General features: G+C 34.7%; 4 protein-coding genes and 1 pseudogene across 12 annotated transcripts; 3 read left to right on the forward strand and 2 right to left on the reverse strand.

Annotated features, from left to right (window-relative positions):
* The first annotated feature begins 18,928 nt into the window (after nucleotides 1–18,928).
* Nucleotides 18,929–33,091, forward strand: LOC123532290 (probable proline iminopeptidase; annotated as a pseudogene).
* Nucleotides 33,092–35,696: 2,605 nt separating this feature from the next.
* Nucleotides 35,697–50,875, forward strand: LOC123532862 (probable proline iminopeptidase). Its single transcript, XM_045314456.2, has 8 exons — nucleotides 35,697–35,854; nucleotides 36,471–36,624; nucleotides 37,658–37,781; nucleotides 42,574–42,749; nucleotides 44,382–44,466; nucleotides 45,182–45,369; nucleotides 45,872–46,016; nucleotides 46,316–50,875. Exons 2-8 carry the CDS (start codon nucleotides 36,485–36,487, stop codon nucleotides 46,424–46,426), a joined length of 969 nt encoding a protein of 322 aa, XP_045170391.2. The 5' UTR covers nucleotides 35,697–35,854; nucleotides 36,471–36,484; the 3' UTR covers nucleotides 46,427–50,875.
* A 4,333-nt stretch (nucleotides 50,876–55,208) lies between these two features.
* LOC128546953 (uncharacterized) lies at nucleotides 55,209–55,862 on the reverse strand. The gene has a single exon (XM_053518382.1). The coding sequence runs from the start codon at nucleotides 55,860–55,862 to the stop codon at nucleotides 55,209–55,211; it is 654 nt and encodes a 217-aa protein (XP_053374357.1).
* A 692-nt stretch (nucleotides 55,863–56,554) lies between these two features.
* Nucleotides 56,555–224,377, forward strand: LOC123532684 (uncharacterized). Of its 9 annotated transcripts, none has more exons than XM_045314218.2 (28): nucleotides 56,555–56,673; nucleotides 181,414–181,479; nucleotides 182,392–182,492; nucleotides 183,020–183,112; nucleotides 185,578–185,694; nucleotides 186,599–186,886; nucleotides 187,164–187,287; nucleotides 187,592–187,697; nucleotides 190,496–190,618; nucleotides 191,045–191,262; nucleotides 191,665–191,834; nucleotides 194,405–194,546; nucleotides 195,639–195,826; nucleotides 195,970–196,141; nucleotides 198,291–198,414; nucleotides 199,050–199,244; nucleotides 200,108–200,144; nucleotides 200,748–200,875; nucleotides 204,727–204,886; nucleotides 205,243–205,296; nucleotides 206,168–206,385; nucleotides 207,244–207,442; nucleotides 208,215–208,334; nucleotides 217,535–217,689; nucleotides 218,045–218,161; nucleotides 218,399–218,513; nucleotides 220,980–221,073; nucleotides 221,729–224,377. In XM_045314218.2, the coding sequence occupies exons 1-28, from the start codon at nucleotides 56,588–56,590 to the stop codon at nucleotides 221,859–221,861; spliced, it is 3,843 nt and encodes a 1,280-aa protein (XP_045170153.2). In that variant the 5' UTR covers nucleotides 56,555–56,587; the 3' UTR covers nucleotides 221,862–224,377. The 9 variants fall into 9 exon arrangements, with proteins under 9 accessions (XP_045170153.2, XP_053374456.1, XP_045170152.2 ...); XM_053518481.1 differs by lacking the exons at nucleotides 181,414–181,479; nucleotides 182,392–182,492; nucleotides 183,020–183,112; ... (13 more) ...; nucleotides 200,748–200,875; nucleotides 204,727–204,886 and adding exons at nucleotides 125,780–125,845; nucleotides 126,172–126,272; nucleotides 127,284–127,376; ... (13 more) ...; nucleotides 143,926–144,053; nucleotides 147,808–147,967 and having other exon boundaries at nucleotides 56,573–56,673; XM_045314217.2 differs by lacking the exon at nucleotides 56,555–56,673 and adding an exon at nucleotides 64,065–64,215.
* Nucleotides 164,466–167,089, reverse strand: LOC128547003 (uncharacterized). Its single transcript, XM_053518482.1, has 2 exons — nucleotides 165,645–167,089; nucleotides 164,466–165,505 (listed from the first exon to the last, which is right to left on the reverse strand). The coding sequence occupies exons 1-2, from the start codon at nucleotides 165,967–165,969 to the stop codon at nucleotides 165,087–165,089; spliced, it is 744 nt and encodes a 247-aa protein (XP_053374457.1). The 5' UTR covers nucleotides 165,970–167,089; the 3' UTR covers nucleotides 164,466–165,086.
* Nucleotides 224,378–260,496: the final 36,119 nt, after the last annotated feature.

A 260,496-nucleotide genomic window follows, 5' to 3' on the forward strand; every position in this document is an offset into this window, starting at 1 on the left:
CAAGGCCTTCTTGTGATTTATCGTCTGATTTACAACGGTTCATCGTTCAGATGCTTCAGTATTTAACCACTTGGGCTAAAGCCCTCGTGGTTCAATTCCTAAGCATCTGAACTCTGAACAGTTGTAAATCAGATGATAAACAACTCGAAGGCCTTGATTATTTGTTAATTTAACACTAATTTTGTAATTATTAAAGCATTTTGATATCTGATTTATAGTGTTAAATTATATTTCCGCTTGTGTAGGTACCTGTGCAAAATGAGAAAAACAAGCACGATAGTTGTCATCTGAATAAAATTTTTTATGTCATCCACCACACAGTGGTGTGAGAGACATATTGATTTACTCCAGTCTGTGTGTGTGTCTGTCTGTCACAAAGCTTGTCCGCATACAAAGTCGAACATTTCTCATCCGATCTTCACCAAACTTGGACAAAATGTGTTTGACCATAAGACCTTGGCCAAGTTCAACAACTAGCCAAATCGGTTCAGGCATTTTGGAGTTACGGCCCTTGAACTGTAGTGAGTAAACAGTATATAAAGACTGACTTGCTATTTAGATGATTAGGCAGTTAATTGTTGGAGACATTCGCTTTTCTCAAAAGCAGCTCTAGTTTCTTCATATTTTCACTGGGCTTCCATGGCCGTGTGGCTAATGTAGCTGACTTCAAATCACTTGCCGCTCATCAATGTAATTTAGAGTCTCGTAGGGGCGTAGAATTCTTGTTGTAAGGAAGCCATCCAGGTTGCTTACTGAAGGTTCTACTCAAGTGCCGGCTCATGATGAAATGATGTACTGTGGGGCTCCTGGAGTCTTCTTCAACCATCAATGCTGAAAAAAAAAATATCCTGATGAAGGCGTTAGCCGAAACGCTGATGAGATAAAAAAACTATACATAATACGTGTTGTTGTTGAAATACCTATCGCACCATCAATGCTGGAAACATCACCATATGACCTATAATTGTCTCAGTGCGTCGTTAAAATATTTAGTAAATAAATAAATTATTTTCACTATAAAACCGTTAAAATTGTGCTTGTTGCCCAGTTGGTCTGAGGAAAAAATTAAATGAAGCTTTTATACTGATTGAAAAGAATTTCACTGCAATATTTTGAAAATTCAGATGGCACTTACAATCACAATGTAAATTTTATTTGTTTTTCAGATACTCACAGTGCTGGAGATATTCCCAGATGTCACCATAAAACTGGCAGAGATCAATAGAAAACTTGTAGACATTTTAAAATAGAAAAGTGGAAACTCTACAGGTAGTACAAGACAAAAACGAAAATGTTACAGGCATGGTTTGATTGAGCCTGTTTATGGACAGTAGTGGAAATGCTTATGCTAAGTTTGATAAGTGGAAATGCAAACTATCACCATGATGCCAGAAGTCCTAAGATAAATCTGACAATTAACAGTCACTTGACCCTTTTAGTACTTTTGTGAGCATGAAATCGCTCTTTCAATTCTATTTATCATCTAATTGATTGTTAATTGTTTTATTCAACCATTTTTACATATTGAACCATTTTTACAAATTTTTACGACAACTACAGTTGATAACATTTTTGTGCTACATGGTTAATTAGCCATATGATTAATAATGGGAGACAACTCTATTGTGCTTTTATAGATTTCACAAAGGCTTTTGATTACATTGTTAGAGACAATTTATGGTATAAAATGATTAAACTTGGAATAGTGGTCAAATTTTAAATATTATACGTTCAATGTATACATCGGTAAAAACAAGAGTAAAATATTGTAACGAACTTAGTGATGAATATACATGTACACTCGGTGTAAGACAGGGAGAGTGCTTATCTCCCTTTCTTTTTTCCATGTTTCTCAATGACTTAGAAGACAGTTTTATCAGCAGCGATATGCCTGGAATAGATATTGATATGTTTAAAATGTTTTTGATTTTATATGCTGATGACATAGTTGTTTTTGCTAGTACCAAAGAAGATTTACAAAAGAGTCTTAATATTCTTTCAGACTATTGTGACAGGTGGAAGCTTAGTGTCAACCCTACAAAAACAAAAATAATGATTTTTAGGAAAGGTGGTAGATTACCTGCAGATACTCAATTTATGTATAAAGACTCTGTTATAGACATTGTTACCAAATTTACATATTTAGGTGTAGTATTTTCAACAGGAGGATCGTTTTCTGAAGCACAGAACACAATTGCAGGCCAAGCAATGAAATCTATATTTCAAATGAACAAATATCTTTATAGATTTGTAAACATATCTGTGTTACATAGACTAGAATTATTTGATAGACTTATTAGCCCGATTTTGAATTATAGTAGTGAAGTATGGGGCTTTGTACCGGGTAATGCTATAGAAAGAGTTCATTTGCAATTCTGCAAACGTATTTTAGGAGTTAAAAAAAGCACTCAAAACGATTTTATATATGGTGAACTTGGTAGAGCTGCTTATCAAACACAACGTCATTACAATATTTTGAAATACTGGATAAAAATTATGCATACAGGTAGTAATAAATGTTAATAAAGTTTATACTTTACTGAAACATGATTTGGAAATCAGACGAAATAAAACAAATTGGTGCTCTTTAGTTAAATCTTTACTGTGTTCTTTAGGTTTTTATGACGCCTGGCTTATGCAAAATGTAGGAAATGTTGATATGTTTTTATCGATTGTAAAAACCAGGTTGAAAGATCATTTTGTACAAAACTGGTCAAGTAGGCTAGAAAACTCTAGTAGAGCGCTTTTCTATAGACAAATTTCATGTTTTAAAGTCCAGCCATACCTCAATTTGATCAATATTAAAAAATTTTATTGCGAACTAGCACGTTTACGAGTATCTTCTCATAGATTGCATGTAGAAACTGGTAGATGGACTAAGCCAAACAGTACACCTATAAATGAAAGAAAATGTTATGCTTGTGGTTTGTTAGAAGATGAATTCCATTTCATATTAGAATGCAATGTATATGCTGATTTAAGAAAACGTTTTATTCCATCTTATTATTGGAGACGACCAAATATGCCAAAATTGATAGAATTGTTAAATACTAATAGAGAAAAATTAACACGTAATCTTGCAAATTTCTTGTATTATGCTTTTCAGCTTAGAAAAAACAATATGTACTTAGTTCGTACTTAAGCAGTACTTTACTTGAGCAGTAAAAACATTACATGAATGTTATATGGAATTGTATATGTATGTGTTTTCTCATGTTACATGGTAAAATACATGTAAAAGGCAAGCGCAGTTTGAATTTGTAAGTTTCAAACGTATTCTCAACATAACAATCTTTCATTTCTGAGATCCAGCTGTTGACCTTGTATTTCGTTTCGTCAAGATCAACATAGCATGGACATTAAGTATAGGATAATGTTTTGCTTTGCAATATATTTGTATCAATTATTCAAACTGTCTTGCATTATTCTTGTTGTTTTGAGTATAATAAGCTGTACACGCTTTAAACATAAATTGCGCCAGTAACATGATAAATAATTTGTCGTGTGTCTAAACTTGTATATGTATATACTGTCTATATGATTACTTATGTATACTTTTGTTTTGTAATTCTAATGTTGTAATATTAGAATGTACTATTTGTGCAGAAAATTGAATGTTAACAACCTTCTCCGTCTAAATAATTGTCTCGCCATTTTCATGCTTGTAAAAACCTCATGGGCCAGTTGGCCTAAAGGAAAATTGAAAATAAACTTATCAATAAACTTACCATGTATTATCAGAAGCATTCGCACTGTTTTGACATTAAAAGGATGAAAATTTTGTTCTACAAAGCTGCATGAATTCATTTATTGAGTTAGATTATTAAGTATATACAACTGGAATCTTTGCTTAGAATAATCTTGTGTTTAAGATTTATTTTGGCTTTAAAATTTAATTTAGACTTCTGTATTAATAAGGTTAATGTCCTGTTGCATAATTGTGCCTAAATTCATTAAATGCTTTCATTAATTAAATTTCAGGCATTAATATGATTGACTGTTTGAGCTTGTATGTGAAAATATTTTTAAGTAAAATTGAATAAAGAATACAATTTAAAAGATTTTGACTATAATATAAGCTCACATTAGCGCGAAATGATTGTGACCACCCAATGTCCGTCATCAAACTTTCATTCTTATATTAAAGCTTGTCATACTGTAAAATCATTTAACTTCATGGGAGGAAGTCATCCAGCTGGCTTACGGAAGGTCGGTTGTTCTACTCAGGTGCCCGCTCGTGATGAAATAGTGCACGGAGGGGCACCTGGGTCTTCCTCCACCATTAAAGCTGGAAAATTGCCATATGAAATCATGTGTCGGTGCTACGTTAAATAAAAAAAAAATTAATTCCGTGGGCATGAAATTTCCTGGTTTTGGTCAAAAAGGTATTTTCGTGGGGATATAAATTCGTGGATTTCAACTTTTGAATATAAAATGAATGTGAATTGTTTTTGTTCGTTGGGATTAAATTTCATGGATTGACTCAACCAAGAAAATAAGTCACCCACGAATATTAATGATTTCACAGTATTTTGAAATGAAAATATTAATTCTCTTATTTCCGCAGCTTCTCCGCATTAAGGTTAATTGCTAGGGGTTTCCATGGCTCAATACTCTGCATTGCACCCCTATTTGATGTTTTGCATGCTATTGTACCATGTAGCCTAGATTATACTACTGTATGCACAGTGCATGCATACATGTATCCATTGCGGAAGTATTAAGTGAGATCCCAAAGATCAAAATACACAAAGATACGCGACCTGATTTTGCTCCCAATTTTCGCTTTTTTTCTGCATCCTGATTTTTGCTTCAGATTTCTGGGGTTCAATACTCTAAATTTATTCTGCATTAATTGCGAAATAATTCTGTGAAGAAATTTTAGCTAACCCATAGGAAGTGATGAGGCATATGAAATTGGAACTTTCTTTATGGATTTATTAAATTTGAACTTTCTTTATGGAAACCTTCGCAATGTTACCAATTCAGCTGGTATTTAACAATACAATAATGTATATACCTTCTTACTTTTATGGTTTTAGATATTTTTAGATATGCTTTACAGTTAACTTTGATCAATTAAATTTTTTTTTCAGTGAAATATGACCTTTTTGTGTTGGTTGCAGAAAAACCCAACTTATTCATTTTTTATGGAGAGACATTGAATAAAAAAAAACTAATACTGGCATAGAACAGCTATATTTTATCGTAGATTGATGTTTGCATGAATTAGCTATATGTTTATATGCCAACTGCTACGGATCGTGTTATAATTGGTAGAAAATGTTGTCCTTATTTCTTTACAGCCATAAGTAGCAAACAGATGACAACCAAAAATATCCAGCAAACATTAGTAACTTCCCTTTGCCAGGATTCAGGATTATGCCTGGTCTTTTTTACGCCTGGTCTGTTTTACGCCCGTAATTTTTTACGCCTGGCATACTCATTTGCATATTACGCCTCAATTTATGCCTGGTTTACACCTGGTTTATGCCTGGTTCATATGATTCCTTTGATACTGCAGTTACGCCTGGTTCTTGTAAAGTTTACGCCTGGTTTCCGTGTGGTGACCAGGCGTCACACTTCGTACGGGCAGCAGTGGGTGTCCTTCCATATAGCAATTAAATCAATTACCATTTTAAACAAAATCTTTCTTAAAATCGTGTTTTCCTTATAAAGGGAAAAGATATGGCTGAAACAAGTCAAAATGTACTCTGAGCGTATGTTTATTGTCTTGCTATGTCAGATTGCGACTGCAGCATACCTTTCGTTCAAAGTAAAGTCATAGATGCAGTAAGACAAAAAATTTTAACACGTCTGAGTGTGCGTTTCTGGAGCTTGTCCATACAAATTTTGTAAAACGGGGTTTTTGTGACTTGGGTAATATTGGTTATTTTGATATAATATTGAAGAAGGAGGGGTATATTGTTTTGCAGATATCTGTCGGTATGTAGACCAATTGGTTTCCAGATGATAACTCAAGAAACCTTGAGCCTAGGATCATGAAACATGACAGGGAGATTGGTTGTGACCAGCAGATGACCCCTATTGATTTTGAGGTCAGTCAGTCAAAGGTCAAGGTCACAGTGACCCGGAACAGTTAAACGGTTTCCGAATGATAACTCAAGAATGCTTGGGCCTAGTATCATGAAAGTTGATAGGGAGGTTGGTCATGACCAGCAGATGACCCCTATTGATTTTGAGGCTAGTACATCAAAGGTCAAGGTCACAGTGACCCAGAACAGTTGAACGGTTTCCGGATGTTAACTCAAGAATACTTGTGCCTAGGATCATGAAACTTGATAGGGATGTTGGTCATGACCAGCAGATGACCCCTATTGATTTTGAGGTCAGTAGGTCAAAGGTCAAGGTCACATTGACCCGGAACAGTTAAACGGTTTCCAGATGATAACTCAAGAACTCTTGGACCTAGAATGATGAAAGTTGATAGGGAGGTTGGTCATTTCGTGTTCTACGAGCTCTTGTTATATTAAAACTATACTATACACTGCAGAGAACAATGACAGAAAATTTGCCGAAGAGAGCAATTTCAGACATATTTTAATGCTCAAGTGAGTTGTTGTGTTGTTGTGATCACTCGATGTCCGTCGTCTGTCTGTCTGTCGTCTGTCAACATTTAGCTTGTGTATGCGATAGAGGCTGTATTTTTCAACTGATCTTCATGAAATTTTGTCAGAATGATTACCTTGATGAAATCTAGGCTAAGTTCAAATGTTGGTCATCTTGGCTCAGAAACTAGGTCACTAAGTCAAATCAAAGAAAATACTTGTTTACACTTAAGAGACCACATTTTTGGTCCAATCTTAATGAAAATTAGTCAGAATATTTGTTTCCATGAAGTCACTAGGTCAAACATGTTTACACTGTTATGGTATGTTTCTCAGGTGAGCGACCTAGGGTCATCTTGGCCCTCTTGTTTTTTTTTAACCTATTGATCTTGGTTTGCATCTAGATAAACAGTATACCATTATAGTAATATTTTCATGCTTATATAAAAAATCACAGCAAAATAGATGTGAATAAGCCTGAATTGTGCTACTAATTATATGTATAATATTATATTTTATTGTTTATCGAATATCGAAACAAAAAAAAGCCAAGTACATTTACGTGACTTAAGCATCTTGTCTATTCCCTTTCCAAAGAAAAGCGCCTGCCGTGTACTCTTGCTGCGTATATGTGGCGTACTTGTCGCGTACATGATGTGTACTAAATTCTTGGACTTGAAATAGTATGCAGGATATACACCACATATACACCAGTAGTACGTCGTTTGTAGTACACTTTTAACATGCAAATGAGCTCTGCTGCGTACTACCTGCCGCTTACATGCCGCGAATATATAGTACGCAGGAAGTACACCAGAGAAATTTAGTACGCGGGAAGTACACCGGAGAAATAGTACACAGCATGTATGCGGCACATACACTTTTCACATGCAAATAGGCTCTCCAGTGTACATGCTGTGAATAAGGTGCAATGTATTCTGGTATTTTTGCATCGATATATTCTTTACACGTTCCGAAAGTATAACTTTGTGCAAAGACATTTAGGCAATGGAATGCAATGTATTTTAAGTAAAGGAAGGAATTTGAGTTTTTAAGCCAAATCAAAATGTAAAAGAAAAAAAATGTTTATTGATTACTATAATTGAAAGAGAAGTTGAATTACTAATTAATATAAAAAAAGTTTTGCTGTGGCAAGTTTGTTACATTTAAAAGTATAACCTAAATCTCAGACATAACATTTCCATTGTATATACTGGTATGTAAGTTGTCTTGATCAAGTTGCTAAGTTATGAAAAGAACAATTATAATTCAAATACAAAAGTAAAACACAGCTAAGTATGAAGTAAATAATTATACTACATGAATATTTTAACTTCAATTAAAAAAAAGGCAAATTCAACTTACAAAACTTGGATATTGTACGTTAGTCCTTTATTTTAGTATATTTTACTCTAAGAGACTGTTGTCATTTTAGCTCCAATTTTCAAATAGACAGAAAGTTATTACAGGGCATGCTCAAAGAGATCACATGATGGGTCTAATCTATAACCAGAGTTGCTAGAAAAATCTGTTTTCTTGCTTTGTATATGAATTAATTAAGTGTACTTCTGAAAATTTCAATCACTGTGCCACATACATGTACTAATGTCTCCTGCGTACATGATGTGTACTCTGTGAAATACAACTGGCGTACAACTATGTTTGCGGCATGTACGCAGCAAGTACACATTATGTAAGCCGCAGATGCTTGCTTCTGTAAGGGTTATTCCAGACTTTTTTTTTTTTTATCAATTTGCTGTCTTAATAAAAACCGACTAAACCCACTGTTACTCTTTTTCTTATAAAGTACATGTATGTTTTTATTGTTTCTGGTGTTCTATTTCATGCGAAGTACAAAAATTACAAAAATGAGTTTACATTTAACTAACATCTAGCACAATATACGAATTCAAAGTTTACCGAAATATTTTCGTTTCTTTTATATATATATTTTTTCCACTGAAATATTGCACATCAAATAACAGATTTTCAAAAATTCACCAGGCGTAACCTCAATTGTAGTTTATGGATGAACATGTTATGCACAAATTGTAAAAAGAGGCTTGCAATCCTGTTTGGATACACATGATTCAAACATTATATTTACGAACGATGTACGGTAGTCAAATCGGACTGTAAACCTAAAGAACCGGTCATGGAAAAAGCCGCTTTGTACTGCACCTCCAGGGTTACAAAGAATGCTACCACAGTTGCAACATCATGATATTAAAGTCATACATTTCTGAGGTAAAATCGATCCTCTCGATGGTGATCTACATCACCGATACTTTTAGCAAATGCTACATACATACTATACTTAGAACATTACCTATTAAAGCAAACCTTACCTAGTTTAATATTAGAAAGCTGGCAGAAAGATGGAGTTGATTGTCCCAGTGCAATTTTAGAGTATTGGAACCACAGCGACGAACACTCTTGCAAAGAGGACATTTTGGAGTTGAAAAGACAGTCTGAGCGGCTAAAGGTTTTATGTTTTGGCTGTTGATGTCAAAGAAAATTTCTGATCACGAGCTATGTTAATTTGCAACAGACACAAAGATTCAGATGCCAAAAAACTGTTACATTCCCATAACATGCCTCAAAGACTTTGGCAAAATGTATCTTTTAATTTATAGCTCGACTTTTCAAAGAATAGTAGAGCTATTGGACTCACCCATGCGTCGGCATCCGCGTCCGCGTCCCGATATGTTTAAGGTTTTGTATGTAAGCTGGTATCTCAGTAACCACTTGTGGGAATGGATTGAAACTTCACACACTTATTCACTGTGATAAACTGACCTACATTGCACAGGTTCCATAACTCTGTTTTGCTTTTTTACAAAATTATGCCCCCTTTTCGACTTAGAAATTCTTGGTTAAGGTTTTGTATGTAAGCTGGTATCTCGGTAACCACTTGTGGGAATGGATTGAAACTTCACACACTTGTTCACTGTGATAAACTGACCTACATTGCATAGGTTCTATAACTCTGTTTTGCTTTTTGACAAAATTATTCCCCCTTTTCGACTTAGAAATTCTTGATTAAGGTTTTGTATGTAAGCTGGTATCTCAGTAACCATTTGTGGGAATGGATTGAAACTTCACACACTTGTTCACTGTGATAAACTGACCTACATTGCACAGGTTCCATAACTCTGTTTTGCTTTTTTTTACAAAATTATGCCCCTTTTTCCACTTAGAAATTCTTGGTTAAGGTTTTGTATGTAAGCTGGTATCTCAGTACCCACTAATAGGAATGGATTGAAACTTCACACACTTGTTAACTGTCATGATCTGACATTCACTGTGTAGGTCCCATAGCTCTACTTTGCATTTTTGTCAAAGGATGCCCCTTTTTCGACTTTGCAGTTTTTGATTAAGTTTTTATATGTAAGCTGGTATTTCAGTATCCACTTATGGGAAAGGATTGAAACTTCACGTACTTGTTCACTTTGAGAGCTGATAAGCACTTTGAAGGTTCCATAACCCTTTCTCCCATTTTTACAAAATTATGCCCCTTTTTCGACTTGTATTCATTCAATTGACAAGGCTGTTGAATAGTCGAGCGTTGCTGTCCTCCGACAGCTCTTGTTTCACATGGGATAGTCAAGAATTAGTGGTTTAGGTCGGCGCATACTGTCGTTATTTTGAATTTGATTTATTGCTCAATACGAAAAGTATTGCAACAAGGCAGTCTGAAAGACAGCTAAATCCCCTGCCACTGTTATGGACAGTGAAAGGGTAAACCTTTGACCTTGAGCTGTGACCTTGACCTTGAACTGACATGGCTGACTCATGAAATATGCACAGCGTCTTGATGAGGTGATTATTTGACCCCAAGTTTCATGAAAAGGGGTTTAGGAGATACAGAGCTCAAACCTTTGACCTTGAGTTGTGACCTCGACCTTGAGTTGACATGGCTGCCTCATGAGTTCTTGATGAGCTGATCATTTGACCGAAGTTTGATGAAAATCCTTCAAGGGGCTAGGAGCTACAGAGTGGACACAAAATGGAAAGCTCAAACCTTAGACCCTTAGTTGTGACCTTGACCTTGAGCCTGCATGGCTGACTTATGAGTTCTGCACATCGTCTTGATGAGGTGATCACTTGACCCAGGTTTTATATGAATCCTTCAAGGGGATGAGATACAGAGCAGACCAAAATGGAAGGCTCAAACTTTTGACCCCGAGTTGTGACCTTGACCTTGAGCCAACATGGCTGACTCCTAAGTTCTGCACATCGTCTTGATGAGGTGTTCATTTTACCCAAGTTTCATGAAAATCTTTCAAGGGGTTAGGATAAGCAGAGCGGACACAAAATGGAAGGCTCAAACCTTTGACCCTGAGTTGTGACCTTGACCTTGAGCCGGCATGGCTGACTCGTGAGTTCTGCACATCATCTTGATGAGATGATCATTTGACCAAAGTTTTATAAAATTCCTTCTATGGGTTTAGGAGACACAGAGCGGACACAAAATGAAAGAATCAAACCTTTGACCTTGAGTTGTGACCTTGACCTTGAGCCGACATGGCTGACTCCTGAGTTTTGCACATCGTCTTGATGAGGTGATCGTTTTACCCAGTTATTAAGTTTCATGAAAATCCTTCAAGGGGTTTAGGAGATATGGAGTGGACACGAAAGTGATATGGACAGACGGACGGACGGACGGAGACCATTTCTATATCCCCCACCACTCGTGGCGGGGGATTAAAATACATTTTTAAGTTAGCATATTAGGCATTTGTGTAAAACTAAAAACTGACAATGCTTCATACGTTGCAAGTGATTCTTCAGGACTGGAACATATAGCATGAAACTTCAAGCAAGCTCCGATGGATTGAATGAAGTTGCGTGAAAAATTGCAAAATGCAGCCTTCAAAAATCGAAGGATGGAAACAGGGCCATTACGCAAAAATATATTATGACAGAAATGCGCTACAATTGCCATCTCTTAAAACTGGAGAACCAGTGCAAATTGAAAAAGATAAGCTTTCGGAACCGGCCAGGACCATATTGCAGCATAATGAACACTCATGAAAAAGTCAAACTGATAAACCAGACAATTGAACATGTTATAGAACAAGATCAGGTCAAGAGGTTAGATAATGTGCAGGTTATGCACTGGAGATAAATTGACATAGTGATTGTAAAACTGCATGATGACACAATAATAACATATGAAAAGGTAAACACGATTTCCCTTCAAAACATTTGTTTTGTTTTTTAATTATTTACTTTGTCTGCATAACCTTATTATTAATACATGTATCTGTTCCAACTAATTGAACAGATGTTTTAATTGTGTGCATTTAGTTTAAATTGCATACACTGTTTAGGCTGTGTACTGTATCTTGTGGAAACAAAACAAACCAGGAATGCTTTAAAATATTCCTGAGCTTTGGTAAGAATGTATGTTCTATCTTATTTGTTCACAATAAAGCTTTCTTCTGTAAAGCCTAAGGATTAGCATTCGATTCTCTTGTGTTTTTATTATTATGTGAGAATTATTCCTTACAAAACTTTAGACTCGAATAACTTGTGTGGGAACCTGTCATAATTAGGCTATTTATGAATTTTGCGATGTTTTGGTGGCTTGTTTCAGCTGGTCAGTACTCGAACGATCTGGAGGCATGCCGCTTTAAGGGCGAAAAATAATCCCACTCAAAACTCCATGAAAAGAGAGTATTCTGAAAGTGATAAGTGGTACACAAACTTATTGGCATAAGGCTTTTGCAAGATATTCTTATAAATGACCTAAACTATTGTGCTTAAAATATATTAAACCGTTGCAACGCTTTTGAGATAATGCAGAAAATTGACATTCTTCTTTCATCTTTACCAAGGTATAACTTTTATTTTTATACACTTTATAATTTTCCCAGTGTCATATATACATTCTATGCCAAACTTGGTGGAAAGGAACATATTGAAAATTTTCATCATAACTGGGCGAGTAGCTTAGTTGTAACTGGATAATACGCTCTGCCGTAAATCATAGACTTTTCAATGTAAATCTTCATTCAGACATTTCTTGAAATCCCTGCGATATTATTTATTTAGTTATAAATGTCGAACAATTGAATGAAATGAATATGATTCTGGTTTTAAGGCTAAACTTAAACTTGTATCCGAACTTAAATGGGTTACATTTGTACCGTGAAACAAGCCTTTTCCTTAGGTTAAAATGACATCTACTAAGAGGGTAATATTCTAAACGATTCCGGAATTGCTATATTCCCTCTAAATTCCTTCAGAAGACGCACAACTCTTTCCCGTGGTGTTATATCAAACGTAATCTCAAAAGAATATCTACCACCGATTCCAACATGATACTAAATATTCCGGTAGAATCTTATGTTATCGTGTTTAACCTTGTTGCCTGTTTCTTCGTTAAAGAAAATTGATCAAGAAACTGGCTATATTGTTATTCAAAGTTACACGCAACATTTTCTATGGCCACATATTGATTCTGAATCTGATCATTGTATCATAGCTCGGTGTTTTTTCTTAACAAATTTGGTGCAGGTAATTCGTATACTCTGAGTACAGAATGCGGTAACTAAAAGTGTGCAGGTATTTAATACCCGCACGCTAGTTACCGCACTGTTGGAAAGAAAAGTATGCCTGCGTGTCTGAAACAGTAGACTGCGAAGTGTATTTTATTGATTTTCTGCTCTAGCATTGGTTTATTTTACCTGGGCTTTACACATTTGTAAAGCAAGGATTTTAGTACACACTGAACTGCTGTATATGGCAATGTGGAACGCCTACAACTACCATATATGGCAGGCTATGATACAAAACAGAAAGAACATTAAAACTCTCGGGTAAACGATTTATACTCGGTGGCTACGCCCCCTCGTACAAATCGTTTACCCTCGAGTTTCAATGCTCTTTCTATTACTTAACGCAACTTTCTCTATTTACCTTTCCTAAATATAGTAATAGAGTTGATTGATTTACCTAGTACCTTAAAAGACCAATCGGTAGTTAGTTCTATTCCTAAATAAATTCTAAGAATTCGGAAGCACCTGTAATCTGTTGCAAATATAATAAACCAGTATGAAACGTAATATAATATACTGTGCTCAAATTGTTAATCTGGAAAAAAGCCGATTACATTATAATCTAGTTTGCATCAGGGTTGTAGTAATGCTAATGCTAATGCTAATGCATTAGTAATGCATTATTTTTTTCAAATAATGCCAAGTAATGATTAATGCCACAATTTTAGCATTAAAAATAATGCTAATTTAATGCCAAAGTTAGTAATGCTAATGCTAATGCTTAGCATTACTTAGGCATTATTTTCTGTATCACTGGAAATCTCAGGTTCAAGTTAACTTGGTGTGAACCAGATCAGATCCAGAGATATACCACAAACCTCAATCTGAAGGGCATAAAACACAATCCAAATGTTCAGGTATGCACAGTATTCTGTCTAAATACTGATAAAATTTAAATCATATATGGGCCATCTAGGTATGAAACATTTTTGAAAATACAATTTTACCTAAAACACTAGCACTATTAATTTTGTCTGTAACCAATTAAATATACACAGTGTATCTAATGCAAATTAATGCATTGAACTATACATTTAAAACCTGGGACAGCTCCAAAGTGTAAATTTATAATTACCATTAAAGTGTGACATAATTAGTTTTGTCAACCAAAATATCAAACAGAATCTATTGTTATCTTTTGACACCTTTTTATCAATTAACAGTATGCCACTGATAGTGATGTTAAAGATTTAAGACAGCTAGCTTATACATGGGGTAAATGTATAATTAATTAATCCTTTACCGAAATCGTCTTCGACAGATCCAAGAGATCCTTTGTCTTACAGAGGGATTTCGCTGGCCTCTGCTATGTATAAAGTTTATTGTAATGTTTTAAATAGCAGATTAAATTCTTGGGTTGAAAGGTATGGTAAAGTTGCAGATGAACAAAATGGCTTTAGGAAAAAGCGCAGTACCACAGACCATCTATCTTCTTTAACTAGCATAATTGAAACAAGAAAAACATTGAAAAAATCAACATTTTGTGCTTTTATTGATTTTCGAAAAGCTTATGACCTGATTAATAGGGAAAAACTCTGGAATAGGCTCATTGATATGGGTGTCTCTGGCAATATAATGCGGGCTCTTAAATCCCTCTACTCGTCTGTGACATCATGTGTAAGACTAAATTCGTTTAAAACTGATTGGTTTGAGGTCCAATGTGGTTTAAGACAAGGCTGTGTCCTGTCCCCTCTCCTTTTTAATATGTACATCAATGACTTAACACTATTTTTAAAATCACTTAACATTGGTGTTGATGTCGGCGATGATTGTGTATGCATTTTACTATATGCAGACGACATAGTTTTAATTGCAGAAAGCCAAGACGATTTGCAAAAGCTGCTTAATGCTATGAATGACTGGTGTAAAGTAAATGATTTGACTGTAAACTATTGTAAAAGTAATGTAATACATTTTCGTCCAAAATCTTTTCCACGAACAAGTACTGCTTTTAAATGTGGTGATAATGTTATAGAAACTGTTGACAAGTATACTTACCTTGGAATTGTTTTACACGAAAATCTTGATTTCAATGTTACTGCTAAACATGTTTCTCAGAGTGCAAGCCGTGCATTAGGTCTGCTAATTGCAAAGTGCAAAATAGCTGGCGGCTTACCTTTTGATGTCTACACAAAGTTATACGACTCTGTAGTATGGCCGGTAATTTCGTATGGTGCATCAGTTTGGGGCCATAGAACGTTTGGTTGTATAAATGCTGTCCAAAATCGCGCCATGCGTTATTTCCTTGGAGTTGGTAAATATACGCCTAATACTGCCATTGCTGGTGAAATGGGTTGGCAGCCACCAATAGTCCGCCAGTGGACTTCTGTAGGTGCTTTCTGGGCTCGATTAGCTAACACAGATACCTCTAGGCTGAATAAACGAATTGCACTCTGGGCAAATGTCAAATCACATAGCTGTAAAAACTGGTTTTATTATGTTAAGAAATATTTGCGAGATAATAGCTTATCTGAGTTTTGTAACATAGAATCCCCTATGTATAAACGTTTATTGACTGATCGCTTAACCAAATGTACTATGGATAAGTTTATTGTAGACTGGTCCGCATCTGTTAACAGTACAATAGGCCCGTCTGGCCGAGGTCATAACAAACTCAGAACATATCGAATATTTAAACAACATTTCGAAACAGAACTATATTGTAAAATGATTTTGCCTGCAAGACATAGGTCTGCATTTAGTAAATTTAGATGTGGAGTGGCTCCATTAAGAATAGAAACCGGAAGGTTTGAAAACATCAGGCTAGAAGACCGTAAATGCCCTTTCTGTGATTCATTAGAAAACGAGAGTCATGTTTTACTAGACTGTGAAATGTACAGTGACCTAAGAGAAATACTTTTCGAGAAGACATTGTCTTGTGAAAGTAATTTTATAAATATTTGTGAAGATGACCAAATGCAAATTTTGTTTACTCATCCATCTTTAGTGCGAGTTTGTGCCAAAACCTGTTTTTATATACTTCAAAGACGGTATTTTAACTTGTGTAAATAATGTCTCACATTTTTTTTTTATAGATAACTATTGTGCTTATTTTTTATTCCATACGGGAAACAACTGCTAATTAGTTCACTCTCGATCTGATCGAGGCTGATAACTGATCTTTTAAATCATTTCTTAAATGCGCATTAGTGCCCTTTTTCATCATTCAGTTTTTTTCCAAACTTCCAGTTTTAATTAGCTTTTAATTTTGAAATTAGCAGTTGTTCCTCGGATTTAGCATGTAAATACTATTATTTGTCTCTGTGATTGTGTTTCTAGATTAAGTATTCTGTGATAAGTCTCTTATAATTCTTTTACAGAATGGCTGTGTACAGTTGTGCATGACTATTGAAAATGATAATTTTATGTTCTGTACATAGATGAGACTATAATAAAGATATATATATGTCAAATAGGCTGTTAGGGAGTCATTAAACAGGTACTTGACTTTCAACATAAGTGTTTTTTATGAAGTAATGGTAATGGTAAAAGAAAAATTCAGATATAATATAAGAAAGTCATGCATGTATTTAACTATAGATTACCTAGGTAAATACTGTAAAGCAGACTAAACGCTCAAATCTTTGAGCAGCTCATGTTCATAAAATGCAACAGTGATAAGCTATAATACATTAACAATATCAAGCACTGGAGACATAGACAGATACAAAATACTGTAGAATTTAAATGCTGTGTTTCTTATGGTGCTGTTGGATCATTTCAAGTATTTCATACAAGTTATATATAATCCCTATTTGGTAGATTTGATTAATTACAAATGATTGTCATGTGTTGCTGCTATGAAATAAACAACTAAAATAATTAAATGAAAAACAAACAACAAACAAATAGTGATTTGATTATAACATGCAATGATTCACAAAAAGTAATGCTAATGCTAATGCTAATGCACCCTATGTAATGCTAATTTAATGCATTATTTTGACAAAAATGAGTAATGCTAATGCTAATTTAATGCCGATTTTTTCTAAGTAATGCTAATTTAATGCATTACTGTTGCAAGTAATTATTAACAACCCTGGTTTGCATTCACATTAGGCAGTGGAATATGGATTTAGGTGCATGCAAAAATCATTACTATTTATAAGCATTGTTGCATTATGGGAAGTAATAAAATCTATATGAAAACGCAACGAAGCAAATTAATTGCAAATCTGGTTTTATGAGTCCATTCATGGCAGGTGTTAGAAAGTGCAACACCCCTCACGCCCCCTAGCAATGGTATTGAAAGGACTCCATGATTCCAAAGGAATAGAGAATATAGAAACAACGAATTTGTGAACATGGATGGAAAATGATTGTTTTTGACAATGATTTGTAATAAACAAAATATTACAAACAAGGAGGCGTGCAGACATAGGAAGAAGATATAGAATTCACAACCTTTGTATCCATTGTTTATAAAAACTAAAGATAGCCATGCGGTATACTTCCGCCAAGATGCGAGTTTTTTTTTGTTGGAAATACGTAAGTATAGTTTCAAATTGTAATATTCTACACGTGCGCTCACACAAGTGAAATAAATGTAGATTAAAATTTGATGTTAAATTAATATCAACTTTGTAGATGGTTTTAATTTTACATTGTTTTTCTAATCCATTTGACCTTCATATATATAATCGGCATTCTAATCCACATTGTGCAATTTACTACCCAGATACATTACAAAATGAGTAAAGTTATCAGTTATCACCACGAGATGGGAATAGTATTGCAAAAGATTATGCAGACCAGTATATAAATTTCAACGTTACGTGCTACACAAATATTTTCTTCTTTTGACTTCTTGTCTAGCTGAAATAAAAGACCACAGGCATAAGTATTGCTCTAAAGGTACCGTGATAATATTTTAAATATAGATAGCCTATTATTTTCAGACAATTAGAAAAAAACATTATATAAATGCTAAAAGAATGTAATAAGAGTCATTTTTTCCAACCTTTGTCTATATCCCTCAGCTTGTACGTTTTGCAAGTGCTTGCTTAAAACCTTTTTAATATTTACCAAAATGTCATTACACCAGGCTTACCGATATCATTAACTGCGACGGCCTTTTACTAAATCTTACTACAAATTGTCTTAACTTTTAAGGAAATGAAACGCAAATCTAAAACTTGGTCTTACTCACCCTGTATATTATAATGATGTAGTATATTAGCTAAGAAAAATTAAACAGAATGCTTATCTTAATAGAATATTTGTAAGAAAGTTTATAAAAGATGATACAATGCGAAACTCGTAAAGTACAGAACATGTTTTGTGATTGGTCCCTCAACAGTTAGTTACTGAAGTTGCGATGTCTAAAGTAGTGTAGGGCTCCGTGATGCTTTTCTCGTAAATGCTACAAAAACCGGACGGAGGGATTGGTGTCTTGCATCTAGCTTAGTCGTACCCTTAAAAATAAAGTGCTCAAACTTTTGACAATTTAAGCCCCATCTCCTTTTATAATGAGAGTGTGTTTTCCAGCTTGTCTGTTTGTTTGCCTTATGCGGCAAGTGTGTGTGTGTGTGTGTGTGTGTGTGTGTGTGTGCGTGCGTGCGTGTGTGTGTGTGCGTGCGTGCGTGTGTGATGCACGTCCGCATTGGCGATGTTGTAGTTTGTGGTTTGAGGGAAGCAAGCTGCGTTTTTTTTGCATTTTGCATAAAATTGAAATATACTTGTTGGATATTTGAAGCAACCCGTCTGCTATATCTTTCCAATACACTTTCGTTTTGTTGAGGGCCTCACTTTCGATTGATGGCGCTCTAGCTGTGTTTAGGGTGCTATGTGCTTCCGGGATATCTACCCAAACCTTTTTTTTATTTTTTTAAGATAACTATTTACCGTTGCAGTTATACTGAGAACAATGGCAGTAGAAACAAGTACAACCAGGGCGATGTATCCAGATATAGAACCTTTCGACACGGGGATGCTGAAGGTTTCTGACATACTTCAAGTTTACTATGAACAGTCTGGCAACAAAAATGGGAATCCTGTCATCTTTCTGTATGTATGCATTTAATATAAAAACTTTTTTGCTCCCATCCCCCAACAGGTTCAGGGTGAGCTATTATAATCACTTACCGTTCGTCCGTCCATCCTTTTTGATCCTGGAATTGTGTGACATGTCGCATTTAAGACATTCATGACATTTCAAATTCTACATTATATGTAAATGGTGAAGCTAAGCTACTTGAATAAACAATTTCACTGTATGTGCTTGTGACTATCACACAATTTTGAAGTTTTCAGTATATGTTTATATATTTAGGCATGGTGGTCCGGGAGCCGGTACAACACCAAGAGATAGGACATTTTTTGACCCTGAGGCTTACAGGATTGTACTTATGGACCAGAGAGGGACAGGAAAATCTACACCACTGGCAGAACTCAGGGTTTGGCTTTTTACTCAATCGGAGGCACAGCTAGGGAACATTCGAATAGCTGTTTTGAATATGAAAAAAGAAAAAAATGCTGACAAATCAAGACCTATTCACAGTTATACTTCGAAGAAGGCAATACAATACAAATGTACATGGTATTCATATAATTTTCTCAACCGTTCGAAGGTACTAAAGTCCTTGAATCCGTTTTTCTTTTGAGGTTTGGACAGTTTTATCTGAGAAAGGCTTATGTTTAAGTTATAATGGAATCAAAGAGGTGGTTATTTTCAAACCTCGTTAAAATTGGATTTTATGTGTACAGGAGAACACTACATGGGACTTGATAGCTGATATAGAGAAGCTAAGAGAAAAGCTTGGTATCGAGAGATGGGTGATATTCGGAGGTAGCTGGGGCTCCAGCCTCTCTCTGGCTTATGCTGAGACACACCCAGAGAGAGTGAAAGCTCTTATCTTACGGGAATCTACACACTTAGAAGGTAAAAAAAAAAAACAACAAAAGTTAATTATTACGATATACTCATCCTTTTGCGATATAGGAATTTAGCCCTACCAACAATGATACAATGCATCAAAAAGACCATTGATACCTCTGATAATGTTGATTCATATTATCTGCAATACTCCTATATATATTATATTGTGTAGAAAGAAAATAACGTTTATTTTCGTGTAAACAAGGGAACATTGTGCAGTTATGTCAAGGGAAAGACTTTCTGCGAGGTTGTACATCACACCTTTCACAAAAATATAAAAATGACTGCATTTCAAAAACATTTTGAAAATTAGCAGTCAAAAAAAAAGAAAATTAAATGATAGCTAGAACTCTTTTTTTTCACAGTAAATTGTAAAAGAAACGACTATCTTCATAACCTCTTCGCAAATCTCAAATAACAACAAATTCTTGGTCACCATCACAATACAAAGAGATACACGCATGACTCAGGTCATAAGGTCAAAGGTCATGATCACATTTGGAGGCCAGAGAGCTATATTTCATGCTCACCCAAATAAATTTAGCACAATTAGTTTACCTCTTCAAAATGTCACACCATCTACCCTGTATTATATCGGCCTATCAGTGATAGCTTTTCATAAATCTTACTAATCTTTGATAACATTTCTTCTGGTAGGCTTTCATTTTATCAGAGTTAAGAACTTGTTACTCACTCGGTTTGAGCAGTGTTTAGGCTTCTCTATAGTTGTAGTTCTGTATAAATAATAAAAACATTCCCGTGTGTAGCTTGAAAAAATATGTCCAAATATACCATTATGAAATAACATTACAATACAACCAGTGTAATGATACCTCTGAGGAGTGAACCCCAATGTACAAATAGAGATATTATTTTTGCTACTACTGAAAATTCTCAGTGATCAGGGCAGCAATCTATATAGGCAACATATTCTACATCTTCACCGTGGTCTTCTCTCTATTGCACTGCAATGTTATTGATATTTTCTTTTGTATTTCAGACAGTTACCACTTTTTTAGTCATAGATACATGCCCAGTTAAGACTGAATGTGAATTCAGGGAGAGCTATTGTGATGAGCCTGTGTTAGTCGTCTGTCACCTGTCGTCTGGCTTTAACTTTAAAACTTTAAACAACTTCTCAGCAATATCAAAACTTGGTCTCTAGCATCATTATAAGGTTCTCTCTCAATTTAGTTCAAATGGTTTCTCTTGACTGAATTTATGGGCAGCAATGGCTGAAAATAGAAAAACGTTTAAATGACTTCTTCCCACGCTTTATAGATCATATCCAGTCTTTGTCTATATTACCTTTGTAAGGACCTATCTCAGGTTTATTCCAATGGTTCTGTTTGACTGATTTTTGAGGCTGCAAGAGCTAAAGTGGAAAAAAACAACCATTAAACGACTTCTACTAATAAACTTCTTCATGGAACGTATCCTAACTTGATCTGTATCACCTTTCTTAGGTCATCTCAGAAATTTCTTCTAATAGTTCATCTTGTCTAATTTAAGGGTCCATTAGAGCTAAAAAATTAAACAACTTCTTCTCATGGACTGCTTGATGGTATGCCATCAGACTTGTGTTGCGTCCTCATATGACCTTTTTTCTATATTTGTTCAAATTGTAACGCATGGTTTATTTTAATTTCGGCAAGAGTGAGTTTCTGTTTTTGAATCAGCTTCGTACTGTTGTACTGACCAAAAAGTTTTCTTAAGATAAACGATGCCTTTTTACCGTAAAGACTTTTTTGGTATAAAGCTTTCTCCCTGGCTTCTTATTTAATGCTGAGATTTAATGCAAGTACGACCTACTGCTTTGAAAATGCTAGCAAAATGTTCATTGTCCGTAGACTGTTTTAGCAAAAATTGGTTATTTTGGCTAAATGAAAACAAATTCGAAGCAGCTTTGTTCCAAAAAAAAAAATATAGGGTAACGCCACTCTTCATGGAATTACACGCCTCAACACGTGTATCATTGAAGGTTCCATGTTCACCGCCGTTTGAATACATCTGCGGATGTCTCTAAAGTGCTTTTTGTACTTTTAGCATGTGTAAGTGTTGAATTCTGCTCAACCCGGGGCTAGAGGGTGTGGACGGTAGCATGCATTTCCACTACCGTCCATGAACAGGCTCAATTAAACCGAGCCTGCAACATTTTCGTTTTTGTTTTGTTGAGCGACCTGCGAAGTTTTTTTTCTATTTTTGTATACAAAATGACAGCCAATTTTCCAAAACTTTTCAGTTAATGAACCAGCATGTATTGTACCATTTTGCTCACATACAACATGACTTTCGTTTTCAAAATTTATTTGAAAGGATCCATTTATCCATCCATCACAAATTTTTTACCAACATTATATATTGAGAGATAATAATTTTCAATTTCTAAAACGTAAAGAAAATATTATTACGAAACTTTAGGGCCGGTTTTTATGCTAATTTTGCTAATTCTACTCGCTCTTCGAGACTAAAATTTATACCTAATTGTTTAGACTAAAATGTAAATAGTACATAGTCCTACTGTTTTAGACAAAAATGTATACCTAGTATTTAGACTAAGACGTATAATTAATCTTTCAGATTGAAATAAAAAATGTACCCAGTCTTAATGATTTTCACTGAAATGTATACGGTATCTTTTCGAGAAAATGTACACCTAATCTTTTAGACTAAAATGTACAGGTATTCTTTTAGACTAAGATGTACACCTAATCTTTCAGACTAAAATGTACACATAATCCTTTAGACTAAAATGTACAGGTAATCTTTTAGACTAAAATGTACACCAGTCCTATTCTTCCTATTCTTTAAGACTGAAATGTAAAGTATTACCTAATCTTTAAGACTTAAGGTAGCAGGGTACACTTTGAATTTTGACCCCCGTCATATTTTTGAATATTTGTAGTAATTAGAACTTCGTGATTTTAGATGTCTGTAAATTGAGGTGAAATAAGACACCGTCGTTTATATGACTGAAAAACTGCCGAATAAGACGTTAAACCTGAACACAAACACACACACAATGATTGTTAATTCATTAGAAAATTTATAAAGCCGATACATGTCAAATTCTGCTCTCAGCTATAAAGCTAACTATTGCCATGAGACACCATTTCGCAGAAAAATTCAAATCACGGAAAGGTTCTTTGCTTGTTGATTGATACTCAGAAATTTACAACATCTATTAAAAATAGCATGCCAAATTCATACATTTTGCACTTTTTGAACAGCCTGCAAAGATCCCGCTGCAAGAACAACGCCCAGTTTTATTGCATTTCTCAATTTAATAGTCCTTATCGAACTTCAGGATAATAACAAAATCTAGGCCCATATCCAGCTCGTTTTTTTTTCTCCACAAAATAGCGAAAACTTTCGTTTTGATAACTTTCTTCATTCTTGTATGAGAATCCTGATCTTGCTATTAATTAAAAGCACAAAACATGCCCGCAATTTATAAAATGGACACCCTGAATCTGCTTATAAGGGAAGTGCAATATTGCGACTCGCTACATGGAAGACTGTCCGAGCAAACATTTTCGAATCTAAGCGTACCTTGCTACCTGAAGTATACACCAGTCCTAATATTTTAAACTAAAACGTAATTGTAATTGTATGCCTACTTTATTTCATAGTTTCACTATAAGCTTTATACTACCCGGTGCTTTAAAATAGTTGACATTTGTGTATATGCTGTATTTATGAGGAAATTGCCAGGAAATTACACTTTGTTTCATTCCTGATATTGCAGAAGAGAAATAGTATGGTTTTTCCAAGAAGGTGCAAGCTTCGTTTTCCCGGATGCATATGAAGATTACGTTAAACCTATTCCGGAGGTATAGGCTTAATAACTTGTCTTGTTTAAATTATTATATCCACAGAAATGGAGTTATAAAGAAACTATATTAGATGTGTATCTGTCTGCCTGTCATTCCTCTCTTAGTTTAGTTTATACTAATTTGTTTTAGCTCGATTGTATTGAAAATTTCAAGCTTATTGGTACCACTATCGAGTCCGCTTCCTGGAAAAACCAGTACTGATACCATATGAGAAGTATTGGTCGTGACCCCAGTGGGGTTCGAACCCACGAGCCCTGGATTGAACGACCGACACATTATCCCCCCTTTGATTCATTTTTATCCCTTCCTTGAAGCATATTCATTGAACATATCACTGAAACCATAAAATGGGTTTACTGTTAGCTACACATACATGTTCATTATATTATAATAATATAGCAAAATAGGTCACTACGTCGAAGGTTAAGGTCACTCCTTGGGGTTAAATTTCAAATGTCAGCTTCAAAAATTCGTAAAAGCGGTGTCACTTGTTTGCCTTATCAAGACCAAGTACAGAGTTCATGACCTAGGTCACTTATAACCAGGTCACACTTTTAGAGTTTCCTTTTGTGTCTACGCCATCTTCTGAATTATCAGTTGTTTGCCCCATGACAACATGTACAACTCTCAGTGTTCCTGTATCAAAGCAGACTGTCGTAGTATTTATGATCTTTAATGATAACGTCTCTCTTTAGAATGTCTTAATACTTGATGTCAATATCTATTGCAGTATTATAATTTGGAAGAATCGTGTTGCTATACTTGTTGTTACAATATTAAATTCATGTGTATAATTAAGTGATATTGTGGTTTCAACGTGTGAATTTGCAGGTAGAAAGATATGATCTTATTGGAGCATATTATCGGCGACTGACAAATGGAGACGAGAAAGTTCGGCTGGAATGTGCTAAGGCTTGGACTAAGTGGGAGATGGCTGCATCAACAATGAAATTAGACCCACAATATATGGCCAAAGCTGAGATTGATACCTGGGCCCTACAGTTTGCTACGATAGAGTGGTGAGTGTGATCAGTATACTATAATTAAGTGGTAAGTTTTTTGTTCAGTATATTTAAGAAATAATAACTTCCCAAAAGTGGTTTATCGTAGAATAACCCGAGTTTTGAGTTCTTATGCGTAAGAATATATCACGACGGCCGTAGGCCTGAGTGATATATTATTTCGCATAAGGACGAAAAAGCGTTATTTTACGATAAATCACACTTGGGAACTTGTTATTTCGATTCTAACACGACATAATAGTATCAAAAGTGTAAGGAAAAATGGTAACTATTTTTTACGACCGTGCTACGCACCTGGATCGGATGACGTCATTGCACGCGAGTGGTATATCGCAGAATAACCCGAGATAGATTTTGCGCTACATGTATGTAGGTTATTTGCTGGTCGTGTTAGAATAGTGATTTGTGTGAAGCTTAGTTGTGCATATCATCGGTACCCACCGATCAAATGGTTTTCAGAAAAAGATCAGAGCCGGTTCTCCCACCAAACATCACAGGAACGATCACTGCTAAGCTATGCTAAGCATAGTTGTGTTTATCATAGAATTGCTATGGTGATTTTCGCTTGAGTAATGACCCTTTATTTGTGGCATTTTACAACAGCTGCTTTGCAAGTATTGGGAGACGTACGTTTTTCGTGCAATCCGATTAATTTGATGAGTATTCTGTACAGAGACTTGGGGATGATCTATATGTAAGGACTGAGCAGTAAGATTTATATGTTTGCTAGTACTAAATGGTAAATTTTACTGAGTAGTAGTAGTTTCTTCCTTTCTTTTATTTTTACTCTCCTTATACCCTTTTTATCAAATCTTTCCCATAATATAGATATTTACAATAAAAATGAATGCTGAAGATTAATGAAGAATGTACTTCTTTTTCAATGTTGGAATGAAAAAAAAAAAACAACACTGATTTATTTGTTGTAAATGTGCTGTACATACTACAGAAAAACGAATTGTAATTTTGGTCAGTATGCTAAAATGATCAGTGTGCCAAAATGGAGCAGTATGCTAGAATTGAGTATTGAGTTTTATCAATGCTAGAATTGAGAGGTTAGATTGAACTCTATGTCAGGATTGCGCGGGATATTAATAGGTCTTTTATTGGGGTAGATATTAATATTTTTATCAGTATGGTAGAACTGATAGGTTTATTTATCAGTATGCTAGAATCGAGTGGTAAATTTGATCAATATGCTAGATTTTTGTTTTATCAGTGTACTAGAACTAGGTAGCACATTTTATCATCATGCTAGAATTCGGCGGCAAGTGTTATCAGTATGCTAGAATCGGATGGTAAAATTAATGAGTAAAAGGTCTTATTATTGTGTTAGATTTCCACTGGTAAATATGTCAGTTCTTGTGTATCTAAATGACAAATTGGGTGTATTTTATAACTTTGAATAACTGTACTTTGCTAATATCTCTTTGTGCTCCATCACTTTCCTTAAATTAATTTACAATTTGCTCGAACGATATGGTAATTCCTAACAGATGTGTTGAATTCAGTGTCAGGATAAGTTTTAGTTTAATTTCATTGATCCGCTTAAGTAAATGAGGCCAATACCAATACTATTAAAAGTTTCAATGTTTCTTTTTTCACTCGTAGTGGTCTAACTAATTTGCATTATTGTTTTTAATTCTAGTCATTATTTCGTGAATGGAGGATTCTTTGACAGGGACGATCAACTTTTAGCAAATGTAGATAAAATACGACACATCCCTACAACTATTGTTCAGGGAAGTTATGATCTTGTTTGTCCCATGGAAACGGCATGGGCACTGCATAAGGTAAATGTAAACAGTGTCTGCATTCTTAATAAATACATTTGTTTTGTTTACATACCCGCTTGCGGTTTAGGAGTATACCGGTATCTTCAAAACACAGAAACATTTGATAAACGAACAACTTTTTTCTATCTGGAATTGTCAAAAGACAATCCGTTTATTTACAAACTAGTGCATAACAATTTAACAATTGTAAAGACAGGTATAACAATGACACATGTTTTGAGAAATGTAAAAGTGCATACTATACAATGTTGGCCATACATGTATTATATTTCTATTGTTATCCACATGAATTGTTCAAAGTACTAATAAACTTGTTAAAACTGGTTGTTTGAGGTACTTACTTGCAACAAGTAAATCAAAATATAATGTTCTAGTCGCATTTAGTAATATCCTTTTTTTGATCACTCAAAACTAAGTTCTATATGTACAATAGGCTATTATACGAACAACTTTTTACCAACTTACTGTCCCGTACCACGGATACTTGTGATACTTGCAAACATTGGAATACCTTAAAAATGAATACAATTTGTGAAGAAATGATAAACAATTGCTGAAAAATACTGTCAACCTAGTTATGTGAAACTTCAACACTGGGACATTATTGCAGAGATATGTAACAGTTATTTGAAAGTGGCAAGTTTTTAAAGACGCTAAATTATCCAGCAGTATAGCCCCTTTATGCAGTCCTTTTCCGGAATTCAATGTCTATATCAGTAAACTGACACTGTCAAAACATGTATATTATAGAGATAGTACCTAAGTTTTTCAAATCATAGGTTTGAAGTTAAAAAGCTTTGAAATGAAGACAAAATGTCCATATATTTCTCAAAAACAGAAATATAGACAGTATTTTAACCAGAAGTGCGGAGTTATGAGCATTTAATATTTTCATGATAACGAAAATTTTGTGATCAAGGACATGTAACTCCAATCTGACTGAAGTACTCGATCTTCTAAACGAAGATCTGAGAACGACCCATTCACATACGTCTTCTGTATATTTTAGATTTCCAGCATTGCTATTTTTATTTTAACCAATGAGACGACTTGTTAGAATGTCAAAGAGTAAGAAAAATGTGCAGTTATTCCAGGGCTCGAACTCGGGACCCCTCGATTACTAAGCAAGTGGCCTACCGACTGAGCTAACCGGCTATCTGACATATTCCGACATAAGAATTGTAAATATCAAAAGACAAGGCTACAGGTAATTTGCTAAATTTTGTAAGTTAAGCTCTGATTGGCTAGCGAAATGGTCGTCAGAACGAGGCTATGAATAGGTCGTTCTCAGATCCTATGCGTAGCGTAATAGGAGATGTACTTTAGTCAGATTGATGTAACTCTTCTTGAACATGGAGAGCATAAACATCAAAGGGACATAATATAGTCAATATTTTCTAATTGGGTGCATTTGATTTAACATTCAACTTTGATCTAAATTGCTAAATACTGATCCATGATACTGTGTGCTAAAAATTTAGAACATCTGGAACAGTCTATTAACAGAAAAACTATGCTTTAGCAGAATCTAAATAGTTAAGTTCTAACTGGGACTCGAACCCAGGACCTCTCACACCTAAGGCAGACACTCTACCACATCCCTATGACAGCAGTAGCTAATAGCTATGCAGTTTAATTGCTGGATTACATTGCGTGAACTGAACAATAATCGGTGAACTCCGCATTATCGGCGTATTCGTTTTGTTACCTAACGGCATTTTTTGTGTAAAGAAAAAATATAATCTAATGCTGCCAACGTCATAATTGGTGAAATCTGCCCAAATTTCTCTGACGTGTTGTTCAGAGTATGAACTTACTAACTGGCAGTACCAGTGAAATATTACTTACACTGAATATTTTATATTTGCCCTTTTTGCAGCTGCCGAACGGCAAAGACGATAAGATTTGTCCAAATATAAGTAATATTTTACCAGTTTGAGAGAATTTCAATTAGTGGGAAATTACAGTTACAAACTAAATACCTTTCTGCAACACATGGAGTCATTAGCATTCACTGTCAATCAGTATTATGACTAAGATCGACTGTCATTCATTCGTTTCAAAGTTTCATAGACAGAGTCCGTTGTTTACATTTTTATCGTAACCGGTGCACTTGTAAAAATCACTTTAGTTTGAAAAATCAAAGTATGCGAAGAGCTATGGTACGGTCTCTATATATTACTCTACACTGTGAAAATTGCTGTGTAAATTATTATACATGTATTTATATTGTTCAGTTTTCATACGGAACAATTTTTTCTTTCTATTATTTGGTGATTTTTCTCAACGTGGAAGGCTACAATTCTTGTTATAGATTCGAGTCCATAACGTTGAATTTTGCACAGCAGTGATCAGTTACATATTAATGCCTAAAAAGAAAACAATGAAAACATTTTTGAACTTTAATGCTGATTGTATTATTAACTTTCCTATATAAACGGGATTTTACTGCAAGTTTATGCTTTTGTGGTTTACCAGTCAGTTCGTCTATCTCGATTTTGTTCTGGCTGCTGAGTTTTGTTCGGGAAGAGAAAGGCATATGCAATACAAGCTGATGGCATTTGAATATTTAGCCATCTCTTATTTGATTGACAAAAGCAATATGTCTTAAAATACTACTTAGTTAGGTATCATAATAATTATAATAAATAATCAGGTAAGTTTTGATAATACTTCGTCACTGTAGTCTTTTGTGACTAAGTGGTTTTATAACACTTCTCCCATACCTCTATGGTTTCAAGATCTTCCTGTGTCAACAAATGAGGAAGCCATCCCACTGCCTTGTGGACTGTCTGTGGTGCTACACAAGTATACATGTTTGTGCCTGAAATAATACCTGAATCTTTCCCTACCACGAAGATGTATAAAAATAGCAGTAGATTGTGTCGGTGGGTTAAAAACCGATGAAACGAACAAAACAAACTCATTTATTATTATTATTATTATTATACTAGATTTATATAGCGCCATTTTCATGATCAATTTCACGTTCAAAGGCGCTTTACATAATTCAAATGCAGCCACATATGCAGGGCGCATAATTCATCCTCTACTAGTACAGACACAGAGCGATCTGACCATAGAGACAGAGTGAGACAAAGCCCCCACGAAAGAGAGATCAGAAATCAAATACAGGCTTATCCGGCTAACTTAGCCAAGCTCGTTGCGAATAGACAGCCTGGTTCTTTTTAACGTGCCCAGTTTATAGCACTGATACACGCAAGGATTGTCTGGGTTCCAGAAGTACACCTCTAGTTGAGTGGAAAACACTGAAAAGCGTTTCTGAAAATTCCCGAGTAGCTGCCGGGGATCGAACCTCAACCTCAGGATTGGAAGGCTAGTGTGCAAACCACTGAGCTATCCGTCCACCCATTTAACATACACAGTGTAAACGTTATAGTGTCATAGATAATATTTTGGACGGAACAAAATAGCACAATGTGTTGTAGTAAAGAGGAAGATATGTTTATAGCTGACTGTTGTACCTAGGGTAAATAAGATAGCAAATGTTATAAAGGGATGTGTTCAATTCAAAATGCATTGTCTTGAAGTCATTGTCTTTCTTTGTATGGTCGAATAAACCAATTTCTAAAGAAGTTCTGGTGGAAATTAATGATTAAATATACATGTATACTTTTTTCTATATCCACATCAGTTGAAAAAACGTTCGCCTTTTTTCAGGCATTTCCAGAAGCTGATTTTCACATTATCCCAGATGCTGGACATGGTAGCACGGATCCCGGCACACAGTCAAAACTTCTTGATGCCTGTGATAAATATAAATATCTGAAATAAAATTGAAACAAATGAAGAGTCAAGTGACACGGTACCTTATGCTCAAATTTTGCTTTTAACGTGCTTGTCCTGCAACAAATTTACTTGAACAATGAATTATTTGATTGGTCTGCAGTGGTAATAGTTTCACCATGTACTATACATTTATATAGTTTATGTATTTACTAAACAAACTAATTTGTATTAATAGTTATGTTTGTTATAGTGTTATGTTAAAATCACTGACCTAAAGATTTTTGCTACAAAATGATCTCTCTCTTTTTCAAAAATTGAAGTTTGGTCATATTATGAACATTAGGATATGAGTATTTGTTTCCGAACTATCTTTAAAATGCCAAACCAAGAAAACAGATGACCGCGTCGGTAATCGAACTCGGACGGTTTCGGCAATAAAGAAGTTTTTCGCTGTCTTTACTAATAACGATACAGAGGATTCAGTGTTTTGTGCGCGTTTAATATAGATATTTATAATTGGGGCATTTTACCCCGTGTAAAGCGTTAGAAACACTTTACGATTTCTTCGTAAAAAGGAAGTAAAACAACTAATTCTCATGTGTTTGTGCTACGTATAATCTGTCGGTATTTAAGTTTAAAGACATTCTTAAGAAATAAGCATTGATTACAAGGTATCTAAAACAATTTGTTTCTGTTTTCGAACAATTTGGAGGCCAGCACACACTACACTATGTGCAGCTAAGCACAATATACTTGTGTACTACCACCATCTGCCACTCCTCCACTTAATTACACAGTTTACATGTACTGGTCACTTAAATTAATCCATGGTTCTGACTTCAGTAGCTTATAGGTATGTTCATCGGAAAATGAAAACGTTCAATCAATATTAGTTACGAAATGGCAAAGCTAGCCTTTCAAATATTCAACAGCCGGATTTTATCCGAAATAGCATTATCCAAACTTGGCAGCTTTTTAAATGTGAAATCTAGCTTACGGCCTACATGCCAAATTGTATTTGATGACATTCGTGTATACTAAACAGGTTATACAGTAACAATGCATCCTTTCGACACTAAACAGTTAATTAGGGTAACAAAAAGATAAATAGATGATATTACATGATTGTCTTTTCATACTGACTTTATTATTAAAACGAGTTGAATAAAATGATAAAATGCGAGGCTCAGCATACCACCTAGCAAGTTTAATTAAGCTCTGAAATTCAGATGAGCGATATATGACCATCATGGCCTTCTTGTTTACAAATTGATGATTCAACTCTTGACCATTGATTTCAAATTTCCCGTACGTTTCCGGGCCTTTTACACTCAGTCGAAATTTACCCGACCAATTAAAATATTCCCTGACACTTCCCTGACCTTGAAAATCTATTTTCCGTACAAGACCTTTCCCTGACCGTAGGAATCCTGAAAGTTCATTTTTTGTAAGCTTACAACAAGTCACCACAGGCGACCTATATGAGCGACTCCTTCAGAAAACTGTCAGTAATGTTAGTTTCATAGTGCACGCTGCAGAGGATGCTGCTCTAATTACAGAATTTTTCCTGTTTTTAGCGTGCCAGGTGTAAAGCCTTTTATCCCAATGTTAATATTTTTATTTGGCGGCGCAGGCCGGATCGAGGTCTCTATCTCAGGTTTCGTAGTCAGTACTGCGTCCTCTCATGGCATCAAATAAGCTTCGTGCTAGTGTATAAGGGCCACTAACAACAACTTATGTGATGCATTCCCAGGTTATCTCTCGTCAGGAAACCCACAATATCATACAGTGTAGTAAGAAGACTCTTCCACTGTCTAAATAAAGCTTTAACGACGTTGTTTGTTTGAAAAACGGGCATGCGCAGTGTAACATTTTAGGACCGATATCCAGTATGAATAGCCATGTCCTAAAAGTCGTAACTTCTATGAAACAAAAGCCTACAATATGTATTTATCTATCTGTAGCTAATGCACATTTGCACAACAAACAGTGTATAAAAATAGTAAATCAATAAGATAGCAGGGACAAACATCAAAGAAACACAACGCTACATCGCTTTTAAATGGTTAGTGGCAAAAGTAACACTTGATGAGTTTATACCAGGTGCACTTAGCCTCTATTATGTTCCAAAGTCACCGAACAGTATGGTACCCCTGCTTCGTGTTCCCTCCGGTGTCGTTGCCCTGTGTCGCCAGCATTATCTTATGTACACATGTATCAATATTGTGCACATACATCGCTAAATTGTGTACAAACGTTGTTATATGTTGTCCAAATTTCCTGGTATTGTGGACAATCGTTGTTTTGTGAATGAATATCTACACATTATGTACAAATGTCTTTATATTGTGCACAAACGTTGTTTTATTGCTTATGAAAATCTTTTTATTGTGTACAAATGTTTTTATATTGTGTACACACGTCGTTGTTGTGCATATACCTGTACATACTTTTTAATATTTGGTCAACAAATATCTTTATATTTGATACAAACATTGTTTTATTGTGCATACACATTTTGATATTGTGTGTAAATGTCTTTATATTATGTACAAACGTTGCTGTGTTGTTTCTAAACGTCGTGGTATTATGCATCATTGTCTTTATATATTGTGAGCAAGACAATCTTTAATTTTTCTCAGTCTTATGATATTCTATACCAGATCAATAATATCATTCACCCCGTTATTGATATCATATCAGAAGTTATGTTGGTGGCTTACATCGTTATATTGTATCAGGATTGTTTGCACTTGCATATTTGGAAGCAGCACCGTTAAAATGATGCACAAATGTCAGATTATGGTCCTCATATTTCGTGTCCTGAGCACTTTATAATCATTAATGGTACTGACTTCACTCTGCATATGGGAAGGTGGCGATAAGATGATGTGCATAGTGCATAAACCAGGCCTGTCTGTGGGTCAAAGGTCAATGTCACATCAAGGTCAAATCTGTCATATTTGGAGTTAAGAGCATGGTTAATTAACCATTGAAGGCATTGAACTTAAACTTGGCACATACTGGTGATGAGACGATTTGAGGAGTCTTCCCATCCCCGCCATGCATAACAACCTCTCCCACACCTCCTTCCCTAAAACACATGAACTCGCTTAGTTTCTTGTGCTTTAGTTATTCTATCAATGCTGCGGAACAACCCTTCCTCATCTCCACCCACCGCCACATTAAGGCACAAAAATATAAAAGTAATTATTCTTGGTGGTGTGCTGGAGTGACGTAGATTGTTGCACTCCTCAAATCACCTCATCATCATCCATCTTCCGGAAACATACAGGACAAGTCTGAAGTCAATACCTTGAATGGTTATTATTAAGTTATGCTTTGTACATAAAATGATGCATATATTTGTGCTTGCTGTAACGTTGACCTTTGATCTACCGACCTTGTTCATGCGTTCGAATGCTGGGGCACAAGAATATGAAAGTGAATTTCTTTTTTGTTTTGCCGAGTTGGTTGGGACTGGTAATGTGGGCGTAAGGTGGTGATTGTTAGTTATGTGGACTGCTACACTCCTCTTATCACCTCATCATCACACACCTATATTCCTAGTATAAAGTCAATACCTTGAATATTTTTAATTTGTGTTCCTAACACATATACAAAGGATAGATCTGAACTAGATTTATGACCTTGACCTTTGACCTTCCTTACAATGCTTCGTATCTGTATATTATTTGATATTATATGATAATATTAGTACTGTTATAATTGGTTTTGTTGCAGTTAAAAATATTATTATGTCTCAATCCATTTCAGGATGACTTGTAATATCAATAAAAGAGCTTCACAATATTACCACAGAATAAATCCAACAACAAAATGTTACAATGTCTTATAAAAATATATAAAATAAACATTAACGCACCACTGGTGTGTTCCAAACAAATGGTACAGGTTTTGTAAGCATGTTGTATGCAGGTATGCATGCATGATGAACATATCCTGTTTCCAAAACAAAATGACTTCTCACAACCTCTCATACACCAAATCTATCAAATGTTGTACATTAAAGTTATAATGTGTATGCTTTTGTAGTTCTGAAACATACGTTACCGAAATTAGATAACGGAAGTTAGTAGACTTAATTTCTTAAACACAGTTTCATGCTGAGGAAGAGTACATGTAACAGTTGAAAGACATATTTTAGATCTTTTGTAATTATTTTTAAACATTTTTAAAAGGCGAATTTTGACATTTAAGTAGGAACTCAACATTGAAAACATGAAAACCACATCTAAAATATGAAAAACGAGTCTCCTGTAAGTTTTTCTGTAATGAAATATTATATGATAGCACAGATGAGAACTTTCGGCCCACAGTATAAGTGATATTGAAAATCATTATAATAAACAACAAACAAAGAAAGAAAAAATCAAAAAAGATATATTTAAAAAATATGTATTACCAAACGCAACATTTGTTTCACTATAATATACGATGTGCTTTAAGAACAAATGTGCAGTGTTTATTTACATCAGAAATTACATTAGCAACTTTGAACATATAATACAAATAAACCGATAATTTTTAAGAATACAATCTGACCTTCCATTAAATATCGAAACATAAACACATTGAAAAATACAAAAGCTACTGTCTTGAAGTTGCTTCAGTACAATGAAACCCATACACTATCCTGCTTTAGTGTTACTTCACGTTTTGTGTATTTATGTTTCATTTCAACTTGTAATGTTGTATGAAAGGACCGAGTAGGAGCTTTGCAATGCCACTACGCATGATTTATGTATAAGCCAGGAAGAAAGAATGAAGAAAGAATGATATATGAGACATATAACTGAATATATCTCCTATAAACCTAGGTAACGTATGTTTGATTCTTAAATACCCTCATGCTCGAAAGTCGAAAATACTCAGACTCCGCACGTACTGTACCAAATCTACAGATAATTATCAATATGTTAAATGTTTCAAAAGCTCTAATTTCAAATGTGTATTTGTTCGTAGACTTCTAAAAGACATCTCGGTAGAACGGTCATACATCAAAAATGCTATGAGTATAACATAAAACAACAAACTATTGCTTGAACCAGAATATTTCTGCAACGGCGAGTTTTAGAAGTAGCACATATACATCTTAAATAATAATATTTTGTTATGCAATATCTTTAAGTACAAAATGTTGTAAAAAAGGTGTACACACATTAGCTTTACGTTCTAATACACTACTTGAATCAATTACTGTACACTGATGTTTAATTTACTGCACAGTGGGAGCGCATTCTACTGCAACTGCGCAACAGCCAATCGGCGCCTTTAATGTAGTACACGTGACGTAAAACGTCAATGAGCAACTGTCGTAAACATGAACCAACCTCCTCTGCTTCGTACTGCCAAACAATTTAGAAAGTCAGACGGATATTGATACTTTTTATTGAAACCCAGGATTATATTGAGAAGTAAGTATCATCCAGTTATTATATCTGTTTTGTAGGGTCTCACATCCCATCTGGCTTTCATGTATAGTCTCCGTTGTGGTGCTAGGTATCTGCACATAAATACTGATATAGATTTTGAAATTTGATTCGTTACATGTAGATCGAGTTCAAAATACCAGCCTTTTTATTGAGGGCAAAATGGTTGACAAATGCACCGAAAATGTTTAACAAATTAAAATATCAACTACAGGAGAACAATAAATTCTTCAAAAGTTTAGAAGGGTCCTTTTGAGAAGGAAACAGCTGTCTGCAAAATTATAAGATAAAATGTTTTAAAAACGTTAACAAATACAAGTCAAGGTTTGCACGTTTAAGTTTAACGGAAACTCCCTATTTATTTTCTAGTAAATGCAGGGAATACTCAGTAACGTGTAATCTAACATTAATACATACCATATTCTTGTAATTATATGTTGGTAAAAATATAAAAAATACACTTTATTAAGAAATGAATATTTAGAGATTGTACAATATTCAACTTTGCATTCCAGTTGTAAATATTCATAATATCAGGTGTGCCATTTATAGATTTTAGAGCATGTATGTATGTCAGTATGTTCCATTATTATCACTGCAGCTTTGCCAAGAACTATGGCAGTGGTAACAAGTAAAGCCAGGGCGATGTATCCAGATATTGAACCTTATGACAATGGGATGCTGAAGGTTTCTGAAATACATCAAGTTTACTATGAACAGTCTGGCAACAAAACCGGAAATCCTGTTATCTTCTTGTATGTGTGTATTTATAAACTTTTGAATCTGTGAGCGATTGTTAGTAATAGTATTACTAAATCAAAGACAGTCGTGCTCCTTATCTATCACTCACCATGAAAAAAGAAAATATTCCATAGGAGTGGCCACATCCCTAGAAGCTTCTACGAACCATAAACATTTACACAAAAATAAATAGCTAAAGTAAAACAACTAGATAAAAAGGATAAAAGAAAAAAAAAACATACAAAAAATAAAGGAACACTTTAGGACACCGCTTTGGAATGCTCAATGACAGAAACATCTGTGGGCATAAAGATTCGTTTGTTTCTGTAGAATACGAAACTCTTACTAACACTTGGCTGCAAGGTTAAATAAGAACAGGGTCTATTAGAAAAATTGATGTATGCTTCCCCAATACATATGCCGAGTAACAGATAAGGACACCGACTGTCTTCATTACTAACGTCTCTTGTGTTGTGACATTTTTAATACAGTACCCTTAGACGTGACCTGTAAGTTTACTCTTCCCCCGTTACTATGCCAGATTAAGTAGGTCACACCATTATGTAAGAGTTCATTTCAAAGTGATGTTGAAATAAAACCTCAGATTGTCAAAAGTTAAATGTACATTTTACAAATATGAATTTTACGAAAAAAATATTATATTAATGATTGAAATTTTGACATTTATTTTGTATGTTTGTTTGCAAAGCTGTTTCAGGACAGGCAAACGAGGCGGGACCGGTATATAATCCAGAATATAACCTGTCGTTTGTAAGGCTTTGCTCAGGAATGACTAGGCAGTTACCAGAATTTCGAGACTGAATTCAAAACTGATTTATAACGATATAACAAGGGAACGTTATATTCTCATCTTAGAATAATCACTGAACTTTTGTAAGATGTATGTCGTATCGCTACTAGAGCGTTCATTGTATGTCTCTATTATACCTTACAAGAGAACGTTAATCTGCACGGGTAAAAGAGATAACTGATAAGAAATGTGACAATCTTGCAAAGATCAAAGGTTTTTCATACTATTATTTTTAGACATTGGGGTCCAGGAGGAGGTACATCACCAAGAGACAGGACCTATTTTGATCCTAAAGTTTACAGAATTATACTCATGGACCAAAGAGGAGCAGGGAAATCTACACCAGCTGCAGAACTCAGGGTTTGACGTTTAATTCAGTCAGAAGCACAGTACAATTTCAAAGTTCAAAAAAATTCAGAAGTCTAGGAAACCACCGTGTAAATCCCATTCACTAAAATAATAATGTTTCCCAAAGCCTCATCCTCCTGTGAATCGAGATATAAACTTTTTCTCGTTCTTTCAACTCCGTATTAATTCGTTCAATATACCACTGCGACCCATTTATTTCCCTTTCGCTTTTTAGCACGTTCTTCGATTTGTTAAACTTGTTCTTGATTCAGATTCAAAATAGATTGTAGGCATAACATACATTAAGTCAATATATTGATGACGTTGAGACAAAAAATGACTTCCAATTGAACTGGCTTATGACCATCAAGGTTTAAAGGATATCGTATGTGGCTATTTCGTTTTTACTGTCTTTAAGGAGAATGGGGTGGGGGCCTAAAAGGTAAAAATATAGGTCATTGCATATCTTTGACTGAATATTTAATATCCGTTTACCTTTGCCAGTCAAATACCGGGGATATCGGTTCTTGCCTAGTACTTAAGATACACTAAAAGTATAGTATGATCATATCTTTCGATCCTTTGGTGCATGTATCACAAAATATGTCATTTACCTTAACAATAGCATCCAAACAGATAATATCAAAGGAGTGTATATTTTGAAAACTGTACTTGCAAATACAAACTGATGAAGGCTCATCTGAAACCTTAAGCATGAATATGCACAACGCGTTCATAAATACTAATTCTAATATGTTTGTCTCTGTTAAAACACTCTTATGCCGGAATGACGTCAGGTTAACGTGCGGTGACGTCAAAGTTTTTGTTGCGACCAAGAAAGAGCGCTTCTATATTTTATCTATTGTTTTAGATTAAGGGCATATTAGAATCGAAATATTATATAGCACAAGCGGGTTTTAACACTATTTATACACTCGGGTAGTAATACTTCGTTCAAATTATTTCACGAGGGCGCAGCGCTCGTGAAATTATTACGCCCGACATATAACCACCCTTCATGCATAAATAGGTTTAAAGCACTCTTTTGCTATAAATTATTTCCTAAATAAAAGCTGGGAAGTCGCCAAGTGACCTATAATTGTGTCGGTGTAACGTTAAACCGACAAAAACAAAATAAAAATGCAACGTTTCCATTTTTAGCTAAACATACTCGTTAATCATCATATAAAACACTCAAAACAGGCATGATAAATGAACCATCATTTTAACTTTGTTCTGGTTGTAAGACATTTTTGCCATATTGTCATTTGCGTATCAGGAAAAACACGTAACGCCTTAACTGTAATCTTGAAATATGTTAAAAAAAATGGACCATGAAAATTAAACAAAATGTTATATATTACTGAAATAGACAAAGTGGAATCTCCACAGGTCGCTCAATACGACAAAAATGAAAATGCTGCAGGCTCGGTTTGATTGAGCCTGTTCAAGAACAGTAGTTAAAATGCATATTGAGCCATGTTTCGGCAATGCTGCTTCATAAAAACTGGTTACATTTCGTATACAGCAATAAAATACGTTTCCATCAATCAGAATAAAATGTCTACGATACCGATAAAATGGATAAGAAGCTGTATCAAAACATTTTAGAAATAGTTGTGCTACCAAAAATGAAAGTCTAATTACATAAGGAAACTGGTATTAGCTTGCCAAGCAATATGGCATGTCAAACGTTGCTAAATTACATATGTATGTTATTATTATTGTATGTTTGTTATTGTTATTCAGTGTCGTGTCATTCATATTCTAAAATTTGTCGTTATTCTTATGGTATGTTCGATATTCTTATGGTAGAAGTCATTATTGTTATTCTATATTTCGTTATTCTTATTGTATCTTTGATATTGTTATTGAGTTATTGAATGTCGTGTCATTCATATTCTAAGTGTTACCATTGTTATTCTATATGTCTTTATTCTTATTGTATGTCCGATATTTTTATTGTAAAAGACGTTATTATTGTTGTATATTCAGTATTGTTTTTGTAAGCTTGATATTCTTATTGTATTTGCGATTTCCCGCGATATAAATAGCACAGCGACGTTATACAAGTACAGTCACATAACATAGAATAAGAATGACACGTTTTGTAAATAGAATCGTCAGATATTGAACAACAATGATTTTTACCATAAGAATATTGAACATACAATAAGAATAACGGCATATACAATAACAATGGTAATACTTAGAATATGAATGACACGACCTCGAATAACAATATCAAAGATACAATAAGAATAACGAAATATAGAATAACAATAATGACCTTTACCATAAGAATATCGAACATACAATAAGAATAACGACATATACAATAACAGTGGTAAGACTAAGGTGCTGTGTGGCGGCCGTAAAAAGTCGCCCCGACTTCATCTCAGTGTTGCTATATTTTCTGGTCCTTCGGGATCATTGATTTCAATTCATTTAGATTTGAAGATTGAATACTGCTTAAGCCGGTGCTAGGGGGCGTAGGCAGTGTTGCATTTTCCATTACTGCTCATGAACAGAGTCAATCAAACCGAGTCTGCAATTTTCACTGTTTGCCTTGTTCTCGGTGCTTCCGAGGGATCTACTTTCCAGATTTTATTAGGGTATGAATGACACGACATTGAATAACAATATCAAAGATACAATAAGAATAACGAAATACAGAATAACAATAATGACTTTTAGAATATGAATGACAAGACATTGAATAACAATAACAAACATACAATAATAATAACATACATATATAATTTAGCAACGTTTGACATGCCATAAGCAATAGTCTATTTAACACTATTTAAAAAGACCGATGTTAAAGATATGACTAAATATCACTGATCAAGTAATATCCAGCTGATATAAAACATTATTACACTACTAGTCACTGGATACTTAAGCATGAATTATATTGAGCAAGATTTCACTGTAAACTAGAAGTATCTAAAACAAAACCTGTTTGTACATGAATGATTTATATTTTAGTAAACTTTTTAAGCTTTGGGAGTATAAAACACAATCAAACAAAATACTGATAGCATTACCACTTTGAGGGAATAAAGTCTAATGTGTCGAAGGTTAATCAACATTATAAGAAGGTCTATTAAAGATGTAGATCACAGCTAGGTAAAAAAATGACATGCAGAGTATATCCACAAAATCTTATTTGGAAAACTTTGTAATATTACTTTTGAGTTATAACTACACCCATTACATACACAGACATTCTAAGAAGTAAAGTTTAGTTTAAACATATTTTATTGCCCATATATATATAGTAGAGAGAATTTATACGAAATAAAACACCACCACAATATACTAGACCAATTACGGCAAAGCGCCTAGCAGTACAAATGAACACGCACATGCACAGCAAGTCCACTAACCCAAAAAGATTAGTTTCGATGCTGCTTTATATACGCCCCCGAATTGTACTACATATTCGTACTGGTTCAACATTTGGATATATATACTCAAATCTCTGTTTTCATGTCTCACAAATCAGTAGTGACATTTTTAATCTTTTAACAGATTGGGACCAGAGAAGCTATATTTTCTCTCTGAAAGTTAACTGGATCTCGAGGATACGTTGAATATACTAGTATAGAGATAGTTTGCATTAAGGGATATAATTAAATTCAGAACAGATGACATTCTCATACGTGAGATCCGCTAGGATACAAGTTCGCATTATAAATTATATAGTTGAGAGAATTTATACGAACTAAAACACCACCACAATATACTAGACAAATTACGGCAAAGCGCCTAGCAGTACAATCGAACCCGCACATGCCGCAGCAAGTCCACTAACCCAATAAGATGTTTCATTGCTACTTTATATACGAGCCCGCATTGTACTACACATTCGTTTATATAAACAGAAGTAAACACATTGTATGGTCAAAATATTAGATTTGTTTACTGGTACCAATGTTGAGCATCTCTTTGAGGCATGGCTGTGGTTCAAAGTACAGTAAGCCCAAAGTTACCAAATGTACACACAAAACAAGAAGTATCTTTAAAAAAGATACACGACCGCATTAGTCAATGCACACTTTAAGCTACGGAACGTGCATGCACTCTGCACTTTTACATACGATCGGGTATATAAAAAGCAAAACAAAATGTAGTTTTTAAAGTAAAATTTTCATTTTTATGTAGAGCAGATTTTAAAAAACACATATTTTACATCATAATTATATTAATCATAACCAAGGAAACTTTGACAAAAAATAAGACTAAAAAGGAGGGGCCGAAAAGTGGGGGACGAAATGACCTTTTTTGATGATCAAAATGGGGACGAGTTTACTGGGGGACGAGATGACTAGGGTACGAGTTGATTTTAAATCGTTTACAGGAGATCACTCCATATCAGTGTTGCAGAGTTGGCAGGTTGGTAGTTGAACGCTACAGCAGTTTCACTACCGAGGGTTTATGACGAAAGCGATTTCACAGGAGTCTTGCAACGGATTTTAGTGTCTAACAATACAGCTCAGAGCATCTGCACATCCCTTAAGAATACATTATCTATTCCATTCGAAACCTTTTATCCACCATTCAAACTATACAGTTTTTATCAGCTGTTAAATGACGTTCATCCCAGATATTTACAGGAAGAAAAGTTCCTACGGCCGGAAAAAGAATATAGTCTAATTTGATATACAAACTCGTTTTAACTGTTAAAGAAAAGATCACCAAAGAGTGAAAGTTACTTTGCAATGTTTTGGAGTTATAGTACTTAGGGGAGATGAACTGGGTTTATTGATAATTTAAGTAAGCAAACTCGTTTCAGGAAAACACAACTTGGGACTTGGTAGCTGATATAGAGAAGCTAAGAGAAAAGCTTGGTATAAAGAGGTGGGTGGTATTTGGAGGTAGCTGGGGTTCTACTCTCGCCATTGCTTATGCCGAGACACACCCTGAGAGAGTTAAAGCACTTATCTTACGTGGAATATTTACACTTAGAAGGTAAGAAATGAACTATTATGTAATATGAACACTTGTAGTAGATCTTTATACAACATAAATATTTTGGATCTGTGCGGAATGATTTCAATGACTGACTAGTCTAAACATAGTCTCACTACATAGGTTGTTTGGTGTTTCTTGTTTGCATCTTGATTTCTGATTTCCGTCAAAAGCGTGTCAAAAATGTTGACAGTTTTGAATGATATAGTTTCTTGTTTCCCATATTTACAATGAAAAGACAAAACTGTATGCATTTTATATTGTGTATGGAACTATTTAACTCCATCAACGTTGGATATCGTCATTCGTCCATATTGAGTTTGCAGGTTAAATTATATAATGGATAAGAAAGATGGGTTAGGGTGGCGTAAGAAGAAGTAACTTAAAGCAACATTTAAATTAATAATATTCTTAAGATCAGTTATATTTTGTCTCAGATATAAAGGGTGAGTTCTGATATTAAATTTTCTATGATTAGAAGGAAACTGAGGCATTAGATAGTAATTTTGTTTTCTTAATTTGGTAACAGTACTGCTCAAAAGTTTTGGTTTTACTCGTCGTCTCATTATTAATGGATGGATGGATCGCCGCTGTACAATATTTTACGAAACTATTATACACTAAATTGCACCCTTAGTCATATATTCAACATTCCTGTTCAAATTGGGATGTTAAATAGGCTGTTGCTTATACAAACGAATAACAATTTCTTATTAAACTATTTTTAATTAATGTCTCCTTTAGACCTTTTCTGTTGTATTGCAGTCGTAGAATTCTTTAGGAGAAAGGATGTCCGTTTCACTTTTGAACTGAGCGATAGTTTATTAACATACTCCACTGAAGGAAGTATGACCATCATGCAATTGAAATATCTTCAGAGACAATATTTAATATAGGTTGAAGTACTCGACATTTGTGTTCCAAGTGTTTTCCGATACACTGTTAAGCACATGGCAAAAATACAGATGAATGGTTGTCGTAGCATATGTCTTCATGCCAGTCCAATGTCAAAATAATGTCTTGTTTATGATGCAGGTTTTAGGTATACATTATCGGATGAGTAATCAGCATAATACAATTCAGCCAAAAGAGACAAATTTATCCTATAAAGAACTTGTATATATATTGAACATATTACCGTATGCACATTCCTTGTAAGTAGTTACATATGGCAAATGACTTTGGCTGAAGTGCGCAATTAGTTTTGAAGTATTTGCTCAGGCTGAGGTGAGAGAAAGTACATTAACTGAGCTTTACACTAATAACTGTCATTTATTTATATAATCTTTGTTTGAGACACACACGTATGATTATATTATTGTATCAGTCATAATTCAAATTTTACTATCTTTACACGTATGCTGGTAATAAGCATCCGCCAAATAAACTGTTGGTATGACTCTCCTTGTAATCAACGCCCTTGATGACTCGTCATAGTTGGGGTTTTCTTAAAAATATATAATAAAATGTATTAAATTTCACTGAAGATACTTTATGACATCAAAATATATCATTTCAGAATTTAACTTTCATTTTCTTTGTTAACATTAGAGATTACCGTAAGTTCACAGCTTGCCGTATTCTTCGGATACTCTAAAGAAATTAAGTTTCTCTGTGTTTTCTATATTACAGAAGAGAACTATTGTGGCTTAACCAAGATGGTGCAAGCTCCTTTTTCCCAGATGCATTTGAAGATTACGTCAAACCTATTCCAGAGGTATAAGCTTCAGTTATAATATATGTAAAACCTGCAAATACTAAACGAATGTCAAAAGCCATGTATATCACAATAGCACTTGCTACCCTATAGTGGGTTATTTCTACGAGGAACAAATTTATTTTAGTCAGAGTCCGACCGAAGCCGCAGATCCTGCAACAATTTATCATCAGTATAAATTTACATCGCAGTAGTAAGCAAAGCCCCGTAAATATCAAAAACATAATCACCACTGTCATTGTTGTATGGTAAGTATGGTAATAGTCAGTAGCTACCCTTTTCTCTGTAAATCCGAATAGGTAATACTGCAGTTTACACCCGTTCCTATTGTTCAATAATTGCTTTTTATGCAGATTGAATACAGAGTGTTGCCACTCGTTACTTGATATGAGCGGACGCAGTGGTCCAGTGGCAAAACTGTCTATAAATAAGCTCTCAAACAAACAAGTCGCTTGCACTATCACTGAAAGGCATTCTTTACAACGTACCCTCCTCTATTTTTGACAAACCGCAGAAATAGAAATTTCCGAAATGACAACTCGCAGAAAAATAAAAGACGGAAAATAATATTCGACTTTCCTAAAAGTCGAGTAATATTTTATGTAGACCTAGCAAAACCGAAGACTATTTGGGCAGTAGAATTAACAATAAAGTTTTTCAGTATTAAATTCTTGTACAGTATATTTAAATGTAACATTGGTTAAGATGTATGCAGGCAGAAAGATGCGATCTTATCGGAGCATTTTATCGGAGACTGACTGGTGGGGACAAGAAAGTTGAGCTGGAATGTGCAAAAGCTTGGACTAAGTGGGAGATGACAATATCAAGGTTGTACGTCGATCCGCAGTACTTGGACCTAGTAGAGGATGTTAACTGGGTCCTGCAGTTTGCAAAGATTGAGTGGTAAGTTTTATTAGATATTTTAGGAGAAGTGGGAAATACGTTGATGAATCTGATCAAGTTTCATATAAGTAAATGATAAATTGTTCTTTTTTTTAAATAAAAAAGCTTGGAGTACATCGGATATGGCTACATGAAGTTTGTATGTAGATCCCTAGTATGTGGCTCTACGTGAGTCTGATATCTGGGACCTGAGTTGCAAGATTTTAAAAGTTTGTTTAATCGAATTTCTGATATTGAATAGTAGATTAAGACACTTAATACAATTATACACATTGTGTCATTTTCGTAAAACTGAGTGGTTTGTTTTTATCGTTTTTCATTTCATTTGATTCAATGCTGCAGCATGATTGCATGTATACTACTATATATATTTGATACAGTCTCCCAAGCCAAACTTTTGCTGGTAATTGTGTAACGACAGAAAATATTCCTGTCTGTGTTTGGGGCGCTCTGTGATTCCAGGAAATCTACCCTTACCATTTATCTTTTGTCTTAATTCTAGCCATTATATTGTCCATGGAGGATTCTTTGAGAAGGACGATCAACTGTTAGCAGATGTAGATAAAATACGCCACATTCCTACAACTATTGTCCAGGGTCGTTATGACATTGTCTGTCCAATGGATACAGCATGGAAACTTCATCGGGTAAACATAACCAGTATAATCCTGAGTTGAAGCTTGATAAACTTTACAGTACATGAGAATACATGCCTGATTTTTAAAGAAAAAAGAAACAGAGTATATAAAGTAACTTGGTATGTTTTCTTAAAATGTCGGTTTGTTGCGATCGACCCGTTATACATAGTGTTACAAAGGGATATGGAACATTTGCTAAGAATGATCTTCCCAAATTTTAAATACTTTCTGGCCACAATGTGCAAATGTTTGCTATTTCAATTTTTTAAATGCAAATTACTTCAACAGAATTTTTGTCTTCATTTTAGGCGTTTCCAGAAGCGGAGTTTCACATTGTTCCAGATGCTGGACACAGTGAGAAGGAACCTGGCACGCAGTCCAGACTACTTGACGCATGTGATAAATATAAGAACATCTGATAACTTTTTAAAGATGTCAGCATAATCGAGTGAAATTGTAACTAAAGCTTAAATGATGTTGCTTCACAAAAGTATGAAATTAGATGTATTTTACCAGAAAAGGGTGAAAATATTGAGGATGCAATTACTGAATTACTTAAGAAATAATTTGTAGCAAAAGAGTACTTTGACACTATTTATGCACGATGGGCGGTTATACGCCGGGCGTAATAATTTCATGAGGGCGCAGCCCGAGTGAAATTATTTGTACGATGTATTACCGCCCGAGTGTATAAATAGTGTTAAAACACATTTTTTTCTATAAATTATTTCGATTCTAATATGCCCTTTATCTAAAACAGTAGACAAAATATAGACGCGCTCTTTCTTGGTCGCAACAAAACATTGACGTCATCGCACGTTAATGTGACGTCATTGTAGCGTAAGAGTGTTTTAACAGAGACAAGCATATTAGAATGATATTTAAACACTTATTCATTAAGATTTGTTGATATTGATTTCATTAAAAGTAATGTTTAGTCTTTCAAAATCTGGAAATGTTGGAACATTTTCGCTTATGTCGTGTTGGGCGACCTACGGTTTTCCACTTTTTTATTTTATTTTAAGATGTCCATGTAATTGTTATCGATTGCCATATAAGCTCAGATCAAATATGTTCAAATTTATTGAAAATCTGAACAAATGGTCACTCAGAATCGGATTGACATTCGTAAATCTTATACATTTCTAATGTAAATCAATTATGAAAGAGGGGACTTCATATACACTGTATAGTTTATTAGCGGAAACCGTTTCCTTCGCTACAGAATATTGACTAAGTCATATTTTACTATAAGACTAAGCTGTACTTTCCTGAAGAATACCAGGTACTTCGGCAGTACATGTAGAACCCTTGCATGTTGAATCAACTGATATACTGAAGGTCGGTGGTGCTATCTAGATGCCCTAATGTGCGAAGAGAACCTGGAGTCTTCTGTCGCGATTTAAATTTGAAAATGGACATATACGACTTTAATTGTGTCGTTGTGACTTAAAAACCAAGTACAGAAAACACATCTAGGTAGTATGTAACAATTAGTTATACCAGGCACCTTTTTGTTGCCGCTGGTAACAGAATTCCGCTACCCGCAACTATCAGCACCATCCACTCCCTGCAAACTTGCTCACTCGACTGTCAGCATCATTAAAATGCTACCAACAAAAATGTGTCCTCATTAGATTGTACCATTTTGATTAAGTCTGTAAGAATATATAATGCATTTACAAAAACTAATATCAGACTCGGTTCTATTGAGCCAGTGAAGAGCAGTTAATTTGTACTGCTGATCGAGTACTGATAGTTCCATTGTGATGACGAAAAGCGTGCTGGCGTGTCACGATCTGCCTCTAAATTAAGTGTCCAAGTTTTGCGAAGACTGAAAGAAGTGGAGAGAAAATATTTAGAAAACTGAAATAAAAAGGTCACAAACAATTTATCATATTCTTGAGTAATATTTGTTAAACAATCCTACAAAGATTGCTTGAAAATGACATATCATATAGCTAACAAAACAGATATAGGTTTGCACATGAAGAAAGGTACTATTTGAAACAAAGTGAAGGTTGAACAGCACATAAATAATGTAAGCTTGTGCATACAAAACATATAAAAGTCATAAAACCTTAAATGAACAATAAATTTACTTACGTCTCTTTTGTCATCACAGTGAACTTTATAAATTAACATGTTACATGCATTACAATTGTCCTGTTTATTTAACAACCATGTCAACGTACACACAACATCTGCCACAGTTTAAAGTTTATATAACAAAATAAAATGTTTGAAAAGAATAGAACGCAACCAAACAACAGACTAACAAACTCGGTTTGACTGAGTCATTCTGCAAGAAGTAACGAAATGCGCACGCCCCCTAGCATCGGCTTAAGCTGAATTGTGTTTTAGTAACATGATTTCAAAAGACCGGGAAATATAACGTTTATAAAGATATCTTTATTTCGTTGTAAGCCATTTATGGCCCATGAACATACAATGTACATATAATATCTCATATACATGCAGATAATTGTAAACATATATCCCTATAACTAAACAAAACAGTATACACAATTTTTAAACGCTTATATAAGCAAACAAGTGAATAAATATGCGGGAGAGACTGTTGCTTCTAGGCAGTAATAGACTATATTGGAAAAGAAAACTGACATGAATTACAGATTTCTTCTCTTTTCAAAGGCTTTAAAGGTATATGCTGCCAGTTTTCTCATGGAGTTTACGTTATCAGTTGATAAAAGCTCAATAAATTTGTAAAACTTGGTCTGACACGATAGTACTTATCTATATATACTTTACATAATTCATTGTATAAAGGACATTCACATACAAAGTGATATTCATCCTCTAGCTTATAACAACAAGGACATTTTCTTTCATTATACGAAGTGCTCACTGGCTTTTTCCATCTGCCACATTCTACTTCTAATCGATGTGATGACACTCTTAGTTTAGACAAAGCAATTCTATATTTTTCTACATTAACGTAAGAAAGGTATGACTGAAATTCAAAGGAAGCTATATTTCGATAAAATAGTGCCCTACTTGATTCTTGCAAGCTAGCTGCTTTCCAGTCTTGGTAATATACATCGCGTACTCGTTGTTTAAACAACTTTAAAAACATATTTGGGTTTCCAACGCCTTGATTCAGCCATACTTGATAAAAGCCAAGTCTTGATAACAGGGATTTGACTTTGGTGACCCATGTGGGCTTATTTGGGTGCGATTCCGATTCTAATTTAAGTAGATTATAAACCATTTTAGTGTACATAGAGTCGTCACAGTGACATAATTTCAACCAAAATTTAATAATATGTATCTGTCTTTGTATAAACAATGGGAGCCGACCTAACTCTCCATAAACGAAACTGTTCTGTGTACAAACTTTAACCCCTAACACTTTTTTATAAAAGCTTAAAGATATTCTTTCAACATTAATACCCTTGTTAAAACCCCAAACGTCAGACGAGTAATTTACTATTGGTAGAATTAGCTTATCAAAGAGCTCAAGAATATGTTTTGGAGGGATGGCCGTGAACTTATACAGATATTTATTCATTTGGAAAATTGCCTTTAGTGCCTGTCCACATAAAGTTTTGTCGGTTTCGTTAAATGCTCCACCAGACGTAAAAACTACACCTAGATATTTAAATGTGTTTACTATTTCCAACAGTGACCCATTATAATAAAAAAATTGACCAGCGGGACGTCTCCCGTTTCTACTAAAAATCAGCACCTTAGTTTTCTGTATATTTACAGTAAGTTTCCATCTATTACAATATTCTGCTAAAACATCTAGAGACCTTTGAAGACCTTCGGCTGATTTTGAAAACAAAACAGTGTCGTCGGCAAACAACAAGACGCACAACACTAGGTTCTTGTCAGGTATAAATAGGTGACTATGTGTTAGACTAGCTGACAAACTGCAAATGCTCTTTATTAAACTGCAGGGCTGATTAGACCTTTATACGTAGAAAGACGAAAGGAACAGTTAAAATTTCGGTCATTAGATTTTATTCCATCAAGCAATGTATCTAAAATTTTGTTACCCGCCTGCATCATGCCAATGGTGCATTTATTTTCCGCAAGTCGTGGCATTTTGCTTACACGTTATTCAAACAATATTAAACATTGAGTGTCTTTATGATATAATAACATTTCTCTGCTATGCCACAATTTTAACAATTTTAGTATGACTTGCTACGCACCAGTGAAATGTGCGTAAAAAGTGGTTAACATCTCCATTGGCCAGTAATTATTAGAGATGCGCGGTATTCACAAGTGAACCATTATTTTCGTATTATTATCAATAATAATAATAATAATACTAATAATAATAATATTATTATCATATTCTAACTTACACGTATAACATAAGGCGGTGACAAAACAATCAGATAACAGAGTCTGTTCATGAAATGTAATGATAACTGCAACACCCATCACGTCCCTTAACACCGGCTTAAGCTAATGACTATTACACAGATATTGCAATGGACTCCATAATCCGACAGGACCAGAATATATAACACTACTAAAATCATTCTTTTTCAGAGAGATTTGCATCAACCACTGTTATTTCATGTACAAACAATCTATGTACAGTTAACATGCAAACTTGTCTCCCTTATCTGAATTGCACATATTTGTTAACCATGGTTTTAAATGCTCATTTAAAAAGATGAAAGTTAAAATTGTGGGCATGGCTGTATATGCTGACGTTGAGATAACTTGTAGCTCGACCTAATTGTCTTTTTGCTGTGTTAAAAAAGTATGCTTGTATAATGTTATGTATGATGCAAAGAGCCATCAAATATGATGAAAAATAGGAAACAGTTATTATTTTTTATAAATGTAACTGGGGGATAAAACACGTTTGAGACATGCCAACATCTCACTCGTTTCTCTCTCCGGCTTCGGTATTAAAGCGTTGTATTCTTAGGAAGACAATGCTCGCTCGTAATGCAAAAAATTCCAAATTAAACGCCTCTTTAATGCTCCACTTCCACCACCCGGATTTTACGGCACTTATACACAAAGTCCCACAAGTAAACTCGGTCAATCCAAAAATGAATAGTAATCCAATAGTTCATGTAAAATATATAATGCATTTCAGTATATACTTGACATGCAAAGAGAAGGAGTGTACCATTGTACAACTGTGTAATTTCCCTTGTCCTTATAGAAGCATATATATGATTGATGTGTATTTAATAAATTTGCTCTTATTCAAATATAGTCACTAACTTTATTACCTATTGTAACAAGTCCTAATAAGATCGGCATAGCCTAGTTTCAACTTTCAAATTTATGTATATGTTATAATTATATCAATTATAGATTGAAATGTTTCAATTATTTTATAATCCTTCGAATTGTTAAAGAAAGAACAAACATTGTCTTAGCAATTGCCACCTGATTAAAGATTTTGTCAGAAATACTATGATCGTATATGTTGTATGTCGTCAGCTGATCAGACAGGAAAACCCTAACAGGAATGGTTAACCCCAAAATAGGTAATGTATGTACCTATTGTATGTTCGTGTTCGTAAACCAACAAAAGATGATTTTATTAGTACAGTCAAAACGTCACTCAACAAACAAAGACCTTTTTTCGTGTAAAAATGTGGTTATCTGTAAGATAAAAGCCGCTAAATTACATACTATTCATTCAGTGGCTAAGGAAAAGGCACATTAAAACTGAAAATGCTCTTGTAAATGTATGTACTCAATGTCTTGGCAAAAGAGAGAACATCAAGAGAATAAACCGCGGAGCTGCCGCGTGAGTGTGAATCAAACAGTGTCATCAGCACGTGAGCTTACGTGTAGTGTCCCCCAGGGAAGCTGTTTAGGGCCGTGGCTCTATCTCACGTACGCAGGAACGATTTTTGACATTGTTCCCCCGTCCATTTCCGTCTTTGGCTTTGCCGACGACCACACCGCAAGCACACGTTTTAAGCCCGAACCATCCATCGAGGCTAAATCCATTGGTGAACTAGAGGAGTTTGCTACAGATTCAAATGAGTGGATGAACAGTAACAAACTAAAAATGAATTCCTCAAAAACTGAACATATTGCCTTTGGAAGTGCCCCTCAGTTGAATAAGTTAAACATTCACGAGATAGATATTTGTGGTGATAAAATCAAGAGACAGAGTAACATCAGATATTTGGGGGCCTATTTGGACGAAACTTTAACTTTCAAAGAGCATATAAAAATAAAGTGTAGAACGGCAATGTTGAATTTTTTCCGAATCAAAAACATTCGCAAATATTTGACTCAGGATGCAACTGAAACCTTAGTGCTATCGCTGGTTATTTCGCATTTAGACTACTGTAATGTTATTTTATACGGTATTTCTGATTGTGACATCGCAAAACTGCAACGCATTCAAAATATGTGTGCGAAGTTAGTTCTGAATCGTAGAAGAAGAGACAGTTCTAAGCAGGCACTCTACGATTTGCACTGGCTGCCGATCAAAGCCAGAATAAACTTTAAGATCTTGACGTACATGTTCAATTGCCATGTTGGAAATGCGCCTGCATATTTGATTGAACTCTTAACACCGAAAATCCCCCAGCGCTCCCTCAGATCCTCGGAGTCATCAGTTGACTGTTACATCGTCCCTTTCAACAAGCGAAAAACTTTTAGTGATAGAAGCTTTAGTACTATAGGGCCAAAGTTGTGGAACAATTTGCCGTTGAACATCAGACAAAGTTCTTCAATTGACTGCTTTAGGAAAAAGTTGAAAACGCATTTCTTCAGAGACTACTTTGCATTATTCTAAGTTTTGACTGAGTTTTAAACAGTGATGCTGGTGACAGTGATAGAAATTTAATGTTTGTCTGTGATAATTGTATGTTAGTAATATTTTAAAATATAGTATTATCATTGACTTTAAATTAATAATTGCTATTTTGATTCGTTTTAATTAATCTTATTTAAAATATTTTATATTTAATATTTTATTTCAACTTGTATTGTAAAACGCCATTGAATATGTTTTAAATGTAGAAATAGGCGTTTAAGCAAATAAACCAGTTTCAGTTTCAGTTTCAGTTTGTAGTCTAGATTATATATACTAAAACAAAATATATACGCTACATCTAACCATTGAAAGAATCTGTGCAAGTAACATTTTCATATCGTGTATATTATATTTTCATAATAAAGCCGTATCATGGTCTTTTTCTGTGCTACATGAAACCCGTGACTATCTCTTATAAAACTCGTATTTTATACAGATATTCGTAAGAGCCGGAAAGGAATATATAATATTCGTACAAGTCGTTACATCGATAAATAATAAATATATTGACAGGATTTCCATTTGTAAAAGTTTTGGTTGATTGTTATGTTACAAAATGCTTTAGCAGGTGACGTTGACGTAATTAAAACGCTGACTAGTTTTCCTATATCTTAGGCTGACCGATATAATTTCGGTGACTTCCCCTAATGATGATTGGTCTTGTGGCATAGCAACTCTCCGACAAAATTATTTTGAGATACGCCTACTTTTGACATGAATTAATGTCGATAACGATTTTAATAAGTATTCGTTAAATGCTCGAAAATCGGGTAACTTTAAAGGATTTTTTGTTCATAAATAAGTTTGTAATCGATTTAAGCTTATGTAACATTTCATTTTTGTAAATGCATGCTATGAATTTTGTATTACGTGATCTGCAACACGAGCTTCGCGTGCACATGCTTCAGGTGCCCGCTCGTGATGAAATAATGCACGGAGGGGCATCTGGGGTCTTCCTCCACCATTAAAGCTGGGTCATATGACCTACCATGTGTCGGTGCGACGTTAAATCCAAAAAAAAAAAACGTATCACCGGATTTGATTGGATTTAATTAGCATTAAACACGTTGTGATGCAAGCAGCGTACCTTGGTGATTTTAAACCGTACGCCAGATATCAGCAACATAGCTACGAACCAAGCAGCGATGCTGCATGTATGGCCAATGGGGTAGGCGAAGGAGGGGCCCTGGTCTCCATCTTCCGGCAAATTGAGATTTTGTGGTCTCCCCTTGATAATGTTGAAAATTTTACGGCACTTTTATACTTCATATTACAAAAATAATCATTTAAAATCATAGTTTAGCACAACGCTCATGCTTACTGACAGGGATCGTGACATCGTTTACTTTATGTATAATTAGAGTCCTACGTAACTTTACCCTGAAAGTGTGTGCTTCACGTTCGCTCTAGTACGGCAGAGACTTTGAATGTTGAAGAATCAGAGTTCTGTAAATTGGTTTTCACAATACACCCCTTGTTTTCATACATTAGACACAGCAAGTTTAAATTAATCGTAGCAGTAGATATATGGTTATGTTTCAAGATATTTAGGTCACTGAAACACTGTGTAATTCTATGATATATTTTATTTAGCAACTGGCAAGACCCGCGCATGAAAAATGTGCATCACCAAAGGGACCTAACACTGACAGTTTGGGTAACTGCATCCTAAACTCTTAGCTAATCCTAACTGCTGCACATATGAACAAATCGCATATTCGAACCGTGTGCAAAGCTGTTATTATCATTTATTTGATATCCTGTACAAAGTGAAGATTGCAGAGGCAATGAATGAAACGTTATCTAATACATTTAGTTTTTTGTTATTGCTTTTAATTAAATTTATGCATGGATTCTGCATCGTCATTTTGACAAGTTGATAAATGTATCTACCCACACATTACAAATGTTTAAGGTTTTCTCACGTGAAACTTAACATTTTAGTTAACATAAACAACATTTCATTTCGGCAAAGGCAAACTCGAACCGCATGGATTGCTAAATCTGGATATAGGTTGATAGATTTAATTGCAACCATTGATAAAGTCTTCGATTTCACTTTCACAGTGTTATATTTAGCTAAGCTTTTTCTTACACGAGAAAACGGATGACTATCATTTTTATTCTCCCACTCCTCTGTTTTATAGCATGTAAGTGAAGTCAGACAGGTGATTCGTTTTTTGTGCAAATATATTTCCAGCATGCTCAAATTGAGTATACCCAGGTTCAATGGACATAGTGTTATTTAGGTATGTTTCTCTGTTGATGCTATTGAACGCACAATAGAATCTCATTTTTTGACAGAGTATCGCAACTAGGGGTTTGTGGCAAAATGCTTTGCCTGAAGTGGTGCTCTAAATCTTTAACATCCAACATGCATCGGTATGCTGAGATTTATTGTCAGTTAAAAAAAGTATTGGCTAATTATCCATTGTAGTGCTCACAGTACCTGCTGTAGTGCTCATAGCACCCATTGTTGTGCTCATAGTATCCATTGTAGGGCTCATAGTACCCACTGTAGTGCTCATAGTACTCATAGTAGTGCTCATAGCGCCCATTGTAGTGCTCATAGTTCCCATTGAGGTGCTCATAGCACCCATGGTAGTGCTCATAGTACCCATTGTAGTGCTCATAGCACCCATTGTAGTGCTGATAGTACCTATTGTAGTGCTCATAGTTCCCATTGAGGTGCTCATAGCACCCATGGTAGTGCTCATAGTACCCATTGTAGTGCTCATAGCACCCATTGTAGTGCTGATAGTACCTACTGTAGTGCTCATAGCACTCATTGTAGTCCTCATAGCACCAAATGTAGTGCTCATAGTACCCACTGTTGTGCTCATAGTAACCCTTGTAGTGCTCATAGTACCCACTGTTGTGCTCATAGTAACCATTGTAGTGCTCATAGCACCCATTGTAGTGTTCATAGTATCCAGTGTAGTGCTCATAGTACACACTGTAGTGCTCTTAGCACCCATTGTAGGGCTCGTAGTACCTATTGTATCCATGGTAGTGCTCATAGTACACATTGTAGTGCTCACAGTACACATTGTAGTGCTCATAGCAACCGTCATAGTGCTTAAGTGCTATTGTAGTGCTCATAGTACCCATTATAGTGCTCATAGACAAAATGATCACCCATGGTAGTGTTAATAGTACCCATTGAATTGCTCACAGTACCCATTGTATTGCTCATAGTACCCATTGTAGTGTTTAAGTATCCATTGTAGTGCACATAGTACATATACCCATTGTAGTGTTTACAGTTACCATTGTAGTGCTTATAGTACTACTTGTAAGTAAACTATTTAAAAAAAAACAACTAAAATCAAGAGACAAAAAAAAAAAAAAAAAAAGAAAAAAAAAAAAAAAAAAAAAAAAAAAGAACTGAACTCGCGTTGTCTCGGCATTAAAAACTTTCCTGCAATCATTTAGGCAGTTTACCTTCGATACCCTCTGATAAACGCAATTGGTATAACAATTTAAATCTGATGACAACATCGTTATTATATGACTAATTTCCCATAGAAGTGGGCCCTTAACGGTATGCTCTCCTGTTGCTTGCTCTCCTGTTCTACTTTACTATTCAATGAGATTTTAAAGTATGTTTTGGCATTTTGTCTCCTTTGAAATATGATATTATAATAGCGCGTCAGTATTATAATTTGCGCAAATTTAAATTCAGATCTACATTGTCTGAAACATTTAAAACTTCCTGGTCTTTATATAGGTATATAAAACAGGATTAACTCTTAAAAAAGCCATAATTGCAAAGGAAACGTATGCCGCGTATTACAAAATGTTTTTGAAATTTTGTGGAATAAGTTTTAGTATTCTTTTTATATTCACACTTTTCTCAGTAGCCGAGTCTCAGAACTGGAGAGGGTATGTTTACTTTTTTATTTCTTTAAATTTGATATAAAATCAAACTTATGTCAATACATTTTTAAGTGATTATTCCAAGGAAAGTTAGGAGGTAAAAAACTAAACACTAAAAAAGTTAATGATTATTAAAGGCGACAGTAAAACTAGGCCCCATTTTCACGAAAGAACATAAATAATTACTACGGTAAGTCTGTTATTTCTGATTGTTATTAATGATTTTTTTCTATAACAATTTATTTATAGCTAAATTATACTATGGTTAGTGATTTTTATCTGCAGTAATTATCATAGTCACGCAAATATGATATACGATACAAAAAACTTAAGTATTTGCTTATGTATATTTCTTATGTATATGCTTCGTTTTCTGCAAAACTCAGATTTGTTGTGTTTTGATCTATATAATAGACATACACGGTAACATTGAAGACACATAAAGGACAAAAAAAAAAAAAAAAACAAGCAACTGAAATATTGGACTTAGCTTAGTAGTTACTTAAGTTTTTCCCTTGAAACTATTAAAATTGTTATGCCCGAATTTCTTTAGACCATTACGAAAAAAGAACTTAAAATATGGATGATACTTTTTATAGCTTTAAAATGGCAATTATCGTATAAATATGTTGATTTTACTTCGTGACGGTATAATCCACACAGTTTAGATGGTGTCGGAAGTTGAAACTGATCGTTACTACATTGATTGTACGTCCAGTGTGAAAGTTTGTCCAGATTATTACGCAGTCTTTAAGAAATATGTTTCAATGTTTTGTTTAGTGATGCTATTTTTGCATTGTTAAGTTCAAATTTACGTGACATAAAAAATGTTTATTCCTCCTTTTCAAGGAAAGTTAGCACAAAGCTGAAGAAATGACCAAATGTAGAGTTATACGATTTCATTATATAAGAACGCAGCGTGATCTTTAATGAGTGGGGTGTATGATTTCGGATAAGTCATTTCAATAAGCCAGGACATAAATTGGAAGTGACGATTAATCACTAGAACTTGCATTGATGGGTGAACGGGAAAGAGGTCTGAGTGTATATTAATAAAGAATTGAAGAGACATGAGTTTAAAAAATCCCCCAAACCTACATATATTTTCCTATATTTAAAAGACAGAGCCATATTGTAAGTTTGATTAAAGTTACATGCGTGTGAATATCTTACAGCAAGTGAATTAGTCACGTCAGTCATCGGGGTCAGAATGTTCGAGTGGCTGTGCGTGTTTATAAACATGAAATACTTTAAAATGACATTGTTAATTGAAACAGTGCATTGTAACGTGACGTTAAAAAGTTTGTTACCTCAACAGTTCAACACCCGGTCGCTAGCTGACATTGTTATTGTAGCCCCAAAAGTTTCTTACGTTGCGTCAAATTGAACATTGTGAAAGAAAGAAAACACAGGATAAACGAAAAAGAAAGGATGCCACATTCAAAGACTGCAGCCATACACTCATAAAGATACACAAAGCTCGGTTTACTAAATTCTATTGTGGTATATATTTGGTTGTGTGTATGCCTTTAAAATACGTACTTGTTTTTCATACCCGAATGGAAACTACTGATGTAGAAGGGATGAGTCGTATTACTCATACGGACAGAAGTAAGACTGCTTTTAAACAACGGGTTTGGGCACAGGAATCTACTTATAAATCAATAAAAGAATTTGTAATAGTCAATAGAGCAACCACTGTTTTATTTTAATACAGTATTTTAGTACAAATGTTTAAAGCACTAAATTTGGTTTAGAGAGCTTGCCGCTTGGTTTGTCAAGAAGTAAATTTATCAAGTGTGGTATTTTCTATAAGGCATAATTACATCTGTAATTTATGTAGACAAAATTTGGCTATAGCGACTGATCTGCTCAATTAAACATTGTGTAATGATAACAATAAAGTTGATAGAGTCGATGCATTATAAACGGTTAAACGCGAGGAAAGAAAAGTGAATAAAACGAAGGTTTCCCTTTCATATTGCGGAAGTTAGGATGTTAGAAAATGATTCAGGGGATGGGTGTGGTGACATGATTAACCTATTTTTTTCTTTCAATACTCATCTGTGATTTATCTTGTTTTAAGGGGTTTAGATACGCCCTGGAAACTCTCTTACACATTTCACATTGCTGGACCGGTAGTTAAATTATCATTATATTTAAATTTTGTCTCATCCGTGCTGGTTGCACTATACATTTGACAAGACACAGAATAGAGTTGATCGCGTGACTATTTTCGTAGCCATTTTGCACCTACATATATATAACATACACTGTATTTTAATAAGTTAATTGACTTGAGCAAGGGTAGATATAGTATCTGTTACTGATTACAAGTATATGTGTATATGTATAACTCTTTATGGAGGAGAGGATAATTGAATGAAATTTTGAATATTATTTTTCTATGACATTTTTGTTGACTTACGTAATTATCTAAGATCATTACATTGAATTTAAACTTATTTATTTTAATGTTTCGCACGACAAACTTGCAATTCGCTTCAAGACTGCTTTCGAGATTTTTGACCAATATTCGCGTCTCTAGACCGCGATTAATTAGCGTCTTACATGTGACAGATTTACAATTATTTTTAACAATTGATACTGCTGTCTTGACGCTTATTCAGCGAAATCTCTTGAATTTACGCATTGAGAGCAAAATAAAATAATATACGTTCTCGTAAGTAGTGGGTATTCAATCTATTTTCTCAGATAAAACAGTGGGAAAAATTGCTTAACATATGTTCGGGGTTTCTATTCTATGCTGTAATCAATTTAAGATGCGTATGCATACTACGTAGGCAATATACACGAGTCAGATTTCTAAGACATTTAATATATTTTCTATGTTTATTTAAACAAATTTATTTTGAAAGTAACAATGCATTAAGCAAAGACGCGTTTACTAAATTGTTTGGCAATATGTTTTGAGTAATATTGTAATTAAAAGCTTAAGAGCTATGCCACCTTTCAAATGCGAACAACGAATTGCAAATAATATGAATACGGCAATTGTACATTGGAAGATCGATTTTTTCTATTGAACGTGTTATTCAAATAAGCCGTATTCGATTTCACAATAAAATATTTTTATAATTGGCGTAGTTTATATTGAAAAATAATTTGAAAACACCACTACCTGTTATTGCTACTTAAAATAGATTCATTTTCAAAATGCTTTGTTCAATCTTGAAACATGTATAAAGTTTCAAAACATTGAAGCAATAAAAGAAATATAATTTTTTATTGATTTATTCAAACACGGTGTTATATACCAAGTTTATTATTAAATTCTCAGTATGTACAAAGCATAAACATGAGATTCACATTCTAATAAATAACAATAATAATAAAGACACATGATCAATAGAGGACAACTCTTATTCAAAAAAGTGAAGGAATCATAATTGGGGTTGTATTCAAAATCAATACAGTAATTTATTACACATCATATCAAATTGAGTAATTAAGATCCAACATTTGGTTCTAATTTTAGTGCCTCGTTACCTATTCTATAATTAGAAGTTTTAATTACCTCATCATCCATCATTGGCTAGGTTTTTGATTGGTCAGATTAATTGCACGCGCTTAGAACTGTGTTCCAAGTATAAGATATTTACCTTCTGACTTCCTCGTCGTCAAAGACCGGTCATGCGTAAGTTAGAACGTAATACAAATCCGTGCTACTTATCAAAAGTTTGTGGTGTTGACTTACATAAATTTATTGGGTTTGTCTAGTTGTATTATTCCTCGGACACAGACGTCCGTTATATTTAATGATGTGAATGGAAATTCATCTACCTTCTCCGTAAAGGAACTATAGTAAGAAATAGGAAACAAACTGGATCTGCGTCTCAGAGACTGTCTGAGGATGGAAACATTTTGACACTGAAATGATTAATTTGAGCACCAAAACGTCTCCTTATGCCCCACGTTTCACTGTCTGTGAAGCCTGTTTTATGCAAACATAATCTATTTATACAACTGTAGAATGTTTTCATAGAACAGAGCTCTTTGTGCTGGTGCAAAATTAGTTAGGTACACTGATTGTAAAATCAATCATAACTGTATGTAAAATATAAAGCAGAATCACACACCGATGCCCTTTCAATCGTCTTAAAATATTTCATTTATAGTATATATACAGCTTTGCTCAAGTTGAACATTCGTTTTATTTGATGCTCACAAAGACAAAAGTTTTGACCCGTTTCTAATGTCCTTCAACATTCGTTATACTTTTAATAACAAATCCTTTTTGAGTGTATCACTATTGTAGAATATAACATTCGAAGCATCCATGTTTTGTCGATGTTACGTCGTCGCTTTATTTCGAAATATTAAGGGGTATATTAATGAGTAAACGCAGTTGTGGTCACCATTTGCGTGTCAAAAGCTGACATAACTACAATCCGTCGTGACGACTCGATGTCACGATAGGCATTGCTTAGACCTATTGACAAACTAAGTGGCAAGCTGCAATATTAAACTTAAAGTGACTTTTTCTTAATGAAATGTTTGATAAAGCACATGTATACTATATGTTCCTAAAACGTAGTCTCCCTACCGGTGCAGACACGCTCATACACAGATAAACAAACATACAATTAAAAAGTAAAACAACAACACAGTGGGGCACCGCCGAAGACATAAGCAGGAACGCACGCACGCACGCACACAAACATACATACAAGCAGGAAAAAACAATTGTCGGGCAACGCATTAGGACGGCCGGCGACAAAAATTATGGTGGGCACGATAACCCATTTTGTAAATTACTAAGCCCAAAATATCTATAAAGTGCCAAAACCTATAAATATACATTCCCACATAAAACTTATTTAAATAAGTTAATCACATACAAACTACGTATATTCTATTGCATTCTATTGAGTACAACCTTCTGAATACTTCCTCTTCTTTAAAGACAGGTCATGCGTTAGTCAAAATGAGAAGTTAAGCAATAATTCAAGCATACGAATGTATTTATTGCAGATTGAAATTCACACAAATAAGTCTGATTTTCGATCGATAAATTTTAACTTGGTTCAATGTTTTCCGACAGTTTTAATACATAGCCGTACAGTTTTTAAAAGTTGTTAATCAGACTTTTGGCAAGTACTGGATTAGTTTGTAACTTTAATAACTGGTCAATGACATTTAATTATGTTGCCTGAAGCTAAATTTTTGCTATCCCGGTTGCGCAGTTTAGAGTTATCTTAGCATTAGCATAGCTTTGCTAATCATACTTAGCCCTATGAGTGTTATGAATATAAGAACAATTGTATTAAATTTGTCAAAGATGTGCATTGACAATTATATATCATATATTAAGCCGAAATGTATAAGAAGCAAGTTTGTATAATAATTATTACCTCCATTTGCCTGTCATGATTGCGCAACAATTATAGAATGGAAAGCAATAAAGCAGGATGCTACACTCGGTTTTGATTTAGATTGTTAAAATATCCGAATATCTATCAAATACAAATGTAAAAGTGGAAATTATATTGCAATTAAAAAAAATACACTTTTGTTTTGCATTTATTTCCTATTAGATAGGGAAATATATTTGTAGCAGGGTATAAGTATAAGTGCACCCTCATCCTTTACCCTGCTACATACACCTCTTCATTTAGACTTTGTCTATTCATATCTACTCGTAAGCGTAAGTTATTTTGCTTTTTTTTAGATATAAATGTTAAAGTTATTGTTGTCTGTTCGCCTTTTGTATGGCCGAGTTCATATACTCAAGAAATCCTTAATAAAGAACTAAGGTGCACAATTAATCAATCGCAATTAAGTGATTGGTTGGTTTGTACACATTAACATATTGCAATGAACAAATCTATACGTGCTGGGGAGGCTGCGTTTTTTGAAGTTGGATATTATCCTTGTTTTGTTTTTGGAATTCAATGTTTTAGTTAGTGGTCAATTGTTATCAAGTGCTTGAAACTTTTAACATGAAGCTCAACAGAGTATTGCGTAAATGTAAAAACGCTACCGATATTTTGACATAGCCAAATCATGTCCTCGAATACGTGTACATAAAACAGCATGAAGAGAAAGTTTTCTGATTCAACCATGTTAGCGAACAAAATTCACATTTGTCGTTTGTTTTCGAACAATTGCATCTTCAAGTTTCGTTTTTCAGTGTTACAGTAATGTTGAAACATCCTTTGAATAACATTGATTGAATGTGGCTAAAACACAAAGCATTTTGGTCAGGAAAAATAGTTATATTACACTGATGTTTGTTCTGTTTAAAAGCGGAAATATTAGTTTCCTTTTTGTTTTAAAGGTCTTTTATAGCGACATTGTCTAACTGCGACAGTATCTAGGGATTACATCGCGCGCCTTGTAGTATTCCTTTAAGCACGCAACCTTCATCTTCACACGCGGGTAATTAAAAAAGAGCAGGACATTATTTAAATATCAAAGTTTAATGTAATATAAAATGATATAAAAGTACCTGACATGTTTGTAATCCAGTTAACATGAATAATGGAAGTCGTATTGTTTCAGTGAAAACATTTTTATCTCTCTTAATGAGAGATATAGACGTGCGTATGCCGATGGTTGTAAATGCTATCGGTGTTTGAAATACCATCCATACTGTTAATGATAATCAGCTCACTGGTTTGTCAATTTTTCTTTTGCATTTTATTTCTGTTCACAGAAATTTTGTTTTGTATCTGGTTAATTATTCCGTATGTACTTGCTATCACAATAACTCCTGGTATATGAAGCAAATTGTGCGGCTTCCAACTTTTTACTGTATATTATAACTAAATCTCTAAATGAGTAAACCTCTTCGAAATGTTAGAATGAGACTGTACTAGACTGGACTCCAGCTTTTGGATAACAACCATCTTTCTTTGAAATTGAAGTTTCGGGATATCATAAACATCAGAATATGCGTTTCTGTCACAATTTTTTTTAGAAACTGATACAAAAGAATCAAACCTAGGTTTCGTCAGCAATAGTTTAAACGTTTTTACCATCTTGACCAATACACCACGGAGGAATTTATACTGAACAATCGTACCACCGTTTATATAAATCTTTATCATTGAGGCAATTGACTTTTGTACTCCCTGACAAACGCATTTCAGATTTGAAAAACAGTTTCGATCTAATTTGATAACAGCGTCGTTTCTGTTTGACTAATTTCTCATAGAAGTTGAGCCTTAAATGTATTAGGCACATGTTAAAAATATACATACTTTACAATTCAATTATTTTTTAAAATATATTTGGGTACCTTTTTCTCTTGAAATATGATATTACAATGGCGCGTTGGTATCATTTATAATTTGCGAAATATCAATTCAGATATACCGTGCCTGAAACATTTTAAAACTTCCTGGTCTTTATATAGGTATATAAAACAGGATCAGCTCTTCAAAGAGGCCACACATTCACAAACATTGCAAAGGAAACAAATACCGCAGGTGACAAAATGTGTTTGAAAAATTGCGGAATAAGTTTTAGTATTCTTTTTATATTCACACTTATTACAGTAGCCGAGTCTCAGAACTGGAGAGGGTATGTTATTTTTTTTTTATTTCTTTGAATTTAAATTTAAAAAAAAGATCGAACTTTCTTCAATAAGATTTTAATTGATTATTCCAAGATAAGTGAGGATGTCAAAATAATAACACTAAAAAGAAAATGATTATCAAAGGCGACAGCACAACCAGAACTGTTAAAAACGCCTGAATTTCACAGAAAAAGATGATTCCTTTGATACTTTTTGGATATATGTGGCAATTATCGTATAGTTTTATGTTGAGTTCACTTCAATAGGGTATGTTCACACTGCTTAAATGTTGTCGAAAGGGGAAACAATTTGTTCCTACTTCTATGTTGAAAGTCTAATTTGAAAGCTGATGTACAGATTTTACCTCGTTTTAAAGAAATATGTTTTTTTATATTTTTTCTTTCTTTTAAATTATGTAGTGTTGCTTTGCTAAATTCAGATCTACTTCCATTATCTCTGAAAAAATCAGAAAGTTTCTGTTCCCAAGGATAATTAAAATATTGTTGTCCCCTTGTAAAATGAATGCCATTTGTAAAGAAATATAAAGATAAATAATTACTGAAAGTTTCGTTCTGCATAATCATGTGAAATTCCAGCACTGGGACATTATTGCAAATGCATGAAAACGATGACACGTAACAGTGTTTTGATAATAGGGAGTTTTTAAAGGCGCTAAACTGTCCAAAGGTATGTCCTCTTTCAGTCCTGTTCTGTACCAGTAAACTGACAATTACGTTTTGAATAATATAAATGTTTGATATCCTTATCAATTTTCATGTGAAAAAAAAAAACACTTTCTTTCTACAATTTGTTTTATGTTCGATATATTTCTTCAAAATGTACGACTACGGATTAGTCATGTCAGTTAGCCAGGAAATGAATTCGAAGTGACGATTAATCACTTAAACGTGTATTGAGGGGTGAATAGGAAAACCCCCAAAACTATAGCTCTTTTCTATATGTAATTACAAAGACAAAATATAAGCATTATTAAAGTAACATGCATGTGAATACTTTATAGCAAATAACGCATTGTTAGTGAATTAGTCACGTGAATAATCGGGTCACAACGTCCGAGTGGATGTGCTTGATACTTTAAAACGACAATGTCAGTTGAAACGGTGCATTCAATTGTACATCTGTCGTTAGCTGACGGCATTACCACGGCTGGCAAAGGTATAGCTACGCATCAACTGAAACATTGTGAAAGAAAGTAAAAAAGAAAGGATGGCACATTCAAAGACGGCAGCAATAATGATTAAGAAGGTGGATGTGATACCATGATTAACCTATATAATATTTCACTAGTCATTTATGATCTATCTTGTTTCAGGGTTAAGGTACACCCTGTAAAGTCTCTTAAGTAAATTTCAAAAGCTATTAATTCCAAACATTTGGACCTGCAAATTGCTCGCGTGACTATTTTCGTAGCCATTTTACGCCTATGAAATACAAATATATATCATATCTTTATCGGTTAATTGACTTGAACCAGGATAGAAGATTGTGGTGAGAGAGTATCTATTTCTGATTACATAGTAGTAAATACAAGTGGGAGGAGTGGATAATTGTATGAAATGTTCAACGTTATATAGTTATGGCCTTTTTTGGTTTACTGATGTGATAATTTAAGATCATTACCTTAAACTTAAACTTATCTATTTTGTACTTTCTCACAACAAACTTTCCTTTCGCTTGTAGACTGCCTTCGAAATTTGTGACCATTATTCGCGTCAAAGTCCACTTTGAATCAAGGAGTTGGAAGCTCTACCTCTTCCCCACTATTTCCATTGTTATTATTCAAAACCTTTACAGCCTGCGTTTTGATATAATTATTATCATAGCAAACAATATGACAGATATATAATTATATCAGTTAGTACTACTGTCTTAACGCTTATGCAGCGAAATCTTTTAAACTTACGCATTGACAGTAAAAGAAGATTAAAGATTAAACGTTCTCTTAAGTAGTGGTGGGTATTCAAATTATTTTCACATACAAAACAGTGGAGAAAAGTTGCATTACCACGTTGTCGGGTTAGTTTTATGTTGTTTTAAGATGCTTATTAATTGCGCAATATGCTCGAGTCAGATTTTTAGACCTTAAATATATTTCCCATGTTTATTTCAACACATTTATTATGAAAGTAGTAAATCATTATATAAAGAAGCGTTTTCATCCCATATTACTTAATTGTTCAGCGACATGTTTCAAGTAATATTAAAACTAAAATATTGAAAAAAGTGGATAAGAGCTATTTCATTTTTAAGATGCGAACGCCGAATTTCAAATAGTATAAATACGGCAATCATATATTGGAAGAACGATTTTTCTTTTGAAAATATAATTCAAATTGTACAATATGACATTTTGTTTCATTGGTGTAGTTAATATTAAAAAGTAAATTCAATACACCACTACCTGTTATTGCTACTTAAAACAGATTCAATTTCAAATTGCGTTGTTCAAAATTGAAACATGTATAAAGTTTCAATATATATATAAATGCGATCATAAAGCACACTGAAGTGATGAAAGAAATGTAATCTTTTTATTGATCTTATTCAAATACGATGTTATATACCAAGATTAAACTATTAACCTTATCACTTCCTTGTCGTCAAAGACCGGTCATGCGTAAGCTAGAACCTATTACAAATCCGTGTTCTATTCAAAAGTGTGCGGTGTGGATTGACATAAAATGGTTTGATTTGTCTAGTATTATTCCTCGGTCACAGACGTACGTTATATTTAATGATTTAAGTGATAGGAAATTCATCTTCTGTCTCCGTAAGAGAACTATAATAAGAAACAAACTGGATCTGCGTCTCAGGAGTGTCTGTAGATGGAAACATTTTGACACTGAAGTGATTAATTTGAAAACCAAAACGTTTCCTAATGCCCCATGTTTCACTGTGTCTGAAAAGCCTGTTTTATGCAAACATAACCTGCAGAATGTATTTATAGTACAGAGTGCTTTGTGCTGATGCAAAATAGGTTAGGTACACTGATTGTATAATCAATCATAACTTTTAAATATAAAACAGAAGCACACACCGATGCCCTTTCAATCGTCGTTATGATAATATCATTTATGTTTTTATAGTATATATTCAGTTTTGCGCAAGTTGAACATTCGATTTATTTGATGTCCACAAAGACAAACATTTTGACCGGTTTCTAATGTCCTTCAACATTCGTTATACTTTTAATAAAAAATAATTATATAACATTTTTGTTGATGTAACGTCATCGCTTTATTGGTATGATAATGCGTAAACACAGTTGTGATCACCGAGTGCGCGGCAAAAGCTGACATAACTCCAATCCGTCGTGACGACTCGGTTTCATGATAGGATGAAAATTGTTAGCCTTGCTTACTTTGTGACCTATTGACAAACTAAGTTGCAGGCTCAGAACAGGTTATTGCAATATTAACCTAAAGTGACTTTTTTTTCTGAATGAAATATATTTGATAAAGCACATGTATACTATGTTTCGAGTTACCAGTCTTTGTAAGATAAATTCAAATCTAAAAAAGGTCTACATGTAGATATTTTCAAAAGTACTATTCTACTACTTTCCAATATTCATGGCAGTATGCAGAGAGATACAGGGTATGTTCAGTTTTATTTTCCTGTATGCAGCAAGCAGTGTAGCCACAAGTCTTGCAGTTTTTGTTATGTTGCACAATAAAAGTAACACACGGGCGCAGACTAGCTTTTCACAAAGCTTACCTTGAAGTGTGATTACGTTACAGGATATTGAAAATTCATAAACCAACACAGTCTTGTCAAAACATGTTTAGCTTTAATAAGCTTCTTCAGTTGACAATATATGAAATAATTACAGTATAATTTAATTAGACAAGGAAGTTTTAAAGTAGGTTATGATATAGGTAACTTCAGAACGAAAGTCAAGGCTATGTGATGCGAATTCAGTGGAAAGTAAAAGATACGTGTAAACATTTTTTTTTTGTTTTAATTTGCATAACAATTTTTGAAGTATTCGGATCACGCCTCTTCCGCATTTAAATTTGTCAACGCAGTCTTCAGACCTTCTAAGCCAGCTAAAACAGTGCACAGTGTAGGAGAAAACTACAAAAATATTGAGTGGCAAGTGCATCTTCATCTTGCAACAAATCGAGAGAATATGTATTCATTAAAAAAATATCATACTGTAAAACACGAATTTACATGTGCTTAAAATATCAGTTTACGCTGTTTTAGTTCTCAGTGCAGATTGTTTTTACTCATGAGAAATATTGCGAATATTGCGAAAGTATATGGAAATTGAAATTTCAGATGCGTTCTTTCTACCGCTTCATATCTTGAAACCTAAACTCAAAGATGGACAAATTGCAAATTGACTCGCCTCTTTTGTAAATTACAAAGCCCAAAATGTATATAAAGTGCCAGAACCTATGAATATACATGTACATTTAAAACTTATTTAAATAAGGTAAGGATATTCAAACTACGTATATTTTATTGCGTTCCATTCAGTACTATCATCTGATCACTTCCTTGTCTGGAAAGACCGGTCATGCATAAGTCAAAGTTAACGTGAAGATATACAAAAATTCATGGATATGAATGTGTTTATTGCGGATTGAAATTCACAAAGATACGTCTGATTTTAGACCGTTATATTTTAATTTGATTCAAAGTTTTCCGACTGTTGCAGATTTCGGCAAAGTAATGCATCTGTTTAAAACTTTGGCAACTGGTCATTTACATTAAATCATGTTCACTAAATGCTTAATACATTTTAGATTTTCGCCGGAGATATCTTTAAACTTTAATTTTTCTATCCCGGTTGCGCAAGATAAATTTTTTTAGCATTAGTATAAATTTACTAATCATACTTAACTCATGGAATATTATGAATATAAGAACTATTGTATTAAATTTGTCAAAGATGTACAATGACAATTATATATTAAGCTAAGTCAAAAGAAACATGTTGTTAAAATAATTATTACCTCCAGTGTTCAGTGTTGGGTGATTTACTTAAATTGGTACTGTTCCAGCAATATCGGCCTGGACTGGATGCTGGGGAGGTAAAAATGACGCCTACCTTGGGCTCGGCTGGAAATAAATTGTTCACCCATTCCAGGTGGGGACTTTCGTCTACCACCCACGTTAAACAAGAAACATTTTTGCCGATGACCAAGATTTGAATAACTTTGACTGATCGTGGCTAAAACACTTTGACAAAAATAGTGGTTTTACTCAGATTTCTATCCTGTTAAAATCGAGCATAGCAGTTTTATATTGCTTCGACAGTTTAATATCATTTGTCTGACAAGATAAACGCACTGTAACTGTATCTAGGGAATAAATCGCACGTCTTGGAGTATTCATTACATGTAACGTTTAAACACGCACCGGTAATTTACAAAAGGGCAACCAGGTTCAGTAGGTTTAAGGCTAGGAAAACGTTTGGTTTGAAACCGAGTTGAATTTTGGACATAGGTGGGCTGTGGACAGCGTAGTCTCTCAGGCGTGCACCGTATGCTCATATTTACAGGGGTCTCGGATCTGTATACCCATTCAAGGTCGAGTGGCTCGTGATTAGTTCTTCAACATGTTCTGTTTGAAACATAGCTGGTAAAATGTAAAAAATATAGGTTGTTTGATACCAGCTAATAGTACTATAAGGACCATATATTGACTTGTATATCTGTCGGAGTTTTAGTTGATTTATGTTTCAGGCAATCATTTACGAATCATTGGTCAAACTAATCAGAAGCAAGGCACCTTGAGACAAAATAAAGTTTTATACCAATCAGAAGCAGATAGCTTAAGAAAAATTCTGTATACTCTTTGATAAATAAGTAACTTTTTTATTCATTTATTTCATATTTCAATATCTTATAACATGGTGCATAATATACATATATAAAACAAAATAATTGTAATCTGAAAAGTAGATCCCTCGGAAGCACCGAGAACAATGCAAACAGTGAAAATAGCAGACTCGGTTTGGTTGAGTCTGTTCATGAGCAGTAATGGAAAATGCAACACTGCTCACGCCCCCTAGCACCGGCTTAAAGCAGTATTCAATCTTCGAATCTATATGAGTTGAAATCAATGATCCCGAAGGACCAGAAAATATAACAACACTGAGATGAAAACTGGTTTGGCAACATGAGACAAAGATGGAAGTTAAATTGCATTAAATGATAAATGGTATTAACACAGATAAAACTGGCCATAAGTTATAAAAGGTTGCTTTAATAAGAGATTTACAATAAAAATGTATCATTCAAATAGATAGCTTTGATTAAAAATATCTGTATATAATTAGAAGGAAAATAAGAAATATTAAACCATGTCACAACATTAAAATACAAGGATGACTCAAAAAATGGAAACTAATCCTTATTTTTATTGGGGTCCTTTATCAAAATGTAGCTGACACAAGAAACAACAGATACTTTTTTATAAAACGGAAGGAAAATTGGCACTATTAAGCTTGAGGTCATTATTATCACAGACAGAAAATTGACTATCAAAGAATTATCATCATTCTCCACAGACTATTAAAGATGTAAAAAAATATCTATATATTTTAGAAACAATTACCAAAACATCAAACAACAAGATATTGATTCTTATTGGACAATTTATAATATTACAGGAAAAGACCTAAAACCTCAGACACCAGCTAACAAATGGGCCTTTGACAACGGACTTAAAATGAGGAATACTCTTAGCTTCTCTTAAATGCTGTGGCATTTCATTCCATAATGAGCAACCCTGATATGCAAATGACCTCTTCCCAAAACCTTTAACCTTGGGCAGACAAAATCTTCCAGTGTCTGCAAATGATTCATTGGAAGAATTAACCGAAACTCTTAACCTAGTGGGATAATTATGAATTGAGCTTAGTAGAATGAAATGCTCTTTAAGGTAACCTGGTGCTTTACCACTAAATATTTTGAATACATGACACAACATGATCTGATCAACTCTTTTCGAAACAGGTAACCAATTCAGCTTGACAAAATGACCCTGATCTATATGAGCTCGTGCCTCCAGACCAAACACAAACCTGATCATTTTATTTTGGGTGACCTGTAGCTTATTTCTAAGTTCCTGAGGCAAGCTGTTATACCAAACTGTACAAACATAATCAAAATGACACTGGATAAGAGATGTTTTTAATAACCTTTTAGAATGTGAGTTAAGGAATTTACTTTTCCTGTACAAGAACTTCGATCTAGTATTAGCCTTCTTAATAACTGACCTAGCCATTGAATCAAAAGAAAGACTTTGGTCAAGAGTGGCTCCAAGATACTTAAGGAGGTAGGTTACCTTGTTACCGGGGTAAATTCAAATTAGTTGAACCGCAGCAATTTTTTGTATTTCGTGTAATATGATATTTTAACTGCTACAATCTCAATTTCGTTTATCTCTGTCCCTTCAAGTTCAATTTTTATCCAGGTTTGAAGACCATGACCCTCCACAGGTATTTTATATTGAAAGAAGAAGGAAAATACGGATATTTAACACTTTTCAGTGTATTTTAGTTTCATTGATATCCGTAGAAGTCTGCATAATCGATCATTTTACTAGTATGCGCGTTAGCTTTCTAATATAAGCTTAAAATGTATATGTCGCGGGGCTCGTGTTCCATGGTAACGCATGTTCTCTCATTTTAAACAACTTTGTATAAAAACAGGGTTTTCGACGGCTTCAGTGCCATTCTGTTAATGACCAACATGGAATATTTAGGTAATATTATTAGCAAAATATCAAGCACTTTACATGGTACCCTATTTTTCTTAAAGTTTACAGTAACCATGGCAACAGAGATGTTTAAAATAGCTTATATCTTGCTTTTTGTCGTAATTTCTTATAAAACATTTTGAATAAAATTATTTTTCTTGTTAATGGAGCTTTAAAACATATTATTTCTAATGTAAGTTATATTTTCGTGTTATTTTCATTTATTCAAACAAATTTCACAGCTTGAAATACTTACAGCAGTACTCTTCGTCTGGCATTTTTCATGGAAAAATCGTTCGGCATGCTGCTATTATTCTCATGGATATTGTTGAAATGAAAATAAAAAGCCGAAGCTGTGTTCCTTAGATAGACCTGTGTCAATGCTTTTGAATTTTACATTTAGATATATAGGTCACGGGCCCCGTTTCCATGGTAACATCAATTCAATTCAAGAAATCACAATTTTCTACTGAAATTTGAACAATTTTAGAGCTTAGTTTTAGTATATAAGTAACAAATTATCAACGGAAACTGAAAAATAGGTATGACAAATAAAACTGCCAGATTTTGTATTTGAAAACGGCCGTAACAAGTAACCTTTCTCCCAACTATATTCCAAATAACATTGGTTACCATCATCCATTTTCTTACATTCCACAAAACATTTCAATATAACTACATAAAAGAAGCAAAATATTGATTATTATTCGGAGCAAAAGACTCAAAAAAAAAAAAATATCAGCAAATAATGGCTGTTCGAAAATAGTTCAAATAAAGAAAATGCACATAATTACGTATTTTCAAAATAAAAGCTATAATTTTTGCGCGGTAACTGACACGTAACGTTATGACGTCAGTGACGTCATTTTAAGGCAACATTGTTTCGAAGCGTTTCTATGGCAATTTATTCATTCATTCTGCATTATTAAACCATAAAGCATCAGATCGGAGACAGGGTCATGATTTGTTTTCAGAAGAATGTATATACAAACACATTTAGCTTGTCGTAAACGTTGTCGTAAATTGTCACGTTAGCTTCCGGTTGGATATGCGCACATACAAATACTAAGGTAACCTATCTCCTTAACAGAATCCTTTGCTACAATAAGTTGACCGTTACATGAAACATTTAAATTAGGTTGAGACTTTAACCTGGGTTTGGAGCCAAATAACACGGACTCTGTCTTACCCAAATGCGACGATAACTTATTACAAATCAACCACTGACTGAGGACATTCATTTTTGAGCTCAACAGTGATTCGATTTCTGTCCTATCTTTACCAGAAACCAAAATACCTGAATCATCTGCATAAAGGAGTAACTTATTCTTCACTGCACCAGACATATCGTTTACATAGATGAGAAACAACAAAGGGCCTAGAATATAGCCCTGGGGTACACCGCATGAAATAACGCTAGGTACACATGACAATAGCAACTGTTCAGCCCAACTAAACATTCTATGCTATATAGAAATTGCTAAAACGTACGTAGCTGTTCTTCACGTTTTAAAAATAAATGATGTTTTTGTATTTGTGGTTGTTGTTGCTGATAATGATGAGAATAATTAACTATAAAACTGTAGGGAAGAAAAGTAAGTTTCCCTTTCAATTTGGAGAACATCTGAAAGCGGAATTTACAGAATGATTCAGAGGAAACATAATTAACCTATTTTATCTTTCAATAGTCATATATGATTGTTTTTTTCAGGCGTTTAGATAAGCATTGTAAACTCTTAAATAAATTTCAAAACATATTAATTTCAATGCCTTTTTTTGAAATACATCGGAACTGATAGGTGTTACATTATTTTTCTTTTACCTTCTTAAGTTTTCTTTTGATACTATTTAATGTTAAACATAAACTTATTTATTTTGGAGTTTCTCACAACAAATTTTCATTTCACTTGAAGACTGCTTTCGAGATTTGTGACCAATATTCGCGTCTCTAGGTCGCGATTTAAGTCCGCATTAAATCCGCGACCTCACAATCAAGAGTTGAAGCTCTATCTATCCACCAGTATCTCAAATGTTACTATTCAAAGCTTTTACAATTTACATCGTTTAAATCATCATCATAGCAAACACGTAACCGTCTTACATGTGACAGATATACAATTTATTTCAACAATTTGTACTTCTGTCTTGACGCTTACGCAGCGAAATCTTTTGAACTTACGTCAGAAAAAAATCGGAACAAACCTGATCTACTTTAATAGATATTTGAAATTACTGACCCCTACCCAATTGTACATTTTCCATCAATTTCAGGCAAATGCCAGCCAAAAATATGTGTGGAAAATGTTCATTAAAAAACATGACCGTTTTGTTCAAAGGTACATTATCAGCCATAGTTTAATTATTTAGCATTAATTTCTGGCATGCATTTTGTTAAAAAGAAATATCAAAAAAATAAAAAAAACAACAACAAAAAACAAAAAGCCAACATTTTTTCAAAATGTCAGCTTTCCTGAAAAAAAAAACAACCTTACGTTGACAATATTCCCGTGTCAGAATTCTTAGACATTTAATATATTTCTATGTATATTTAAAAAAAAAAACACTTATAGTGAAATTTTCGTAGCATTAAATAAAGAAGCATTTTCAGCCCATAGTACTAAATTGTTTGGCAATATGTTTTGAGTAATACTGAAATACATGTAGATCTTTACAAGAGTAATATAGGAGAGATCGCCGTGACGTCACGCATTAACACCTGTTTATCTGGTGGTTGACAAAACAATTGTTTTTACATTGTTTATTTATGGGATCGGAAATTTTAATTTTTAATAACTTTTTCGTTTATTTAAGGATTTTTAAAATTCAAAAAGTTTTGAAATGCTTACGATTTCCATATTTTCCTATGCAATTATCTTTTAAAAATGAATTACCATTTTAAATGTCATATGATTTTAATAGCGGCGTAGCGATGTTCAAACTTTTTAGAAAAACACTGTAAGTTAAGCATTCATAATTAATCCAATTTATTTCGAAATAATAATTAAACGTTATTAATTAATTGCTTGTTTTATTATCTTTCCATTGATCAAAATATCATTGATATAATTTGTGTTTTAAGGAAGTTTAAGCCGTTAGAAAAACATCACTGTTTACAAAAAAACATGGACGCTCGGCGTCTGCCACCCGATCTCTGTCTTATCAGTGCTAAAAATAGAAAATGCAACGGATTTGTATACAAACACGATCTCTCCTATTCTTTATCTTCCCAATAGTTAAGAGTAGAGAAATTTAAGGTATTTAAGGCGTTTTATTTTCCTGGTAGTCACAAGTCTTGCAGTCTTTGTTATGTTACACAATAAGATTAACAAACGGGCGCAGACTAGCTTTTCACAACGCTAACCTTGTAATGTTATTAAATTACATGGTGATTTCAGTAGACAAGGAAGTATTAAAGTAGGTAGTGATACAGGTACTTCAGAACCAAAGTCAAGACTATGTGTTGCGAATTCAGCGAAAATGAAAATATTTATTTGGAAACGACTAGCCGCTTAAAATATCAACTAATTCATGCAATGAAATGATGCCACTCTGTAACTAAAGACAAGAAAATCTCTTTCATAAACTGAATGTCGAATGTCATCATGCGTTTGCATTCAAAACAAATTAAATTAAGTTTGCAGTCATATTTTTACACAAACTTTGATGCATCTTAATTTTGAAATACTTTATGAAGTATATATTTCTACTCAACCAGTGTTATTTTCACAATCAGAAAGTAACACAAGCAACATAAGCCTACTAATGAATATTTTGTTATACAATTAGATAAAATATCTTATTGTTTCGTACCTGATACAATTACCATCTTTACTGCATATGTCAAACATTTGTATGTCAAACGTTTTACTTCACATATTTTGCACCTAAACACTGCACTTTCGAGTTACCTTGAAGAAGGTCTGAACACTGTGTTGGCGGTTTTATTTCATATGAAAACCGCCTAATCATAAGATTTCTCATTCTTGTCTTCGTAATGTATTTTGCAGGTATAATTCAAGACTTAAATTCCATAGATATTAAGAAATATACCTTCAGAAGGCAGTATAAATCAAAGAAGTGATTGAACGTGGTGATACAGGAGATTACAGTACTGAAAATGAAAACGACGAGTACGTGGTAATTTTACACTGTCAAATATAAGGACGCGCTAAAATTAAGGGGTTTCATTTTTAAACCACCTTCACGCCACTTTCGTCGAAATATAAATTAGTCAGCTTGAATTAGTTTCAATAGTGTCTTAAAGCACCCCTTTGCTGGGAAGAGAGGGGAATATTTCTAGCTTAAACATACTTAAAGACATATAAGAAAGAAGTGATGATATTTATTAGTTTAGTTTGCATGACAATTTTTCAAGTATTCTTAAACACGCCTCTTCCGCATTTATCTTGTCAACATAGTTTTCAGACCTCTTAGGGCAACTCAAACAGTGCAGTAATATGGTGAAATCTGCAATAAGATTGAGTGGCAAGTGCATCTTCATCTTGCAACAAATTGAGAGAAAATGTATTTATTAAAAAAAGTAAAGTGACCTTAAATTGCCGATGTATGCAGGTTAGAATAACTCATCAAAGCGGGTTGTTGGTTTGTCTTTAACTGCAGTTTTCATATTTCATACATTCATGATAGTTTTCAGTTCGCATTAACATACTGTAAAACACCAATGTACACGTGCTTAAATTACCAGTTTGCGCTGTTTCTGTTCTTAGTGCAGACAGTTTTCACTCATTAGAAAAGATATTGCGAAAGTATGTGGAAACTGAAAGTTCAGATGCGTTCTTTGTACCGAGTGTTTTTTAACATGAAAAACTACCGCTTTATACCTTAACATAACGATGGACAAATTGCAAGTAACTCGATCCATTTGTAAATTCATATATAAAACATTTCCACTTAAAACTTATTTAAATAAGGTTATCCCATTTAAGCTACGTATACTTCATATTTCTAACAGGCATCTATCACTATGTCATGGTTCTTTTTGATCCTTAGGTAAATCTCTAATATATATTTCGAAGAGTGAAAAATGTCATAAAATGTTGCTTTAATGTAACTGTCCGCCTAAAAGAAAACATGTGTGTAAATATGTTTCAAATTATGCAGAATAGACGTAAAAAAAACAAAGACAAATATCAAACAGGGAATGCCACGCACCGAAAACGCAGGCTCCCCAAAACGAAACCCACAGCACGCAGACGTGCACACCACAAACACACACACACACACATACACACGCACACACATAAAACCAACACAAGAGGACAAAACGAACAAACAAAGGAACACAGTGGGGCAGCGCCTTGGAACGGTCAGTGGCAAAAACACCACTGGGGAGCTTAAACCGGTTTATGGTGCGCACCCAACCTCACTCTTACCCCCACCATGTTCCAAAGACACGGGACAGTGTAAATAAAAGTAATCCCCTCCAGGTGAATCTCTAACACACGTAATGGAAACAAAAAGGCATGGCATGTAAAACACAAAAATGCTCGTGTATAAATATATAAAAAGCAAACCTTTAGAACCAAAAACGTATGTACTCAATGCCTTTTCAGAAGACAGTGCAACAAGAGAAACACCCTTAAGGGCCCGACGAAACAGGCCAGAAGACAGATATCAAAACAGTTCAGTCCTGGTAGGATTTTAAAACTGCCTATCATAGAGTCCTCCCCCTCTTCCGCCAGACACAATCAAAGAGGGAAGCGTAGTGTCCAACTGTAAACGGGTTGAACGCTAAACATGCGTTATGTCTCAAAACAGTTGGGTCGTAACCTCTTTTAATAAAACGTTTTATAATTTTACCAAATACATTTGGAAAATTACCATGACCCAAGATCTTACGAAGTTTGTAAACCACATCCCCATAAAAAACGGGTTTAGAAATGCCTTCTCGCAGAAGTGTCTTTAAATTACTATTGAATTTTAAAACTAAATCAGAATTACGATAGTAAAATTTAGCAAAATATTTACGCAATTTGTAATAAGTCTGGTTAAAATGTAAATACGCAGTAGTAATAAATAAGTCTACGAGTATCAATCTGCCCATTGGTTTATCAGACGTTTGTGTTTTTAAATTCGTTTTTCTCTGTTCGGTTATAGCATGGCCGAGTTCAAGTATTCAAGAAATCCTTAAATAAGAACTTGGGGCCTGATTAATTAATTGTAAGTAAGTGATTTGTGGCTTAGTAATCAATTCTTTTAAATAATCAATTGTTATAAAAAGTGCTTGAAAATTATAGATAGTTTAAAGGTAAGAGTAGAACCCATTGAAACATTAAACATAGCAAAGAGTTGCGCAAGAGTAACGCTTACAGTCTTTTGACATATAGCCATTTCTTGGTCTTATATGTACATGGAACAGCATGAAAAGAAATGGGTTTTCTGACTCAACCATGTCCAGTGAACATAATTTACACGTTCTGTCATTAGTATTCAAACTATTGCATCTTCCAGTTTCCTTTTTCTGTTTAACACTAATGTTGGTTACGCCGGGTTCGATTCCCGGACGCGGCTGATATCCCGACTAGTTTACAGTGTTGGGTGATTTACATAAATTGGTACTTTTCCAGCAGTATCGGCCTAGTCTGAATGCTGGGGAGGTAGAAATGACGCGTACCGTGGGCTCGGCTGGAAATAAGTTGGGTGGGGACTTTCGTCGACTATCCACGTTAAACAAGAAACCTTTTTTTTGCCAGTAACCGTCGTTTGAATAACTTTGATCGATCGTGGCTAAAACACGAAGACAATTATAGTGGTTTTGCATAAATTTCTGTCCTGTTTAAAAGTTCCATACTGTTTTAAAGGAAGTTTTATATCTTTTGTCTAATAAGATAAACACACTGTACCAAAATCTAGGGAATAAATCGCTTTTCTTGTTGTATTCATTACATGCAACGTTTATACACTCAACCTTTAAATTTTCACACGCCGTTAATTCACAAAAGGGCAACCAGGTTCAAGTGGACATTATTAAAGTATCAAAGTTCAATGAAATATAGAATGACAAGGAAGTACCTAACATGTTCATAATCCGGTTGACTTGAATAATGGAAATGGTCAAGGCTATGTCATACTGTTTCAGAAAAATATAATCTTTCACTCTTAGTGAGAGATATAGAAGGTGTGCGGTTGTTTAAAATGATATCGGTGTTTGAACACCATGTTTAACAGGCTCGTATTTTGAAATAGCTGGATTGTCAGTTTCCCAGTAGATTTTATTATTATCTGTTCACAGAAATGTCGTTTGGCGTCTTGTCAATTATTCCATGTGTACTAGCTATTACAATATCTCCTGGTATATAAGAAATATGGACGGATTCCAACTATAAACTGTATATCATAACTAAATGAGTAAACCACCTTGCGGCTAGAGGCATCGAAATGTTAAAATATGAGCTGCAATCAGTTATTCGAGACACAAGGATACTCTAAAATATGTGTCCATTTACCAACTGTATGAGTCGCTGTGATAAAATATTTTGAATACTTTCTCTTTTAATATTTAATAACACACGAAGTACATAGAATTCCCCTAGTTCGGGCAGGTCTGTCATGCTTGAAGCTTTTAAAACTTCCTGTATTTGATATATCTGTATAAAACAGAACCAGATTTTAAGATGCGTCAGACTGACGAAAGACACAACGTACGACAACATGTTTTTTTTTCGAATGTTTTTGGTATAGCTTTTAGTATTTACGTCTTATTATTGCTATTTAAAGTAACAGAGTCTCAGACTTGGAGAGGTTAAGTACTACTTGCTGAACATATTCCGTAACAAATCTTTTCTAAGATTCCCTTTTAAATACAATATTTTATTATATACCTATATAAATTCTGTAAAATACGGCTTGTATTTTACAAGTAAATACGAACAGGCAGAAGAAAACTATATTGTACCTTGCCGGACTTTTTCATTAAATATGCTTGACCTGACTCAGGTCTTTAAATAGCACACACAATAACTACACTCAGTTCTAGTTCAATATCAATAAACTGTTAAAACATTGAAAAACAAGTGAGAAACAAAAAGGTTGAGATATATAACAAAAGGGTTATTATAACCGTAGCTAAATCTGGGATTTTGTATTCGGCTCTCGTGGATTTTGAAAGGTCGGATCAAACCCGAGCCAGTAGCCAAGTCGAGCCAATACAGCATCCCAGGTCAAGCTGCTATTATAATGATCCTATTATAAAAGATTCAATGGTGGTAATATATTTTATATCGAAAATATATTGTCAAGTTGGTAACGAGTAGGGTACTTTTCCATTTTAACTGTCAGGCACTTTCGGCCAAATAGTATTGATATAAATCGTAGTTTTGACTCGCTAAATCCATAAAACTTTCAGAATAGTGTAGTAAGTACATGATTTTCATTGTCATAGTGAAAATTCTACTATCACCCAATTAATGTACCACCTCATCTGAATTTGCTGGACCGGACCTTAATAATATCCTGTAAATTTGAATATTAGGATATTCATATCAGCAGAATCAATTTAATTTTCAAGGTGGAGTAGGGGAAATAAGTATCATAGAAAATTACAGATGGGTATGATTATGAATAGCAAAATGAAAGTTATTTATGACTTCACACGGTTCTTGATAAGAGCTAAAACCACATAATTGCTACACTAGATAATGTATTTTATATCACGTTCACATTGAAAAATTTATAATTTGCTACTCATTAAAAATAGGCTAAACGGGAACGAAACAATATCGTTAAATCGCGAATCGGCGTAATATATGAAGGCAGATTTTTAGCCTATTCGGAGAATAGGGGTGCTGTTCTACTCGCCCCGGCGTCTGCGTGAGCTTTCTTAGTTAAAGTTTTTCGGTAACCTCTGTATTTCTTTGTTACTATTGCTTATATCTTGCTATAACTTCATATTAACATTGTTCAGCATGCAAACAAAGTATGTGCAGGGGCCTGGCCCATTATACCCAAGGTCGAGGTCACCTAGGTGTTATACTTAGGTTATCGTTAGGATTAAAGTCTTTCTGCAACCTTTGGTTTTCTGTCATATCTTTGTTACTATTGCTTATATCTTACTGTAACTTCACAAGCATACAAACAAAGTCAAAGGTCAAAGGCACCAAGGTGTTATACTAAGGTAATTTGTAATTTAATTCCATCAAATTACAGAATGTCAGTACCCCTTCCATAGATGACATTTAACCCCTCTAAGTAGTAGGGTCGTTTTATATATTGGTGTATTTTCCTTTTAAAGTAGAGATCTTTTATTATTCATTTTACTGTCGAATCGCCGAATATTATAGCGCGCTGTCTTACGGACAGCTCTTGTTAAAAAGATATAATTAGATTAACCCGGGTAAAACCAGCATCCTTTGGCAAGCTGGCTGGATGGCTTCCACAAATGAAAGAAATCTACACCCATGCGATATCTCGAACTTACATCGTTACATCATAGTCTTTAAAAAGCAATAAAGACAAAGAGAAACGAGCTCTGACAAATAACTGTAAAAATAAGCTAAATAACCAATATACTGTGATGTCATTTAATTTCGTGGGCCTGAAATTTCTTGGTTTTTGTCAAAACGGCAATTTCGTGGGGATATGATTTCGTGGATTTCAATTTTTGAACATAAACTGAATGGGAATTTTACTTGCTCGTTGGGATTAAATTTCGTGGATTGGCTCAACCACGAAATCCACGAAAATTAGCCTCCCACGAATATTAATGATTTCACAGTATGGATTGGAAGTCCCAAATGATAATTGTAGGCGTCGTAACTAAGATCGCATGCATTTGTAATTTTCATGATTTTGCTGATATTGTAAGATAATATAACGTTGAAAATGTGTAACTCCTGATTTTGACAAAAACAATTATTACATGTGCATTTAATCTCATTTTAAATCTAACGGGTTTCCCATCACATTACGACAATCCAACAATAACATGAGCTTATATGTTTAACGACTATAGACTATCAGATAAGTTATCATAAATTGTATAGGGGAATGCTTAATCGTCTACTATCATTATATCAATTAGCCCTTGAAATTGGCATTATCTAGATTTCTAAGTATGCATATATTATAACCTGTATTGGCAAATATTTTGTTAATTCATACGATTACTGCTTGGACCTCTTTATCTATAACAGGTTCTTTTCTAGATTTTTGTTTAAATATCATTTATATTATACATCTTTATAAACTACGATGCTGGTAGTATTAATCTAAAGTCTTTAGCTCTCCCGAGCACACAGTGCTCAGGGTGAGCTATTGTGCGGCGTCCGTCCACCTTTAAACATCATCTCTTCCTAAACTATCATGCACATTTTGATGAAATTTCACAGGTATGTTCGTTTGATGGTCTTCTTTAAAAAATAGTGTTAACGAATTGAAATCCATACAGAACTCTGTTTGCCATGGCAGCCGAAAGGAAATATTTAATAACTCTTCTTGTTCAAATCTACAGGGGCTTTGATATTTGGTATGTAGCATCATCTAGTAGTCCTCTACTAAGCATGTTCAAATTATCTCCCTAGGGTAAAATAGGGCCCCACCCTTTGGTTCACATGGTTTATATTGACTTATATAGGGAAAGTTTGAAATTCTTTTTGTCCAAAACCACAGGTCCTAGGGCTTTGATATTTTGTATGTATCATCATGTATCTCCCTTGGGTTAAAACTGGTCCCACCCACGGGCGCACATGGATTAAATAGACTTGTATAGGGAAAACGTTTAAAAATAATGTTTTAAACCATACGACCCAGAGCTTAGATAGTTAGTACATGGCATGCTCTAATGGTTCTTTACCTAGATTGTTCAAATCATGACCTCGGGGTCAATATATGCCATGTCCAGGGGGTGTCTTGCTTTACATTGACTTATATAGGAAACATCTTTAAAAGTCATATTGCGCCCTGGGGTCAACAGGTTTTACATTGGCTTATATAGAAAACAACCTTTAATATTATTTTCTGAATTCGAAACCATAAGGCACATAGCTTAGATATCTGGTATGTAGCATGCTCTAGTTGTTTAGTACATTGGTGTATTTATACCTTAGATTGACCCTATTTTTATAATATACTTTATATGATCTGGTATTCTATCATTAATGGTAGAGGCTTTCTCAGCGGTGAGTGATTTGTTTTTACACTGTCTTGTCCAACTTGTTGAAAATAGAGTAAATGCGAGGTTGGCATGCCCTATACGCGTTTAAACTCATAGTTTCCTTTACAGGTTACTGACCGTACCAAGGCCGAGTCACTATTTTCAACTTGTTTCTTTCATCTCACTACCCCTTTCTGCCCAATCCCATTTACGTTTCTTTGCATTTGCTTCCTGTCTCCTTTTACCATAAGTTATCGTGCCCAAAATGATTTTGTCCGCGCGCCGTCCTTAGGCGGTACCCGATTGTTGTTTTTCCTGCTTCTGTGTGTGCGTATATGTATTTGTGCGTGTTTGTCATGGGCGGTGCCCCAAATTACCATGAGTAAGTTATCGTGCCCACTATAATTTTGTCCGCCGGACAGTGAAGTATTTTCTTGCTTGTCTGTTTGTTTGTCTGTGTATGTTAGTTGTATGTATGTATGTTTGTCTTTGTTTTACGTGCTCTAACGTTGAAGGAATACTTCGTTTAAGGAATGCGACTTTCCCTGTTTCATATTCATCCTTTCTCCACCTTCTCCCCAACATCCGACCCTTTTATCTACCCCTTACCACCCAACCCCAATTTTCTGTATTTTGCATTTCATGTTTGATATTTATAATGTACTTGTTGTTGGATTTTTGAAGAAACCCGTCTACAATATTTTTCCGTTACAACTTCTTTTGTTGTGGGCCTGCTTTGCGATGCATGGCTCTAAGGCTGTGTTTTGGGTGCTCAGTGCTTCCGGGAAATCTACCCTTACCTTTTGTCTTTTTCTAGTGGTTCTCTACCAAAATTGTTCAAGTTATGACCCTGGGGTCAATATAGGTCATGCCCGGATGGTCCATTGTTTTACATAGACTTATTTGTTTCTTGAAGCAATGTCAATGAAACTTGGACCGCAATCATAATATTTGATATAGATTTCAATACTCATCTTGAATAGTCTTAATCGTGACCTACTGACCTACGTTTTCGTTTTTGTAGTTACAGCATAGAAATATGGACCACATGTATAATTTTGATACACATTTCAGTACTCATCTTGAATAGTCTTAATCATGACCTACTGACCTACTTTCTTGTTTTTGAATTTACAGCATATAAATTTGAACCACGTTTATAACTTTTTATACAGATTTCAATACTCATCTTTAATATTCTTAACCCTGACTTACTGACCTACTTTCTTGTTGTTTAAGCTACAGCAAAGAGATTTGGACTACCTGTATAATTTTGATACATATTTCAAAGTCATCTTGAATAGTCTTATTCCTGACCCACTGACCTACTTTCTTGGTTTTGAAGTTACAGCATTGAAATTGGGACCATATGTATAACTTTTGACACAGATTTCAATACTCATCTTTAATATTCTTAACACTGGGCTTTTGACCAACTTTCTTGTGTTTTTTTAAGCTAAGCAAAGAGATTTGGACCACCTGTATAATTTTCTTAACAAATTTCAGTTGCTATCCTGAAAATCTTTACTACTTCGTTTTGTGTTTTTGAAGCTTTAGCAAAGAAATTAGTTCAAGCAAGCAACTAAACTCAGGTTAGCGATATAGGGCCATCATGGCCCTCTCGTTGCTTAAATATGGTGAACAAGTGAAGAACTTTTACAGGACAATAAAACGTCCTCTATTGGTTAAGGGAAAACATGTATGCGCACGCGCACGCACACACACACACACACACACACACACGCACACACACAGACACACACAAGCTTTTTTACCAAATGCATGGTAGGAAAATTTAAGGAGGGAAATTTACGTAGGACACTGTTACACATAACTTTAGGCGACTGATTACTTTTAAAAATGTGATAGCTATAATTCTTCCTTACCGGAAGTAAGAAAACAAAGCAAAAATTATTTTAAGGAAATTAAATGAATATAAGGTTCGACGTTTTGACTTTAAATTAAACAAGATTTTATGGCATTTTCGAATAATTTCAGAATTTATGATGCAGTCTTGTAGTTTTAAAAGGAAACTTTTCACGTTTATACATGTCATTTTTAACCTTTATTTCAACTTTGAATTATAAAAGAAAATAAAAATGTTTAAAAGTAAGAGCAAAATATGTTCTCCTGTGCGAACAAGCCCTACGGAAATTGTTTTAAACACATTCATACATGTTATATCTGTTGGCTTTATAAAACAAGAATGCGTATCTTGGATGGAGGTAATGTCTGTAATTCCGGAAACATCCTCTTTTTAACTTTTGAAAATGTCAAGCATGTCTTCTTTGATATAAGTAAACTACAGATATACCGGTTTTGAAATATGATCAGATATATCACAACTGTATTAAAAGATCAGTTTAAATACTGCGCAATTCTATTTGGATATTTACCACAAAGAAAACTTCAAAAACTTCCTGGTTCTCTTCAGTACTTTAAGACTGGGATATGTTGTAAATAAGTCACTGAATGTTTGGCGGCGAAAGCAAAATGTCGTTTGGAGTAACTTGTAGTTTTTTGATAATATTTACGCAGATTGCATTAATAAATTCACAAAACTGGAGAGGGTAAGTTTATTTCTATGAATTTAGAAGTTTTAATTAACAACACGGAGGCGCGATTCCATTATTACTAAAATTGTATTAAACATCAGTTTAATGTTTAAAAACGTTTCTAAAATACGATATATATTTGGGAGTATATCAGAGATATTCCTTCTAGATAACAGATAAAGGCACGGGTCTTACAAGTAACCTTTAATTCAGTTAAAGAAGTATTTGTGTCGTATATGAATTAAAGAGTTGTGCAGGAATTTTTGAACAGATTGGCTCTTTTACACAGGTACCTGCCCCTTGCCTAAAATATCCGAAGGAGTATTTGAGTATCCTCCACCTTCCACCGTGAAAAATGGAGAGTCGCCAACTCAGAATAGTGTCAGTTTGAATTCAATCCTACAAAGGTTTCAACTGTCCGAAATATGGCACACCCTGATTTATTGATTGCTTTAGATTAACTGTCAGACAGTTATATCTTACTGAATAACGTTTTTTTATATTTATCTTTCTATCAGGTAGTGTGTAAAACTGTAGATACAAATATAACAGAGCAGTATATAACTGGTATTGACATAGGGGAGGAATTATACCTGATTCATAATGTTGAATAATTAAGTTAAAGTTTAATTGTATTTCACGTATTATGTTGATTGACGATGGACTGTAAAATGAGATGGTGCATTTTTTCTTCCTTTTTTAAAACATTTAAGATCCTTTCTATTTCATTTATATTATTTGTTTTAGCCGTCTTTTAACATTGGTACATCTTAAATATTTCTAAAGAATCACGTGAAGTACAACTATTTCCGTAAAGACGCAATCTATCTATTGTAACATATTACACATTTACTTATAAACATCGTTTTGTTGAAACTGATTCTCAGTCGCCAATATGTCCGTCATAGTTTCATTCAAAATTCATACTATGTGCGTGGCATCATGCACTATTTCCACTGCAGAACTAGTGTATATTTGTCAATACAAATCTTATAATCACAAAATGAATGTAAATGTTTCAGTGTATCTCTGGAAATACGATGAAATTGCATAAATACAGTAGTAACATTACAAAAGGTCTGTCTTAATGATATTTATGGTTGTTATTGGTAACTCAGAGAGAATCCTTTTTAGACTAGGAAGTTACCTATTTCTGCTTAAACATGTAGTTTTTTTTTAATTTCCAACTGTACTGAGATTGAGATTTAATACGGATAGTATTTCTGTAATTGAGTGTGTTTCAGATGAAAAGTTTATATTTTGTTTAATATTCAAGCATCTCTATTGGCTAAGGCCTTGACCTTGCAAGGGCCTTTGGAGACTTAAACTAGGTTTTTTAAACTGACGTTGAAACTTTGACAACATGCAGTTTGACTTGAATTGGTATACTTGAATGACAAATTAATATCATATGATATGCGTTTTTTTTTTGTATTTTGAATGACAAATTGATATCATATGATATGCGTTTTTCTAGAGTAGAGTTTTTTGAATGACAAATTAATATATGGTATGCGTTTTTGGTATTGTATTAACGTGCATGCTTAAAGACATGTTTGTAAGTAAGATAACTTGAATATGCGTCATCAAGTTATAACTATTTTTAGTATGTAAATTATGTGGAAATAGTATCAATGAGTTTACAGTGCAAAATACGCTGACGTATCTATGTTGTTAAATACTTGTATACCATCTGGTGTCACTGTCGAGTTATCCAAGAAGTACAGCATACTTGTATAAAATAAAATTGACTTCAAACAGCGTGTCTCAGACATTCATTGCAAAACGATGTAAATTCAGCATTACCAACTTTTAGTAACATCTCGAAACCGATAAAGCGGGACAGATCTACCTATCATAAAAATCAATAAAACCAATAATCCAATATCATCGCTACCGAGCCGATTCGTTGATTTCCGTACTAATTGTTGTTGTTGTAGTAACACTGGGGAAAAATCGATAATTAACATCCTTGGTCATTATCTGATGCATTTACAGGCGGGCGGTTTGCTAAACGATATATTTGAATTGAATGAACTTTTGATAATTATTAAAGTGAAAAACGGAACAAGTCGAAAATTTATATAATACTTTATTAATTGTCAAATAAAAGTAATATTTATGAATATGTTATCTAAAATATTAAGAAATCGTTACATTTTATACATCGAACACATAGATTTACTTTCTTTTTAATACATAAAACATCATGCTAACGTATATCTATGTACAGAAAAGAAATATTTTACGCACCAGAAACTGTCTGTAAATAAAATAAATATTCAAGAATATGAAAATGTGATCTAAAATATTTGGAAAGCGTATATACATCCTCTATACGCACTTTCTTTCACATATTATGAACATTAGAATGTGAGCTTTTGATTCTAAAATATTTTCAAAATTCTAAACCACTAACGTTTTTCGATTTTCATCGTAAAAGGTAGTAAAATCAGCAAATTCTCATGTATTACCATAACATAAAGTTTGTCAGTAATTAAGTTTTGAAGCCTTCATAAAAAATATAGCTTTTTTCAAGATATCTAAAAAGTATTTTTGTTGTCGAACGATCTGGAGGCCGGTTGCTGTAAAGAAAAAGAAGTATAGAAATAAGACTTATACTTTTAAAAGGAAATGCTTAACCCTTACCATGCTGGACACGACTGGTTCTTCCTTTGTAATCAGTGTAGATCATAATCAGCCTGTACATCCGTGTAGATATGTCCTAAAAACTTGGGACATATATGACGGATGCAGACTGATCATGATCTGCACTGTCTGCCATTCAGCCAGTAAGGTTTTTGGTATGCACCCTTTTCATAATTAATAGCACTGTCCAAATTGAAAGATAGACAAGTTCATTATTGTAATTTAGCATGGTAAGGATTAAGTTTCTTATATCGTGTCCAAATAGAAATATCATATTTGCGTGACTTGAATAGGTACTGCTGACAAATACTACTACAACATTAAATAACTTCATCAATATCTCAATTTTAGAAAAGCAGACTTAACTAAGTAATAACTTAATATTTTTCGTGAACTTTGGGCCAGGATCTTTACTCAGTAACTATTTACGGATCAACTCTGTTAATTAACGATGTGAATTCTAAATTTGTACTTTGATTCTTTCTACTGTCATACGATTCATGAAATAAGGGTAAAAATCGTAAAAACAAATTTCATGAAAGAAAGGGAAAATACTATATAAAGACAGAAGAAAGTGAAAGACATATATTACAACGTAAAAACCATAAAACCATAAAAATACCTATCACTTATAGTAAGTGGGGTAACATATCTTTTATGACCTGCCTTGAAACAACACTGACCGGATATTGTTTACCCCTAGGCAATATTGTAATACACAATAAAAGTCAATGGGTAATTTTAAGTTATTTGTTACAATTAAATCAAATAATAGATATCGCATTTTTTTTAAAACGAATGATTAAAGAATGTACCAAAAACATGCATTAATTTAAGAATACAGAATAATAATATTATATATAAAGGAGGTTCGGAAAGAAACAGAATTATCTGTTCATCATGGCTATCTTTTAAATTAACGTTTGGTCATATTATGAATAATAGAAAATGGTTATTTAAAAAAAAAACTTATTAAAAAAATCCTACATGAAGAAAAAATGAGGACCGCGTCGGAGATCGGACCCGGACCGCCGCGGCAATAAAAATGTCTCCAGATCCTTCGGCAAAAAATAATAAAGGTAACTGGAAATTAATAAATTAATCGTCGTTATATTTCTTAAGAATGCTTTGAAACTCAGTTACTGTCAGACTAAATTTTACGGAAAGACATGAGAATTAATTGCTTTAAGTATATTTTGCGATGAAAATTAAAAGCATTTGTATATTTAATGCGAATTGAACACTAAATCCTTCCTAGCTTTATTTTAAACGACAGCGAATCTAGGTTTCGGCGTTACTGAGTTCAACAATCAATTTGTTTTAAATTGTGTAATTACAATTTCTTTTTTTCTTCTTTTTTTTTTTTGTCAATGTGAAGTTGCCTACAATTTATAGGCTTTGACCTATAACAATTTGTACCGACAAAGTCAGACTAGCAGACGACAATATTTTCCGTAACAGCTTCCGAGTACTTACGGATGACGGCGGAAAAAGCCGGAATATTTTAAGAAATGCTCACTGTACACACTAAAATGCAAAAAGGACCAAACAAACCATTATAAAATTTAAAGTAAATTACACATAACGAAAACTGAATAATTTTTCTACATTTTTAGGGGTATCGAATTTTTTATTTTTTGCGGGAAATATCTCATTTTATCTGTTATATTTGAAAAAGTCAGCTTCTTTTTACCCGTTTCCTACAGAGTCTATATGAACTGAGGTGGGTCTATTTAAAGTCAAAAAGGACCAACCAAATATTAAAATATATTTTTTTAAAAATATTCATAATATCCGGAATAAATTAAACTTTAATTTGTGGGGTATCGAATTTTTGATTTCCAAATAGAACTTTTTCTATTTAAGTTTAAGTATTTTTTTCCTTCTTTGTTTATATAGGCAAAATTATCGATTTTCCAACAGATCGATGTTACTAAAAGTTGGTAATGGGAAGAACCATTCCAGATTTAAAACGACAGCTGAACTATATATGGCATTATGCGCTATAATGTATGGTATATATTATATATTATTGAATTGTCACGTCTATGTCACGCTGAATCTACAACATCCCGAAAGCATGACTAACAGCCAATTTTCATTGAATCATGCTTTTACGAAGTGGTATCTGATATCACGTGTTAAATACTCATATCCAATCAAAAATAATTCTTCCATAGCGTATTCATTGTATAGTGGAAACTCTAAGATATTCAAACTACCGCCGTGCAAGTGTACAGTTATTGACACAAGTATGTTTTCCGTCATAGCATGGGAAGCAGAATTATTCTTTGTTAAATTGTTGAAACTGATATTGCAGATCTACGTCATTTGCTATGCGCCACGTGTATAAAACTCTTCCATTTATCTTTTTTCCTGACCTTTTTCTTCACTCCAAAGAAACGGCGTCATGTCCTCCAGATGCGCCTTGATAACGTTCGTCGAAAAAAATGTATGAAAGTATGCTCAGGGTGGCCAATCCACGTCACTATTGGACACCGTACACACGAGGAATACGTCCCGATTTAGGTAACATTTTACCTAAATGTTCCTTATTAATAAGATTAAGTGCCCCGAAAACAGCAAAATGAGTGCTTTCTTCCCCACAAAACGCCTGTGCTCAGTTTACAGTACTGTTTTCCAAATACTTCGCCGATTTGCGAAACTGTATAAGTTACACCTAGAAAAACAGTTGAATGAAGTGTTTTAGTAATAAGGAAAATATAGGAAAAATATTTGTTTTCTTTGTGTGTACTGTATCCAATACTCGTTACCGTAAATCTAGACTGTTACACTGCGACTGAGTGTTTTTCAGACAAACAACGTCAGTAACAAATCTGGACAAAGGCTCAGAAATCTGCATATACCTGTAATGCCTTTGCCAACGTTCTGCTATAGATGGCAATGATTTCTACTGACCCTTATAGAGATTGTATTGAGCAAATGAAATTTAATACTACAGTTCGTTTTCGTAAACATCATGTTTGTTAACATTAAAGATTGCGTTTTGTAACCTTAACTCAGGGTTCCATATTTTAATTTGTCTTGTATAAGACAAACGTGAGCTCAAGCTAAAACAAAACATAATCAAAAAGTAGAAAGGTCATTTTGCAAGTAGAGAAAATTTGGTTTGAAAACGTGTAAACACGTATGACCTAGTAATCGAACTGTATTTTATCGAGATCTAGATCTATGTATAAATATTTCCTCTCGCGGCCGTGGTACAAATGTACTGGTTCTAATTTAGCTATTTTTGAAAAAGAAAAAAATAAGTCATTGTTGATGCACATATTCCGTTGTTGTTTTTAATGTTACTTAAAGACCATACTGTTCTCTCTGCAAAACAGGCATTGTATGGACAATGTATAATTCAAGTAGATATGTTTTAATTTCTACTAATAACTAAACTACTACCTAAGACCGGTTGAATTCTGTATGACAGTTTATTTGTGGTATAGGTATATGCATCATTGAAACAAGACTATACATAGCTCTAGATATGCTTTGGCACGCATAACATCCAATCAGGGGCGCCTTTTGATTTCAAAATGGAGACTGGTAACAATCATGATTGTGGGAGAGTCTATCGTACAGCTCGCTTCTTAAGCAGAGAAATGAGTTCTTATCCACTTTGTGCGACTTGTTGGCTTCAGGCGGAAGTTCTCAAGTCTGTCACTATAGTCGCTTTACCGAAAAGGTCGATTCTCGAGCTATCTGTTACTGCAAATTACAAGAGTTCCTGAAACACAAATATGTTTAGGTATCTTCTTGGGTACAAATACAGAGTAAAGGTGTTTCAATTCTCAGCTATTTTTATAGATATTGGAAGAAAATTTTTAAAGATATATACATTGATCACTAAATTAAAAAAAATCCCCATTCAACGTTTATGCAAATCAAACTTCCCCAAATAATACCGTAAGAGCCATTGTAAATTTTCAATAGAAACTAACAATCACAACTGTGCTGTATAATTTAGGTGTATTAAATAAATTAAGATATTATATTGCAACTTGAAATAAGTACCGTTGAATATGATCCTTAACTTCCTTGTTTTTTTTTTTGTTTTTTTTTTAAACTGGTATTATATGAGACTGATCTGCGTAACAAAATTGCAAGAAAAAATCTGAAGTCACGAGATCAATACTAACACTTGTACAAGAATAACAAGTGGCAATAGCAAAATGAAATAGGTCAGCAACATTATCATTTTAATCTAGCCTGGCTCCCTGGCTGCATGGTTATTTTCTTTCTAAACACTGCAAATATATCATAAGTAAGTAAAACAATAACAATTGTTCGTATCCAGGGGAAAAATGTTATCCAAAGAAAAAACCTGCTGGAGATACTTCCACTGTTAATGAAGAAAACGTATATATGAGAAATATGACAGACGTAGGGACGGGAGCAAGTCTAATCATTAGTAACAGCAAGAAGAAGACCATGTATTCAAGTTGTAACTAGAGCCTAATTTTCCATGCTGGTATCATATCCGCACTTTCGAAACTGCGTGTTTAAAAGTGAAATTCAATGCTTTCACATTGATATCATGCTCTTATGTTATTAAGATATAAAGTTTATGACAATAAAATTACAGTTATGTTTGACTGAACTATTATGATTTTCGAAGTTTATTATGCGGCAAATTGTTTGCATTACAATATTAAATTTGAATGCTGCCTTTAGCTTTGAGAAGGAGATCGATATATAATCATATTAATACAATAAATAGAAAAAATATATGCTATTTAATTTATATGTAGTTAAGTTTGACAGAGGTTGTTCATGGCCATAACATAACAAAATACATTAGTACTTATCTAGTCATATGTAGGTCTATTAAAAAATCACTGAAAGGTGAAGCATTCTTTTTGTCACATTTTGCATTTCTTTCTGAAAATTTTCAATGTTATTTTGGCGCTGGGAGTTAAAACATGATAACACACATCTGACATTAACAAACATATTGTGAGAAGAATACGAACTTCTATTGTTTGTTGTAAAGTATTTGAAAATATGTTCAAGTGACATTTATGACTGTGTAAATATTTGTTTTTTTTTGTTTTGTTTTTGTTTTTATTTTGGTATGAAATAAAAAAGTTATTTAACAGTTTTGAGTACCATATTCTATTCAGTTGGACTCATACACAGCTGGATTAACACTTATTTGGACGAAGCGGATCGTGCTCGTCCAACTGAATTCAGTATTGTACTCAACACTGTCAAAGAACCTCATAATACAATGCACTATACGTGTGTACCAAACTTCTGTCAGTTCTGTCCGTCCGTCCGCAATTTCGTGTCCGGTCCATAACACTGTCATTTATGAAGGGATTTTAATATAACTTGGCACAAATGATTCTCATGATGAGACGACGTGTCCTGCGCAAAATTCGGACCCCTAGCTTAAAGGTCAATGTCACAGTTAGAGGTCAAAGGTCAACAGGGCTTTTTTCCTGTCCGGTCCATAACTCTCCCATCCATGAAGGGATTTTAATATCACTTGGCACAAATGTAGCTCATAATAAGACGATGTGTTACAACTTTCAGACCCCTAGCTCAAAGGTCAAGGTCACACTTAACAGTCAAATGTTAACATGGCATGAACAGGGTCTGTTTCGTGTCCGGTCTATAACTCTGTCATTCATCAAGGGATTTTAATATCACTTGGCACAAATATTCCCCATGATGAGACGACGTGTCTTGCACATATCCCAAACCCCTTGCTCAAAGGTCAAGGTCACAATTGGGGGTCAAAGTTCAACAGTTTTTTTCCCTTGTCCGGTCCATAACTCTGCCATCCATGAAGGGATTTTGATAAAAGGGCGCTATATAAATCTGGTATAATAATTGGGATTTAAGTGTTTTGTGTTAATATCTTTCTATTTATAATAACAAAAGCATGTTTGATCTCAAAATTATTCATGCAAAACGACTTCCGTTATTTTGATAAAAACGCTTTTAATAGTTTTTTTTTTAATGAAACCTGACAAAATTGTTGTATAATTTATCGTTATAGGATTGCAATATTGAAATAATAAAAATAAATCATATACGACAGAAAAAAAATATGCAATGTGATTTATATACAGCTATCGATCCTTCATTTTTTTAAATCAAAATTACCGTAAAATGTGTGTAATATAATATTCATTTTTCAATACAAACCCCTTAAGACAATACTATTTACAATTTTGTGACATTATCCGCGATCGAATATATCATTTTTCTGGAAAAAAAAACAACAACAAAACACAACAAACACCAGTTAAAATTCAATTAAAAGGGAGGTAATCGGTGCATGGAAATAGATTGTGTATATTTGTCGCATTGCTGTGATTATTGTGTTATTGTATTGGTTAGTTACGAGTATCCGGGCACTTGCGTATTTAGATTAAAAGGTTCGTGGTCACAAAAAGAATGACCGAGTGGAATATTTCATAGAAAAATACAAACATGATTATATCGTACACGTTTTTCACAAAGTCTTACTACTAGTCTAGTTGCAGTTAATAAATCGATCTCAAAGAAAAAAAATGAGCGATTTACCATTAAATAAATTGCACATTCTAACATGGCTGGATTTGGTTGCCATTTAGATATTTTAATCTCTGTATATTTAAGAATAAGGAATAATATCACGAGGGCACAGCTTGAGTGATATATTAATACGCATCAGAACGAAAAACTGATTTTATTCAAGAGCAAATCACTAAATGAGATATATTACGATGGACTTTTAAGTGCATCCTTGACGACATCCATCAAATAATTGCCTGTTTCCTGTTGGTTTCTTTTCCTGCGCGACTGTATGCCGTCTAACACATTGACGTAATAATTGTGACGTCAGGAAAATGTATTGTTGCATAATAATACACAATAGTCAGCTAGGAAAATGAATTGGGTCGTGTTAGAATCTGCGATAAACAACGATTGACGCGCGGACTGATATGAGAGCATTATAAAATCCATTATGACGTCAAATGGTTGCATAACGTCCGGTATAAATGAAGGTCAGCAAACCTTTATCAAAACATTTCAATGACCATGTAAGAATAAAAATAAGTAAGGCCTTCGAGTGTTTTTTTCACCTGGGTTATCACGGTTCAGAGCTCAGATGCGCAGGAATTGAACCAAAACTTTTTAATATACTAGTATCTTACTAAAATGCGATATTTTTAACAACGTGATTTATATAAAGACATGCGTGTAATATTTCAAGTGAAATGTATCTATAAATCTAACTGTTTAACTCTTTGTAACGTCATGATGTGTGTATCATTCCGCAAGGACATTTTTGTCCTTAATACATTGGAATCTGTATCTTTTTGCAAACTAACGTAATACAAGACTTATATTCAGATAAAAATCAAATTATAAGTCAACACAGATTGTGACCGAATATGTTTTTTTTTCTGAGCTGATTTTTATTTACACTATGGTCATAGACATTTGAGATGATAGGTCAATAATTACTCTGTAAGACTTTTTCATGCTTTATGTGACTAAATCATGTTCTAATGTCAATTTTCATTCAATCTATAAATATTCATTTGTCAAATAAACACAGTTAACTTAAGAAATAAATCGCGACTTAGTACTGTTCATTTGAGTCTATTTTTACGTGTTTGATGTGTTTAGTATTTCGAACGCACCCATGTATTACATACCAAAATCGAAACGGCTAAACCGCTATTTATATCATATAAATACATTATTGTTTGGTCTTTCCTTAACATTGTTTACACTGATTCAGTTGTGCATACTTTTACGTTTTTTTTAACGATAAACATTTCAACTTACGGCAATTATTGGAACAGCAGACACACTAGCATGCATCATCATGAAAGTGTCTTATGACTAATGTCCAGTGTAATCTTAAGAATGACGACGCGACGTCTGTAAAAAAATCGTACATCCTAGCGTTGTGATATTAAATCGTTTAAAACATACGCAAATTTTATTCATTATTCTAACATGGCTCGATTTGATTTCCAGTTACACAAAGAAGGAAATAAAGCTCTGTATATTCTGCGATAAACAACGTCATATTGCTGTATGACGTCCGATACATTACTCCTCAGGTAAATGAAGTCCAGTTTAATGTTTATTAAGATATGTCAATGAGCATGTCAGAATGAAACAACCAAGGCCGTCTTGTGATTTATCGTCTTATTTACCACGGTTCATCGTTCAGATGCTTCAGTATTTAATCGGGCTAACGCCCTCGTGGTTCAATTCCTACGCATCTGAACTCTGAACAATGGTAAATAAGACGATAAACAACTCTAAGGCCTTGATTAATTGTTAAGTCAAAAAGTATATTCGGATGAGTTACCCGCCCCTCACCCCCCCACCCCCACTCCCCCACACACACTAACACCTTTTCGAATATTAACCTTATTGATTAAAATGACCAGCAACCAACGTTGAATATGCAGGATCAGTAAAGTTAGATATGTCAAATTTATGGCTACTCATACGCCGTGAAACCCACTGCATAGTCTGCCCAACATATTGCATATTGCATCTTTTACATGTTATTAACTTATTGAATGCACTGTCTATCACAGGTTCCGGAACATTTCTATCTATAAAGTTGTGCCGTAAATCATTAAGAGATGAGTTGAATTTTTCGTCATTAGAAATAATTCTCCTGTACTGCGTTGCCTGGCTGTATGGGATTCCATCTTTGCATTGTTTCGGATGACAAGAGGTGTAATCTAGGTATTGATGGGTATTTGTTTCTTTTACGTAAATATCAGTGTCAGTTCCTAGCGATTTATTTTTGGATACCTGTACATCTAAGAACGAAACAGTATTTTATGATATTGTAGTAGTAAATTTGATATTTGGATGAAATGTGTTAAGATCGTCAATAAAGGACTCTAACTCCTCTAACGAATGGTTCCAAATCATAAAAATGTCATCAAGGAACCGTAGCCACAGAGGTGGTTTAACTCCCCTTGAGCGAAGAAAATCCTGTTCAGGTTTTCCCATGAACAATGATGCATATGCTGGTGCCATGGAACTACCCATTGCCGTACCCATCTTTTGTAAATAAAACTCTTCACAGAATTTGAAGTAGTCATTTTCAAGTACAAGTCTTATAAGATGGGTGATTTCGTCAGTTGATAAATTTCTGTCATGTATACATTGTTGTTGTAAAATGATCTACAGGCGTTTATACCGTCATTATGAGGGATGTTTTTATAAAGTGATGTTACGTCTAGCGTTACTAAATATGATTTAGTTTCTAGTTTAATATCCTTCACTTTATTTATGAAATCTGTCGTGTCCTTAACATATGAAGGCAACCCGATCATGTATGGCTTTAATATATAGTCAATATATTTGGAAATATTCTCAGTTGGAGAACTAAACGCTGAAACAATGGGTCTACGAATGTTTGCTGGAAAAGTGTCAAACTCGTCTGTAGTTCCAATGTCTGCAACACATTGCGATATATTACGTTTTATCACGTCTGTAGGATCGTTTGTGCATTTTTCGTAATATTTATCATTATCTAATTGTCGCAATACCTCGTTTTTATAAGCTTCAGTGTTCATAATTACAATTGTATTTGATTTATCTGCTTTTTTAATCACAATAGTTTTATCTTGCTTTTGTTATATTACTGTACAGTTTCCGGTTATTCTCGGACAGCAAGATTTCTTCTGTTATCGCATTTATATAGAAATCTAGATACACATCTCGTCCAGCGGGTGGGGTAAATGACGATTCTTTTTTATTTGAAAAATGGAAAATCGCGTTAATCGTCAATATCGTTTAGTTCACTATCATCAAACTCCGTATAAGTCTGGCTATGAAAATACTCTTTTAGTCTACGTGTAAACTTAAAGATGTCCTCTGCAAGTTTTACCTTATCATGAGATTTAGTTTTTGGGCAAAATTTTAAACCCTTCCCAAAAAGAATATAGTCATCGTCACTTAGCTGTATGAAAGAAAGGCTCTAAACCGTCTTCTTCCCGCTCTGTATTTTCCGTAGCCTCATTTTTGTTTTCCTCCAGGTCTTATTGTCTGCGACTCTGATGAATCTCCTCTGGCGTCGTCCACTTCCGGTGCTGTGACTGTCAGTAGGTCCGCTACAACTTTTGTCAGCATCTCCAGAGTTTTCTGGAGACCGGAAACGTCCGCCAACGTTTTTTTGCCCCGTTTCTCGTGACATCTGTGTAGGTTTCCCTTCTGCCCGGGGCTGTCACGTTTTTTTTTTGCTTCATGTTTTCTGTTTCTTTGTCCAAACAATGTTGTACGGACTGTCGACATTTACCATTACTATCACTTCCGGTTGTTCTCTTCTCCGGTTGCTGTTTAGACGGGTGTTTCCGGTGATTGCGTGGAGTGGGCGGTTTTGGCGTTTTCGGTTTACCCCCTTTGTTTTGTTTGGTGGACTCTTTAAAGCTATGTTGACAACCTTGGTGGCAGATGATGAATCGTTTACATCATCAATAATGATAGCGCCATCTTGTTCGTGGGTTGACCGTTTGTGAAATTCCAACTTCTTCCTGTGTTTACATAGAAGTACCTCTTTCTTTTTTTCTATTTTCTCGTGAATGTCCAAATCAACATCTCGTCATTGTTCATTTTTTTTTTTAATTTCCTGTCTTGTTTCTTCTCGAAGACGGCCATGCTCTGTGGAATGTCCCAGGTGGTCATCGCGGATCCGGTCACAAATATCACAACTTACTTTTCGAAGAAGATCATATACCGATTTCTGTAGTTCTTTTTTTTGTAAGTGCATGTTGTCATACAGTTTACAGCTGTATGCAACATCGCGGTACAAATAAAATTTCTCTGAAATATCCCTAAAAGTATTCTTTAAGAGAATATGTTTTCTTTACATTTTTATCTACCTTTCCTTGATTTGTTTAAAAATTAGAAAGGCTCTGCTTTTCTTAATATTTTCATATGCCATCCCTTAGACCTAGCTCTGTTGGAAAATAGTCGTGGAACTAACCACTATACTTTGTTTTTTCATTATGTTATATCAACTAACATATCGCTGCAAAAGTATAGAGAAGTATTTAATTCGAAGTAAGATCTACGTATGTATTGAGTATTACATAAACACGAACTTTGGTTAGTATCCACAAGAAAGAAATATACAACATTTAGAATGTGCAAAGAATGAGGCATCTCTCCTGTATGCGTGGACAAGTTTAAAATGAACCGATAAGGCATTTACAGTCGGATGAATTCTAAATCGATTTATAATTTAATTATAAGCACATGCCTCCTCTTTTTTATGAGACCATTTTATTAAATGTTTGTCTTTGTTTGAAAACAGAATGTAAAGTTTACGATTTGTGATACGTCGTTTGAAATAACTTATCCATTTTCATACAAACTATTCACAAAGAAACCTTTCTTTAACATTTCTTAAAATAATGTAACTTTGAGAAGCTCTACGTAGCCCAATTGTTTTGTCACCAGATTATTAGAAATTTAGAAAAGGGTGATAAAATTTTATACGTTGCTGAACATGATCATTACTTTTACGATTTCAAATGTCCTAATGATGACGTTATAAAACAGTTTTCCTCGGCTTTCATGGTTGACTGATTCGAGTGTTCCATATCCAGAAATTATCTTCTGGTATTGTTCTTTAAGAAATATATTATCTTAAGCCTCTACTAAAGTTTGCAACGTTCGGCCATATTTTGGGATTTACAAGCCGAGCTAATTCAACTATGTTCAGTGAACATAATCTACACGTTCTGTAATTTGTATCCGAACTATTACATCTTCCAGTTTCCTTTTTCAGTTAAACAGTAATGTTAGTTACGCCTGGTTCGATTCCCGGTCGCGGCTGATATCCCGACTAGTGTACAGTGCTGGGTGATTTCCTTGAATTGGTACCTTTCCAGCAGTATCGGCCTTGATGCTGGGGATGTAAATATGACGCGTACAGTGGGCTTGGCTGGAAATAAATTGTCCCATTCACTTCAGGTGGGGACTTTCGCTGACTACCCACGTTAAACAAGAAACTTTTTTTTTGCCAGTAACCGACATTTGAATAACTTTGTATGATCATGGCTAAAACACAAAGACAAATATAGTGGTTTTGCATAGATTTCTGTCCTGTTTACACGTTCCATAGTGTTTTAAGGGAAGTTTGATATCTTTTGTCTAACAAGATATACACACTGTATCTAGGGAATAAATCGCGCTTCTTGTAGTATTCATATCATGTAACGTTCAGGCACTCAATTTTCACACGCCGTTAATTCACAAAAGGGCAACCAGGTTTAACTGGAAATTATTAAAATATCAAAGTTCAATGAAATATGGAATGACAAGGAAATACCTAACATGTAATCCGGTTAACTCCAATAATGAAAATGGTCAAGGTTAGGTCATACTGTTTCAGTATTTTGTTTCACTCTTAGTGAGAGATATAGAAGGTGTGCGGTGGTTTAAAATGATATCGGTGTTTGAACGATAGCTGGCTTGTCGATTTTATTGTCTGTTCACAGAAATGTCGTTTGGCGTCTGGTCAATTATTCCATGTGTATTAGCTACTACAATAACTCCTGGGGCATCTTAAGTATAAGTATAAGAAATTGATTATTTACTTAAGTATTACTTAGGTAAGAAATTTATTTTACTTAAGTATATTTGTTATTCATAAAACAACTTAATAAGTAATTCTTGGCTTTTATTGTGGACGAAAACATTAAAAAAACAACATTAGTTTCAGACAGATACAACATGCACTATTATGTTTAAAGTGCTTTTATCTGAAAAACAACACTTTAATCGTACTCACGACGCCATTTTGTTTTCTGACTTAAGTCATTTCTTACGTATCTTAAGTTTAAGCTGATTTATTAATAGGACTTAAGTTTTTACTTAGACTTATGCTGAAATCACCACAAACTTAAGTAAAATCATAAACTTAAGTCAAAACTTAAGATGCTTTATGAATACGGCCACTGGTATATAAAGAAATATGAACGGTTTCCAACTATAAACTGTATATCATAACTAGATGAGTAAAACCACTTTGCGGCTGGAGGCATCGAAATGTTAAAATATGAGCTCCACTCACTTATTCGAGACACAAGGAAACTCTAAAATATGTGCCCATTTACCAACTGTATGAGTCTCTGTGATAGAATAATTTGAATACCTTCTCTTTTAAAATATCATATGCCGCACGAAGTACATAGAATTCCCCCAGTTGGGGCAGGTCTGTCATGCTTGAAGCTTTTAAAACTTCCTGTTATTTATATAGATGTATAAACAGAATAATATTTTAATATGTATCAGAATGAGAAAAGACTCAACGTGCGACAACATGTTTTCGAATGTTTTTGGAATAGCTTTTAGTATTTTCGTCTTATTATTGCTATTTAAAGTAACAGAGTCTCAGACTTGGAGAGGTTAAGTACTACTTGCTTCACATATTCCGTAACAAATTTTTTTATGATTTCCTTTTAAATACAATATTTTATTATATACCCATATAAATTCTGTAAAATACGGCTTGTATTTTACAAGTAAATACGAACAGGCAGAAAAAATATATTGTATGTATTTGTATGTGGCTGGACTTTTTCATCAAATATGCATGAGCTGACTCAGTTCTGTAAGTAGCACGCACAAAAACTTCACTCAGTTCTGTTTCAACATCAATAAACTGTTAAAACATTAAAGATTTCGTTCGATAACAAAATAACAAACAAAAAGACGGCGGTATATAATAAAAAGGTCATTATAACCGTAGCTAAATCTGGGATTTTGTATTCGGCTCTCGTGGATTTTGAAAAGTCGGATCAAACTCGGCGCTTGCACGCCTCGTGTGATCCGACCTGTCAAAATTGAAGGATATGACTTTTGCTTGTGCTCGACCCAAAGTTAAGGTTCATGTAAAGTGTTTGAGACTGCCCCTCGGGTGAATCTTCGTTTCATGTTTTAAGACCTCATAGCCCTTTGTTTTTCATACACTGTATACCAAACTGTTCAGAAAGAGTAGAAGTGTCATTCAAGAGAGGTTGTTTTGTTCGGTACAATGATATTTCTCTTATATCACATGTACTTTGCTTGCCCACATTCTGTTTTGTAAAAAATATCAAACTTCTTTTTCAAAAATATTTTGACATTAGGTCTATACTTATTGTGTGCCTAACATATTTCTCCAGGTACTCCCAGTGTTAAAATTGCTACAATACATCTACATTTCAACAAGTTGCAAAAATTGCAAAACGAAAGTGAAAGTAGAGCTGTCAAAATGACAAAATACTCCTATATTTCAGAAAATATGTAAATTAACAGTATTTCAATACTGGGAGTACCTAGATAAATATGTTAGAGACATAAACAAAACATATTTAAAGAAAAAATACTTTTGAAAAAGAAGTTTGATATTTTCTACAAAATAGAACTGTGACGATCGAAGTACATGTAATTTTTGACAAAATACTTATTCTCAAAGAAGCTTACCTTTGTATAATGTATTCCCTACTTCCTCTGAACAATTCTGTGTATTTATAATAAATAGTTACGGTCTTTGAAGAATAAATTTCCAAATTCAAAATTCACCTGAGGGGTGATCTCCAAACACTTTACATGAACCTTAACCGTAAAGCCAAACGTGACAGTGGTGGTGTTATTGTTTATTATCGTGAACATTTTCGCAATGCATTGTTTCTTGAAAATGGAATTATCTGGTTTAAACTAAAGAAAAAATTTACCTGTTCTACTGACGATATTTATATTTGCCTATGTTATATTCCTCCTGAAAATAGTACTGTATATTCCAATGTAAATTCCTCATTATTTGAGTTTGATTTTTTCGAACATTTATCAAATGACATTCGCAAATACAGTGACCTTGGCATTATTTATGTCACGGGGGATTTAAATTCACGCACGAGCCAGCAGCCCGACTATGTCAATGACACACATTTTGACCGCTACATTGATATTTTGCCTAATTCACAAATAACCGATTTACCTGTGCACGTGAATCATGACAAGCAACTATTACGGCTCTAAACTGTTAACTCTTTGTAAAGAATGGTATACTTATTGCCACCGGGCGATTAGAGCAAGGTCTATGTACTTTTCATTCCGTATTTAGAAACCGGTCTGTTCAAAGTACCGTTGACTATTTGATTACTAGCTATGGCAATTTTAAATATATACATAACATGTGTGTATCAGATATACTGGAGTTTTCGGATCCCTGCCCTGTGTTATTTTCGCTGTCGTGCGATATAAATTGTTTGTGTGACAATCGTTATGTAACATTTGATAAAATTGCATGGGATCCTGCGAAATCCGAAGAATTTTTAACGAGTGTCTATAGCAAAACGGATTTATTTGATGGTGTAACTTCTAAATTAACTGTCGGTGAAATCGATATTAAATAGTGTGTTGATGCTTTTTCGAACGTTGTATGTTCAATTTCTTTTGATCATTTTGGGAAAAGCTGCTCCAATAAAAATGTACCAAAAGCGAGTAAATCTGTATGGTTCAATTATAACTATCGTTTATCGAAGTCAATCTTTTTGCGAGCTAAGCGTGCTTTTAATTCAAACGACTCGGAGGTTAATAAACTTCAGTTTTTGAAATGTCGCCCAGCTTCTGCTAAAGCTAAAAGGCGCGCTAAAGCATCATATTTTAACAAAGAAAAGACTAAATTATCTTTATTAAGCAAGTCATCGCCACGGACATTTTGAAAATATATTAATAAGTTCAAACGTAAATCATCTGTTAACAGTGATGTAAGTATGGAAGACTTTGCTCGACATTTTCGTGACATTTCTAATACACCGCATTGCCAGTTCGGCCCTTATCAGTTTAATAGTAGCGCCCGTGATGTAACTGTAAATACTGACGAGCTTGATGTTCCATTCACGGTTAACGAAATTCAGAAAACTATACTTAAAGCGTAATAAAAACTGCGGCCATGATAATATCGTAGCGGATTTTTTCATTGAATCAAATAACTTCATTAGTCCGTATTTGTGTAGTATATACAACTATATATATATAATACCGGTATATGTCCAGAGTCGTAGTCAAAAAGGATTATTGTTCCTATTTATAAAAAGGGGGATAGTAAGGATCCTTCCAACTATAGAGGTATTACTTAAGCAAAAATCTTTTCACTAACATCGAGAAACAGAATTAATAAGTGGTGTGAATATAACAGTGTATTTAATGACTCGCAATTTGGGTTTCGGGATAAGTGCTCAACCGCAGATGCTATTTTTATGTTACATTCAATTATTCAGAAAGTACTTTCGAAAAATAAGAAGCTATGGTGTGTCTTTATCGACTATCAGCGAGCCTTTGATACCGTTATAAGAGACGCTTTATGGATAAAATTGTTGCAGTCAGGTGTTAGTTCAAAAATGGTAACTATGGTCAAGTCCATTTATTATAGTGTGAAATCTTGTGTAAAAATGTCCTCTACAATGAATATGTCTGAGTTTTTTTTATGTTACACTTGGTTTAAAACAAGGAGAACAATTATCTCCCTTACTTTTTATACTTTTTGTTAGTGACATAAGTTCATCTATTGATTTCGACTCACTTACGGATAATGATATTACCTTGCTATCCAGATATCTCATTCTTTTTGCTGATGACATTGTTTTATTCACAACCGACCCAGCTAGTTTACAAGCGCAGACAAACAGTATTTATGAATATTCTTTAAAATGAGGGGTTAAAAATAAATGTTAAGAAAACTAAAGTACATGTATGTGTTTTTGAAAAAAAACGACAAAATCGTGACAATGGTTAAACTTTAGAGATCGTGGATAGTTTTACATATCTGGGTGTGAATTTTACATATATGGGAAATTTGTCGCAAGCTCTAAAAGTATTATCTGATCAAGCGCTTAAGGCATACTATAATCTTTTGTCATTGTTTTACAAAGTCAAGTTTGATATAAAAACTAAGTTATCTCTCTTTGATTCAATGGTTGCACCGATCGTATTGTATGGCGCAGAAGTGTGGGGTGCATATAATTTTAAAGACATTGATAAAATTCATATTACGTTTTGTAAGCGTATACTTGGAGTTAGGCAATACACGCCAAATAACGCGGTGTACGGTGAGCTAGGCAGATTTGCATTGTCAATATTTGCAAAAGAGCGCTCGATAAAGTTTTGGACAAAACTAATGAAAAGTAGGGAATCTCCGCTTTATGATATTTATAGAGACCAATGCTATACTATTACGGGTAACTGCTGTGCTCGAAAAATCCATTCCATTATTGATCATCTCGGTTTTAGGTACGTTAAGGAAAACTATAATATTGAGCATAGTTATCTATCTATCTATTTATACTGCATCGCTCCTCTTTACGAGATTACGTGCAGCTGCGCGCCTGTACAAGAAATTTAAAAGTAGAATGGACAGGAGAGTAAAGGTAATACACGATGTGTACTGCAAGCATGAATACAGTTGATAGTGTTAAAAACAAAAAGGATTTACAGATAAAAGCAGTTTAAAAACAGGTCTATCATGTTCAGCATTGTGTGCAAGTTTGGTCACACCCTGCTTAAACTGGTTCAGGGTGGAGGCTTGCACAAGTTGTACTGGAAGGGAATTCCAAAGCACTATGGTGGCTGGAAAAAAAGTGTACTTATAGTAATTACAGGGAGTGAGGATCTGGGTATAAGAGTGGGGATGCATATGTCTTGTTAGACGGAATGGAGGGCTGACATAGGGAGGAAGTGGTACAGCAACCAAACCATTCACTATTAGAACATAAGGAGGCGTGAATCAGATCTCCTATTTTCAAGGGTACGCCATCTCAGCTGACTTAACATGTTTGTGACACTGCTGTAAGGGGAGTAGTCATGATTAACCCATCGCGCTGCCCTCCGCTGAATCATTTCGATCTGGTGGATGTTATGTTGGGTATAAGGGTTCCAGACGCAGCTAGCATATTCCAGCTGTGGCCTGACTAGGGCTTAATAAGCTACTTCTCGAACTTTTGGGGTTTTGCATGGAATATTTCGCTTAGTGAAGTTAAGTGTTCGGGTTTGGACGTGACTAAATTGATGTGTTATTCCAGTTACGATCTGAGGATATAGTAACCCCGAGATACTTTGCATCAGGAACTGTTTCCAAGACTTGGCCATGGAATGTATACTTTGATTTGAAAGGGTTTTTTGACCTTGTTATGTTCATAACTGTGCATTTTGAGGGGTTAAACTCCATGTCCCATTTACTTTCCCATAACTGTCACCTATTCAAGTCTTGATGGAGGATGTTTTCTTGGGCAGGACTATTTACAGTTAAATAGACAGCAGTATCATCGGCGAATAAACGGACCTGTGAAATCCGATTTTCAGGCAGGTCATTTATGTAGAGTAAGAATGGAAGGGGGCCTAGGACGGAACCCTGTGGGACTCCGGATGTTACTGGAACTTCACCATTCACAAGGACGGATTAGCGCCTGCCAATCAAGAAAGACTTGACCCAGTGCAACGTGGTGCCCTGAACACCATGTTGATGAAGTTTGTACAGAAGTTTCAGATGGTTAACCTTGTCGAATGCTTTAGAGAAGTCCAGAAGGATTAAGTCCGTCTGGTGGCCTTGAATTAAGTTACGAGATAGATCTTCTACAAGTTCGAGTAACTGAGTTTCGCATGACCTTTTCTCTCTGAACCCATGCTGTAGGTAATAGAGGATATTGTTAACCTGGAAATGCTTGGTAATATTAGAGGCTATGATGTGTTCCAGTAACTTACAAAGAATACAAGTTAGGGAAAAAGGCCGGTAATTTGCAGGATTGCTTTTGTCGCCCTTCTTAAACAGAGGAGTGACATTGGCCTTGGACCAGTCAGCTGGGATAGTGCCCGTGTCAAGGGACCTTTGAAAGAGCTTAGTGACTAGTGGTGAGATTTGTTCACTAAGATTTTTAAGAAGAATCGGCTTTAGACCATCGGGACCACATGCTTTGTCTATTTTAAGGGACGAGAGGAGTTTCTGAACACCATTTATGCCGATAGTGACCTTTGGCATTAGGGGATATTTTAGCTGGTAATCAGTTGGTATAGAGAGTAGAGAGTGCACTTTCATTTTACAGAGTTGGCCTAATTTGAGAGGTGACATTGGGGTGAATACAGATTGGAATTGACGATTGAGGATACTGGCCTTCTTTTTGTCACCCGTATGAAGTCGACCTTTTTCTAGAAGAGGGGAAATGCCTTGGGAATCTTGCTTAGCATTTTTGGCAAGGGAGAAAAGTTTCTTGCGAGAGAAGTTTTGACCTGTTTGGGGGTTATCCGGATCATCTTGACATTCAAGGACATAATCTATGTAGCTGTCATGAGCTTGTTTGATATTTTTCCTAACAAGATTTTTAAAATTTATGTAATGTTGTTTGACCTTTGGATTAGTGTTATTTTTGACCTTTTGGAACATCTTATTTCGTTTTCTAATCTGACGTTTAATGCTTTGGGTAATCCATGGTAGTTGGGGTCTTGAGCCTATTCTCTTGGTTGGAATGAATAGATTCATACCTTCAGATAGTACCTCTTTGAATTCTGACCATAGGTCTTCAACTGACCGTGTGTTGTAACCTTTAAACGGGGAAGGGGATTTAGACTTTATGAACTGCTGAAATTTTGACCAGTCTGCTTTTTTATATAAGTGAACTAGGCGGGGTATCATTTTATTGAACCCTGGCTTAACATCTGAGTGCACTTGTACTATATCATGATCAGAAATTCCCGCCATAGTGTTTACATGCTTGACCAGAGTTGGGTTTGAGATGAGGAAGAGGTCTAAAGTGTTGTTTAACCTTGTAGGAAGACTAACCATTTGTTGGAGGGAGAAATCATTTATGACAGAGAGAAATTCTTCATAAATTCTACTGTGAGAGCAGGGGTCCCAGGCAGTTTTGGGAAATTGAAGTCTCCGGCAATGCAAATTTTGCCTTTGAGTTTAGTGACCTTGTCTAAAGATTTTCGAAATTCTGTTAAACTGTCCTCATCCTGTTCATGTGGTCTGTAGTAAGATGCAACGTAAAGGGGCTTAGAACCTACTAATTCCAGTTTTAACCATATGAGTTCACAATCCGTTTGTAACTCCTTCATTTCAGAGACCACTATGTTGTTTTCGACCAAAATGAATACGCCCCCGCCCGCTTGGCTTGTTTTCCTGTCTAATCTGTATGGGGTGTAACCTAGGGAAGGGGGAAATATTTCATTATCTTCATGATTTGATATTAACCAGGATTCTGTACCAAAAATAATGTCCGGATTTTCAGTTTGAAGTAGGGAGTGCAGCTCGAATTTTTTGTTTACGATGGATTGAAAATTGACGATGAGGGTCTTGAGGCCAGAAAAATGGTTATTTTTAATTTGACGAGGACTTTGGGTAGGATGGTGCTCAGTACCTGGGTCGGTCTCGGATAGCAAGGAGTAGCTGTTTTTAGACTCATAGGAGGATAGCGATAAATTTGAAGTTACTTTCAGACTTTTAAGAGACGCATTCGTGACCAGTATATACAGGATTGGAGTGCATCTGTACATAGTATGTCTAAACTTATCTACTTCTGTAAGTTAAAAAAGGAATTTATGTATGATCCATACTTAGACAAAGTGTTAAATGAGTTATCTAGAGTGTATTTAACCCGACTAAGATTGAGCGCACATTCCCTCGAAATTGAATTTGGTAGATATAACGGTATTGATAGAAATAATCGTCTTTGTAAAATGTGTAATCTTAACTGCATTGGGTCTGAATAACATTTCTTACTGTGCTGTCCTAAATATATTGAATTACGTAGGAAACATTTCGGAAATATTTCATGGCCGTCTTTAGGTAAATTTGTCGCTCTGTTATCTTCTTGTAAAATCAAACTAATAAACAAACTTGCAAACTTTGTTAGGGACGCAACTACTCTGCGTGAAAATACTCTGAAATATTTAACTGTTTCGTAATCATATTTGATAAATATTTAATATTTCATGGATCTGCATGTTTATCATGATTTCTCAATTGTATGTTTCGTTGTCTATATTATCTTGTTGTTTGTATGTTTTGTATGTATACTGCCTTTGCTTTATTCCGTGTATATATTATGTAAATGGCCAAAGGCAAAGTTTTGCCGATATTTATGCCAACAAACTTTGAATTGAAATTGAATTGTATTGGTACATATTTTGTTAATTTATGCGATTACTGTTTGCTCCACTTCTTCTATAACAAGTTCTTTTCTTGATTTTTGTTTAAATATTAGACAATATTATTCATATCGTACATCTTTATAAACTCTGATGCTGGAAACTTTTATTTTTTTTCTTAAATATGGTGTGCAAGTAAAGGGACTATTACAGGACAATACAAAATCCTCAACTGGTTAGGGGACAACATTTGTAAACTTTACTGGAAAACATGCACACACGTAAGTATTTTGCCATGTCTATGGTATGGATCCGTACTAAGCGAGATATTTTAATATATTTATATATTTGTTCTTAGTTTTAATACACGTACAAACAATTATAATATGCAACAGGGAAATTAACATAGACACTGTTACATATAATTTTGGGCGACTGATTACTTTAAAAATTGAGAATGGTAGCTACAATTCATTCTTACCAGAAGTATAAAAACAAAACAAAAAATAATCCTGTGAGATTAGAATCTAAAGTTCACATCAAACATAAAGTTGTAATAATATTATTGTGGCTGATTATGTAAAGTTATTCGAGTATCAGTCTATGCATACCGGACAAAAGTATTGTAAAATCTTTGATCTCTATGTGCGATCTTGACGTTAGAGCTAGAGTTTTAGTCACGGCACATTGTCTTGCTTTGGTAGATAATTTTAACAATTCATTTTTAACCATCCACGCACGGCAAAGTTATAGGAGCAGACGGAGGATGTGCAAAATAAAACCAGTACTGGACTAAATATGACAAATCTAAGCTACATTGCTAAGATTATTTCCGTTAGGATTCTACTCTGCTATCGCGAGCCTGTAGGTCTTACTGAAACCAATTGGGTACTTTTCGAATATAAGAGATCGAACGTAATTTATCCTTATATTCCACTCTTTAATACTGAAATTGAATTTACTTATGGTAACATTACAGGTCAAAGTAAAGGCATCTGTATATGTAAAAGAAAAAAATACATGTACATACATACTTGTTCTGACACAATTATATGTTACACTAATGTGCACCATGCAATGACTCGTATAATTTTGCAGATTTTAGTCCAAAAACAAAAATACCGAGAAACAAAATGATGCATACATTGTTTTAAAACTGCAAATACTGACATTTTTTGCCACCATATTTTAGACTTAATGATATTTTAAGGAAATTAAGTGAATATAAGTATCGACGTTTTGAATATAAATTAAATAAGAGTTTATGCCATTTTCGAATAATTTCAGAATTTCTTATGCAGTTTTATTAGGAAACTTTTCATATGTATAAATTTCATTTTTAACCTTTATTTCAACATTTGAATTATAAAAGGAAATAAAAATGTTTAAAAGTAAGAGAAACATATGTTCCCCTGAGCGAACAAGCCAGATAAAAATTGTTTTAAATGAAATATTAAAACATTCATACATATTATTTCTTTTGGCTTGATAAAACAATAATGCGTATGGTTTTTCCTTCAAATTTTTATGACAATCTCAACCGCTGAGATCTTGGATCGAGGTTTAATATCTGTTATTCCGGAAACAACCTCGGTTTTTTTCTTTGGCAAAATTTCAAGCATGTCTTCTTTAATATAAGTATACTACAAATATATCGGTTTTGAAATATGATCAGAAATATCACAACTGTATTAAAAGATCTTTTTATAAACTGCGCAATTCTATTTGGATATTTACCACAAAAAGACTTCAAAAACTTCCTGGTCCTCTTCGATACTTAAAGACGTTGTAAATAAGTCATTGAATGTTGGGCGGCGAAAGCAAAATGACGTTTGGAGTAACTTGTAGTTTTTTGATAATATTTATGCAGGTTGCATTAATAGATTCACAAAACTGGAGAGGGTAAGTTTATTTCTGTGAATTTAGAAGTTTTAATTTACAACACGGAGGTGAGATCCCATTATTATTAAGTTGAAATATGATATATATATTTGGGAGTGTATCAAGGATATTCCTTTTAAATAACAGATAAAGGCACGGTCGTGGGTCTTACAAGTAACTCTTAATCTAATCCAAAAAATGTATATGAGTTGTATGCGAATTAACGATTTGTGCAGGAATTATCGCACAAATTTACACAGGTACCTGTCCTTTCCTTTGCCTAAAATATCCAAAGGCGTATTTGAGTATCCTCCACCATAAAAATGGAGAGTCAGTGTTTGTCTTTCAGACCTACAAAGGTTTCAACTCTCCGAAATATGGTACACCCTGAATTATTGATTATATCTTACCGAATAACGGTATTTTATCTATCTTTCTATCAGGTAACTTGTAAAACTGTATATATAAATATAACAGAAACGTATATAACTAGTCTTGACATAGGGGAGGAATGATACCTGATCCATGATATTAATGATTTAGTTAACGGTTTAATATATGCATTTTAATTGTATTATGAGTATTATGCTGGCTGACGATGGATTGTGAAATGAGTATCAGATGAGCATTGTTTTCTTACTGTTTTAAACACCTTTTGGACCCTTTCAATTGTTTCTTTATTATATAATTTTTATTTGTTTATTGATTCATCTTACTGTCTATTATTGTCTGAGCGACTTAAAACATTGGTAAAACATATTTCTAGCGAATCATGTGAAGTACAACTCTTTTCGTAAATACGGACTTTCTCTCTGAAACAAAAATTGAGGCAAATAGTCAAATATTAACTTAATTGCCTTCTGAAGTATGATTAACTATGTAGATGCATTCTATACATTTTTTAATTTTAATATTTTACACACTTCCTTCTGTAAACTCCGTCTAGTTCGTTGGGTCCTCAAACGACAAAATATATTCCATTTTTTGTGTTCAAATTCAAATCGGGTGCGCGACGCCATATTCCGAAAGTCGTGCACTTGCAGATCTGGTGTGTATTTGTCAAAACATCTAATAGCCAGAAGTACAAAATTAATATTTGGCTTTAAAGGTATTCAATAAAATTTGTAAAAAGATCCTTGGAAACCATTATGCAAATAATGTAGTGTATCTCTGGAAATAAGATAACACAATAACTCACAGGTGTTTGAGCTCAATCAATAAAATGTAATTTATAAGCAGGTTAGATCTCTTGAAGAAATCGTAGATTTCTGAAAGAGATCCAGGTTTCGGTTTGATTTTATGAACGGCGATTTCGAAAACAAGTGATGACGGTTTGTTATCAGTTAAAAATCATTTCAAAGAAAGAAATTTTTAATTTTAAAGGAACTTACGTAACCAGTCACAATTTCAATTACACTACATATTTTAGACAAAATATGCTTGAGCAGTTTTGGTATTCTTCCATTCTGTGCTCAGCTTCTATTTCTATTTTGTTAAATGATTGCAAACCACCTTGCGTCACTGTCAAGCATTTAAGTAAGCACTGTATACATACGCATAAAATAACATTGACTTTTAACGGCATGTCTAAGTCACTCAACATTACACGATGTCAAATCAGAAAAAAAAATGTTCAAGATTTAAAATCGGCAGCTTGACTATATTTAATGCATTATATATTATATGCACTGTAATTGAGAATTAAATGCTAGTGCAATGCATGGAATTGCAAGAAGTCACAATGTGGTTAATACTTGTAAAAAAGAACAAACGATAGTATTCAATTCTTATATTTAAATGTGTATGGTTGCTTGCTATAATAAGTGGTTTAATTTCTAGGAGTATCGGAAAATCCAAATTCCAGAATATCGATCTGTTCGACATCTAAACAGAACGGCAACGTTCAGTTTTTATTTGCCTTCCGATAAAAATACAGCTCCTGTTTTCTATCTAGAATCTCGTTAAATCTATATTCGTGTCGATTCAGTTTTGATCTTTACCCTCAGCGAAATTTGTAAAAGCTATAATTTAATATTCGTTTTGAAATTTTGGCGTCATATTTTGAAAGAATTTTTTGGACGACGCCATTTTCTTCATTTTTGTAAATGTCGTCAGATTGCGCGAAGGGTCGTCCTTGTTCTTATTGCAAGAATGTTGTTTATACGAAAACAAATGTTTTTTTGCTTTCCATACAAGATATGAAGTGAATGTTATTTACGGTATACGTTAAAAATAGATAATAGGTGGACGGATAGCTCAGTGGTTTGCACACTGGCCTTCCAATCCTGAGGTCGGGGGTTCGATCCCCGGCAGCTACTCGGGAATTTTCAGAAACGCTTTTCAGTGTTTCCCACCCAACTAGAGGTGTACTGGTCAGGAACCCAGGCAATCCTTGCGTGTATCAGTGCTATACACTGGGCACGTTAAAGAACCAGGCTGTCTATTCGCAACGAGCTAGGCTAAGTTAGCCGGACAAGCCTGTATCTGATTTCTGATCTCTCTGTCGTGGGGGCTTTGTCTCACTCTGTCCCTCTGGTCAGATCGCTCTGTGTCTGTACTAGTAGAGGATGAATTATGCGCCCTGTGTGGCTGCATTTGAACTATGTAAAGCGCCTTTGAACGTGAAATTGATCTAATCATGAAAAGGGCGCTATATAAATCTGGTATAATAATAATAATAATATTATTGAATTATTACGAGTATTTGTCACGCCGAAGGAAGAGCATCAATTGTGAACATACACTGGCTCGTAACTGCAACGAATGACTCGCAGCCAGTCCTCAACAGCCCATTTACATTAATCATGTTTCTACAAAGTGGTATCCGATATTATGATCTAACTAGGAATTATTTTTCTGTACTTTTAAGCGTATTCATTGTACTCTGTTAAACATTCAAAAAGTATAACCGCGGAATTTCACAGTTACTGACAGAAGAATGTTTTCCGTCATAGTTTAAGAAGCAGACTTATGCTTTGTAAATTAACTTATGTAGGAGTATACAAATTTTATAAGAATAACACTCATCCATACTTAAACACCATAGAGTAAAAGAAAACACGATGGTTTTGAGAAAGATTGCAAGGAATGGAAGGAAAATTAAGACTCTCTATACTTGGACTAGACCAGCGTAGGCCTGTATTTGATTTGGTAGGGACCAGCCTTTAGGTTAATGACAATCTTTTCCACTTTCATTCCAAAATTGATCTCTAATAATAATGTAGAGCTAACATTGTTTTACAACTAACTGCAAACCTCTCTTGTGTGATTTTTGAGTGATAAATAATTTTGAGCAATCAAATGACGTTGAAAAACGAGTTCCTGTCAGCCAGTGCGTTTTGTTTGCTCCCGGCGAAAGTTCTCAGATCAATTCATGTGGCCGTAAAGCTCGATTCTCGAGCTAGCAATTATTTGCAGATATGCATCTTCAATACTTAAATACAAATATGATTTGACATCTTCTCGAGTACAAATACGGAGCAAGTGCATTTCAATTTTCAGTGAGATTTTATAGTTTATACGCATTGAAGAAGACATTTAATCGAAATATATATATAATTATAGTTCTTGTTTAAAATTCTAAAAATTCCCCTTCAACGTTTGGGCAAATCAAAATTTCCCTACTAATACCGTAAAAGCCGTTGTAAATTCCAAAAGAAGCCAGCCGTATAGGTAAAATTTATTAACACGCTAATATATTATATTTCAACTAGAAATAAGATCGTAACTTCCTTGTCAATAAAAGTCCAGCATTATACTAGACTGAATTGACTGAATTTTTTCAAACACGTTTTCAACAAGTATAACAAGTAACAGCCACAAAACAAATTAGAAAAGTTGTAACTGGAAACTTAGTTTTCATGCTGCTTTCATATCCGCAAATTTGAAATTGAAGGTTTAACGTGAATGTCTTCGCATTGTTGAATTGCTTTTATGTTGTCAAAATTTAAGATCTTTGTTTAAATATGCATCTATAAGAAATAGTTCTAAAAAGAAAGCCATTCGATTGATTTTTTTAAAAATATTATTTCTTGATATCGGTATGCAAGAAAAAGATTCTGTCACTGGTTATATAGGCGCAGATAGGAATATCCGGCTCTCGGATAACTGTTAAGGCGGTAACTCGGTAGGAACCTCGTTACCGCCTAAACAGTTACCCTCGAGGCCGGAAATTCCCAGCTGCACCTACAACCAGTGAAAGAATCTTATAGTAGTCAACCATAGTACTAAATGCGTTGTATACGTACACACCGATCGCACGACGGTACTAATATTTTGTGTTGTTATGTCCTACTCTTTCTTGTTTAAGCTAGAGTATCTGTAAGGTCATATTATGAAGTGAAAGACTAATGAAGAATCGGAAAATATCAGACAAGGCATGTACATCCTTCGATCGAAATTCTTAAATTAAAGGGGGACCTAATTATGAGAAAATGAAAGTCTTTACTTTACGTCACCTGTCCTGTGAGGTCATCCAATGTTGTCAAAGACTTGTGCGAAGTTTGAAAGCGTTTGGACTAGCACTTTCGTATGAACGGACTACCATGCAAATCTTTCTAGACATAAACGCCATCAAAAGCTTGACAACAATATTTTGCTATTAAAAAAATCAAATCGACAATGGTCGCAATGACATGGAGCTCAGCATTAGAAAGGAAACAAGCTTCACCTTGCTCATACACTCACGGCGATGGATATCATCAGGAATGAGATGTCGAGAGTGTTTGTCTACGCAATTCCAATCATTATGCCTACAAATGAATACAAACATGTATCCAGTCCCTAAAATATTTCCTTATTTTTCCAGTATTGAGATCCTAATGGCATTCGTCTCAAATACGCAAGCTAAGGGGAGCGGTGGTCTAGTGGATAAGGTATCGGCCATTCAATCCAGGGGTCGTGGGTTCGAGCCCACTGGGGTCACGATCATAACTTCTCATATAACACCAGTACTGGTTTTTCCAGGGAGCGGACTCGAGAGGGGTTCCAATAAGCTTGAAGCTTTCATCATAATCGAGCTAAAAGAAATTAGAGTAAACTAAATACGCAAGCTTCAAAGTGCTCATCTGGCTCAGTTACCCAATGTTTCTCTGCCTGTTAAGCTCGTTTCTGCAAATAGGGAGAAACGATTGATGCAATATTCTACTTGAGATAGATTGGTCCTTTGCATGTCATTGAGCTCTTTTGTTCATTAAAGATGGCCGCGGCCTTTTGGGGCAATATGGCTTTTGTACGGCAGCTTTCGATTGGTCACTTTTCATAAACGAAACGCTATTTTGTTTTAGATAGCTAATTGAAGGAAAAAGCTTGGAGCCAGAAAATGGAGATGTCAGTTCTTTACATAGTAAAATCCTATCGTAATACCGTCTCGCCGAGGCGAGCCAGCATGACTCATTACTCTCATAGTCCCAAGGTGAGAATATTAATCGAAAGATAGACATGTTCTTAATCCATTTTAACCGTAAATCAGCGTTAGTAAGTTGTAAAAATTGTCCTAAAATTGTGCCATTTTTTTCAGCGTCAGCGACTGTCTTAATACTCAGACATGAAATTTGCTAAACAAAACGACGTTCCCTGTAAGCTTATAAATACGTCAGATTATTACAATCAAAGAAGCTGATAATTCTTTTTACATAAAGTCCCAAGAACGCCAGGTCTCTATATACTAAACATCTAAAGTTTCACCCTAGTATGGATTCTGCACCGCATTTTTTCTTTTCCTGTAATTTATATCGCCTTAAAAATATGTTCATAAAATTTGTAAATGTCATTATTATCTGATCCTTTAACTGATAGCATTTAATTAAAAAGTAGAATCAAACATAATGTGCTTTTTACAATACTCAACATTAAACACATATTCTTGTTTTTGAGGTCAAGTCTTTGAATTCAAATGTGTGTTGTTTTTTTCCGGAGTATGTTTGGTCAGTTGTAATACTCCAAACATACCATCAATTGACCAAATAAAAGCCATTCCACATTATTGGCATACGTGATGATATCATACCGTTTTAAGATATCATACGAAGTCTGGCTATAAGGTAACTTATCCCCTCTGTCTATCAAAACATGAGAATGGATTGTGTAATGCCCTACCAAAGTTCTAAAAAAAATATCAACAAAATTATCATCCTCGCCACCATTAACAGCAACAAGACATAAACATTTTCTTTGCCGGAAAGATACGTAAACTAGAAGTAGTAACCGGAACATAGAACTTTCATGCTGTTACCAATCTACAATGTTTTGCCATTGTGCAATTTTATTTGTAATCCAATGAAAACACCATACTTCTCATTTTTTTCTTCGCTTTAAGTTCCATAAAATGACTAAAAACCTTTACTACTTTATAATAAATTCATTGTACGTTTTATGGACTGACTTTCAAATAGTGAAGGTTTTTTTTTATCCTTCATAGAACATACTATGAATTGTTTTTAATATGGGTTCAAAGTACTGAATATTCATAAACATGCGTGGGCGTTAACTTTTAGCTGTTTTGTGCACCTGCTCAATGTCATTAAAGGTCATAACCTGAACATTAATGAGGCAATAACGTAATTATGCATGACAGTTCAGTGGTCTTAAAATGTCAATTCATGACTAACAAAACGTATATGATTCAATCTAGCTTTTATCGCAAAGTTATAATCTCATATCAGCTTTAAAACTATATTTACGGAGAAATGAAAGTATATTACCTCAGCTATATATTAGGTTATTTCTGTTAATTTTATTGTAAAATGTTCATCTCGCTGTACCTATTTTTCTACATTTAAAGAGAAATGAATGTAAAATCTTACCTCGACCTAGATTATTCATGTTAATTTTATCGCAAAAAGTTAACTTTAAATCTAGCTTTTTAGAGAAATGAAAGCAAAATCCTACCATTCCCGTTAATATCTTAGATGAAAACATGAGACAAAAACTGTTTCACATGTAGGTTTTACACACTGAGTGACGTAGGCGTAAACTTTCCCACTAAATGTATTAATTTTCATCTCATCGCGGGCGTTCCCGTCAACGTTTCTATTTGCAAAGAACATAACTGATGAACACTTATATACCTATTTAACACATACATTTTATGACATCCTAAAATGTTTCATTGAACCTATGCGATATTCGTTCTATATAAAAAAAAACAACATTATATTTTGCGACAAGCTGTTTGCATTAATAAATGAATTCTCTAAGAAGGGGATTGGTCTATAATCCAATTTGATTTCGATGCAACAGAAAATTTTACGCCCGATTTCAATCCATATGTATTTATAAAAGTTTGGTTTAATAAATTGTATGCATGTCTGAAAGGTGAAAATTGTGTTGAGACATGTGTTACTGACTACCTAGCATATTTTTTGTCACTATTTGATTTTGTTTTGAAAATCTACCGGTTGTTATCTAATTAGAAATCAACTCTTGACTTCTTTCGTAAAGAGCCATAAGTTACTTCTTTATATATCACCTACACTATATTGTCATGTTTAGTAAAACATACCATACAGAGTAGTTTACAATCATTCATCAGATCGGCGTTTGTACCTCCTGCTATTCTTTGTGTCCGCTGATTTATGTTTACTCTGTTTAATTAAGAAATAATAAGTTTCCAAGCGTGGTTTATCGTAGATTCTAACACGACCAGCAAATAACCTACACACATGTAGAGCAAAATCTATCTCTGGTTATTCTGCAATAACCCACGCGCGTGCAATGACGTCATCCGATCCAGTGCGTAGCACGGTCGTAAAAAGTAGTTACCATCTAACGCTGTTGATACTAGTATGTCGTGTTAGAATCGAAATAACAAGTTCCCAAGTGATTTTTCGAAGAATAACCCGTGTTTTGAGTTTTTATGCGTAAGAATATATCACGAAGGCCGTAGGTCGCTGACTTCAAATCACTTGTTCCTCACCGATGTGGTTCGAGCCTCACTCGGGGCGTTGAATTCTTCATGTGAGGAAGCCATCCAGCTGGCTTACGGAAGGTCGGTGGTTCTACCCAGGTGCCCTCCCGTGATAAAATAATGCACGGAGGGACACCTGGGGTCTTCCTCCACCATCAAAGCTGAAAAGTCGCCATATGATCTATAATTGTGTCGACGTTAAACCCAACAAAAACAACAACAACAACAACAACAACAAAAAAACAGATATGAAACTCTGACAAACATGCCGGTCTTATATTCATAGACCTTTTTTAAAACTATCGTAGTTGCTTAACAGTGATCAATTAATCTGATAACTATCTTTGTTTTGCCGACCAGCATAACGATGTTCTCCACAAGTAAATGACAACCTCCACATCATACCAGATGTAACCCTTTGATGGCTGGAGTTGTAATGTTTTATAAAATAGCTAAAAGTTGTGATCTTTTGTCAGTCGTATAACAATTAAATGCAGACATCTCAATTGACGTGACAAACATAGAAGTTAATTTTTAGTTAAAATTATGATGGACAATGGTGTCATGATTTGTAATTGTTACATAAAACTGAACTTCACTCATTCTAAACATAATTGATATTCTTCCAAACATTTTTATTGATGGTAACCAGATAGAAAGAAGAATTTACATTTATCTTGGTATACAATTTACTTACACTGGAACCTTGTCTAAAGCAGTCAAAGCTCTATCTGAACAAGCTCTGCGGGCATATCATAGTCTGCTTACTATTTTTGATAGAGTAAAGTTAGATGTTAAAACAAAGTTGCATATGTTTGACTTTATGGTTGCTCCTATATTGTTATATGGATCTAAAGTTGGGGAGCTTACGATTATAAAGAAATCGACAAGCTTCATGTCAAATTCTGTAAATATGTATTAGGTGTTCGCAAACAGACACCAAATGTTGCTGTATATGGTGAGCTAGGTCGATTTCCTTTATCTGTGTTAAATAAAATTCGATCATTAAATTATATGTTAAAAATCAAGAAAAACATTGTATCTCCTATATAATTATGCTATGTTCAATGATTTAGAGAGGAAAAATATTGTAAACTTTTGGGCATCATGTATGAATATTTCTATTGATAAACTTGGTTTTACGTACATTTTAAATGATTTTAATCCCAATGTCAGTTATATGCCAATTCTAAAGAGACGAGTGTATGATCAATATATTCAGGATTGGTCAGCAAGTATAAATACTATGTCCAAGTTAGAGTATTATAGAAAGTATAAATGTACATTCAAATATGAAACATATTTTGACTTAGTGTCAGATGACAAACTTCGCAAGAGTTTAACATGTTTTAGACTATGGGCGCTTTTGTTTGCAAAAATCCGGTTTGGGTTTTAGGTTTTGGTTTGGATAAAAAATAATGATAAACTTAAACTGGTTTCGGTTAAAATGAGTTCTTGAACAAACAGGCGGTTTGTATGAACAAAATGACGAATCTAGAAAAATAGTGATTAAATTTATTTTATGGACAAAGCACATTGATAAAATTACAAAAAAGGCAAATTCGACCTTGGCTCTACTCCGTAGAAATATTCGCCACTGTCCATCAGAATGCAGAAAAAGTGCCTACTTAGCTTTAATACGATCAACTCTCGAATATAGTGCTATTGTTTGGGACCCTTACTTAGAAGGCGATATTAATAAGTTAGAACGTATCCAGCGTCAGGCAGCGAGATTTATTACCGGCGACTACAGGTCTAGAGAAAAAGGATCGGTCACAAACATGTTGGAATCTCTCAAACTAACTCCACTTCAAGATCGTAGAAGAACCAGTCGACTTGTATTTCTCTACAAAGTGGCCGGGGGTCTGGTGCCAGCTATACACCCTTCAGATTACCTACAAACTGTAACTCGTAAAAGACAAATCAGAGCAAAATCATATAGTGATTTCCAAGTGCCAAACATTGTTGAAAACCAAGTAATAAACAATACCAGAGGTTTTAGTGTTAAGCATTGTAAATCTGAGCAATTGAAAAACTCATTTTTTGTGAAAACTATAATTGAATGGAACCACCTGGACGATAGGGTGGTCCGCGCAGAGACAACAGAGGGCTTCAAGTCTGCCCTTCTTCACGATTAAGCGCCTCCCTCCAGTGTGCGAAGCTGTAACAGGCCCTACACTGTAAAACATACAGATACAGATTTATTCTAAATGGAGATAAATGACAGATTTTGTATCTAAGAGCCAAACATATTAAATAACGTGTACTACTATTACTACTCCTCACGTGCCGCCACAATTTAACATAGCAAGGCTAATTATGGCATAGACAGTTGAGTCACTTCCTTTTGCACTCGAGAACATTAGACCAATTGAGTGAATACAAATGTTTGTTTTTGTTAAGTTTAATGTCAGACTGACAGAATTATAGGTCATATATCAACTTTCAATGCATTATTTAAGGCATGGGCGGGCAGCTAGGTAAAGTCACTGTCCGTTAAGTCAGCTGGATTACTTAAAAATCCACACATGAAAGAATTCTACACCCTGAGCAAGGTTCCGAGCACACTGCAGTGAAGGACAAATAATTTAATATCAACTACCCTAACCATCCGGCCACAAAGACTAAGACTGAGATGTAATCATATAACTGTATCCACTATCCAGCAGACTTTTTTTTTTATTTCAATTTGATGAAAATTAGAGATTAAGTGTTTTGTAACAGGGATAACTCCTAAATTGAAATCATTGCTGTTTCCTTGTTTTAGACACACTCAGCAAAGTTTGGCAGTTGTGATGTAGTTAATGTGCAAAAATAGATGACGTTATACTACTCAAGGTTCAAGCAAAGCACATATACTCTGACTCTGGTGCTGGACTGATTTAAGTAAGCAGTTGTATTTTAGGCCAGCGAGTGTATCTTACCTCACAAAAACATGTTTAAATAAATATTAATTAAGATTCTTCAAAAATGGTTGACATATTTAACCTCTGACATTTTTTTCTGATGACGCATTGTATATTCAAAATCCGGATGGCATCCAATGACACCCCTGACTTGATCAGATAATACTTAATACTTTGAACTTTTATGTCACTGTATTAGGTGGGGGGAGAAACCATGGATATACATTATTAAACATAATTGATACTTATGTATATAGTTATATGTATTTCGGTGAATTGAAATTTCTCTACACTAAACGCAGCCACAGGAAAACACTACAGCAATTTCAAGGTAGAGACTGACACACTCATGAAGGCCGTCTCAATGATTGAAAACTCGGCAGAAGAAAGTTCCTCAGTCGTCTTTCTTACAGATGCACTGTCTGTCATGGAAGCTCTTATCAACAATAAAGCTCCGCAGCTAGCCAGGAGAATGCAGCACCTGAGTATAACCTGCAAAGTAGCACTTCAGTGGATTCCATCCCATTGTGGACTTGCAGGCAATGAAGAGGCAGACAAACTGGCTTAGTTAGGAGCTCAGTCAGAACAACCAACAGAACATGTGAGTCACAAGGGGAAAGTCACCATCACTAATGAGACAATGCATTATCAATTGAAACAAACTTGTGCAAACTTGTTTTCGAAGTTAGCATTGTAATAAATTGTACAACATTTGACAACAAGGATCAGCCCTTTTTACAGACTTAATAGTCATTTTTATTTTTGCTGTTGATAACTGCTTTGTCTATATTGAAATGGTTATTTCATGAGGACACGATTTTATAGAATTCACCTTTTGAAGATAAAAACGATGGTATTTATGGCTTGTTAGAAATTAATTACACAACTATGAAATCCATGAAAATTAGTCCTCCACAAGTATGTATGACTTTGCAGTGTTTTACGGCCATTTTTCTGCTTATGTTAACAGGTCCTAGAGCTGTCAGTCAAGTTATTTTCAATTAATATCTTGTCAGGGATAAAAAAACAAGAGGGCCAAGTGGCCCTGGTCGCTCACCTGACAAGCCAATGAGGCACTATGGTTGTAGGAGAACAAGTTAATGACTGAAAATGTTATTTGAACAATTTTGGTAGAGGACCACCCAAGGATCATTCCTGTAAAGTTTCCTTAAATTTGGCTCAACAGTTTCACAGGAGATAATGGTGCAATATAGGCTCGGCCAATCCGGTTGGGCTCACACCCTCAACATCTCGACCAAAGCAATCCTTGATGAAAATCATAATATGTTTTTTTTTTCTCCAGGTTCAAATATCATGTCTTCTTTTTTTTATGAATTTTTGAAATCAAGAGTTTTTCCTATATAAGTCTATGTAAAAACAAGTATCCCTGGGGTGGGGACAATCTTGACTCCAGGGCCATGATTTGAAGAATCTTGGTAGAGGTCAACTAGATAATGATATACACCAAATATCTAATCTCTAGCCGTTGTAGTTTCAGACAAAAAGAATTATCAAGATTTCCCTCTATAATTCTATGTAAAACAAGTAGCCCCTGGGGCGGGGCCAATTTTGACTCCAGGGCCATGATTTGAATAATCTTTGTAGAGGTTCACTAGACAATGCTACATACCAAATATCTAAGCTCTAGACATTGTGGTTTCAGACAAAAAGAATTTTAAAGATTTTCCTATATAAGTCTATGTAAAAACAAGCAGTCCCCAGGGTGGGGCTAATTTTGACTGCAGGGCCACGATTTGTATATTCTTGGTAGAGGTCCACTAGACAATACTACACACCAAATATCTTAACTCTAGCCAATGTAGTTTCAGACAATTTTTTTTAAAGATTTTCCTATACAAGTCTATGTAAAAAACAAGTAATCCCTGGGGCAGGGCCAATTTTGACCCTGGGGCCATAATTTGAACAAATTTTCTAGAAATTCGGTGAGGTGAGTTAAACAAGTTTGGTGAACATGCAAAAATAAATAAAAGCGCTATCGTGAACACAAGGCTAAAATCTGCAATTTTAGCCATTTCAGGGGGCATAACTCCAAGACCCATCGTGCAATATGGCTGGTTTTCGAAAGTGACCGAGATCTAATAGAGATACAAGTTATGTGCAAGTTTGGTTCAAATCAAATGAGAAATGAAAGCACTATCATGAACACAAGCTCAATTGTGCAGATTTTAGCCATTTCAGGGGGCATAACTCCAAGACCTATCTTGCAATATGGCTGGTTTTCGAAAGTATTCGAGATCTAATAGAGATACAAGTTATTTGCAAGTTTGGTTCAAATCAAATAAGAAATGAACGCGCTATCGTGAACACAAGCTCAATTGTGGACGGACGGACGACGGACAAAAGACCATACTAAAAGTTTCTAAAGAGCTAAAAATGAAAATTTAATTGGAAATTAAAATTTTATTGATATGAATAGTTGTATGCATGAAAATAAAAAATACTCATTTTGCTCTTAAAATTTAGTCAGACTAGGGAACTGCTTTGCATAATTATGTATTTATATACTAATGATGTTTATGTGCATATAAAGTTATGTCAATGTGCATAGGGCTTCTTGCTAGGACTTGAACCTAGAATTCTTACAAAAGTAAGTGTGTTTCTTTACACTACAAGAAGTGATCCCTTGCTTAGCAACAGAGACATTTATTTAAATACAAAATATTGCATTTGTATGTTATCCTTCAGAAACAGACACATTTACTATAAATTAAAACTTTATACTATAACAGTAATTGGATTTTGGACTGTCGCAGGTCGGATAATCTTGGAACGAAATGAATGGAATATTTCGACCATGGTAAGAGAAACTGATTATAACGATGTATACATGCCAATCAAAGAGAATGTTTTCAGAAGTAATTATTGACAAATGAATTCGGCTGAGCATAAAGATTACCACGGGTTTTCTCCAGAAATGAACAAATTCTTTTTTTTTCCTTACTCGTTTCCATTTTGGTCCACACGGTCCGCCATTTTTTCTCGAACTGCAATAAATTTCGGATACAACAAACCGAATAAACCGCCTCCGGAGGCAGTTTGGTCGGTTTGACAAACCGGTTAGCGGTTTTTTAAAACAAATGACACAAACCTTTTCCAGATCAAAACCAGTTTTACAAAACAAATCGAAAGTTTGGCAAACCGGTTTGAAACCGAACTGAGTTTGTTACAAACAAAAGCGCCATATGTTCACATTCCTTAGAAATTGAACTTGGGCGATATGCCGGTGTAAATAGAGAAGACAGACATTGTAGAATATGCAATAATAGAGTTGTTGCATCAGAGTATCACTTCTTACTTTGTTGTAATAAGTATACTGATATACGCAATAACTACTTGGGCCATATATCATGGCCATCTATGAACAAATTTGTTAATATCATGTCCTCAGAAAATAAATGTAAATTGCTTAGACTATGTAAATATGTAAAACATGCTTTTTCGTTACGAACTGATATCCTTGATACTTTACAAACTGTTCCTTAATTGTTATTTTGCAGACTGTATTTTAGTATATGTTGAATGTGTTGCCATTTTCATTGTATGTAATTGTATATGATTGTATTCGGTCAAAGGCAATTGTATTGTCAATTTGTTTTAATAAAACTTGAACTAAACTTGAAACTTGATATTGGAGGAGAATAATCCATATTGCCAGTGATATATATTGGTTTCTGTTAATAGGAATATTGAAACATACAAAGTGTGGAAACCAAGCACTTGCAAAAGATGTATTTGCCAGTACCCAACGTAAGTGACTTGCTTTAGACTAAGCTTATACTTATTTGACTGAAAATCTTACATATCTTCCAACAATACATTATTCAACAATTCGATCAGGTTTTGTTTTATTGTTTCGTTGAATAAGTTTCTTTCTAAGTTTACAGCTAAAGTTTTCTTTTGTTTTTCGTAAAATATAATTTGACTCTGAATCTGATTCTTAGATGGAAGCGTATCCATTTGAAGCAAGACGATACACCGCTACATACATTTAAATATCTGATCTTAGATGTAGATGGTTGATACATTACTTACTTTAAAAAATAAACAAAATGTATTTCATTTCCAATTTACAGGTATTGTGGTCAGTATAGATATTTTACCTGCATGGCGCAGGTAGATGAAAAAAGATGTCAGCCAGGCTGGAGACACCGCGGAGACTACAACTGCAACATCCGTAAGTACTGCAATCTGACACAGGAGAGACTACAAATAAAAAGAATCAACGAAAAACAAAAAGTACAGTGATCTGATACAGGGGAGAATATGAGTGTAATATCTTAAGTACTGTTATCTGACAAACAGGAAAATACTACTGTGGTATTTGTTAAAACTATGATACAGGAGAGAATATGAGTGTAATATCTAAAGTACTGTTATCTGACAAAAAGGAGAATAAAACTGTAGTATTTGTAAAATCTATAATTTGACACAGGAGAGAATATGAGTGCATTATCCAAAGTACTGTTATCTGACACAGGAAACACCATTAGTTACACAGCTTGTTGGTGACAGGATACGGGATATACGCTGTCGAGGAAATCCATATCAGGCGAGAGCGATATGGATTTTCGAGACAGCGTATATCCCGTATCCTGTCACCAACAAGCTGTGTAACGATTTTATCTTGCCGACTACCCTTTACTTACATGCAGAGTTATTCCGCTTTTACGGTTAACTTTTGTCAAACTTCATGAGCTTCAACTTAAGTAGAATGAAATCGGCAAGAAAACACTATTTACTGTCGGAAACGATACTATCGCTGGAGCTAATAAATAATCTGACTTGGTTCAAATACGCCGACAGTGTGGCAGCCATTTTTTTTTAATCAGAATTCATATCTGAAATATACTAGCAGGATATGGAATATATCCTGTCTCCACGTGACGTCTATTGACCAATAGAAATGCAAGAAACTTGTAGGAGGCAAGATAATTTGTCATATCCGTAAAAAACTGTAATCTGACACACTCGAGAATGTGAAATATATTTGTGGCCATAAGCAGTGTTTTAATATACAGGGAACAGTATAATAGTAATATTCGTATAAATTTGTATACTGTGATCAGACACATACTACGATCTGAGCAAATATTAAAGTGTAGGAATAAATTTATATTTACATAATTATATTGTTTGTTTAACAAATTCCAAACTACTTTATTTTGAGACTGTTAAACAATTTCAGCAATATGCAGACCAAACTGTGGTCCTGGGGAATGTATAGCGCCCAATACATGTGACTGTAAAAATCTGGCAGTTGGCGCTTTTTGTCAAACACGTAAGACATTATCATACATGATATGAAAGATTACCAATCTCAGTCTGTTCATAAAAATCAGAGCTAAATGAATTTTTACGTAATATACGAATGTAAATGCTAATTTTCTTGAAGTCTTAGAGATGAGAAATCAATTAATATAAGGGTTCGGCTATAACAAATAATGCCTTTATTCCGGAAAAAAGTCTAGTTTATAAATAAATTGCTATGACACATAAAATGAATTTCAGAATCAAAATCATTGTAAACGACGGCGTTTTCTTTTTCAGTGATTTGCTCGTACGACAGACCATGTTACCCAGGCAACTGTTACGATAACAACAAATGTAACTGCACAGCCGGGTTTACAAAAGAGTCATCTTCAGAATACGGTTGTCTGAAAAGTATGATTTATTTTTCTTTTATTTGTGGTACAGTTATTTTTGAAGCAATACTTATTTAAAGGCAGTATAAATGAAAACTAAGGTATTCCAAGCATAAACGTGCCTCAATATATGAAAAATTAAATAGGACACCTATCACGTGGATTGGTTTGAACTAAGTTATACGGTAAAGTCGTCAAAATAGAATATTTAAAGCAGAGGAGGGTTATTTACCGTAATCTGTAATACATAACATAACAATCATTTTATTAACTAGTTACATGTAACATAACATAAGAGTATACATATACAATGTTTTCACATGTAAATAAATTTTCACATGACATGGTACCTTTTGATAAATGATTAACAGCATAATTGTTTTGTTAGTGGAGCAAGGGGGAAAGGGGTAAATGCCCTACTGTATCATAAATAAATTTGTAAATGACATATTTGAAACCGATTTTAATGTTTTTCACATCATGGTTAACACAAAAACTGTTCAGGGCATCTCCCCTGGAGCCCTAAGTACATGTATTGTTTTTTGACGTAAGGTCAACTGCTGCACTATTACTTAAATCCGCACTTACAGCATTATGGGTTGGCGTTACTTGTACTGTTGAAACTAAGTTATGTCTTTCTTGCTGTGAGGCATACTCGCTCATAGACTGGCTGTACGGGTCGTCTGTTTCCGACGATGAATCATAAGATGCTCTCATCTCCGAGTCACTTCCGGTTCCGGAATTGTCGTCTGATTGCGATTCCGCTAATACGCCATAACGATTGCGTGTTGCCGCTGGTTCAGCGTTCATTCGCTGATGGGATGTACTCTTTTATTTATCCTGACGTTTTCTCGGCCTATAGTCAGACGTCCCTGTTTCATAATATCACGCCATTGAGGAAACTCATCCTGGACAACTTTTTTCCTGACTATTAGTTTAGCTGGATAGCCAATATGTACAGTTTAGGTGGATTTTTGGCTCTCTCCGTATTATATATCAAGGCCATATACGGGACCTGGCTTCAAGAATCTCGTTCGGATAATCTCGGTTAATGCCAAAGTTTGTTTTGCCTTTTAATTTAAATCCACACGAGATTATTTTTTCGACGTCACGATGATCTCTAAAACAGACTATAACCGGTCTTGTTTTTCCACGCACCGGTGCGCCGAGACGGTGAGCTCTTTGTATACAAATATCACTTGGGTCAATTTCTAGTTCATTTTTGATAAATGTTTTGACAATCGATTCACAATCTTCAATTAGATAAATTTCTTGTGTGCCGCGGAAAACTAAATTGTTTCTAGACTGCTCACCTCAACATCAATACTTTTGTATTCCAGGGTTTTCATGCGTGCAGTTAACTGATCATTATTTGAGGCGAAGGTTTTGACCTGCTCTTTCACGTTATACACTCGAGCACTCAGGTTATTTGTGCGTGATATCACCTCAAATAAGGTCACAAGTTTATCGTCAGTTGACAGATTTTTGAACTCTTCAGTGGATAACAAATTAAACTTACTTGATTCAGAATGTTCTAAGTTACTATAAGTGCCTCCGGTTGATCGCCTTTGCCTTTTTGAGCCTTTTGTTTTCCATTCATTTGGTAAATTACAATTGTCCACGTCACCTCCGCCATGATGAGCGCCTCGTGATTGAGAAAACCCATGTACAAATTCCCTATTAAACTCCACTCTACAAAGATCTCCGTAGTAAGTCACAGCGGGACTTGTATGCAAAACCTTTTTTCTTCAGAATGACCAAAAATGTGAAAAAAGCTTCAAAACTTATTTCTAAATTATTATAAACATAACATGCATCTTGCTAAGTTCTATTTTGTGAACATTTAGCTTATGTTGTGATCGCAAAAACTTTTACCTCAGGTAGGTGTTTCTGAACCAAATATATATATATATTCACAAACAGGTGAATCTATGAAATCTGACATAGGTTTGATTATCATTGATGTACATTTGTGTAAGTTCTGTACCTAAGGGGTAAAAAAGGTTGGCATTTTGGTTGCTTGTTTCATGCGATTCTCCATTTACTTCTATTGTATTGTTAAAACATATAATTTATTTTGCTATACCACAGTGGGAACAAACAACAAGCCATTCATCGGTAAATCAACAACAATTATCCAGCATATCCGTAGAACCGACAACAAATTTCTCTTCTACTTCTTGTTGGATGGAACGGACGAAACACCGGGCAAACTCATCGTTTGGAGTAATCAGCGAGTTTTTAACGAAATGGAGTTTCAGTTTGAGACAACGTACGAACCACCAGAGCCTTTGACTGAAAGACCTGCATACGTGCACAGCACTAGGGTTGGAATCACAGAGGGCACTGTTTTTCTTCGAGTCCTTAACTACAAAAATGGTACTTAGATTTGTAACGTTATATTGACATTTCTTTAAAGTCATACTTAAGTATATATGTCAATTCAGCTGTATTTGAAAATAGCATAGGGACATCTGATGAAATGTCTTTGCTTACAACAACCGATCGCTGTGTCAAGGGTCAGAGCGATAGTGTATATTTCTTTAGCGAGGCATAATTCTCTAATATAAACAATTCGAATGTTGTATTTTTCGATGCAGCTATATATAGATGTTGCATTCTAATTCCAATGAAATCTGTTGATCCCAAAGAATGAATACTTTAGAGGACACCACGCTCCATTAACTACGGTTGCTAACATACACCACGTCGTCATATAAGAATGTAGTTTCTACATGACATATGCGTGGTTTCGCGACATTAGAACATTTCTTATTCAGCAGAAACCGCAAGTTAAAAACACTGGATCAAACAAGAAAGAGTAAACAAAGTTGTAAATAATAACAACTTCCATGGTGGTATTTAAAGTACGAATACTCATCATTTTCGTAATTAGATCGAAACTTGTAAACTGAGATTTATTTCTTCAGTGAAAAAATGAAGGATAAAGGGTATTATAGTAGTCTAAACGTGGGATACGCTTAATTGTTGCGATTCAAAGTACCGGATTGAACTTTAATTAAGTTGCCGTAGTGTGCTTTTACTTCCTTTGTAGACTGTTTTTCTAGATTTTTTAACGTGAAACCCATACCACAGCTAACGCGTTAAATTTTATTTGTAGAATACCAAACAGTTTTAAAACAGAATTTTATTGGCCATCGTTTGATTAATTTCGCAGAAATCACTTCTTAGTTGTAGCGTGACGCCTGTTGTTTAGTATGGTGCTTTTGTAATATTATATTATGAGAGAGTAATATGAAAAATGTTCACCGCGAAATATATGAATATAGACCGAGGCGGAATGCAATATTTATTTTATTATACCGAAAATATATAAAGGTCGAAATATTTACTTGAAAATCAACATAATGATTTAAATGATTATTTAATATAAAAAAGTAATTACTAACCAAATAAGAACATAATTAAGGAGTCTTTACTTGTTAGCGCTCGGAAATAGTGGCGACTTTGCTATGTATTAAGACTTTTTTTGATAGATTTAATTGCTCATCCCTATATATTTGTGCGCATATTTCAACGCTGAAATCGACAGCAGTAACATTCGAAAAAAAAAAAAAAAAAAAAACGGCGATAACTTGCTTACTTCTAAAAGAAACATATAAGTGTGAGTACTCATTTTCTTAGTTAGATTGCTGATAGTTTCGATTCAATATTGTTTTCGAAATTCATGGCGCGTAGAACAAATTATAGAAAAAAAGAAATATCGGCCGAAAACACCAGGAAAGGTAATTTAGTCCTAAAGTATGTATAAGCGCCTCGTCTGAAAATTTATCTTCTCAGTCTTTTAATCAATGTGAAAGTATCAATCTCGCAACGGGTGTCAATTTCTCAACGGGTGATATGAAAAAATAATATCACATGTGCAGAAAAACAAAATAACGCCGTTGCGCATGTGATATGAAATACTGGATCATATCACATGCGCAGAAATTGAAAATAACGGTTGTGCGCATGAGATATAAAATCACTGGTGAATATTATATATTATTATTCAAGTTAAAGTAATGGGAAAATTTGCATTGGGCATTTATGTGCGGTATAATAATGATAATTTATCCATCGTATTGGTGCTATAATGATATCTTTGATCGAATAATAATTGATTCATTAAATCGTTTACAGAGGAACATCCAACACAAAAATACGATATACCGTGCAGTGGGACAAACCAAAACAACCCGAAACAACTGTTTAATTGTTCAATAATAGGCGAAGAATTCAAGACCCTGATTGAACATTCTGACACGTAAGTAGAGAATAGATAATAAATATGTTGAATTAAAAAATTGATCTTGAACGTTGATATGATGTATAGCTAATTCCTATACATGATAGTAAGCATCATATTAATCTTCAAGATTAGTCATTGAATACCTTTAAAAATAGAGAATGAAGTCTTTCACGTACATGCACTCGTACAATTATATGAAGCCTCAACCACTGCTTTTGTTTCTGTTTTTTTTTCTGTTGCTCTTTTCTGAAGTAATCTATGTTTTCTGTTTCAGAGCGTATAAATGTATACTTGCTATAATTTGAAACATAAATTAAATGCATATTATTTTTGTTATCCGAATACCTCGATCTGGAGTACAACGTGTTGTTCAATCGGTAAAAGATTTGAAAAAATAAATTATTGTTCGTTAATTGAATGTAGAGAAAAAAATAAAGTTTACTTATTATTCTTATTTCGTAGATTGAAAGTCACCTTTGCAGCAAAGAATGGTGGGTATCGAAGATTAAGTAGACTGGGAAGTCTTCAGCCGTTTGAATACTTTGAAGGACAAACTGCTACCAAAAACGTAAGAAAGAGAAATTTATTTCCCTTGCGCAAAGTGCGTTATGTCTATTTAAAAAATAAAGATTCTTAGTAAAGCCTTTTTTGTTAGCTCACTTGTCACATTGTGACAGGGTGAGCTTTTGTAATCGCCCTTCGTCCGTCGTCAGTCCACAACTGCTTGTGAACACGATAGAGACCACATTTTGCAATCAACTTTAATCAAACTTGCACACAACTTGTATTGGCATAATATCTCGGTTCCTTTCGAAAACTGGCCAGATCCCGTCATGGGTTCCAGAGTTACGGCCCCTTAAAGGACCAAAATTTGCTGTTTTTGGTTTGTGAACGTGATAGAGACCACATTTTGCAATTGATTTTAATTAAACTTGCACACAACTTGTAATTGGCATAATATCCTTAAAGGCCCAAAATTTGCTATTTGGATTTGTAGTCATACAGAGTCTTCATTTATGGTTTAATTTGAAACAAACTTGCAAAATAGCTTTAACAACAATAACACTTGGATTCCGTGATGAATCTGTCAGATCCATTCATAGGTTTCTTTTCTGAGTTACGGTCCCTGATAGACCCCTGAAAGAGCAAAAGTTTGTTAATTTTTACCTTGTGAACACGAAAGAAGTGACATTTTGTATTTGATTTTAATTAAACTTACATACACCTTAAGTCACAATAAGATATCGGTTCCTTTCGAAAACCTGCTAGATTCCATCATGAGTTCTAGAGTTACTGCCCCTACAAGTGGCAAAAGTTTCTATTTTGGCACTTTCAGCCATATAGAGGTTTCATTTATGCTTTGATTTGATACAAACTTGCACAGAATGTTTTTCTTGATGATAGGCCTGGATCGAAACTGGATTATGTTGGGTCAAAAACTAGGTCATCAGGTCAAATAAAAGGAAAAGCTTGTTAACAACCTAGAGGCCACATTTATGACCCTATCTTCATGAAACTTGGTCAGAATATTTATCTTGATGATTCCTAGGCCAGTTTCAAAACTGGGTTATATGGGGTCAAAAACTAGGTCATCCGGTCAAATCAAAGGAAAAGCTTGTTACCACTCCTGAGGCCACATGTATGACCCTATCTTCTTGAAACTTGGTCAGAATGTTTATCTTGATGATTCCTAGGCCAAGTTTCAAACTTGGTCATGTGGGGGTCAAAAACTTGGTCACCCGCTCAAATAAAAGGAAAAGCTTTTAAACACGCTATGGGCAATATTTATGACCCTACCTTCATGAAACTTGGTAAGAATGTTTTTCTCGATGATTCCAATGCCAATTTCGAAACTGGTTCATGTGGGGTCAAAAACTTGGTCACCACTCAGATCAAAGGAAAAGCTTGTTCACACCGTAGAGGCCACATCTATGACTCTATCTTCATGAAACTTGGTCAGAATGTTTATCTTGATGATTCAGAGGCCAAGTTTAACAGGTGAGCGATATAGGGTCATCATGACCCTTTTGTTTGAAATATGTGAATGCATGTAGAGATGTCAAAAGCTTAAATAAACATTCAATATCTGGCTTAAGTAATACCCGCACCCCATTTTAAACACACCGAGAGTGAGAACAAATTAACGCCTAGTACTTACAATGACCTGACCAGATTAAATCAGACATTCACAAACGCATTTCAACAGATGCATCGTTCAAGTAGAAGTAAAATAATTTGGACATTTAATTGCCTTATGTATAGTTTTGTTTTATAACCCCGTCACACATAAAAAAGAAGAAACATAAGGACTCATATTTCATAAATGACCTGTTAACATTCCAATAATTTTCATTGCTACAAACAGCGCTTAATTTTTGCATGTTTTGTGTTTACCTTTCTAGGTTTACTTCAAATTTGATTTTCAAGCGCCAAAACATTGCACTGAGGATGAAATTGAAGGCTACAAACCAACCGATTGTGGAAACAACGCAACAATCTTAGATGTTGTCTCTGAATTTACAAAAGTAAATAGACTGTATTAAGAAATGAAACTATCTGATTTATCAATTACACATGTCCTCATGAAACGCGAATATAATGGGATATTCATGCATAAAACGATACGATTTTGTTAGTTGTTTCTCGTATACTATAAATTTACAAGGGATGAAACTGAATGTTAACGAAAATACAGTTATTGCCAATAAAACGTGTTTACCGGATTCTTTGACTGAGTCTAAAGGTCCGCTTTGGACCTAACCTGACAGCACGCGTCTCGGTCGGTTGCATTTATAAAGTTTCATACATATGTCTTTGCATTTATGCAAACGTTCTTTCTAGAATGCTTTGATTTATTCATTTAATGTTTTCAAGTGTTCATTAAATTAGTTTTATCTACAACAGCATATGTTAAGGCGTTATTAATTATTTCTCCCACCACACAGTGGTGTGGGAGACATATCGATTTACTCCAGTCTGTCTGTCTGTCTGTCTGTCACAAAGCTTGTCCGCACTCTAAATAGAACATTTCTCATCCGATCTTCACCAAACTCAACAAAATGTGTCTGCCAATAAGTGCTCGGCCAAATTCGATAACTAGCCAAATCGGCCTAGGCACTTCGGAATTATGGCCCTTGATTTACCAAAAACACTCGGATTTCTTGCACAGTTTTACCCCTAAACCGACGCCTATACTACTAGTAGTATGGGTGTCCTTTTGGTGTCAAGAAAGCGCATGCACATGTGGATTAAGTAAACAGTATATAAAGACTGACTTACTATTTACATGATTAGGCAGTTGTGGGAGACATGCGCTTTTCTCAAAAGCATCTCTAGTTTGGCATTTAAATTTACAACGACTTGCGTTGTCTCCTCCCCGGTCTTGCGAATCTTTATCAACAATATTTACACATCAAATAAATCAACAAAATCTATGAGAAGATCCTTTGTAAGCAAAAAATGCAACCAAGTAAAATTGTAGCAGATCTGGTTTTCCTGTCTGTACATAAGAGGTAATGAAATGTGTAACATACTTACGCCTACTGGTATTAGCACCGGCTTAAGCGGATTCTGCTACGGTAAAATTGAATGTACTCTATAATCCCAAAGGACCAGAAAATATAAAAATTAGCCCAATCCCCTGATCAATTTAAATTTCATGCAAGCAAATCCGTTTCCCATTATCCAATAAACGACTGTAGTCGTATGTTAGGTAAAAGAAAATCTGAATTCTGCTCATGCCAGTGTTATTCAGAACAAACTTTCAAAGAATGTCAAAGTGGAATTGCTAGAGGTCTCTTCATCCTTTTGTGAAATAAAACAAGCCATGTGCAGATTACCGTCTTTTTCAAAATTAATATGGACTATATGTAGTATTTGCAGCATACTCATTCCAAAAAGTAACTAAATGGGCACATACGCATGACCCTCTATTCCAAAAGTAATAAAATCTGTAAAAGGATGCTTTGGAAGCATAGAATGCAACCAAGCAACCAAGCGGAATAATAGCAGACTCGGTTTGATTGAGTCTGTTCATGACAGGTAATGAAATGTACAACACCTCTCACGGCCCCTAGCACCGTCTATTAGACATCTATTGAATGGGCTCCATGATCCGAAAGGACCCACATTTCAGTTTCATCAATGTTTTTGACCTCTTCAATGAAATATTAGAGTATAACATTGTTTTAATATTGCCACAGGATCCTATAACCGTATATTGGAAAGGCTGGACAGATGACCTCTACGGTTCTCAGATGTGGATGTACTACCTAGAACTTCACAAACTTGTAGTAAATGATGCCACCCTACATCTTACAGAACGAGATCCAGTTGGACCAATGGATAGAGCGTTTGTCATGCATATGGGAGATTTGCACACGCATACATTTACACCTAAAGAGCCAGGAATGTATAGGTGGGTGTCTGCTTTGCATGCTCAAATACTAACAAAAGGTTCAAAAGGTTCAAAGCATACTTGGAGCACTTCTTCCACTTACTGACCTTTTACATGTTAACTTTCAATGCGTATTTGTACGAAGTTAGCAGTGTCTCAGACAGGCATAAAATTGTAACGGCCAGGTCCCTGTTCAGCACCTGCGTATATAGCCTGCTTGAACCCTCTTTAGAACATTGTAATGATAAGGCTCAATACCTCAGTCATGCTAGAACTAGGTCATCAGTCTTCTGGCAATCTGACTTTCAAATAATATTCTGTTTTATCAGTATAGCCATAATAATTGCTTTCGTCACCTTCACACTTGGTATGAAATAAAATCTGTATTTGTCTGTTTTGTCCTTGTGTGTTTATTTTGTGTGTGTGCGTGTGTGGTGTGCGAGTGTTGTTCGTGTGTGCCTTTGGGGAGGCTGCGTTTTTGGGACGTGGCTTTCCCTGTTGGATATTCTTCCTTGTTTTAATTGAAACTGTTCATGACAGGTTATAAAATGTGTAGCATCCCTCACGCTCCTCTGGTACCAGCTAAAGCGGAATTCTATTACAGTAAAAATTATAGTACTCAATTATCCCAAAGGATCAGCAAATATAACAACACTGAGTCCAACTACGGGGAGACAAGACCATAGACCAAACATTCACTTTAGTCTGACTTACTTTGGATTTACTTAAATTTGTCTTCTGTTGTTTGACATACACTTTGACGCTATGTATCTACTGAACACACATTTCATAAAGTAAAATTTCCCTTACAAATATGGTATCCGTCTGTCTGATGATGATACACAGTAAATAGACGAAATCTCCAAGCATACCTTAAAATTTGTGTTCGTGTTTAAAACGTTTAATTGCATTTAAATAATTTGCATAGGATAATTCAAGAGTGTAAAAACTAACATTTTATCTTGCAGTATTTTATTGGAAGTAAGGGACATATCCAACAATTCAAGAATAGCCAGAAGATTTGTACTATATGACAGTGTATCAAATGTGGAATTGAACACAGAAAGTCTAAATGGATTGCATATATCGTCTGCAAAAAACCACACGGGATTCAAGTGGCAGTCTATGGGAACAGAAGGTAGCCTTTAAAGTAAAAAAATCAAACAGGAATAGCGACGTTTTACGAAAACTATAACTTCAGAAACAAAACACAGCTAGAATCTAGATATTTAAAAACTGCCTAAAATATGTATTTCGCCTACAACAACAACAACATAGATATAAGATTTTCTCTCAGAGCATAAGATATAAACAATTAATTGTATCTGATAGTGTGAATTATTCTTACATTTTCACTTGCCTATATTTCGTAAACATAACGACTTTATAACTGTCTGCAAAATGTTAATAGTCTAACGGGAAAACTATGATCTGGTTGACTAAAAGGACAAAGAATGGTCACAGGCTAAACAGAATACATAATCTACAGATTTAGACTGAGTTTAATTGACAAAGGAGAAAATCAAGAATGAACCCTCAAATATCTGGACTTAGCAGACAGCATGTTTAAAGTTGATCATTTAGCTTGTAGAAAGTCGACGTTTCTACCTCGGTGCCTATCAGTGACTATATTAATGCCAAGAATGGCTGTCGAAGGGCAGTCGATGCCTTTCTGTGTATTTTAAAACTATAACAAAATCCGTATTACATATTACATATCCATATAACAAATCGTATTAGAGAGAACGTCAGAATTTTTTCAATCACTCTGTTGCAATTAATTCGAACATTCCGATGTCTCATGTAAATCATTTTCTAGATGGAATTTTACATTAATACAAAAATTGCAAGCTACAGGAATTTAATGAATATCAAATTCAGCCTGTTCTGTCACTGACTTGGCTAAGTGACGCCAGTTATAGCACACCAGGATGATACTTATTAACTAAACAAGGATTTTTGTTGGGCGTTGTGTGCAGGGTTCACTAAACAGTCTATGGCATTTCTTTTGCAAGTGAAAACTGTTACTAGCCGAAGATACAACAAGATCAAAGTTTACAGCTCACAAGAATAAATATGCCTTGCAAATAATTTTTTCAGGTGAAAATACGACAATAACTGTTGATTGGACAGGTTATTTTAAGAACAAAGCACACGAAGACGGATTTTACAACAATGAAATCCAGAGGTTCAAGCCACAATTTGAAGACTTAGAAGATGATGGTATCTTATTCACCCGAAAGTAAGTCTATTTTGTTCAAGATTTGCGCACTATTTTGGCTGAAACAGGTATGTTCTTTGTATACTGAACGGCTTTGCCATACGTCATGATTTTGTTAAACAACAACTTGCTCTGATAATCGCTAGTTTCGAATATTTATTTACAATGGACGATGTTTTGAAATATACAATATTGTAAAGTACATTGCTAGATCTGGCATGATTTTTTCAGTTCAAAGGAAATTCAGAAGAAGAACAAATCATTTTATGTCGCAATTTACTATTTTAAGCAAAACAGTACACGTCATATGAACTACCTCTTCCATTTAACAGATTTGTTGATCCAAAGTTGGATGATGATCAGGGCAAAAGAAGACTTAATGCAATTCCAAACATCCATGGTATTGTTCAGTTCGAGTACCAGTATACCAGAGACGTTGTCTCCAAGCAGCCTGGAGAAAATTGGACGGTCGTCCATCCGCTCAGCGAGTCCACTACAATAATAGAACAAATGAGCAGCGGTACTAAACTATTTTGTTATTATATTTTTGTACCACTTTGTCATACCTTTGAAATGGAAGGGGTCTCCGTGGAGGAATGGTTAAGGTCGCTGACTTCAAATCACTTGCCCCTAATCGATGTGTGTTCGATCGGGGCGTTGAATTCTTCATGGGAGGAAGCCATCCAGCTACGGTGGTTCTACCCAGGTGCCCGCTCGTGATGAAATAATGCATGGAGGGGCACCTGGGGTCTTCCTCCACCATCAAAGCCACATGACCTATAATTGTGTCGATGCGACGTTAAACCCAACAAAATAAAATAAATAAATTTGAAATGGTGAATAAATATCAACCAAAACCTTTCCTTTACAAGCTACTGGTTTACAGTTGAGTTTGAAAATAAAAAGACATGAATTAGGCAGAATAAGATGTAAAGTATACAATAAAAAAGATATGAAAACAGCGGTAGAAGAAAAACTGGCACTGAAGTGTCGCGAAAACACAATTTGTTCATCAGTTGGAAAGCGTCTTAGATGCTTTACTTCTTTCAGGATGTTTGTATTTGTAGTAACGAATAATTTGCAAAACCATACGCCAGTAAGGTTATACCAACGGTAAATGATGTGACATTGTTACAAAACTTGATTATTTATCATTGCTCGTTTTATTTATAAGTGTTCTTCGTGGGTGATGTTTAAAACATTTTAAATGTTTTGTAAATTGAACACACTACACTTTTAATTGCATTTTTGTCATTTCTGTTCTTATAGCGGTTACAAAATATCTAAAATACAGGATTATTTTCATATTGAATTATTTTACACGAGTTGAATAACATAATAAAAAGATAGTTTAATAAATTCAGTGTGGAAAGAATCCTCAGTAAAGAATAGTAAATAATATCACATGTAATTTTTTTCTGCTGAAACATAAACAATCTTCATTCTTTACCTATTATAGACAAAGTGTAATGCCATAGATATGTAATCGTAATGGCTTTATTTAACTCCCACGTCTCAAGTCAAACCAGTTTAATATATTCAGTAAGAAAAGACACACATTTAAGATCCTCTATATATCTGACTCTTCTTATATCTTAAATGATATTAAATTATTGACCTCAATTTACTTGAAAATGTTCAGGTGACCAGATAAAGGTATGGGTACGAGCACGTGATATTCTTAACAACACAAATATCGCTTCTACAATGGTTACCACCGACTTTTCCCCACCATCAGTATCCAGTATAGATGATAATACGACAACATATATGGTACTCAATACTAAAGACGGACCATTTAACTACTCCAGCAGGTAATAAAGAATCCTTAAGTATAGCTAATGTTTATGAAGCTGGTTTGGCTTTATCTGAACTAACGTGGTAAAAATATCATTAACGCTGGTTTGACTGTTGCTAAATAATATATTTTAATACTTATTTCTTTTAAGTTTCTCATCCTTTCATTGAAGACATTAAACAGATTAGTTGCCGGTGTACATTTCATTTTCTAAATGTCTATAAAGTTGAAAGAAACACGGGTATTGGGAGTTTGGTATTCATCTAATACCCATCCAGTTTTGAGTTGGATATTCAGATTACATAAGGCTAATATCCAGACAGAGGTGAATACATGCACATTAGAAAATTGATTTCACAGCCTGCATGGTTCGAATACCAGCCAGCTCTGAGTTGGATAGTCAAATTATTCATGGCAAATATCCAGTCAATGATGAATACAAAGCAAGCTCTGAGTTGGGTATTCGCGGCACATCAGAAAAATAATTTCACGGCCGGGTTTGAATACTCAGCCACATCTGATCCAAGACGAATATCCAGCCAGAGGTGAATACTGAGCTAGCTCCGATTTCGTTATTCACGGAACAGCAGAAAAATGAATTTACAGCCTGGTTCGAATACTCTAGATAATTTGAATACCCAACCAAGATCTGGCTGGGAATAAGAACGTAACTAGGTATTGAATATTCAACTGCCAATATCCGTTATCCTGCCAACTTCATAGACCTGCCTTTTCTTCCGGCCTTTAGTTGACCTACATTTTACTTCTCTTTATTCTATAACAAAGATCGTTTTATCATAAACTTTTGAGATACAATTTCTCATCATTCGACACGTTATTTAATGATACTTGTATACTTTACTTATTCAAATAATGCCATTAAGTTAATCCTACACGTTTGGATCAAACTTTTTTTCTACAAAAGAGTTTGAGTAAACCCTGATTTTTCAAAACTTCAAAATGTACATAGAAACTTAGGCAAATAAAAAAGTGTGCTTGATTTTTGCTAGGTTCTTTTTAAAATGTTGGACCCAACTAAAGTTAGCGGGAGTCTACGGGAAAACCACAGTTCTGATGACTTTCGCGAATAGATTTTTTTCTACAATGAAGATTTTAATTAAACATCTCATGATCATAAACTAACACGTGGGCTATAATGTGGTGAAATTAGATATATAGGTCTAAGTGCTTGTTTTTAAGATATTTGACCATGATTAAAGAGAGATCATTTTGATACATTATTCGCGTACATTTTACTTGTAAAACGTTTTATTTTAATACTTTATCACTAGAAAGATAGTAACATTGCCTTTTTATCATTTTTATACTCAAGTGTAATGTCTTTTATATAAAATAGTGTATCGCGCAAAACAAGTGTCATCAATATCACGGTTTTTAAACGAAATTGTGCACGAATATTTTTATTAGAAAAGTGTTATAACATGAACATAAGAATTATCATTAATCGGGGGCAATATGACATATGTTTAAAAAACTGGTCTCTACCTAGGCTTCATCTGACCGCTAGTGATACAGAGAGTGGTGTTCGTGAATTAGGTCTTGACATTTCAATAATGGTGCCTGGCCAACCTGACATCAATGTGAAGAAGACAGTTAAAGCAAACACAGACGATGTAAGTATATCTACTAAGACTGTTGGAAGTGTTTAAAAGTTTATGCCAAGGAACTTCAAAACTACCAAACACAAAAACACAATAAGAAACCTTATTGATTTCCAGTTTTAAATACACTTGTACTTCAAAGATTCTTTTTATAAAGCAAAATAATGGTTTGATTTTGATACATAGTTAGATTTTCAAGAGTATTTCATAGTTACAATCTTGCTTATATGTATTATACTCCAAATCCTCGCCAATCTACAAGAATAAAAGCAACAAACAGACAAGGAGTTCTGCTTTATATCACTTTCCTCCGAAGTGATTGTGGTCACTGTCTTCGGAAACCTATATCGTTTTACTGGGGGCATCTTATGTGAGGAAAACGTTACAATTTGATTTCGGAATGTCAATGGTTCTACATCGGTTCTAGCCAGTGTTTTATACAATTTCTGAAGAGGAACGCATATTTTTTCTTGTTATAACATCTGCAGAATGTTATTACATGAAACAAATATCCTATCGATATTCTGGCATAAAAAATATTCGACAGTGTAAGCGTTGTTTGATCATTTCCTTTTGAATTATCCGTTATAGGGCCATAATTCATTTCACGGGACGCATGTATGTAAAAAGATATGTTAAATTAATATACGCTAATCTCCTGTTAAAACACCCACTAAAAACAGCAGATTTTATACTAGAATATATTTGAAAATACGCTGTATAGCCTAGGATATGTTACTGTGATATAAAGTCCAGCATAAACAGAAACAGGCTGCTTTATAATGCTTACATTTTATCATATCTTCTTTTTACGTACTCCTTGTAACAGACAAGACATCCAGACAGGGACGACAGCTGTATAGAATCAAAGGACAAGAGTACCTGCTTTCTGCAGGATCAGACAGTATATCTAGACAATTGTTGGTTGACTGTGCCAGAGCAATCCTACCTATCTTCAGCCAGTGCTACTGTGAACGTCCTTGCCTACAACCAGGCCATGCTGACCAGCAGCGTCAGTTTTGAGGTATGATTGATTTCCGTTTTACAGGATATTTTGTAACGTATATAGGTTTTATTTCTTTGTGTTAATCGGACAGGTGGTTTTAGACTTGTATTGCAGCTATAGTTAATTGCTAGATAAAAAAATATACACAACCTTTTAGAATACTTACATATACTTCCAATTTACAAGGCATTCTTTCAAATTTCACAGTCCCTTGCGAACACACATGTAAAACATGTAAAAGATTTATACACAATCGCAAATGGTAAGCTACCTGTTTATAATGTCGGGAAAGGATTGCATCAGTTCACAGATGTTGTCACATAAGTGTTATACTGATCTGTAAAATAAACCACCAAAAATCTCTTTCGGCACACTAACACAGTCTCTAAATTTTTAAAGTTTACCTTAATTTTCTTTGACAGAACAGCTTGCTTGACTTACTACAAGAATAACAGTTGCTTAAAAAACGCTTTATTTAGTAATGAAATGTATATGTATTTACAGATTCCGTCTGTCACCAAATTAACAGGATTGGAAAGATGTAAGTTGAAGCAGTATTTGCTCTCGACATTATATTTCTATCTTAACCATTATCATGCTCACAAGACCGATTTTACCTTTGCGAGCAGTTTAGACCATGATCAGCCTACACATCCGTGCAGTCTGATCATGATCTGCACTGTTCATCATTCCTTTTAAATTCTTTTTAACAGTCAATGGCACTGTTCAAATTGAAAGATGGACAAGTTCATTATAAACATTTAGCAGGATAAGGGTTACTAAATATATATCAGTTGTCCGTGTAGTATAGTAAGTGTTTCTCATGCAGCCATATGTCATGTTTTATCCATATTTTCTAATTATATCCTACGGTTCTTTCTTTTGTACAGATACAGGGCCAAAGACGGCCAAAGTGGAAAATGTGCAGACCGGAAGTTTCCGAATCGTATGGGACTTTCCGAAAAAGATGTCTTGCTACGCAATACAGACAGAAATCATTATAATCTTATTTAAAAAGGTAATTCAGTTAACACTCCGTTCAGAGTTTGCTCTTAAAACAGGATCTAGATAATGTCGTGATGGAGCTATAGACCTTCCTGCACCATTACAAATGTAAAGCGGTCATATGACCTTAAATGCTGGGATTCCAACAAAACAAAACAGGCAGAAACAAAAAATGCGCAGGTCAAATCAGCACTGGAAAGATTATACTATAAAAATACTTTCAAAACCGCCTTCAAACAATGTAATAATGAAAGGGATACGCAAACCTTTGCCGAATAGTAACTGTCATCAAGGACGTGTCCAGTATGTCTTATATATAGAAAAAAAGCCTTTTTAATATTTCTTCCAACGAGCACACAGATCTTTTTTTTGGTTTAACGTCGCACCGACACAAGTATAGGTCATGTGACGACTTTCCAGCTTTGATGGTGGAGGAAGACCCCAGGTGCCCCTCCGTGTATTATTTCATCAAGAGCGGGCACCTGGGTAAAAAGACCGACCTTCCGTAAGCCAGCTGGATGGCTTCCTCACATGAAGAATTCAACGCCCCGAGTGAGGCTGAACCCACATCGACGAGGGGCAAGTGATTTGAAGTCAGCGACATTAACCACTCGGCCACAGAGGCCCCCGCACACAGATCTAACTTTGTAGGACTTCACAAACATTTATGATCTGCAACTGAATCCTATTTCACAGATGAATTTTCCTGTGAAGTAGTAAAAATCCTGTAATAAAATGTCCCCGCAAGTACTTGCCAAATAAAAATGAATTTTTAAAACTGAGCAGTTAATATGCTACTTATATGCAAAAAGTGCCATCGAATGTCAGTCTTGGGTTGCTCTTTATCACACTGGGTATTCGGCTACCTACTCGTGTGAGCGATACCGTCTCCGTGTGATTTATATACATGTAGGCTGTTTAGTGTAAATAAAAACAATGCCAACGTATGACATATACTTAAGGATGTTGAACATTTTATAGACAGAGATGGTTATATTTAACGACATGTTAACGAAGTTTTGGAAGTCACAATGATATACATAAAATGTCCAGAATCTACAACCGAGAGAATTTAGTTTTAAGGTAGGAAAATCTTAATAAACCAAATAAGTTTCTTTACAGATTCGTCCAAGGCAATGCATTAATTCTTACTGGTGAAAATATCAGCCATCAATAATATTGATATGACTATAAAATTTGAAGAAATGTACCGAAATTCATGTATTTTGACGTTTTGAGACCTATTTTTCTTTGTTCAAAGTTCAAATAACTGAATTTGCCACTCACCTTGGTAGAACTATACATACTAAACTACAAAACGTATAGATCCCATACCTGCAGTTTATTTTTGTTGATAAAATTCCAATTATATGCACCCTGTCGCTGTTTTTGATGATACCTCTGACGGTGGATGAAAATAAAGAAAGATATCTACCCGTTTGCACATAGATACCGCCATTGTTCTGTCAATGAACATTTATAAAACTCACCGTAGCAATTACTTCCGCTTACTGTACACTCAAGAAACGCAATGGTAACCGCTGTGAGGAGCTTGGTAATTTATAAGAAATAGATGATGGAGTACATCATGTGAAACCCGACCTTAAGTAGATCTATATGATTAGAATGTTGACTTTTAAGATGTAAAGAAGTGCGAGTGGATCATGTTGGCAGTATTTCACCAATATTAAGCCTTCCCTAAAACCCATCAACTCCTACACATTATATCCTCTCGTCTTCTTGAAGTTCTTCTTTTTCTCCTTCAGTCCCTTTCCAAAAACGACAAAACTTGTGGACGCACCGTGCACCTGTGCGTATGGTAAGACCTTCCTTTTCTTCCCAAAAGGGAATTCGGACCCCCTCTCCTGATTTGCGCATGTATGCGTATAGGGAGAGGTTTCGGATTCATCAATTATATCGTATCGGGTAATATACGCCTGTTTATAGGCGCACCCTCCATTAAGGTAGTGCTCATTACTCGACTTATTTACAAGTGCATACAATATGCACTACAGTGTATATATAAGTGTCTTGCAGGTGAAGACTAACACAAGAAAGAGAAGCAAATATGGAAATCCGGGTATCAGACCCAATCTCTTATTGACACGCTCCTCACAGTAGCTACGTCACGCTACGCTACTTTAATGTACATCAAGGGAGTAATATGTCAGCAGATTTGTTTGTTCATACTTTAAACTCCCCTCAGATTCATAATCACCATTTGCAGTAGGCCTACATATATTCACAACATGACGACAGACGCCATAACAGTAAAGATGATATTTAAATAAAGGTTAAGTATCAGACGGTAATAACAAGTTCTAATAACTTTGAAATGATATACAAATAGTTACCTAGAACAAGCAAAGGGTAGATTCGGGATTTTTATCAATAGGGCCCGCCAAACTGCAAAAAATATATAGTTTCACCAAAATTTCTCGTCGTTTTCATTTTTTTTCTTTTCCCACCATTTTAGGTTTGATTTGCAACATTTTGATAATTAGCAAATTTCTTGAGGCTTGAATTTGTTTGACAAACCTGCAAACCTACTAGAAGGGGTAACAATGAAACACTGTTATTGTCAGTCTCAATTTCAATTTCTGCAGGGCCTACAGTCCTGGGTCTCTTCGGCTTATAGGGGCGTATGAACGGGGGTGGAGGCAAGGGGGCATGTGCCCCCAATCCTTCCCAAAATTGACAAAGTATCTTAATTTAACACTGAAATTTTACGAAAATCTTGGCTGTGTCCCCTAATAATTATGAAAACATAGGTTGTGCCCCTCAATCCCAAAATGTTTTCTACGGGCCTGGTTCAGGAATACACCACTGGCTTTGTGAATCAAATTCAGTCTCATACTGATCAGTTACATTCATCAGGATACTCAATATACTTCTATCTGCAGACACCGCTGCAATGAAATATTAATAGAACAACATAATTAATATCTTCGCTTTAATGGGTAAATATTTTAAACAAGACAAGACAACACATACTGACAGACTTTGCTGCTTCTGAAGTCGCATTTCAATTGTTAAGTACACACCAGAATGGGCCTATATGGATTAATCTTGGTAGCAAATTAGAAGAAATTATGCAAGAAGAAATTTTCTTTGGGTAGGCTGCTTGCAGTAGCTGAAGGGTATAGAAGACCCAAGTTTTATCTTTATCTTGGTTGGTCATTGCATATTATCGCTAATTAGAAAAGGGGTCTGCGCCAATGTAATATTCATTTCAATAACGAGGACGGTATCCGCTCGATTGACAGAAACAACGAGGATGGTATCATGGTACATTGTCAGAGGTATCTCTTTTCCTACACAATGTCTTCGAAAAAACGCTCTAATTTTACTGTGCTTCCAGTTTTTGTAAAATGAAAGCAATGGCTAACACACAGAATGCCTGCTTTTCATTTTCTTAACAAACATTTTCTAATATAATCCTAAATAATACCATTGTTTATGAAAATAGATAGCATCGCCTTAATATGTCTTCATTTTCGCGAAGAAAAACTTTCTTTTGACAATTATTCTAATCATTTGAGATAGAAATTTGACATGGATATAGTTAAGGTATGATGTTACACAAAAACTTTTCAAATCTTAAGTAAAATACGGAATTAATACATGTTTTAGGTGTGAATATCCAGTACAACTACATGTGTATAAATCACACGAGCACGGTATCGCTCACACGAGTATGTAGCCGAATACCCGGTGTATTGATACGTACTTAATACATATACCGTAGTGTTCTTTTTTAATTTTAGAATGCTGACGGCACCATAGACTTGGTAACGAACAGAGTACCGGGATCCAGCACTTATTTCGAAATTGCAAGCCTGGACCCAGATACGGAATACGAGTTTACATTCACATCTAAAATAGGTGGAAAGGAAGGCGAAGCACAGAAGTATACAGCTAAAACGAGTATGAAGCCACTCACATTTTTATTGTTGTAGAAGTACAGTGCAACTTTTCTGGGAAGATTAAATTATGTTTTTATAGTGGTTGCTGCTCGCGAGAGGTTAATTTTCTTAGATTTCTGACGGGAAAGAATACATCTGGCTTTTAATATAGTGTTAACTTTGTATTTCTGACATGTCGTAAATACATGTGTTACTGTATTTAAACTAACTTTTATCTCGATCTTTCAATACATAATTATCTCCCCCGCCTCTCCTCCACACCCCATTAGGTATTAAAATGTAACTTGCAGGATCGTGAAGAGGTTTTATAGCACGTGACTTTACAGCTATTGTAAATTCTGTATTTCAGAAGCCTTGCCAGTGACAGAGACTCCAGTCGGACTTATTGTTGGTGTGGCAGTAGGTATGTCAACTTACAAAACATCTTAGTTGTCGCAAGTTATATTCTTCTTTCTTTTAGCACATACCGCTGTTTCAAATGTCAAGAACAAGCTCAATTAAAGCGAGCCTGCTATTATTTTGCTTGTCGCAAAATATGCTTCAAAGAATGCTTCCAAGTTTATTACGCGACTCTTTATGTAAATCGCCAGTCCATATTTTGTTCTGTATGGCTTGTTTACGGTCAACTGTAAATTTTGCGGAGCAAATCTTTCAGAAATGACAAATAATTTCTGATGTGGTGTAATGAAACACTTATTGAATGGCTTACCGGTCAATAGTCAAAACTATTGACCATTGTTCCTTGCAATACTTTTGGCTTTTGACCAGCAAGTCTCTGAGTAAGTTTATATTATTAATGTTCCTTAGATATTTTCAGAAATGTCTCGGGATGTTTTTTTGACTACATCGGTGCTACTCTTCTAGTCCATTCTTTACTGTTTTATATATCTTTATTTATCAATAATGACAATAACATACATCTAAAAGGCAAAAGAGATTTAAGTGAATTATTTAGTTAATTAGATACTTTTTAAAAAAAATCGATACATTTGAATTATTGTCACAACACTAATACAAACACGTTTAATACTTTTAGATGTAATAATGGATTATCATCACCTAATACCTTAAACAGATAATTCAAAAACATTTAAACCGGTGACTTTTCGTAATATGTGTCCGTGCCACTTACATGTATATCAAATGTGATACCTTTGCCAGTAAATACAGCACTTAATACGACTTCAAAATATCTTTGTTTATTTCAAAACTGAGCAATAGAGAGAAACAAACATTAAATATTTTCATATTTGAAATTGTGACCTTTCTAATATTCAGCACTGTTTTCTTTCCAGGAGTATTGGTCATAGTCGCGATTGTTATTGTTATTTTTGTGTTCCTCGTTCGACGAGGCTACATCCATCCACAAGAAAGAGCGCGACGAGTTAAAAGGGCCATGACGAAGAAGTATAGAGAGACATTCTATGGTGATGCCGAGACGACGACTAGGCGCCACAAACACGCCATGGGAAATCCTGCGTATGATGCTGAGGCGGGCGGCAACACTTATGATGTAAGTAGTACTCAGTTAGATGATCTATTGTCTCAAGTCATTACAGTAGCTTTCATGCTGACATTTATTTTATTCATAATTTGTATTCGCTTTTGGCAGGTGCTGAAATATACTATTAGTATTATCTATAATTATCAGATATCCCTATCGCCCAAACAAAGCAAAGAATTTATAGAAAAAAAAAAAAAAACCTGACAAAGATCCAACAGGAATCGCCACATTCCACGAACGTAGAGCTCCCAGAGCGAAACCAAATAGCTGTGTTTGCATAGATATGAAAATGAATGATATTCATACATAAATAAATGACATGTACCAAAGTAAAGCAGTTAGATACCGATGAGAAAACAAATGAATGAGCACAGTGGGGCACCTATTTGGTACGGGCAGTTGCAAACATACCATTGGGTAGAGATAGGTTCTAAAATGTTCAATGATAATATTACATTAAATAAAGTCTAGAAAATAATTTCCAAGTCCTTGAAATAACCAAAAATGATTTCACAAATGTGGAGTTTATAATAGTTTTGTTAATATCAATAACAGAAGTTTTAATTTTTAATTTAAAGTTGTGATCCACAAAGAATGACAACTCTTGCCTTAAGCTAGTACTTTTAAGTTGAGATCTATAAGTTTACTTCCCTTGCAATTACACAATTGAGTGGAAAATGAAAACTGTTTTCCACACAATATCATACATTTTTGCACAACAAAATCATTAAGGATTTATTCATTTGTGTTTGATTTACCCCTCAAGACATGGTTCCTATGATTCTGTCAACTTACATATGGTAAAAAATTAACTTTTAACAAGCCAATAATAAAACGAAGTACCAGTAGGTAAATATTAGAGCAGATAATACAGTTTTGCTTGTATCAAAATGTCACAATAGATCCACTTTTTGTAATACAGAACACCTGGTAGGATTAGCAAAGGTGCAATTATATTGATCTCTATTTCCTATGCCTACATTGGGGAGTTCAAAATGCATATATTGGTAAAATTCCTTATTTTACGGTTAAACAGAAACTTCGTAGTCTGTAAAATAAAATCCGTTAAAAGATCATTTGAAAGCATAGAACGCAGCTAAGCAAGATAATAGCAGAATAGGTTTAATTGAGTCTGTTCATGAGAGGTAACGAAGTGCGCAACACACCTGACGTCCCCTAGCCCCGGCCTTTGCGTATTTCTATAAAAGTAAAATTGAATTTTCTCTGTGATCCCTAAGAACCAGAAAATAAGATCCAAATAGACCAGAAAATATCCCAGAGGACCGGAAAATATCCCAAAGGACCGGAAAGAAAGATCCCAATGTACCAGAAAATATAAAGATACATTCTGTCAATACAATGTCTCATATTAAACAAAAAGGACTTGGGAAGATGTGTACACACTTTTTGTTTAAAAAGACAATCTCAGGCAAGAAAAGAACTTTGCTGTGATAAAAAGAGAGATTACAATTTTTTTACAAATTTTGAAATTTATTATTGAAACTTGTCGATTTAAAAAGACAGGAGGGTTTATGATTAATGCCATTATGAAGAAAAGGAGAATATACGATATTTTTATTTCTGAACCCCATATCTCGGAAGTTAAAACACGAAACAACGATGATGAAAGTCAAAAATACGATGGTGAGAGTCGAAATCACGAAACCACGATGATGAAAGCGCGATATCATTTCGTGTTTTTACTGTGGTTTCATGTTTTCTTCACCGTGCTTTCGGTTTTCTTGTCATCGTAGTTTCGACTTTCACCATCGTAGTTTCGACTTTCATCTTTGGTTTCGGCAAGCACGATGAAGAAAGACAAAAGCACAATGATAAAAGTCGAAACCACGATGATGAAAGTCGAAACTACGATGTTAAAAGTTGAAGTTGTCATCATCGTGATTTCGACTTTCATCATCGTGTTTCGTGCTTTCAACTCTCGAGGTATGGGTTTCAGGAATAAAAATCTCAAAATGAAACACTGTACTGAAACATATCTTGTTACTATCTGTAATATATACGACACGACATGTAGTCGGTAATATGAATTCATATGGCTTATGTGGAATGAAATATATAATTAATCATTATCATTATCCAGTTTACAATTTTCATATATAAACGTTTGAGAAATTAGAATGTTATAATAAAGGGACAAAATTATTACTTCTTACAAAACTATCGATTGTTGAAGTTCTTTCCCTTCCCTAACATACCACTTGAATTCAGCGTGGTATGAAATGGCCGACCATTCCGGTTTAAAACCTACTGGATATAAATTGTTTTAAATTTTATAAGATGCCGTTCACACTGGTGTTTCAATGTAAAGACACCGAGTAACTTAGATAGCTGAAACACTTTTAAGTCTTGCTTTAATTAAAGAAGGGGCGATTTTTTCATCGTTTAAAGCTTAATTTCTGAGATATGATACTATCACTCAAGCGCTTCTACTTTACTGTTATTTTATCAGAATCGAAAGACGTTGAGTGAGCATGAGGAGCTGTATCTATACGGAGGAATGGATATAAACATGCCGGAAGTAGAGCATATTGACAGAAATCACATCTCGTTTGAGGGGATCATTAAGGACGGCCATTTTGCGAGAATCTATAAAGCAACATTGAGGACCGGCAGAGCACAAACCACGGTTGTTGCGAAAACACTTAAAGGTATAGCTTAATGTAAAATGTTAAAATGTAAGATCGATCTACAACTCAAAAGATTTCTTGTGGGCAGAAGTTATACAAACCAGAAATTGTGGATTAGGGATGTATGTCGGACCACTCAGCCTTAAAAGTAACTTATTGGTGAATAGCGAGTTTGTTTTTTATCATACCATTACGTTTTAATGTAGGAAATATTATTCCACTCTACATGTTTTAATTCTGAAAGTTGTTGTTTTAGCAAAAATAACTATATTTCCCTTTCATACATAACATAACTTTTAGCTCAACTGGTCACATTCCTTTACTATTGAAATACTTTACTAGAGCTATCACAAATGTGATTCATGCCTTCACCTGGGCTTCGTTGACATATGTAAGCAAAACAACACAAGACCATAATCCATATAATAAAAGAGCAATTAAAAAATCCCTTCTGCACAACTATATACCAATATCGATAATTTCTGAAAGTTTGAATACATTATTTGAAATAATGCGTGAGGAATTTAGGTCACAAGCATTTCTCTATATATCATATAAAGTGCCAGCTATATTGCAAAAACGGCCTTCCATAAATGCGATAAGCCAGTCGTATATGAATAAAAATCACGTGAAATTGTTGCTTTCCAATACAGTACCTTCGGCCTCCAGGCCACAGGTAATTACTGTTTTGAACAATATGCTATCTATCCTTGTACATATTTCGTATTTAACCATTAATATCCAAACACTTTATTGATTAAAATAAAAGCAAGTATGCGACATTTGCAAAATGAAGGGATTTATACTAGTAGCAGAAACAACACCAGCAATAATACAGCCAAACATTTGAATAAATTTTGTAATTTACAAACATTTACTTAACATTTATCATGCTAGACACAAATGGCTCTGCCTTTGCAACCAGTGTAGAGTATGATCAGCCTATCCGTGCAGTCTGATCAAGATCTGCACTGTTCGCCATTCAGTCTGTATGTTTTTGTAAGGAACACCCCTTTTAACAGTTAATGGTACTGTCCAAACTGGAAGATGTGCAAGTTTATTATAAAAGTTTAAATTAGCATGGTAAGGGTTAAAGCATTGACAACTTTACAAAGTATTTTATGATGTAATTGCAGAAAAATTTACACCGGATGACGAAATGCTGATGAGAGCGAAGATAAATTTTACTGGTACGGTTGTTGGAGAGCATCCAAATGTACTAAAATTCCTGGGAGCTGTTGTTGGTGATGATCACAGTAAGAGCACTTTATCTTGACCCTACTTAATAGACATCGATGATGTCGCCGACTCCAACTTTTCCGGAAAATCCAGTCGGCCAAAAGCTATAATTCGCTAATTTTGTCTACTTATGTGTTACCGAATAAAATTAATATTTGTATCTGAATCTATCATCAGAATCACATTCCGCCTTTTTAGTTTAATTGTACAGTGTACGCTTTGGTTGGTGCGTCATACCAAGGGCGGATTTGATGAATGGTAGGCCTACTGGTAGCTCCCTTGCTTTGCACTCAGCATTTAAAAAGGGTTGTAAACTAAACGCTGGCGAGTGTCTGTTACTGGATACCTAATTTTTATCACAAAAGCTATGAAACTCACGTTATCTTATATTTATATGCGACGTTGAATAAATCTTTACATTTACTTGCCGTTTTCTCGTGAAATCACGTATCTATGTGACTGAAGCATAAAACGCTTAGAAGCTTATTAAGTAAAGTGCAAAGAAAGCGTTTTCATTGATAAACGAGATCTCATGTTGTTGTCATGAGATTATAGATCAAATCGCTTCATTTTTGTACGCTTATTTCAGAATTGTTTAAGAAATAATATATTCCTAACAGTGATTTGTCATTGAATAAAATCCTTGTTTGGAGTTAAGATGCGAAGGAATTACATCAAGAGAGCAAAGCACTATTAGAGATGTATTATTTCGATTCTAACACGTTATGAAGGTTTATTATGTACATCCTTCGCAACGTCCTTCAATTTGCCTGTTTTCTGTCGGTTTTTTTTCCACCGCGTCGCTATGCCGTTTGACGCCATAACGTAATAATCATGACGTCAGAAAAAATATTGTTGCTTAATAACACAATAGGAAAACAAATCGGATAGTGTTTGAATTCATTTAATAATTATTTGGCGGAAGTAGACAAATAAAATTAATAATTAAACGTGGCATGAGTCAACAACAATTAATTGAAAGTTGAACGTGAAACGTCTCACCGTACTTGGATTCACGGTTGTTGTATTTTCTGGTCTTTTGGATAATGGAGTTAAATAGAACTCAGCTTCAGCCGGTCCAGGTTAGGGGCATGAGGGTTGTTGCACTTTTCATTACCTCTCAATCAAATCGAGTCTGCTTTTGTTTTGCTTTGCTACTTTCTGTGCAAGATTTCTTACATATTTTAATAGTCTACAACTCTTTCCCCTCTTTGTACAACATAGGTGTCTGTATAAGAAGATTAGTTTGTATGTTCACAGTAGTTATTTCAAGTCTTACTGGTCTTACTGAAATCTAATTAAATCTACTAACTTTTGTGCTTTGGATAAAACTGCATTTGGCGACATTTAACATGACTGTTCCTGTTTATAAATACAAATTCTTTGGAATAATGTGGTATACTGACGTATGGTTTACCTTCTAGTGGGGCCCTTTATCGTGTATGAATACTGTGAAAATGGCACATTGAAAGACTACCTGGTCTCCCAGAAAAACCACGTGACCATCGAGCTACAGGAGCACCTGTTCAGATTTGGTCTCGATGTGGCAAAAGGAATGGAATATCTGGCTGGTAAAGGGGTAGGTCATCCGTTTTGCATTACTAATTTAGTGCTTTACAGAATGTTGATATTTGAACACATTATCCTTATTTTGAATCCTCCATCTCTGAATAGTACTGTGGCTTTATAAATAATCATGTTTATTTGATTACTATCTGTGTTCAGATGGCATTATTATAATACTATGTTGTTAATTATGTACGATGATCAACGATATATAAGTCTGTAATAAATATATGTTCTATTCTTTCCTGTTCTGTTATTCTCTTGATAGTACCTTTTCACATTTTTATTTCTGTAGAACCATGTTAGAAATTCCTTTTGTATATGTTTGTAATGACTTGAGTTAAAATTCAACATTCACTTACAGATTGTCCACAGACGTCTAGCTGCAAGAAATATTCTGATGACATTCCTGAATGAAGTAAAGATCAGTGGGTTTGGTCCACAACCTGACTTACAAGGAGACGGTGACTCGGAGAAACAGGTAACAGTGTATTTTGTGTATTCTTTGATATTTTGACATATTCTGCATAGTATATTCTCAATGTACTTGTCATTGACCTATATCTTAAAAGTATAAATAGTCTGAATTAATATATTTCTTTCGATTTTACTTTCAAATTAACATCTTTAGGTATGTTAGTACATCTTAGATCTGACTTCATTTCAGTAAATTAATGCACATAAAAATCAAGAATAACAATTGTGTGATTTCAGGAACGTATTCCTATTAAATGGATGGCCCCAGAGTGTATGACTTCTACTAAAGATGCAACAGAGAGAAGTGACGTATGGTCGTATGCCGTTGTTCTCTGGGAAATATTTACACTGGGTACTAATATATTTATGACATTTGGACATTAAGTAGCTGTATCGAGGGAAGGGACAGGAAGAACATGTCAGCTCATTGTTCCAAAATAGATTATACTGACAAATAGAATTGGGGTTTACCTGGCATTTTGGATATAGGTTATGACGTCATAATACAGTTAGTACTATGTGACGTTACTTAAGTGCATACTGTTTTAGACAAGGTTTCTCCCTGGGGAAAGAGAGGAATATCTGTCCCTTGAACGTGATCGGACAAATGTATACGTTTCCCTCCAGGTAGGCAAGAATAACTTTTCTATAGTACCTTACATGGCGAAGGAATACTTCGTTCTCCCCCCTATTTACTTGGCCCGATCTATGACGTCATCATCTGTTTTTACTTTGCCACTATGGTCAATGAAGAAACCTCTGAACAGACACCTTAATTATTTGAATGTAAACCTGGTACCCCTCACCGTTTTGTAACAATCTCATTCATGAGAGGTTTGCCATTGCCTCAACCAGGGAATCACAATAAATCTCTGGTATACGTTAATGCTGTTGTTTTGTAACTCGTCAATAAAGTGTGAGCTCGTATTCTATCCATTTTATTGTCTTCATTTTGATGTTTAGCAACAGTTCGACATTACGTTCAGTGTAACTTGTAACCCTTACATACAAAGAATGAAGCTGTGAAGCGGTCAAGTACAAAATATCATTTAAGGTAGCCGATCCACAAACAGATAACATTTCAGTGACTAATGAACGCCATGTTTAAAAGAGTCTTGATTTGTAAAAAAAGCTGGCCATAATAATATGTACGAATCACTGCAGTCATGTTTTTGACTGCCAAATGATCAATTTTACACTGCAATATCTGGATTTCTGTTGTATTTTATGACTTATATCTCTGCATTTTAAAGGTGACACACCATATCCTAAAATGAAGAGCAAACAGCTTCCGATAGCCCTGAAGAAAGGTGAACGTCTCCCTAAACCAGAACAATGCGATGACACGTAAGTCTTTTTTTATTACAACACATCAAATATATTTTATTCTTTATTCTGTATAAAAAAAAAGACAAATATCAAACAGGGAATGCCGCGTACCAAAAACGCAGCCTCATATATAATCCATTGACACACATCAGGACCCATTTAAAATGTATCTTACATTTTCTTGAAGAATATTGTCAGTGCTGAATAAAAATCAAAAGGAAAATTGGGTTATGTTTGATGCAAGAAAAATATTTTCCGTCAGTCACATAAACTTCAAGATCAGTTAAAAATGAGACCTCAAATTGAAATGGTGGTGTATGGTAAAAATATTCATGACACATTCTGTCGTGTTATTATTTCAGTATGAAAATGCTACCTTCATGTTAAGTATAATAGATCTGTCATATCATTTCAGCAAAATATTGCACAGAAAATAAGATAAGGAAAAAAGGTCTACAGTGCAAAACAAAAACTTAGGGCTATTTGAATCCACCATTATGTGCACATAAAAGTACTTCTATTATTCATTAATAAGATCGTTACTTAGGCGTCAGTAAAACATGTTCGTTTCTGTTTTTAGTATTCCTCCATGACTTAATTTTGTATGATGGCATCTGACCAAGGTGCGTGCCTTTAAACTCAAGTCTGTGACCATAATAAACTCCAGTCTCTGAATCAGTGTATTAGCTAGTGTAATTACTCAGGTATTATATTTATTAAGTGTCACTTACATTAACATGTTATTTATATTCTATAGTTGGTACGGTGTTATGGAGAGGTGTTGGGAGTATGACCCCAGTCACAGACCAGTATTTGCCGAAGTGAGATCTGAACTGGACGAAATGTTTGTAGCATCCCCAGGGGACGACTACTACTACTACAAGCGATAGCTTCATGGTCATTTTTATGACGCGACTCTTGCTTGCTTTAGAAATGCCTTTGACGTATAAATGATATCATTGCCTCTTTTATGCTCTAGAAATGGCTTTTCTATGAATTAGTTTGCCACACTTGACGTATAAATGATGTCATTGACTCTTGGATAATTCAGAAATGGCTTTTCTATGAATTAGTTTGTCACACTTGACGTATGATGTCATTGACTCTTGGTTGCTCTTGATATGGCTTTTCTATGAATTAGTTTGCCACACTTGATGTATACATGATGTCATTCACTCTTGGATGCTTCAGAAATGACGTTTTTAAGAAGAAATGTGCCATACTTTGAGCATAAATGGTATTTTACTGAGAAAATGTGTTCTTTTTTTTTCTTAAACAGATATTTTTTATATACGGATATCTAAAATGTTCATTAGTTGTAATATTTGTATATTGTTCATGAATATTATATATGCACGCATGCTTAAGACCGAGCCTTACATTTTGAGAAAAAATTCAAACAACACCAAACCATAGAAAGAAAAGGTTGTTTCACATGAAAATTGAACAACATATAAAACATGTATATTACTCTACACAACAACTGTCAGTGTACTGATATATACATTGAATTTATGGAAAGGGCTACATAAAAGGGCCACACTTTCGGACAGTTAAGCGCCTTTGAAAAAGAATTGTTACATATCATCGTTTCGATGCATTTGTAATAATGTCTCAGTGCTGAAATTTTACATAACTAGGTTGAACGTAATTGCCAGCAATTGTTTATTTTTATTTCTTTACAAATGGTATTCCTTTTTAAAGGTGGACAACTATTTGAGAATATTTTAAGTATCCATCGTACGGGACACGACGATAGAACATGTAATAGTCAGGTAGATTGTTGGTAAAGATGTTGTTTGTTCAAATGTTTCTGTGTTTTGAAGATATACTCCTAAACCTTAACATAGGTATTCCTGGGCTAGAGGCATATTTCTTCCAATATTTTTGATATGCTAAATATTATTGGTAATGATTATCTTAATACTGCATAACCTGTGTCTGAGAATAGCTTTTATGTCATTTTTGTAATGCAAATCATATAGTTGCTTGAAAGTGTTTTCATGCATTATAAGATATTTCATGATACCTACTGTTTGTGAAAACAGTTATAAATAACTGAAGCAAACTACTCTATTACAAAAAGTATTTTACAAAATTTATTTGTCATTTTGATCATTTTGATACATACTGTTTAACTGTATTTTTGGTCTGTTTTTATTGAATTTTCATTACGTTTTAAAGATATTTTAATTCAGCATAAAGTAGGTAGTATACTCATATAAAAGTATATAGTCAACAGATACTTGTAGTGTGTTTTATTAAATGTGTTTTTTTTTAAATAACAAGTTGTTATGGAAGATTCCAACTACTGGTTGATCGACCTTTTCCGTTTTTCTCTCGATTTGTATTAAAATAGACAATACCATTCACAGTATTCATTATATTTATCTTCATTGGACAGTAGTTTTGAATTTATCACCAAAACGATTTGACGTAGTATTTCCATTATATATTTTAGCAATAATTTTGGACACCAACCTTTCTAAAGAACAGTTTTGGTTCTATGTGTTGATGTATTGTTTAAACTTTCAGGATATTATAATTAGTATAAAGCAACTATTAACTGTAATATTTTGTAAAATATTTAGAACATTTTTCTTAAGCCAGAATACTTCACGGGAAATACAGCTTGGCTTTAAAACTGACACAAAGGAATAAGCCGAATTCACGAATTATGGATTGTATGGATCAAACATAAGGTATATTCAAGCAATTGATAAAAATATTTTGATTATATATATATGTTTATTACAATTATAATTATTATACATGTGTATATATATATATTTCCTTTTGTGTTGTCTTGCTTTCATTTTAATCACCACCATCTTGCGACTTGTGTTGTGATTAAACTGTCTTTTTAAAAATATATTTTTACACAGAATATGCTTTTTCATTCGAATAAATTTTATTCTTTGTATTTGTTTGTTTTTTGTCTTGGGACATTAGTAGGTTTACCTATTATTAGTTGAGTACAAGGCCCGGAATGACCACTTCTTTACAAATAATTTTGTTTCATTTGTCACTTTGATTTCAACACGACGTAAAATACAATACGATACTATAATACGATACAATGCAACACAATACAATGCAATGCAATTCAAAACAAAGCAAAGAAAAGCAATTCAATGAAACAAATTGCAACGCAATGCAATGCAACGCAACGCAACGCAATCTCACGTAAGCTTTTTCTGCTGAAACATCAAAATTTCTTCTTAATTTATCTTTTATAGACCAAGTGAATTCGACCAGCAGTGGTTTTATTTCATTAATGCGACGTCAAACATGTGATAAAATACAATACAACCCAATACAGGCTCATGTGTTTAATTCTAACAAATGTTTAATTTGATATCTGTTATATGTACAGTCATAAAGTATTCTGCAACGCTTAAAATAAATACAGGAAACAGATATTGTTAGCTGCTTTTTAAGTTGTATGAAATGCCTGCATTGAGCAATGAGTCTCATACAACTCTTCTGCAACATAAGGAGCCTGATCAAAGGATTGCAAGGTTGAGTGTCAACATAGGAGAACATGTTGTTTAGCTCTGTAGAGTCAATATCGTCCAAGATCGAATCTTCAAATACATTCGTTTCATTTCTTGAAACTGTGGAACTAGTACAATTTGTGTAGATTTCATCTCGTGACACTGTATGTGTAGCAATACTCTGGTTTGTTTGTTTTTATCAAAGTTAAATAAATGGTCTGGTAAACCCTTCACCAGTTCATGTTTTGCAACCGTGGTAATTTGTCCATCATTGAATAATTGCACTTTGTACATGCAGTAAGTTAGTGGGTGAATGATGTCCGTTATTTTGCCTTTCTCGCCATATGATCCCACTTGAACAGTGACCTCGACCGAAAAAGCGTATGAATAAGAAAGTAGTTCGCGCGAGGAGTGTGGGATAAATCAATGTGAGATAAGATTTTCCAGAACTGCTAAAAACAGAGATTTTTCTGTCCGATAAGTGAGATAAAAATCGAACTATTCATGAAGCCAGTAGTTAGATTATATACTGGGATTTGAAAAAAAGTTGGATTGCAAAGGATGTTTGTGGTAGAAGGTGGGGTGTTTTAGAGTGATTTTTGTCCGGGAAAAGAAGAAAAAATGACTAAAAAAGACCCCCCCCCCTTTAAATCGGGGGTGTTTTATGAAGGTAAAGGTTCGTTTTGCTGCATATTTGTTGCTGCAGACATGCAGTTGGTAACTATCATGAAGCTGTGCTATGTGTCTGTCGACTACTGTTGTTGTTTGAACTATGATGCAGCAGAGTCAGAGACAGAGTCCTGCCACAAGAAATGACAATGAAGCATGTGTCAAAAGCTGGATTAGTGAACATAAATTTTGTTGCTACGATGAAACTTTTTTGCAAGGCGGTGCCCCACTGTGTTGAAAGGGAAAAAATGGCATGCCGCAGGGCGATGTTTTGAGAGCAAATATATAATTTTATAACATTTTTGCACTATAAAAATGTGTGAAAGGATGGCATCTTACCATAGATAAACAAGATGGAAAATAGCTCGGCGGTATTCAACACAATGTCGAATTCCTTTAGTACTGTACTGAGCGAGGCGTGTCCGACACATCACAAGGTGTCGATTAACGAAGCAAATATTAGTAGACTACATCTTGGAATTTCGGTAGAAACTTGGATGGAATTATTCACAGCCTACATCAAGGACAGGACAAGTTTGACCCTAGACTTTTCAAACATACCAGACAGTGAATATTTGATTGATGTGGAGTGTGCCTTACGTGATTTTCTGACTGCAAAGAAGTTTCTGTACGTGAAGTACGAGGACATAGCAAAAATAAGGACAGACTTGGATATGAGGTTATCTACCTGGATGTACATGTTAAGGAAATACATGAGTACTTATCATTCTGATATAGAACTCGAGTGGTGTGAGCACAGTCTGGACCCAAATTCGGACTGTACTTGTAATATCACAACGGAACCCAAAATGACGAATGGAGCTGAAAAAGTCTATGTGAATATTTTAACATTGTTATTAGACCATCACGTTGTCAGAAACTGGAGATAGAAAACAAAGAAACTGGATTAACAGTTAGCAGAGAGGTAACGGTAAAGCCGACGCCAGATCAACCAACTGACCCTGCCGTTAGGGTAGTTGTCACATTAAACTGTACAGGAAGCAGTTCGGGTCTTCGTTAACTATAGCTGCAACGAACGATTTGTATAAATTGACTTATTGGGCACCGCCTTGGAGTGTTCAGTAACAGTGCAGTGAATTATTATTTATTATTTCTATTGGTGTAACTTATGATGTACTGTCGTAGCTTTGATCTCGACTAATCTATTTCTGAATAAAGAAACCAAAAAAAAGTGAATGTTTTATTTGAATAACTCTATCAGTAGACCTCTGTCATATAAAACCTTGAATACCGACGACAAAAAGGACGTTAAACATAAAACATACACTGAGTACTAAGACGTTTCGACGCACAACGTGGCATCGGCAATGCTTTTTCCATTTCTTTTCTCAATGATTAGATATTGTAAGGACGTTTAATAATCAAACACAATAAGGAATGCCCGTTTCTTGTAATTATGATCAAAAAAAGCGTTGTGCGCATTTATGATGCAAAACAGCTTATAGCTAAACAGCACCGGTTCAAACATTCTGTAAAATACAAAAGTCTTCGTTGATAAAATGTATACAAGACCTTTAGCACCATAAAAAACAGTAAAACAGAGAAGTCTGCGAAATAACTATGACGGTCAAAATCATTTTACCGCGTGCATATGACCCTTTTTATTCGCCAATGCTTCCCCTATAAGGTTCAGCTGGAATTCGGCGAGTCAACCGATTTAACTTTTCCAATGTTCAAAGTCACGGACGGTACGTTTTAATTGAGCCGATACCGAGAGACTTCCTAAGAATGTTCTTTGCACCATTAACGTCTCTGTTTGTAATGTAATCGCAGGCAGGATTTGTGCACTTGAACGTTTCGCTACCTCCTAATTTGTTGTTTATCGTTCCACATTCACTGCATGTTTTAGAGGTGTAGCTTTCTTCCTGAATGATTATGTTAGTCTTCGTGCCTTTGGCACGATGCAAAAGTCTCTCACGAAACTTGTAATGATTCCACACTGTCAGATGCCGTACAGACTTCTTGTTGATACGCCTTCGTTTTCCATCACATTGCCTACGAATGATACTAGGTATGCCGATCTCTCCAATGGCTACGTACGAGTATTGCATCAGGTTGTATGTACAGCGAAGATGCACCCATCTGATAGCATTACCTAGTCGATAATACACCTTTTGTAATTGTCTTTGCCGATCTTCTTTTGCTTGGGGCTGCTTTCGCCGTATGGCTGCTTGCATTTTTGAATTAACATAGTCTATCTTTGCGTGCAGACTGTCAATCTTGTCTATGGTGCTACCGACCCGGCGCTGACTTTTCTTTTTCCTGTGCCATTTGTTCCCCTTTTTCTTTGTCCGTTTACGAACTGGCTTAGATGGCGCTTTACATCGAGATGCAATTTGAAATGCCCGTGGCTTTGATGGATCGTATATTGTCAAGAAAGTTCTTCCGCCAGGATCGATTCCACACATAGAATCGAATGGTTCGTCGTACCGTTTGCTCCTCGTGTAATTTGGATCGCACGGTATATGTAAGACGAACTTTCCTTTCGCTGTCTTGACGATCTTAACGGCATGTTCTAAAGGTGGCAGTTTGCTCACTGGTTTAGACAAGCGCAGGAATCGATTTCTTACATCCTTCCTTCGCGTAGTAAAATTGTCCGGCATGGCTGCTATACAGTGGTGTAATGTATCATTATCGTCAGTGTCCGTCTCCTTCAATGTACGAATAAATTGTTTTTGAATTTCGAACGCTCCTTGACTCGGATTCATATCGTCTTTGTCTTTCAAAGTCACAGTCTTGATGTACTTTTTCTTCTTCTTTTGATTCGTTAACGCCGACTTGTACATGGTACAGAAGTTCTTACAAGCTGCTGTTTTAATCGTTGTCATCTTGTTATCGAAATACCAGTCGTCATTTGCGTCCATTCTGAATTCCATTGGAATGTCACTAGAATTGGTCTTGCAAACGTGAGTCTGCAAGTCGTACTGTTTAGGCTTCAAGTTCTTTTCACGAACGAGATAGTTGCTCCAGTTGTAAGCGTGATTGCTCACTCTAAGCATCTCGTTCAGCACTTTTTTCTGATTTCGAGTTGGACGTATTCCGACACTGAAAGTCGTCAGAAATGGTTTTTCGTCTTCCAGTTTCGCTCGCTTCCTTGTTCGTTCGAAATCAGATGCAAACACCTTGTTGTGTGATTCTCCATCCTTCGCAAATTGAAACCAGCACTCTAGGTTTTGGTGCTTGAACACGTGTGCCGCTTTCCAAAGCGTTAAAGGAGAGAGGCTTCTCTTGCGATTCATAGTCGTTTGATTTGAACTAAGGCAACATGCATCTTTTATGAGAGTAAGAAGCCAATTTTCACAAATATTATTTTTTTAGTCTCGGTTGCAACAATCTCTCTCGCCTGCCACTGACAATGCGACTGTACATGATTATATGCAATGTGGGATATGAAAACATAATGTTTCGCTAGTCTTCTTCTCTATCTATTCACTCTATCCCAAATTTCTGTAATGCAGCCATGGTCCAGTATAAACATCGGCGAATCTCAATGTAACTACATTTATTAAGCAATCAGATGGTGATACTTGGAAACATGACGGTGGCAAGCCCGTTAAATGCAGAGCCATAGAAATTTGGTACTGTACATTTTTCTAAGTGTGAAATTGCAATGCTGAACGAATACGTCGGCTTGTACCTCAGGCCGATGTCTGATTAGCTTAATGTTGAAAAACGAAATGTCAATTCATACTAGAGAATCGGACACGATATTTTCACATGCCGAAGACCCCTGATGCCTAGTTTAGACCATCTATTTTGCTTTGAAATTGGCACAAACTTAAAAACAAAGAAATCACTGCTTTTTTAGGTGATTAGCAAACTGGCTTGTTTTTCTTACCACGACAGAAATTGATATAACACATACAAGGCTCATTATTCATGCAACGTTTTCTCCAGTATGAGTTGACATATGCCTATTATATTTCTCAAGGCGTGAACGTATCTATAATGAAAAAGTTTAATCATAAGGATTCGTGACAGTGTTCTTTGTACACTTGTACAGAAACATGATGACATACCGAGTCTGGATTAGGACATTGTTTCAAAATCTTTCTAACCTAAGTGGGATTGCTATGTTTGCATTACTATATGACAAAGTAAGACACGGCACTGTTCTGAACATTTTATTTCCAATGTATCATCATCTTTCATCACAACAAAGCAAAAGTATCAATCGGTTAGTCTCACTTTAACGCTCGATCTTATTTTGGCATTACAAAAGCAGCACTTGCCCTTTGCTTTTATCTGATCGACGCAGTCTTCGCAAAATGTGTGACCGCAAGGCACTAATGTATGATCTTTTTGTGCAGACAAGCATATGATGCATAGCATCAGTTCGTCCCTTGCCTCTTGCTTTGCTTTAGACAGTGCTCTCTGATGAGCCAACAGTAGCTCATGTTCCCTCTTTTCCCAAGCCGTTTCGGTCAACGTTGATGAAGGCCTCGTATAAGGTTTTAGCTTGTGTATCGGACTTTTTGATTTCGTACTCATGGTCGGACTGATGATGTCTGGCAACTCGTCATTGTCCTCATCGCTTATGACGATGGTGTCTGTTAGTGTGATCTGTTTCTTCGCTTTGTCCATATTGTCTGAAACAGAAAACATAAACGAACGTCAGTTGTTTTACAAAAGTTGTTACATGGTCAATTCAACAAGTCAGTATTAGCTAGTAAAAGTATCGAGTTCAATTTCAAATTCAAACTGTCAAATCTCAAAGTGTCAACTCACCAATTTCATCCCTCAGCAAGCCTTGATTCTCCAAAAGAAATCTCGCAGCAGCTATTACGTCCGACATATCTGTTTCGTTCGTCGCCTCTCTGATTTCGTTTTCCCACAAGTTCAGTTTCGATAGTGCCGACATGCTACTCTTGAATAAGGAAGGGTATCGTCCGCGATCCATGTTGACGCAAGTTACCACGTTATCTATGTTTTCGATTAAGTTTTGAGCTCTTCTCACTAAGCCTCTTCGCTTGTATAAGACAAACGTTTCCATTGCTTGTCGACGGCTCTCTGTCATGAGTGAGCTCAGTAAATCTGCGACCGCACTGTTCATCGTTCTGATACAGAATGACACTAAGAATGCATATCCACACACTCCCTCTAGCGAAAATTGTTTCGACCAATCAGAACGGTTTGCTTAAACCACGCCTACTTTGTATTGACCAATCAGAAAGCAGATGGATTGAAAAAGTTATTTTTCGGTACAGTATCGGGGAAATCGGCACTTGAGCTTCATTATATCTTCAGCTCTCAAACTGTCAAGATGCAAAATAATTCTTCTCAACAATTTGGCGAGATGAAAGTGAACATTGTTAGCATTGAAACACTGAGACAGAGATCTCGAACTCTGGATATGCTATTAAGAAACGAAGATGACGAAAATAAGAATTACAACGAGACAGAGCATACATTGTTGCTCAGCAGATGTCACCAGAGTTATCTGGAAGAACAACTGTATGGATTTCTTTCAGACGACGACATCGAACATCAACATGTGCTGTTCATTACGGACTTGTCGAATCCCGTTGTGAATTACGAGACAGCTTTGTCGAAATATGATACTAGATTCTTGATACTTGTGATAGACTATTATGACATACAACTGTGGAGAGATGAACTCAAAACCTTTGTCGCGAGGAATGAACGGGTCTATTGGATTCTGGCTAATGCAACTCTAATACTGTCGTTTGTCGACAACGGAATAACAGACAGGTTCATGAGAGAGGTGGATCATAAGAAACATTACAGGCCTATGCCACCTTTTGTGTTTTATCAGACGCCTAGAAGAAACGCAACGTGTTTCGGGGACATTTATCAAGCTATTGGCACTCGTAACTAAACTGAACTGATGTTGGTACATATTAGTGAATAAAAAAGGGTCAATTTGAACATGTGCTTGTTATGTTATGCTATGATATGTTATGTCAACCAACAAGACCGATTGTCACAGTAATTTGCCCAATGCTGTGCAGTAACCCTCATACTGTGTAAAAACAACACACCATTCAACTTCCAAAAATGCTCAAAGCCCTAACCCTAACCTCATCTACTTTTTCCTAGCCATACACCAAGGACCAGACACCCCAAAAGCCGATTTCACTGCAATTATGAGTTAATGCTGGATATTTGTATGCTTTAACCAAAGGACTCGTTTGTACAAAGTCGCAGTTTTGTCAATAGTAATAGATGAGTCTTTTTTACACGAATACCTTCAAAAATGATCATTGCTTTTGCCTTACAAGTAATTCAAGTCCATTATGAAATGGTTGGTCTTAATTAAGCATCTATGCTCTTCGGCATGTAAAAATATGGTGTCCAAATAACAAGCACGAATTGACATTTCGTTTTTCGACAGTAAGCTAATGAGATATCGGCTCGAAGTATGAGCCGACGTATTCCTTCGGCATTGCAATATGCGAAATGACACTGAGACTACAACTACACACACACTCTCTCTAGCTAAAATCAGAACGGTTTGCTTAAACCACGCCTACTTTGTATTGACCAATCAGAAAGCAGATTGATTGAAAAAGTTATTTTTCGGTACAGTACCAGGGAAATAGACCATCGAGCTTCATTCTGTCGAATGCAATTATACCGACAACACGCATACAAACTATCATACAACTCATCGATTCTACATTCAAGATGCCTTTCAAAAACAACGGACAGACGAAAATGTGTGAACTGTGCAAACGTCAAGTACGTAAATCTGGATGGTCTCAACATTGTAAAACCAAAATGCACTTAAAAAATACTGGTGTTAAAGTTGAAAAACCAAAGAAAAAGAAAAAGAAAATCACCAACAAAGGCGTACACTTCTTATTAACCATGAACCAAGGACCAAAGAAGTATCTCTTCCTGAGAAGAATGGACTCTAGAAACAAGAAGCATCAAAACTTCATACAAAGCTATGTTTTCTGCAACGAGTTTGGATTATCGGAACGAGAAGAAAAGGCACATAGCCATGCTTACATCCAAACAAAGAAAAAGATGAACTTCAAAACTTTCAAAGCTAAATGGAAGAGACAGTTCAAGTTTAGCTGTGGCATGATTGAACGAGTGAAGAAAATCAAAGACTGCATCAAGTATGTGTCTAAGGAAGACACAAAGACAATCTACTCTAACGTGGACATCAGCTACCTATCGTTGAATGTCAGAGCATACATCTATGCAAAAAAACGTGGAACTCAAGAACTTGATCCAACTGACCTTCCATATTGCAGTTTAATACCAGCTCAGAAGCATGTATTCAAAGAAATATTTGAGGCCTTCAGAGAAGAAAACATAGTCGACAAAATGATATTGGATCTTAGAAACGTAACTTTGAGACCATGGCAGAAAGCAGCATTGGAACTCATCGAAATACAAACCGACAGACAAATACTATGGTTATGGGAAGAAAAAGGTAACGTAAGCAAATCCTTCTTAGGAAAATACCTGATGGCACACCATGGTGCAATCATACTTGAGAACCGTGGGACAAAAGACCTATCATATGCGTACAATGAAGAACCAATAGTAATCATGGACTATGCGAGGTCGCAAGCCGAACACATAAACTACCACTTCTTGGAGTTACTAAAGGATGGAATATTGTTCAGGAAATGTGAAGCATACTACTTTGATCCACCCAAAGTAGTATGCTTTGCTAACTTCAAACCTAACACGAAAACGATGTCCAAAGACAGATGGATGATATACAACATTCAAGAGGACAAACTAAAGAGAACTATGTAATTCATTTTTGTATGTTTATTAGTTAATAAAACTTTGTCAGTATAACAGTGTCAACTAGCTCAAAATGTTTCGACCAATCAGAATATTGCATTTAAACCACATCTCGTTTGTACTGACCAATCAGAAAGCAGATGGATTGAAAAGGTTATTTTTTCAGTACAGTACCAGGGAAATAGACCATCGAGCTTCATTCTATCGAAAGCAATCATACTGTCAACACGCTTACAAACTATCATACAGCTTATAAATTCCAGAAGATGAAGGAGTTCTATATATTCAAAGCAATGGTAGATCCAGCAGATCAAGACTTGAAGTTAATGACAGAAGATTGTCTACAAAGCCTAGTAGACTCACAAGAAATATTATATATCTGTTACGCTGTAATAGATGATATGATACACGGATATGTACAGTTTGTCTGTCTGTATAGAGAGACTACACTCCACAGGAGATATGAATTATTAGAGTTTGCCAAAGCAGATTCATATCATACCAAGTACAAGGGAATTATTGGCAAGAAAGCTGCGAGACATCAAGTAGACTTTATAGAGAAAGGAAGACCATGGGCTCCTGCAAATCAGTATAGTACGTTGTCAAACGAAGCAATATCTGTTGCTGATAATCCTAAGAAGAGGGAAATCGAAATCTATGAAGATGACGATGAAGAGACTATCAACAAGAAGTTGAGAGATCTAAATGCTAATTTCTTTTTTGCTGATAAACCTAAGAAGAGGAAAATCAAAATCTATGAAGATGACGATGAAGAGACTATCAACAAGAAGTTGAGAGATCTAGATGATAAGATGGAACGTAGAAAAGACCGGAATAAACTTACAAACTATTATGGTCTTATCCCAGAAAAGAAATGTGAAACAGTCACCTCATGAAATCAAGGATACTCCGAAACCATATCTAGCTGAAAATATTTTGACCAATCAGAATGTGGCATTTAAACCACGCCTACTTTGTACTGACCAATCAGAAAGCAGATAGATTGAAAAAGTTATTTTTCGGTACAGTACCGGGGAAATCGACACTTTGGCTTCAGTCTACTGACTGCAATTGTACTGTCAAGATGCAAAACAATTCTTCTCAACAATTTAGCAAGATGAAAGTTAACATAATCAGCATTGAAACACTGAGACAGAGGTCTCGAACTCTGGATATGCTACTAAGAAACGAAGATGACGAAGATAAGAATTACAACGAGACAGAGCATACATTGTTGCTCAGCAGATGTCATCAAAGTTATTTGGAAGAACAACTGTATGGATTTCTTTCAGACGACGACATCGAATATCTACATGTGCTGTTCATTACGGACTTGTCGAATCCTGAAGTGACATATGAGATAGCTTTGTCGAAATATGATACGAAAATGTTACTTATTCTACTGGACTACTATGACATACAACTGTGGAGAGATGAACTCAAAACCTTTGTCGCTAGGAATGAACGGGTATATTGGATTGTGGCTAATGCAACGTTTCTACTGTCGTTTGTCGATAATGGGATAACGGACAGATTCATGAGAGAAGTCGATCATAAGAAACATTACAGGCCTATGCCACCTTTTGTGTTTTATCAGACGCCTAGAAGAAACGCAACGTGTTTCGGGGACATTTATCAAGCTATTGGCACTCGTAACTAAACTGAACTGATGTTGATACATATTAGTGAATTGAATAAAACTGAATTTGAACATGTGCTTGTTATGTTATGCTATGATATGTTATGTCAACCAACAAGATCGATTGTCACAGTAATTTGCCCAATGCTGTGCAGTAAACAACATGCCATTCAACTTTCAAAAATACCCAAAGCCCTAACCCTTATCTAAAATGTACAAGACTGTAAGTCAATGCCAGTGATTTTTACAAGGTCTGATAAGTAGTGCCCATTAGTACGTGTTATGAGAAAAACAAAACGCCAGTTGATACTCGTCCTCAAGTAAAACCGACGGTACATCATTAATGCGATTATAGTTTAATCACATTCAAACTTAAAACAAACCCAACTCATCCAGTTTTAACAACTTTCAAAAAAATCGACCTCCATAAACCTAACCTAGCCCAACTCCGAGGACCAAACACATCAACAGCCGATTTCACTTTGGAAAAATATTGTCTTGTTATTTGACATTGGGAACTAATTCCAAATACACGCTAAGAATGGCCGGGATGTAATTCCAAAGCTTTAAAATATTTTTTATGTGCATATTAGATGTTGGTATCTCTTGTATTCTGTTATTCTTGTACGGAAACCTGTCAACGTTATAATGAGCAATTCGAACAGGTCAGATACGAATGATAAAGTTACAGAAGTAATTTTGCCAAAGTACGAAGATGTTCCGTGGGTCGAAGCTCAAATTGACTGGGATCATGTTTCACAACACTGGTATGATGAAAACACATATCAGTGTTTGCTTTGTGGTATCATCTCAATACATGCAAATTTTAGAGCAGCGCCTCGATGCGGACATTTGTGTTGCATAGGATGTTATTATGAAATCTTAAGAGGATGGTCATGTTTCTGTTGGACGACGCATCCTTACAATTTGTATTTCGACTGGCAAAGAGTTGGTCCTCTGGAAGAATAATGTACAAACCAACTTCACACACATTGAAATGCAAGTGAGTGATTTGTGGCGTTCGAAATAGTTTGTATTTTGAACGTTAAGCCTATTTGCGAAAAATGTGAATAAAAAAGTGACCATAACTGACGATTAAATAAAAACAACAGATAACATTGTTGATAAATTGTACGGTTCTGAACTCTACAGAAAAAGCGAAGTTCAGAAACACCAGTTTCCTTGATTTTGAAATATATGAATATTTTTCCAATGTGTTTGAAACGAAATCGAAGCAAACAGAGGATGAGTTTTATAAAGAAGTCAAATTTTTTCAAACTACACTAGATAAAACAAGTGAATTTTGCTTGAGAAAGAGTAAGACTGAATTGTCAATTGGAAAATCGAGATGGGACGAAAAGTTTCAAGTTACACAGTCAGACTGCGAATGGATGAAGACAAAGGAATTATCTTTCATTTCTAAGCTTCGTTCTACTAAACATATTCAACTCGCATGATGCCCTTTCTCGTTTCTATTGGAACGAGCAAAAGAGACAGAAAGGCACAATCAAGACCAAAAAATAATATTTGAGTAAATTGTCTCGTGACAGGTATAAATATTGCGCGTTGCCTGAATCTAAATCAAACATCTCAAACATGTCTACTCATATCATATACGAACCTTCGGACGTATTTTCCAAAGACTCCAGAAAAAGAAATTCGTTCTACACGAAGAATCATCTTTGTACAGAAGAAGAAATAGGTAATGTTCTAGACATTTTTCATAGAACCAAGGATCATCTAGTAGTGCATGTATCAGTCAAAAGTATTCAAGATGAAATATCTTGGTTGGGAATACAACGCATATTATCGAAAGTGACCATCGACGATCAGTATGGATTTTACATACGGAGTGAAATAGCGAAAAAAGTTACTCTAGTATTTGATTCGGAAATTCCTATTTTAGAAAACGTACCGCATATCGACGAATTCGTTTACGATCAAAAGCAAGGGATATTCTTATGTCCAACGATGAAAGAAAAGCTCGAATGGTTGGTTGCATTGGAATGCGATATCGTTAAAATAAAATAGTGGGGCCAATAAATGGACAGTTTGACATACATCAACTATTCTGACTGGAAATTCGTCCTAATTCACAATGAATAAAGCAGAACATTCAAATAATATGAGAGGTATTCAATTATATATATATATAGAGAGAGTCCTGTCGAGTATGAAATACCAACAGTTAAAATGTTAAAATAATTATTTCATGCGTCGCTTACTTTCGAAATAATAAGAAAAGTTCGCGATTTGCTGGGATAATCCTCATATAATTATTATTTGTCGCCACACACCACGATTTTGTTATACGAACAAAAAACAACATCAATAGTAATGATAATAAAAAAAAAACGTTTTCAATAAAAAAAACTCCAATTGGACCTTTTTCCAATTTTTTAGATTGGAAAAAAACCAAATGGAATTTTTTCCAATCGGAAATTCGTCCGGGCGGATATTTTTCCATTAAAAAATGTTGGAAAAAAATCCCATTGGATTTTTGAAAAGTTCTAGGAGACCGCTCTTTGATACAAATTACGTTCTTATATACACTATATACAATATAACCAATTGTTTTTACACACTTCGAACAAAAAAATGTTTTCCGCCCGGAAAAAAATCCAGCACGCCAAAATATGGGAAAAAAATCCGATTGGATTTTCAAAAATTCCAATTGGACGCCATATATCCGATTGGAAACTGGAAAAATCCAATTGGACAAATTTTTTTAATCAACTTTTTTGTACATAAGAAAATTAAAAATAATGCGAAACTATATCATTTATTGCTCATTGGCGCCTAAACTACCATCCAAGCTAAAACAGAAGTTTCTAAGTCACTTAGAAATGGTAGTGAAGTTTGCCAAAATCCTGGTTTTGCAAAGATATCCTGGTGGCTGTGATTGCTAAACGATGTAAATTCAGGGAAGAACCATTCCAGATTTGAAACGGCAGCTGAATTATATATGGCATTATGCGCTATAATGTATATGTTATACATTATTAAATTGTCACGTCTATGTCACGCCGAATCTGCAACATCCCTAAAGCATGACTAACAGCCAATTTTCATTGAATCATGCTTTTACGAAGTGGTATCTGATATCACGAGTTAAATACTCATATCCAATCAAAAATAATTCTTCCATAGCGTATTCATTGTATACTGGCAACTGTAAGACATTCAAACTACCGCCGTGCAAGTGTACAGTTATTGACACAAGTATGTTTTCCGTCATAGCATGGGAAGCAGAATTATTCTTTGTTATATAACCTATGTTGAAACTGATATTGCAGATCTACGTCATTTGCTATGTGCCGCGTTGATAAAACTCTTCCATTTATCTTTTTTTCCCCGTCTATTTTTTCACTGCAAAGAAACGGCGTCCTGTCCGCCAGATGCGCCTTGATAAACTTCGTCGAAAAAATGTATGGAAGTATACTCAGGGTGGCAAACCCACGTGACTACTAGATACCGTACACACGGGGAATACGTCCCGATTTAGGTCATATTTTGCCTATTTTTTTTTTTTTATTAATAACATTAAGTGCGCCGAAGATAGCAAAATGAGTGCTTTCTTCCGCACAAAACGCCTGTGGTCAGTTCTCAGTACTGTTTTTCAAACACTTCGCCGATTTGCGAAACTGTGTACGTTATCTTGCAACAGTTACACCTAGAAAAACAGTTGGGCGAAGTGTTTAAGTAATAAGAAATATATAGGAAAAGTATTCGTTTTCTTCGTGTGTACGGTATCCAATACTCGCGTTACCGTAAACTAAAGCTAGACTGTTACACTGCGACTGACCGTTTTTCAGACAAACAACGTCAGTAACGAATCTCGACAAAGGCTCTGAAATCTGCATATACCTGTAATGCCTTTGCCATCGTTCTGCTATAGATAGCAATGGTTTCTACTGACCCTTATAGAGATTGTATTGAGCAAATAAAATTTAATACTATTTTATCGAGATCTAGATCTATGTATAAATATTTTCTCTTGCGGCCGTTGTACTGGTACTGATTTTGCTTTTATTGAAAAAGAAAAATTGAGTCATGGTTGATGCACATATTCCGTTGTTGTTTTTAATGTTACTTAAAGACCATACTCTTCTCTCTGCAAAAAAATGCATTGTGTGGACAATGTATAATTCAAGTAGATATGTTTTTAATTTCTATTAATAACTGAACTACTATCTAAACCCGGTTGAATTCCTTATGACAGTTTATTTGTGATATAGGTATATACATCAATATGCTTTGGCACGCTGTCTGCAAACATCCAATCAGGTGCGCCTTTTGACTGAGAACAGTCATGCTTGTGGGAGAGTCTATCGTACAGCTCGCTTCTCAAGCAGAGAAATGAGTTTTTATCCTCCACGTGCGTCTTGTTGGCTTCAGGCGGAAGTTCTCAAGTCTGTCACTTTAGTCACGTTACCGTAAAGGTCGATTCTCGAGCTATTTGTTATCTGCTATACTGCACATTACAAGAGTTCCTGAAACACAAATATGTTTAGGTATCTTTTTGGGTACAAATACAGAGTAAATGTGTTTTCAATTCTCAGCTCTTTTTTATACACATTAGAAGAAGAAATTTTAAAGATATATACATTGATCATTAAATTTCAAAAATTCCCCTACAACGTTTAGGCAAATCAAAATTCCCCAAACAATACCGTAAGAGCCATTGTAAATTTTAAATAGAAACTAACAATCACAACTGTGCTGTATAAGTAAGGTGCATTAGATAAATAAGATATTATATTGCAACTTGAAATAAGTACCGTTGAATTTAATCCTTAACTTCCTTGTTATTAAAAAGCTGGTATTACATGAGACTGATCTGCGTAATAAAATTGCATGAAAAAAATCTGAAGTCACAAAATCAATACTAACACTTGTACAAGAATAACAAGTGGCAATAGCAAAATGAAATAGGTCAGCAACATTATCATTTTAATCTAGCCTGGCTCCCTGGCTGCATGGTTATTTTCTTTATAAACACTGCAGATATCTTATAAGTAAGTAAGTAAAACAATAACAAATGTTCGTAGCCAGGGGGAAAAATGTTATCATAAAAACAACCTGCTGGGGTTACTTCCACTGTTAGTAAAGAAAACGAATATATGAGAAATATGACAGACATAGGGACTGGAGCAAGTCTATTCAACAGTATTAGCAAGAAGAAGACCATGTAAATTTAAGTTGTAACTACAGCAAAATTTTTCCATGCTGGTAGGACCACATTCGTATCAGATCGCATTTGTAACAGGTGTTACAAATGCAATCGCATATGTAACATGTGTTACAGATGAGACCGCATATGTAAAAGAAATCAAGCACATATGTAACAATTTTTGAGACGAATGTGATCGATGCCGATTTCGGATGTGACATCTGATCACATTTGTCACATGTCATTTTCGATCGGAAAAAAATGAACAAAATAGTGCATCTTTATATCTGAAACACATTTGTCACATATTTTAGCTCACTTGTACGAAATGACAAAGTAAGCTATTGTGACCACCCTTTGTACGTCGTCCGTCGTCCGACCGTCCGTCCGTTCACATTTTTCTTGTGAATACGATAGAGACAGCATTTATTATTTGATTTTGACAAAACTTGCACAGAACTTATATATATCTACGATATCTCGGTTCCTTTCGAAATCCAGCCATATCACCTTATTCGTCTTGGAGTTATGGCCCCTGAGATGGCAATAATTACTGATTTTAGCCTTGTGAACGCGATAGAGACCACATTTTTTGTTTATTTTGACTAAACTTGCACACAACTTATATATCTATAAGATATCGGTTCCTTTCAAAAACAACTGTATTTATAATTTTATGACGTCATTGACGTCGACGACGATGACGCTTACTTGTGATGGTGTTTACGGCTGTCATTTAATGATGTTGCGATGACAACCAACTGTTTGAACATTTGCAATATAAAACCCAACATGATACATATGTGCTTCTCATGTCAACCCCCATGTTGGACAAACACATTCGTAACACATTTTACCTGTTACGAATGCGATCGCATACGTACGAAATATGTTACAAATGCGATCTGTTACGAATGTGGTCCTACGTATATCCGCACTTTCGAAACTGCGTGTTTAAAAATGAAATTCAATGTTTTTACATTGATATAATGCTCTTATGTTATTAAGATATAAAGTTTCTGACAATAAAATTACATTTATGTTTGACTGAACTATCATGATCTTCGAAGTTTATTATGCGACAAATTGTTTGCATTACAATATTAAATGAACATACCTTTAGCTTTGACGAGGAGAACGATATATAATCATATTTGATTTCGATATTTTAAATACAATAAATAGGTAAAAGTATGCTGTTTAATTTATATGTATTTAAGTTTGACAGAGGTTGTTCATGGCCATAACATAACAAAAAAACATTAGTATTTATCTAGTCATATGTAGATCTATTAAAGAATCACTAAAAGGTGTAGCATGTTTTTTGTCACTTTTTGTATTTCTTTCTGAAAATTTAATGAAAAGTTATTTTCAATGTTATTTTGGCGCTGGGAGTAAAAACATGATAACACACATCTGACATTAACAAACATATTGTGAGAAGAATCGAATCGTGCTCGTCCAAATAACCTCATAATACAATGCACTATACAAACTTCTGTCAGGATCCTTAAATCCTCGCAACATCAAAATATCTGACATAATTGATTGGTATATTTATTGCTAAATACTCTTGCAACATAACCTAGGCCCAGTCCCTTTTAAATAAGGAATTTGAATTAAAAAAGATATAAGGTATATTCTCATCATCCTTTATCAGCTCAATTATCTAGTATATGTGCCGGATTAAATTATCCAGTAGATGTTTCAAATTCAATAATCCGTTGACAATCTTGATTAAGTAATCCAGTAGATGTTCCAAATTCAATAATCCTTTGATTATCGCGATTCAATAATCAAGTTGATGTTCCAAATTCAATAATCCGTTGACGACCCTGATTCAATTATCCAGTAGATGCTCCAGAATTAATTATCCGTGGGAAGTTCCGGATTATATAATCCAGTATATGTTCCGGATTCAATAATCAAGTAGATTGTCCAGATTCAAATATCCGTTAGATGTTTCCAATTAAATAATAAGTAGAAACCAAAAATCCGTTAGATGTTCCGAATTCAATAATCCAGTAGAAATTCCGGATTAGATAATCCGGTAGATGTTCCAGATTCAAATATCCATTATATGTTCCCAATTAATCAAGTGAATGAAGTATTGCCATGCAATACAAAGTCCCCTACTGGAGGCACCTAATTTTCTCTACTGCAGTATAACATAATGAACTGATATCTGTCAATGTATAAACAATATTGTACTATATATACAATATAATATAACAAAGCACTTGGATGAAAATTTGCATATATAAAAACGTACAATTGTTTTCAGTTGGAATTTTTTTTGGCCGATTATACAAAAAGTTATCATAAAAGTTATTTATAGTAACAACAAAGTGAAATTAATCCTAAAAAAATCTGTATAATGTAAGTCCACAAGAAACTTTTAACCAGGCAGAGATAGATCAAAATACACCCAAAACTTGGATGTAACATGCATGTTGTACCACAGAAAAGTGGTCTCGATTTTTCCCTACGGCTAGTACTAAAAAGTTACAATGTAATCTATTTATAGTAAAAACAAAGGGACGCAATAATAAAAACAAGGGTGCCTCATGGTAGTGAACATTTGTGCCAAGTTACATCAAAATCGCTCCATGCATAAAGAAAAAATGCTCCGGACAAAGTCATTCTTGAATTTGATCTTTGACCTCTAAGTATGACATTGACCTTATTAGACCGTGGGCCCGGGTTTTTGCACGACATGTTGTCTCATCCAGGGGAATATTTGTGCCAACTGATATTTAAATCATGTTTTGCATGAAAAAGTTATAGACCGGACAGGATAAAATCCTATTGACCTTTGATCTCAAAGTGTGACCTTGACCTTTAAGCTAGGGCTCTGGATGTTGCGCATGACACGTCGTCTCATCATGGGGAACATTTATGCCAAGTAATACTGTAATCCCTTGATGGATGACAGAGTTCTGGACCGGACAGGAAAAAATTACGTTATTTAATCGAGAACGTGTTATTGAATTCGAAGCATCCACTGTGTTATTAAATCCGGAATATCTACTGAAAAAGATGTCATTTTTTGTAAATATTTTCAAAACAAACTTTTGAGTTAACATCACCATAAATTTATCTTATAAAAATGACTGACAAATTACGCTTCGCTTTTCACGATATTTAAATATATAAGATATACTTTTGAATATGTAGATATTCTTCCTGCCGTCCTTCTTCTACTGCACAAAAAAATCTGTATATTGTTTTGAAATTATAATTTATAATTATTTATCAGTCAATAATTGATAATAATGTCTGCTAATATACTTTGTTTCAACACAAACATATTATGTTCCTGTGTCACGTGACTTATTTATGATCTTGTTATTGATTTTTTATTATTGTTGTTGTTGTATATATTTATACGTTCACGTGGGTATATGACCTACTGCATCAGAATTTACATCTGAACTCCCTTAAAACATATCGTCATGTTCAGTCAAATTTACACTTAACATGCTTTACAGAAGATAAAAGTTTTCTGTAATTTATCTTAATTCGTCAGGTTTGATGCGTTAGACCTAAATACTAAATCTAATAAACGAAAGAAGATTTTTGAAGTGTATCATTGCATATATTCTGAACCATATATACTCCAGCATGTTTGTTTAGAAGGGTTCAAACTCAACACTACCTTCTTTGAAAGCAGTCGTCACATTAGTTTATTCACGCTGTAAAAACAACTTAAATATATTTCAAAACTCATTATATGCGTCAACCCCCCCCCCCCCACACACACACACACCCTCAAAAACAAAACAAAACAAACAAAGAAACATAAACGATTTCAACATTTTACTAGTCAGTTTTTGTACATTCTGCACTAAAACATTTAAAATTTTCCAGCTACCTTTATAGTATATCAAAATTCTCCCAACTAATGTCTCCTTGAAGCCGTTATAAAATCTAATAAAATAAACTAAATACTGACTAAAATACAGAAAGATCTTAGGTTTAACATTGCAACTAGTAAAAGGTACCTTTGTATATTTTATCATCAATTTCCTTGTCTGTAAAGTACGACAGTTAGTGTTTACCCTACTTTTTCAACCAATCACATGCAAGATAATTAAAAAAATCACGTACTTATTTACGAAGAGTGTAGAAATTGTACAATATTTATGAACATAGAAAGGGTGCTGATCTATCTATAGCTAGTAAATACACTGAGATGGATAGCGGATATGAAGTGAAAACCTCACCATTAAGAAACTATGCTACATCCCTTCTGGTTTCTTAATGATCAAGACTTCATTTCATAGCATCTGTCTCGCCGCCGATGTTTTCGTTTTATTTACGATTATTTTCGTATTTATTACAATTACACGGCTATATACCAATAAAAGAAATTGTTCTTTGTTTCATATACAATTCAGCTACTTCAGAACAATTTTGTTACAGTTTCTAGATTTTCACTCCGTCGTAGACCTATTTTCCGCAATATATCCATACATCTGCTTCAAGAAAACGAAAAGAAAAAGGGGTATTGAATAGTATGCAGTGAAATGCAAGTCAACTGAAGTCAGGTACCCTCATATTGTCGCATTTCAGAAAGCGGTCCGCAGAATAATCACCCTACTTTCGTTTTCAAGTAAACAACTCGAAAACATGCGAATATTAGCATGAACAGTGTCCTATTTTATGTAAAATTCATTCCACGAGTGAAATAATGCCCATTTGGACCCCGAGTCACGCGCAAATGCGCAAAAATGGAAAAATTATGATCTATTTATTAGGGACTTCTTTCGACTACACCACGGAAGCACATTTTTGACCGAATTACTGCAACATAACCTGTATATACACGCAGTGGATGCATTTTTATCTTCTATGAAATTTGTAAGAGTTTATCTGTATCATACACATTACAAGACTTGCAAAAAGCATTTCGTTGGGATTGTATAGAACTATTCTGATCCATTTTACATGTCATGCGAGATAGATGATTAATTTGTCAATGGTGTGTGTCTTTTAGAATACTTCCTAGACTACAAACTGGAACATGGGCTTTGTGAGGGAAATCCCGCGTTTTTCTTCAGGTTGAATAAACAAGGAAGTATTTGGATTTTTACGACACATAAGTAGCAATAAAACGTGCTTTATTGTTATTAAATTCACATTTAGTGTTCAAGCACATTTTACAAATTTCAGCAGTAAATCATTCTTATAAAGGTTTTTCTTTATATGCGCCGTTTTCCCGACAGTGATTGTTAAAACAATTTAAAGTAGCCTTGTATACACATAATCCTGTTGACATGGTGTTGAGATAAAGAAGCAAAATGCATTAATGGTCACGATGTAATGTAAACGATTAATAATTACTTGTAAGTTACCCAAAAGGAAACTCACAGGCCGTGTAGATATACATTTACATCTTTATACATTTCAACTGTACGAATAATTGTTTCACAAATAACTTATTTTCCAATACTTGATCAATTTCCATTCGAAAATCATTGTTTGAGAGATATCACGTAATCAAAGGATTATTAAGAATATTTTTGAAAACATGCACAAAATATTTGCCCGTTTTATGTGGTTTTCTTTTCCAGCGCGTCACCCTGACGTTTGACGCTGTGTCAGTGACGTAATAATTGTGTTGTACAAACAGTACACTATAATGTTATGCAAAATAAGACAAAAGTTTATTGTTCCTCGTTTAATAGGAAAATAGTTAACATGTCTTGTTAGAATTAAATGTTGCATATTTTGAAAGCAAAATTAATATGGTTATAGACAAGTCCTATTTTGTCTGTCAGTATTGTCATGTATATCAGTCTTTTTCTGATGATGCCAATATGTTTGTTGTCATTTAGTGTACCTCATTCCTATGATGTATCTCGTGGTATCATTTATCATGAATATTTTTTGTTTTGAATTTTCAATTCATGTACTTTGCACTATGTATATAAGTTTTCTTCTGTTTACAGCAACACTTATTCTTACAAACGATGGGACAGAAGAACCTGCAGATACTGTATATGTTGGTACGGTTGGTGAGTAATTGATATTAACTTTGTATTTGATTAATCTCCCGATGTATTAACCGTCACGTTCTTGTATAGAATGGCTATATGGCGTTATGTGAATCAAGTGTATATTAATAAGCTTATAAAGCATCTGCTTTACCATATTTTATGCAAAGGAATGCAGTCTTATATTCAAGTGTGCTCGAAATGTATAACATAAAAATTAGTCACAACCAAAGATTTATTATCTGAGCATTAAATATTCAGGAGGAAGAAAGCTAATATATATAATGCTGAAGCAGCGTCCAAGTCTGAATGTCTAGTGTTTAAAACGGTACACAATGCTTGAATGTCTATAGTGTTTCAAATGGTATAACATGATTGAATGTATAATGTTTAAAATGGTATATTATGCGTACATGTATAGTGTCTACTGTTATGGTATGATGTTGTAAATTCATAAACCAACACAATTTTGTCAAATCATGTTTCGCTTTAATAAGCTTCTTCAGTTGACAATCTATGGTATAAAACAGTCGAATGTCCAGTTTTTATGATAATATAAAATGCTTGAAAATCTAGTGTTTAAAGTGGTGCTAATTGCTTGGATGTGGTATTAAATGTTTAATGTCCAGTTTTTCAAATGGTATGACACGATTGAATGTGTAGTGCTCAAAATGGTATATAATGCGTAAATATCTAGTGTTATTATATAAACACGTTAATGTCAGTCCAGTGTTTAAAATATGATAAAATGTTTTAATGGCCAGTGTATGAAACGGTTTTAAATGTGGTATTAAATGCTTAATGACTAGAGTTTCAAATGGTATGACATGACTTAATGTGTACTGTTTAAAATAGCACATAATGCGTAAATGTCTAATGTTTAGGGTTATGGTATAAAAGCTGAAGTTATTATCTTATTTCTACAATTCAAAGGGGATGCGGTTGGTGGAGGTATTATAGATGTGATGTTCTGGTAGATGCTTACAGGTGTCGAAGTGGTTGGACACACAATGGAGACTACAACTGCGATATCCGTAAATTTTATAGTTCCATTACAAACAACAAAATGTTACACCGTTACAGAACGCATCACGGAGAACATTGTTTAAATAACTAAATAAATATTAAGATTTAAGTTGAATAATTGGTGTAGTGAAACGGGTGATGACACACAGCATTAGATTTGTTGAGACATGCTTATGGAAAATGAAAGTAATATGTTGAAATATACACAATATACGAGACAATTATAAAAAAAATACCTTAACAAAAGCATATTTTTATACAAAAAGACCACACTACTAATAGCCAAGATTATTTCTATAAGAATCAGTCTCTCGTATCAGCAGGAAAAATGTTTAGGATATATATATGAATTACGACAGGCGAAAGATTTTAGTCTTTATACGTAATTATAGGAATATTTCACCAATAATAGCATGTTGACTTTGTAAACTGAAAAATTTGAATGTTTTAAAACATATTACTATTTCAACTAAATCCATATGTCCAGTTAGCTCATAAATAAATAAATAAATACATACGTCCATCTTACTTTCAGCAATATGTAGACCCAATTGTGGTCCTGGAGAATGTACAGATCCGAATGTATGCGACTGTAAAGGACTGGCGACTGGACAATTCTGCCAAACATGTAAGTTGTAATTTTTATTTTTATGTAACTGATCATTTTTATATTTTGTATTTCCGCTATTTGTCGGATTTCAAAAAAACAACAACAACAACAACAACAACAACAAAAAACCAACAACAAAAAAAAAAACCCAGATAAAGAAACAAATGCAATTGCTTGTTGTATACATGTGACTGTTTTGTATCTGGACTTGCCGATTAAATGCAGAGGGCTGAACAAATCTATAAATTTACATCAGATACTGTCTGTTCATCAGTGAAAAATTAAACCATGCAGAGCTTTATAATGTCTTTGAAAAATATGTATGTGTAATCTGGGATTAAGCAACAATTATCCGTGTAATGATAGAAACAAAGATTTTCTACCCCTTTGTCTGGTTTACATTTCCTATTAATAAACACTCTAAATTGAAAATAATGCCATTTAGGCAAATATGTATCATACAGGGGGTATTTCGGGGGTATTTGCACGACATTAAAAATATCTGACCCCAATATTTCACGAAAAAACGTAAAAAGTAATTGCTTAGCTTAGTCTATTATTTTTATATCACAATAGCAGTTGCACGTACTTTCGTGAATATCTAAATGTTAGTTATAATATTACCTACAGCTGAGCCGGTACGTTACACACACTAAATATATTTTAGCCAACCACTTATTTATGTAGAGAGTTTTGTTGCAGTTTTCCATCTCCACTAGGCCTAGGTTTATTGTACATCTTATGGATATATACTGACTGCTAGGTATATTTGTGGTGCATATTTGTGGCATTTCCTTTCACAATAATCTCACGACTTGTGAGTACTAAATCAGTGTGTATTATATCAACGGCAGGCAGTGTTCAAAAGCATTTGAATTAGGTAAAAAAAGCTGAATGATTTGGAAAAATATTTATTTTACCCTTCTTATTTATAGTAAAACAAAACCCATCGGGTGTACGTTCTGTTGCAGTTTTCATCACAGATAAATAAAGACAAAAGTTATCCATTAAAGACTAAATCAGTGTGTATTATAAGCAAAGAAAAGGCAGTGAAATGGCATTAACTTTGAAAGATATTTCAGAAGCTGAATGTTTTGCAGAAAAGAATTTGTTATTATTCTGATTAATAGTAAGAATTCCTAATATAGCACGACTTTTATCAATGAGTTAATAAAATGATTTGCAGCAATTGCAGCCAGCATCAGTGCTTTGAGCGCTTTTATGTAGATTAGGCCTGAACATTGTTTATTTTTCTATGGCAGCGTCCGTGTGCCAGCAGAGAGATTTAAATTAAATTACTATCTCCTACGTAGGACTTAATATCTCCTACGTAGGAGTATGTATCCCCTACGTTGGAGTTAGTATCTCCTACGTAGCGCAAAGTATCTCCTACATAGGAGGACTTAGTATCTCCTATATAGGACATAACATCTCATACGTAGGACATAGCATCTCCTACCTATAGTAGAACCAAGTATCTCCTACATAGGACTTAGTATCTCCTACGTAGAACATGGTACTTCCTACGTAGGACTTCATATATTCTACGTTGGACTTGGTGTCTCCTACGTAAAAGTACAGTTATAATAAGTACAGTATATAAGTACAGTATATAAGTACAGTTGTAATAACATTTCTCGCAGAAGTGCATTTAAATCACTACAGAATTTTAAAACCAAATCAGAATTACGATAATATAATTTAGTTAAATATTTACGCAATCTATATGACGATAGCCTTGCTGAAGAAAATTACTTGTAATATATTGATTACGTTCATTGAAATCCTCGACATGACTGCACGCTCTGGCAAACCGAATTAAAAATATATGCCCTATAAGATAAGGTACATCCCCATCAAAATTGGGGAAATTTACAATTATACTAAAATTAAAATCATCTTTTTGGTATATATGATATTGTCATAAATAGGGTCTAAGTCCTACGTAGGAGATAGTATTTCCTACGTAGAAGATACTAACTCCTACGTAGGAGATACTAAGTCCTACGTAGGAGATACCATGTCCTACGTGGGAGATACTAAGTCCTACGTAGGAGATACCAACTATGGAGATACTAAGTCCTACTTAGGAGATACTATGTCCTACGTAGGAGATACTTAGTCCTACGTAAAACAATTTAAATCTCTCTGCAGGCACCAAGACACTGCTATAATTTTTAAATACCGTAATTATAACTGACTAACTGACAAAATCAAGATACCTAATTAACATTAGTGAATATGTAGATGGCAGTAGTCGGTACTAAAAGGCAGTTTTATCCTGTGTGCTGTGTACTTAAGCGGATAACACGCATTTATTTACTTGCCAGATAATAACTGCATAAGTGGCATTTTTACGAAACATTTAGAGATGGATGACAGAAATATGCAACCATGCTATTGTACTTTCCTATAACGCTATTTTAATTTTTAATGTGTGATAAAAGTATCTTTTAAAAAATATAAGGAATGTGGTATTTCAGTGGTTTGTTCATATGAGAGGCCATGTTACCCTGGCAACTGTTACAACAACAACAAGTGTAACTGTACTGCTGGCTTTACCAAAGAGTCTGCGTTGTCAGAGTACGGATGCATGAAAAGTAAGTTTATTTTTCACTTTTAACGCTATTAATTGGCAAATGGAATGAAAATAAAATTTTAAATACCATTCTTTACATTGTACACACTGTTTTCACACTGAAATAAATGTTTGCAGCATGTTGAAAAAAGATTGATGATATAGAAAGAATTGTCATAAGTTATGTAGGTATGCAAGTCCAAAAGGACACTTCAACGGAATAGATTTATTACAACTGAGACAATTTCATTGTTATAATAACATCTGAAATGCATAAAGACGAGGAAAAGTTATGGTTCTGTCTTAATCGGACAGCTCAAAACAATTTGTTGCAGTACCATTTCAAATGGCAGCTAATTCATCCCTCCAAAAGTGTTTTGAGCATCCTAGTTGAAGGCAACATTTCAAACTTTGAATAAATTATCATAAAGTAGCGATCTCTCGTACATTGTGTGAGCACTTGCTTGAAATATATTGAAGCATTTTATTCTATTCTATTTGACTAAAGATACGAAATCGTTGCATATACATTATGAACTAGATTATTGTGCTTGATTTTGTGTTTAAAATAAGCAAAGTAAAAATGTTAAAACTACAACAAAAAAGAACAAGTGCTGTCACTATTAGTGACAAATGCCCCCGAGCATTTATGCCAAGTAAAATCCCTTCACGGATGGCAAAGTTATGGACCGGACACGAAACAGATCCTGTTAACTTTTGACTTCCAAGTGTGACGTTGACCTTGGAGCTGGGGGTCTGGGTCTTGCGCATTACACGTTGGTGAACATTTATGCCAAGTTATTTCAAAATCCCTTTATGGATGGCAGACGTACAGCGTATAACAAACCAAAACTCCCGCTTGTATAGACTTAAATTTAATACTTGTGTATCTCTGTGTTTCGAACTATATAAGATAATTTTTCTAGTGGATACGAACAACAAACCACATATTGGAAAATCAACGATAAGAATCCGTCACATCCGCAGAACCGACAACAAGTTTCTGTATTACTTCGAGCTGGATGGCACGGACGAAAGAAACGGCCAGTTAGTTGTCTGGAGCAATCAGAGAATTTTCAACGAAATGGACTTCCGATTTGAGACAACGTACGAACAGCCAGAACTCTTACCCGAGAGACCTGGTTATGTGCACAGCACCAAAGTGGGAATAACCGAAGGCAGTGTTTCGTTAAGAGTGCTTGATTTTAAGAATGGTGTGTTAGTTTTGTTTATTCGATATAGCGTATCATTTCAATAACAATTTATCAGAACATCTATATATTGTTTAATATATAAAATATAATGAGCACTTTCTTCTTTTATACGAGAATATTTCGCTAGGCTAACATTTTTATTGAACTCCGCATATAATTGTCATCATGTTACATGTTCCTGCAAACCAGTGTCAAAACAATATAGCTCGTTTCGAAAAGTAAGAGGAACAGGCATTAATGTTTTATTAGCTAATTGTGCTTACAATCCTGTATACAGAGGAACATACAGAGCATCAGTACGATACAAAATGTGATGGAACTAGCAGAGACAACCCGACCGAACTATTCAACTGTACAATAACAGACCAAGAATTCAAAACTTTGATTGAGCATGCCGACACGTAAGTAGAGGAGTTCGGTCGATTTTTTCCCTGCCAGTCAGCAGTAAAATTTAAGATAATTTAATACGTATAAAGATGGACATTGTATGCATGTAAGAAAATACTGTACATGTTTCTGGTTAGATTTTTGTAATAAAATTGTGTTCTGTTAAATTCTTATGAATATTGCTTAGTTTGATAGAATATAAATGTGTACAAAATTCTAAAATGAAAGACGAGTGTAAGCAAACTAGTCGAAGTCAGTTTATGTAATACTTACCCTTTAAATGATATGAATCTAAAGGTATGAAATTTTAATTTACAGATTGAAAGTCACTTTCAGTGCTACAAATGGTGGCAATCGAAAATTAAACAGACTTGGAAATCTTCAGCCTCCGGAATACTTTGGAGGACAGAGTGCTACAAAAACCGTAAGCAATACACATGCTTGTTTTACAATTTAGGTCCCGCGTATGCTTTTAGTTATTTTAGGTTCCGATGAATAAAACAAGTAACCTCGATAGTTTGCCTGAAAGTACCGTTTAGCATGTTGATGATATCGAACAACTTATTGTTGATAACACAACATTTCAAAAATATCGAAATACGCTCTATGGCATGATCAATTTTCTAAAGTAACTCTATCTCATTTTTATAGTCACAAAAACACACAAATGTTGTTTTTTTTATAACACAACACGAGTGAATGCTTTTATAGGAATACAGAAGTGCAAGCGTATTTTTTTTTTTACTGAAATATGGATCAATATCAGTGAAATATCGGATGATGTTTTACATAAGAAATTTGTTTTTGTTACTATTTTCTTCTCTCGTTCGTTAGTACATCCATTGTATTTTGTTACTTTCTCCCAAATATTGTATGAAATCGTAAAATGAATAATTATGATTGAGATGATGTCTTGAATGGATTTTATTAAAATCTTGAAAAATCATCTACACTAGATTTGTTTAAACTCCTAAACAATTTCAAAAACAAAGGTTTTAACTTTTAAGTATTTTTCAAGAAATCGGATTTACAACAAGTTTGTGCTAATTACAGATTATAATAATTTGTCTGTGCATGCAGTTGCAGATGGGAATATCCGGTTCGAGGGTTACTGGTTTTGGCAGTAACGAGTTAACAAAACAGTTCTGCATCTATTCAGTGGCAGATCATTTTATTGCATAGCGTATCTTTCCAATTTATAGGTTAATTTACAACAGAATTCTACACCAGATGGGTTAATCTGTTACTCTGTCGAAAATCTTTAGTTTTTGAATTATTAAAATTCATAAACGGATATCAAATGTATACTCCAACTGATATTATCATAAAAAATAAAAAAGTGGAAAACCACAGGTCGTTCAACACGACATAAACGAAAATGTTGCAGGCTCGGTTTGATTGAGCCTGTTCATGGACAGTAGTTGGGATGCAAGATACCGTCTACGCCCTCAAGCCCCGGGTTGAGCAGTACTCAACATTTACACATGTTATAAATACTAGGATATAATTTAGAGACATCCGCAGAAGCTAATTGCGACAGGCTGCAGATTCTGTCAGATCATGTTATGAAATGCCCATAATTTTACTACTTTTAAATCGATGGATTATATACTTAACTTTTTTTGTAATTGTGACCGGTCATTGTCCGGCGTCCGTCGGCGTGCGTCGTGCGTCGTCCGTCGTGCGTCGTGCGTCGTCCGTTAACATTTGCCTTGTGAACACTCTAGAGGCCACATTTGTGACCCAATCCTTATGAAGCTTGGTCAGAATGTTAGTCTTGATGATCTCTAGGTCAAGTTTGAAACTGGCTTATGTGGGATCAAAAACTAGGTCAGTAGGTCAGATCTAAGGAAAAGCTTGTGAACACTCTAGAGACCACATTTTTGACCCAATCTTTATGAAACTTGGTCAGAATGTTTGTCTTGATGATATCTAGGTTAAGTTTGAAACTGGGTTATGTGAGGTTAAAAACTAGGTGTGTAGGTTAGATCAAAGGAAAAGCTTGTGAACACTCTAGAGACCACATTTGTGAAATAATCTTAATGAAACTTGGTTAGTATGTTATTCTTGATGATCTCTAGGTCAAGTTCGAAACAAGGTCATGTGGGATCAAAAACTAGGTCAGTAGGTCAGATCAAAGGAAAAGCCTGTGAACACTGTAGAGACTGATTTTTGAACCAATCGTTATGAAACTTGGTCAGAATGTTAGTCTTGATAATCTCTAGTTCAAGTTTGAATCTGGATCATGTGGGGTAAAAAACTAGGTCACCCGTTCAAATCAAAGGAAAAGCTTGTGAACACTCTAGAAGCCACAGATATAACCAAATCTTTATGAAATTTAATCAGAATGTTTTTCTTGATGATCTGAAGAAAAAATTTGACTCTTAGTCATGTGGGGTCAAAAACTAGGTCAGTAGGGCAGATCAACTCTGGTGAGCGATATATAGAGCCATCATGGTCCTATTGTTTTTTTTAACCTAAATTTGTGCAAATGAAAAATCAATATGGCTGAAAAATAATTGCTACTCTTTTTTATAGTGCGGAAAATTAATGTTTCAGAAACTGAAGTGACATTAGGACGCTTTAAACACGCACTTCAAAGTTCCAATTTAGTTTTATCGTTTGTAGCGTAACGTTATGTTTCTTTTTCGATAAAGTAACTTCTTTTCAATCGAAAAATATGCTATAATGTATGGAGAACAACCATCTAGTTAATTAAATGTGAGATTTTATTTCATTTTACTTAAACAATATATAATCAATAAACGAAACGAATCTTTAGTTGTCACTAACAGCACCAGAGTCATGTGAAATGGGGCTTTTGTCAGTAAAATCACATGAACCGCCAGTGTCTTGTGCAAGAAATACATTTATCTAAATTTGAATAGTTCTACAGACTTCAAGAAATGATCTATTATGTAGTTTGAGAACCACTTTTCTGCTGCAACTGATGTAAGCGATAATCATATTTAATAAATGTTGATATATTTTGTAATATAACATTCGTTCTTATATCTTTTATTTGATAATCTTTCAGATAATGGAGCACTCAAGCCGTGCTGAAATTTAGATAATGGCTGGACTAAAACCCCAGCAAAACGTTCTTGATTTCATAAACATTATGATGAAATAGTAAACAAACGCGCATGTTCTGTATAATATCCCAACGGAATTGATAGAACTATTCTTTGAAACATTTGAAATCAAAAACTCTTATTTTAGGTATACTTCAAGTTTGATTTCCAAGCTCCAAAACATTGCTCAGAGGATGATGTGGGAGGCTATACCCTGAAGAAATGTGGGAACAATGCAACAATTTTAAATGTTGGCCCTGAATTTACAAAGGTTTGAAAAAATAATTACCATCTAATAGCCCAACGAATAGTACTCAGTACAAATTAAAAGTCGGCTTCTAATATTGGAGACATTTTCAAAGCAGAAAGAAAAAAAAAACAAATTTTAGTTACTTTCTTACTATACATGAAAAAGAAAAAAAGCAAATTCACAGTGAAGCAGTAAACCGTAAATGAACCAACTCACTTAGAACATGTTGCAATTTCGGGCACCTTTTACATATAGACAAGCCTAGGAAACGAATATAAAATATGGAGTAAAATAAAAAGGGATACATTTGATAGAACAGTTCGACCACACTTGTCACAATATCATCATAAATGTGAAATACAAACGTAAATTTCTTTGTAAACAAGAATAGGTATCCCTCATATCACAAACAAACGAACTTTCCTAAGCTGATCTGTATTTTTGCAGAAGCCTATAACAATATACTGGAAGGGTTGGACCGATGATGAATACGGTTCTCAGATGTGGATGTATTATCTGGAACTTCACAAGCTTGTAGTAAAAGATGCTACACAGGAGCTAACAGAACGAAACCCAATTGGACCTATGGCAACAGCAGAGGTCAATCACATGGGTGATGTCGTACATTCCCATACATTTATACCTAAAGAACCAGGAATGTACAGGTAGTTGTCTGTTTTGCTTCAAGTATGGTGACTTTGTTCAGTCGCCTCGGCACCCGCAAAAGGACGCCAAGAACGGATGCCGCTCGACGTCTTCTCGTTCTGTCGTTCTCGAAAGACAGAAACAGAATGAAACCGCAAAATTTGTTTTATTTACGTTCTCTTGAGACAGCAAGACCGACATAAGTTATATGTATCTAGTTTGTTTCCAACGAAGAAGCATTGATTCATATTTCAGTATTGCGTGATATTCTAATGAGACAGAAGTTAAATTTTTCAACCGGCTTCATGTAAATACGAATCAAGCATGTCAGATCTAATTTTCTTTTACACCTTCGTTTATGATTTTAAAGCTTTCGTTCTTTTTATCATATTGCATGTTTGTGACGGGTGTCTTTCTTGCAGTTGTTTAATGGAAGTACGGGACATATCAAACAATTCAAGAATAACCAGAAGATTTGTACTTTATGACAATGTATCAGATGTTGAACTGAATACAGACAGTCCTTATGGACTGCATATATCGTCTGCAAGAAACCATACGGGGTTCAAGTGGCAGTCTACAGGAAGGGAAGGTAATTTTCAGGAACGGATTTATAGGGAGCAGACCCAATGATCGCCCTAAAATTTCGTGGAGCATTAATGTTTTAAATCGTATTAGAATAAATTGTCCATTCCATTTCCTCAAAAACAAGTGTAACATTCGTGCTCATAATTGCTTAAGCTGGGCAAATTATAATTATAATTAAAATTTTCTTGAAAATTTACAAACTTAAAAAAGTTATAACGACAAAACAATACATAGTGCTACGTTAGATTGTACTATTTGGTGTATATTTTCCGGAATATTGTCCGAGGCAAGCTGCCGCTGTAACGGTTAATTATTTCCACACTCAGCTTTTCCGGGAGAAAACAACTAGTTGTTGTCGTCTCTAGGGTGAACCGGTTCATTCCCCATATATTTAATTTTTGTTCAAAAACAATGGGGAAAAAGTGACCAGTTAGTCCACTCCTTAGGTGTCTTCACAAACAAGGCAGAAAAAAACTGTCTAGCTGTTTCATCCATGGTCAGTTTTACCTTTTAGGTTTACCTGACACGAAAGGGTGGCAGAAGAAACTAACTAGCTGATTTGTCTCATGGCTATATTTCTCCTTTTGTAAACAAAATGAGATAAAAGACACGAGTTTTCGTTCTTCCTACTGGTTAGTTTCCCATTCCCGATTTTCTGCGAACAAACTAACCAGTTAGTTTTTCTTTTACATCTCCTTGTTCAAAACGCCCCCCTAGTATGTTTTTACCCCTGTGATGTATATATATCTACATACCTGAATAACAGAAGAAGGCGAAGGAGAAGAAACTGACTGGATAATGAGGAAACTGACTATTTCCCTTAGTTTATGTATGCCTACATACCTGAATAATAAACATTGAATGTGAAGCGTCTGAATACTATCAGGTGGTTCATTTTGCATAACTGGATGATATAGAATAAACCAGCTAGTTCGGTTTTTCAAATATATGTTCTGTGTACAGACACTAAGATGAAGAACCTAACCAGGTGTGGATGGAATGGGATAGAAACCAATTCGTTATTTGCATTGGTGTCGGAACTAACTAAAGGGAGAAGAAAAACTGACGAAAGAAGAATAAACACATTAAACTGCATTATTTTCTGACCGGTACAAAACTAACTAGTGGTGGGAGAATCCAAAAGTTTATTTCTCCCTTCTATGTACAAAAGCTAAGGGGCGAAACCTTCAAGGAGAGAGAAAACATCAACTGATTTTTTTCTCCCCCTTTTGTGTACAAACACTAGGAGGAAAAATCTTACCCGGGAGGGGTGGAGAAAATATCAACACGGTTATTTTTCCTTGTTTGCGAACAAAAGCCACGGGAAAACTAACTAGTTGTTTGGTAACATGCCGGAGGGCTGGGAGATGGGCAAATGGCTTTTTGTTAAAAAACTAAGGGGATAAATTTAACAAGCGGGGATAAACCAACCAGTTGATTTTCTTCCGGGGAAAAGCTGACTGGAGAGAGGCTGGGCTGTTACACCTGTCCATAGAGAAATTCCGCTACCTTAGGTTATAGTTTTGAATTCAGAACAAAAACGTTACTTTTCAAAATTTGTCCAAGAAAATGTTAATGTTATGAATTTTGCTAGAATATATTTATATATCAAATATTTCGTACAAAATATGTTAGCTTAATTTGTTAACGGCCTGAGCAATGACTAAAGTTTTACTCTTTTTTTTTTGGTAACTTCCAAAAATGCCTGTTCATATGATCAGCTGAGCAAAGTATGACAGATTACATGTATATACAAATAAAATCAATTTGAGTGAACCAGTATGTTGATATGCAGTGTTGTTGATACCTGGGCTACCAATGCCTGAAAGATCAGCAGTAACAGCAGAATTCGCCTTGTGGCTTGAACTGTTGATATATTTAACGTTGTCACTTTAAACTCAACACAATACGACCAGAAAGTCTATTTAGAAGAAACAGTGTTAATAGGCTTAATTAATGATAGTAGTTAACGTAAGTAACCGAAGCTGTCTATAATGAACAGCTTCTGTTTCCTCATGTATTCAGCAAATTATACCTTATATTGTAAAACACATGCGTCAGCTGCGAAAGTAATTTTCTACACCCAGAAAAGTATTCTGGTGAAAATGTTTTGAAAAGAGTTTTAGTACTACATGGTCATTTTACCTTTTATAAAAATGCAAAATTAGAGATATAATGTGTGTATTCATTTGAACCAGTTGTCTTTAAATCGGCAGATTGTTTACATACAGTTAACTTTGCATGATACCTGTTTATTATGTATGCCATTGCAAACTCGTTTTTGAAGATAAATTCAAAACGAATCAAGATATTTAAAAAGTTCTTTTTACCATTAGTTTTAATCGTGTGTTTAAATAAAAAAGAAAAACACTGGAAGAATGTTCATGAAACGTTTAGCTTTTCGATCTTTTATTATTGATACATCAATTCGTCATGATTATACTACGGTCACGCACGTTTGTACGGAATAAACGACCCGGACATTTTACTTGGATCACAAGACTAGAAAAATTAACTTGGCTGAACTTGATCCTTGCTAAACTAAATCATTTTTCTCCGTAAAAATATTTCCAGGTCAAGAAACGCCAATCACTATTGATTGGACAGGCTACTTCATGAACAAAGCGCACGAAGACGGGTTTTACAACAATGAAATCCAGAGGTTCAAGCCTCAGTTTGAAAATTTAGAAGATGATGGTATCTTATTCACCCGAAAGTAAGTCTGTCTTATTCGCGAGTTTTTAGATATTAACCGAAGAGCTCTTTTTAACCCTGTTTTGCTATCTGTTTTTAGACTGAAGCTAGAACGTTAAAACATTTTAAAAGAAAAAAACATACATTTTATATTGTATCGAAGTGTAAACACAATCTACCTAGAACATTTCTAATTGTGATGTAAAATCGCATCTTGTGTACTTTGATTAGTATATCTGTGAACTGAAGTCTTTTTCATGTCCTTTTTCCTTGTAACAGAAGGATATTTTCATAGTTTTTACCTCAAATATCACATAAAATGCATCGCAGGTCGAAAGTGATGATTTTTTTTCTGATATATCGTCCACATCCAGTTCAATTTTGAATTACTTCAAAACAAAAGATTAGAATTTGTACGTACTGATAAAATCTGTGATTAAGAATAAGAAAAGAAAAAGTCTAAAACTAACCTTTTATGTATCATTTCATTTAAAATTGTCCCAGTCAGGTCAGTTTTAGTAGAACCTCAGTAATTGTGAGGAACCAAAGAGTAGTACATGTATTATGTCTGAACAACTTACTCAGACTATCAAGGGGCCTCCGCGGCCAAGTGGTAAAGGTCGCTGACTTCAAATCACTTGCCCCTCATCAGTGTGGGTTCGAGCCTCACTCGGGGCGTTGAATTCTTCATGTGAGGAAGCAATCAAGCTGGCTTACGGAATGTCGGTGGTTCTACCAAAGTACCCGCTCATGATAAAATAATGCACGGAGGGGCACCTAGGGTCTTCCTCCATTATCAAAGATGGAATGTCGGCATATGACCTAATATTATGTCAGTGCGACGTTAAACCCGACAAAATACTAGTAGATAAATACTCAGAATATCATTAATATGACGACTTTCTTTAAATTTACAATATGTGGAAATTACATAGTATTTAATACCTAAAACATTCCAAGATCTTACATGTCTTTTCTTTACCAATATATAGAAAAAACACAAACGGAAGGACGTATAATTTTATGTCGCCATGTTATAATTTAGGTCATACAGTACAGTCTTGAGATCCTGTAACACAGGATTTTCATATGAAATACCTTTTTCATTTATCAGATTTGTTGATCCAAGACTGGATGACGATGAAGGAGAAAGAACTCTTGATCCAATTCCAAACATCCATGGTATTGTTCAGTTCGAGTACCAGTATACCAGAGACGTTGTCTCCAAGCAACCCGGAGAGAACTGGACAGTCGTCTCTCCTCTCAGCGAGTCCACTACAATAACAGAAAAGATGAACAGCGGTACTTACCTGTTTCTATTTTGTTACCAATTATATTTTTACCACTTTGGCATAACACTGAAATAGAGATACACAAAGTTGAATAAAATTGTACTTCTTACATTCTTACCTGCCATTCAGCGAAATTTACTTGAAAATGTTCAGGTGACCAGATAAAGGTTTGGATACGAGCACGTGATATTCTTAACAACACAAAGATCGATTCTACTATGGTTACCACCGACTTTTCCCCACCATCAGTATCCAGTATAGATGATAACACGACAACTTATATGGTACTCAATATTCAAGACGGACCATTTAACTACTCCAGCAGGTAATAAAGGAATCACAGGTACTACCTGTAACCGGTATTTGAGTTAGTTTGAATTTATCTGAACTTGCGTAGTAAAATAACATTTACATTTTATGATTCGTTCTTACGATAAAGGCATTAAACAGCACCAGTCCTATCTTTCTCTTTTATTCTATGACAAATATCGTATTTATAATAAACATTAAAACATTTGTTTGTTTGCTCTGGGTTTAACGACGATTTTCAGCAGTATTTCGGCAATAAACCTAACCAGTCTTCCTAGATTCTAAACCAGTACAAGACTCCGTAAGTAACAGCCAACTTCCCCGCATGAATCAAAGGTTGAGGACATGTGATTTAAGACACAATGTCTTTTATCAAATCGTCACGGAGAACATACACCTCGTCCGGGAATCGAACTCACGACCCAGTCATTCGTTGATCTCGGCTTTCCCTATTGAGCTAAACGGGCTTACTATATCTAGATACAGTTTCTCATCTTTTTGATACTTGTATATATATACTGTATAATTCACTTAGAAAAATAATATCAATATGTAAATATTGTAAACATTATCCAAAGAAATATGAAATATTTTCAGTTACCAACTCGTACACTTTATTGGTTTGTAATGCTATTTTGTCAATATTACTCATCATTTAACATTTTATGTAATAGTTACAAAACAAGCTATTAGGAAGTTATTAACACTATTTGACATACTTAAATTACTTCGTTAAGTCCGTTTAAGTAAGAAATAATATAATACAGTTATCATACTAGTAGCTTAATCAGAGGTACTGTAGTCGGCTTTTTGAGCTATGTCAGTTCGGATCGCGTGGGGCTCGAAAGGGTGTAATCTATCCTTGCAAAATCCAAGAAAGCCAAATACGACATCCCAGATCAAGCTTCCATCACAGTGATACTTTTATCATGTACCTCCACCTTTCTTTTTGTTTTATTTTTGATACCCCCTCTTCTGCATTGCCAATTGTGAACCAATATATTTCAGTATTTTAACACAAACTGACCATATGTGGTTATCAAAGAACATGTTTTATCACAATTTCAGCATGTTTTTTTTAAATGTACATTTTACTAGCAATGCTCTACTAGAACTTGACTTCAAAGCATTGATAGTAAAAAGTGTATTTTTAAAACATGCTAAAATGTGACAAAACATGTTCTATGGTGTATAATCAAATACTGTAGCAGAATCATGGCTTAATTAACCTCAGCAATACGGAGAGGTTATACGCCTATGGAATATATCGAGACGATGTAGCGCGTGTGAATTATACACCCCGCGTATAACCGATTCGTATTGTTGAAAAATGTTAAAACATTATGGTGCTAAATATTATGTCTTCGGTGAAACATTTAGATGAAATATTGAAACACTATTTCGTGGCGCATGTGTGACATCAAATATAGTCTTAAATATGCTTGAAATATGTTGATCTCTTCAGTCATGGGCAAATATTAAAAACAACCAAGCACAATAACTCGTGTAGTTTATTTGGCCATATGATTGACATGTGTATCTTTGCGATTGTGAAACGTTTCATTAAAATCTACATCGCAGAATTTGTTTTTATTCGCAACAATGCTATTAAAACGTTTTCCCATAGACTTCCAATATGAGAATTGCATGAGGTCCAAAATTTTCAGATCAGTCTAGCAAAAAGTCAAGCACACGACCCTATCTTTTTTATTTGCCATTATTTTGCCATTTTTTTGTAAGTATTATCTAAGCCATTGAAAAATAAAAAGTTTATTCATATTTTATATGGTAGAAAATTGTTTGATCAAAATGTGTAAAACTACCTTAACAGTGTTAAATTACGGGACGTCCCGCCAAATAACTTAGGATTGCGTAGACAGCTAGGGATTTATTTTGTGCGCTTTATAATTGAGACAGTGCAAATGCATCTTAAATCATATCTTTTGATTCTGAAATGTCTGTTATATAAAGTAGTAGATCAAATATGGTATCTTTACTGGCGCCTGTATGGGACAAAATGATATGTTGACTTGGAGTCAATGCTTTCATGTTTTATACGAAAAGTGTTTTATGTCAGAAAAAAGAGATATACCATTTTGTGAACATTAGCACTAATGTTTATCGAGGCATTATGATAAAAGTTTTAAAATATGGTCTATACCTAGGCTGCATCTGACCGCTAGTGATACAGAGAGTGGTGTTCGCGAATTAGGTCTTGACATTTCAATAAAGGTGCCAGGTCAACCCGACATCAATGTGAAGAAGACTGTTAAAGCAAACACAGACGATGTAAGTATATCTAATAAGATTGTTGGTAGTGTTTAAGTCTTTATACCAAAGCATTTCGAGCAGATAATCTCCAGAATCAAGTGGCAGTTAACCCGATAAGACAACTTACTGATTTCCAGTTTTAAGAATTCTTACACTGTCTAAGACTCTTTTTCAAACTTTAAATTGTAGTATGATTGTAGTAAACATTTCAAATTTCAAATGTATTTAGCCTTGACTATATTGTTTCAATACACTCGAAAATATATTTCATATATTTATTTTGCTCCAAATCTCCGAACCTATAACAATAAAAAGCAACAAAAAGACTAGGAATTCTGCTTTACACTGCTTCCATGCCCAAGTAGTTGAGACCGCTGACTCGGATTACTAATACCGTTTCACTGTAGCATCACTCACTATCTTATGTTAGAATAACATTCCAGTTGTTCCAGTTGGCTTGCGGAAAGTCCATCAGTTCTAGCAAGTGCTTTAAGTAATTTCTGAAGAGGAATCCTACTATATTTGAAAAGACTTTAGCAGATTTTATTTGTATGGCCTGAGTTATGTTATTGTGACATAAATTCAAACACACAACAAGTAGTCTACTTTTTGATGCTCACGTTTCATTTTCTTTTTATCTACTCCTTTGTCAGACAAGACATCCTGACAGGGACGTCAGCTGTATAGAATCAAAGGACAAGAGTACCTGCTTCCTGCAGGATCAGACAGTATATCTAGACAACTGTTGGTTGACTGTGCCCGAGCAATCCCACCTATCTTCAGCCAGTGCTACTGTGAACGTCCTTGCCTACAACCAGGCCATGCTGACCAGCAGTGTCAGTTTTGAGGTATGTTAGGTTTCCGTTTCATAGGGTATTTTGTGATATTTCAATTTAATTTCTTTCCAAGTCTTGGGCGAGCTGTGGTTTTCCACTTTTTTTATTTTGATGCATTTATCGAGGAGTCGGTTTTATATTTATATTATAGCTATAGTTATTTGCTAGATAAAGCTGTAATATGTATTACTTGGTTGAAAGTTTACACATAACTTCATATCACAAGACATTCCTTCAAAGTCCACAGCCTCTTTAGAAGAAACATATAAAATCTGTAAAAGATTTAAACAGAATCGGAAATGGTAAACAGCCTTGTTGAGTAGTGTTCATAAAGGACTACATTACTTCACAGACATTACTACACAAGTTCCTTACTGATAAATATTTTCACGTCAAAGATGCATTGGTATGTGTAAGATAAACTAGAAGGTAGAATCAATATCATTAATGCAGTTAACATATAAGTAGGATTCACACTTTAACCCTAACCATGCTGGACACGATTGAGTCTGCCTTTGCGATCGGTGTAGATCATGATGAATCTTTTCTGTAAGCACCCCCTTTAACAGTTAATTGTACTCTCTAAATTCAAAGATGGACACGTTCATTATAGAAATTTAGCAGGGTAAGGTTTAATCTGTAAGTTCAATATGAGCATTCTCAACACTCTGTATGAGTCAATTCCACAAACCTTATTAAACATCTGAACACACTTTTGATACAAATTAAACACTTTCATTCTTGTCCACTGCTTTTATAACAAGTAAACTTTTAAAAATTAGCCTTATGTTGTTTGACTGGTGCTGTCATAAGAAATGTCGTTCTTACAACACAACAACGCTTTATTTAGCAATGAAACATACATGTATTTACAGATTCCGTCTGTCACCAAATTAACAGGATTGGAAAGATGTAAGTTGAAGCAGTACTTACTCTCGACAGTTTTCGTTTCTTGTATGTTAATCATCATGTGTAAAATAGCATGAAAGATAACACTGAATTTCGTTTGAAACTGTTTTAGGTAGCTTCTGAATGCATGAATATTGTGATTATTGTAAAATTATAACAACGACATCCTTACAAACATTCTTCAAGCATCTAAAATTTACCTGACCAACTGGTAAACACATTTTATTTATTTGAAAATTTTCCCATTAGCTGGTTTGAGTGAAATACACGTAATCATATTTATAAGGAGGTAGATTTCTATTTAAACCCTTATCATGCTGGACACGACTGATTTGGCTTTTTCGAGCAGTTTAGATCATGATTAGCCTACATATCCGTGCAGTCTGATCATGATCTGCACTGTTCATCATTCCTTTTAAATTCTTTTTAACAGTCAATGGCACTGTTCAAATTGAAAGATGGACAAGTTTAAACATTTAGCAGGGTAAGGGTTATTAAATATATATCAGCTGTCAGTGCAGTATAGTGAGTGTTTTCTCATGCAGCCATATGTCATGTTTTGTCCATATTTTCTAATTATATCCCACGGTTCTTTCTTTTGTACAGATACAGGGCCAAAGACGGCCAAAGTGGAAAATGTGCAGACCGGAAGTTTCCGAATCGAATGGGACTTCCCGAAAAAGATGTCTTGCTACGCAATACAGACAGAAATCATTATAATCTTATTTAAAAAGGTAATTCAGTTAACACTCCGTTCAGAGTTTGCTCTTAAAACAGGATCTAGATAATGGCGTGATGGAGCTATAGGCCTTCCTGCACCATTACAAATGTAAAGCGGTCATATGACCTTAAATGCTGGGATTCCAACAAAACAAAACAAGCAGAAACAAACAATGCGCAGGTCAAATCAGCACTGGAAAGATTATACTATAAAAAAGTTTTTCAAAACCACCTTCAAACAGTGTAGTAATGAAAGGGATACGCAAACCTTTGCCGAATAGTAACTGTCATCAAGGACGTGTCCAGTATTTCTTATATATAGAAAAAAGGCCTTTTTAACATTTCTTCCAAGGAGCACACTGATCTCCATTTTTATGGTTTAACGTCGCCCCGAAACAAGTATAGGTCATATGACGACTTTCCAGCTTTGATAGTGGAGGAAGACCCCAGGTGCCCCTCCGTGTATTATTTCATCACGAGCGGGCACCTGGGTAAAAAGACCGACCTTCCGTAAGCCAGCTGGATGGCTTCCTCACATGAAGAATTGAACGCCCCGAGTCAGGCTGAACCCACATCGGCGAGGGGCAAGTGATTTGAAGTCAGCGACATTAACCACTCGGCCACAGAGGCCCCCGCACACATATCTAACTTTGTAGGACTTTACAATCATTTATGATCTGCAACTGAACCCAGTTTCACAGATGAATTTTCCTGTGAAGTAGTAAAAATCCTGTAATAAAATGTACCCGCAAGTACTTGCCAAATAAAGATGAATTTTCAAAACTGAGCAGTTAATATGCTACTTATATGCAAAAAGTGCCAGTCGAATGTCAGTCTTTGGTTTGCTCTTTATCACACTGGGTATTCGGCTACCTACTCGTGTGAGCGGTACCGTCCCCGTGTGATTTATATACATGTAGGCTGTTTAGTGTAAATAAAAACAATGCCAACGTATGACATATACTTAAGGATGTTGAACATTTTATAGACAGAGATGGGTATATTTAACGACATGTTAACTAAGTTTTGGAAGTCACAATGATATACATAAAATGTCCAGAATCTACAACCGAGAGAATTTAGTTTTAAGGTAGGAAAATCATAACAAACCAAATAAGTTTCTTTACAGATTCGTCCAAGGCAATGTATTAATTCGTACTGGTGAAAATATCAGCCATCAATAATATTGATATGACTATAAAATTTGAAGAAAAATATCGAAATTCATGTATTTTGACGTTTTGAGAAGTATTTTTCTTTGTTCAAATTTCAAATAACTGAATTTGCCACTCTCCTTTGTAGAACTATACATGCTAAACTACAAAACGTATGGATCCTATACCTGCAGTTTGTTTTTGTTGATAAAATTTCAATTATATACACCCTGTCGCTGTTTTTGATGATACCTCTGACTGTGGATGAAAATAAAGAAAGATATCTACCCGTTTGCACATAGATACCGCCATTGTTATGTCAATGAACATTTATAAAATTCACCGTAGCAATTACTTCCCCTTACTGTACACTCAATGAACGCAATGGTAACCGCTGTGAGGAGCTTGGTAATTTATAAGAAATAGATGATAGAGTACATCATGTGAAACCCGACCTTAAGTAGATCTATTTTTAATAGAATGTTGACTTTTAAGATGTAAAGAAGTGTGAGTGGATCATGTTGGCAGTATTTCACCAATATTAAGCCTTCCCTAAAACCCATCAACTCCTACACATTATATCCTCTCGTCTCCTTGAAGTTCTTCTTCTTTTTCTCCTTCAGTCTCTTTCCAAAAACGACAAAACTTGTGGACGCACCGTGCACCTGTGCGTATGGTAAGACCTTCCTTTTCTTCCCGAAAGTGAATTCGGACCCTCTTCTCCTGATCTGCGCATGTATGCGTATAGGGTGAGGCTTCGGATTCATCAGTTATATCGTATCGGGTAATATACGCCTGTTTATAGGCGCATCCTCCATTAAGGTAGTGCTCATTACTCGACTTATTTACAAGTGCATACAATATGCACTACATTGTATATATAAGTGTCTTGCAGGTGAAGACTAACACAAGAAACAGAAGCAAATATTGAAATCCGGGTATCAGACCCTATCTCTTACTGAATCGACCCCTTAGTGTTTGTTCACACGCTCCTCACAGTGGCTACGTCACGCTACGCTACTTTAATATACATCAAGAGAGTTAATATGTCAGCAGATTTGTTTGTTCATATATAGTTAAACTCCCCTATATAAGATTCATAATCACCATTTGCAGTAGGCATACATATATTCACAACATGACAACAGACGCCATTACAGTAAAGATGATATTTTAATAAAGTTTAAGTATCAGACGATAATAACAAGTTCTAATAACTTTGAAATGATATACAAATAGTTACCTAGAACAAGCATAGGGTAGATTCGGGATTTTTATCAATGGGGCCCGCCAAACTGCAAAAAATATATAGTTTCACCAAAATTTCTCGTCGTTTTCATTTTTCTTTTCCCACCATTTTAGGTCTGATTTGCAACATTTTGATAATTAGCAAATTTCTTGAGGCTTGAATTTGTTTGACAAACCTGCAAACCTGCTAGAGGGGGTAACAATGAAACATTGTTGTTACTGTCAGTCTCAATTTCAATTTCTGCAGGGCCTACGGTCCTGGGTCTCTTCTGTTGACAGGGGCGTAGGAACGGAGGCGGAGGCAAGGGGGCATGTGCCTCCCAATCCTGGCCAAAACTGACAAAGTATCTTAATGTAACACTGAAATTTTAATAATAATAATAATGATTATATAATAATCTAATAAGTATGAAAACATAGGTTGTGCCCCTCAATCCCAAAATGTTTCTTACGGGCCTGGTTCAGGAACACACCACTGGCTTAGTGAATCAAATTCAGTCTCATACTGATCAGTTACATTCATCAGGATACTCAATATACTTCTATCTGCAGACACCGCTGCAATGAAATATTAGTAGAACAACATAATTAATATCTTCGCCTTAAGGGGTAAATATTTTAAAAAAGACAAGACAACCCGTACTGACAGACTTTGCTGCTTCTGAAGTCGCAATTCAATTGGTAAGTACACATCAGAATGGGCCTATATGGATTGATCTTGATATTTCAAATTAGGAGAAATTATGCAAGAAGAAGTTTTCTTCGGGTAGGCTGCTTGCAGTAGCTGAAGGGTATAGAAGACCCAAGTTTTATCTTTATCTTGGTTGGTCATTGCATATTATCTCTCATTAGAAAAGGGGTCTGCGCCAATGTAGTATTCATTTGAATAACGAGGACGTTATCCGCTTGATTGACAGAAACAACGAGGATGGTATCATGGTACATCGTCATAGGTATCTCTTTTCCTACAAAATGTCTTCGAAAAAACGCTCTAATTTTACTGTGCTTCCAGTCTTTGTGAAATGAAAGCAATGGCTAACACACAGAATGCCTGCTTTTCATTTTCTTAACAAACATTTTCTAATATATTAATAATACCATTGTTTATGAAAATAGATAGCATCGCCTTAATATGTCTTCATTTTCGGGAAGAAAAACATTTCTTTTCACAGTTATTCTTATCATATGAGATAGAAATTTGACATGGATATAGTTAAGGTATGATCTTACACAAAAAGTTTTCAAACCTTAAGTAAAATATGGAATTAATACATGTTTTAGGTGTGAATATCCAGTACACCTACATGTATATAAATCACGCGAGAACGGTATCGCTCACACGAGTAGGTAGCCAAATACCCGGTGTGGTAATACACTACACATGCCAAATTTCAAAGTGGAGCTCAAAATAATATATTAATACGTACTTAATACATATACCGTAGTGTTCTTTTTAATTTTAGAATGCTGATGGCACCATAGACTTGGTAACGCACAGAGTACCGGGATCCAGCACTTATTTCGAAATTGCAAGCCTGGATCCAGATACGGAATATATGTTTACATTCACATCTAAAATAGGTGGAAAGGAAGGCGAAGCACAGAAGTATACAGCTAAAACGAGTATGAAGCCACTCACATTTTTATTGTTGTAGAAGTACAATGCAACTTTCTGGGAAGATTAAATTGTGTTTTTTAGTGGTTGCTGCTCGCGAGAGGTTAATTGTCTTAGATTTCTGACGGGAAAGAATACATCTGGCTTTTAAAATAGTGTAAACTTTGTATTTCTGACGTGTCGTAAATACACGTGTTACTATATTTAAACTAACGAATTAAGTCTTTTATCTCGGTCTGTCAATACATAATTATCTCCCCCGCCTCTCCTCCACACCCTCTTAGGTACTAAAATGTAACTTGCAGGATCGCGAAGAGGTTTTATAGCACGTGACTTTACATCTATTATAAATTCTCTATTTCAGAAGCCTTGCCAGTGACAAAGACTCCAGTTGGACTTATTGTTGGTGTGGCCGTAGGTATGTCAACTTACAAAACATCTTAGTTGTCGCAAATTATATTCTTCTTTCTTTTAGCCCATACCACTGTTTCAAATGTCAAGAACAAGCTCAATTAAAGCGAGTCTGCTATTACTTTGCTTGTTGCAAAATATGCTTTAAAGAATTCATAACTTGGCTCTTTATGTACATCGCCGGTCCATATTTTGTGCTGTATGGCTTGTTTACGGTCAGCTGTAAATTTTGCAGGGCAAAACTTTCTTAAATTACAAATAATTTCTGATGTCGTGTAATGAAACACTTATTGAATGGCTTACCGGTCAAGAGTCAAAACTATTGATCATTGTTCCTTGCAATACTTTTGGCTTTTGACCAGCAAGTCTCTGAATAAGTTTATATTATTAATGTTCCTCAGATATTTTCAGAAATGTCTCGGGATGTTTTTTTGACTACATCGGTGCTACTCTTCTAGTCCATTCTTTACTGTTTTATATATCTTTATTTATCAATTATGACAATAAGATACATCTAAAAGGCAAAAGAGATTTAAGTGAATTATTTAGTTAATTAGATACATTTAAAAAAAATCGATACATTTGAATTATTGTCACAACACTAATACAAACACGTTCAATACTTTTAGATGTAATAATGGATTATCATCACCTAATACCTTAAACAGATAATTCAAAAACATTTAAACCGGTGACTTTTCGCAATATGTGTCCGTGTCACTTACATGTATATCAAATGTGATACCTTTGCCAGTAAATACAGCACTTCAAAATATTTTTTTTTATTTCAAAACTGAGAAATAGAGAGAAACAAACATTAAATATTTTCATATTTGAAATTGTGACCTTTCTAATATTCAGCATTGTTTTCTTTCCAGGAGTATTGGTCATAGTCGCGATTGTTATTGTTATTTTTGTGTTCCTCGTTCGACGAGGCTACATCCATCCACAGGAAAGAGCGCGACGAGTTAAAAGGGCCATGACGAAGAAGTATAGAGAGACATTCTATGGCGATGCCGAGACGACGACTAGGCGCCACAAACACGCCATGGGAAATCCTGCGTATGATGCTGAGGCGGGCGGCAAAACTTATGATGTAAGTAGTACTCAGTTAGATGATCTATTGTCTGATGTCATTATAGTAGCTTTCATGCTAACGTTTATTTTATTCACAATTTGGTATTCGTTTTCGACAGGTGCTAAAATATGGTGGTATTATCTATAATCATCAGATATGCCTATCGCCCAAACATAAAGCAAATAATTTATAGAGAACAAAACACTGACAAAGATCCAACAGGAATCGCCACATTTCACGAACGTAGAGCTCCCAGAGTAAAACTAAATAGCAGTTTTTGCATAGATATGAAAATGAATATATACGACATGTAGTCGGTAATATGAATTCATATGGTTTATGTGGAATAAAATAAATTATTAAGCATTATCATTATCCAGTTTACAAGTTTCGTGTATAAATGCTTGAGATATAAATTGTTGAAAAATGTCTGTAAATACATCACAATAATTTAATAAGATTATCAAATATGATTTATAAACTAAGTGTAGATCTACTTGTTGAGATTATAAATCCAGTACAATCTGCTCAGCCAAAATGCGCATATTTAATAAAGGGAATTATTACTTCTTTTTTTTTCAAAAAAACTGTCGATTGTTGAAGTTCTTTCCCTTCCCTAACATATCACTTGAATTCAGTCTACCATTCCGGTTTAAACCCTACTGGATATAAATTGTTTTAAATTTTACAAGATGCCGTTCACACTGGTGTTTCAATGTAAAGACACCGAGTAACTTAGATAGTTGAAACACTTTTAAGTCTTGCTTTAATTAAAGTTGGGGCCATTTTTCCATCGTTGAAAGCTTAATTTCTGAGATATAATAAATAGTATCACTCAAACACTCCTACTTTAATGTTACTTTATCACTTTATCAGAATCGAAAGACGTTGAGTGAGCATGAGGAGCTGTATCTATACGGAGGAATGGATATAAACATGCCGGAAGTAGAGCATATTGACAGGAGTAACATTTCGTTTGAGGGAATCATTAAGGACGGCCATTTTGCGAGAATCTATAAAGCAACATTGAGGACCAGCAGAGCACAAACCACGGTTGTTGCGAAAACGCTTAAAGGTATAGCTAAATGTAAAATGTTAAATAACTTTAATATGTACTACATGCCAAAATAGTCTATGGATGTACAGAGCAATATAAACTATATATTAAGAATTTTTTGAATATTATACTATATATTATAATATTGTACATTTTTCATATTTAGCCATAAATATTTACAAACTAATTATCAAATAAATAGAGGATAATTGTTGGTTTCGGTGTAATATCACCTTATAATTTCACCGAGTGGGCACCAAAAGTGATATTTTCACGAGTGGCGCAGCCACGAGTGAAAATAACAACTTTTGGTGTTCACGAGTGAAATTACCGTGATATTACATCGATACCAACAATTTTTCTGTTTATTTTATGTCTAAAACTCTACTTTTGTTGTGTTTATTTCAATAAAATGTCGAAATTTGCGGGAAATTTTATCAGGAAGCATCGCAAAGATGACGTCATTTTAACGACGTCATCGTCATATTGTTTCCGGCTTTCAGTACGCTCGGTAAACTTTTTGACGTTAATCCGGGTATCAGATTTGATAATTTTCACTGAGTGGCCAGTGAGTTTATCAGGATATAATTCACCGTTATATTTCGATAAACCACCGAAAAACATAAAATAAAAGAATGTATGCGAAATTTACAAAATGAAGTGATTTCAACAGGTAGCAGAAACCTCAGCAGCAATAATACAGCCAAACAATTAAGTAAATTTTGTAATTAACAACCATTTACCGTATGCATTGACAAGTTTACACAAGTATCTCATGCTGCAATTGCAGAAAAATTTACACCGGATGACGAAATGCTGATGAGAGCAAAGATAAATTTTACTGGTACTGTTGTCGGAGAGCATCCGAATGTTTTGAAATTCCTGGGAGCTGTTGTTGGTGATGATCAAAGTAAGAGTTCTTTTATCTTGACCCTACTTGACATCGGATAATGTCACATAATGTCGATACGTTCCGTGTGTGCCGTACATCCGTCGAATGGCCCCAAATATCTTCATAACAAATCTTGCTAATCAAGTCTGCAAATAGTTATAATCGCTGATGTTGTTACCTGTAAACACGTATCACTGTGACCGAAGCATAAAGCGCTTTGAAGCTTATAAAGTAAAGTGTAAAGAAAGCGATTGCATTGACAAACGAGATCTCTTTCTGTCGTCATGATATTTAAGATCACATCACTCTATTTTTGTATGCCAGTTTTAAAATGGAAGGATCCGTAAACCGATCAATAAACTCCGCCCCTTAGTTACTGTTGCTGCTTCCCACAAGCTTATTTCAAAATGGCGGATTAATGTGCATTAGCAACTGAATTCCAGCTGAATTTTCTGTGAAATACGTACCAAATTGTGAACCAAACTGCACCAAGATAGCTGTCAATGAGGCTTAATTGTTTTACTAAAGGTTATTTACATGACATTAAGGTTGACTAAGAAGAAACCACAGTAAAGGTTAGCGCAAAATGCTGCTGCTCTCAAAGAAAAAACACTTTCCGTCTTTCGCTAGATCATTGCTGACAGGAATATTGTTGAGTCTTTATGCAGATGCATGGTATAATAATAATCTTAGTTATCTTTAAAGCAACATTCGAAAAGAAATTACGTCTTAGATTATTATTTTTTTTTTATCAAAATATTATGTTCACTTCTGTCGTAGAGACTGTATTTCCACGCTTGGTTAATACGATGAAAATATCAAACACCATGTGCAGTCACATATGGTGTTAGTGATTTCTTACATCAAGATACCATTTTCAACAGATAAAGAAATTTATTAATTGGTTCAATAGCTTTTTATTAACGTTGCGTAATACTCTACTGTTACAAGTTAAGTTCTACGCTCAAGCTGCTGTTGCAATTAATTGCGGACCTGTTGATCACCACTGTGATATCAGATAAGTTAATCATTTCCATTATATTATAATATATATTTGTAAAATACCACGCAGTTGTCTTAAAAATAAACATATGTCCATGCTGGGTGTAACACTTCCGTTTCCTGTTATGTCGGCTGTGTTTATTTTGAGGGAAAACTAAATTTGGATATTTTACCTAATATATTGGATTTCCACGGATTAAAAATATGGATAAATTGAAGCTAAGTGGTATTCAATTGATTTTGAAGTAAAAACGGACAGAAAATTACATTAGAAAATTATTATTGACTATAGGGTACTGTCCTTTGTTTGCTAAAAAAAAAACTGATATTCGAAAAATACCGCCAGTGTAGAGGTCACGCTAAAATTTTTCAACAAACGCCGGAGGGCGTAACGGTAAAGGTTATATCTGAACGCTTAACGGAAAAATACTGATGGCGACTGGAGACTTAAGAGATTATCCTCCATTGACTGGAGCGATCAGACCCACGAAAGAGTCAACTGATCTATCATTGCCGGCGGCCCCGTATGCCACTCAAGTAAATGATTGCGAAATCAACGATTATTTCAGTAACAGCACGAAGGAGTACGAGACGCTCAATACATTAAATCTGTATGATGAAAACTCGCAATATCACCTTGACGATACTCAGTACCTAAATGAAACGTTTGATATAGATAGCCAGCCAATATGCAATCAAGATTTCTTCAGTGTCTTAGATGAGATTCTTTTCAACAAGCCAAAGGATGAGTATATTGAGAAATTAGTACGTGCTGCACGTAAAAACGATGACGACATTTGCATGTATAGAAGTATCCTTCTGAAAAGAGCGCGCGAATCTGAAGATTGTCCAAATGGTCCACTAGTTCAAAGAAGAACGACTATAGCCAAAGAAAGCTGTGAAAGGTATGCTTCTGATTGCTATGCCTTACAGGACTTCATTAATAACAAGGATCCCCGTGTTCTAAATGATGTATTTGTTAGGCGACGAGTACAAACAAAATCTGAAAAGAATGATGAACACGACCTGCAAACAATGGAATGCAGCAAAACCGTTCAGCAAGAATTAGCTGAAATGAAATCAAATATACAACTTTTGCAACAAGACATGAAAAATATGAAAACTGAAAATACAAATCTAAAGCAAGCAATGCAAACTGCAGTGTTGGAAATTAACTTTTTAAGGAAGAGGCTAACTGATTCTATTCACGAAGAGCAGAGACTAAGGAAAATAGCAAATGAAAAAATCTCATCATTATCAAAACATATTGAGGGTTCGAATTCAGGTCTTTACCATACACAACAACAACAACAACAGCAAAAACCACAACAGCAACCAACGTACGCAGATGTTGCTACTGGCATTGACAAACGACAACAATCAACGAAAGACCACGACGAAAACAGTGAACGCCCTCGGTCTCGCTCAAATTCAACATCACTATTTGCATCTATTGCCGCAAAGAGAGCAGAAACTAATAACATTCCAAAACCAGCGACACAAAACGACTCCTCGGCACCCTTGAACAATAACACTCAGTCCGTAGCAGTGAGTACTTCTGGTCAGTCGATACCAGTAATGATCTCTGAACGACAGCCTAATTTGAATCATGGCGGCCATCGGTCACATCTTGATGATGACACTGCTCAGCACGATGCAGCAGAAAGAGACAACATGAAATCAGATTTAAGCAATTCTCATTACAAACAACACAAAACCTATAGCCATGATAATAATGAACCAGTCTTCGAGAGCGTTCAGTCACGCCGTACTCGCAGATACTATGTCGGAGGTATATCTACAAGTTCGAACAAAGCTGGAATATTGGAGTTCCTTAAGAGCAAAAATGTAAAGCCGTTTGCTATCAAGCTTATTGATACAAATCGTGGATCACTCGCAGCTAAGCTAACAGTCTATCAGTCTGATTGCCGACATGTTGAAAGTAAAAACTTCTGGCCGCGCAAAGTTTACTGTCGTCGCTGGTACACGGAAATGGAATGGGAGTCAAAGTTTTACAAAAATGGTAACACCGAAGAAAATTCGGCCCAGCAGAACTATGAACAATACCATGATGATTAAAGTTAAACACACAACCATCTTACTATTAGTTGTTAATTTCTTTATTAACATAGTTACTACAAACAAGACCTTTTCATGCAATATTCTTACATGGAATGTTCGCGGTGCAATGTCTTCGTCTGGATCTATCAGTTATATGCTTGATAAGTATAACATCGACTTTGCGTGCATAGTAGAGCACAAACTGAAACCTAACAGCGTGCACTTCCTAAATACTATTCATTCCGATTATCGCTCACACACTGTTTGTGAAACTGTTGACACGAACATGAGATGTGGTAAAGGTGGTGTAAGCATATTATACAGAAAATCATTAGATTTTGATATTGATATTTTACCAAATGCAAATCTAAATCGCATTGTAGGCATCAAAATATCGCAAACAAATTTGGTTCCAACATTTTTATTCTGCGTTTATATGCCATCCGTTAATTATACACTTGAAGACTATGTAGATTGTATAGACGCGTTACAAGGTCTACATGACTTATATTCATCTGAAGGCAATATACTGTATTGTGGCGATGCAAATGTAGATATTGACTATAAACTACAAACGCACAATGACAGAGTGGCTAGCTACAGACAATTCCTAAGGCAAAATGCTTTGAAACCCTGTGAAACAAGTGGTATAAATTATACATTTCGTCCCACTCAAAAAACACTAGATTATATCATAATTAGTAAATCCCAATGTGATTTTGTTAAATCTAATATTATATTTGATGACGATTGCTGTTCAGTTTCAGATCATCTACCGATACTTACTACATATTATTTACCATTAACTCATGTATATGTGCCTGACTCTCCATATATTGCATGGAACAAATGTACACCCGTTCAACTTTTAGCATACACGGCTTCTCTCCAAACAGAGTTATCAGAAATAGATATCGCAAATCAGAACTGCACGATAGAAAATGTTGAACTCTCATATAGACATATTGTGACGTGCCTAAAAAAATGTGCCGACGATTTGCTACCTATTTGTAAATTTAACAGTCACGTTAAGCCTTATTGGAATAAAGATGTTAAGCTTGCATATAAACATCAAAAGGCTGAACGCATAAAATGGCTTCAGCAAGGTAAACCACGAGGTAGAGATAACATTTATTTTGCTAAATATAAAGATGCTAAACGCAAATTCATAAATGCTCAAAAAATTGCTATATCAGATGTCAATAGAAAATACTATGATGAGCTAAATGAGACTGCTGAATGTGATATGAGGCTCTTTTGGAGTTTAATAAAACGAAAAAAAGGTAAACGATCAAACACAGTAAATGAAATCATTGAGGGAGGTCAAATTATTCGTGAGCCAGTCGGAATTGCACAAACATTTAGAAACTATTATGCCGATGTATTCACCCCAAAGAACAAATCAGCTTTTGAAAATGAATTTTTGCATAATCTTGATAACAGTGTAAGTACGTTTGAAGCATGTGACGACTTTTCAGAGGATGAAATCTTAACAAGGGAGATAACACTTGATGAGCTGAAAACTTGTATTCGAGATATGAAGCGCAGAAAAGCACCCGGGCTAGACTCAATAACATCTGAACATATAATTCATGGAGGCGATACTTTATCTATCCACTTGCTTAAACTTTTTAATATGATGGTTCAATGTTCTTACATTCCGGAAGCATGCAAAATTGGAGTAATTATACCAATTCATAAGGATGGAAAACAAAAAACGGAGCCTAAAAGCTACCGACCGATAACCCTTCTGCCAGTTATCTATAAACTTTTCGAACGAGTTTTACATAAACGCATCACTGATTGGACTTTATGCAAAGAGCTAACATTTCCAAATACTCAGCAAAATGCATATCAAAAACATTTAGGGCCCGTGACAGTGTCATTTAATTTACAAGAAGCTGTTTTATCATACACGGAGAGTAATTCCAATGTCTACGCCGCTTTCCTAGATACAGCAGGTGCTTTTGACAATGTGAGACACAGTGCTTTAATAGTGAAAATGCAAGAACTAGGTATCAAAGGAAAATTTCTACGCCTTATGATAAACTGCTATCAAAATTTATTCGGTTGTGTCACAGTAAATGGTATAACATCGGATTTATTTCCAGTCATGCAAGGCATTCGACAAGGAGGCATATTGTCTACCTGGAGTTATCTACTCTTTATTGACGAACTTTTGCAATATCTTGAATCTTCCAATCATGGTATAATCACCGGGAATATTGCCTGTGGCAACCCAACACTGGCCGATGATTTGACACTTTTAAGCCCGTCGCTTATGTCATTGGAACACCAGCTTAACATCGTCAACACGTATGCAAATAAATGGGGCTACGAATTTAACTATGACAAATGCTGTGTACTCAAATTCGGCGGAAAATCGCATGATAACACGTTCCAAGCGAAATTCGGCAATTCTGAAATAAAATCTTGCGACTTAGTCACACATGTCGGTATAAAACTCAACAAGTCATTATCTGCTGCAGATACAATCGATCTACGTGTACATAAAGGCCAATCATCGCTCTTCTCTGTGCTAGCCCTTGAAAACAATGTAGGTGATATAAATCCTCTAACCCTAGCATCATTGGTCAAGAAAGTATCGTTTCCAACCGTCCTATATGGATCGGAATTATGGCATAATATGTCGAAAGCTGACATAATAAAAATCCAAAGATTTGAAAGACTAGCTGCAAAGAAAATTCAACATCTCCCACAAAGCACTAGAACAGACATGGCTCTAAGCGCATTAGGATGGTTTTCTATTGAAGCAGATATTGATCAAAGAAAACTGAGCTTCTTACAAAAACTGTGCACAATGCCAACAAATACTCTTTCTAGAAAACTTTTCAACTACAGACTCAACTTGTTTGCTATGAAAGGCTACAAAAACCAACACGGCTTCATTCCTGAAATATGCAAAATATTATATAAATATGAACTATTTCATTTTATTGTCAACTATATGAAGGATGCAAATTTTCCAAACAAATATACATGGAAATGTACCATTAAAAAGGCGATAACAAACAAACAAAATAACATGTGGCAGGACAGAACAAATAGTGATAAAGAATTCAAAAGATTTATTGCAATACATGAATCGGTAACACCATTACATCTATGGCTTTTCTCAAATACAAACAGTGAAATTATCCATGCTATAAGTGCTGTGAAAATACTATTCTATCGGCACTTCGTAAGAAACTATTTCTGCAACAAGTGTCGAATAGAAACTGAGGATATAAACAGACATATATTAGCTGAGTGTGATGCCTATATAATTGAAAGGACAAGATTTACTCATTCCATTCATGCAGAAATAAGTTCTGATATTTGCAGTTTCCTTCTCAGAGTAAATTCAGAAGCATTCATAAGAGGTCTCTTTGATTACAATCTACTTGCTGTATTTGGCGTTAACCCAGAACTCCAAAAGAGCTTCAACACTTTATGCTGTAAATACATACACGACGTATCAATGGAATATAAAAATAATCTTAGATCCATCTAATGGCATCCTCCTTTGGAGGTTTCTTCTTAGATGACTAAAACTACATGAATCTGTATTGTGTATAACCTGATTGTACATTCCCTGACATGATACTTTTATTTCGTTTTTCGATAAGTTATGTAATGGGGAATGCAGGGAAATGCTGCGTAAATGCATTCTATTGAGCTGAACAAATTTATTTGCCAACAATTTTTCATTATACTTTGTATATGTAATAGCTACCATTCTTATGAATGTACTTACATATGTTATATTGTCATTACTCATATATTTTGTAATATTTTCTGTGTATATATGTAAATAGTTGTTATGTTATGCCAGTCACTGAAAAGTGGAATAAAAGAATATATTTCAGTACTAATTTATGCCTGCCAGCTTACAAAACTTTTAACATTTTGAAGACTAATTAACTTTGTTTTCAGCGCAGCCGGACATTGCTCGCATGTAGTCTCCTCCAAAATTAAATTAAACAAATTCCAGAGCGGCAAACTGTTAAAAAAGTCTTTTACAGCAATGGTACAAAGAGGGAGAAACATTTTGCCGAAACCTATTAATCATAGACCGCTGGAAACAAGGAAACGAAAACCTTGCAAATAAATAAATAAATAAATAAAAAATAAATAAAATAAAATAAAATAAAATAAAATAAAAAAAGAGAAATAAAAAGAGAAAACAAACAGATAAAATTAATCCATAATCCATTTGCATTTATTATATCATAGTATTAATGGTAGTTATAAATAGTTTACGATAGTCGTAAGGTAAGATGAACATATGAAATAATCAGCGACATTCTAAACCGCATGGACATGTGCGTATATATATTTTTTTTAATTGCATTTAAAAGCAAGCAAGTGACAGGAACATCAGTTTAAACTCATCAATTCCTAGAATAAAACAGAATGGTGCCGAAACAGGGGATACTGTTGTCATACTTGCTGTCTGCAAATATGAAAGAAATATCATTTAATTAAAAGAATGAGAAAGTATTAAAATCCACTCCCGAATAATTATCTTTTATGCTCTTGATTTAATGTCTGATTAATAAAAGCTTACGCTTAATCCTTGAAATAAAGTTTATAATATGCCGTGCACTGTCCAGACCTCATTTATATTTTTAAATAATGGTGTTGGTATTCTATGTAAAATTATTTTACATGTACATGTATATGTTTTGACTTTATTTAGACTCGTTCAATGTGCGCCCTATCTTTAACATTGTTCTGTGAAGAAGATTGGTTTCACAATAAAACATTTTTATAAAGTATAGTTAACATACAGTCAAATGCGAAAATAAAGATTATACTTTGGATTGCGAGAATATATTGATGAAGAAGGTTAGCTGTTACTTTTGTATGAAATAAGATATAAATGACTTATATATATATTGCCTTGAACTGAATAATTCCGCGATTGGCCTAAATTAAAATAAATCGAGCCAATTCATATCAAAATTCCGATCACAGACTAATGAGTAAAGAGAGACGGACGATTCATGATGTTTTAGTTATGTTATTATATTATACCACACACGGCAGTTTTAATATAAAGTTCATTAGAAATACATTTGAGCAGATTGCTTACTGATCCTTTCAGCGTTCACAATTTACTAAATCTGCCTTTGGTTTACGAAAAAGAATGAATCTTCACCCTTCTAGCCTTTCTAGGTACCGCTCGCCGGCGTTACATATTCTCAACGCGCATCTCAACACCTGTTCCTTCGAGTAAAAAAATGTATCAAACTTATAAGAATTAATCAGTAACGGTTTCTAAGTGAAAGCTTGTGGGAAGCAATGGCTGGTTAGCAACAAGGGAAGTGCACTGAATAATCCGCGTTATCTTATTGGTCAATATCATAGATAACAATTAGTTTGATTGACAGCACGGATCCAAACAGTGATTTGTCATTAAATAAAAATATTGATTTGAGTTTAGATGCAAAAAAGTTGTATCATGAGAGCAAAGCCCTGTTTGAGATATATCATTTTGATTCTACCACGTAATCAAGGTTTATTATGTACACCCTTGACAACATCTATAAAATATTCACCTGCTTTCTGTTGTATTTTTCTCTAGCGCATTTTACCGTATGGCGTAGTAATTGTGACGTCAGAAAAATGAAAATTGCTTAATAGAACACAATTTTGAACCGTTTTTTTGTTTAATTGGAAAACAAGACGGGTCGTGTTAGAATTTATTTTACGGTTTCACCGTAGTTGGAGTCAACTTTGTTGTATTTTCTGTTCGTTTCGGATCATAAAGTCCATCAATATCTTTGTAATAGAATTCCGCATAAGCCGGTGCAAGGGGGCATGAGAGTTGCTGTTCTTTCCATTACCTCTCATGAACAGACCCAATCAAACCGAGTTTGCTTTTATTTTGCTTAGCTGCATTCTGCGCAAGATATTCTTACATAATTTTTTAATCAGCACATCTTTTCCCGTATTGAACGATTTCGGTGTCAGTATAAGAAGATCAATTTGCATTTTCAAAAAATAATTACTTTAAGCCTTACTGGTCTTACTTCTCTTACTGAAACCTACATTAAATATACTATCTTTTGTTCAACAAAATTGTTCCTGTCTATAAATTCAAATTCTTTGGAATGATATGGAATACTGACGTATGGTTTACTTTCTAGTGGGGCCTTTTATCGTGTATGAATACTGTGAGAATGGCACATTGAAAGACTATCTCGTCTCCCAGAAAAACCACGTGACCATCGAGCTACAGGAGCACCTGTTCAGATTTGGTCTCGATGTGGCAAAAGGAATGGAATATCTGGCTGGTAAAGGGGTAGGTCATCCGTTTTGCTTTATCAGTTTTGTGCTTTACAGAATGTTGATATTTTAACATATATTCCTAATTTTGAATCCTCCATCTCTGAGTAATTCTGTGGCTTTTTAAATAATCATGTTTATTTGTTTATTATCTGTGCTCACGTAACATTAGTATAATAATATGTTTTTAATTATATATGACGATCGATAAATAAGTCAGCAATAAAATATTTCCTATTTTTTCTTGTTCTGTTATTCTCTTGAAGGTAACCTTTCACACTTTTATTTATTTCTGTAGAATCATAAAATAAAAAAAAATCCTTTTGAATGTTTGTAATTAATCAAAATTAAAATTTAATTTTAACTTACAGATAGTCCACAGACGTCTAGCTGCCAGAAATATTCTGTTGACATTCCTGAATGAAGTAAAGATCAGTGGGTTTGGCCCACAGCCTGACGTACAAGGAGACGGTGACTCGGAGAAACAGGTAACAGTGTATTTTATGTGTATTCTTTGATTTAGTTGACATATTTTGCATCTTACATTCTCAATATACCTGTAATTAACCTATATCACATAAGTATAAAAAGTCTGAATTGATATTTTCTCTCTCGATTTTACTTACATATTGACATCTATAGGTATATTAATACATCTAAGATGTGACTACATTTCAGTAAATTAATACACATCAAAGTCATGAATAACAACTTTGTGATTACAGGAACGTATTCCTATTAAATGGATGGCCCCAGAATGTATGACTTCAACAAAAGATGCCACGGAGAGAAGTGACGTTTGGTCGTATGCCGTTGTTCTCTGGGAAATATTTACACTAGGTATATATCTATATATACACAGAAAAAGAAGAAAGTGAAGGAGATCCACTAATATGACATGGATAGATAGATTGGTGTTTATTCAGGTTAAAACACACATATACATATACAAGTTACAAATGACATTTATTACACATTAAAACAATTTACACAAATTAAGCTTAAATATCAAGTAGATGGGTAACTAAAAAATTATAGTTTCACATAAATAAAACACATATAAACTACTTAACTAACATCACAATGTAATTTTTATCACAGCTAGGCTTATAAGAACTCTACCGGTTTCACTGCTTGTGCAGATCTTCAGGAGTGAAAATAACGTCAATTACGTTCCATAGGAACGACGTCAAATGACGTCAAAATAATGGGACTTTACTCTTGACTAGTTATTTGCATTTGTTATTTATGTCTTGAATTAAGCTCTGGTTTAAATATATTGATAAAGAATTGTTTTTTTCCTTTTCTTAAAACCGCGTTTGTAGAATGTAATTTATATAATGGAAAGATCATAAATGGTAGTTGTCTTTGTCCAGCACATGTGTCGGTATGTTCACTGACATATAGCATTCGTTTGTTTTTGTCTCTTATCTGTTGTCGGTGAACAGTTATTCGTTTGCGTAAAAAGTCCCCTGTCTCACCAATATATTCTTTCTGTCAGCCACAACCCAACACACGGCCGTGCACACGACCAACCCACTAACTCACGCAAAACAAACACTCTAGGACAAAACGAACAAATAAAAGCTGCTTTAACGTCTAACATTTTTGTATGATAGTTATTGGACTTTCGTTTCAGTGAATACAATCACATTTCTTACAACGTTACACTTTGAAATATGGCAATTCACTGTTAATGGCAGAATATTCATTGCCCTAATAGCACAAGCTACTAGTAATTACAACTACCTTCTGTGTCAGAAGCCTCAAACTATAACATTTTTTTCTCCTCGAGAGAGACAGTATAGAATGAATAAAACGTTAGTGAGGGGTTTAAACCATGCTGTACCAAGGGAAGGGAAGACATGTTAGTTGTTTGTTCTTTCCTCTCACGTTTAAAATAGATAATAATGTCAAATAGATTCGGGGTCAATCAGACTAAGTACATCTCCTATTACGCTACGTTTAGACAATCAAGTACTTTAGTCAGATTGATTCGGGGTTAACCTGGCATTTTGGATATAGGTTGTGACATCATAATACAATTAGTACTATGTGACGTTACTTAAGTGCATACTGTTTTAGACAAAGTTTCTGCATAGAATATCTGTCCCTGGAACATAATCGGCGAGTTTATATTTTCCTCGCCATGTAGGCAAGAATAACTTTTCTGTAGTACCTTACATGGCGGAGGAATATCTCTTTCACCCGTTTTAACTTTGTCCGGGCTATGACGTCATCCTCTATTTGTACTTTGCCGTTTCCAACTTGGTTTGATGGTGACTGAAGAAGATAATATTACCTCTGAATAGACATCTTAATGATCTCGATGTAAACCTGGCACCCCTCGATGTTTTGTAACTGTCCCATTCATTAGAGGTTTGCCATTGCCTCAACCATGGAACGACGGAAGATCTCTGGTATACGGTAATGCATGAGCCGGAACTTTATCTATTTTATCGTCTCCATTTTGACGCCATTACAACTGTTTGCCATTACGTTCAGTGTAACTTGTAATTTATACATTTACCCTAACCCTTAGCCTGCTAAATTTCTATAATGGACTGGTCCATCATTCAATTTGGGCAATATCATTTATTATTCGAAGGGGTGTTTACTGAAAATTTACTGACTGAATAGCGAACAGTGCAGACCATGATCAGACTGCACGGATGTGCAGGCTGATCTTGGTCTGCACTGGTCGCGAAGGCAGAATTATTGCCGCCAGCAGGCAAAGGGCTAACTTACAAAGAATGAAGCTGTGCAGCGATCAAACACAAATTATGCTTATATTCAACGCATTTAAGGTAGCCAATCCACAACAGATAACATTTCAGTGACTGGCGAATGCCATGTTTTTTTATATCATTTCAGAGAGTCTTGGTTAGTAAATAGGATGAACATAATGATATACACGAATCACTACAGCATGTTTTTGACTGCCAAATACTGAATATCTGTTGAAGTATAATTAAAAACTATGAATTTAAAGTAAAAGATAAAGATTCTGTAATATATTTTTGTCATGTAATTTATATTTTCTTTCTCAGTAGACAATACACCAAATGATACCAAAATTATATGAGCGTTCTAGGCATCGATATTTGATATACATTTTAAATGTTTTAATAACACCGTTTGATAGAACTTTCTTATTTACGGACCCGATACCTTAGACAACAAATTTTATCACATTTAATAAAATGGAGTTCTAATTTATGTATAAAACGATGTTTAATATTCTGTTACATTCTTTACTTTTATTCCACAGTTGTATTTCATTTTTATTATCTCTGTATTTTAAAGGCGACACACCATATCCTAAAATGAAGAGCCGACAGCTTCCGATAGCCCTTAAGAAAGGCGAACGTCTCCCTAAACCAGAGCAATGCGATGACACGTAAGTCTTTTTTTGGGTTACAAGACACTAAATAGCTTTTCTTCTTTATTCTATATTAAACTGACTGAATAAAATCAAAAGGAAATTTGCGTCATGTTTGATGCAAGAAAATATTTTAAGTCAAACACACAAACTGTAAAATCAGCTAATACATGAAATCTTAAATTGTAAAGGTGGTGTATGGTTAAATTCATATTCTGTCCTGTTATTATTTCATTATGAAAATACTATCTACATGTCAAGCATAGATGTATCACGTCATTTCAGCAAACAATGCAAAGAAAATTGGTCTACAGAGCAAAAAAAAAATAATAAGAAGAAGAAAAAGGAACGAAAAAAATTAGGACTATCTGAATCCGCTATTATGCGACCACCATTCTTTTTCGTGCCATTTCTGATTAGTGGCTGTATGCCGTTTTAGTCAAACTGATAAATTGTGCAAATAAAAGTACTTGAATTATTTATTGATAAGATCGTTATTTAGGCGCATGTTAAACGTATTCGTTTATGTTTTTAGTATGTCATAATTTTGCAGGTTGACATCTGACCAAGTTGCCTTCGAATCATGATAAACTCCAGTCAGTCAGGTTCTGAATCAGTGTAATACCCAGGTGTTATATTAAGTGTCACTTAACATGTTATTTTTATTCTACAGTTGGTACGGTGTTATGGAGAGGTGTTGGGAGTATGACCCCAGTCACAGACCAGTTTTTGCCGAGGTGAGATCTGAACTGGACGAAATGTTTGTGGCATCCCCAGGGGACGACTACTACTACTACAAGCGATAGCTTCATGGTCTTTTCTATGACGCAGTTCGCCATATTTTACGTTTAAATAACACAAAGGACTTTTGCTTGATCTAGAAATGCCTTTGACGTATAAATAATGTCATGTCATTGACTCTTGAATGCTCTAGAAATGAAATGGCTTTTCTATGCATTAGTTTGCCGCACTTGACGTATACATGATGTCATGTCATTGACTCTTGAATGCTATAGAAATGGCTTTTCTGTGAATAAGTTTGCCACACTTGACGTATACATGATGTCATTGACTCTTAGATGCTTCAGAAATGACGTTTTTAAGAAGAAATGTGTCATACTTTGAGCATAAATGGTATTTTACTGAGAAAATGTGTTCTTTTTTTTCTTAAACAGATATATTTTATACACGGATATCTAAAATGTTCATTTGTTGTAATATTTGTATATTGTTCATGAATATTATATATGCACGCATGCTTAAGTCCGGGGCCTTACATTTTGAGAAAAAAATCAAACAACACCAAACCATAGAAAGAAAAGGTTGTTTCACATGAAAATTGAATAGCATATAAAACATGTATATTACTCTACACAACTGATATATACATTGGAATTATGAAAAGGGCTACATAAAAGGGCCAGACTTTCGCATAGTTAAGCGCCTTTGAAAAAGAATTGTTACATATCGTCGTTTCGGTGCATTTGTAATAATGTCTCTGTGCTGAAATTCCACATAACTAGATTTAACGTAATTTCCAGCTATTGTTTATTTTTATTTCTTTACAAATGTTATTCCTTTTTAAAGATGTATACAGTTCATCTTTCATTGAAATATTTTATATTTACATATTTACTTCAAATGCAGATAATCCTTATCAAATATATTTAACTTCACTAAATATATAAATAAATTGTCTATATTGAGCTACATTCATAATCAAATTTCATGCAGTAACAAGTCAAAGTCAAAGTCAAATATTTTATTGGCATAAACAAACTTATGTCCATCGCCAAATTACTGTGTGGCGGTTTATACATTTATGTACCATATTATAAGAACAGAAAAGTGTAGTATAAACAATTTTCATGATAACATATCTCTATGACATAAATTTAACACACATAAACAGAAATTTAAATATAAAGTTAACTAATTTCGTTTCTTTTTTGAGTCGCTGTTTGTGTAAAAAATCTTCCAGTTTTCATGGTAGTACATTATTTATACTGTTTTCAGCTGTACATGTATACAGTGTGTACTATTTTCTACCAAATTCATAGCAGTGTTAATACACATAAATGTGTTTATTTTATGTGTACATAAACAACTGGTATATTTTTTTTCATATATTCAGATATATATATATCTTTAAGTATACCTTTAAAAGTGGACAACTATTTGAAAATATTTTAAGTATCCATCGTACGGGACATGACGATAGAATATGTAATGGTCAGGTAGATTGTCGAAAAGATGTTGTTCGTTCAGATGTGTTTTGAAGATATACTCCTAAACCTTAACATACGTATTCCTGGGCTAGAGGCATATTTCTTCCAATATTTTGTTACGCTAAATGTTATTGGTAATGATTATCTTAACCTTATGTCATTTTGTAATGCAAATCATATAGTTGCTTGAAAGTGTTTTCATGCATTATAAGATATTTCATAATACCTACTGTTTGTGAAAACAGTTATAAATGACTGAAGTAAACTACCATATTACCAAAGTATTTTACAAAATTTATTTGTCATTTTGATCATTTTGATACATACCGTTTAACTGTATTTTGGCCTGTTTTATTGAATTTTCATTACGTTTTAAAGATATTTTAATTCAGCATAAGTAGGTAGTACACTCAATATTAAAGTATATAGTCGACAGATACTTGTATTGTGTTTTGTTAAATGTGTTTTTTAAAGAACAAGTTGTTATGGAAGATTCCAACTAATGGTTGATCGGCCTTTTCCGTTTTTCTCTCGATTTGTATTAAAACAGACAATACCATTCACAGTATTCATTATATTTATCTTCATTAGACAGTAGTTTTGAATTTATCACCAAAACGATTTGATGTAGTATTTCCATTATATATTTTAGCAATAATTTTGGACACCAACCATTTCTAAAGAACAGTTTTGATTTTATGTGATGATGTATTGTTCAAACTTTCAGGATATGTAATATTTTGTAAAATATTTAGAACATTTTCCTAAAGCTGGAATACTTCGAGGGAAATACAGCTTAGCTTTAAAATTGACACAAAGGAATAAGCAGAATTCACGAATTATGGATTGTGTGGACCAAACATAAGTTATATTCAAGCAATTGATAAAAATATTTTGATTTTATACATGTATATATGTTTATTACAATTATAATTAAAATACATGTATATATATATATATATTTCCTTTTGTGTTGTCTTGCTTTCATTTTAATCACCACCATCTTGCGACTTGTGTTGTGATTAAACTATTTTTCTAAAAATATATTTTTAACCTTATGTGTTTTTTCATTCGAATAAATTTTATTCTTTGTATTTGTTTGTTTGTTTTTTTTTGTCTTGGGACATTAGTGTGTTTACCTATTAATAGCCGAGTACATGGTCCGGAATGATCCCTTCTTTACAAATAATTTTGTTTCATTTGTCACTTTGATATCAACACGAACAAATTCAATACGATACTATAATACGATACAATACAACACAATGCAATGCAATTGCAAACAAAGCGAAGCAAAGCAATGCAATGAAACTAAATGCAATGCAATGCAACGCAACGCAATCTCATGTAAGCTTTTTCTGCTGAAACATCAAAATTTCTTCTTAATTTACCTTTTATAGACCAAGTGAATTCGACCAGCAGTGGCTATTAACCGTACGTCAAACATGTGATAAAATACAATACAACCCAATACAGGCTCATGTGTTTAATTCTAACAAATGTTTAATTTGATATCTGTTATATGTACTGCCTTAAAGTAATCTGCAACGCTTAAAATAAATACAGGAAACAGATATTGTTTTTTAAGTTGTATGAAATGCCTGCATTGAGCAATGAGTCTCATACAACTCTTCTGTAACATACGAGAAGGAGCCTGATCAAAGGATTGCAAGGTTGAGTTGCCAACATAGGAGAACAGGTTGTTTAGGTCTGTATTATTATTATTATTATTATACCACATTTATATAGCACTCTTTTCATGCACGTGTACACGTTCAAAAGTGCTTCACAGAAAAATTGCAAAAATACTAACTAATACGCATACAAAAATAATGCATGCCACATTAACAAAATTCATAAATGTAAAACGTATAGATTAAACAAGATAAACATACATACATATTTAAAAGTATTTAGGTTAACCTAGGATAAAATACTGTTCTACGCAGTTTTATGAAGAAGAAGAAAAAAAAAAAAAAAACATCAATGTATCGGTCAGTTAACAAAATATTGTACAAAGAAGTGGGCTTTTAGCAGGCTTTTAAAAGCAGCTAGCGTGTCAGCTTCCCTGATCTTGACGGGAAAGGAGTTCCAAAGCTTTGGAGCAGTGCACGAAAAGCTGCGATTGCCATACATCATGGTTTTAGTTTTTGGCATAACCAGTGACAGCGTGTCTTGTGATCTTAGGTTTCTGACCAGTTTATACACTTCTATCATATCCCTAATATAGGCAGGGGACTGATTGTGTAAAGCCTTAAAGGTGTGGGTCAGAACCTTGAACTGCACCCTGTATTTTACTGGCAACCAGTAGAGCTCCTTCAGAACCGGTGTTATATGATTGCGACGGGGTGTCTTGGCGATGACGCGAGCTGCCGTGTTCTGGACATGTTGCAACTTGCTAAGTGTGCTGTTTGGAATACCACTTAACAAGGCTTTACAGTAGTCTAACCGTGAAGTAACGAGGCTGTTAATAAGGGTCTTTGTGGCATCACTGGTAAGATACTGTCAGATGTGACCTATTCTGCGAAGTTGTGCATATCCAGCTCGGCACACAGAGTTGACTTGTTGTTCCATATCCATATTGTTGTCAAGTACTGCACCAAGATTCCTAACACATTTTGTGGATTTTATCACAGACTCGCCAACCTTAATAGAGACGTCATCAATGTACTTGGAGTTACGCTTTTATGTGAATAGCATTTCCTCCGTTTTATCAGCATTGAGCTTCAGCGTATATCAATGCATCCATGAGACAATTTCAGCCAGACAGCTCTCAATGCGGCGCAAAGCCTCACTTCTAACCACAGGATAGGTATAATTGAGAGTCATCGAAAAAGAAATGGTATAGAAGTCCATGACGCCTGCATATGGCACCCACGGGTTTAGTGTACATGATATAGTTCTTTGGACCAAGCATTGATCACTGGGGCACACTGTATTTCATCAACATAGGCGTCGACAACTCACCATCAACGCACACAGTTTGATAGCGGTCACTAAGATATGATGACATCCATGCAAGTGCTTTGTCTGTGACTCCAAAATGATGTTCGAGTCGGTGTAACAGCGCTTGGTGGTCAATCGTGTGGAAAGCTGCAGACAGATCGAGTAGCACGAGGACTGTTACAGAATTTTGGTCGAGGGATATGTAGAGTCAGTATCGTCCAAGATCGAATCTTCAAACACATTTGTTTCATTTCTTGAAACTGTGGAACTAGAACAATGTGACACTGTATGTTTAAATACTCTGGTTTGTTTGTTATCAAAGTTAAATAAATGGTCTGGTAAACCCTTCACCAGTTCATGTTTTGTCACCGTGATGATTTGTCCATCATTGTATAATTGCACTTTGTACATGCAGTAAGTTCCTAGTGGGTGAACGATGTCCGTTATTTTGCCTTTCTCGCCATATGATCCCACTTGAACAGTGACCCTGACCGAAAAGGCGTATGAATAAGAAAGTAGTTCGCGTGAGGAATGTGGGAAAATAAACCCATGTGAGGTAAGATTTTCCAGAACTGCTAAAAACAGAGATTTTATGGAGCCATTAGTTAGATTATATACGTACATACTTTAGACTAGATGCCCAAGGGGAACATGTCGAGCCCGCACTTTGACCAACCTGTGACATGACCTTTGAAATAGAGTCTTTCTCATTGAGTTAAACATTCATACCAAATATAAACAAGAATTCTCAATGCATGTCAAAGCTATGCGCCGGACAAGATCTGACATGACGATTGACCTCTAACTATGACTTTGCCCTTTGAGATAGAAACCTGGGGTTCGCGCAGGACACTCCATCTCACTGAGGTTAACATTCATGCTAAATATAAACAAGATTGATCCATGCATGTCAAAGCTATGGTCCGGACAAACAATTCCGGACGGACGCATGCACACACGGACGAACGCACACACGAATACACACTGAACCTCCATTTGGACAACTTTGTCTTCGCTTCCGCCAGCGGGCTCGACAACAGTGACCAAAGTTGGCTTTTACAAGTGAGTGAGTGAGTGAGTGAGTGAGTGAATGAGTGAGTTAGATTGTACGGCGAATCGACACAAAAAGGCCATATATCACCGAATACAAATGTTTTGAAAATGTAAGTTGTAAAGCATCTCTAATAACAATTATGTAAAAATGTATAAACATATAAAGGGCCAAGTAAATTGTAAAGCACGTCTGAAAACATTTATGCAAAAACGTATATAAAGGGTTAAAATAAAGTGACAAACAATAATATTGCAAAATGTGTGAAGAAAAATATATGCTTTTCAGATTTTGTGATAAATGCCTATCTGCTTTAAAAAGGACAAGTTATTGCTGATTGAAATGTTTTCAAACAACTCTTTCAAACATTGAACGTCATAGTATGTACTGCGCTGTGGAACAAAGTCCACACAGCCGACTAAAATATGTTTAATAGTAAGCGGTGTCCGACATGGTACACATTCAGGTTGTTCTTCTTTGTTCAGAAGATAAGAATGAGTCAAACGGGTATGACCTATTCGACAACGAGAAAGAACAACTTCCTCCCTGCGAACAGATCTGTTCCCTTGGTGCCATTCATTTCAAGTCGGTTTAATATGATGAAGTTTATTAAACAAAGCATTGTTCCATGACGATTGCCATTTAGATCAAATGTATTTGCTGATATTTTGCCTCAAATCAGTATATGGTTATTTCATATAAGACTGTGGTAATAAAAGGGATTTCTTTGCTGCAGTATCAGCATTCTCGTTTCCATCAATACCAACATGACTAGGAATCGAATATGATAGGCTTTTTAAAAGATAGTGCATGAACCCTGAGAAGAATATTTTGAATGAAAGGATTTTCCATATTTCGGTTGTGAATTGACTGTAAAACAGAAAGCGAGTCGGAAAAAATAATAAACTTTTCTTCACTATATTTTGATATAAAATTTAGGGCCAAATCAATAACTTTTGCCTCGGCAAACTAAGTTTGACTGATGAAGATGGCTGACGGCCGCACAGCCAACCCCCGAATCATCTTTCGAACCATCAGTGTAAATTGGAAAATAACCATTGTGAAGTGACTTGATCTCATTATATTTGGATTTAAATATTTCAGGATTTGTTTCTGACCTTCTTAAGGCAGTTTTCAAATTAAAAAGAGCTGTAAGAGAAGCAAGGGTCCATGTTTGCGTATCCGGAATTAAATTTTTTTAATATCTTCGAGTTCAAAGTCCATCGTTCATAGAAGATTTTATGCGAAATCCAAACGGTTTGATTTGGTTTGGTTTATTCTCATATGAATCAAAGTATTTGGGTTTATACATGATTGGATTTGTTGGCAGCCATCTCAAAGCAAATTGTAATGAAAGTTTTTCTCGGCGTGTGTAAAGAGAGGGTTCGTATGCCTCAACATAGAAGCTTTCAACAGGCGATGTTCTAAATGCACCAAGAGCAGTACGGAGACCTTGATTACGGACGGTATCATTTGTAAATAAGATTTTTTTGCTGAACAACACAACCCTAATCTACCTTGGATCTAATCAAAGCTCTATAAAGTCTTATCAAAACCTGGTGATCGGCTCCCCAATCAGTATTTGAAATTACCTTTAAAAGATTCAATGATTTCAAACATTTGACTTTCATATATTTTATATGTCGTATAAAAGAAAGTTTTTTTTTTATCAAAGATAACTGCAAGAAATTTTGCTTCGCCAACAACGGGTATTTTGGTACCATTTTAGGAAAAGCTCAGGGTGACAGTGTTGTTTCCATATTTAACAAAAGTGGACACACTGAGTTTTAGACTTGAAAAAAAGTTCATGGCCCAAGTTTGAACTTTATTCAAACACTGCTGCAACTGGCGTTCAATTGTACGCATATTTTTCGCACGATAACATATCAAAAATATATAAAAATATAATAAGCAATCTGTCCTTGGTAACAAATATTTCACAATATAATTAATTTTTAATGCTCAAAAGTGTAACAGATAATATACAACCTTTCGCCCTGTTCCTGCTCAAAAGAGTCAAAAGGGGAGGACCAACACGAACATTAAAAGTGCGATCTGTTACAAACTCAGATATAAATTCCTGAAGGCGACCTTTTAAACCTAAGTCATCAAGGTCCTTCATAATACCATATTTCCATGCGGTATCATAAGCTTTTTCTAAATCGAAAAAGACAGATACAAGCTGTTCCTTTTTAACAAATGCATTGCGAATAAAGTTTTAAAAGCTGTGACGCATATCATTTTCCAGAATTCCCCCCAAAAATAACAAGAAAGAAAAACATTATATATCTTATTTGTTAAAACTGCATCGCAAATTAAGAGGTCATATTTTAAACTTATTAGTATTTTGAGAAAATTAAGGGGTATCTGGGGTCATCCTTCACCATCATATCTGGAAAGTCCCCATATGGCCTATAATTGTGTCGAGTGCGGGAGGTCGTGGGTTCGATCCCCGGCCGTGTCATACCAAAGACGTAAAAAAATGGTACCAGTAGCTCCCTTGCTTGGCGCTCAGCATTAAAAGGGAAACTGGCCTCTTCTCTCATACCCTCGTGGCGATGGATTACATCAGGAATGAGGTGCCGAGAGAGTATGTTGTAGAACTTCCTTCACAATCGACCTAAAATAAGTTCTGTATAAACTAATTGTGACGATGTGACGTTAAACCAAACAAAAACAAGAATACAAATGAGCATGATTTTATACACATTTGAAAAACAAATCAAATTGAGATACACATTGATCAATAAGTTTTAAAAATCCCCTCCAACGTTTAGGCAAAATCAAAATTCCCCAACTAATACGTAGAAAAGCTACTGTAAATATCGAAAAGAAATCAACAATCACAACTGTGCTGTATAAGTAAAGTGTATTAAATACACTGTAATATTATATTGCAACTGTACATAAGTAAAAGCATAGAGAATATTAGGTGACTGTCTTTATAAAATTAAGTTTAAACAAGAGGGGCATGATGACCCTGGATCGCTCACCTGAGTAATATGAGCCACATGTTTCAAATGACAAACTGATGCTAAAATATTAAGAATGTAGGTCATTAGGTCACATTCATGGTAACTGAAAGTCAGTTTTAAGATCAGTGTGCAAAACTGTACATGTCATCCAAATTTCAAGGTTGTATCTTTAAAAACAAGAAAGTAGGTCAGTAGATCAAGGTCACAGTCAAGTGATCCCTAATCGATTGGGGTCATCAGGTAATTATAATCAAACAGTCTAGGAAATATGATCTGATAATTTTGCAGTATCTTTTCCTATATAACTTATAATTATGAAAAGTGGCCCCCAGGGCGGGGCCTCTTTTCACCCCAGGGGCATAATTTGAACAAACTTGTTAGAGATTCAATTGGCAATACTACATAGCAAATATCAAAGGCCTAGGCCTTGAATTTTCAGACAAGAAGATCTTTAAATTTCCTATATAAGTCTATGTTAAACTTGGTACCCCGAGGGCAGGGCCTCTTTTCATCCTAGGTACATAATTTGAATAATTTTGGTAAAGAAACACTAGGAAAGGCAACATACTTAATATCAAAAGCCTTGCATTTTCAGGCAAGAAGAGGTTTAAAGATTTTTTCCTATATAAGTCTATGTAAAACATGAGATCCCCCGGGGTAGGGCCTCTTTTCTTCCTAGGGGCATAATTTGAACAATTTTGGTAGAGGACCACAAGGCAATGCTACATATAAAATATCTAAGGCCTAGGTCTTGTGGTTTTAGGCAAGAAGATTTTTAAAGTTTTTTTTACTATATAAGTCTATGTAAAACTAGTGACCCCCGGGGCGGGGCCTCTTTTCATTCCAGGGGCACAATTTGAACAATCTTGGTAGATGACCATAAGATGATGTCACATGCCAAATATCAAGGCTCTATGCCTTGCGGTTTCGGATAAGAAGATTTTTCGATTGCCATGGCAAACAGAGTTCTGCATGGAATTAAATTCTTTGAATAATTTTGAAAGGAGATCACCCAAGGATCATTCCTGTGAAATTTGGTGTAATTCTGCCTAGTGGTTTTCAAGAAGAAGACTTTTTTAGAAAATGTTGAAGGTCGGACGACACATGACGGACGACACACGACGGACATTGAGCGGTCACAAAAGCTCATCATGAGCCTTTGGCTCAGATGAGCTAAAAAAGGTCACTGCTCTCATAGAAATTGGTTTACGATGCAAATGGAAAAGAGACTCTTAATTCACAAGTTACCACGGTGGGGAAACCACGTGACTAACTTGGGCAACGTTCACGCAAAAGTGCTAAAAATAGGCCCGCTTCAGGTATTTATTTTCACTATAACTTTTTTGATCCGCAATTGTTTTAAACGAGATAACGTGCATAAACCCCGTAACAAAAAAGCTCTTTCATCGGATGTATGTAACTTGATGAAACTCCCTCCCGTTTTTACGTAATCCTTGCCCAACCGATTCGAAAGATGCAAACTATTTTGGTAACGAACACGTCTGTTCACAAGTTACGCACCTAGCACAGATTCTGCAGAGAATTTTCGCTGGAATTTAAGTTTAAAATAAAGCCTGTCATTGTCCAAAGTCCTGTACCAAATAATTAGCATGACTATTCAGGAATATTAAAGATATCGTAAGACAAAGGGTGCGGTAGCGTACACGTTGCGGGTTTTTCAGGAGGTGACGTACACGTCATTTTTCCCCAGAGGGTAACGTACACGTCAAAGACTATTTATCATGCATGTAGACCATCTTTGTCTTTAAATGACTGAATTGTTAACATTTTGACATTGTTAAAAAAGATGCAGATGCTGGGAACAGGCTGTTTTTCTTTCGGTAGGTTAGTATATACAGAAATGCTACAGTGAAAATGAGTAGCGTCGGTCCTCATCCTAGCTTGGAAATAATTACACGTTTACAGCTCTTGTATATCTATACATAAACAGGTAAAATGATAAAATTTTGAAATTATTTTGCTCTAAATCCATCATATGCGCAACTGACCATGTATCTTTGAGTGAAAAAGTTGACAGTTGCTTACGGGTGATGGAAGCCTAGTACCTGTTCTTTCCAGTAACGATAGTTAGTTTAGTTGTCCGCACCATATGATTCTGACTTTTGAAAAAGACAAACAAAAAGAAGTATTAAATACGCATATAGATATAATTGTTGCACCGAGAGTAACAGCAGTAAAACTATTATCTATTTATAGCACGGAGAATGAATATATTTGCCAGGAGTGCGAAATGTCTTTTCGGAGAAAAAGTAATTTAAAGGCGCACGAGAAGAGACATAGTGGAGCGTGAACCTACCACTGTTGTGGGAAAAACTTTTTTTGGACGACCCATTTTCTAAAAATAACAACAGAAAAAAACTTGTTACTTTTCTTTTTGACATGTTTATATTTTGTATATCATTGATTTTACTTGGATTCCATACAAGTTTCTTATACATACAGAGAGGTAATTAAAAATGGAGTCAGTAAGAGTTATGATTCCTTATCACTGCACTGTCTTTCACTGACCTGTATTAATGTACAAAATATCAAATCAACCCTTCATAGTTTTAAGCTTGGGCTTCAGTCAGGCTTCTTGCTTTTCCTTTTCATGCATAAAGGGAGGTGATTCAAAAAAAGGGTCAGCTAAAGTAATGGTTCTTTGACACTGCACTTTGCTTCACTGACCTCTATCAATGTATCAAGTATCAAGACAATCCTTTATATGGTTTTGACATTGGCCCCAGACAAGTTTTTTTCATAGATAAAGGGATGTTATTCAAAAATAAGATCAGTTAGAGTTGTGGTTCTTTGACACTGTACTTCCTTTCATTGGACCTCTTTTTATGTACAAAGTTTCAAGTCAATCCTTTATATAATTTCGACTTGGGCTTCAGACAAGCTTTCTATATAACGGTGGGGGGGGGGGGGGGGTAATTTAAAAATGTGACCATTACACTGCGCTTCCTCTGTCAATGTGTAAAGTATCTTCAAATTCTTCAAATAGTTTTTGACTTGGGCTCTGGACAAGTCTTTTTTATAAGGATAAGGGGAGATAATTGAAAAATGGGACCACCTAGAGTTATGGTTCTTTGATACTGCACATCCTCTCACTGTGTTCGATCATTGTATGAAGTAACAAATTAGCACCATTATTATTTCTTGAGTTATGCTCCGGACAAGAAGCGTGACGGACGCCAACCGGTCGCCAACGGACAGACAGACGGACGACGGAAAAGTGATCCCTATATGTCGCAGCTACTTTGTAGTAGGCGACACAAAATCTGCCTAAGTCAACTGTACTTGGTTAAAAAAAATCAATTTTTTGCGACATTTTCTAACTTTTTTTGCGATCCAATATAGCTCAGTTTAGTTTAATAGTTAATTGTAATCTCGTTAATGCTTATATAAGGTATTTGATTTTGTGAATGAACAGCCTAAACTTAACCGAGGCTGTTACTTGATAGCTTTTGATGTAATTGACGCATTTATAGATCTATATTATCAGAATATGTCAGCATTTATAATTTAATCAACCATGGAATGACTATAGTCCTTAGATATGCAAAATTTAGGTCAATACTGATATGTTGTTTCAGTAAGGAGGTCTAAATGAATAACTAGCTGACCAACAAACTGTCACTAACCCACAGAAAGAATAACATTACACCCGCACGATAATTTAAACGACAACGTGTTTATATTACTGGCTGATTGTTATGGTCCCATGCATGATAGAACTTAAACAGTTTGTCAATGATTCAAATAAGGTGCATGCTGTCATATTAAACAAAAAGATTTTCTGTACTGTAACGTTTTAATGAAGAAAAATCATTGTTATCAAGCATGCTATCGTTCCAGTTATCGTTCAGAATTTATACTAATTCCAGCATCTTTTTAACAATATAAAAATGTTTACAGTTCAACGGGTCATCAAGAAGATTTGAACATATGAATTTGATTAAACCCTGCTGACAGACAGACATGGTTTATTCCCAGAAACCTAATTAACTTTTGATAGTTGGAGAAAAAAAGTTGACATTTAAAATGGCAACTGCTAACAATGTCTACTTGTCAAAATAACATACACGATTAGACCATAAAATTCCAAATGTTATTCATTTTCACTGTAGCATTTCTATATATACTAACCTACCGAAAGAAAAACAGCCTGTTCCCAGCATCTGCATCTTTTTTTTAACAATATCAAAATGTTTACAGTTCAGTCATTTAAAGACAAAGATGTTCTACATGCATGATAAATAGTTTTTGACGTGTACGTTACCCTCTGGGAGAAAATGGCGTGTACGTCACCTCCTGAAAACCGGGACGTGTACATTACCGCACCCTTTGTCTTACGATATCTTTAATATTCCTGAATAGTCATGTTAAATATTTGGTACAGTACTTTGGACAATGACAAGCTTTATTTTAAACCTATATTCCAGCGAAAATTCTCTGCAGAATCTGTGCTAGGTGCGTAACTTGTGAACAGACGTGTTCGTTACCAAAATATTTTGCATCTTTCGAATCGGTTGGGCAAGGATTACGTAAAAACGGGAGGGAGTTTCATCAAGTTACATATATCCGATGAAAGAGCTTTTTATTGCGGGGTTTATGCACGTTATCTCGTTTAAAACAATGGCGGATCAAAAAAGTTATATTGAAAAAACATACCTGAAACGGGCCTATTTTTAGCACTTTTGCGTGCACGTTATCCGATTTAGTCACGTGGTTTCCCCACCGTGAGTTACTGATGCGTAAATTTATCCGCCCATTGCTCGCTTTCGTTAAACACTATTGCTTACATATTGCAATAAAAACATTGATCATTACCTTCCAGTTCGGGTGTAATTAAAATCATACTTGTTAACCGGGCATTCATGTACATTTACAAGTAAATAGGTTTCAGCTTAGACAAAATACAGCCAACACGAAAATGAGAATCAAGTGAAAGTCCTTCAACAACGAATAACTTAGATGCATCAATTACGTCAATTTGTAACCTGAAGGAGATCACGCTCAAAGTCAAGTTCGATTGACTCAGGCTTAAAAACTTCATACCATACCGAAAGTCGCATTGTGTACATAATAATCATAGAAATGTTATAAAAAGAAAATGGTCTTCCTCCAGAATATATGATATATATGCAATACAGTACAATGCAAAACGATTTGAATTTAATTCATTTGATATCTATTACAGTCAACGCATTAAATATATACAGCAAAGAGGTATAATTAGCTTATCTGTCACAGTTTATTCCATGTTTCCTTTAAAACAATCATAATTTATTTTAGAGGTTCATACAGCTCTTCAGAAAAAAAAATCTGTAATACGATAGGGTAGGATAGGATACGATACGATAAGATACAATACAAAACAGTTTAATTCAATTCAAGTATAATTTTGTTATACATGTTTGTAATGATACACATTTACATGTCACAAATTTGAAATATATGAAACCATTTCATAGAAACAAAACATTACATGTACTAATACATTAAACAAACGTGTGTTGTATAATGTTATTTACATCTGAACTAAAAGAAGTAATAAGCATTCCTTTTGCATCCTTGTGTATCTTCTTTCAATGCACTAGACAGATAATTTAATGTCTAATTCCTTCTTTTAAATTATAAGTTTATACTACCATATATTGTTATGAAAGAGCAGATGAAGTTGTGATTATACATTAATTCAGAAAGAACAGTCTATATATATATATAGTAATATGAATAATGAAGGTTATGTGAGGAGGAGGGGAATCAGGACATTAGGTTGCGGTGGGTCTTTGCAAGTCACATGAGACACCCAGGTCAGTACCCTGTAGCAGGCATTTTTAAGAATTCGATAATATATTTATTGTAAATCTTTCCAAGTATGGTCTTTGTTTGACTTGAAAAATGTTAAATATGTACAACTTTTGTTATGCCCGACCTCTCTTCCCCATTCACCCTACCCCACATTGATTTGCTCATGTCGGTCAATCTATAGGTCAATGTCGTAGTGCTAAAGAGACAAAAAAATGGCTTTTTGAAACGACAGCTGTAGCATTCTTTTACCCAGGGCCATTTTTTGTTACCCTCGACACTCATTGATAGAGCATGTAGAATTTTTAATTTCATGCATCAAAGTTCATGTATGTAACAACATTGTAATAAAGATAACAGTTCAATGCAGTGCAAATAATTTGAAATTTCTTTGCATGCCTTACTGAGATTTGATTTTCATAACGTTTCGATATATATCATCCCAGTGATCTCAGTATTTGGCAAAATTATTCACATGTGTAGATTGTACCCATGTATATCGCGATGTAAAGATCAAAGGAAAAGAGCTGCTCCATGCGATAATGATTGTTTATTTTTTTTAACTGTTGTATTGTTAAAATAATTTCACTAGAAAAACAACATATTGTGTCTCAGGGAGTAAATCGTTGCAACGTTTTTAAAACAATGGAGAAAATTAACAATTCTCTTGCCTTTTTACAAATATCTAACACTTACTTCAACCGCTTAATCATATTTAATGCCATATATAGACACCCTATAGCAAATTTGGTGGAAATGAACTTGTTGAAAAGTTCACCTCAACTTTAATTTTTTCAACTGGTTACCTGTCAACAAACGTGTACACCAGATTATTCTGTGTCATGTATTTATACCAAAACACTAGCATAGCCTCGGACTACATGGGAGACCATTTTATCCCCTAGGATACTGTGCATTCATATAGGACATGGTTAAGTCACAAAGGGGCTCTTGCTGTTCCTAATGTCAAAGGTTTTGGGTTACATTCCTTCTTATCTGGTATTTTCTTATGGAATAAATTGCCTGCTAGTATAGCATAGACTGAGAATTTACCTGTTTTTTAAAACATTAGTGAAGAATTATTTACTATACAGTTTAGCATAATTACTTTAATGTGTTTTGATAGGTATTCATAAGGCTTTCTTTATAGGAACTATTTTAACAGAAGTTCCCCCCCCCCCCCTCTCTCTCTCTCTCTCTCTCTCTCTCTATGTGGGCAAGTAGCTTTAACGGACACTTATTATCAATCATGTACTGAAACATCAAAAGTCAAATCCTTATCTTACGTTTGCATGTAATATGATACTTGTATAACAAATCTTTATATTTAACATATTGAGCATGATGAAAATGTGAAATGTCTTTGTTAAGATCTGAACGTTGTTCAATACAAATGCACATAGATACATGAAATGGCTTGTAAGATATATGCAGCAGCGTGTAAACTATATATGCAACGGCTTGTAAGCTTTTAAACTTACTAGTATTTAAGGAAATTATGCAAATGAACGGCTAGACTTTTTGACTGTTAAGATTTTATGGCATTTTAAATAATTTCAAAATCAATGAGGCAGTTTTTCAAGAAAAATTTTCACATGTGTAAATTTTACAATTAACCCTTTTTTCAACATTAGACTTATAAATGGAAATAAAATATTTTTAAGTAAATTGAAACAAATGTTTCTCTGTGCGAACAATCCAGATGACAATAGTTTTAAATGACATATCAGATACATTCATACATGTTATTTCTTTTTAATGTATAAAACACGAATGCGTAAGGTTTTTGGTTCTATTTTTATTGCAAAACTTTTACTTCTATTTCTACGGGGTTTCTCCTAACAATTATTTATTGATTATAACTGGGAGATCGGGGACAATCTGTTAAAATAACTTTGTTACACGTTGAAACGTAAAATGTAAGACATCTACATTCAATGTTAAAGATAAAAAACGACACGATGGATTAGGACATGAAAGTATTTAGTCTAACAGTGAAGCTTGCTAGGCTTTCACTTGCCTTAATGTTGTAAGGCAAGTCATTCTAGTATTGAAAGAAAGACTTCATGTGGTACTGTGTTCACGAAAAGGAATAAAGTAGTTGGGATTTCTTGACTGAATAAGATGGTCTATAAATACTAGGTTATTACTGATTTTATACAACATGATAAATGAAGCTTGTTTTCCTCTATGTTCTAATGTTTGCCATTTGAGAGCTTCTAGCATAGATGTAACTCTGCGGAAATGGAGCAATCGTTTAAAGCATATCTAGTTGCAGCCCTTTGCACCCGTTCAATTTGATATGTTTTCTGCCATGGATGACAAAGTGTACTACAATACTCTAATCGAGGCCTGACATAAGTTTTGTAGGCTGTTTCTTTTAGATTTTGATAATTGTTCTGAACATTTCTTTCTACAAATTTAAGGGTGTTCTTGCTTTAGACGATGTATTTTCTATTTGTTCCAGTTAAATTCTTCACTAACCACAAGATATTTAGCATTTGTGTGTCTTTAAATGCTGTGTTATGAAGTTTAGATGATTTTCTTTTTCTGATATTCTAATAATTTCACATTTGTCAAGATTGAATTCCATAGACTATTGGTTTTCACAGTCTTCTAATTTGTTAAGATCTTTTTGCAGTTTTTGTGAGTCAGTTGAAGAATCAATAGTTAAATAAACAATATTATCATCTGCAAAATGTCTGACTCTACTCTTAACTGAGTTTGGCAGGTCATTTATATAGCATAGAAAAAAGAGAGGGACCCAACAAAGAATCCTACGGGACTCCTGACATTACTGGCAGCACTGAATTTGAATTGCTACCCTCTACTGCTACTGTCTGAGTTCTGTTTTTAAGAAATGATCTTATCCATAAAATTGCTTTTTTGTTTGTTCCAAGTTACATAAGTTTGTATAAAAGAAGCCCATGATCAACTTTATCAAATGCATTTGAAAAATCCATTACAATTAAATCAGTTTGTTTTCCAGCCTCTTACTTGTCAAAAATGTCTTGGGTGAATGCAAGAAGTTGAGTCTTACAGCTGTGTTTTGAACGGAATCCATGTTGGAATGGAGAAAGTAGATTTTTAGAGTCAAGATGAGTCATGATATTTGAAACAAGTACTAGTATGTGCTCAGATAATTTTGAGGCAATGCATGTTAAAGAGGTCGGTCGATAATTACTAGCTTTCGATTTAGGACCTTTTTGTAAGCTGGTACAGCAACTGTTGTTCTCCAATCATCGGGAACAATGCCAGTCTGTTAAGAAGCCTGAAAATGGAGTTACTTCATAAAATCTGTAAAACGATCCTTTGGAAGCATAGAATGCAACCAAGCAGAATAATAGCATACTCGGTTTGATTGAGACTGTTCATGAGAGTTAATGAAATGTGCAACACCTCTCACGTCCCCTAGCACCGGCTTAAGAGAAATTCTGTTACACATATATCGGATGGAATCCACGACCCCAAAGGACCAGAAAATATAACAACGCTGAACATAATTCTTTAAGCAATCTGTGAGACAGCTGATCGAGGCCAGATGCATTTTTTCGGCGACGCCGTCTAAATTCGTTTTCGTTACCTATACCACGTGACTTCAGTTAGCAAATCAAACTACTTGATAACGCATTATAGATAATTTATCAAAATGGAAGATTTATGCAACACTCTGCCTGATTGGACGAGAGTGTCAATTTCTTTCACTCTGTTGATTGTGCTACGCTGAGTGAAATGTAGACAAAGCGTTTATCCTAAACGACGCTGTTCACAGTTTTAAAGCTAACTTTGGCTCAGTATATTTAGCAAGAATATTGATATATCTCAAAATGATAAGTAAGTTTAATAAATGTGATAAAAACCTGTTCAAATACCAGCATATATCAAATTAAAGAAAGAGCTGAATACGGTCTGCGTATCACATGAATAAGGGTGTGATAAGAGTCTTTTATGTAGAGAAGTGCTTTTTTAAAAGATTTTCCTTGTTACAATTGTCGTCTCTATATGAAAAGGTTTCTTGCTTTTGTGACTTATTCAGATTGCATATTAAAATGAGTACTTGTTTGCTTTGATATATTTGTTATAAATTATTTAACTGATTTATTAAATATGAATATCTTTCTTTAGTATGGTATGCAAATATTGAACTCAGTTGAAATCTGTTTTATTATATATATGCTATATAATGACTGAATCTCATTACACTGAAATGAAGGTACGCTGCATACAGTTTATCTATGTGATATGACTACGGTCAAACTTTGCTTATGAAACAGAAATATTGAAATAATTACAATTGTATGTTTTGCTTGACCTTCACCTTTTTATAGATGTGACATCATTGTCCAAAGATTCATGAATAGCGAATATGCATTTGTTAAAGCGGGATCAGTTGGCCTATTTTAGAAATAAATAAAAATAATAAATAAAAAGTCCTTTAATTGATTTTTTTTTCATGTATTCTAATCAAACTTGATTTGAAGCATCTTTATTAGGCCCGCAGCCGACTTTGTTCAGCTGGGACATTTAACCCCTTGTAGGGGCTGCTAGACCTAAAACTAGAAATGCCTTTATACAGCGTCTCATGAACAGCTTGGTGGATCTTTGTCATACTTGGTCTGGAGCATCATTATAAGGTCCTCTTCCAAATTTATTTATATAGGAACTTGGGCCCTATTAGCTAAAAATAGATATGCCTTTCTTCGCATTAACCACTAAAATGTAATGGATTTTTATCAAACTCGATGTGTAACAATATCGTAAGGTCTCTTGCTATTTTGTTACAAATGGGGATAGGGACCAATTTAGCTAAAAATATAAACACGTTTAATGACCTCTTCTCATGAACCGCTTCATGAATCTTCATCAAACTACTGCTGTAATTATTCGTCTAAGGATAAACGAAACAAAATTGCAACCCTACGAAACCTTTGCGAAAAATTAAAAGAGAACCATTTAAATTGTTAAAGTGCGGTGTTTTGTTTTGCAAAATGTTAGATGAAAGATGATTGTTAGATGAAAAATCCATAAACTTCTTTCCTTATTACAATTCGCCGACCATCATTTTTAAAGATATTTCTTGTTTTGGATTTGGTTCTTTAAGGAGTTTGGGAACACCATCTAAGGATGTATCACACATTCTACTACATTCCTGGTGATTTCCATTTTCAAAAAATTTAAATTCACAAGCTTCTTTTAGATTGATTGGTTTTGCCTTTGAGAATGCAGATTGAAACTGGTTATTGAGGAAAACTTCATGCTTCGCTTCCTAAATTTGTTTACTAAATATTGACCGTCAACTGTATTAAAAGATCATTTTATAAACTGTGCAATTATTCTTTTCGGTTATTTACCACAAAGAAAACTTCAAAAACTTCCTTGTCCTCTTCGGTACTTAAAGACTGTGAAACGTTGTAAATAATTTTAGTCACTGAACATTGGGCGGCGGAAGCAAAATGTTATCAAAGACGTTTGGAGTAACTTGTAGTGTTGTACTAATAATTACGCAGGTTGCGTTAATAGATTCACAAAACTGGAGAGGATAAGTTTATTTCTATGATTTTAGAAGTTTTATTTACAATTACAACATGGAGGTGCGATTCAATAATTATTAAAATTGTATTTAACATCAAATTTAATGTTTAAAACGTATCTCAAAAAGTTATCAGGGGCGTAGCGCGATCAGTTTAGATGTTACTAAAGGGGAAGAGAATCTCCGAAGCCCCGTAGAAATTTTAGAGTAAACAAATAAACAAATAGAAAGCGTGGCTTCTGGTGACTTTTCTAACCAAAACTATGCTTCTTTAGATTAGTGCAGTAAACTCACAAACGGCTCGGAATGTAAAAAATAAGATCTAAATAAGTTAATCAACGTTACAAATCGGAGAAGGGGATAGGGGTTGGGGCTGGCATTTTGGAAGGACTTGGACTAGGATGTCTATTTATTCAGGACGAAATTTGTTAGTCACAAATTAAGCAACATGAGTACTTTTTCCAAACTTATTTGTTGTATACAAAATTTGCATTCACTATACATTTTATATGGAAAGACAAAAGCGTTAATTTTTGTATAAACACCATTGCAGTAATAATATCAATGGCGGCCCTTTCCGTGAGATTGCACGCGTAATCCTACGTCCTTCTAAAACATGAACAAAATTATCTCGTTCCAAATAGTCTTTCAAAGTTATAGGAACATGTTGTAAGCATTATATTGATTTCTAGACAAAGGTAATTACTTAAAGTTATTGTTTGCTATCTGTTGCGCGTTTGTATGTTCATGTTGTATGACGCATTTTGATATCACAGTCGTCTTGCCAGAACATTGATTTCCAAAACTTTCCGTGAAATATATCTATAAATTCTTGGAAACCAAGTAAATAATGATACAGAGACAAAAGCCTTGTGACAGATGTTTAGGCTAAAACTGTTCAAGATTAAAAAGGTAGCCGAACTACATTTTAAGCGTATGCGCTATAATGTATGGTATATGTTATTTTATTATTCTCTGTCATGCTAATTGAAGATCAGTTCTGAACGGATAATAGTTCAGTTCTGCAAAAGTACAATCGCGCGTAGTCAAACTGAAATTCTGAACGAAAACGTATGGGTATCTTGATAAAGTAACTACTTCTACATCAGTTATCAGCATTTACCAAATTCTGCAAGCAAATCTTACAATAAAATCGTCGATTTTTAGCTCAACTTAGCACAAAGTGCTCAAGGTGAGCTTTTGTGATCGCCCTGTGTCCGTCGTCTGTCCGTCGTCGTCAACAATTTGACTTTCAACACTCTAGAGGTCACAATTTTAGCCTTATCTTAATGAAACTTAGTCAGAATGTTACCCTCAATAAAGTCTTGGACGAGTTCGATATTGGGTCATCTGGGGTCAAAAACTAGGTCACCAGGTCAAATCAAAGGAAAAGCTTGTTAACACTCTAGAGGTCACAATTTTGGTCCAATCTTAATGAAACTTGGTCAGAATGTTACCCTCAATAAAATCTTAAGAGTTTGATATTGGATTACCTGGGGTCAAAAACTAGGTCACCAGGTCAAATCAAAGGAAAAGCTTGTTAACACTCTAGAGATCACAATTTTGGCCCCATCTTGATAAAACTTGGTTAGAATGTTACACTCAATAAAATCATGGAGAATTCGATATTAGGTTATCTGAGGTCAAAAACAAGGTCACCAGGTCAAATCAAAGGAAAAGCTTGTTAACACTGTAGAGGTCACATTTATATCTTCATGAATCTTGATCAGAATGTTATTCATGATAATCTCAAAGTCCAGTCTGAATCTGGGTTATGTAGGGTCAAAAACTAGGTCACAAGGTCAAATCAAAGGAAAAGCTAGTTAACACTCTAGAGGCCACATTTATGACCATATCTTGATGAAACTTGGTCAGAATGTTAATCTTGATGATCTATAGGTCAAGATCAAATCTAGGTTAAGCGGGGTCAAAAACTAAGTCACCAGGTCAAATCAAAGGAAAAGCTTGTTAACACTCTAGAGGCCACATTTATGACTGTATCTTCATGAAACTTAGTCAGATTGTTTATCTTGATGATCTTTAGGTCAAGCTTTAATCTGTGTCATGTGGGGTCAAAAGCTAGGTCACTTGGTCAAATCAAAGGAAAAGCTAGTTAACGCTTTAGAGGCCGCATTTATGACCATATCTTAATGAAACTATTTTGATGATCTTTAGGACAATAGGTCAGGTGAGCGATACAGGGCCTTCATGGCCCTCTTGTTACAAATCACTTTTAGATCTGCATCAATTCGGCGGCCGTTGTTGAAGAGCTACTGCGAGATTCTCGCATGACGTCACCGCGCGAACCGCTACGAAAAGATACATGTAGAGCACCTTGTAAACAAAAAAATAAATGATACATACCAGTTTTCTTAAGGATTTATCTATAAAAATAGTAATTCAAATCAATTTCAATAAAAAATTACCTTATTCCCAACTTTTTTGTCACCGGGACGCTGATGCAACTTCAAACACAAAGCGGCACATGTTAGTGCTCTCTTAGCGGTTCGCGCGGGTGAAAGGTCAGTCTCGTATTTCAAATGAGCAAGATGGCGGCGTAAAGCAAAACGTTTCAGGCCAGTTCGAAATTGTCAGGTATTTCTGCCTTCAATTATGGGTTTTGATGCGTATAATATGGCAGAATGGTAGAGTTTACTATACATTAACGGATTAAAAACTGCTGCTGCCGATTTCTTTTAATACCAAACGCGAGTGTGTCAGATTTCTGGCACGATTACTGGTATGATTTCTCTACAGAGTACACTTCAGCGCTCCCGTTCAAATCCAGCATATAAACCGGGTGCGCTAAAGTATCTTAAGCTACACAACAGTACACATTGATTCTATGAATTTGATGAAATTCAAATTATTATATACTGAATGTTCAACCATGTTTAGTTGAAATGGAACATCCGTCAATATTTTTAATCTGAACAGTGAACATGTTAATTTTATATCAGGGTGTGACGTCATTAATTACACCACATTTATGATTGAATTTAACAATTTTCCAATTTTCACAGCTATACAAGCAAAATATGTATGATTTTATAAGTACAAATGAATATGCAACAAAATGATGAAAAGCTTTGCATCGAGAAATATGCACTCCTGTTTTCGCGGAATAATGTTGCACCACATATGTAGCACAAACTCTCTACTGCATAACTCGCGCATATTTCTCAATACAGATCTGATGTTCTATTAATGCACACTTGCAGAGTGGTATCCTATGCCAAGACAAAATCATATTCATAATCCCCTGTAGATTGAAATATTAGCCGCAAAATTGTTTAATCCCACAGATGGCAGTACTTGTCACTTAGAGACCAGCACCAAATTGCATTATTTTTGTGACTTTTTATTTTTTTGGTTATGGCTCAACGAATGTACTTACAATTAATCTAACTATAATGTTTATTTAACTGAACTGGTCATTAAACAATGTGTCCAATTTTCATTCAAATCTGTCAACATCGGTGAGGATAAAAACAAAAACCAGATGTGGAGTTAGAAATGTTGTTGACTTTACAAAATGACACTGCAAATGCATTTCTTGCACTTCAGGCAGCAATACAATTTGAATTTAAGCTTTGCACTGACTATTAAAAGAATATTTACCTATCGTACACTTTTTGAGGAATGTGTACGAAACGTAAAATATGGTGTGTTTAGAGGAAGAAGACTACGACGAAACATTAATTACATATAAATATATAAAAAATTATCATATCTTCAGATAAAATCACTTAACTGTTTGAAAGAAAAAACAACATGCGTATCCCCTTTATTTACAGTCATAAAGGTCACAGCTATTAAGCCTTTTTGAAGATATGGCATCCATAGAACCATAATTAACAATTAGTTACAAAAAGGTAAATGTTCAAAACACTTCAAGAGCGGTTACCAGTTCTTATCATGAATAGCCTAATGTTAATGTGCAAAGAATTTTTTTTAGCTGATTCAAAAACATGAAAGAGTATTATTTTCATGCTAATGTATAGAAGAATACATAACATTTGCACATATTTAAATCTATATTTACATTTTGATATTGCTCGCTCTTCTGTAATTGTCAAATCAAGTTTGCTTCTTTTTTTTTTTACATCAATGCGTTCTTTGCTTCCGAAGGATATCTTTAGATCTGTCAACAGTTAGTACAGTCGAACTATGTTATCTAGATCTGTCAACAGTTAGTACAGTCGAACTATGTTATCTAGATCTGTCAACAGTTAGTACAGTCGAACTATGTTATCTAGAACTGGACAGGACAAGCAAAATTTGTTCGAGATATCAGTAGTATGAGCCAACGTAAAATATATATTATAAAGATATTGTGTCGGGACCAGACGATTAGTTCGAGCCAAGAGTAATGAGCGGATAATCAGAGTTCGGGCAAACAAAGTTTGATTGTACTAGTCTTTATAAAATACGCGCCATAGTTTTTTCAACCGGTACTGTTCAGAAAGACAACAAACCAGCCTTTTTAAAAATTTATACCGTGAAAACGGAAGTTTTAGAAACATGCGAAAGATAGCTTTCGTGAATGAACAAAATATCAGAGCGTACGAAAAGTTTAGCTCATTCTGTAGAAATTACGTAAGTCTTTTTGAATTTTGCCAGTCTCGAATTTAATAAATCTACACGATATAATTTAGTTTACTTCTAAAATTCATAATTAACTTAAAAGTATTACCAAGTCTATATTAAAAAGTGGCAGAAAATGGCAAAAATCTGACGTGTATAACAAAAATACACTTATTGACCTTTGACCTTGTACTGTGACCTTACTATGACCCTCAGAAGGCGACAGTCCCCCTGTTTTTTTTCCAATTTTTATAAAGTGAACAATGAACATGGCTGTCGGGCATTAACAAAACATGCCATCAAAGGCATTAATTATTCTTTTTACATACATGTATGTACATCATTGCAACACATAGCTCTAGATATGTTTTTGACACAATTTAAAACTTGTTACGATAGCTGCAAATATCCAATCAGGGGCACCTAGCTGCAAACATTCAATTAAGGGCGCCTTTATTGTTTCAAAATAGTGAATAGCAACAGTCATGATTGTTGTAGAGTCTACCATCATACAGCTCGCTTCTCTAGCAGGGCCTTACTCGTCAAGAAACGAAGGTGCGTCTTGTTGCCCTTAGGCGAAAGTTCTCAACTATGCGTGAAGTAATCGCGAGTTATCTTTTATTTGAATGTCTTGTTTGGTACAAATACATGAGAGCCTCTGTGGCCGAGAGATTACGGTCGCTGGCTTTGAATAACATGCACCTATCCAAAATGGGTTCGAGGCGTTGAATTCTACATGTGAGGAAGACATCCAGCTGGATCATGGAAATTAGTTGTTCTACCCAGGTGCCCATCGCGATCAAATAATGCACGGGGTGGCACCTAGGGTCTTTTTCCACCGTGATAGCTGAAAAGTCACCATATGACCTATAATTGCGTCGGTGCGACGTTAAACTCAACAACAAAAAAAGAACAAAATTTAAAACAGGAAATTATCGGCCTGTATCTATTTTAAGCATTATTACTAAAAAAATTGCTGTTATCCGAAGGAAATATATAAGTTTCAATTTGGTTTTAGAGGCGGTTTCTCCACAGACACTTGTCTAACTCATCTATCAAATTTCATTAGATTTCATATGGGTTGGCATGATTTTAATGGATCTTCAAAAAGTGTTTGACACTGTCAATCACTCGGTCCTTGTTATGTAATTAGAATCCATAGGTCTTAGCAATGATGTTTTACAACGGTTTAGGTCATATCTTTCAGATAGGTAACAAGTTGTGGTTGCGTCTGGTTCCTTTTCTTCTCGTGGTGCGTTACTTGTGGTGTTCCCCAAGGATCTATCTTGGGACACTTTTATTTTAAGTGTCTGTGAATGATATAAAGGCAGTGGTAAAAATAAACTTCTAATGTATGCAAATAATTCTGCTATTCTTTATGCTGGAAAAAAAGTTTTTTTCATTGAAAAAGAACTGACAGATGAACTTCAGTCTGTCAGTCAATGGTTAATTGACTATAAATTACGTCTTCATATTTGATAAATCAGAGACAATTCGTTTTGGTTCCAAAGCAAGTTTAAAGTCGGGATCATCTGTCAATGTTAGTTGTAATGGAACTGAAATACAGTCAGACCAGTTCTGTTGTAAAAATGTCAATGCTAGGTTAAAGTTCCTGTACAGAAAGCGTAATTTTCTTGCATTCCACACTAAGAAGCTTCTGGTTATTGCACTCATCCAGCGTAAACTAAACTAATTAAGTTTGTTCTTAGTCTTGGTCATATGTCTCATATTGATAATGAAAATTTTAAGGTTTTAAACTGATTACCCGTTAAAATAGAGCGGAACAAATTACCTTTTGTAATGATTTTCAATACAATTCAATTCAGTTCAAATTGTATCCGACATAAGTTCATAAAACATTATATATAACTTTTACAGTAAAAATACATTTATACAATAATCAAGACATGTATATTTAAAATGCTTTGATTAAAATTTTATATAAAAATCTTAGAATAGATATGCTAATTAATACATGAAATATTAAGTTATGTATATTCCATAATTTATGACATAGATCTATCTATCTATCTATCTTTGTTATTGATATGATATTATTAACAGCTGAAGTTATTAAATTCAAACATATTGAGTAATCAGACCAGTTATTCAAGTAGAGGCTTGCATTTACAATACAACCTAACGACCATATAAAAGGAGCATCAGCCAGCTGACCATATTCATATCGTATACATACATAAAATAAAGTTCGGCCTTTGTCTAAAATTTGTGGTGGTGTGTTACTTCCAAACAAGTCCTTTGTTTGAGGAACAGTTTCGACAAATATAAATATTTAATAACATGTAATATTTGTATATAAAACTGAAATATTTAAGATGTAGTATTTATATATATAACTGTCTTTGATTTCCAAAAATAACTTAAAACTGATGTATTTATCAAAATATGCGGAAGTTGTGAAAATAACTTAAAATTCTGTGTTTATGGCATCACATTCCTTATCTTATCTGCGATTCAAAATTACAGGAAGTGGATGCTTTTTTATCCCAATACAATTTATAAGAGTTAAGCTATATCATAAACAATACTAGATTCGTAAAGAGCATCGTTGGAATTGTATAGAAATATTCTGATCCATTCTACATGACATGCAAGATTGATGTGCGTCAAAAGTGTGTGTCTTGTAAGACCCAATGCCATTTTCTGTTATTTCGGAGGAACCTTTTAATAGATATTCCGATCTAAATACTTAATTGAAAAAGATTCAGACATTTTTTCTAGATTACAAACTGGAACACGGGGTGTGAACATAAGTACTAATACAACGTGCTTTGCTCACAATTGTGTTGTTTGAGCTGTGTGGTGGCCGTACAAAATCTTCCCGTACATTCAATCAATATTGTTATATTATCATCCTTCAGGGATTATTATGCATTTTAAACTCTCGGCCTCCACTGAGCTATTGTGATTTCCGTCTTCTGGCCTGTTTCGTCGGGCCCTTAAGGGTGTTTCCCTTGTTTCTCTGTCTTCTGCAAAGGCATTGAGTATATGAGTTTTAGATTCTTAAAGATTGCATATTTTTGTGTTTTACATTACATGCCTTCTGTTGCCTTTATGTAAGTTAGTGTTTCACCTGGCGGGGATAACATTTATTTAATTTACACAGTCTTGTGACTTTGGAACATGGGGTGGGGGTGGGGAAGGGTAAAGATGAGGTAAGGTGCACCATAAACCGGTTTAAACTCCCCAGTGGTAGTTTTGCTACTGACCGTTCCAAGGCGGTGTGTGTGTGTGTGTGCGTGTGTGCGTGTGTGGGTGTGTGTGTGTGTGTGTGTGCCTTTGGGGAGGCTGCGTTTTTGGAACGTAGCTTTCCCTTTTGGATATTCTTCCTTGTTTGTATTAATATAACATTCCCTTTAAGCGTTCAATGACTCATTGAAAGTTTCAGTATCAAAGCATTTTAAAGGCTTTTCTAAATATGTTACAGTGAATGATAAAACATGATCAAGTCAGAGGTTGAGATACATTATTTCGATAACAACACGTAATCAAAGATTATTATCTATATCCTTGAGGAAATCCATCAATGTTTGCTTTTTATTGAACGATTTTCTTTTTCTGTGCTCGCTATTACAATTGTTGCCGTGACGTAATATTGGTAGTATAAACAGTGTGTTTTTCTATATAATACACAGTTTTATTGGTCCATGTCTAACAGGGTATTAAATAGGATAACGTGTTACACGTTTTGAAAGCAAAACAAATTGTGTATGGTATGGTTATAGTCAACCTCCTACTTAGTCAGTATTATCATGTACATTAGTCATCTTCTAATAATTATGTTGTTTTTGCCCTGTCCGTTCGTCCGTCCGTCTGTCCATATACGTCAGACTTCATTTCCGATCAATAACTGGAGAACCATTTGATCTAGAATCTTAAAACTTCATAGGGTTGTAGGGCTGCTAGAGTAGACTACCCCTTTTGTTTTTGGGGTCTCTCCATCAAAGGTCAAGGTCACAGGGGCCTGAACATTGAAAACCATTTCCGATCAATAATTCCCAGAATATTGAAACTTCAAAGGATGATTGGTCATGTAGATTAGATGACCGCTATTGTTTCTGGAGTCACTCCGTTGAAGGTCAAAGTCACAGGGGCCTGAACATTGAAAACCATTTCCGATCAATAACTTTATCACTTGACCCAGAATGTTCATAGGATGATTGTTCATGTAGAGTAGATGACCCCTATTGTTTTTGGGGTCACTCTGTTAAAAGTGAAAGACACAGGGGCCTGAACATTGAATACCATTTCCGATCAGTAACATGAGAACCATTTGACCCAGAATGTTGAAACTTAAAAGGATGATTGATCATGCAGAGTAGATGATCTCTATCGATTTTGGGGTCACTCTGTTAAAGATCAGGGTCACAGGGGACTAAACATGGAAAACCGTTTCCGGCCAGTAACTTGAGAACCACTCGACCCAGCATGTTGAAACTTCATAAGATGATTGGACATGCAGAGTAAATGATCCCTATTGTTTTTGGTGTCACTCCGTTAAAGGTCAAGGTCACAAGGGCCTGAACATTGATAACCATTTCCGATCAATAACTTGAGAACCACTTGATCCAGAATGTTGAAACTTAATAGGATGATTGAACATGTAGTGTAGATGACCCCTATTAATTTTGGGTCACTCTGTTAAAGGTCAAGGTCACAGGAGCATGAACATGGAAAACAATTTCCTATCAATAACTTGAGAACCACTTGACCCGGAATGTTGAAACTTTATAGGATGATTGAACATGCAGAGAAGATGACCCCTATTGATTTTTGGGTGAGTCTATTAAAGGTCAAGTCACAGGAGTCTGGTAATGTAAAATCATTTCCGGAAAATAACTTGAGAACAACTTGACCTAGAATATTGAAACTCAATAGGATGATTGGACATGCAGAGTAGATGAGATGACCCCTACTTATTTTGGGGTCACTTGATCAAAGGTCAAGGTCACAGGAGCCTGAACAGTGACTTAAGAACCACTAGACCAAGAATGTTGAAACTTGATGGATGACTGGACATGCCAAATAGATGATCCTATTGCAGCCAACCATCAGTGTCTCTTTGACTTTCGCTCCTGACCCCTATTGACTTCTTGCCTATACGACTTTGCATTGGGGGAGACATGCGATTTTTTACAAAAGCATCTTCTAGTTTCAATAATGTTATTGTCATTTTCAAGCTGTTTATTACGTGTGTTCAACCAATCATGAATAAGCTTTTGTATTGTCACTTTTTACTCTTTCACCTTTTTGGTTACCGTGTTTGCAAAGGCCCATAATTGAAAGTAAGTGTTATTCTTCTATCATAGTCTTACTACGTACAGATATAAATGTTTACCACAGATATGCAGGCAGGAATAATTAAATCGTGTTTTAACCTATGAAAACAAAGTTCATAAAGCTGAAAATAAGGTCCAATCAACAAGAGAAATAGTATTAAAAGGTATTTTGTGTTTTCCTCTGTTGACAGCAACACCAGTCGTTACAAACGATGGGATAGAAGAACTTGCAGATACTGTGTAGCTTTGTACAGCTGGTGAGCAATTGATATCACATTTGTGTTTGATTATCTTCCAGATGTATTTGCAGTTATTCTAATGTCTAGAATGGCAATATCATAGCTACTATCATCATAATAGAAATGCCTTACATCATATGATTTTGGTTTCAAGGTTCATTAAAATGTTTATATTCATAAAACATATAAAGCTACGAGAACCTACACTACTACATTTTATGCAAAGAAAGGCAGTGTCATATTCTTGAAAATGTGCTCAAAATGGTATATAGTGCTAATTAAAATGTTGTATAGAATGCTTAATTTCTAGTGTTTCAATGGAATTCCAGGTGTATAAAATGATATAAAATGCTACAGATGTTATCTTATTTCAACAATTCAAAGGGGATGCGCCTGTTGGAGAAATTATAGATGCGATGTTCTGGTAGATGCTTACAGGTGTCAAAGTGGATGGACACACAGGGGAGACTACAACTGCAACATCCGTAAATTCTTTAGTTCTATAATAAACGACAAAATGTTACACCGTTATAAAACGCCTCACTTAGCCTGGAAAACCGTTGATAATATTCGTGCTTTGTCAGAAGAAAGCATACCTAATATATATGCATTAAAGATCTCACTTAATTAGCGCTAATTAGTGTTAATTTGCATCCATCGAGTTTCATATATTATCAACACCTGGGGAAATCTGAAGGAGTTTCTATGTCACTACTGATTATCGAGTTTCTATAAATATCCTAACTAACATGTAATCATATTTACGCTTGTTTGAAACGAAAACGAGGCAATGCTACCGAAAATTCGGCAATTTTCGTAGATCAGTAGGGCTGCATTAATATAGCATCTTATAATTGGTAGCTATAGCGCATATTTAAGTTTATTCTGACATATTTAAAAGTTGTTACAACTTGCTGGAAAAGCTATGGAAGGTACAAACTAGTATTTGTCTATGGCCCGGAAATGTTCGGAAACCCTCATATGTACACGATTCCCATCTGTCTTTTCCGTTTCTATTTTTAGCCATGGATAATTGCTTTCAGAAGTTATCGTTCTTTATCATACACCCGCATATTTCGGGTGTAATATAGGTGACGCTGCGGTCGGTAAACAGGTTTCCTCAGGCTGTCAGTTTGCAGGTAGAAAACAATAGTCAGACTGGATTTCCAGGCTACGCGTCACTGAGAACACTGTTTAAATAACTTAATCGATACTAAGATTTTAGTTAAATGATCGATGTAGTGAAAGTAGTGAAAAGAAATGATCATTAGATTTGTTGAAATATGCTTATGGCGAGATAATAATAAAAAAGAAAAAAATATTACCTTACCTGAAGTTGTATATTCTTAAATAAAACGACTATTAAGGATTAAGCCGCTCGTTCTCAGAAAATTGCTGGAATTATATATACACACACTACAACAGGCGTAGGTTTTGAGTCTTTACAGGAAAATATCAACTGAAAGATAAATGTGAACTTGTGGAAACAGGGAAATTAAAAAAAGTTTTTAAATCATTTCAACTTGGATCGGCTTATTGAATACAGAAAACGGAAAACGTATAATAAACAGTCCTAGAAATAAAAACATACTTTCATGTTACTTTCAGCAATATGTAGACCAAATTGTGGTCCTGGAGAATGCACAAATCCGAGTGTGTGCGACTGTAAAGGACTTGCGAATGGACAATTCTGTCAAACATGTAAGGTGTAATTTTTACTTAACTGATCATTTTTTTTATATTTTGTATTTTCGTGACCTTTACAGTTTTCAAAATCTCCGAATTCTCTGAAGTATGCCCATTTTAGGATATATCAACAATAAATCACGTAATAATAAAAGCGAAGATCGTCTACCCCATTTGCCTGGTTTCTTTTTCCTATTACTAAAAGAAAAGGATAAATATCTAACAGGGAAAGTCATGTTCGAAAAACGCAGCCTCTCCAAACCTTAACCTGGCACGCAGATGTGAACACGACCAACACACAAAGCAAACACACTAGGATACACAAAAAATAACGAAACACGGTAGATAACCTCCTTGAATTGAAACATGCTGTTTCGTCATACAGGGAGTAATTCTATGTAAAGTGCCTTTAAACCAAACTCCAGCGCAGTGATCTCCCTTGCTGCTTCGCTCATTGATATCAATGAGCGAAGTGGCAAGGGTGATCACTGCGTGGGAGTTTGCCTTTAAACGTGTGTATAATGAACAGGGCGCTAAAGAAATCTGGTATAAAGATAATGACATGTTATTTATGGACAATTAGGGCGGTTAATATACTGTTTACCTAAACCATTTTTTTTATATTTCATTTGTTTTGCGTGATGTTTCAGTGGTTTGTTCATATGAGAAGCCATGTTACCCTGGCAACTGTTTCAACAACAACAAGTGTAACTGTACTGCTGGTTTTACCAAAGAGTCTGTCTCAGAGTACGGATGCATGAAAAGTAAGTTTTCTTTTCACTTTAACGCTATTAAAAAGTATTAATTGACAAATGGATTTAAAATTTTCTATACCGTTCTTTACATTTTAACTAACATATTCACATTGGAATAAATGTTACATACAGAAGTATCAACTCACTCTAATCTGATGTCAGGTTAGTGTATACTTAAGCCTTTTCTGTTCAAAAGAGAGAGGGTAGCTTTTGAAGATTAGAAGGTCATTGTCAAGGTCACAATGACATTGAAACTAGAAAGGCTTACGGATAATTAACTGGAGAGTTCTTGCACTTACAGTAATAGAACTTGTGACTATTATGTGTGATGAAATAACACAAACTTCTTTTGAGACCAGTAGGCTAGGGTTCAAGGTAACAGTGACTTAGAGACTGAAATTGATTTTTGATCAATAGCTTGAGAATACTTTAGCCCACGATTGTCAATTTTGATAGGATGAACGGTATTGTTTTGGGGTAAAAAAGTACAGGTCACAGTGATCTTTGTATTAAAAACTGTTTTCGATCAATGACTGGAGAATCCTTGGGTCTATAAATATCTAAGTGCATAGGATGATTTTATGCGGTCATAAGATGATCGACCCTTTTGCTTCTGGGATCATAGGGCAAAGGACAAGATGACAGTGATCCTTAGTGGGGAATGTTCATTCCTTTCGTCATTAAACTTCATCATCTTTCTTTAGTCAGTAGGTCAGGAGTCACGGTCACAGAGCTTACCGGTCATTCAAAACTCTGAACAGAAGGCAGCTGAGACAGTGTCATGGTTAATGTAACGGATAAAAACAAATATAAGTTCTAGATCTCTTGAAATGGCAGCTCATTCATCCATCCAAAATAACGTTTTTGAGCATCTTTGTTGAATGTATCAAGTTTAAAGCAACATTTAAATCATCTTAGAACGACAATGCTATATTGTACAAACACATTCTGGAAATATGTAGAAGCATCTATTTTATTGGATTCATATAAATGTTGACTAATGATACGAAATTGCTGCATATAGATTATGAACTATATAATATTGGTTGATTTTTTTTGTCAAGAATTACCAAATTACAAAAGATAAAACCAAAAAGGGAAAAATATAAACAAAAACAAACCCATTTGTATAACTCTGAAATCTACTACTTGTTGCCTGTGCTTTGAACTATATATGACATTTGTACAGTATTGCAAATGTTAATTGAACTTAATGTCGACCTGCGCTGTCTTGAAAAAAGAATTTTGAGCCATTAAATTTGGTCTTGGTAAATGATATTGGGACAAGGTCTGATGATCATTATCTCTCAATTGCTTTTCCTTTGTATCTACCACTTGTAGATTTTGAAATGATACAACTGTTTCTCTGACCGAGAACATTTTGGATAGATAACTAATTATAAAGAGCTAAACTTTGCTAACATATATATTTTATATAATTGTTCGTGCAATCCAAAATTTCTCCCTGGTCAAACTTGTTTAAAAGAAGATTATTTTTGTTCTATTGTAGCATTGAAAAATGCCAATGTATTTCATTATTCTAATTCAAGTCGTGCAGTAAATATAATATGTTATTTACACAAACAAAATGTACAAAAACGTGGATACTCAAGAAGTAAACAAAAAGAAAGTTTGATTGGGCCAGTTCAGGAATTTAATTTTGACATTGATCTTGACATTTCCAACACCTTTTGTGTCTTGTTTTGATTTAAATACTTGATACATAATTATAAATATTGAACTATTATAAAAAGTCATTCAGTATTTGAACGGAACAATTCATTCTATATAAGTTTTCATTTATATGACAGTGGCTACAAACAACAAACCACATATTGGAAAATCAACGATAAGAATCCGTCACATCCGCAGAACCGACAACAAGTCTCTCTATTATTTCGAGCTGGATGACACGGACGAAAGAGACGGTCAGTTAGTGGTCTGGAGCAATCAGAGAAGTTTCAACGAAATGTACTTCCGATCTGAGACAACGTACGAACAGCCGGAATCCTTACCCGATAGACCTGGTTATGTGAACAGCACCAGGGTGGGAATAATTGAAAGCAGTATTTCATTAAGAGTGCTTGATTTCAACAATGGTGTGTTAAATTTGTTTATTTGATGTTATACAGTACAGCGTATCATTTGAATGACATTTATCAGAACAATTATATTCTTAAGAAATAATCTATAGCAAAACACTTATTTATACACGATGGGCGGTTAAACATTATTTCGAACAAAGTATAACAGCCCGAGTGTATATATTATGTTCAAACACAGTTTTGCAATAAAATATTTCGAATTTTTGAATTGTAAGATTTAGATCAAATGGTATAGAACTGTTTCTTCGAGCATGCATGATGCCCATACGGTAGGTCGTCACGCTCATTTATTAAAACACGTTGCAAAATTTCTGCAAAGCAAATAACCAATTCAGCGGGTGTGTAAATTAATCAAAACAATAGTGCAATGTGATATTTCGTTTTCTAAACATGCGAATAAGTAAAATATCCGATCGAATTCGTAAGCGATATTTCTAGATGCATACATGGCCGACTTAACGTCAACATAATATCGTTGTGAGGATTTAAGCATTGCTAGTTATATATGAATATATATTCCAGCATAAAACCACTTTTCTTGTAACTTTTCGGGGTTTCTTAATAGGGGGGGGGGGGGGGGGAAAACGTAGTTAATGTATTACGGAGGGGCCTCTGTGGCCGAGTGGTTAAGGTCGCTGACTTCGAATCACTTGCCCCTCATCGATGTGGGTTCGAGCCTCACTAGGGGCGTTGAATGCTTCATGTGAGGAAGCCATCCAGCTGGCTTACGGAAGGTCGGTAGTTCTACCCAGGTGCGCGCTCGTGATGAAATAATGCGCGGAGGGGCACCTGTGGTCTTCCTTCACCATCAAAGCTGGAAAGTCGCCATATAACCTATAATTGTGTCAAATAAATACGGTGTTTTATGCAAATTAGCTGTAAACTTCCTGACAGTTCATACGTCGATGAACCGCAGAAAAATACCATTCAATTCTTAATGAATAGTCATTCTTTATATAGGGATGTTCATCCGTCAGACCTTAGGCTTGCCGTTACCGACTGGGTCACGATATATAAAGGAGTCCGCTTATGCATGTTAGACTGTAGCCATTTAACTAGCTGAAGTCAGATTTTACAATATTATTTATTTTTACCCTTCGATCAATATGAAGCTTGAAAAGTCAGTCTAAAGGTCTGAAATTTCAATTTACAGTTTGAAAGTCACATTCAGTGCTACAAATGGTGGTTATCAAAAATTCTACACACTTGGAAAACTTCTGCCTCCGGAATACTTCATAGGACAGAGTGCTACAAAATCCGTAAGCAAGACACATGCTTGTTTTACAATTTACGTCCCACGTAAGCTTTTAGTTTCATCTGTCATACTGATCAAAATATACTTAAGGACAATGAAAACGCACGCCCGCATTATATGCATTTTATTACATGAAAACAAAAACTAACAACTCCATCAGATATATATCATAACTTTATTACAAAACGCAAACTTAACAACTGAAATTATTTCAAAATGTTTAAAATCAAATGTACACCAGTCCATCGAAGTACCTAAGGTGAAAATCCCAAAATCACACTTTTTCATCACAGTAATGCAAACTTAACAAAGGCAAAAAACCAAAATAAAAATCCAAAACAAAGTCACTCATAAATGTCTATTCGAAATGTCACCGTCGGGATCTTTAAAAACGACATTGTCCTCCATCAGCGTCTCTTACAGTTGTACATCGTCGCCTCATGGACCTTACTAGGGTGCGGATAGTCGCCTGTGGAATCTGACGCCTTTCGGCCTGTAGTGCAACCCGAAGTCCTTGTACGTCACAAATGTTTTTCTCTTCCGAATCCGCTGCTTTAAGTGGTCCCAAAGGTGTTCAATTGGGTTTAAGTCTGCAGACATGGATGGCCAGTTAGCAAGAAGCTGTACCCCGTTTTGTTGCAGAAAATTCAAGGATACTCTCGCCACGTGCGGTCTTGCGTTGTCCTGCATAAATAACGTCCCAGGATGCTGCTGAACGAATGGAACCAGGACAGGCTGTAGGACGGTATTAATGTACCGTTGAGCATTCAATCCTAAGCGGCGTCTTATTCCTCCACGTCCTACACCTTGATCCAAGAAAACAAGATCTGTCCTTTCGTTTGCAGTTATACCTGCCCATATCAGAGTCGACGCTCGTCCGCTGCGCTCCTCCTCCACGACACAGCTATCCCTGAACCTTTCACCACGGCGGCGATACACACGCTGTCTTCGGTCACTTGATTCGACCATTACTTTGGTCTCGTCAGAAAAAATAACGCTGTCCCATCTGTTTAAGCTCCAACGGGCATTGGCGGCTGCCCAGCGTCTTCTTGCAAGTCTATGGCGTGGTAATAAGCGTGGGCCACGGTATGGCCTGTGACATCGAAGACCAGCATTCCTCAAACGTCGGCGAATGGTGCGAGCAGAGACCGTCGGATTTCGGCGTCCTGGAATAGTTCTAGCAGTTTCTGCTGGTGTCCTAAACCGATTGGCAATGTGTACAAGGCGAATATTGATATCTTGGCGTGCTCTCGTCACCCTCCGCTGGCCTGGTCTCGGTCGGTCGTTGACGGTACCAGTAGTACGAAAACGCTGGAGAAGCCGAGAACTGACCATTGGCATAGTTTAATATTCATTTTCATAAAGATTTTAATTGCTCATTTGTGTCTAACATTTCTAGAAAGGTGTGAAAAGCAAGTTAATAATTAACAGTTTAAAAAATTAAATAATTTCATTTCATAAAGTAACAATGAATTGGTTCATTCTGTTTTCTGTTGTGATCTTATCACAATTAGCCAAAAGTGTTACTTTTGATTTTTGGGGTACTGTCTTTATTACGCAATAACTTCTTTACTATGCAATCAATTTTCATAATTGTGGTATCTAAATGACCGCAGTGCATTCGGTTTTATGAAACTGTGAAAAATTATTTATAAGAAAAATATTTTCTTTGTTAAAATGCAATTATCCCGACCGTGCGTTTTCATTGTCCTTAAGTATAGGTAACCTACCACTTAATAGTTTGCCTGAAAGTTCCTTTTTGGGATTTAGCATACTTTTAGAACAACTTCTTGGTATAATTTTATTCAATTTTCAAAAGTACTCCGTCTCATTTTTATAGTCACAAAAACACATAAATGTTGGGGTATTTTATAACAAAACACAAGTGAATGTCTTAAAAAGAAAACAGTAGTGCATTTACTGAAATATGGTTCCATAAGTCACATATCGAATGATATTCTAGATAAGGAATTTGTTTTGTTGCTATTTTCTTCCCCAACAAAGATTTGGCTTTCCTTATTGAATCTAATGTATCTTGTTACTTTCGCCCAAATATGGTTAAAATAAATTAACAGAAATAATGTCATGAATGAATGTTTTGTTTGAATTTTGAAATAAGATGTACAACAAATTGGTTTAAACTCACGCACATTTTCAGAAAGAAATTTGAGTATTTTCCAAGAGATCGGTTTTACAACAAGTTTCGATACGCATTCATAAAATCCTTTCCACTTTAAAACAGATAATTTTTGCTTGAGATATATTATAATAATCTGTCACTGCCTGCAGTTACAGGTGAAAAAATCCGGTTCGGGCGTAACTGTTAATGCGGTAACGAGGTAACACAACATTTACGGATATTGACATCTGCATCTATAATCAGTGATAAATTCATTTATTGCATACCGTATTTTACCAAATTATAGACGAATTACAACAACACTTTACAGCAAATGTCGAAAATCGCTATTAAAATTAAAATACGGAAAGAAAATGTTTACACTAATTTCCCTTGATTAAACTTGATAATATTTTTATATGTGACATTTAGTGACATTTATCATGTAAACAAACTGTCAGATGAAATGCACATAAATACGTGTTTTAAATCGATGGATTATATCAGTTTCCATTTTTTCTTTTACCTAAATTTATCCAAATGAAAGATCAATATGGCTGAAGAATAGTTAAGTGACTGTTCATTATGAACCCCGTATCATCAGTTTTAATGTGCACCAGCCAAAGCAAGGAAAGTATGAATCTGCAAAGGATTACATAATTATATCTTTTCCTTCTCTAGTTCATTTATTGTATAATAGACTAACATTTTTTAAATTATTTGAAATATGTTATCACTTTAACGTAGTTCACATTCATGGTCACTTTTTGCAACTTCTTTTGAACCGGGAAATATACTATAATAAAAAGAGAACAACAATCTAGGTATTTGATCTTTATTCAATTTTA

The sequence above is a fragment of the Mercenaria mercenaria genome, chromosome 11, assembly GCF_021730395.1.
Source record: "Mercenaria mercenaria strain notata chromosome 11, MADL_Memer_1, whole genome shotgun sequence".
Lineage (NCBI taxonomy): Eukaryota > Metazoa > Mollusca > Bivalvia > Venerida > Veneridae > Mercenaria > Mercenaria mercenaria.

Bases quoted from the DNA above. Each gene is read 5' to 3' on its own strand.
- LOC123532862 (XM_045314456.2), top strand. From the start codon at position 36,485: ATGGCAGTGGTAACAAGTAAAGCCAGGGCGATGTATCCAGATATTGAA. The intron at 37,782-42,573 runs GTTTGACGTTTA...AACTCGTTTCAG, and splicing joins CACCAGCTGCAGAACTCAGG to GAAAACACAACTTGGGACTT. The intron at 45,370-45,871 runs GTAAGTTTTATT...TCTTAATTCTAG, and splicing joins CAGTTTGCAAAGATTGAGTG to CCATTATATTGTCCATGGAG.
- LOC128546953 (XM_053518382.1), bottom strand. From the start codon at position 55,862: ATGACGGTTGCTATGAGCACTACAATGTGTACTGTGAGCACTACAATG.
- LOC123532684 (XM_053518479.1), top strand. From the start codon at position 85,530: ATGTTTGGCGGCGAAAGCAAAATGTCGTTTGGAGTAACTTGTAGTTTT. The intron at 143,577-143,925 runs GTAAGTTGAAGC...TCTTTTGTACAG, and splicing joins ATTAACAGGATTGGAAAGAT to ATACAGGGCCAAAGACGGCC. The intron at 155,405-155,637 runs GTAACAGTGTAT...GTGTGATTTCAG, and splicing joins ACGGTGACTCGGAGAAACAG to GAACGTATTCCTATTAAATG.
- LOC128547003 (XM_053518482.1), bottom strand. From the start codon at position 165,969: ATGAACAGTGCGGTCGCAGATTTACTGAGCTCACTCATGACAGAGAGC. The intron at 165,506-165,644 runs GTGAGTTGACAC...TTTCTGTTTCAG, and splicing joins CTTGCTGAGGGATGAAATTG to ACAATATGGACAAAGCGAAG.